The sequence below is a fragment of the Bombina bombina genome, chromosome 2 (assembly GCF_027579735.1).
Source record: "Bombina bombina isolate aBomBom1 chromosome 2, aBomBom1.pri, whole genome shotgun sequence".
Lineage (NCBI taxonomy): Eukaryota > Metazoa > Chordata > Amphibia > Anura > Bombinatoridae > Bombina > Bombina bombina.
Window position 1 is genome coordinate 1,308,832,804 of NC_069500.1, and position 288,358 is coordinate 1,309,121,161.

Here is a 288,358-nt window from a genome sequence, read left to right on the forward strand (position 1 = left end):
AACAAGGAGAACAGCAGAGTCAGGAACAAACCAGGGATCAGGAACCAGGAGGGACATCAGACAGCCAGGTAATACACAGGAACTGGAACTCACAAACAGGTCTGAGACAACGCAAGGGCAAAGCATACTGAACAGAGGCCCTTTAAATACTAAGTGATGACATCACAATTCTGAGACTGCAACCTGTCTCACACGGATGATATACACCAGTCTGGCCATAAAAGGGCGTGCATGAAATGAGCAGCATCACAGACTATGCACCAGAGTCAGCAAGGGAGCATAAACATCAGAGGAGGGAACCCATGAACGCTCCTCCGGAACATAGCCCCTCCAGTGAACCAAATACTGTACGCGGCCCCTGGACATACGAGAGTCAATAATGCTGCTGACCTCATATTCTTCATGGTTGTCAACAAAGATAGGACGGGGATGAGGCAGCACAGTGGTAAACCGATTGCAAACCAATGGTTTCAAGAGGGAGACATGAAAACATTGGAGATGCGCATTGCAGGAGGAAGGTCAAGAGTGTAGGCCACAGGATTGACCCGTCGGAATATTCGAAAAGGACCAACATAACGGGAGCCAGTTTATTGGAAGGCACACAAAGGTTCAAGTTGCGGGAGGACAGCCAAACCCTCTCACCAACCTGGTAGGAAGGCGCGGGCAGATGCCTACGATCAGCCTGGAACTTTTGGCGCTGCATAGAATGATGACGGCAGTCCTGAATCTGCACCCACGTGGAACGGAGTTGCCGGAGATGCTCCTCCAAAGCCGGAATATCCTGAGACATGAATGAATCGGGCAACAAGGATGGTTGAAACCCATAATTCGCCATGAACGGGGATAACTTGGAGGAAGCATTAATAGCATTATTATGAGCAAACTCTGCCCAAGGTAACAGTTCAGACCAATTTTTGTTGTGATCTGAGACATAGCAACGGAGGAACTGTTCCAGAGCTTGATTAGACCATTCCGCAGCCCCATTGGATTGATGGTGATATGCCAAGGAGAAGGAAAGCTGGATCCCCATTTGAGCACAAAAGGAATGCCAAAATCTGGAGACAAACTGGCTACCCCGGTCCGACACTATCTCCTTGGGTAACCCATGTAAACAGAAGACCTCCCGGGCAAAAATTGAAGCAAGCTCCTGAGCGGTAGGCAGCTTCTTCAAGGGAATGCAATGTGACATTTTAGAAAAACGGTCAACCACCATAAGGATAACAGTATTGCCATTGGAAACAGGGAGCTCGACAATGAAGTCCATGGAAAGATGTGTCCAAGGATGCTCACCATTAGCAATAGGTTGAAGAAGACCCACAGGAAGACGTCGAGGAGTCTTATTCTGTGCACAAACTGAGCAGAATGCAACAATATACGCAGCAACATCAGAACGAAAACCTGGCCACCAGAATTGTCGAGTGACAGACCAAATCATTTGGTTCTTGCCTGGGTGACCTGCCGCTTTAGGATAGTGGTAAGTGTGCAAAGTTTAGTTCGAAGATTCTCAGGAACAAAACACTTACCACTAGGTTTGTCAGGAGGTGCATTGGTTTGTGCAGCCAGGATCTCCTCCCGCAAGGGAAAAGTCAAATTACTACGTATGGTAGTCAAAATATGGTCAGGAGGTATAACTGGAGTAGGTACACACTCCTCCTTGGACAGAGGCGAAAATTGTCCAGAGAGGGCATCAGCCCTAACATTCTTACTACCAGGCAGGTAGGAGACCACATAATTAAACCGAGACAAAAATAGCACCCATCTGGCCTCTCGGGGCGACAAACGTATTGCTTCAGATAGATACGTTAAATTCTTGTGGTCAGTAAGAATGAGCACTGGTACGCTAGTAATCTCGAGAAGATGCCTCCATTCCTTGAGTGCCAAAATTATGGCCAGTAATTCCCTGTCGCCAATTTCATAATTGCACTCTGCTGGAGACAATTTCTTAGAGAAAAAAACTACACAGATGCAAGGAACCATCAGGCTTAGGATGTTGAGACAAGAGGGCACCTACTCCAGTCTCAGATGCTGTCAGAACTCACTATACCACCTTATGTTTAGTGTCATACATTTACCAATACCACCTTTACCTTTTAGTTCCTCCTAGCCTATTTAAGCTTTCTCCTGACGTCAGCCAGGTGCTTAGTAATTGAGTTTTATCCCTAGGTAACTCTGCTATAGACTGAGCTCCTGCTTATTCCAAGCTAACTTATTGGAAAATAGTTTAAACTTCATTCAAGGGGAACTGACACCCTGTTACGGTGTTCTGCTTTCACTACTCTGGTAACGGCATACATTTCAGCTACATCTCTACTTCTATTATCAAGCCAGGATTATACTTTAAACCTCTGTGTGCCTTTGCATCCTTACCGGAAGATTTGTGAGTTTAATTCTTCCCCGGACTTCATTCCTGTGACGTCAGACGCCGACCGCAACCTGTTTCAGTAAAGCTGTCACTCACCGCCTAACAGCTGTTGTCTCGAGTGCCGCTCGAGTTCTCCGCTCTCAGCCGACTCAACAGGTAACCTGCGACTCACTCGCTACAGCTAACAGAGTTGTGTAACATCTATTTGTGACTTTAATCCTTTGGCCCTCACCTCATTCATTATTGGGCACAGAGGAACTGCTTCATTGATTGTATTGCGATACATATGAACTGATACTTTGCCACAAATCATCTCAGAAAGAATTACTTTGTAAATATTTGTTTCCTGATGGATACTTAACATATTAAGTTACTCCTTTATTTTTCCTCAAGTCTCCATATAGACTAAACTAACTTAAAGTTTATTAACTCACTCTGAGCCCCATTCTGGTTAACATTGTCATATGTTAATTAAGTGCTGAGTGAAACATTACATCTGATCCGCAGCTGTAGATCCACAGCAATCTTTGAAATATCTTTAGCTTACTGATCCTTGACAGATGCATTGACCTCAAGAATGAAAGGCAGGACAGGGTTAGGATGAGCCAGAACTGGAGAGGCACAAATACAATCTTAAGACTATCAAAGGCCTTAATGGCAGTAGGTGACCAATGGAGTGGATTATTCTCTTTACGGGTCATGTCTGTGATAGGTTTGACCAAGGAAGAAAAGTTTTTAATAAACTTTCTATAGTAATTGGCGAACCTCAAAAAATGTTGAATAGACCAAAGACCAACTGGGCAAGGCCACTGCAGAACTGCAGACAACTTGCCAGGATCCATGGAGAACCCTGCAACGGAGATAACATAACCTAGGAAGGTTACTTGAGTCTAATGGAACTCACATTTCACAAGTTTACAAAACAGGCCATTCTCACGTAGTCTCTGAAGAACCCGTGTAACATCAGAAAGATGAGCCTCAAGTGTGGGTGAGTGTATGAGGATGTCGTCTAAATACACCACAACACACTGTTGCAACATATCTCGTAGGACATCATTAATAAATTCGTGGAAAACAGCAGGAGCATTACATAGTCCCAAAGGGCATTACAATATACTCATAATGCTGTGTTAAATGCTGTTTTCCATTCGTGGCCCTCCTTGATCCTAACGAGATTGTACGCTCCTCTCAAATCAAGTTTAGAAAAGACTGTAGCTCCCTTTAGGTGGTCAAAGAGTTCTGTAATGAGCGGAATAGGGTAAGCATTCTTAACGTTAAGACAAATAAGACCCCTATAATCGATGCATGTTCTTAAATCCCCACCCTTTTTCTTCACAAAGAAGAAGTCAACCCCTGCAGGAGAGCAGGATTTGCGGATGATCCCCCGCGACAGAGCATTGGCAACATACTCCTCCATAGCACAATTCTCCGCAACAGAGAGAGGGTAAACCGGCCCCGAGGAGGAATGGCTCCGGGTTGCAGGTCTATGGCACAATCGTAAGACTGGTGAGGAGGCAACATACCGGCACGCACTTTGTCAAAAACGTCTAGGAACTCTCGGTACTCTTCTGGCAATTGCGATACCGAAGAAGTGCACAAGACTTTAACTGGTTTCCGAAGAAAAGTGGAAATGCATATTGGAGACCACAACAAAATTTCGGACCTGCGCCAGTCGTGACTGGGATTGTACTTTTGGAGCCAGGGATAACCCAGAACAACTGGAAAATGCGGAGAATTTATCATCTGGAACTGGAGGGTTTCAAAATGGAGAGCCCCCCACAGCCATGGATAACGGAGTGGTTTTGTGAGTAACGAGTGCGGGCTGAAGGGGTCTGCCATCAATGGCCTCAATAGCAAGTGGAACGGACCGAGGCAAAACAGGAATGGAGTGCTTTGATACAAAAGCACTGTCAATGAAATAGCCCGCAGCACAGGAGTCAACAAGAGCCTTGATGACTATGGAGGAGTCCACCCAGGAAAGGACAACCGTGACCAAAGGTTTCTCCTTTAGTGGTTCCAGGGACGAGAATAAACCACCCAAGGTCTGCCACCAACAGGACCTTAGGTGTGAGCGTTTCCCGGCCGACAAGACTTCAAAAGGTGACCCTGTAACCCACAATAGAGGCAGAGCCCCTCCCTCCTCCTAAAGGCCCTCTCCGCCGCGGAGAGACGCATGAATCTAAACTGCATCAGCTCAGCAGTACCTGGTGACTCGGGACCAGGAGGCATGGGAGGAGAGGGAGGCATGGGTGGGAACGAACACATAGGAGACAACAGAACAGGAGGCTTCAGCAAACGCTCCTTGAAAGAGGGCCACTCTGATGTCAATTAGGATAAAAAAAGACACCAATACCTCGAGATCTTCTGTTACATCTATGGCAGCAACTGTGTCTTTAATCGCATCAGAGAGCCCATGAAAGAAGGCGGCAACAAGGGCTTCATTGTTCCAACCTACCTCTGTGGCAAGCGTACGGAACTCAATGGCATACTGAGCAACAAATCTTGTACCTTCCTGAATGGATATGAGTTGTTTTGCAGCAGAGGAGGAGCAAGCCGGAACATCAAATACCCTTCGAAAGGAGGCCACAAATTCAGGGTAACAGGTTTATTAGTCTCCCACAAGGGATTAGCCCAGGCAAGAGTTGTGTCAGAGAGTAATGAGATGAGAAATCTCACGTTAGTAAGTAAATGCCCACCTGGTTCAAAAACCCTCTGCACTGAATAGGATCACCTCCATATCGCTGAGGTAGAGGTGCAGAACCGGACATGCTCCTGGTGGGATTAGGTGCAGCAGCAGAAACAGGAGCAGCCATAACTTGCGGGATACTTTGGTCCAAATGTGCAGTGCGAGTCAGCAGGGTTTGCAGGGCTAGTGCAAATTGATCCAAGCGGTGATCCTGTTCATCCATCCTGGAAATGATGGTAGATAAAGGTGGATTATTAGCACCATCAGGATTCATGGCCCTTGCGTAATGTCAGGGTGCCAGGAATTAGACTGAATTGAGAAGTGCAAAAATAATCACACCTTTATTAATAACAAAAAATAATAAAAAGTCCACAAGTCAAATAACAAGCCAGGAGTCAAAACCAGAGCTGGTAGTCAGACGAGCAGAGTCAGGAGCCAAAGTGAATAGTCAGACGAGCCGAGTCAGGAGCCAAAGTGAGTAGTCAGATGAGCCTGAATCAGGAACAAGGAGAACAGCAGAGTCAGAAACAAGCCAGGGATCAGGAACCAGGAGGGACGTCAGACAGCCAGGTAATACACAGGAACTGGAACTCACAATCAGGTTTGAGACAATGCAAGGGCAAAGCATGCTGAACAGAGGCCCTTTAAATAATAAGTGAAGACATCACAATTCTGAGACTGCAACCTGTCTCACACGGATGATGTACACCAGTCTGGCCATAAAAGGGCGTGCAGGAAATGAGCAGCATCACACACTATGCACCAGAGTCAGCAAGAGAGGTGAGTAAAATGGCGGCCAGCAGCACATGGCAAACAAAGCAGGGAAAAAACCCTGACAGACACACTGCAAGCGATGCGGAGCAAAAGTTCAAATATTTAATCTCTGAGCTCTCAGCTACGCGACCTAACACAGCAGAGTGCTCAGAGATGGAAAGGTAGGACTCACTGAGCGAGCACAGCCGCATCTTGACCGTGACATCATTTTCTCATGACGGGGGCCGCATCTAAGGACTGTTTCTTTGGGCACGCACGCCAATATTTAGAATCCTTGGTTCCTTATCCGCTGTATCCGGAGGCATGTGAGTGACTTACAGCTGATTCCTCCACAACGGTTTTCTTTGCCAGTATGTTTTGAGCAGGATTGTTTTTTAAAAAAAATATTCTATGGGACAGTCTTGAGGTTTGTTTCATTTCAAACTCTGCATTCTGAGACTGCCCAGGATTCTGCAGACAATATTACAAGGTATGATGATTATTTTTTAGTATCATGCAGATTACTTTATGTTATGTTTTTGCACATGCACATATTTACTTTTGGTTTGTTGTTTTTAGCCCTGAACCGTTGCCTAAGCCCACCTGTTCTCTCTGTGAAAACCCTCACTGGCAGTATAAGACATTATGTAACACTTGTATTGGGCACATTTATGGTGGAAGCTTTTCTACTTCTTTTGCATCTGATTGTTTCTGATGTTTCTTCACCTACACTTTTTGATTCTTCATCTTCATTTGAATTTATCAAATGCTTAAGAGAAACTTTGGATATTGAGGATGAACAGCCACTAAATTCTAATGACTGGGTTATATCTGCTTCTGAGCCTGCTATGTGTTTTCCTGTATCTGAATCCATCAAGGATATTTATTTGAACATTTTTTTCTAAAATGAAAGACAATTGGCTATTTCTGAGAAGATATTTAAATAATTTCCTCTAGAGAAGAGCTTACATTCCTTGTTTTCATCACCCCAAAAAGTAGATGCTGATATTGCAAGGTTATCTAAAAAGATGATTTTTCCTACAGATGATGCTGGTAATTTTAAAGATGCTATGGATAAAAAGATGGATCAAAATTTAAAGAGACTTTTATGTAACAGGGAGCTGCATTTCTTCCTCTCTTAGACATGTTTTCTGCTCTTAAAACATCTGAGGTTTGGTGTCATAATATGTCTCAATCTATTCCCGAAGATGTAAATATTTTGCCTTTTTTTTAAAATATGAAGATAACTTCATTTTGTCTTTCTGCTGCCTCTGAAATGCTACAGATTAATGCTAAATCTATGGTAACTGCTAATTGCTAATCTGGTGCCTAGAGCTCTATGGTTACATCATTGGGATGCTGCTCCTGGCTCCAAGGTCAACTTATTGGGCTTACCTTTTGAGGGTAACATGCTGTTTGGTAAGCAACTAGAGCTTTTAATTTCTAAAAGATCTGGAGGTAAGAGTCCTTTTCTTCCTTTTGCCCCTAAGTTCAGAATAAATGTTTCCTATGCCCATAGGCGACAAAATTCCTACCAGAATTTTAAATATTCTCCTAAGAAACATTCCTTTCGTTCACAAGAATGGAAACAACAGTTTCAGATCAGAGGTAGAGGTTGCGGAAAATCCATTTCCTACTTACCAGCAAAGAAGTTATGACGGTGTCCATGCAAAAGCTCCTCTGGTTGGAGGAAGACTTTCATGGAGGTTTGGACAACCAATATCTCAGACAGATGGGTCCTCAATCTTCTTGAATAAGGTTATTTCCTATAATTCAGGAAGAAGCCTGTTTTACCTCACTTGGAAAATTCACCACTCCCAAGGGATCCAGTAACGAAATAAATAATTCAACAAAATATATCAACAAATTATTGAAATATCAGGTAGCTCAGAGAGTACCTTTGTACAGCCAGTATCAGGGGTTTTATTACCCTATTTTCCTGATAAGAACAAAACGATAAAAATTGGAGACCAATCCTAAATCTTCGCAATCTAAGGTCCTTTCTGATAAATCAAACTTTGAAGATAGAGTCTGCAATAACAGTTATAAATCTGATGCCTCTAGGGGCATTTCTTCAGTCTGTGGACTAAATGGATGCTTATTTTCACATCCCTATTGCAGTAGGTCACGGAAAATTTCTGAGTTTTGCAATCGACAACCAACACTTTCTGTTTGCAGCCCTTCCTTTTTGCATCTCAACAGCTCCAAGAATCTTCACAAAGGTCCTACTTCCTCTAATAGCAGAGTTACATCTAAGGGGATTGTTTGTTATCCATTACTTGGATGACATTCTCCTCATTGCAGATTCAATGCAATAAGCAGGAATTAACAAGAAAAATTCTAATTCAATTTCTTAAAAGTCACAGATGGATCATCAATTTCTCAACGAGTCAGTTAATTTCATCCCAAAATCTGGTGTTCTTAGGAATTCATTTGTATACCCTCAGAGGAATTGTATATCTACCTCAAACTCACATCCAGATTCTCAGGAAATACTTCCTGCATCTATTTCAGACAAAGTCTCTTTCAGCTCATCAATGGATGTAGATTGTAGGTCACATGGCTTTAGTCATCCATGTTGTCAAATGGGCAAGATGGAAGATGCATCCTTTTCAAGGCCATTTCCTGTGTTTTTACAAGAGGAAAATCAGTCTGTCTCATCAGATTCCATTTCCAGGATCATTAAAGAAACATCTCCATTGGTTGACAAAGCCTCAGAATCTGTCCAGAGGTTTTCCTCTGTCAGAACCAAACTGAATACTAATTCAGACCGATGCAAGCAAGATAGGTTGGGGAGCCATCTGCAACGGAGATTTTGCACAGGATCATTGAGAAAAGAAACTTAAGTCCCTTCCTTCTAATCTTCTGTAGATAAGGGCTGTATATCTTGCTCTACTACATTTTCAAATCTATATGAAGGGGAAACCAGTGAAGGTGTTATCAGACAACAGAACCACAATGTCATTCATTCAGGTCCAGGGAGGAACAAGGATCAAGACAGTTTTGAGGGAAGTAGCTCCAATATTCATTTGGGCTCAATGAAATGTTCAACTGATATCAGCTAAGGACAACAATCAGGTATCCAGGTTTTACAGCCGTGTTCTAAAACCTTATGCCCTGGCGGTAAATGCCTTTCTGCAAAGTTGGCAGATCAATCTGATTTATATCTTTCCTCCTCTTCCTTTCATCCGAGTATTGAGAAGAATTCAAAGGGAAAAAGCAACCTTCATTATGATACTTCCATTTTGGCCTTGCAGTGCTTGGCTCCCTCTGGTTCTGAGAATGGCAATTCTTCCACCTTGGCATCTTCCACTTCATAGGAACATGCTGTGTCGGGGTCCTGTGTCTCATCTGGAACCCCAAGTTTTCAAGCTGATGGCCTGGTTACTGAGGTCTCCAAATTACACTTAAAGAGTACTTCCTCTTCTGTTATCAACACTCTTCTACAAGCTAGAAAATGTTCCACTTCTAGGGTCTATTACAGAGTCTGGTAAACTTTTTTATTATTTATGAATAATCATCAAGCTTCCTCTACATCTATTCAGCTTCTTAACTTTCTAGAATTTTTGCATGATGGATTTCTTCGAGGTCTTAAGGCCCGAACCCAGAAGACCCAAGTCTCGGCCATCTCTGCAATTACTGGAATCAAGTGAGCTCAAGATCATTTAATAATTCTGTTTTTTTCAAGCTCTGGCACATATCTAACCATTTACAAAGTCTGTTATTCCTTCCTGGGATTTACCTTTGGTTTTAGAGTCCCTTATGAGAGAACCTTTTGAACCTCTTCAGGATGTTTCCCTCTGGTTTCTTACTCCGAAGACTATTTTTCTGATTGCCATTACTTCAGCTCGTCATGATTCAGAACTTAAAGCTCTTTCAGTAAGAGAATCCTGCCTTTCCTTTCATCAAGACAAGGTTGTTCTTCGAACTTTACCAGAATTTTTACCTAAATTTGTATCCGACTTTCATAAAAACCAGGAAATAATTTTTCCTTTTTTTTTGTTCAGATGATCAGCAGGTTCAAGATAAGCAATTACATCATTTGGATGTTGTTCCATGTTTAAACATCTATGTTTCTAGAACACAATCTATTTGCAAGACTGATCATCTATTCATCATCCCTAAAGGACCTTGGATGGGCCAAGCTTCTGTGAAGTCTACAATCTTAAATTGGATCATCCAGGCTATTTCTAGAGCTAACAAACAAAAAGGTGAACAGGTTCCAGAAGGGATTAAAGCACACTCAACTAGGGCAGTTGCTACATCCTGGGCTTTTAACACGGATGCTACTCCTGAGGAGATTTGCCAAGCAGCTGTTTTGGAAATCGAATCATACCTTCATCTCTCACTATAAATTGGATGTTCGCCAATGCGCTTCTGCAAATTTTGGTCACAAAATTCCTTCATCTATTATGTCCTGAATAAAGTCTTTATGTTTTTGCAGTTATATTTGTTTTCTGCTTTTCTTTTTTCAATCCCACCCTTTTGTTTCATTACAGCTTTGTGAATAAACTCACTGGTAGGTATTACTACCAGGGAGGGCCAAGAGAACTAGAAATTTAAACCCAAAATATAGTAATTTCTATATCTTGGCCCATTTCCCTGGGTAATACCTATAAGGCTCCCTCCCAATGTTTGCATAACCACTTTTTTGGCTGGACATATCTAGGAGGAGGGTTTTTTACTGCTTTAGAGTTACCTATATTCAGGGGAGTGGGGAGTGGGCAGTTCTATCCACGCTCCCTTCGGGGAGCGGTTCTTACTGGTAGGTATTACCCAGGGAAATGGGCCAAGATATTGAAATTACTATATTTTAAATTGATGTATCTGGAATGTAAAGCTTAGGAGCCGGCCCATATTTGTTTCAGAACCTGGGCAATGCTTGCTTATTGGTGGCTTAAATGTAGCCACCAATAAGAAAGCATTATCCAGGATGCTGAACCTAAAATGGGCCAGCTCTTAAGCTTTACATTCCTGCTTTTTAAATAAAGATAGCAAGAGAACGAAGAAAAATTGATAATAGGAGTAAATTAGAGAGTTGCTTAAAAATTGCATGCTCTATCTGAATCACGAAAGAAAAAAATCTGGGTTTAGTGTCCCTTTAAGGTTACAGAAGCTCAGATAAATATAGCTCCAGATGGTTAAGCAAAGGATTGGTTGAAAATGCAAGAATCAAATCCGTAATGCCCTAACACTGGTTTTCAAACCTGTCCTCAGGAATTCTCTAACAGGCCCTATTCTGATGATATCTGAACTGGAGCACAGATGAAACAATCAGCTGATTAGTAAATATGGTTATTTTACCTGCTATCATCCAAGGTAATCCTGAAAATCTGGCCTGTTAGGGAAGCCCAAGTCTCATAATTGAAAAGAAAAAACTTAAATCAGAAGCAGAAGAATCAAACTGAAACAGCTGCCTGAAGAACTTTTCTACCAAAAACTGCTTCCGAAGAAGCAAATACATCAAAATGATAGAATTTAGTAAATGTATGCAAAGAAGACGAAGTTGCAGCTTTGCAAATCTGATCAACTGAAGCTTCATTCTTAAAAGCCCAGGAAGTGGAGACTGATCTAGTAGAATGAGCTGTAATTCTCTGAGGTGGGGCTTGACTCCAAATAATCTTGATGAATCAAAAGCTTAACCACGAAGCCAAGGAAACGCCAGAAACCTTCTGACCTTTCCTGGAACCAGAAAAGCTAACAAATAAACTGGAAGTCTTCCTGAAAACTTTAGTAGCTTCAACATAATATTTCAGAGCTCTCACCACATCCAAAGAATTCTTAGGATTAGGACACAAAGAAGGGACAACAATTTCTCTATTAATGTTGTTAGAATTCACAACCTTAGGTAAGAATTTAAATGAAGTCCGCAACACTGCCTTATCCTGATGAAAAAAACAGAAAAGGAGATTCACAAGAGAGAGCAGATAATTCAGAAACTCTTCTAGCAGAAGAGATGGCCAAAAGGAACAACACTTTCTGAGAAAGTAGTTTAATGTCCAAAGAATGCATAGGCTCAAACGGAGAAGTCTGTAAAGCCTTCAAAACCAAATTAAGACTCCAAGGAGGAGAGATTGATTTAATGACAGGCTTGATACGAACCAAAGCCTGTACAAAACAATGAATATCAGGAAGCTTAGCAATTTTTCTGTGGAATAAAACAGAAAGAGCCGAGATTTGTCCTTTCAAGGAACTTGCAGACAAACCTTTATCCAAACCATCCTGAAGAAACTGTAAAATTCTAGGAATTCTAAAAGAATGGCAAAAAAATTTATGAGAAGAACACCATGAAATGTAAGTCTTCCAAACTTGATAATAAATCTTTCTAGAAACAGATTTACGAGCTTGTACCTTAGTATTAATCACGCTGTCAGAAAAACCTCTATGACTAAGCACTAAGCATTCAATTTCCATACCTTCAAATTTAATGATTTGAGATCCTGATGGAAAAACGGACCTTGAGATAGAAGGTCTGGCCTTAATGGAAGTGGCCAAGGTTGGCAACTGGACATCCGGACAAAATCCGCATACCAAAACCTGTGAGGCCATGCTGGAGCCACCAGCAGCACAAACAATTGCTCCATGATGATTTTGGAGATCACTCTTGGCAGAAGAACTAGAGGCGGGAAAATATAAGCAGGATGATAACACCAAGGAAGTGTCAACGCATCCACTGCTTCCTCCTGAGGATCCCTGGACTTGGACAGGTACCTGGGAAGTTTCTTGTTTAGATAAGATGCCATCAGATCTATTTCTGGAAGACCCCACATCTGAACAACTTGAGAAAACACCTCTGGGTGGAGAGACCACTCCCCTGGATGTAAAGTCTGACGACTGAAGTAATCCGCTTCCCAATTGTCTATACCTGGGATATGAACCGCAGAAATTAGACAGGAGCTGGATTCCGCCCAAACAATTATCCAAGATACTTCTTTCATAGCTTGAGGACTATGAGTCCCATCCTGATGATTGACATAAGTCACAGTTGTGATATTGTCTGTCTGAAAACAAATGAACTGTTTTCTCTTCAACAGAGGACAAAACTGAAGAGCCCTGAGAATTGCACGGAGTTCCAAAATATTTATTGGTAATCTCGCCTCTTGAGATTTCCAAACCCCTTGTGCTGTCAGAGATCCCCAAACAGCCCCCAACCTGAAAGACTTGCATCTGTTGTGATTACAGTCCAGGTTGGACGAACGAAAGAGGCCCCTAGAATTATACGATGGTGATCTAACCACCAAGTCAGAGAGAGTCGAACATTGGGATTTAAGGATATTTATTGTGATATCCTTGTATAATCCCTGCACCATTGGTTCAGCATACAAAGCTGGAGAGGTCTCATATGAAAACGAGCAAAGGGGATTGCGTCCGATGCTGCAGTCATGAGACCTAAAACTTCCATACACATAGCCACTGAAGGGAATGATTGAGACTGAAGGTTCCGACAAGCTAAAACCAATTTTAATCGTCTCTTGTCTGTTAAGGATAGAGTGATCAACACTAAATCTATCTGGAAACCTAAAAAGGTTACCCTTGTCTGAGGAATCAAAAAACGCTTTGGTAAATTGATCCTCCAACCATGTCTTTGAAGAAACAACACTAGTTGATTTGTGGGAGATTCTGCAGAACGTAAAGACTGAGCAAGTACCAAGATATCGTCCAAATAAGGAAACACCGCAATACCCCGTTCTCTGATTACAGAGAGTAGGGCACCGAGAACCTTTGACAAGATTCTTGGAGCTGTCGCTAGGCCAAAAGGCTGACCAACAAATTGGTAATGCTTGTCTAGAAAAGAGAATCTTTAGGAACTGATAGTGATTTGGATGAATCGGAATATGAAGATATTCATCCTGTAAGTCTATTGTGGACATATAATGCCCTTGCTGAACAAAAGGCAGAATAAACCTTATAGTCACCATTTTGAAAGTTGGTACTCTTACATATCGATTCAAAATCTTTAGATCCAAAACTGGTCTGAATGAATTTTCTTTCTTTGGGTCAATGAATAGATTTGAATAAAACCCCAGACCCTGTTCCTGAAACGGAACTGGCATTATTACCCCTGATAACTCCAGGTCTGAAACACACTTCAGGAAAGCCTGAGTCTTTACTGGGTTTGCTGGAATGTGTGAGAGAAAAAATCTTCTCACAGGCGGTCTTACTCTGAATCCTATTCTGCACCCCTGAGAGACAATACTCTGAATCCATTGATTTTGGACCGAATTGATCCAAACATCTTTGAAAAATCTTAATCTGCCCCCCACCAGCTGAGCTGTAATGAGGGTCGCACCTTCATGCGGACTTGGGGGCTGGCTTTGATCTCTTAAATGGCTTGGACTTATTCCAATTTGAGGAAGGCTTCCAATTGGAAACAGATTCCTTGGGGGAAGGATTAAATTTCTGTTCCCTATTTTGTCAAATGGAACGAAAACGGTTAGAAGCTTTAGATTTACCCTTATGTCTTTTATCCTGAGGCAAAAAACTCCCCACCAGTGACAGTTGAAATTATTGAATCCAACTGAGAACTAAATAACTTATTACCTTGGAAAGAAAGAGATAACAATCTGGATTTAGAAGTCATGTCAGCATTCCAAGATTTAAGCCACAAAGCTCTTCTAGCTAAAATAGCTAAAGACATAGATCTAACATCAATTTTGATGATATCAAAAATAGCATCACAGATAAAATGATTAGCATGATGGAGTAAACAATGCTAGACAAATCAGAATCTAATTCTTGTTGCGCTGAATGTTCCAACCAAAAAGTTGATGCAGCTGCAACATCAGCCAAAGAAATTGCAGGCCTGAGAAGATGGCCAGCATATAAATAGGCTTTCCTTAGATAAGATTCAAGTTTTCTATCTAAAGGGTCTTTAAAAGAAGTACTATCTTCCTTAGTAGTACGTTTAGCAAGAGTAGAGATAGCCCCATCAACTTTAGGGATCTTTTCCCAAAACTCTAAAGAAACTGCTGGCAAAAAGTAAATTTTTTTAAACCTTGAAGAAGGAATAAAAGAAGTACCAGGCCTATTCCATTCCTTAGAAATCATATCAGAAATAGCATCAGGAACTGTAAAAAGCTCTGGAATAACCACAGGAGGTTTATAAACAGAATTTAAAGGTTTACTAGTTTTAATATCAAGAGGACTAGTTTCCTCCATATCCAATGTAATCAACACTTCTTTTAACAAAGAACGAATATACTCCATTTTAAACAAAAAAGATTTGTCAGTGTCAATATCTGAGGCAGGATCTTCTGAACCAGATCGATCCTCATCAGAGAAGGATAATTCAGTATGTTGTCGGTCATTTGAAATTTCATCAATTTTATGAGAAGTTTTAAAAGACCTTTTGCATTTATTAGAAGGCGGAATGGCAGACAAAGCTTTCTGCATAGAATCAGAAATAAATTCTTTTAAATTTACAGGTATATCTTGTGGATTAGATGTTGAGGGAACAGCAACAGGTAATGAACTACTAATGATGGATACATTTTCTGCATGTAAAAGTTTATCATGACAACTATTACAAACCACAGCTGGAGATATAACCTCCATAAGTTTACAACAAATGCACTTAGCTTTGGTAGAACCGTTATCCAGCAGAAGGGTTCCAACAGTGATTTCTGAGACAGGATCAGATTGAGACATCTTGCAAATGTAAGAGAAAAAAACAACAAATAAAACAAAATTATCAATTTCCTTATATGGCAGTTTCAGGAATGGGAAAAAAATACAAACAGCATAGCCCTCTGACATAATGAAAAGGCAAGAGGCATATAGGAATGGGGTCTTAAATAATGAAAATATTTGGCGCCAAGTATGACGCACAGAAAAATATTTTTTGCCGCCAAAAACTTCCGGAAATGACACACTCGTGTCACAGAAGACGCTACCTTGTGAAGGACTCGGCGTCAACTAAGACACCGGAAATGTCAAAATTGCGTCAACGAACCTAACTTTGCACCAAAAAAATCTTGCGCCAAGAATGACGCAGTAAACTTTAGCAATTTGCGCCCTCACGAGCCTAATTCTGCCTGCGAATTTTAAAAGATAGTCAATTGAAAAAAACTACACCCCAGGTAAGAAATAAATTTTTCCTAAAAAAAAACATTTCCCAGATATGAAACTGATAGTCTGCAAAAGGAAATATATTGAAAACCTAAAAACCTGAATCATGGCAAATATAAGTACAATACATATATTTATAAATACATAAAGTGCCAAACCAAAGCTGAGAGTGTCTTAAGTAATGAAAACATACTTACCAAAGACACCCATCCACATATAGCAGATAGCCAAACCAGTACTGGAACGGTTATCAGTAAAGGTAATGGAATATGAGAGTATATCGTCTATCTGAAAAGGGAGGTATGAGATGAATCTCTATGACCGATACCAGAGAACCTAAGAAATAGATCTCCCGTGAGGAAAACCATTGCATTCAATAAGTGATACTCCCTTCACATCCCTCTGACATTCACTGTACTCTGAGAGGAATCAGGCTTCAAAATGCTGAGAAGCATTTGTAGGTGACAGCTAAAAATCAGTGCGCTGGTGGTAGATAAAGCTTCACATAAAAATCAGACACCCTAAGGGGTCTGAGTGATTTGTTTTAGTGGCAGTTGTGATTGTCTTATATGTGTGCGCCTGTGTGCAAGAACACTGGCTGAATATCTACCAAATGACAATGGTCTTAGTGTTTTTTTTTATATATTTCTGTATCTATGTTTATATAAAATGTATAGAGAAAAAGATGTTTTTTAAAGTAGTTTGTTCTAAATCAATTAAACAACTTTACAAAAAATGCTGGTTAAAAATAATATCCCTTTATTGGAGTCATATAAACAATCATTTAAAATTGCTGGCTGATGGTGTGGATGTGTAAGAAAGTTGGTACCAACCGAGTATATTATGGTGTAGCTAAAAAATGTATATGATATATATGTAACTTATAATAAAACACACTGTAAAATAAGCAAATCCAGTGTATACCCTAGTAGGTATTTAAATACTTTCTGTAATGAATTTGGCTTTTTAAGCTCATAAAATGCAACAAAAAGTTGAAAATAAGATACAACTGTTAGAAATCATTCTTGAGGACAGCTCTGACAACCAATTTAACAATAGGTGTCTTTTGTTAGCCTTTTAAAATGTGACCATAGGACTAGGCCAGGTGTTGAGCCGTTTTTTGTATCACGCTATTTATTGAACACTTAGCAGTCTCTTGTAGTATTTGTAAGATAACACACTTTAAACTTGTTTAAACACAGTTTAAAATGTGTTATCTTACAAATACTACAAGAGACTGCTAAGTGTTCAATAAATAGCGTGATACAAAAAAACGGCTCAACACCTGGCCTAGTCCTATGTTGTTTTTTTTTGTAATTTAGCTAATTGTATTTAATTTATTTAATTGTTTTTCATTTATGTAAGTTATTTAATTGTAGTGTAATGTTAGGTGTTAGTGTAACTTAGGTTAGGTTTTATTTTACAGGTCAATTTGTATTTATTTTAGCTAGGTAGTTATTAAATAGTTAATAACTATTTAATAACTATTCTACCTTGTTAAAATAAATACAAACTTGCCTGTAAAATAAAAATAAACCCTAAACTAGATACAATGTAACTATTAGTTATATTGTAGCTAGCTTAGGGTTTATTTTACAGGTAAGTATTTAGTTTTAAATAGGAATAATTTAGTTAATGATAGGAATTTTATTTAGATTTATTTAAATTATATTTAAGTTAGGGGGTGTTAGGGTTAGGGTTAGACTTAGGTTTAGGGGTTAATAAATTTAGAATAGTGGCGGCGATGTTGGGGGTGGCAGATTAGGGGTTAATAAATGTAGGTAGGTTGCGGCGACATTGGGGGAGGGAGATTGGGGGTTAATAAATATAATGTAGGTGTCGGCGATGTTGGGGGCAGCAGATTAGGGGTTAATAAGTATAATGTAGGTGGCGGCGATGTCCGGAGCGGTAGATTAGGGGTTAATAAGTATAATGCAGGTGTCGGCAATGTCGGGGCGGCAGATTAGGGTTAATAAGTGTAAGATTAGGGGTGTTTAGACTCGGGTTCATGTTAGGTGTAAACATAACTTTAGTTTCCACATAGGAATCAATGGGGCTGCGTTACTGAGTTTTACGCTGCTTTTTTGCAGGTGTTAGACTTTTTCTCAGCCGGCTCTTCCCATTGATGTCTATGGGGAAATCGTGCACAAGTACGTACAACCAGCTCACCGCTCACTTAAGCAGCGCTGGTATTGGAGTGCAGTTTGGAGCGTAATTTTGCTCTACGCTCACTTCTTGCCTGTTAATACCGGGTTTGTAAAAACCCGTAATACCAGCGCTGCAGGGAAGTGAGCGGTGAGAATAAACTGCATGTTAGCACTGCACCCCTCATAATGCAAGACTCGTAATCTACTCGAAAGATTGGTTTATGCTGCATAAAATGCATTTATATATTCTTATTCTTGCAAATTTGTTCAGTGCAATATTGTCTTAATGTCATGTTAAATTAAGTTTTACTATTTCTAGAATTAGGAACATTGTAAATATTGGGATAGGATGTTTAGCCTCTAATGTGTGAGCCTAAAAAGGATTAATAGGAGGATCTGTCCGATTCCTGCCTATAAATGGCAGGAAGAAAGTTAGTTTATTCACTCTTGAAAAAGTTCCTAGCTAACAAAACGTACGTCCAGTGAGGCTACAGTTTTTGTGTCAGCATTAACGCTGGTTCACAACGTGAGCCGAGGGAATTTTAGTTTCTTCTTATTTTATATATGGTTTTATAACTTATGTTTGCTGACTCTGGACTGCATATACTGAGCTGGTGAATACACACTCAAGTTTGTTCAGCAATTCTGGATCGGTCAGCTTTATAAGGATACACACCTACCTATTTGACCTATCAGGTGGAGGAGGAGGATCCAGCCCTGCTTACTTCGGAGTTGGTTGGTTGTCTGGACACACACCCACTCTCTGGATCGATCTGAAGTTTGATATGAGGAGGATTTTACAACCCGGTGGATGCTGGACCTGGTTTGCCGATATACCTTTTATGTCATATGCTTGTTTTTACGTTATATCCTGTGAGTGAATTTCTTGGATAGGGATATTGGTCAATAAATGTCAATTTTAATCTGCACTTAGATGCGTTTGTTGTGCGCTTTTCTCGCTTTATCTTTTTCAATATACTCAAGTGCGCTAACCTGACATGAAAATATCAATATTTTACATTTCAATGTACTTCACATAGCAGAATATGTTCTATTTATTCATAAATACATATTTCTACATATATCTGATGGTATTTTGATACAATATATATCTAACATTCTATCAATAGACAATTAAATATAGGTATAGATATATATATATATATATATATGAATATCTATTTAAAAATACAAAGTAAATGTTCCCCTATGTGCAGAGCATTGGAATGTGAAATATTTACAGTAAATAAACACTTTATTAAAGATGAATATTGCATGAATATGATTTAACATGTTTTCATCTACTTGACTGTAAAAGGCTCCAATGCACTTATAAATATGTCTCTCTCTCTCTCTCTCTCTCTCTCTCTCTCTCTCTCTCTCTCTATATATATATATATATATATATATATATATATATACACACAGGCCCGCCCTTTGGGTGGGGTGAGCATGGCACCGTCCTTGGTCTCGCGCACTGGTAGGGTTGCCAGGTGTCCGGTATTTGACCAGACAGTGGGGTATTTCAGTTTACTGCCCAGTAATAACTGTTAAAAAAAACAAACAATAAAAAAACATTTAAATGTCAGTTTTTTTGAGCTCTTAACTTTCAATCAGGTAGATAACGAGTTATGCGCACTATAGGGAATTTAACGAAAGCAACAAAAGTTGCATTATTTCACCCTCTATAGCGCAGCCATTACAAGTTTTGAAACAGCCGGCTTGTGCTTGCGATATGGTTGCGTTGAGCTCCATACAGCACAAAATACAAGCGCTGCTTTAACTTGCTCGTGCACGCTTTCCCCATAGACATCAATGGGGAGAGCGGGTTAGAAAAAAAACCTAACACCTGCGATCACGGAATCAAAAGCTCTGCAACGCAGCCCCATTAATATCTATGGGGGGAAAAAAGTTACGTTTAAACCTAACATCCTAACATAAACCCTAAGTCTAAACACCCTTACTCTGCTGCCCCCGACATTGCCGACACCTACATAATTTTATTAACCCCTAATATGCTGCTCCCGATATCGCGGCCACCTAAATAAATCTATTAAAACCTAATCTGCCGCTCCCGATATCGCCGCCACTGTACTAAAGTTATTAATCCCTATTCCCTCGCACCCCAACATCGCCCACACTATAATAAATCTATTAACCCCTATTCCACCGCTCCCCTACATCGCCGCCACTAAATAAAGCTATTAACCCCTAAACCTCTGGCCTCCCACCTCACTACCACTAAATAAACCTATTAACCCCTAAACCGCCAGCCCCCCACATCGCAACAACTTAAATTAAACTATTAACCCCTAAACCTAACCCTAAACCTAACCGTAACACTAACTCTAAACCTAACCCTAACACCCCCTAACTTTAACATAATTAAAATAGAGCTAACTTAAAGTTACAATTATTAACTAAATAATACCCATTTAAAACTAAATACATACTTACCTGGGAAATAAAACCTAAGCTAGCTACAATATAACTAATAGTTATATTGTAGCTAGCTTAGGTTTTATTATTAATTCACAGGTTTGTATTTATTTTAACTAGGTAGACTAGTTAGTAAATAGTTATTAACTATTTACTAACTACCTAGTTAAAATAAATACAAACTTACCTGTGAAATAAAACCTACGCTGCCTTACACTAAAACCTAACATTAAAAAAAAAAAAAAAACTACCATTGCAAAAAATAAAAAAACACTAAAATTACAAAAATTTAAAAATCTACCATTACAAAAAGTAAAAAACACTCGGCTAGATTACGAGTTTTTCGTTTTGATCTGTGCGGTGCTAACGAGCAGTTTTCCCTCACGCTCACTTCCCTACAGCGCTGGTATTACGGGTTTTTATAAACCCATCATTAAAAGGCAAAAAGTGAGCGTTGAGCAAAATTTTGCTCATTACCGCACTCCAATACTAGCGCTGCTTAAGTCAGCGGTGAGCTGGTCGTACGTGCTCGTGCATGATTTCCCCATAGGAATCAACGGGGAGAGCCGGCTGAGAAAAAGCGTAACACCTGCAAAAAAGCAACATAAAACCCACTAGCGCAGCCCCATTGATTTCTATGGGGAAACAAAAGTTATGTCTACACCTAACACCCTAACATGAACCCGAGTCTAAACACCCCTAATCTTACACTTATTAACCCCTAATCTGCTGCCCCGACATCGCCGACACCTACATTATACTTATTACCCCTAATCTGCTGCCCCTAACATCGCCGACACCTACATTATATTTATTAACCCCTAATCTGCTGCCCCCAATGTCGCAGCCACCTACCTACACTTATTAACCCCTAATCTGCCGCCCCATAATAAACATATTAACCCCTAAACCGCCACACTCCCACCTCACAAACATTAGTTAAATATTATTAACCCCTAATCTGCCGTCTCTAACATCGACGTCACCTACCTACATTTATTAACCCCTAATCTGCCGCCCCAACATCGCACTATATTAAAGTTATTAACCCCTAAATCTAAGTCTAACCCTAACACCCCCTAACTTAAATATAATTTAAATAAGTCTAAATAAAATTCATATCATTAACTAAATTATTCCTATTTAAAACTAAATACCTATAAAATAAACCCTAAGTTAGCTACAATGTAACTAATAGTTACATTGTAGCTAGCTTAGGGTTTATATTTATTTTACAGGAAAGTTTGTATTTATTTTAACTAGGTAGAATAGTTACTAAATAGTTATTAACTATTTACTAACTACCTAGCTAAAATAAATACAAAAGTACTTGTAAAATAAAACCTAACCTACGTTACACTAACGTCTAACACTACACTGTAATTAAATAAATTAACTAAATTAACAACAATTAAATCAATTAAATTAAATTAGCTAAAGTACAAACCCCCCCCCACTAAATTACAGAAAATAATAAACAAATTACAATATATTTAAACTAATTACACCTAATCTAATAGCCCTATCAAAATAAAAAAGCCACCCCCCCCAAAAAAAAAAACCTAGCCTAAACTAAACTACCAATAGCCCTTAAAAGGACCTTTTGAGGGGCATTGCCCCAAAGTAATCAGCTCTTTTACCTGAAAAAAAATACAAACAACCCCCCCCAACAGTAAAACCCACCACCCACACAACCAACCCCCCAAATAAAAAACTAACTAAAAAAACATAAGCTCCCCATTGCCCTTATAAGGGCATTTGGATGGGCATTGCTCTTAAAAGGGCAGTTAGCTCTTATGCAAGCCCAAAGTCCCTAACCTAAAAATAAAACCCACCCAATACACCCTTAAAAAAACCTAACACTAACCCCCTGAAGATCGACCTACCGGGAGAAGTCTTCATCCAAGCTGGGCTGAAGTCCTCAACGAAGCCGGGAGAAGTCTTCATCCAAGCCGGGCCGAAGTCCTCAACGAAGCCGGGAGAAGTCTTCATCCAAGCCGGGCGAAGTAGTCCTCCAGACGGGCAGAAGTCTTCATCCAGACGGCATCTTCTATCTTCATCTATCCGGCGCGGAGCGGGTCCATCTTCAAGACATCCGGCATGGAGCATCCTTTTCCAATGAAGTCTTCTTACTAAATGACGGTTCCTTTAAGTGACGTCATCCAAGATGGCGTCCCTTAGATTCTGATTGGCTGATAGAATTCTATCAGCCAATCGGAATTAAGGTAGAAAAAATCCTATTGGCTGATGTAATCAGCCAATAGGATTCAGCTTGCATTCTATTGGCTGTTCCAATCAGCCAATAGAATTGAGCTTGCATTCTACCGCTCACTTTTTGGCCTCCCAGGACAGACTCGTAATACCGGCGCTAATGGAAGTCCCATAGAAAAAAGACTTTACAAAGTTTACTTAAGTCGTTTTGCGGTAAGTCCAAAAAAGTGTACCAGCGGGCGTAAAAAAGCAGCATTAGGACCTCTGCTTTTTTACCCTAATGCACAACTCGTAATTTAGCCGACTAAAATTACAAAAATTTAAAAATCTACCATTACAAAAAATCACAAATGAAATTATCCAAAATAGAAAAAATTATTCCTATTCTTATACACTTTTAAAAAAATAAAAAACCCACCCCAAAATAAAAAACCCTAATAATATAACTACCAAGGGCCCTTAAATCAGCCAATTAGATTTAAGCAGCTCTCATTCTATTGGCTGATTCGAATCAGCCAATAGAATGAGAGCTGCTTAAATCCTATTAGCTGATTTGAACAGCCAATAGGATTTTAGCAGCCCTAATTCCTATTGGCTGATTCAATTTTTTTAGCCAATAGGAATGCAATGGTACCCCCAGTATAAAAGGGGTACCTTGCATTTCAATCCTCAGTGTGCAGCGGATGATTGCATGAAGAGGACCTCCACGTCGGATAGATGGACCTCCGCCTTGGACCTTCGCCTGGACCTCCGCCTCCGTGCATCGACCGCTCTGCCTCCGCAGGGATAAAAAAGATGCCGGTCCTGCGATGGATGAAGATGGAGCCGTCTGGAGGAAGACCTCTCGCAGCCTGGATGTCCGGACTTCAGGAACTGTAAGTGGATCTTCGGGTGTTAGTGTTTTTTAGTTTAGGGTTTGGGCTTTTCTTAAATGAGCTAAATGCCCTTTTCAGGACAATGCAAAAGAGCTAAATGCCCTTTTAACGGCAATGCCCATACAAATGCCCTTTTCAGGGCAATGGGTAGCTTAGGTTTTTATTAGAGTTAGGTTTTTTTTTTATTTTGGGGGGTTGGTTGGGTGGTGGGTTTTACTGTTGGGGGGTCTTTGTGTTTTTTTTACAGGTAAAAGAGCTGTTTAACTTAGGGCAATCCTCTACAAAAGGCCTTTTTAAGGGCTATTGGTAGTTTATTGTAGGCTATTTTTATTTATTTTTTTCGGTGGGCTTTTTTATTTTTATAAGGCTATTAGATTAGGTGTAATTCTTTTTTTATTTTTATATTATATTATTTTTAATAATTTCGTTTGTTATTTTTCGTAATATAGTGTTTGTTATTTTTTGTAATTTAGTATTTTTTATTTTTTTGTAATTAGATATTTTGTAATTTTTATGGTAGTGTTAGGATTTTTTTATGTGTATTTTAATTTTCTTTTAATTTGTAGGGAAATTTAAATTTTAATATAAAGTTAGGGGTGCGTTAGGTTTAGGGTTCACTAGTTTAAATTAGTTTATTGTGATGTGGGTGCTTTCAGTTTAGGGGTTAATAGTGTAATTTAGTATATTTTGTTGTGGGGGCTTCCAGTTTAGGGGTTAATAGTTTAATTTAGTATATTTAATTGTGGGGGGCTTGTGGTTTCGGGGTTAATAGGCTTATTATAGTGGCGGTGGTGTCGGGGAGCCGCGGAATAGGGGTAAATATCTTTATTATAGTGGGGGTGATGTTGGTGTGCGGGAGAATAGGGGTTAATAACTTTAGTATAGTGGCGGCGATGTCGGGGAGCCGCGGAATAGGGGTAAATATCTTTATTATAGTGGGGGCGATGTTGGTGTGCGGGAGAATAGGGGTTAATAACTTTAGTATAGTGGCGGCGATGTTGGGGAGCTGCGGAATAGGGGTTAATATATTTTATTAGTGGCGGCGATGTCGGGAGCGGCAGATTAGGGGTTAATAACTTTAATATAGTATTTGCGATGCAGGAGGGCCTCGGTTTAGGGGTTAATATGTAGTTTATGGGTGTTTAATAATGTACTTTGTAACAGTTTTGTTGCGTAAAACTCATGACTACTGATCTCAGATGGTGGTACGTATCTTGTCGTTATAGGGTGTAACGTAAGCTTTTTAGCCTCACTGCAAAACTCGTAATGGCTGCGCTATGAACGTGCCACGAAAAAAACGTCATTTTTACAAGTGCAGGACTGACGATGCCTTACAGGCTAAAAGGCTTGCGGTACAGCTATACCGACAAGACTTGTAATGGCTGTGGTGCTGTTTTAACGCTGAAATTACAATTTTTTCAGCGTTAAAACCCGAACGCAAAACTTGTAATCTAGGTGAATGTGTTTGTATTTAATGCAGCCTTTCTCCTGCCTGCTACTCCGAGTTGCGAGTCCACTATTGAGGCTGAACTGGATCCAAAATAGCAGGCACAGCTTGCTCCTGGTCTGTGATTACTGACTGTCCTACTTCACATGATCACGTGTGTGACGTCAGTTAGAGAAGATCTGCACGCATCACACTGCACACACGCTGCTGTGAGTGTGAGTTCACTATTCACTCCGGCAGCAATATTGCACTGAGTCACTGACTAACTGTTGCAAACTTGCAGGCGGCAGGGGTATCTAACTAAGATTAAATTTGCCCCCTGCTGACAGTGTGAGATAAGAGTTTGGGAGCAGAAACAGAATAGATTCAGAGTTCAGACAGTGAGTCAGTGACACTGACACTTGATAGTGTGAAATGTGCTTTTAGATCATCCTGCCATGGACTTCATAGCACTGACAGATCATTGTAGATCCTCTTGTCTGGATGTAGAGCTTTGGTATCATCGGGCCCTTCATTATGGTTTGCTTTTTTTTTTAAAACTTCTCTGCAGTTTTCTTTTTAAAGGACATACAACTTAGTGCACCCAAATTTCACCGCATGCTTTTAATACGAACTATAATGCATATTATTAAAGAAGATTCTTACTTAAATCAGACATCCCAACCTGCAAAAGCTCATTTCAGGGAGGTGGCTTCACCCGCTACTGCGCCGCCACCCTCCCTCCCAGTTATATATTGGACACCTTGAAACCCTAAATAAGATAGGGACTTAACATTACAGTAGCTTCCCACTAAAGTCACATTAAAAAAAGTAGCTTTATTGCACAACCGCATACAACAAACCTATTTCCCAGTGATCCTACACTTGTTGAATGCTCAAATATTTTAGAATACGAAGTTTAATTACGTGCAGTAAATAAGGTAGTATTTGTGTTTTACTTTATTAGAATCAGTGGGGGCTTTTTGGTTACTGATGCATGCTTTGAGGGTTCTTTAACGTCCCAGCAACTAAAGGCATTCCTTAAAGAAACACTTTTCCGGATTTGGGCCACATTGGACCATGGTACTTGGAGTTTCAGGGAGATTGCATTCCATATGCTGGCATCAGGGAGCTGATATTACAATCAGAGAGACTCCCTGAACTTCAGGGAGAGTTGGGATGTCTGCTTAAATGGACAGGATACCCAAATGTTGAAGCACATGAACGTGATACATTGCTGTAAAAATCTGACTAGGAAATATCATCTGAACATCTCTAAGTAAAAAAGTATTCACACCCCACTGTGACTAATGGACTTTAAGCAGCCAGTCAGGATGCTTATCGCAGGACTTGCTAGGGAGTGTAAGTTCTATGAAGTTCTATGAAGTAAGTAAGTTCTATGAAATCTCACGATATCACAGCAAAATCAAAGCATTACTTCAGCACTACTGATGCTGATTGGCTATTGTCTGTTTTTTTTCAACTTTTTGAGGTAAAATATCTTCCTTTTTTACATAGAGATGCTCAGGTGATATTTTTTTTTTACAGTTATACTGCAACACTTTCAAGTGATATAGCATATTAGTATTATGTCCCTTTAATACTTTCAAAACAATTTTTAAAATGCTTATTTTATTAAGCACTAAAATGTAATGCAGGGAACACTCTTTAGTGTGATACACTGCTTTCAAAGCAAATTTGCCTTTCCAGAATCCTGTGAAAACTTTATAATATTAACAAATCTCTTTAGATAATCTCACCTGAGCAAGAATGCTTTAGGGAAGTGGGCTCTGAATTTATCATAAAATGTTTGATTCTCCATAGGTAAAACCTGCAATTTTCAATCTACTTTTATTATTTTCCCCCCCTTTTCTTATAAATTTAACTCTGAAAATCTTAAGAAGCGTAACCTTGCTATATTCTGTTCATGATTATCGCAGAAGCACATTTATATTTTCCTCTAACTGACCACATCAGAAGAAGATCAGAAGAAATTACTTGAGGCTTTTTCAAAGGCTAAGTCCCTGCACTGCAAAACAATGCATATCAAAATTACAGTTCAAATGCTTTCAAAACATGTATTTGTTGCAATATAGTTCTTAATTGGTGTGACACATATCTTATGGCCATGGCTGAAACATATTAAGCAGAAAGACACAGCACAGTACATGGTATTTGCAGGTTTTAAATTGTTGCAACCTTTAAAAGTTTGTTTTAGGCCCAGTCTGAGCATAGGGTATACAGGGCATTTGGTCAGGGGGTTGGGGCCAGTTGCCTACACCTCGCTCAGGTGCCAGGATTATTACTTATACACGATGCAGGGCCATCCCTACCCTGAAACTCACTGCCTTGCTGTGTCTGTGAGCAAGGCCAGGGCAGATTAGGGTTGCCATTTCGGCCATGTTTTCCTGGACACTTATAAGTTACACATGCTGCAGGTTGTGCAGAGGGAAACATGCATTCTGGTACGGGACAGCACAAAAACAGTGACCCTGGACAGCATTATTCATTTTCCTTCCTGCAAACCCTGCAGCATGTGTAACTCATAAGTATCAAGGAAAACATGGCCGAGATGGCAACCCTAGGGTTTATCCTGCACTGTATGTTGAACCAGCTCAAGGCCGGGTTCCATCTCTCCAGAATTACATTAAAATTATGCTCCTCGCAATGGCTGGCTCTGTAGGCTGCTAAATGGCTTGTTGCAATGATGTCTCCTCTGTCATTGCAGGATTGGTCTGTGACTGGCTCAGACAGGCTCACACCTGTGACTGCACAGGCTGATGAGCAACAAGTGATTAAACTTTTTTCTTTCTTTTTTAAATTAAGTTTCATTTTTACTAATTACCAAATAAAGTTTAAGAAATACAGTTAAACATGGGTGTTGAGAAGAATGGTACAAATGTTAAATGTTTTGTAAACCAGACTAGTACATTGTCAGTTTTGGTGTATAGTTAAATAACCAAGGGGGAGTAGTGGCCTGCTTTGGCTTAAAATGCTTGGGCCTATTTTTGGTCCTATTCTGCCCCTGGTTAGCTTTGATGCAATAATAATAAAGGGTCTTCAGGTGAGGGCTGCTAGACCAACCAGGCCTGTTTCTAGGGCTGCAGGATTGATTGGGGCAGCAAATTTTGAGGGTTAGATCCATGATGCCTTCTCACTCCTAGACTCTTCAAATGTTTTATTTATTAATTTTATTACAAATCAATAACCCATGGTTTTCTAGTGAAGTGCACAACTCCTCCATGTGTCCACGGCCTCCTATTGTGAGATGCAGTCTAGTCAAAATTAAACGTCCATGATTCAGATGGGGCATACAATTTAAAAAAAAGAAACGTTCCAATTTACTTTTATCATAAAATTTGCTTTGTACTCTTGGTGTTCTTTGTTGAACACTAAACCTAGGTAGGCTCATATGCTATTTTTAAACCCTTTAAGGCAGCCTCTTATCTCAATGCATTTTCACAGTTTTTACAGCTAGACAGTGCTAGTTCAAGTGTGCCATATAGATAACATTGTGCTTACTCCCGTGAAGTAACTTAGGAATCAGCACTGATTGGCTAAAATGCAAGTTTGTCAAAAGAACTGAAATAAGCGGGCAGCCTGCAGATACAAGGTAATCACAGAGGTTAAAAGTATATTAATATAACCGTGTTGGTTATGCCAAACTGGGGAATGGGTAATAAAGGGATTATCTATCTTTTTAAACAATAACAATTCTGGAGTAGACTGTCCCTTTAAAATTGTTGGGGGCCCCAGTGCTTAGAACTGTACAAAAACACACCACTGGGGGTACTATAACACAAGTAGCACCACCTATGCCAAAATGCCTTCAGCACATATAGATTTCATTAAATTATACCAAAGAATAAAAGACTCACAAAAAAGGTTATGCTTCCATTTCATTTATTTCACAGGCTTTGAATTCAGTAAAAGAATCACATCTAGAACCTCAGACAGAATAGTTAAGTAAAAATGCATGTGATTACAAAGAAAAAACTGTACAAAACTGTAAAAATCAGCTAACTTGACAGTATCAAAATACCAGGCAAACAATAGCACTTTGTTGCATGGTTAAAAAAGAAAGTTGTAAGTGTGCAAAATCTGAATTTTTTTTTTTTAAAGATTAAAATGGTGAAAACAGGTTGTATTGTACAAGGTCTATTTGATAAATTATCCTAGAGTACATGATTTTTTTAAACTGTGGTTTTCCCATAAAAACTAAACAAACAAACTATGGTTACAAATAAATTAAACATGATACATTTAGCATTCTACAATATACATTAAATTGTTCACATTTCTCAGTTACCGGTGGCAAAATTGTTCTTGGCATTGTACCTATATATCGATGGCATCTATGGAAACAGATTCACAGACTACATTTTATAAATAAATAACAGAAAGCCATGCACTGCCTACTCACACACACAGTGTAACGGTGCAAAGAAACTATCAATTAACTACAAGACAAAGCTATGGTTTTATGGACTAAAACTTCGATGGAAGCTACATGCTTTACGGGACACTATTATCACCTAAAAATCTTAAGTCTAACTAAAGATATTATGGGCTAGATTACAAGTGGAGCGGTATTTTGTGCTTCCGTTGAAGCTCTAACTCTGCTAGAATTAAGCTTTTTGCGCTGATCGGGTTGCGCTCGTATTACAAGTTGAAAGTAAACAGTTTTCGCTTTAGCAGTAACCCGACTAGCGCAAAAATCCAAACTTAGAATATTGCGTGCGCATTCACGTATTCCCCCATAATGGAGGAAAAAAGTGTGTGTGTGTGTGTGGGGGGGGAAACACTCTTGCGCAAACATGATCACATATTCTCATTCGCGCTAATCCGATATGAAAATATGAATATTTCATATTCCAATGTTCTTTACATAACTGAATATGTTCTATTTATTCATAAATACATATTTCTGCATATATTTGATGTTTTTTTTCTCACAAATATATATTTATACCTTTATATCTATATGTTATATATAGTTATAGATATATACAAATATATATAGGAATAGCTATTTAAAAATACTTAGAACATATTATGCTATGTGCAGAACCTTGCAATGTGAAATATTTACAGTACAAACATAAGTTAAAAACTTTATTAAATATGAATATTGTTCTCATCTACTTAACGTCAAAAGGCTCTAATGCACATATATATATATGTCTGTATATAAATATATATATATCTATGTGTTAATATGTGAATATTTGTCTGTAAATACATATAAACACATAAATACATATGTATACATATACATGCACATCTTTAGCAATGTTTATGTATGCATCTCTTAGTGTCATAAAACATGTTGAGATCTGTGCATATCCTAAAAGGGCCAATTATGTAAAAAATAGTTTGCATTAAAAAATTGTTTAAAAATTTCTAGCAAGTAATTTAAAGTAATTTTCAAAAATAAGCAAAATTACTTACATAGCCATGCTGTCTGGAGTACTCTGATCCACTCAAGCATTGTGTTTCAACTGAGTTCACAGTAGCTTATTTGCTTCTAGGCCTGCTCCAGCAGATAATGAGTGTTCACTTCTGCATTCTACCTAATCAATGGTAGATATAGATACAGCCATAGAAGGAAATGTGTGGGGAGAGTTAGAGATATACAATTCATAAACTTAGGGTTAATGGTGAGGCACTGCAGTATAAATTTGCAGGTAACAAAGTAAAGTACATATTATTATATTTTGGCCCCAAGTTATCAAGGTCTGTCGGACCTGATCCGACAGTGCGGATCAGGTCCGACAGACCTCGCTGAATACGGCGAGCAGTACGCTCGCCGTATTCAGCATTGCACCAGCAGCTCACAAGAGCTGCTGGTGCAACGCCACCCCCTGCAGACTCACGGCCAATAGGCCGGCAGCAGGGGGGTGTCAATCAACCCGATCGTACTCGATCAGGTTGATTTCCGGCGATGTCTGTCCGCCTGCTCAGAGCAGGCGGATAGGTTATGGAGCAGCGGTCTTTGTGACCGCTGCTTCATAACTGCTGTTTCTGGCGAGTCTGCAGGCTCATCAGAAACACGGGGCATCAAGCTTGATACATATGCCCCTATGTCTCTATCCCAACTTGATTTATGTCCCTTTAATGCCCTATGACGGCTTTTTTTCCCAAACAGTCAAGGTCTCATATCTTTGTGTGCAATATGTTTTATTGAATCATTTTTTTTAGATAGTGTTATTGGGAGTGTAACTGTACTTTGTAATGTATTTTTGATCTATTTTGTGACACTGTTTAGTTTCGCGACACAGTTAACCAGAGCTCTCAAATCACGGTAATGATTCTAGCGTAATTCGTGATTGCCCTTGCACGATCACCCTTACTTTCAACTTGTAATACGAGCTGTAAACCGATGAGCGCAAACCCTCATGATATACCTCTTATCATAAAAGATATAGGATCATAAAAGGAATAATATATATATGGCTTTGTAAAGTGTGTCAAATCTCTCCATATTTTAATCAAAGGGCTTCACTGAACATGGGAGAACACTCACTTAAGGTTTTGAGGTTATGACTGTGTCCCTTTATGGTGATTATGCACAAGTGTGAGGCAAGTATCTCCAAGCATTTTACCACATCATGACCACCTCGTTCTATAAAAAACAGACCATTTTTCATTAGTACCAAAAAAAAATTGTGGGCTCATTAACACTGACACAGAAAGGAACATGGTTCCAGTGATCACATATCCTTCTTCACATTGTTTTATCACCCAAGGCTTGTGATATTAGAGCGGCCACCAGGTGGATTTACAATCCGATGTCCCGTGCGGCGAGGATTACTGTCATCTATCTGGGCACCTGCAATGCATGAGTTCAGTAAAAAAAATAAAAAATTAGGCTGGGATACAAACAAAATGAAAAATAAATACAAAACAATGGTATGTAAACAAAATCTACTCCCTAAATTTAAACTGCAAAAAGCTTCAAATGTTTTAACAAAGTTTAAAATAAAATGGTTAATGATAAATGACCAGAAGAAAAAACTATAATATACATGCACTTGCTAATCATAAATAACATATAATTTGAATTATAATTTTAATAAAAAATAAAATACATAGGTCCTGATTAAGAGAGGCGTGCCATAGTTAGCGCAAGATGCATATACGTGATCGCGAGATTGCGGTGTTTTTTATGCCCAAATCCATATTACAAGTGGCGGGCTGTTTAAATTACTGCAAATCTGTTTATGCGAACTCGCAGTAATTTACGCTCCCCATATTTTTTATGGGCGGTGCTGAGCAGCAATGTTGAAAATTAATGTGATCAGCCGAAGGCAATTGCATTTAATGCTCAAACTTTTTACACAACATGAAAGTTTGCGTAAAGAGTTTGGCCGGAGGCAAAAGTTGCACCCCTAAACCCCCCACTGCAAACTTGAGTAATACACAACATGAATTTTACTGTACACCCCCATAGAAGACAAATTTGTCAGGGATTTAGAGCAATGGCGTTATCTGACATGCATATGTTAGCGTGCACTAGACCAGTGGTTCTCAACCAAAGTGACCTCAAGGCCCGGTAAATTTTAGCTGGACATGTCAAGGGCCCGGTAGTTTGGGGGCCCTTTCTTCGGCCCTTAATGTTGGGGGTCCTGGCTCTGGAGGTTGATGGGCCTGTTGGGATTAGGGCAGGGAGGCTACCATGTTCATTTGCATGAATTTGAATACATTTGGGCCAGTGTGAGACAGTTTTCCTGGGGCCTTGATTGGTCTCAGTCTGCCCTTGGTGTGCAGTGGGGTAAGAGTGTGCAGTGGGGGCATGACAGGTCAGGGCCCACCAGCAGGGCTATCACGGCCCGGTACTGGGCCACGGCCCGGCTGTTGAGAAACCAGGCCCTAGACTATTATTTGAGTGATTAAGAATAACTTTGGTTATATGAGAGCAAAAAATAGAGATGTTAATGAACAATAGAGCTGATATGTTTGCGCTCCACTTGTAATCCTTGCGGTTTGATGTGCAAAATAACTCAAAGGGTTAAAAATGTATTACAGTCTTTTTATTTTATTAGAAAATGTATATTTATGTCTGGAATAACTATTTTGTCTGCAGGCTGGTGGAGATGTGTCGTATGCCTAGCACATACATTGGATGATCGGTGAATATGTCAATGGTTGAAAAAAATCATTAATTTAAGTGGGACGGCAGTGGTGATAGCTAGTGTAATAAACTACCGATTTTTAACACTTTTTGGTACCCTGTTGACATTAAGTTAAGGTATCAGTATAGTTTCAAAAAGGTTTTTCTGTTCTCAATATTCTTTATCATCACTTTAACATGTTAGGTTGCTGCTCTTTCATATGCCAGAGTTTAATGAGTTAAACCCTTGTTGAAATTCTAGTTATTACTGCAGGATATTTTTTTGCAAAAATAACTTCATGCACATTTAAGAGAAGGTAAAAACTATGATTGGATTTCTAAATTTAGCTGAGATAGTTAACATTTGTGTTTATTATTTTAGCTGTGATTTCTGGTGTTTCACTCACTAACAGTCGATATTCAAAAATATTTGGCTGTCCTAGATTCACTTACAACCTCTTATTCTCTCTAGTTTGTGTTCTATGCAGTTTGGCTTTATAGAATAATACAGGCATTGGAAAGGCTGAAAGGCTGTATCCCATGAGAGAAATCTCGCCAATTCATGAATGTTATCCAGCATTGTGAGATTACCAAACATACGCCTAGATTTAGAGTTCTGCGTTAGCCGTCAAAACCAGCGTTAGGGGGTCCTAACGCTAGTTTTGGCCGCCCTCTGGTATTTAGAGTCAGTCAGGAAAGGGTCTAACGCTCACTTTCCAGCCGCGACTTTTCCATACCGCAGATCCCCTTATGCCAATTGTGTATCCTATCTTTTCAATGGGATCTTTCTAACGCCGGTATTTAGAGTCTTGGCTGAAGTGAGCGTTAGAAATCTAACGACAAGACTCCAGCCGCAGAAAAAAGTCAGGAGTTAAGAGCTTTCTGGGCTAACGCCGGTTCATAAAGCTCTTAACTACTGTGCTCTAAAGTACACTAACACCCATAAACTACCTATGTACCCCTAAACCGAGCCCCCCCCCACATCGCTGCCACTCTATTAAAAATGTTTAACCCCTAATCTGCCGACCGCACACCGCCGCCACCTACGTTATCCCTATGTACCCCTAATCTGCTGCCCCTAACACCGCCGACCCCTATATTATATTTATTAACCCCTAATCTGCCGCCCCCAACGTCGCCACCACCTACCTACAATTATTAACCCCTAATCTGCCGACCGGACCTCACCGCTACTCTAATAAATGTATTAACCCCTAAAGCTAAGTCTAACTCTAACCCTAACACCCCCTAAATTGAATATAATTTTATTCTAACTAAATAAAATAATTCTTATTAAATAAATTAATCCTATTTAAAGCTAAATACATACCTGTAAAATAAACCCTAATATAGCTACTATATAAATAATAATTATAGTGTAGCTATTTTAGGATTAATATTTATGTTACAGGCAACTTTGTATTTATTTTAACTAGGTACAATAGCTATTAAATAGTTAAGAACTATTTAATAGCTACCTAGTTAAAATAATCACAAAATTACCTGTAAAATAAATCCTAACCTAAGTTACAATTAAACCTAACACTACACTATCAATAAATGAATTAAATAAACTATCTACAATTATCTACAATTAAATCAACTAAACTAAATTACAAAAAAAACAAAACACTAAATTACAAAAACAAACAAAAAATAAAAAAGTAAAAAAAGATTACAAGAATTTTAAACTAATTACACCTACTCTAAGCCCCCTAAAAAAATAACAAAGCCCCCCAAAATAAAAAAAATGCCCTACCCTATTCTAAAATTAAAATTTAACAGCTCGTTTACCTTACCAGCCCTTAAAAGGGACTTTTGCGGGGCATGCCCCAAAGAAAACAGCTCTTTCGCATTTAAATAAACATACAATACCCCCCCCAACATTACAACCCACCACCCACATACCCCTAATCTAACCCAAACCTCCCTTAAAAAACCTAACACTAAGTCCCTGAAGATCTTCCTACCTTGTCTTCACCACGCCGGGTATCACCGATCCGTCCAGAAGAGGGTCCGAAGTCTTCCTCCTATCCGGCAAGAAGAGGTCCAGAAGAGGCTCCGAAGTCTTCATCCTATCCGGCAAGAAGAGGAGATCCGGACCGGCAAACATCTTTATCCAAGCATCTTCTATCTTCTTCCATCCGGCACAGAGCGGGACCATCTTGAAGCAGCCGACGCGGATCCATCCTCTTCTAACAACGTCTTAAGTCCGAATGAAGGTTCCTTTAAATGATGTCATCCAAGATGGCGTCCCACGAATTCCGATTCGCTGATAGGATTCTATCAGCCAATCAGAATTAAGGTAGGAAAAATCTGATTGGCTGATTGATTCAGCCAATCAGATTCAAGTTCAATCGGATTGGCTGATCCAATCAGCCAATCAGATTGAGCTTGCATTCTATTGGCTGTTCCGATCAGCCAATAGAATGCAAGCTCAATCTGATAAGGCTGATTGGATCAGCCAATCCGATTGAACTTGAATCTAATTGGCTGATTCAATCAGCCAATCAGATTTTTCCTACCTTAATTCCGATTGGCTGATAGAATCCTATCAGCCAATCGGAATTCGAGGGACGCCATCTTGGATGACGTCATTTAAAGGAACCTTCATTCGGACTTAGGACGTCGTTAGAAGAGGATGGATCCGCGTCGGCTGCTTCAAGATGGTCCCGCTCCGCGCCGGATGGAAGAAGATAGAAGATGCCGCTTGGATGAAGATGTTTGCCGGTCCGGATCTCCTCTTCTTGCCGGATAGGATGAAGACTTCGGAGCCTCTTCGTGACCTCTTCTTGCCGGATAGGAGTAAGACTTTGGACCCTCTTCTGGACGGATCGGTGATGACCGGTGTGGTGAAGACAAGGTAGGAAGATCTTCAGGGGCTTAGTGTTAGGTTTTTTAAGGGGGGTTTGAGTTTAGGGGTATGTGGGTGATGGGTTGTAATGTTGGGGGGGTGTATTGTATGTTTATTTAAATGCAAAAGAGCTGTTTTCTTTGGGGCATGCCCCGCAAAAGGCCCTTTTAAGGGCTGGTAAGGTAAAAAAGCTGTTAAATTTTAATTTTAGAATAGGGTAGGGCATTTTTTTATTTTGGGGGGCTTTGTTATTTTTTTAGGGGGCTTAGAGTAGGTGTAATTAGTTTAAAATTCTTGTAAGCTTTTTTTATTTTTTGTAATTTAGTGGGGGTTTTTTTTATAATTTAGTGTTTGTTGATATAATTTAGTTTAGTTGATTTAATTGTAGATAATTGTAGATAGTTTATTTAATTCATTTATTGATAGTGTAGTGTTAGATTTAATTGTAACTTAGGTTAGGATTTATTTTACAGGTAATTTTGTAATTATTTTAACTAGGTAGCTATTAAATAGTTCTTAACTATTTAATAGCTATTGCACCTAGTTAAAATAAATACAAAGTTGCCTGTAAAATAAATATTAATCCTAAAATAGCTACAATATAATTATTATTTATATTGTAGCTATATTAGGGTTTATTTTACAGGTAAGTATTTAGCTTTAAATAGGATTAATTTATTTAATAAGAATTATTTTATTTTGTTAGAATAAAATGATATTTAACTTAGGGGGGTGTTAGGGTTAGAGTTAGTCTTAGCTTTAGGGGTTAATACATTTATTAGAGTAGCGGTGAAGTCCGGTCGGCAGATTAGGGGTTAATAATTGTAGGTAGGTGGCTGCGACGTTGGGGGCGGCAGATTAGGGGTTAATAAATATAATATAGGGGTCGGCGGTGTTAGGGGCAGCAGATTAGGGGTATGTAGGGATAACGTAGATTGCGGCGGTGTACGGAGCTGCAGATTAGGGGTTAAAAATAATATGCAGGGGTCAGCGATAGCGGGGGCGGCAGATTAGGGGTTAATAAGTGTAAGGCTAGGGGTGTTTAGACTCGGGGTACATGTTAGGGTGTTGGGTGCCGACTTAGGAAGTGTTTCCCCATAGGAAACAATGGGGCTGCATTAGGAGCTGAACGCTGCTTTTTTGCAGGTGTTAGGTTTTTTTCCAGCTCAAACTGCCCCATTGTTTTCTATGGGGGAATCGTGCACGAGCACGTTTTTGAAGCTGGCCACGTCCGTAAGCACCGCTGGTATTGAGAGTTGCAGTGGCGGTAAATTATGCTCTACGCTCCCTTTTTGGAGCCTAATGCACCCCTTCTGAGAACTCTAAATACCAGCGTTGTTTAAAAGGTGCGGGGGGGGGAAAAAGCATGCGTAGCTAACGCACCCCTTTGGCCGCAGAACTCTAAATCTAGGCGATAATTTTGCTGTTGGGACATGGCAGGCTGAGATCTACCGAAGATTTTGCTGCCAATAGCATACCCTTGCAAATTTGTCACTGTCAATGATCTAGGGTTATGGTTGTTCTCAGGGTTATGGTTACAGATATGGTTTTGGTTAGGGGTATGGTTAGGTCTAGAGTTAGGTTTAGGGACTGTAGTTATGGTGAGGACTAGAGTTATGGTTAGGGATTGGGGTTAGTGTTTTGGTTATTGTTAAAGATATGAATTAATGCTATGGTTAGGGTTTTGGATTGAGGTTAGAATGAGGTTTAGGGCAAGGTTTATGATTATATTTAGCTTTTGGGTTAGGGTTAAGGTTAGGTATTGGGGTTAGTGTTTTGGTTATTGTTAGAGATATAAGTTAATGCTATAGCTGGGGTTATGGATTGAGTTGTGAATAAGGTTTAGTGCTAGGTTTATGATTATATTTAGCTTTTGGGTTAGGGTTAAGGGTAGGTATTGGGGTTAGTGTTTTGGTTATTGTTAGAGATATGAGTTAATGTTATAGTTAGGGTTATGGGTTGAGGTTAGAATAAGGTTTAGTGCTAGGTTTATGATTATATTTAGCTTTTGGGTTAAGATTAGGTTTTGGGGTTAGTATTTTGGTTATTGTTAGAGATATGAATTAATGCTATGGTTAGGGTTATGGATTGAGGTTAGAATAAGGTTTGGGGTTAAGGTTATGATTATATTTAGCTTTTAGGTTAGGGTTAAGGTTAGTTATTGGGGTTAGTGCTTTGATTAATGTTAGAGATATGAGTTAATGCTATGGTTAGGGTTATGGGTTGAGGTTAGAATGATATTTAGGGCTAGGTTTATGATTAAATTTAGCTTTTGAGTTAGGGTTAAGGTTAGGTATTGGATTTAGTTCTATTGTTAGGGTTAGGAATTTGCGCTAATGCTATGGTTAGGGTTGTGGGATTGAGATTAGAATGATTTTAGGGTTAAGGTTAGGTATTAGGTTTAGTTCTATGGTTAGGAGTTTGAGCTAATGCTATGGTTAGGTTTACAAATTGAGGTTAGGTCTAGGTTAATGATTATGGTTAAGGTTTGTGGTTAGAGTTAAAGTTAGGTATTGGGGTTAGTGCTATGATTAAGGTTAGGGTTTGGATTACATGTTCTGGTAAGTGTTATTGATTAAGGTTAGGACTAGGCTTAGGGCTATGTTAATGATTATGGTTAAGATTTGGGGTTAAATTTATGATTAGAGCTAAAATCATGGATAGGGCTACAGTAATGGTTAGGGAATTAGTTTACTGCAAGGGTTAAGGACTGGCATAAATGCTAAAGTTAGGTTTAGTTATTGGGTTTAGAGCTAAGTTTATAATTATGGTTGTGAATTTGGCTTAAGTTATTGTTAGTGCTAGAGTTATGTTTAGTGGTTGTGGTTAGTTATATGGTTAACGTTAGGGATTATGTTAGGGCTAAGGTCACATTTAGGACTAGGTTTATGGTAATTGAATAAGGGTTATGGTTAGGGTAGGAGACTGAGGTTAGTGATTGGTGTAATGGCTAGCCTTAGGCACTGGGGTCGGTTTAAAGATTAGGAATTAGTTAGGGTTAGGAATTTAAATTTGTACTATGGTTAGAGTTATACCCTTGGATGTCAGATAGGTTTATCTGTAAAATGTTGATATATACAGCACAAATTAGATGAAGAGCTGGAGAGATAGTTCTTGTCATAGTAAATATTGGGCTCCATTCCATTCCTTATCTAATGATTTTCTACAGAAGATCACCATTAAATAATATGGGGATTTTTGTAGATAAATCAACCCCACTGTGTTTAATGTTCTTTTAACACAGTTATGTACACAATTAGTTTTACTGTACAGCTGTAATCGTGCCAGCAGTAGAAAAAGACATCAGAGTAATTACACAACTGATAATTTATGAAAAATCACAAAAAAATATCAAGACAAATACACACAAAACAAAAAGAAAAACGCTGTGCCTTTACCTGATAAGCTGAAATTAGACTGGTGAAGGTTCCTGATAGGAGGGGGCTGGGGCTGGGGCTTGGAGGGAGAGGATTTGGCAGATGGCGCTGGAGTTGCATACTTTGGCATTGCAGGAACTTCATACACTGGCCCATCATACATCCCCCTGGATACAGGCTCCAACCCTGTTACCTAGAAATTATGCATTTTAAAATAAACATTACAGCCAATCATCATGCCGTTTGCATACAGTAGTAGGTCATTATACATGAATACATAATTTTTTTTTTTATATCTGTATAGTATATATCATCAATTAAGAACTGCTTTGCAAACGATCTTCACACAAATTAAATATTATAAAATCATTTCAAATTGTAATTTTATTAGCATTGTTTGGAAGTCCAAGGAAATACACCTTTAAACTAATCATTGTGTACATAGAGTTGTAGGATAAGGGGACTGTATCCTGTAGGAACCATTCCAGCCTGTGAGCAGTGAAAAAACAAATTACAAGCAGTTTTCTCTATAGGGAAATTTGCCAGCTGGGTGCTGTTATGAAGAAGCCAGGTGAGGGCAGTGTAATAATTTGCAATATTATAACACGTCATTTTATTCGCAGCACAAATTATTTGCATCAATTAAAATAAATGTATTTAGTGATAATTAATGCACTAAACTTAAAAAAAAAATGAAATAAGCTAATTTTAGCTTAGTATTGGCTTAAGTATTAGTTGAGTGGTCGGTAAAATTAGCTGGGTGGTGTGCCCATTAAATACATCCTAGGGAAAACATTGACAAGAAAAGCAAGCAAAATAAATTATGTAGTTTTTTGTTTATAAACAATACATAAATTAAAGGAACATGATACCCAAATGTTTTCTAATTTACTTCTATTATCTAATTTGTTTAATTCTCTTGGTATCGTTTGTTGAAGGAGCAGCAATGCACTACTGTTTTCTAACTGAACACATGGGTGAGCCAATGACAATCAGTATATATATATGCAGCCACCAATCAGCAGCTAGAACTTAGGTTCTTTGCTGCTCCTGAGCTTACCTAGATAAACCTTTCAGCAAAGGATAAAAAGAGAAGGAAGCAAATTACATAATAGAAGTAAATTGGAAAGTTAATTAAAATTGTGTTTTCTAAAATATTTTTTTGAGGTTTCATGTCCCATTAAAGGGACAGTCTAGTATAAACTAAACTTTCATTATTCAGATAGGACTTTTAATTTTAATTAACTTTCCAATTTACTTTTATGATCAAATTTGCTTTTTTCTCTTGGTATTCTTAGTTTAAACTAAACATAGGTAGGCTCATATGCTATTTTCTAAGCCTTTGAGGGCTGCCTCTTATCACATGCTTTTTAAATCTCTTTTCAACACAAAGAGACAGAAAGTACACGTGGGCCATATAGATAACACTGTGTTCAGGCACAGGGGGTTATTTAAGATTTAGCACAATACAATGCTAAATTTAAGACAATAGATAATAAACAGTCACAGTCATGTGATCAGGGGGCTGGAAGAAGGTTCCTAGATACAAGGTAATCACAGAGGTAAAAAGTGTATTAATATAACTGTGTTGGTTATGCAGAACTGGGGAATGGGTAATAAAGGGATTATCTATCTTTTTAAACAATAACAATTCTATGGTAGACTGTCCCTTTAATAATTAAACATTTTGCTTTAGTTTGATCCCTTGTACCTATGACCATGACTAATTACACCCTGTACCTTACATTGGTGCATATATCCATATAGAAACCTTGCAATAAGAATATTGTGCAATCTGTTACTACAAGTGAGCGGTAAACTTTTTTTTACCAGAGAATCTTAATGCAACATTCTTTTTGTGAGCCCTATATGTTTAATGGATAGCGCAGGGTGGGCTATTATTCCTCATAGTACAAGCGGTAAGTTATATGCTGTGCTCAAGAGTAACATATAATAACCCTGGAAAATGCAGCACTCTTGGAAACCTGAAGTATATATACATATGTGTGTGTGAATATATATATATATATATATATATATATATATATATATACAGTATATGTGTGTATATATATATATATATATATATATATATATATATACTGTGGATATAAAAAGTCTACACACCCCTGTTAAAATGTCAGGTTTCTGTGATGTAAAAAAATGAGACAAAGATAAATCATTTCAGAACTTTTTCCACCTTTAATGTGACCTATAAATTGTACAACTTAATTGAAAAACAAACTGAAACTACTAGGTGGAGGGAAGTAAAAATAAAAAACTAAGGCCTAGATTTGGAGTTTGGCGGTAGATGGGCTGTTAACGCTACGCGGGCTTTTTTCTGGCCGCACCATAAAATTAACTCTGGTATCGAGAGTCCAAAAAAATGCTGCGTTAGGCTCCAAAAAAGGAGCGTAGAGCATTTTTACCGCAAATGCAACTCTCGATACCAGAGTTGCTTACGGACGCGGCCAGCCTCAAAAACGTGCTCGTGCACGATTCTCCCATAGGAAACAATGGGGCTGTTTGAGCTGAAAAAAAAACTAACACCTGCAAAACAGCAGTGTTCAGCTCCTAACGCAGCCCCATTGTTTCCTATGGGGAAACACTTCCTACGTCTGCACCTAACACTCTAACATGTACCCCGAGTCTAAACACCCCTACCCTTACACTTATTAACCCCTAATCTGCCGCCCCCGCTATCGCTGACCCCTGCATATTATTATTAACCCCTAATCTGCCGCTCCGTACACCGCCGCAACCTACGTTATCCCTATGTACCCCTAATCTGCTGCCCCTAACACCGCCGACCCCTATATTATATTTATTAACCCCTAACCTGCCCCCCACAACGTCGCCGCCAGCTACTTACAATAATTAACCCCTAATCTGCCGACCGCAAAGCGCCGCCACCTACGTTATCCTTATGTACCCCTAATCTGCTGCCCCTAACACCGCCGACCCCTATATTATATTTATTAACCCCTAATCTGCCCCCCTCAACGTCGCCGACACCTGCCTACACTTATTAACCCCTAATCTGCCGAGCGGACCTGAGCGCTACTATAATAAAGTTATTAACCCCTAATCCGCCTCACTAACCCTATCATAAATAGTATTAACCCCTAATCTGCCCTCCCTAACATCGCCGACACCTAACTTCAATTATTAACCCCTAATCTGACGACCGGAGCTCATCGCTACTATAATAAATGGATTAACCCCTAAAGCTAAGTCTAACCCTAACACTAACACCCCCCTAACTTAAATATAATTTACATCTAACGAAATTAATTAACTCTTATTAAATAAATTATTCCTATTTAAAGCTAAATATTTACCTGTAAAATAACCCTAATATAGCTACAATATAAATTATAATTACATTGTAGCTATTTTAGGATTAATATTTATTTTACAGGCAACTTTGTAATTATTTTAACCAGGTACAATAGCTATTAAATAGTTAAGAACTATTTAATAGTTACCTAGTTAAAATAATAACAAAATTACCTGTAAAATAAGTCCTAACCTAAGTTATAATTAAACCTAACACTACCCTATCAATAAATTAATTAAATAAAATACCTACAATTACCTACAATAAAACCTAACACTACACTATCAAAAAATAAATTAAATACAATTTCTACAAATAACTACAATTACATAAACTAACTAAAGTACAAAAAATAAAAAAGAACTAAGTTACAAAAAATAAAAAAATATTTACAAACATAAGAAAAATATTACAACAATTTTAAACTAATTACACCTACTCTAAGCCCCCTAATAAAATAACAAAGACCCCCAAAATAAAAAAAATCCCTACCCTATTCTAAATTAATAAATTTAAAAGCTCTTTTACCTTACCAGCCCTGAACAGGGCCCTTTGCGGGGCATGCCCCAAGAAAATCAGCTCTTTTGCCTGTAAAAAAAACATACAATACCCCCCCCCCAACATTACAACCCACCACCCACATACCCCTAATCTAACCCAAACCCCCCTTAAATAAACCTAACACTAAGCCCCTGAAGATCTTCCTACCTTGTCTTCACCTCAACAGGTATCACCGATCCGTCCTGGCATCCGGTGCTGAAGAGCTCCAAAGTCTTCCTCCTATCCGGCAAGAAGAGGACATCCGGACCGGCAAACATCTTCATCCAAGCGGCATCTTCGATCTTCTTCCATCCGGTGCGGAGCGGGTCCATGTTGAAGCATCCGACGCGGATCCATCCTCTTCTTCCGGCGTCTCCCGACGAATGACGGTTCCTTTAAAGGACGTCATCCAAGATGGCATCCCTCGAATTCCGATTGGCTGATAGGATTCTATCAGCCAATCGGAATTAAGGTAGGAATATTCTGATTGGCTGATGGAATCAGCCAATCAGAATCAAGTTCAATCCGATTGGCTGATCCGATCAGCCAATCAGATTGAGCTCGCATTCTATTGGCTGTTCCGATCAGCCAATAGAATGCAAGCTCAATCTGATTGGCTGATTGGCTCAGCCAATCGGATTGAACTTGATTCTGATTGGCTGATTCCATCAGCCAATCAGAATATTCCTACCTTAATTCCGATTGGCTGATAGAATCCTATCAGCCAATCGGAATTCGAGGGACGCCATCTTGGATGACGTCCCTTAAAGGAACCGTCATTCGTCGGGAGACGCCGGAAGAAGAGGATGGATCCGCGTTGGCTGCTTCAACATGGACCCGCTCCGCACCGGATGGAAGAAGATCGAAGATGCCGCTTGGATGAAGATGTTTGGATGAAGATGTTTCTTGCCGGATAGGAGGAAGACTTTGGAGCCTCTTCTGGACCTCTTCAGCACCGGATGCCAGGACGGATCGGTGATACCTGTTGAGGTGAAGACTAGGTAGGAAGATCTTCAGGGGCTTAGTGTTAGGTTTATTTAAGGGGGGTTTGGGTTAGATTAGGGGTATGTGGGTGGTGGGTTGTAATGTTGGGGGGGGGGTATTGTATGTTTTTTTTTACAGGCAAAAGAGCTGATTTTCTTGGGGCATGCCCCGCAAAGGGCCCTGTTCAGGGCTGGTAAGGTAAAAGAGCTTTTAAATGTATTAATTTAGAATAGGGTAGGGATTTTTTTTTATTTTGGGGGTCTTTGTTATTTTATTAGGGGGCTTAGAGTAGGTGTAATTAGTTTAAAATTGTTGTAATATTTTTCTTATGTTTGTAAATATTTTTTTATTTTTTGTAACTTAGTTCTTTTTTATTTTTTGTACTTTAGTTAGTTTATGTAATTGTAGTTATTTGTAGAAATTATATTTAATTTATTTATTGATAGTGTAGTGTTAGGTTTTATTGTAGGTAATTGTAGGGTTTTATTGTAGGTAATTGTAGGTATTTTATTTAATTAATTTAATGATAGTGTAGTGTTAGGTTTAATTATAACTTAGGTTAGGACTTATTTTACAGGTAATTTTGTTATTATTTTAACTAGGTAACTATTAAATAGTTCTTAACTATTTAATAGCTATTGTACCTGGTTAAAATAATTACAAAGTTGCCTGTAAAATAAATATTAATCCTAAAATAGCTACAATGTAATTATAATTTATATTGTAGCTATATTAGGATTTATTTTACAGGTAAGTATTTAGCTTTAAATAGGAATAATTTATTTAATAAGAGTTAATTAATTTCGTTAGATTTAAATTATATTTAACTTAGGGGGGTGTTAGTATTAGGGTTAGACTTAGCTTTAGGGGTTAATACATTTATTAGAATAGCGGCGAGATTTGGTCGTCAGATTAGGGGTTAATAATTGAAGTTAGGTGTCGGCGATGTTAGGGAGGGCAGATTAGGGGTTAATACTATTTATGATAGGGTTAGTGAGGCGGATTAGGGGTTAATAACTTTATTATAGTAGCGCTCAGGTCCGCTCGGCAGATTAGGGGTTAATAAGTGTAGGCAGGTGTCGGCGACGTTGAGGGGGGCAGATTAGGGGTTAATAAATATAATATAGGGGTCGGCGGTGTTAGGAGCAGCAGATTAGGGGTACATAAGTATAACGTAGGTGGCGGCGCTTTGCGGTCGGCAGATTAGGGGTTAATTATTGTAAGTAGCTGGCGGCGACGTTGTGGGGGGCAGGTTAGGGGTTAATAAATATAATACAGGAGTCGGCGGGGTTAGGGGCAGCAGATTAGGGGTACATAAGTATAACGTAGGTGACGGTCGGCAGATTAGGGGTTAAAAAAATTTAATCGAGTTGCGGCGATGTGGGGGGACCTCAGTTTAGGGGTACATAGGTAGTTTATGGGTGTTAGTGTACTTTAGGGTACAGTAGTTAAGAGCTTTATGAACCGGCGTTAGCCCATAAAGCTCTTAACTCCTGCTTTTTTCCTGCGGCTGGAGTTTTGTCGTTAGAGCTCTAACGCTCACTTCAGAAACGACTCTAAATACCGGAGTTAGGAAGATCCCATTGAAAAGATAGGATACGCAAATGGCGTAGGGGGATCTGCGGTATGGAAAAGTCGCGGCTAAAAAGTGAGCGTTAGACCCTATTTTGAGTGACTCCAAATACCGGCGGTAGCCTAAAACCAGCGTTAGGAGCCTCTAACGCTGGTTTTCACGGCTAACGCCAAACTCTAAATCTAGGCCTAAAATAATATAGTTGCATAAGTGTGCACACTTATAACTGGGGATGTAGCGGTGTTTAGAATTGAGCAATCACATTCAAAATCATGTTAAATAGGAGTCAGTACACACCTGCCATCATTTAAAATGCCTCTGATTAACCCCAAAATAAAGTTCAGCTGTTCTAGTAGGTCTTTCCTGACATTTTGTTAGTCGCAACCTACAGCAAAAGCCATGGTCCGCAGAGAGCTTCTAAAGCATCAGAGGGATCTCATTGTTAAAAGGTATCAGTCAGGAGAAGGGTACAAAAGAATGTCCAAGGCATTAGATATAACATGGAACACAGTGAAGACAGTCATCATCAAGTGAAGAAAATATGGTGCAACAGTGACATTACCAAGAACTGGATGTCCCTCCAAAACTGATGAAAAGACGAGAAGAAAACTGGTCTGGGAGACTGCCAAGAGGCCTACAGCACCATTAAAGGAGCTGCAGGAATAACTGGCAAGTACTGGCTGTGTGGTGCATGTGACAACAATCGCCCGTATTCTTCATATGTCTTGGCTATGGGGTAGAGTGGCAAGACGGAAGCCTTTGCTTATGAAAAAAAACATCCAAGCCCAGCTAAATTTTGCAAAAACACATATGAAGTCTCCCAAAAGCATGTCGCAAAAGGTGTTCTGGTTTGATAAAACCAAGATTAAACTTTTTGGCCATAATTCCAAAAGATATGTTCGGCGCAAAAACAACACTGCATATAACCAAAAGAACACCATACCCACAGTGAAGCATGGTGGTGTCAGCATCATGCTTGGGGGTGGTTTTTCTTCAGCTGGAACTGGGGCCTTAGTCAAGGTAGAGGGAATAATGAACAGTTCCAAATACCATACAATATTGGCACAAAACCTTCAGGCTTCTGCTAGAAAGCTAAACATGAAGAGGAACTTCATCTTTCAGCATGACAACGCCCCAAAGCATACATCCAAATCAACAAAGGAATGGCTTCACCAGAAGAAGATTAAAGTTTTGGAATGGCCCAGTCAGAGCCCAGACCTGAATCCAATCGAAAATCTGTGGGGTGATCTTAAGTCGGCTGTGCACAAGGGATGCCCTCACAATCTGACAGATTTGGAGTGTTTTTGCAAAGAAGAGTGGGCAAATTTTGGCAAGTCAAGATGTGCCATGCTGAAAAACTCATACCCAAAAAGACTGAGTGCTGTAATAAAATCAAAGGGTGCTTCAACAAAGTATTAGTTTACTTATGCAACCATATTATTTTATTTTTTTATGTCTACTTCCCTCCACCTAAAAGATTTTAGCTTGTTTTGCAATTGAGTTGTACTGTTTATAGGTCAAATTAAAGGTGGAAAAAGTTCTGAAATGATTTATCTTTGTCTCATTTTTTTACATCACAGAAACATGACATTTTAACAAGGGTGTGCAGACTTTTTATTTGAACACTACTGAAGCTGTGCTGGGGTTAACTGCCTGTGACTCTGGTGAGAGCACAGCTTCTTGTGAGTGCCACTGAGCACCCAAGGCTGGGCATGTTGCAGGGTCATTGGATGTGTACCCGGTCCAGTCTAGGAGTGCAGTCCCCTTCGTGTTTTGTATATACTGTATATATGTGTGTATATTGAAATTACAAGGTATATATATATATATATATATATATATATATATATATATAAAAGTATATGTGTGTATATATTTATGTATATGTGTATATATATATATATGTATATATGTGTGTGTATATATATATATATATATATGTATATATGTGTGTGTGTATATATATATATATATATATATATGTTTATATATATATATATATATATATATGTAAATGACAAGGTGTATATGTGTGTATGTATATATGTATATGTGTGTATATATATGTATGTTTATATATATATATATATATATAAAGTCCCAAAAATATGAGAAATAACAGCAAACAATGTAATGTCCAGCAACAGCTAACAGAGATGAAAATGAGGTTCCTGCAGAGGGGCTATCAAGAGAAACATATTGATCAACATTTCAAGAGATTTGTCTCAATGGATCAGGAGACAGCCTTGCAGGCTGTGACGTCAGGAGACACGGAAAGAAGAATGATTCTTACTACTACTTACACTTCAGATAAGCAGAATCTACAACGATTGGTAAAAAAGAACTGGAACATAGTTGAGAGCGATAAAAATCTACCGTTCAAGGGTTCTCTACACCCCCAAGTAGGGTATAGAAGATCTCGATCACTACAGGATATTTTGGTGAAGGTAGACCCTACTCAGAGCTATGAAAAATCGAACTGGCTACAAACAACAAAACCTGGATGTTATAAATGTGCAGGTTGCACTACGTGCAATGGTTTGTCTAATGCTAAATTCTTTGTTCATCCAGCTACTAATCGCAGATATGCTATCCGACATAGGGTAACCTGCACGACCACACACATTGTGTATTTACTACATTGTCCGTGTGGGTTATTCTATGTCGGAAAGACCATAGATGACCTACGCACCCGTATGGCCAATCTTCGTGCAGCCATTCGACTAGCCATAAAAAATATGGGGTCTGAACAACCCGTGACACGGCATTTTGCACTGTCTGGCCATACGGTAGCAGATTTGAGATATGTGATTATTGATCACATTCCACCCCTAATCAGGGGTGGGGATAAAAATAGGCTTCTACTACAGTGCGAATCCAGGTGGATTTTTAATTTGGGCACACTTGTGCCAGGTGTAATGAATACCCACTTGGATTGGCACTGTTTTTTATAATAAGTATTTTCATGATAAGAATTTTCTAAGTATGAATTGTTCTGGGGTGAAAGGTTTTTAGCTTATATATGACAATGTTGAGATTTAATAGGTTGACAGCACCAGATTTTGATTATTATTCTGCATTATTGTGCGGGATGAAAATAAGAAACTAACACATTAGATTTATAATCAATTAAGACCAGTATAACTGGGTATACCATAGTGATATGTGTTGCTGTGTCATAAGGGAGAGTGATAAATGGCTCATATATATCTGAAGATATTGCCTCTGAATTACAAATAATTACCCATGATTTCATTATTAATGTATTCAACTGGTACATGATATGGAATAAACGTTTATAGCACGCATTTCTAAGATGTTAAGGGCTAATGACATAAGTGTAAAGATGCACATCCACATTGTAACCGTTTGTATTCACTTTGGTTTGTTTTTAGAGAACGCCGCGGCCGGTTGCCATGCCGACGCTCTGTACATGCGCAGTTGTGCGGAGAGGACGCCGGATGACTTCCGGTATTGTGGCGATAGGTGGAGGGTTTAAAAGGCTTAAGGTATGTACACATTTGTAAAGTCTGAGGACGGGGTTAAAATCCTTGAAACGTTACTTTGTAAAATAAAAGCTTTGGTTGCTTTAAGATATTAAGCCCTGGTGAGTGCTCTTTATTTTTGGGACTTTGAATTAGCACTTTGTGACATTGGATGCACCCCAAGCAGCTGTGGTTAAATGGAGTGAGTGCAGAGTTCATCTGGAATTTTTATATATATATATATATATATATATATATATATATATATATATATATATATATATTGAAATTACAAGGTTTATATGTGTGTATATGTATATATACCTGTATATGTGTATGAGTATATATATATATATATATATATATATATATATATATATATATACTGTATATATGTATGCATACACATATATACAGTTGTGCTCATAAGTTTACATAGCCTGGCAGAATTTATGGTTTCTTGGCCATTTTTTAGAGAATATGAATGATAACACAAAACTTTTCTTTCGCTTATGATTAGTGTTTGGCTGAAGCCATTTATTATTTATCAACTGTGTTTACTCTTTTTAAATCATAATGACAACAGAAACTACCCAAATGACCCTGATCAAAAGTTTACATACCCTGGTGATTTTGGCCTGATAACATGCACACAAGTTGACACAAAGGGGTTTGAATGGCTATTAAAGGTAACCATCCTCACCTGTGATCTGTTTGCTTGTAATTAGTGTGTGTGTATAAAAGGTCAATGAGTTTCTGGACTCCTGACAGACCCTTGCATCTTTCATCCAGTGCTGCACTGACGTTTCTGGATTATGAGTCATGGGGAAAGAAAAAGAATTGTCAAAGGATCTGTGGGAAAAAGGTAGTTGAACTGTATAAAACAGGAAAGGGATATAAAAAGATATCCAAGGAATTGAGAATGCAAATCAGTAGTGTTCAAACTCTAATCAAGAAGTGGAAAATGAGGCATTCTGTTTGATAACATACTGCATTCATCTTGCTATCAATTCTAACCAAATTTCCTGTGCCTTTGTAGCTCACACATCCCCAAAACATCAGTGATCCACCTCCGTGTTTCACAGTAGTAATGGTGTACCTTTCATCATAGGCCTTGTTGACTCCTCTCCAAATGTAGCGTTTATGGTTGTGGCCAAAAAGCTCAATTTTGGTATCATCACTCCAAATGACTTTGTGCCAGAAGGTTTGAGGCTTGTCTCTGTGCTGTTTGGCGTATTGTAAGCGGGATACTTTGTGGCATTTGCGTAGTAATGGCTTACTTCTGGCGACTCGACCATGCAGCACATCTTTATTCAAGTGCCTCCTTATTGTGCATCTTGAAACAGCCACACCACATGTCCTGTATTTCACCTGAAGTTATCTGTGGGTTTGTCTTTGCATCCCGAACAATTTCCCTGGCAGTTGTGGCTGAGATTTTAGTTGGTCTACCTGACCGTGGTTTGGTTTCAACAAAACCCCTCATTTTCCACTTCTTTATTAGAGTTTGAACACTGCTGATTTGCATTCTCAATTCCTTGGATATCTTTTTATATCCATTTCCTGTTTTATACAGTTCAACTACCTTTTCCTGCAGATCCTTTGACAATTCTTTTGCTTTCCCCATGACTCAGAATCCAGAATCATCAGTACAGCACTGGATGAAAGATGAAAAGGTCTGTCAAGAGTCCAGAAACTCATTGACCTTTTATACACACACACTAATTACAAGCAAGCAGATCACAGGTGAGGATGGTTACATTTTTTAGCCATTTAAACCCCTTTGTGTCAACTTCTGTGCATGTTATCAGGCCAAAATCACCAGGGTATGTAAACTTTTGATCAGGGTCATTTGGGTAGTTTCTGTTGTCATTATGATTTAAAAAGAGTAAACACAGTTGATTGATAATAATAAATGGCTTCAGCCAAACATTATCATTCATATTCTCTAAAAAATGGCCAAGAAATCCTAAATTCTGCCAGGGTATGTAAACTTATGAGCAGAACTGTATATATATATATATATATATATATATATATATATATATATATATATATATATATATATATATATATATATATACTGTATATATACATGTATGTGTATATATATATATATATATATATATATATACTGTATATATACTGTATATATGTATGTGTATATATATATATATATATATATATATATATATATATATATATATTGAAATGACAAGGTGTTGGACTGGGAAGGGCTCAAAGGTGTATATGCATGTATGTAGAACCATATGTGTATGTGCTTATCTCTATGTACACATGATTGTGCATGCATGTATGTGTGAAGTGTTTTAAAAAATATATAAAACACAAAATCATTGTTTGGCAATTTGGCAATGTTTGGCATTGTTTTGACTTCTTTGTGAAGTAATTTTAATTTATTTTTTCACATGAGGGAAGAATAAGGTGATTCCCTAATAGTTTTATACAGGCTTGAAATGGATACACTGGGAAGCATATTCCTGTAATTGGCTTGGCATGGAATACAAGATCTTATTAGAGAGCTCTCCTATTTTTGCATGGTATAGTTTACATTGACTGCAGTGACTGATGTTACTGGTTTTAATATATTTTCAACCACTAGGTGGAGCTTGTATGCATTATGAAACAACCAAAATCTTTAAACTCATACGGCTAGATTTAGAGTTTGGCGTTAGCCGTCAAAACCAGCGTTAGAGGCGCCTAACGCTGGTTTTGGGCCACCGCTGGTATTTAGAGTCAGTCAGGAAAGGGTCTAACGCTCACTTTGCAGCCGCGACTTTTTCATACCGCAGATCCCCCTACGCCATTTGCGTATCCTATCTTTTCAATGGGATCTTTCTAACGCTGGTATTTAGAGTCTTGGCTGAAGTGAGCGTTAGAAATCTAACGACAAAACTCCAGCCGCAGAAAAAAGTCAGGAGTTAAGAGCTTTCTGGGCTAACGCCGGTTCATAAAGCTCTTAACTACTGTGCTCTAAAGTACACTAACACCCATAAACTACCTATGTACCCCTAAACCGAGGCCCCCCCACATCGCCGCCACTCTAATAAAAATTTTTAACCCCTAATCTGCCGACCGCACACCGCCGCCACCTATGTTATCCCTATGAACCCCTAATCTGCTGCCCCTAACACCGCCGACACCTACATAATATTTATTAACCCCTAATCTGCCGCCCCCAACGTCGCCTCCACCTACCTACAATTATTAACCCCTAATATGCCGACCGGAGCTCACCGCTACTATAATAAATGTATTAACCCCTAATCCGCCTCACTCCCGCCTCACTAACCCTATAATAAATAGTATTAACCCCTAATCTACCCTCCCTAACATCGCCGACACCTAACTTCAAGTATTAACCCCTAATATGCCGAACGGACCTTTTAAAGGCAACATTGTAATTATTTTAACCAGGTACAATAGCTATTAAATAGTTATTTACTATTTAATAGCTACCTAGTTAAAATAATTACAAAATTACCTGTAAAATAAATCCTAACCTAAGTTACAATTAAACCTAACACTACACTATCAATAAATTAATTAAATAAAATACCTACAATTATCTACAATTAAACCTAACACTACACTATCAATAAATTAATTAAATACAATACCTACAAATAAATACAATTAAATAAACTAACTAAAGTACAAAAAATAAAAAAGAACTAAGTTACAAAAAATAAAATTATTTTACAGACATTAGAAAAATATTATAACAATTTTAAGCTAATTACACCTACTCTAAGCCCCCTAATAAAATAACAAAGACCCCCAAAATAAAAAAAATGCCCTACCCTATTCTAAATTAAAAAAGTTCAAAGCTCTTTTACCTTACCAGCCCTTAAAAGGGCCTTTTGCGGGGCATGCCCCAAAGAAAACTGCTCTTTTGCCTGTAAAAAAAAACATACAATACCCCCCCCCCAACAATACAACCCACCACCCACATACCCAAAATCTAACCCAAACCCCCCTTAAATAAACCTAACACTAAGCCCCTGAAGATCTCCCTACCTTGTCTTCACCACACCGGGTTCACCGATCCGTCCTGGCTCCGACGTCTTCATCCAAGCCCAAGCGGGGGCTGAAGATGTCCATGATCCGGCTGATGTCTTGATCCAAGCGGGAGCTGAAGAGGTCCATGATCTGGCTGAAGTCTTGATCCAAGCGGGAGCTGAAGAGGTCCATGATCTGGCTGAAGTCTTCTATCAAGCGGCATCTTCAATCTTCCTTCTTTCGGATCCATGTTCATCCCGCGGACGCGGAACATCCATCTTCACCGACGACTTCCCGACGAATGACGGTTCCTTTAAGGGACGTCATCCAAGATGGCGTCCCTCGAATTCCGATTGGCTGATAGGATTCTATCAGCCAATAGGAATTAAGGTAGGAAAATTCTGATTGGCTGATGGAATCAGCCAATCAGATTCAAGTTCAATCCGATTGGCTGATCCAATCAGCCAATCAAATTGAGCTCACATTCTATTGGCTGATCGGAACCTTAATTCCGATTGGCTGATAGAATCCTATCAGCCATTCGGAATTCGAGGGACGCCATCTTGGATGACGTCCCTTAAAGGAACCGTCATTCGTCGGGAAGTCGTCAGTGAAGATGGATGTTCCGCGTCGGCGGGATGAACATGGATCCGGAAGAAGGAAGATTGAAGATGCCGCTTGATAGAAGACTTCAGCCGGATCATGGACCTCTTCAGCTCCCGCTTGGATCAAGACTTCAGCCGGATCATGGACATCTTCAGCCCCCGCTTGGGCTTGGATGAAGACGTCGGTGCCAGGACGGATCGGTGAACCCGGTGTGGTGAAGACAAGGTAGGGAGATCTTCAGGGGCTTAGTGTTAGGTTTATTTAAGGGGGGTTTGGGTTAGATTAGGGGTATGTGGGTGGTGGGTTGTAATGTTGGGGGGGTATTGTATGGTTTTTTTTTACAGGCAAAAGAGCAGTTTTCTTTGGGGCATGCCCCGCAAAAGGCCCTTTTAAGGGCTGGTAAGGTAAAAGAGCTTTGAACTTTTTTAATTTAGAATAGGTAGGGCATTTTTTTATTTTGGGGGTCTTTGTTAGGTGTAATTAGCTTAAAATTGTTATAATATTTTTCTAATGTCTGTAAATATTTTTTTAATTTTTTGTAACTTAGTTCTTTTTTATTTTTTGTACTTTAGTTAGTTTATTTAATTGTATTTATTTGTAGGTATTGTATTTAATTAATTTATTGATAGTGTAGTGTTAGGTTTAATTGTAACTTAGGTTAGGATTTATTTTACAGGTAATTTTGTAATTATTTTAACTAGGTAGCTATTAAATAGTAAATAACTATTTAATAGCTATTGTACCTGGTTAAAATAATTACAAAGTTGCCTGTAAAATAAATATTAGTCCTAAAATAGCTACAATATAATTATAATTTATATTGTAGCTATATTAGGGTTTATTTTACAGGTAAGTATTTAGCTTTAAATAGGAATAATTTATTTAATAAGAGTTAATTTATTTCGTTAGATAAAAATTATATTTAACTTAGGGGGTGTTAGTGTTAGGGTTAGACTTAGCTTTAGGGGTTAATAAATTTATTAGAGTAGCGGTGAGGTCCGGTCGGCATATTAGGGGTTAATACTCGAAGTTAGGTGTCGGCGATGTTAGGGAGGGCAGATTAGGGGTTAATACTATTTATTATAGGGTTAGTGAGGCGGGAGTGAGGCGGATTAGGGGTTAATAACTTTATTATAGTAGCGGTGAGGTCCGGTCGGCAGATTAGGGGTTAATAATTGTAAGTAGGTGGAGGCGACGTTGGGGGCGGCAGATTAGGGGTTAATAAATATAATATAGGGGTCGGCAGTGTTAGGGGCAGCAGATTAGGGGTTCATAGGGATAACGTAGGTTGCGGCGGTGTACGGAGCGGCAGATTAGGGGTTAAAAAAAATATGCAGGTGTCAGCGATAGCGGGGGTGGCAGATTAGGGGTTAATAAGTGTAAGGTTAGGGGTGTTTAGACTCGGGGTACATGTTAGGGTGTTAGGTGCAGACTTAGGAAGTGTTTCCCCATAGGAAACAATGGGGCTGCGTTAGGAGCTGAACGCTGCTTTTTTGCAGGTGTTAGGTTTTTTTTCAGCTCAAAATGCCGCATTGTTCTCTATGGGAGAATCGTGCACGAGCACGTTTTTGAAGCTGGCCACGTCCGTAAGCACCGCTGGTATTGAGAGTTGCAGTGGCGGTAAATATGCTCTACGCTCCCTTTTTGGAGCCTAACGCAGCCCTTCTGTGAACTCTAAATACCAGCGGTATTTAAAAGGTGCGGGGGGAAAAAAGCCAGCGTTAGATACGCGGGTCGTTACCGACAAAACACTAAATCTAGCCGATACGGTTTGATAGCTTCACCAATATGGCACTCACTTCCTTTTCCTATGTTAAAATTTGTATCTAGTGGGTTAGAGCCACTATTGTAACTGACCTTAATATCTAGAAAATAAAGTAGTCCCTCATATGAGAGATATGATTCTCTTTCATTAAAGAGGCCTAAAAAGGCTTTTTTTAATATCCACTAGGGATGGGCAATGCTATACTTTTAAAATAGGAATTATAGTAAAAAATTTTCCTTACTCCCTGAACTTTGTATCCAATGATCAAAAAATCCACGGCTGCCAAATCTTTTTTTCCTTCACAGGATCCTTTATAGCGAGATAAAAAGATCTCAAGGTAAAATGTTCCTTTTCTAAATTTCTTGAAGGACCTTACATTACTTACAAGACTTCTTAGATTACCTCTCCACAGTGTAGAGATTTAGATGATTGAGCCCTAAGAGTGCAGTAGGAATACATTTGACACACATTGATTAGGATATTGCCAAACATATTTGGACCATGCTAAATTTTATGTCTCATCAAAATATGATCATCAATATCTAAAATATTTCTTAATATAATGACTAGCAGCATCTAATATATGAGCTATATTACTGTTGAAACTCCATAAAATTATTAGATTCATAATGAGAAACATCTATAAGAATTAAACCATAGGTTTAATGGTTGTTGGGCCGATTGTCTGTCTCTAGCTAACACAGCTGAAATCTTTTTTGGGTTTTTGCAAGAAGTGAATAAATAATTTTGCATGAATACAATTTTAGATAGTAAATACTGATCACTACAACTAACCTTGTTCCTGATCTTTATACGCTGGTAGATGTATTCTGGGAAGGGTTTTCGAGGAATGAATCGCCCCATGCCTTGGTTGACATGTAAGTTTCCGTCCTCAAAAACAATCTTGCCTTGGCTGATGACTATAAGAGGAGCACCATGACATTCCATTCCTTCAAAGATATTATATTCTACAGCCTAAGAGTAAAAAAACAAATACAAAAATCAGCTGTCTTGTGGATTTTGGGGTGAACCTTCCTTTCTTTGTCTGTGACCAGGCTAGCAGCTGATATTTATTATTACAAAACGGAACCTATAAATAATTTCCATAAACCACATATACAACATCATAACTATAAATTATGGTTTCCTCATGAAAACAATAGTCGATTTTAGATAAAATAGGAATCCACAAGAATGCATTTAAGTTTTAAATAGAATCAATTTTGTAATATACATTTATCAAAAAAGGCTTCGAATATAACTATGGCTGTTTAAACAGTGTATTTAAATATACACTATGTACCAGCATTTTCAACTCAGCGCCTGCTCAGAGAGCCTACGAAGCTTGTACCATCTGTTAATGACTCAGTGTGTTGATTGCTGACATAATACAAGCCCCACTGGCACTCTGAGCAGCTGCAGTATTTAAAATACTGGTGCACTGAGAATATCTAGCTGTGCTTCACATGCACTAAAACAGTGATACATTTTACTATAATAATGTTTGCCAATACATGTATATTGTGAATATGTTTCTATTCAAAGATGTAATTCATCTATGTGCATTTAAATTTTGACTGGAACGACCCTTTAAGTGCATATGGGTAATTTAAAGGGACAGTAAATTCAAAATTAAACTTTCATGGTCTAAGTAGAGCATGCAATTTTAAACAGCGTTCCAATTTACTTCTATTATCAAATATTCTTTGTTCTCTTGGTATTATTTATTGAAGAGTAAACCTATGTGGGTTCATAGGACATCAGGAGAGTGTCTTTAGCAGTCTATGGAAGTAGTATTTGCAACATTGTTTTTAAAAATGTTAAAGTTACAAATACTGCTGCCAAAAAGTGCTAAAGACTCGTGCACGCTCCTGAAGTCCTATGAGCCAATCTAGGTTTATTTTTCTGCAAAGTATTCCAAGAAAACAAAACAAATTTGATAATAGGAGTAGATTGGAAAGTTGTTTAAAACTACATGCTCTATCCAAATCATGAAAGTGTAATTTTGACTTTACTGTCCCTTTAAGAGAACGCTTATGAGAAGTGAAATAATAATAATTATTATTATTTATATTATTATTGAAAAAGGTTCAAGTGTTTCCATAAAAAATTATGCTATTCAGAACACTGAGAAACATAAGATCTGGACATCCATATATAAAAAGACAGCAATTGTCTAACACATTTCGTCTCTAAAAAGGCTGTGATTATAAATATATATATATTCTAATCATAATTACTGTTTTTACTATTATCATTACTATAGCATAACAGTCAAAGTAAACAGTTACTACTCTGCTCAATATCAAGAATAGTTAGTACTAATGATCATACATTTCTACAACATTCTGTTCCATAGCAATATATAATTTATAAACATAACAATTAGAGATGAGCCAATACCACAGTTTGCCATCACTCAATACTGATACCGTTGTTTTTACAATCAATAAAGCCTCACATTTCTCATATAGTTAGGATATTGAATGTAACATCTATCTGCTTTTACTTGTTGCATTGCGTCTAAATAACCTACTGTTTCAATAACTTGTCACCTTCAGCTTTAGCATCTAGAAAAGAAGTTAAAGTTCAAATTTGTGAAAACAGTTGCCCAAAACACTTACTGATTTGTGACTTTTTGCAGAAATTGTTTTAATCTTGTCTGGATCCCAAATAACCACATCAGCATCCGAGCCCACTGCAATTCGACCTTTCCTTGGGTACAAGTTGAAGATTTTGGCAGCATTTGTACTGGTGACTGCAACAAATTGATTTTCATCCATTTTACCCATTGCCTAAAATATGCATTTAAAATTAATCATTTTAACATACACGTGAAACAACTCTAGTCAAATAGTGCAATGTTACATGATGAAACTCAGTTAAAAAGATATAAATTATATAGTGGAATACAATAACAATACCCTAAGAGAAATAAATAAATACCTCTCCTACCAGGTGGTACTGGATGCAATGAAAGATTATATAATAGTATAAGGCATTGCTTTCCAAACTGTGTGTCACCACACATTAGTGTGTCGGCGGCAGTGTGTAGGTGTCTCGCGTGAAATGCAGAACATTTTGCAGAAGGGCACCACGGAGCTCCCTTACTCACATCTGCTTCCCTTGGTCCTTCCCCCGGAACTTCCTAAAGCAGCTCTGATAATGTGACTGCCGTTGTCAGAGCGGTAGGGCAAGGTGTGTGGAAGAAGAACGTGGAGCGTAGACTAGAGTGAGAAGAACGGAGCAAGGAGTTACACCACCCCCAACTCTTGGCTGTGCTGAGCAGAGGAGTCCCCCAGAGGCTCTGGACTGGGACTGCACCGAGCGGGCAGCCATCTTGGCAAATCGTGTGGAGGCTCAGTGGAGGCCAGAAGCCTCGAATTTGGGTGCTCCCAATCACCCGGGCGAGCGCTGCTGCAGGCTGTCACCCAGTCAACCCACCTGCTGCTGGCTGAAGGTAGGCCACCCTCCCAAACCCAATGTGGCAAACAGCAAGCCACCCACCATGTAGCACTATTAATTTGATTTCTGCCATTTATTTTTATTTTTTACTTGGCTTGCATCCACACATAGCTAAAAAAGTATTAAAAATTCTTCTGCAGTTTTCGACTACATACATTTGTGAAGTATTCTTTTCAACGATGACCGTCGCACTGCTCTAGCTGTTGCTAGGGACACGGCGCCTGCTGCTTGTTGCCTAGGGGGGAGTCGGCTCCTGTCTGCGTGCGGCAGTGACGTCATCGCCGCACGCTCCCTACATTCAGAAGCCGGTCAGGATCTCCTGTGGCGCGAATCCTGCGCCTATGTAAGTTACTCTATTGCTACCTATCACTGCCCAAGTATAGGTGTTACTTACTGTTTTCCTGGGTGTTATTGTTGCTGTATGCTGGACTGTTAAATTGTTGCTGACCCCTGCTTGTCTGACCACTCTGCCTGTTTACCCCTTAACTGCTGGATTTATATACTACTGCTGAACTCTGCTTGTCTGACCACTCTGCCTGTTTACCCCTTAACTGCTGGATTGATATACTGCTGCTGATCCCTGCCTGCCTCACCATCCTAGTGGTTTACCTCTGGACTGCCTTACTGTTGCCAAACCCTGCCTGCCTGACCATCCTAGTCGTTAACCTCTGGACTGCCTTGCTGTTGCCAAACCCTGCCTGACCTTTCTGGGGGTTTACCCCTGAACTGCCTTTCTCTGATTTCCTGCCACTTTGAGGAGGCATGATGTCACCATTGGTCAATACAGCTGCACTATTTTCAGCCAATATGCAATAGATTCCTCAGTTTCTGTTGTGCACAATCATTATTTGCAAGTTTTAAATCCCCCCCGCATCATATTATGAGTGGATCACTATTTTTGGCTCCCGCTCTCGCATTAACTTCACTAGATGGAGGATTTTGCAAGGGGTTGTGCTTGTATCTTAAGTTGAAAGTTTAAAGTTAGAGCATGAGGGAAAACCCGTTGTGTGCAAAAAGTGGAACTTCGAATATTGTAAAACAGAATATAGAATGGTGTACAAAAGCACACCCAATCCCAAAGGGGGCGCTTCCTACTCACTCTAAACAAAGCTAATGATATAAATCATAAACCATAAACAAGCTAAACATAACGTCCGAATGACCCAAAATGAGGCAGCTCTCTGTCAAAAGACGGTCAAATCCTGGTGTGAAACAATCTGTGAAAAAAGAACAGAGGCACCACAATGGCTTAGTACCACCGAAACAGGTAATAATTGATGCAAGATAACAGGACTAATACTCACAGGCGTGGGTGCTATACATTTGTGAGTATTATTCCTGTTATCTTGCATCAATTATTACCTGTTTCGGTGGTACTAAGCCATTGTGGCGCCTCTGTTCTTTCTTCACAGAACTTCAAATATTGTGAATGCGTTAACGTATTCCCCTCATAGACTTTAATTGAGCGTGCAAACTGGGAAAATAACTGACACCCATACTACGCTAACATGACCGCGTTTATTCAAGTGCGCTAAACCTGACATGAATTATGAATATTTCCCATTCCAATGTTCTTTGTTTTTCACATAGAAGAATATGTTAAATGTATTCTTAAAGGGGCAGTGTACACTAATTTTCATTTTACATTGATGTCTTTATATGTATATGTGTGTGTATATATACTGTATGTATATGTGTATATATATATATATATATATGCACTAACAAGTGTACTTTATTTAAAAAACGTGACGTTTCGGGGGCACACTCCCCTTCCTCAGAGTGTGTCCCCAAAACGTCACGCTTTTGAAATAAAGTACACTTGAAAAGACCAATGAGTGCCTTCTCCTACTTGATATATATATATATATATATATATATATATATATATATATATATATATATATATATATATATATACATACAGGATACAGACCGCACTCCTGACTTCTTTATCAATAGACCCTGGGTGCAGCAGAAGCACTAAATAGCAAGAACAGAGAGCACTCCAAGGGAATTATTTTTCAAATGAATCACTTTACTGTGAACGTTTTCGGACACAAAGTCCGTCCTCAGACATATAAGTGTACACTTATATGTCTGAGGACGGACTTTGTGTCCGAAAACGTTCACAGTAAAGTGATTCTTTTGAAAATTAAGAGGCAAGGTAAATCCTGCTATGAGAGCGGTTAGTGTTCGGAGGACTAATATACTGACAGTCCCAAATTGCGAGCGAGTTCAACTGATCCGGTAAGAGGAGGAGGCCGAATGAAAGTAGCATGACCTTAAGAGCGTTTGTGCACCGCGGTCGGAGGCTACATTTTCAAGCCGGGTAAATTCCATTCTTAAAACAGACAAGTTAAAATGGAATGCTCATATGCTAATATGGCTATGAATGATAATAGAGCATTACAAGGAACGTTGAAAGGGCTCATTGCAACGTTTAATCAAGTATTGTGTTTTCTTTATAACATATGGATGGGCAATCCTTAAAGGGAAATGAAACCCACATTTTTTCTTTCATGATTCAGATAGAGAATACCATTTTAAACAACTTTCTAATTTACTTCTATTATCTAATTTGTTTCATTCTCTTGGTATCATTTGTTGAAGGAGCAGCAGTGAACTAATGGTTTATAACTGAACACATGGGTGAGCCAATGACAATCAGTTTATATATTCAGCCACCAATCAGCAGCTAGAATCTAGGTTATATGCAGCTCCTGAGCTTGCCTAGATAAACCTTTCAGCAAAGGATAACAAGAGAAGGAAGCAAATTAAATAATAGAAGTAAATTGGAAAGTTGTGTAAAATTGAATTCTCTACCTGAATCATGAAAGAAACAAAATTGGGTTTCAAGTCCCTTTAAGTATAATCTTTGGATGATGAACTGTCTATGCCTAAAATAGCAGAAGCTTTAATATAAATATGATACATGGACTGTTTAAAACGTGCCCATTGATTAATATTATAAGGTCTTAAAGGGACATATTATAGGTTGTATTGCTCAGTTTGTTTTTTTTTCAATAGGAATGTTGGGAACTAATTAAGATATTGGTAAAAATTTCATGTTGGAATTAATCTGTGTCTGGGGAATGTATATATATGAATAATAAATATCTAATGGTTTGAAACTAAAAGAGTGCCGATTTCCCTTACTTTTTGGAAAGAGGTTTAACTGTACCCCTTTCAATTGTCTTTTGGTAATAATATATATATTGGTTAATACAAACAGTATATACAAATATAAATACATATGTACACACATATATATGGAATATGTGGGGGCTTCTTAAAGGGACATTAAACACCATGAGATGCTACCTTAATATGTCTAATTATGTGTAGTTAAAAAAAAAAAACAACCCTTTGCAATAAACGTTTTTATTTTGACCTCTGGGCTTTCCAAATCTGGTTAAAAGTGTTGACTCCAGACCTAACTGCTATATTCTACAAAATTAAAATTAAATATTTGGAATAAATAGATGTATATAGTAATAATATATTAGATATATTGAATGTGTGTATGTGTAAATTGTATTAGTTATAATAAAAATAACTTTTTCCTGTATGTGAAGAAAATTGGAAGGTAAAATATTAATGACTCCTGTATAGTGATTTGGGTTTAGCTCACAAGTGATAACTGTTAGTTTTTTTCTTCTGCGCTGCGCTCCATTGAACTCTATGGTGTATATTTATTAATGTACGAGCGGACATCGATAAAAGCCGATAGCATACGCTGTCTGCATTTATCATTGCACCAGCAGTTCTTGCTGGTACAATGCCGCCCCCTGCAGATTCGCGCCAGCAGGGGGTGTCAATCAACCCGATCATATTCGATCGTGTTGATTTCTGTCCACGGCCTCAGAGCAGACGGACAAGTTATCGAGCAGCGGTCTTTGTTTCCGGCTCACCTGAAACAAGATGCATCAAGCTCCATAGGGAGCTTGATAATCGGCCCCCAAGGGTAGAATAAGTTAACACGGTTGCGATATATACAAAGTCCTTTAATTAGCATGTATTGGGTCTTTCTCACGTGCAAAATTTTTACTTTTAACTTGTAATACCAGCTCTAACCCGCATGCAAAAATTTGCTTCTGGTGGTATTAGCGTTCAAGCAAAAGCTCTAATTAGCGCCCCCTTTAATTTTTATATAGATTTGCTTATGTTCTGTCAATTTTATATATTATAGAAAATAATTACTTTTGGTATACTCAAAGCACTTCTTTATAAATACACACCATTGCCTTTTAATTTGGCTTACATAAAAAATTTATATTTTTAAATATTATAAGTGTATGTAGTAATAGTACAATATATATATATATATAAGGCTAAAATGGAAAAGCATTTTCCTTTCTAAGATGTTTTTTAAATACCATGGAGGAATACTAAAGATATTGATTATACATTATGGTCCAGATTACGAGTGGAGCTTTTTGTGCATTTCGGGTAGCATTCATAATACAAGTTAAAAGTAAAAAGTTTTTGCCTGACGGCGCAAAAAGTCAAAGTTAAAAAATTGCGACTGTGTTAACATATTCCCCCATAGACTTAAATGTAGAGCGAAAAGTGAAAAAAACACCCTACTCGCCTGCAAACCCGATCGTATTTTCTCAAGTACGTTAACCCGACATGAAAATATTAATATTTGACATTCCATTGTTCTTCACGTAGCAGAATATGTTCTATTCATATATCTGTTTTTGGTCAAATATATATCTATAAATATATATATATATATACACATAGTATCTCACAAAAGTAAGTACACCCCTCACATTTTTGTAAATATTTTATTATATCTTTTCATGTGACAACACTGAATAAATGACACTTTACTACAATGTAAAGTAGTGAGTGTAGAGCCTGTATAGCAGTGTAAATTTGCTGTCCCCTCAAAATAACTCAAAACACAGCCATTAATGTCTAAACCGTTGGCAACAAAAGTGAGTACACCCTTAAGTGGAAAAGTCCAAATTGGGCCCAAAGTGTCAATATTTTGTGTGGCGACCATTATTTTCCAGCATTGCCTTAACCCTCTTAGGCATGGAGTTCACCAGAACTTCACAGGTTGCCACTGGAGTCCTTGCGCTCCCCTACCTTCCATTTGAGGATGCCCTACAGATGCTCAATAGGGTTTAGGTCTGGAGACATGCTTGGCCAGTTCATCACTTTTACCCTCAGCTTCTTTAGCAAGGCAGTGGCCATCTTGGAGGTGTGTTTGGGGTCGTTATCATGTTGGAATACTGCCCTGCAGCCCAGTCTCCGAAGGGAGGGGATCATGCTCTGCTTCAGTATGTCACAGTACCTGTTGGCATTCATGGTTCCCTCAATGAACTGTAGCCGGCAGCACTCATGCAGGTCCAGACCATGACACTCCACCCGCCATGCTTGACTGTAGGCAAGACACACGTGTCTTTGCACTCCTCACCTGGTTGCCGCCGCACGCTTGACACCATCTGAATCAAATAAGTTTATCTTTGTCTCATCGGACCACAGGACATGGCTCCAGTAATTAATGCCCTTAGTCTGCTTGTCTTCAGCAAACTGTTTGTGGGCTTTCTTGTGCATCATCTTTAGAAGAGGCTTCCTTCTGGGACGACAGCCATGCAGACCAATTTGATGCAGTGTGCAGCGTATGGTCTGAGCACTGACAGGCTGGCCCCCACCCCTTCAACCTCTGCAGCAATGCTGGCAGCACTCATACGTCTATTTTCTAATGACAACCTCTGGATATGATGCTGAGCACGTGCACTCAACTACTTTGGTCGACCATGGCGAGGCCTGTTCTGAGTGAAACCTGTCCTGTGAAACCGCTGTATGGTCTTGCCTACCGTGCTGCAGCTCAGTTTCAGGGTATTGGCAATCTTCTTATAGCCTAGGCCATCTTTATGTAGAGCAACAATTCATTTTTTCAGATCCTCAGAGAGTTCTTTGCCATGAGGTGCCATGTTGAACTTCCAGTGACCAATATGAGAGAGTGTGAGAGCGATGACACCAAATTTAACACACCTGCTCCCCATTCACACCTGAGACCTTGTAACACTAACGAGTCACATGACACCAGGGAGTGAAAATGGCTAATTGGACCCAATTTGGACATTTCCACTTAGGGGTGTACTCACTTTTGTTGCCAACTGTTTAGACATTAATGGCTGTGTTGAGTTATTTTGAGGGGACAGCAAATTTACACTGTTATACAGGCTGTACACTCACTACTTTACATTGTAGCAAAGTGTAATTTCTTCAGTGTTGTCACATGAAAAGATATAATAAAATATTTACAACAATGTGAGGGGTGTACTCACTTTTGTGAGATACTGTATATATATATATATACACAACTTTACCAGGTAAGTCCAGCACCCTTCTTTATGCTATTATTTCAGCATTTTTCAGCATATTTTTCCAAGTTTAGAATAGTGCACGTACGCTGAGTGGGATCTGCCAACCCACATATATGGATATAGTAAAGCAAATAGCGTCAGCACTTGTAGATAAAAAAATTCCACTTTATTGAGGTAACAAACAAAGTTAAAAACAGGAGCGACGTTTCGAGTCAACACAGACCCTTATTCATGCATGAATAAGGGTCTGTGTTGACTCGAAACGTTGCTGCTGTTTTAACTTTGTTTGTTACCTCAATAAAGTGGAATTTTTTATCTACAAGTGCTGACGCTATTTGCTTTACTATATATATATATATATATATACATACAGGGAGTGCAGAATTATTAGGCAAGTTGTATTTTTGAGGATTCATTTTATTCTTGAACAACAACCATGTTCTCAATGAACCCAAAAAACTCATTAATATCAAAGCTGAATAGTTTTGGAAGTAGTTTTTAGTTTGTTTTTAGTTATAGCTATTTTAGGGGGATATCTGTGTGTGCAGGTGACTATTACTGTGCATAATTATTAGGCAACTTAACAAAAAACAAATATATACCCATTTCAATTATTTATTTTTACCAGTGAAACCAATACAACATCTCAACATTCACAAATATACATTTCTGACATTCAAAAACAAAAAAAAAAAAAAAATCAGTGACCAATATAGCCACCTTTCTTTGCAAGGACACTCAAAAGCCTGCCATCCATGGATTCTGTCAGTGTTTTGATCTGTTCACCATCAACATTGCGTGCAGCAGCAACCACAGCCTCCCAGACACTGTTCAGAGAGGTGTACTGTTTTCCCTCCTTGTAAATCTCACATTTGATGATGGACCACAGGTTCTCAATGGGGTTCAGATCAGGTGAACAAGGAGGCCATGTCATTAGATTCTCTTCTTTTATACCCTTTCTTGCCAGCCACGCTGTGGAGTACTTGGACGCGTGTGATGGAGCATTGTCCTGCATGAAAATCATGTTTTTCTTGAAGGATGCAGACTTCTTCCTGTACCACTGCTTGAAGAAGGTGTCTTCCAGAAACTGGCAGTAGGACTGGGAGTTGAGCTTGACTCCATCCTCAACCCGAAAAGGCCCCACAAGCTCATCTTTGATGATACCAGCCCAAACCAGTACTCCACCTCCACCTTGCTGGCGTCTGAGTCGGACTGGAGCTCTCTGCCCTTTACCAATCCAGCCACGGGCCCATCCATCTGGCCCATCAAGACTCACTCTCATTTCATCAGTCCATAAAACCTTAGAAAAATCAGTCTTGAGATATTTCTTGGCCCAGTCTTGACGTTTCAGCTTGTGTGTCTTGTTCAGTGGTGGTCGTCTTTCAGCCTTTCTTACCTTGGCCATGTCTCTGAGTATTGCACACCTTGTGCTTTTGGGCACTCCAGTGATGTTGCAGCTCTGAAATATGGCCAAACTGGTGGCAAGTGGCATCTTGGCAGCTGCACGCTTGACTTTTCTCAGTTCATGGGAAGTTATTTTGCGCCTTGGTTTTTCCACACGCTTCTTGCGACCCTGTTGACTATTTTGAATGAAACGCTTGATTGTTCGATGATCACGCTTCAGAAGCTTTGCAATTTTAAGAGTGCTGCATCCCTCTGCAAGATATCTCACTATTTTTTACTTTTCTGAGCCTGTCAAGTCCTTCTTTTGACCCATTTTGCCAAAGGAAAGGAAGTTGCCTAATAATTATGCACACCTGATATAGGGTGTTGATGTCATTAGACCACACCCCTTCTCATTACAGAGATGCACATCACCTAATATGCTTAATTGGTAGTAGGCTTTCGAGCCTATACAGCTTGGAGTAAGACAACATGCATAAAGAGGATGATGTGGTCAAAATACTAATTTGCCTAATAATTCTGCACTCCCTGTATATATATATATATACACACACACATAAGTATAGATATATACAGATATGTGTATATATATATATATATATATATATATATATATATATATATATATATATATATATATATATATATATATATACAGAATATCTATTTAAAAATGCATAAAACATATTCCCCTATGTGAAGAACATTGGAATGTCAAATATTTACAGTAAATACACAGTATAACACTTTATTAAATATGAATATTTTATAAATATGACAAATTTAGGGTTTCATGTCATTTAAAGGTCTGTTAACAAGGTTTTGAAACGAAAACCTGGTAGACCTGCTAGATTTATTTTAGTATCCATATTTTAACACTTTAAAAAAATAAAATAAAAAAATATATATATATATATAGTACAATGTATAAGGGCCTGCACTCCAATCCTCAAACAATGAGAAACATCCACCAGGGTGCTATGTCAGATAAAAACACAGTCTTGTATATAAGACAGCATTCACTGGATATACAATTAAAACGTAGCTTTTATTGAAGCAGATCAAATAGTAAAAAGTCCCATGACGTTTCGGTGCCTGACTGGCACCTTTTTCAAATGGAATCTAATTCAATCTGATTGGCCGTATGTGATTAAAGCCCCTCCTCGTTTTGCATTTTTTATATACATAACATTACCCCCCCTTTGGCCTGTATGATACAAGACATCCTTCTTGACATGCACTGCATAATGAAATATATGCATTTTGGATCATGTCCATAGCGTACAGTGTTTTTAACATCACTTTTTTAATTGACGCTGTAATTTCTAAACAAAGTTATACCCGGATTCTTAATACGTCACATGCAGCATCACATATGCTAATTAGCCATGTGCTTGTTCCGAATGCCGAAGAAGATGTTTACACTGATGACGGTGCTGGTTGCACCAATAGAAGCTCACCACACGAAATGGAATTGGCGTGTCCTATGGGACACGTGTTCGTGTTTTCTGAAAGGCACTTTTACAATCAGGCACATTATGGACATAGAGGGTATATAAGACTACAGCGGTCTGAAGTTTTTTAACTAGTCTTCCGGATATCAGGTTATTCCATCTGCCTGATGTACCACTAATCCATTTGAAAAAGCTGCCAGTCAGGCACCGAAACGTCATGGGACTTTTTACTATTTGATCTGCTTCAATAAAAGCTAAGTTTTAATCGTATATACAGTGAGTGCCGTCTTATATACAAGAATATATATATATTACTTTTAATTCTTGATGATCACTATTATTTATTTCTAATTAACTAAACTATTTTTAATTGTCATAATGAGTGTGACCTAAACAGCTGATGAATATAAAATGTGTCTGGAAAAAAAAAAACTTACCACAGCTCTGTCCCAGACAATAGACATCCTCTCTTCAATACCATTAACACCTTCTGGAATTAAAGTAAAATTATCCTTTCCTATAGCTTTTTGAGCTGTGCTGTAAGAGCAATGTCCGCTTCCTGTAACCTGCAGATCTCCACTGAAAAAAAAAATAAAATAGAAAATATTCTGGTTAAAATGTTTATTTGTTCTCACCTAAATAATTATTACATCTTTTGGTTAATCTTGATGATCTTCATAACTTACATAACAGAGAAAATGGTTTGCACATGGTGCATACAAACTGGTGCCCATCACAATGAAAGTTCCATGAGATGTAATCTGTGCTCTATTTAGGTGTAAAGAATGATAGGATTTATTGACACTATTTACAATGAGATGATTTTTCATGCAATAAAAAGTTAAAAGAAACAGCACACAACCCAGTGGGAAACAGCTTTAAAACGCAATAAAATAGTAGGAAAGATTTTATTCGCTGACTTGAAAGTAAACAATTTGTTGTCTAAAAAAACATATGTTAAAGGGACATTAAAGGACCAGTAAATACAGTAGATTTGCATAATCAACAAGCACATGATAACAAGCCAAATAGATTTTTTTCTGACAAATTTCTCCTCCGGTATCATGTGACAGCCACCGGCCAATCACAAATGCATATATTATATTCTGTGAATTCTTGCACATGCTCAGTAGGAGCTGGTGACTCAAAAAGTGTAAATATAAAAAGACTGCACATTTTGTTAATGGAAGTAAATTGGTAAGTTGTTTAAAATTGCATGTTCTATCTGAATCCTGAAAGTTTAATTTTGATTTAAGTGTCCATTTAAGCTGAAAGCAAATATTGCTTACGCAATCAATTGCTAATAAAGATTTAAAAAAAAATAATAATCAGATTTTGCAAATCAGAAGCAGGGTTACTGGTGGAATCCAAGTTACTGGTCTCCTGGAATGTGGCCACTTAGGATAAAAAAAAATATTTGTAGTTGTTTTCTGATAAAGTCAATTAGGGAAAGACATATAGCACAATTGTCCTTGAGAAGGTAGTAGAGTGCAGTTTAAGTTCTTTGTATTGGAAATTGTTGAATTGTTAGAGCTAAATTACATGGAAAGGGGGCAAAATAAATAATGAAAGTGTATGGCAAAGTTGTTTCATTATGCATAACTAAACATTTTATAAACAAATCTCAATGTGTTTACTGTCCTATCTAGCATACATGTGGTTAATATGTTGTTCTTGTAGAACCCACTACATATGGTGATGCATCTATCGATATATTTATCAGTATCTGAATTCACCACTGCTGCTGGAGGAACTTTGAAAGGGGGCAAATTTAAACCACTCACACAACATGACGACAATGAAAGAAAATGAATGGATTCATGATAAACTAGCAAGCAGTAAAAGACATACAATGCAGCATGCTTTTTCATGAAAATGGACCCTTTGACAAATTCAAGTATGTTTTGTACTATTGCAGTGAGAAAATGACTGCAAAACCATAAACCCAAATAATATAACTTGAGAAATCAGCACCAGATAAAAGGAGGAAGCGAGCATTCAAAAAGGCGGAACATTTGTGGTCTGTGCTGTACAAGAGATGGGACTCCTCCGTATTGTGGTGTTAAGTGAAGAGACTTGGGTAGACTGTGGTGTTAAAGGGATACAAAACCCACATTTTTTCTTTCATGATTCATATAGAGCATGCAATTTTAAGCAACTTTCTAATATTCTCCTAATTAGCCAGCCCATTTTTGGGTCAGCACCTGGGTTGCGCTTGCTGATTGGTGGCTAAATGTAGCCACCAATCAGCAAGCGCTATCCAGGTTGCTGAACCAAAAATGGGCTGGCTCCTTAGCTTAGATTCCTGCTTTTTCAAATAAAGATTGCAAGAGAACGAAGAAAAATTGATAATAGGAGTCAATTAGAAAGTTGCTTTAAATGGCATGCTCTATCTGAATCATTAAATTAAAAAAAAAAAAAAAAGTTTAGTATCCCTTTAAACAGATTTAGCTTGAACAGTAGAATTTGAAGTGGGTGGGACAGTCATCTATAAGTAAGTTGGAACATGAAGACAAAGAGTATGTGTAGCCAGAACACTGTCCATAATTATTGGACCCATTTATTTTAAAAGGTCATTAAATTTAGTGATAGCCGCTGTTTATATTAAATTTAGCTTAACTTTTTGGTTGACTTGACATCTTCTAATTCAGAGCCTGATATTCAAAACCTCACCAGCATAAAGAGAAATCACAAAAAAGCTTTGGGATTTTTTTTAGACCTTGTATTGTAGGAATCTTTGTTTCCCATAAGGAACACTACATAGCAACATAAACATTTCTCAAGATAACATTTGTGCTTCTAAATTTTTTTAAGAGCCCTGCCGTACCGTCGAGACTTAGAATATCTCGCCTGAGCAGTGATGTTTTGAATATTAGGACCCCAGAGTGCACCATACTTTTATAGTGAATGCTGCTCATATATATACAACCTCAATTCCGAAAAAGTTGGGACGATATGGAAAATGCAAAAAACAAACAAATAAAAAGTCATTTGAAAATTCAGTTCACCCTGTACTATATTGAAAACACATTATTTAATGTTTTACTTTGTGAAACTTTTGAAAATATACACTCATTTCAAATCTGATGACTACAGCACGTTCCAAAAAAGATATAGGACAGGGGCAATTTAGGACTAATAGTGATGTGACAAGTTGAAATAAAAGGTGATGTAATCGTGTAATCATAGTATATAAGGAACCTCCAAAAAAAGGCCTAGTCCTTCAAGAGCCAGGATGGGTTTTCCAACAGATGTGTCAGTGAATAATCCAGCACTGAGAACATCATTCCCCAAAGACAAATCGGTAGGATTTTGGGCATTTCACCTTCTACAGTGAACAATATAATTAAAAAACTCAAGGAATCTGTTCAAATCTTGGTGCGCAAAGGGCAAGGCCGAAAACTTTCTTCTGAATGCGCGTGATCTCCAATCCCTCAGATGTCACTGTCTCAAAAACCATCATGAGTCTGTAGCGGATATCCTGACATGGGCCCGGGAATACTTTGGTAAAGCTTTGTCAGTCAACACCATTCGCCGCTGCATCCACAGATGCAAGTTAAGGTTTTACTATGCAAAGTAGAAGCCATACATCAACACTGTCCAGAAGCACCGCTGACTTCTCTGGGATTGGTCTTATCTGAGATGGACAGTAGCACAGTGGAATTGTGTTTTATGGTCCGAAGAGTCAACATTTCAAATAGTTTTTGGAAAAAACAGCAGTTGTGTGTTCGCCGGGCCAAAGAGGTAAAGGACCATCCACGCTGTTATCATCGCCAGGTCCAAAAGCCAGCGTCTGTCATGGTATGGGGGGGGGGGTGTCAGTGCCCATGGGATGGGTACCTTGCACATCTGTGAGGGCACGATTAATGCAGAAAGAGATGTATACATTTTGAAGCAACATATGCTGTCATCCAGACGCCGTCGTTTCCAGGGCGTCCCTGCATTTTCCAGCAGGACAACGCCAAACCACATTCTGCCCAGATTATAAGCACATGGTTACATAACCAGAGAGTGCAGGTGCTAGCATAACCTGTCTGCAGTCCTGACCTGTCTCCAATTGAGAATGTGTGGTGCATTACGAAGTGCAATATAAGGCAATGAAAAGCCCCGTGCAGTTGCGCAGCTGAAGACATGCATAATGGATGAATAGGGGTAAATTCTGCTTGCTAAACTTAACCAACTGGTGTCTCCAGTGCCCAAACGCTTAATAAGTGTTATTAAAAGGAAAGGTGATGTTACACAGTGGTAAACAGTCAACTGTACCAACTTTTTTGGAGTGTGTTGCTGGCATCAGATTTTAAATGAGTGTATATTTTCAAAAATATAATAAATTCACAAAGTTAAACATCAAATAATGTGTTAATAATGTGTTTTCAATATAGTACCTAGTGAATTGAATTTTCAAATTACTTTTTGTTTGTTTTTTTGCATTTTCCATACTGTCCCAACTTTTTCAGAATTGGGGTTGTATTTGTACATAAAGGAATGTAGGTCAGACTACTAAGGTTCCATCCCCAATCTAAAGACATGTGCGTTACTGTGAGTTGTGTACAAATCTCAAACTTACTAAATATTGGTAACTATTAGCACTAAAATCCATGCTCCTGTGATTTTAATATTTTATAAAGTGATCTTAATGTAGCTGTTTATTAAAATATTAATCTTAATGTAAGAACTTCCAAATTCAAAGCTAATGCTTAATGACCAGCTGTCTCAAGCAACATAAACCTCCATTCTATAATTTTGGCATAGGCATTACTAAAATATTTGTGTGCAAAGACAAATTGTAATTATTATTTATCCTGGGCCAATCAAGGAAGAATCCATGAGGTTTAAAAACTGGTATTTCACAATTACAGTGCAACTGACAGCTTTAAATAAAACCATAAACTGCAGAAACCACCAAGATTATCTTTTAAAAAGTCACCTAATTATAATGTCAATAAGAGCCATCAAACTGGGGAACACTGACTGAGGAGGCAGTGACTGACAATATAGTAGATAGCTTTATAAGTATTACTTCAGATTCAACTGCCCTTAATCATGCACAATAAAGTATGAGAATTATTTTTATGAAGATGCTGTGGACACATCTGATGTTGAGAGGAAGCAGAGACTCCAGTCTGCATAGGCACCTATTATCTCCTTTCTGTTGCTTTGTCTATTAATCTCTATGGGCATGTTGTCTCCTTTCAATCTTATGTACAGTGCTATCATCTTACTTATGCTTTACAACAGATTACTTTTTGTATAAGATCATATGTCTTTAATTAGAATGTGAGGCTGGGAGCACCTCATACGGAGGTTTAAATAATAATGTTTGTATTAATACATTTGTCCATGAAGCTAAATATCTGAGGTGAATAGTAATACTGATAATAGACATCAACATCTATTACTTTTATTTTGTCTTACTTGCTTTAAAACAAGTCTTTCAACCTTACCTAAACCCTTGTCTTGGAAAACAATTGCGCAAACAAAGAGAGGTGCCGTATGTGCGTATCAATCAGGCACAGTCTTTGGTATTATAGCCAAACACAGGGTACTCACATTTAGTGTTAGCACCCTATAGTGCTAAATGACGCATGCTGGATCTTAACAGCACACCAGCTGGCTGAACTCCGGTAGTAAGGTACTCAGGAACTCCGGTCTCCACCTCTGTGTCACTCGGCTTGGATAGGTAGCTAAAGCTCATATATACTCCAAAGGTCAGTTTTTATTAAATAGATTTATTGATTAAAATGTAGATCACACACATATATTAAAAACAGGTGACCCATTTAAGAGCTTGCAAATAAAATAGCTTGTTTGCAATGCGTTTCTCAGTGTATCAGAACGCTGTTTCATCAGCTCTTTTATTCGCAAGCTCTTATATGAGTCTTCTGTTATTAATATATATATACCTGAGCTACATTTTAATCAATAAATCTATTTAATAAAAACTGACCTTTGGAGTATATATGAGCTTTAGCTACCTATCCAAGCCGAGTGACACTGAGGTGGAGACCAGAGATCCTGAGTACCTGACTACCGGAGTTCAGCCAGCTGGTGTGCGGTTAAGATCCAGCATGTGTCATTTAGCACTATAGGGTTCTAACACTAAATGTGAGTACCCTGTGTTTGGCTATAATACCAAAGACTGTGCCTGATTGATACGCACATATGGCACCTCTCTTGTTTGCTCAATTGTTTTCCATAAAATTCACACTGCAAGTGGGAGAGGAGAGAACAGCCTCTTAACAGTTGGGAGCAGGAGAAGAAAAATTCAAGCGCTTCTAATCGTTCCCAGTTCTGGACAGTACATATAACTGGATTTTGTCCTGTATGGACTAGAGTTGGTAACAAAGAAACCAACTATATATATATATATATATATATATATATATATTTAGACTTCAGAATTGCACTTATTTCAACAGTTTATATATATATATATATATATATATATATATATATATATATATATATAGATATATATATATAGATATATATATATATAGGTATACAGGAGGGCACTCACGGGTCTTTCCAATGATAAAAGTTTTCTTTATTTGTATAAATCAAATCATTTACAAGTGGAGATTTCGGGTGATAAAGGCAGCCTTTTTCAAGACAATCTTAGCGTTTAGCCAATATGGCTTCTCATGCGCCATTCAGGAAGGAGTCCTTAATGAATGGCGCATGAGAAGCCATATCGGCTAAACGCTAAGATTGTCTTGAAAAAGGCTGTCTTTATCACCCGAAACGTCCACTTGTAAATGATTTGATTTATACAAATAAAGAAAACTTTTATCATTGGAAAGACCCGTGAGTGCCCTCCTTTATACCTTTTGTCTATGTGAAATAATTGAGGAGCCACCTGGGCAATTTAACCAAAAGAGAGGAGTGAGTGCATGTTTTACATATAAATATTTGAGTTTGTATATGTCATAGTGTACTGGGCAAGCAACTAAGGGACAGTCTGGAAAATTCAGGGCAGTTGGCATCAGGTGAAGTATGGGGTGAATACAATCATGAATGCGGTGCTTACCATCCCATTAGAGCTGACATTATGTACAAAAAAACAAAGAAACAAACAGAAAACAGCCTCGGCATGAACAATAATAATGAAGCCGTTCAGGTCTCACCACTGTAGAGCTTACCATGCTAATAGGGAGTTGAGATAATCTGGTGTGGTAGGGTCTGGACTGAGTGGAGGTGATGTAACAAACGCTGCAGCCTTCGCCCAGTTTTTGCTCCAGTAGTGAGTACCGTCTGTCCCTAAACTTGCAGTAATAGGCTCCCCAAAAACTAAAGCACCTAAAAAAAACCACAAAGGTAAAACTGAATTCTATAAACTTGTTAAACAGGAATTATAAGGAATAGGACAATTTTTGTAAATTTTGAATCTTTGGCCCTTTGCTATTTCAGTTGACCTTTCCTAATTCATATACAACATGCAACAAATTTACTTCTATCAAACTTACTTAATTCTCTTGGTATCCTTTGTTGATAAGCATATCTTGGTAGGCTCAGGAGGAGCAATACACTACCAAGAGTTAGCTGGTGATTGGTAGCTGCACAAAATATGCCTCTTCTCATTGGCTCGCTCAATGTGTTCAACTACCTCCTAGTAGTGCATTGCTGCTCCTGAGCATACATAGGTTTACTCTTTAACAAAAGAACATTAAAGGGCTATGAAACCCATTTTTTTTCTTTCATGATTCAGATAGAGCATACAATTTTAAGCAACTTTTTAATTTACTCCTATTATCAATTTTTCTTTGTTCTCTTGGTATCTTTAATTGAAAAGCAGGAATGTAAGCTTAGGAGCTATCTGACTCCTCACAAAAGTTTAATTTTGATTTTACGTCCCTGTTTAAATTTAAAGTGAAAATATCAGGAAGTGGCAACTGCCTCATAGGGACAATTAGCACAGAAAATACAATAATACATTTTATAATATTCTCTTACATATGGAACAGATAAATTGTTTGTGTCATGTCCCTTTAAATTACAGAAATAAATCCCAACGGAACATTCACTCTACTATTCAAATGTAATTAATCAGACATTCATTGGGGCCTATCTATCAAACTGCGTATGGAGCTTGAGGGCCCGTGTTTCTGGCGAGCTTTAAGATACGCCAGAAACACCAGATATGAAGCAACAGTCTAAAGACCGCTGCTCCATAACCTGTCCGCCTGCTCTGAGGAGGCGGACAGACATCGCCGCAATTCAACCCGATCGAATACGATCGGGTTGATTGACACCCTTCTGCTAGCGGCTGATTGGCCGCGAATCTGCAGAGAGCGGCGTTGCACCAGCAGTTCACAAGAGCTGCTGGTGCAATGCTGAATGCGGAGAGAGTATTCCTCTCCGCATTCAGCGAGGTCTGTCGGACCTGATCCGCAATGTCGGATCATGTCCGACAGGCCTTTCATAAATAGGCCCCATAATCTCTAATACTTATTTCTAATTAAAATAAAATAACTTTGTGCTTTCTAGAAGTCTGAATACTTCACAGATGTAAACTTTAAACTCAACAGATTGCTATCATCCATATATAGTCTAAACTATTTTTGCATTAAAGATATTTACTTTGATTTTGAAGCTTTCAGAAAGTGCACAGCTGGTCTGTGGGATAGAAGCTCATGTGCTGATTCCCACAGCTCTATTGGTGGACATATATTAACAGGCTGACGCGTTAAAAAGTCCCTAGGTCGACGGAAACAGTCCCTAAGTTGGAGGAAACAGGAGTTAAGAATCAGAGGTCTTAAGACCGCTGCTTTTTAACTCGTCCGCCACCTTTTTGGCCGCGAATGTGCAGGGGGCGGCATTGCACAAGCATTTCACAAGAAATGCCTGTGTAATGTTAAATGCCAACAGCGTATGCTGTCGGAATTTAGCGATGCAGGGCGGACACGATTCGCTATAGCGAATCATTTACGCCTGGGGTTTGATAAATCTACTCCTAGGAATCCTATGGAGACAACCTCCACATGCTGTTTCTGTGCTGCTCCCTGTTGTATTTGTTACAGCAGACCTGCTAGCATGGACCTGCCATCATTATCTGCAGATAATGTGTTATAAAACATGAGGGGAGTTAAAGGGACATGAATTCCAACATTTTTCTTTCTAATGACACGGTGAGTCCACGGATCATCATAATTACTATTGGGAATCTCACTCCTGACCAGCAGGAGGAGGCAAAGAGCACCACAGCAAAGCTGTTAAATACCACTCCCCTTACCCACAACCCCCAGTCATTCTCTTTGCTTGTATCAGTTACAAGGAAGGGGTAAAGTTAGGTGTCTGATTCTTCAATCAAGAGTTTGTTATTTTTAAGCAGGACAATTTGTTCTGTTTTTTTTTTTTCTGGGGTTTAGCTGTAATCCACTTCAGTCTCTTCAGTAGAGCAGTGGTGGCTTTTAAGCTTTGGGGAACTGGGGGGGGGGGGTATAATCCCTTCTGTGCCTCCCAGGTTGTGAGCTGCCCTTTTGGTAAAAAGACTATGTAGCTTTACTTGGTCTTTTTTTTATCCACAGGTCCATGTTAGGAATGGAGCCTTTCAAACCTAGTGAGCTGCCCTGCTGCCGGGCAGATTATTATGGAGGTAAGTGCTGTTTTTTATTTTTCTGATATAGTGGTCAGAAAAGGTTGGCACTTATGGGGTTAACTTTGGGATAGTGAACCTGCTTGTATAGGTTTATTTTATTGTGGAAGCTTTTGTGGGGCACTGCTGTAGTAGGATGTTTGGCTCTGTTTTAGGAGTTCTACTTTTTATTCACCTTGTATGGCTCTTTTTTATTTTCTGTGCTATTACCACGGTTCTGTAAGAGAGCTCTCCTCTTCAAAGGAGGGATCTCTCATTATAGCCAGTTTTACATGCCTTTAAGGGGTAGACTATGTTTGGTTGCGGACTGCTTGGGAGTTTAGTATCGCATTTTGTCGGCCGGGAGGTGTTTGCATACGCCCACGATGGGCGGGGCTTTGGCGGCGTGAGTTTTGCACGCTCTTTTATGAGGCAGGGGAAGGAAGTTTGTGTCTGTCCTGTTAAATCCTGTGCTGGTGTATGTGTGGTCGGTCTGAGAGCGGGTAGTAGCAGTGAGAGAGTCTGGATCGTTTCTGCTAAGTTGGTTATTATTTCAGTCCGTGGGAGGTCAGGTAAGCACCTCAGCAAGTCTTGTTGAGGTGCATAGGTGCTGCAGGGGTTTATGTTTATAGTGTATTGTGTATTTTCTGTGTGTATTGTAAAACATTTTGTTTCTTAAAGGGACAGTAACGTTTTAAAAAAATTTTTTGCTGCTGCAGTTTTTTAATTTCTTGATTTATTTTTTCTTGCTGGTGTTAAGATGGAGCAAGAGGACTTGCAGGATATTACTTGCACTTTATGCCTTGATGCTAATGTGGAGCCGCCTATCCCTTTCTCTTTCTCATGTATAGAGAGAACATTACAGTATAGGGATAGGCTTTTTGATTCAGAGCCTTCATTTTCTAAGGAGAATGTTGTTCAGGAGTCTCCTGTTCAAGCTATTCCGCAGCTTTCTCCCCAATCATCCCAATCTCAATCCTCTTCTCAAGCAGTGCCTAGCTTTTCGTCTCAGATTGGTTTTTCATTGCAGGATATGGCTACTCACATATCCACTGCTGTATCTGATGCTTTGTCTACTTTTTCTGCTTTGCAGGGGAAGCGCAAAAGGAAGTTTAAGGGTTCTGACTCTGTTGGAGTTATGTCTAATGTTTCTTCCCATAAGTCTGAGGAAGAAGATACTTCAGTAGCGTCTGAAGGTGAAATTTCGGACTCTAATAGTGTAATTCCTTCTGCTGATTCTGAGGTGGTTTCCTTCAGATTTAAGTTGGAGCATCTCCGTTTGTTACTTAGGGAGGTTTTAACTACCTTGGATAATTCAGATTCAACGGTCATAGTTACTCTCAAGAAGGCTAGTAAGCTTAATAAGTTTTTTGATGTTCCCTCCGTGGCGGAAGTTTTTCCTGTTCCGGATCGGGTTTCAGAGATTATTTCTCGGGAATGGGAAAAGCCTGGAATTCCTTTTTCCCCTTCTCCTATTTTTAGGAAGATGTTTCCTATTGTGGATTCTATTAAGGAATCTTGGCAGACAGTTCCTAAGGTAGAGGTAACTATTTCCACTTTGGCTAAGAGGACCACTATTCCTGAGGATAGCTGTTCTTTTAAGGATCCTATGGATAAGAAGTTGGAGGCTTTGCTTAAGAGGATTTATGTTCACCAGGGCCTCCAATGGCAGCATGTATTGCTATGCTTACCAGTGCGACTGCATATTGGTTTGATACATTGTCTGATTCTATTCATCAGGAGACTTCTCTGGAGGAGATTCAGGATAGAATTAAGGCTTTAAAATTGGCCAATTCTTTTATTGTGGACGCTTCTTGGCAGGTCATCAAGTTGGGAGCAAAGATTTCTGGCTTTGCTGTTTTGGCTAGCAGGGCTTTATGGTTAAATTTCTGGTCTGCGGATGTATCATCCAAATCTAAGCTTTTATCGATTCCTTACAAAGGAAAGTCTTTGTTTGGGCCTGGTTTGACTGAAATTATTTTTGATATTACTGGAGGGAAGGGGCATTCTCTTCCTCAGGATAAGAGAAATCAGAAAGGTCATCAGAGTAATTTTCGTTCCTTTCATAACTTCTCTGGTAAGTCTTCCTCTTCCTCCTCCAAGCAGGATCAATCCAAGCCTTCTTGGAGACATAATCAGTCATGGAGCAAGGGGAAGCAATCTAAGAAGCCTGCCGCTGATTCAAAGTCAGCATGAAGGCTCTGCCCCCGATCCGGGAATGGATTGTGTGGGGGGCAGGCTGTCTTTTTTCGCTCAAGCCTGGGTTCGGGATGTTCCAGATCCCTGGGTGATAGATATTGTGTCCCAGGGATACAGGCTGGAGTTCAAAAATTTTCCTCCCAGGGGCAGGTTTCATCTATCAAGGTTATCTGTAGACCAGATAAAAAGAAAGGCATTCTTAAGTTGTGTTCAGGATCTTTCCGACATGGGAGTGATCGTTCCTGTTCCAGTTCAGGAGCAGGGAATAGGTTTTTATTCCAATTCTTGGGAACCATTTTTAGATTCTCTGGAAATGAAGATCTTTTTGACAGAAGCAAGGAAGTCAAAAATGTTCAATTCATGTCTGGCTCTTCAATCATCCTCTCAGCCGTCAGTGGCCCAGTGTATGGAGGTTATTGGTCTGATGGTCTCAGTCATGGACATCATTCCGTTTGCTCGGTTCCATCTCAGACCTCTGCAGTTATGCATGCTGAGACAGTGGAACGGAGATTATACGGATCTGTCTCCAAAGATTGTTCTAGATCAGGCTGCAAGAGATTCTCTTCCATGGTGGTTGTCTCAGGATCTTCTCTCCCAGAGAACCTGTTTTCGCAGGCCTTCCTGGGTGATTGTGACCAAGGATGCCAGTCTGCTGGGTTGGGGAGCTGTCTAGAGTTCGTTGAAGGCTCAGGGTCTGTGGACTCAGGAGGAATCGGTTCTTCCTATAAATGTCTTAGAGCTGAGGGAAATTTTCAGTGCTCTTCTGGCCTGGCCTCAGTTGGCCTCAACCCAGTTTATCAGATTTCAGTCAGACAATATAACGTCCGTGGCTTACATCAATCATCAGGGAGGAACTTGGAGTTCCTTGGCAATGAAGGAAGTAGCCAGGATTATTCAGTGGGTGGAGGCTCACAATTGTTGTCTGTCTGCAATCCATATTCCAGGGGTGGACAATTGGGAAGCGGATTTTCTGAGCAGACAGTCTTTTCATCCGGGGGAGTGGGAACTTCCATCCGGAGGTGTTTTCAAGTATGATTCTCAAGTGGGGTCAACCGGAATTGGATCTTATGGCATCTCGTCACAATGCCAAGCTTTCGAAGTACGGTTCGAGGTTAAAGGATCCTCAAGCGGTTCTAATAGATGCTCTGGCAGTTCCTTGGAAGTTCAGTCTGGCATACGTGTTTCCTCCATTTGCCCTTCTTCCTCGAGTTATTGCTCGGATTCGACAGGAGAGGGCGTCAGTAATTCTCATTGCTCTGGCGTGGCCTTGCAGGATCTGGTATGCAGATCTGGTGGAGATGTCATCTTTTCCACCTTGGAGTCTTCCATTGAGGAAGGACCTTCTACTTCAGGGTCCCTTCCTTCATCCAAATCTTGTTTCTATGAAGCTGACTGCTTGGAGATTGAACGCTTGATTCTATCTAAGCGTGGTTTTTGTGAGTCTGTTATTGAAACTATGATTCAGGCGCGTAAGCCTGTGACTAGAAACATTTATTACAAGAGATATGGCGTAAATATCTGTATTAGTGTGAATCTAAGGGCTACTCTTGGAGTAGAGTCAGGATTCCTAGGATTTTGTCTTTTCTCCAGGAGGGTCTACTTCGCTTTCTTGTTGGTTAAGAAATATTATTCGCTTGGCATATGAGACTGCTGGTCAGCACCCTCCTGAGAAAATCACGAGGGCTGTTTCTTCTACCTGGGCTTTCAAAAATGGTGCTTCTGTAGATCAGATTTGCAAGGATGCCACTTGGTCATCTTTACACACTTTTTCTAAATTTTACAAATGTGATACTTTTGCTTCAGCTGAGGCTGTTTTTGGGAGAAAGGTTCTTCAAGCAGTGGTGCTTTCTGCTTAGGTTAACTGTCTTGTCCCTCCCTTATCATTCGTGTCCTCTAGCTTGGGTATTGACTCCCAATAGTAATTATGATGATCCGTGTCATTAGAAAGAAAATGAAATTTATGCTTACCTGATAAATTTGTTTCTTTCTTGACACTGTGAGTCCACGGCCCGCCCTGTATTTTCAGGCAGTTTATTTTTTCATAACCTCAGGCACCTCTGCACCTTATATTACTTCCTTTCTCCTTTCCCTTTGGTCGAATGACTGGGGGTTGTGGGTAAGGGGAGTTGTATTTAACAGCTTTGCTGTGGTGCTCTCCGTGTCAAGAAAGAAACAAATTTATCAGGTAAGCATACATTTCATTTTCTTTCATGACTCAGATAGAGCATATAGTTTTAAACAATTTTCCAATTTACTCTTATTATCTAATGTCCTTCTTTCTCTTGGTATCCGATGTTAAAAAGAATACCTAGGTAGGCTCAGGATCTGGGAGCTAGCTGCTGATTTGTGACTGCACATATATACCTTTTGTCATTAGCTTACAGATCTGTTAAGTTAGCTCCCAGTAGTGCATTGCTGCTCCTTCAATACCAAGAAAATGAATCAATGAATCAAGAAAGAAACATGTTTGGTTTCATGATCTGCCATCAAAATCTACTTCTGTTTCATTATTCACACATATTTACCATAAACTATAGAAAGCAACAGAATGTCAGTGGACAAAAATTTATATCTCCATAATATATAAGAACATTAGTGAATCTGCTACATAGAACAACACAGGAACTGGTACCTATGATGTTAAAGTGGTTGGAGGGACATTAAACACTTTGAGATGCTAATACAAAATGATAAATTATATATATATATGCAATCTCCATGGTCTAGTCCGACCGAGGAGATTGACAGCTCCTGCCCGCGCATGATTGGCTGTGCGCGGGCAGGGGGCGGGATTGCAAGCGAGTGCAAAATAGCGCTTGTGTGCAATGGTAATTTCCTCCGGGGAAATTCGCCCTGCCAGAGACAAGCCGAGGCGGACAGGGGCGCGTATATGTGCCCCTTTCTGCCTCAGCTTTGATAAATCGACCCCTAAAACTTTACAATTATTTTGTCACTATTTAAACAGCTAATTAATTTTTTAAAAATACATCAACATGCTATTCTCAGACTAATCTTTTCTTTGAATGCATCATCATTCTATCTAACATTTATCTAGTGTTTAATGTCCCTTTAATGATGTCAGCAGAATGTATATTATTAACGACTCTAGTTTTAATTAAACTGACTCGGACGCTTGGAGGGCCATTTATCAAGCTCCGTATGAAGCTTGTGGGCCTGTGTTTCTGGCGAGTCTTCAGACTCGCCAGGAACAGCAGTTATGAAGCAGCTGTCTAAAGACCGCGGCTCCATAACCCATTGGCCGCGAGTCTGCAGGGGGCGGCGTTGCACCATCAGCTCTTGTGAGCTGCTGGTGCAATGCTGAATATGGAGAGCTTATTGCTCTCCACATTCAGCGAGGTCTTGCGTATCTGATCCGCACTGTCAGATCGGGTCCGCAAGACCTTTGTTAAATAGGCCTCATTGTGTTTTCTTTCCAATCTAAATTACAACATGTGAGTACATGGTTATTTCAGAATAAAAGCTGACATACCTCTCTTTCTTGCTAGTGCAATAACATCGGAAGCACTCTTACTCATGACTTTGGTTATGTAAACAGGACAGTTAATTCTACTTGCTATAGTAATTGCCCGGAATACAGCTTCAGCTTCAAGCTGTAGAAAGAGAAAACATTCATTACAACCAAGTGGTAAAAGCAAAACTGTATTTTATTCAGACACATCTGGTAACAGTAAAGAGTTATAGTAGAAAAAACAGCTTAAACATTAAAAAAGTGTCCTTAAAGGAATAGTATAGTCAAAATTATACTTTAATGATTCAGACAGAGCATGCAACTTTCTAATTTACTCCAATTATCAGATTTTCTACGTTCTCTTGGTATCTTTATTTGAAAAGGCAAGAATGTAAGCTTAGGAGTCAGCCCATTTTTGGTTCTACATCTGGGTAGTGTTTGCTGATTGGTGGCTACATTTAGACACAATTTAGCAAGCGCTACCTAGGTGCTGAACCAAAAATTGTTCGACCCCTAAGCTTACATTCCTGCTTTTCAAATAAAGATACCAAGAGAACAAAGAAAAATTGATAATAGGAGTACATTAGAAAGTTGCTTAAAATTGCATGCCCTATCTGAATCATTAAAGTTTAATTTTGACTAGACTATCCCTTTAAGAGACTGAAATACAGAAAGATGGAGAATAAATGCACATAATTGTACCTCTTCAGGTCTGCTGAGAGGATGTCCTTCTGGTCCAGTTATTCCCATATCTAATATCCGTTTCTGTTCCTATTTAGATAAAACACTGTCATTACTGCAGTGCTTGTAACTGTCACACAATTTAGTGAAACAAAAGGAAATGAGAATTTCTCAGCAGTAATGCTGTGAGGGATTTTTCTAGTAACTGCAATCTATTATGTAGCCTTTTATAGGTTTTATAGTACCAGCAAGCACAAAGTGCTATTGCAGCAAAACCTTCACATCTCTGGTAATCGCTTTTAATTAATAATAACTTTTTGGTCTCATAAATCAATAAAATAATAATAACAAAATTGTTATCTCACCCCCAACATGAAAGAGGTGTAGTTAAAGGGACAATATACTGTAAAATTGTTTTTCCCTTAATGTATTTCCAATGACTTGTTATACCAGCTGCTGAGTATAAAATGTATGAGAAATTGCATTTTCAGGTTTGTGTAAATGAAATTGTTGGTTTTGTGATTTGAAACCACAGCCTATTGAAATGGGTTGAGCTTGCAGGTAAAATGACATCTCATTATGTTATCACTTTATGTACACACACTTGCTTGCTTATCTTATATCTGTTTGTAAACCAAAGACCAATACTTAGAGAGAACAATGGAAAATTATCATTTTATTAGTTAAAGGGACAGTGAACACCAAAATGGTTATTGTTGAAAAAGATAGATAATGCCTTTACTAACCATTCCTCAGCTCTGCACAACCAACATTGTTATATTAATATACTTTATAAAATTTAAACCTCTACATTCTGCCTGTTTTTAACCCACTACAGACAGCCTCTTATCACATGCATTTTTTATTAGCTTTTCACAACAAGATACTGCTAGTTCTTGTGTGTGATAACATTGTGCTCACGCCCGCGGAGTTGTGCACAACACAACACTAATTGGCTAAAATGCAAGTCACTAGATAATAAGTTAAAATTCATGTGATCAGGGGGCTGTCAGAAGAGGCTTAGGGGTATATTTAGCAAAGCGTCACTAGAAATACGCTTGAATCCCACATCGTATTTGTAACGAGATTGATCCACTGTAGTTATCAAAGCGTCAAGATCGGCAAATATTGAAATATACGATCCCGCAATCTCAATGTGACGCAGATCGATGCTTGCGTCATTACAGATGTTTCAAATTCAACTCTATTTGACCCTTTTCCCAATTTATCAAATATTTAACAGGTACCGCTCATGTGAATTCCCACACAGCGTACCTAGTTTTCAATCCGGCACCCTTGAGGTTGCGGATGCCATAGAACTCAATGGGAGTTTGAAGACACAGAAAGCTTATGTTCGATGCTGCAAGAGAATTAAATATATTACATAATAAAAGTAAATTAGAAACTCTATTAAAATTGTATACCCTTTCTAAATCAAACAATATTATTGCTCCATATTTGGTACACTAGTAGATATAGGGATAAAAATTAAAAATACATTACTACTTATGGATTATGCTACAAATTTGTCTCTCATTACAAAGCAAGGGGACAATATTATTTCTACAAATTTGTTGAAAAGTTTTGCCCCAAACTTGTCACACTAATAGATATAGAGATAAAAATGAAATAAATACACAACATAATATAGCTAAATTCCTTTTTATTTTTTGTGAAAAATCTATGTGCACCATGTTTAAGCCATGTAATACAAGTCACACTCTCCACTTTGCACCAATTATGATGCAAACTCCAAAACAAGCCACACACTAGTGAATTTTTCAACCACTTTTGATGGGAATATGCATAATCACATGATTTATGACATCAGCCAATTTGATTCAAATATACATTTTAAACTATCACTAACAAATCAAATTGCTCGATACTTGTGTCATTAATCATTCATCAGAACTTCTAAGTGCCAGTTGTTACATTGTGTATTATACTTTGAAATTATGTATATGTGAAATTAGTATTAAAGATAAACATTGATGCTGACATTAGGACACACAGTCTAATATTTTAGACAATGATTTTAAAATTTGAATTCATGTTTTATTCAATATAATCTTAAACTGATAGCTCAAAGGGATAGCCCACCTAACTAAACTGTCATGATTCAGATACAGCAGAAATTAAAATCACCTCTTTACTGTCATGCTATTTTCAGTGTATTTCTTCCTTCTCTTGAATTTCTTTTTCAGTAAGAAATGTCACCTTATATGCCAGCCCATTTTATAACACCTGTGAAGGGGTGGTTTTTAAAACTAGATTGCAATCAGGAGGGGTTACACAGGTACAGGGAGAAAACTGGCCCAGCTCTTAAAATATCCAATGATTGCAAATAAATTCATATGATACTCTGATTACATGTTATATTCACAATTATTCCTGCTCAGAATAATAATAAATTTACACTACATACATATAGTGGTATAAATAAACACAGAGATATGAAAGACAACATTGTTTCAAACACAAAAATGAATTTAGGGACATGTAAATAAGTTTAGAAAATATTTCTGACATAACACACACACACATACAGTGTATATATATATATATATATATATATATATATATATATATATATATACAATTATGTGCAAAAATATATGTACAAATTCTAGCATTAATAATCATTTATAAAAAAAAAACATGAGATAAACTCATATCATGACTTCAAGAAATACAAATACACATTAATTTATGTGAAAGTATTATATAACAGATTTTTCGGTATAACAAATAAATATAAAAATAACTCTCTATGAGATATTGTTTGCTGAGGTATAAATGCAGCAAGTACGGGGTGATGAGCAGCGGACTGTGATAGTTATCACTCATCCGATCTCGCTGCTCTTCGGCTTTTTACAGCTTTATTGATAAGCTGTCACTAAGCACCCACACTATACTATACTGTTCTACCCCCTATACTGCCGCCCCCGGAGCCCCCCGCAACTAAATAAAGTTATTAACCCCTAAACCGCCGCTCCTTGACCCTGCCGCAACTATAATAAATATATTAACCCCTAAACCGCCGATCCCGGACCCCGCCGCCACCTACATAATACCTATTAACCCCTATCCTGCCCCCCCCCTACTTTTGCCGGTGTGTAGGGCTTGATAACTTAGGCGAATCAGCCTCGCCACAAATATGCTGCGGAATTCCAGCGTATTTGAGGTTGACGGCTTGATAACTAGAGGCCTTAGAGTTGACTGTCCCTTTGTTGGCTGTGTTTACATTGCCTGTCATAGAAACTTTTAGTATATGTGGGGTTACCACAGGCTAAAGCAGCTATTTCAAATGCTGAAATAAGGGTAAATGATCTACTTGTAAACAATTTAATACACTCCAGCAGGAAAAATAGATCACTGGGAACAAATTAAAGTGAAAACATTTTGGGTAAACTGCCCCTTTAACTATTTGGAATGTTTTTTTTAATGTGAAGTACAAAGCTAATACATTTTCATCTTAAATAAATAAATAGAGCAGTATGGTCTGTGCACTACTAATGTAGGGAGTACACAGATGTCTGTTCCTATCGGCCAATGAGAATTTGATACTATCATAATATCATACTGACATTGCTGAATTATTTTCAAATTAAATGTAAACTATTTTTATTTAAAATTTCTTGGACAAAAAGAAAATATTTTTGACATGTTTAAATGTTCCTGTTTCATAATCACGATAGCATTTTGTACAATGTCCTTCTAATAAAAAATAGTTGTAGTCTATGGAAACAGAACTCAATAACTAATATTTAAATGGATTTAACACTTTGATCTTAACAACATACTATATTTTATAACACAAAACCTATTGTTACCATTACATTTATTGAAAATATATTATTTTTATTTTTTTTAAATTTAGAGCAAACATGAGCATCTGATTTTTCCCATAGTATCTGCATTTGGATGCTTCTACAATATAACTAATGTATGATTCATTCTTATTACTTTCCAACCCTTAGTAAACCTAATATAAAATAGCAATAATTAATAATGCAGAATATTAAAATCATATTTTCTAGTTTACATTAAAAACACACATTTATTTTAATTATTTACAATTACTTTACTAGCCCACACAATTATTTATTAAAATTTTTTTTTTCTTTCTAAATTATATTTTTTAATACATTTGGCTAGATTACGAGTTTTGCGTTATGAGTAAAAAAGCAGCGTTAAGGCTCATAACGCTGCTTTTTTACTACCGCTGCTATTACGAGTCTTATAGGTACAGCTGTCCCGCACACTTTTTTGGCCGTACCGCAAATTAATTTACGCAATTTGCGTAAAGTCTTTTTTCAATGGGACTTCCATTGCGCCGGTATTACAAGCTTTTTTTTTTAGGTCAAAAAGTGAGTGGTACAGCCTATCCCGCAAGATTCGTAATGCATTCTAAAGTTAGTAGATATGAGTTTTACACTACAAAGCTGTAGCATAAAACTCATAACTATAATGCTAAAAAGTACACTAACGCCCATAAACTACCTATTAACCCCTAAACCGAGGCCCTCCCGCATCGCAAGCACTAAAATAAAATTATTAACCCCTAATCTGCCTCTCCGGTCATCGCCGCCACTAGAATAAACATATTAACCCCTAAACCGCCGCACTCCCGCATTGCAAACACTAGTTACATATTATTAACCACTAATCTGCCGCCCCTAACATCGCCGCCACCTACCTACATTTATTAACCCCTAATCTGCCGCCCCCAACGTCTCCGCCACTATATCAAATTTATTAACCCCTAAACTTAAGTCTAACCCTAACCCTAACACCCCCTAACTTAAATATAATTAAAATAAATCTAAATAAAAATTCCTATCATTAACTAAATACTTACCTATAAAATAAACCCTAAGCTAGCGACAATATACATTGTATCTAGCTTAGGGTTTATTTTTATTTTACAGGCAAGTTTGTATTTATTTTAACTAGGTAGAATAGTTACTAAATAGTTATTAACTATTTACTAACTACCTAGCTAAATAAATACAAATGTACCTGTAAAATAAAACCTAACCTGAGTTACACTAACACCTAACCTTACACTACAATTAAATAAATTACCTAAATTAAATACAATTAACAAAATTAAATACAAATACCTAAATTACAAAAAACAAACACTAAATTACAAAAAATAAAAAGCAAATTACAAGATATTTAAACTAATTACACCTAATCTAATAGCCCTATCAAAATAAAAAAAAAATATTTTATAGGTAAGTATTTAGTTTTAAATAGGAATTATTTAGTTATTAATAGTAGGTTTTATTTAGATTTATTTTAATTATATTTAAGTTAGTGGGTGTTAGGGTTAGTGTTAGACTTAGGTTTAGGGGTTAATAACTTTAGTATAGTGGCGGCGACGTTGGGGGCGGCAGATTATGGGTTAATAAATATAATGTAGGTGTCGGCGATGTTGGGGGCAGCAGATTAGGGGTTAATAAATACAATGTAGGTGTCGGCGATGTCCGGAGCAGCAGATTAGGGGTTAATAAGTGTAAGATTAGGGGTGTTTAGACTCGGGGTTCATGTTAGGGTTCTAGGTGTAGACATAAATGTTGTTTCCCCATAGGAATCAATGGGGCTGCGTTACGGATCTTTACGCTGCTTTATTGCAGGTGTTAGACTTTTTCTCAGCCGGCTCTCCCCATTGATGTCTATGGGGAAATCATGCACAAGCACGTACAACCAGCTCACCACTGACTTAAGCAGCACTGGTATTGGAGTGCGGTATGGAGCACAATTTTGCTCTACGCTCACTTCTTGCCTTTTAATGCCGGGTTTAGGAAAACCTGTAATACCAGCGCTGTAGGTAAGTGAGCGGTGACAATAACGTGCAAGTTGGCACCGCACCCCTCTTACTGCAAAACTCGTAATCTAGCTGATTGTTAATAATTGTTAATAAAACCAAGTTAAAATCTCACCTGAGCTATTAAATCTCCATTTTCAGCATGGACCAAGATAACAGCACCAAGTTCCTTAAGGAATGTAAAGATTTCATACAGCTAAAGAGGAGAGAAACGGTTAAAAATAATAAATACAAAATTTATAAATAAAATGAACATATCAGTATTTTTTTTAAATACAAATAAAGTAAGAAGAGTATTAAACCTATGTAAAATAACAAAGCCATATAAATAAAATGTATTTTTTAAAATTAGACACTTTTATAACCTCTTCTTTATCTTTGTACATTACAAATTTGAACCTTGAAGACACATGAAACCCAAAATATTTATTTTGTGATTCAGACCGAGCATACTATTTTTAAAAAGTTTCCAATTAACTTATATTATCAAATTTGCTAAGTTCTAATGGTATTCTTTGTTGAAGCGCATACATAGTGTAATACAGTACCTAGTTAGTGTAATGTACATTTACCTGAAGCACTACGTGGTAGGAAACACTACCGCCACCTAGTGCTCTTGCAACTGTTTAGCATTCCTGCAAAACTGCTGTCATACAGCGGTGCAGCAGCCTAAATATACTAACTCTCCTAAGACTCTCCTTAGTTAGCCAAACTCCTCTCACCTCTTTTTTAATTTTTAGAGATAGGATGCTGCTGAATGAGAAACTATTACACATCAATAATTGCAGTGATTTCACTCACTATAGACTGAATAACAAGAAAAGTAGGGGAACTGTGTGCTAATATTGTTTTTTTCCCCAGTGATATATTTAGTTTTTGTGCTGCCTTAAGCTCATGGAAATCTGCACTTCCGAACCCCACTCCCCCGAACCCCCAAAAATATTAACTCATATTTGCCTCATATGGTTTTCACATCTGAGGGTCAAGGATGCATGGGGGGGGGGGGTCATTCACTGCCACTGGAAAAGCAGGGACAACTGATTTGTAATACAACTAATAAATAAAACATTTTCCACAAATACGTGAGGAAAGGCAATAAAACTACCCCAGGAAATGTACTGCCCTATGCAGAGGCCTAGTTGATCTATGTCAAAATGCACTCCTGGAGTCCTTAGATATTAAGGTTTGGTTGTATGGGGGCTGTGTAGAAGTGGTCCCTTGAGTGTGAAATGGTATTAGTAGAGTTAGATTTATGTAGGGAGACTTTAGATGTTAGGGGTGGGTGCTCAGGGGTGGTGGTTAGGGATCTGGGGTTGCTAGTGTAGCCAGGGATGCTACTAAAGAAGTGGCAAATAGGGTTGACTCTGGGGTCATGGTTAAAGTTAATTGCAATAGGAGAGGTCATGTTAGGTGTATTGCTAAGCTATATATTATATTATAGGCACCACTGCTTACTGAGACTGGGGTCTGATAGTACATGCTTATTGAGACTGGGGTCTGATGCTACATCCTTACTGAGACTGGGGTCTGATGGTAAGAGTTTATTGAGGCTGGGCTCTGATGGTACATGCTTACTGAGACTGGGGTCTGATGCTTATTTAGACTGGAGTCTGATGGTACGTGCTTATTGAAACTGGGGTCTGATAGTACATGCTTACTAAGACTGAGGTCTGATGCTTATTGAGACTGGGGTCTGATGGTAAGTGCTTATTGAGACTGTGGTCTGATGGTACATGCTTATTGAGGCTGGGGTCTGATGGTAAGTGCTTATTGAGGCAGGGGTCTGATGGTACGTGCTTACTGAGACTGGGGCCTGATGGTACGTGCTTATTGAGGCTGGGGTCTGATGGTAAGTGCTTATTGAGGCAGGGTTCTGATGGTACATGCTTATTGAGACTGGGGTCTGATGGTATGTGCTTATTGAGACTGGGGTCTGATGGTATGTGCTTATTGAGGCTGGGGTCTAATGGTAAGTGCTTATTGAGACTGGGGTCTGATGGTACATGCTTATTAAGGCTGGGGTCTGATGGTACATGCTTATTGAGACTGGGGTCTGATGGTACGTGCTTATTGAGGCTGGGGTCTGATGCTTATTGAGACTGGCGTCTGATGGTAAGTGCTTATTGAGGCTGGGGTCTGATGGTACATGCTTATTTAAACTGGGGTCTGATGGTACGTGCTTACTGAGACTGGGGCCTGATGGTACGTGCTTATTGAGGCAGGGTTCTGATGGTACATGCTTATTGAGACTGGGGTCTGATGGTATGTGCTTATTGAGACTGGGGTCTGATGGTATGTGCTTATTGAGGCTGGGGTCTAATGGTAAGTGCTTATTGAGACTGGGGTCTGATGGTACATGCTTATTAAGGCTGGGGTCTGATGGTACATGCTTATTGAGACTGGGGTCTGATGGTACGTGCTTATTGAGGCTGGGGTCTGATGCTTATTGAGACTGGCGTCTGATGGTAAGTGCTTATTGAGGCTGGGGTCTGATGGTACATGCTTATTTAAACTGGGGTCTGATGGTACGTGCTTATTGAAACTGGGGTCTGATGGTACGTGCTTATTGAAACTGGGGTCTGATGGTACATGCTTACTGAGACTGGGATCTGATGGTATGTGCTTACTGAGACTGTGGTCTGATGGTACATGCTTATTGAGGCTGGAGTCTGATGGTAAGTGCTTATTGTGGCAGGGGTCTGATGGTACATGCTTATTGAGACTGGGGTCTGATGGTACATGCTTATTGAGACTGGGGTCTGATGGTATATGCTTACTGAGACTGGGGTCTGATGGTATGTGCTTATTGAGACTGGGGTCTGATGGTACGTGCTTATTGAGGCTGGGGTCTGATGGTACGTACTTATTGAGGCTGGGGTCTGATGGTAAGTGCTTATTGAGGCTGGGGTCTGATGGTACGTACTTATTGAGGCTGGGGTCTGATGGTACGTGCTTATTGAGGCTGGGGTCTGATGGTACGTACTTATTGAGGCTGGGGTCTGATGGTACGTGCTTATTGTGGCAGGGGTCTGATGGTACATGCTTATTGAGACTGGGGTCTGATGGTACATGCTTATTGAGACTGGGGTCTGATGGTACGTGCTTATTGAGGCTGGGGTCTGATGGTACGTACTTATTGAGGCTGGGGTCTGATGGTACGTACTTATTGAGGCTGGGGTCTGATAGTAAGTGCTTATTGAGGCTGGGGTCTATATATATATATTATATTTGAGGTAAGACAAACAAACATTACCTGGCTATCTGACATTTGGTATAGATCTTTGTAAGCCATGTACACCTGAAATGAATTAACACCTGTTCCAAATGACAGAAGAGTTTTGTTAATAGGCAAGAAGGAAATGTTAACTACAATAACAAACAGAATGTTACAGTCTGGTTAATTTTGTTATTAAATCTAATTTTTTTTTTAAATAAAATGTATTAGCATATAATACTCACAAGGCCCCATTAAAGATATATTAAGGTTATTTATACACACAGTACATCAGTAATTTAGCACAACACGACAAAAAATCTGCATATAAAATTACATAATTAATTTTGTTATCAATATTTGCATTTTTTTACAGTCCTTGAAAATAACTGAGTATGTTTATCATATCTCCTTTACTGTGGCCAATATTTATTTAACAGTTATAAATGAGCTACTACACCCAATTGCTGTATAGATTATTTCAGGGTCACAGTTCAATAATGAGAGAACCACTGCAAAGTTTTTTTGCAGCAAGAGAGAGCAAGTGAGAGAGTGAGCGAGAGAGAGCTGAAGAAAATACAAAGCACAAAGTGTAAATGTAAACTTATTTTCTTACTGAATTTCTTAGCTAATAATAATCTGATGGGACTGCTATGTACATTTCAAGAGGCACCAAACATTTTGTCTAATTAATATTACTAATTTGCACATACTTATTAGCAAAGCATAACCTTCTAGGGCAAATGAGAACATTTTACCAACCTTTGTCTTGGACTAAAATATCCAGTTCTTCTCTGATTCCATCATACCAGTTAGTGATGTCCACATGAAGAGAATAATCACAGCAGGATTTGGTGTCAGCTATCTCGTGCCACTTCTCAAAAGAGGTCAAGAGAGTTGATCCAGTACCAGGAACAACATGATCAACTGCAAAAACGTACATCCTCATAAGTTTGTAGATTTTTAAAGAGACAGTCTACTTGAATTTTTTTTATTTAAAAAGATAGATGATCCTTTTATTACCCATTCCCCAGTTTGCATAACCAACACTATTATATTAATACACGTTTTACCTCTCTTATTACCCTGTGTCTAAGCCTCTGCAGACTGCCCCCTTATTTCAGTTCTTTTGACAGAGATGCATTTTAGCTATTCAGTGTTGACTCCTGCATAACTCCACGATAGTGAGCACAATGTTATTTATATGGCACACATGAACTAGCACTTTCTTTATGATAAAAGTAAATTGGAAGGTTGTTTAAAATTGCTTGCCCTATCTGAATCATGAAAGTTTAATTTGGACTTTCTGTCTAAGTGCTAGTTTTGCTGTACATCAGTTAATTAATGATGTTTTGTATTTGTGTATGTAATTTTTCTACTTCAGATTGTTATAATCTAAACAAAAGCACTAAAGAGGTTAATCTGTCAGATGCAGATGTTGTATAAAACAATGTTTTTTCCATAAACTCTATAGACCCAACATGATGAGGTATTTATGTTAATTAAAATGTAATGTAGGAGTTACATCATGAGCCTTAGGCTCATATATAATATCAGAAGCTATCAGATTGTTGCAGCATTGGGTTGATACTCAGTCAATATCATCAGAATTTTTAAGGTTTAGGTAAAAGTAAACAATAAAGAAAGATATAAAAGCCCTGTTATAATGAAAGTCTTATAAGTGTGATGGAACCTAATTTTAAGAAAATTATCATTTAAATCAGTCTCCTAAGATCTTTAGTTTCTGAGTTATGCTGCAAAATTATTTATGCAAATGTATACTAATTACCCTGGCCAAAATTTCAAGAAAAATGGTAACACCAATGGCTTGATGATTTAATAATAAAAAAAATAAAAATAAAAGGTAAAAGCTAATCTGTTATGGAACTGGGTCCTACACTAATTACCAGGGCTAGAAATCCCCCACACTTTACTCAAAAAAATGATACACACACATATACACACATATATATATATATAATAATCCACAAAGGTAGGCACTCACTGGTGTTTTAACAAAAAGGTTTTTTACTGAATATAAAGCATACAGTTACGGCTAGATTTAGAGTTTGGCGGCCAAAGGAGTGCGTTAGCTACGCGTGCTTTTTTTCTCCCGCACCTTTTAAATACCGCTGGTATTTAGAGTTCTTTGAAGGGCTGCGTTAGGCTCCAAAAATGGAGCGTAGACCATATTTACCGCCACTGCAACTCTAAATACCAGCGGTGCTTACGGACGCGGCCAGCTTCAAAAACGTGCTTGTGCACGATTCCCCCATAGAAAACAATGGGGCTGTTTGAGCTGAAAAAAAAACCTAACACCTGCAAAAAAGCAGCGTTCAGCTCCTAACGCAGCCCCATTGTTTTCTATGGGAAAACACTTCCTATGTCTGCACCTAACACTCTAACATGTACCCCGAGTCTAAACACCCCTAACCTTACACTTATTAACCCCTAATCTGCTGCCCCCGCTATCGCTGACCCCTGCATATTATTATTAACCCCTAATCTGCCGCTCCGTACACCGCCGCCAGCTACGTTATCCCTATGTACCCCTAATCTGCTGCCCCTAACATCGCCGACCACTATGTTATATTTATTAACCCCTAATCTGCCGCCCCCGCTATAGCTGACACCTGCATATTATTATTAACCCCTAATCTGCCGCTCCGTACACCGCCGCAACATACATTATAGTTATGTACCTCTAATCTGCTGCCCCTAACACCGCCGACCCCTATATTATATTTATTAACCCCTAATCTGCCCCCCACAACGTCGCCGCCAGCTACCTACAATAATTAACCCCTAATCTGCCGACCGGATCTCGCCGCTACTCTAATAAATGGATTAACCCCTAAAGCTAAGTCTAACCCTAACACTAACACCCCCCCTAAATTAAATATAATTTAAATCTAACGAAATAAATTAACTCTTATTAAATAAATTATTCCTATTTAAAGCTAAATACTTACCTGTAAAATAAATCCTAATATAGCTACAATATAAATTATAATTATATTGTAGCTATTTTAGGATTAATATTTATTTTACAGGCAACTTTGTATTTATTTTAACCAGGTACAATAGCTATTAAATAGTTAAGAACTATTTAATAGCTAAAATAGTTAAAATAATTACAAAATTACCTGTAAAATAAATCCTAACCTAAGTTACAATTAAACCTAACGCTACACTATAAATAAATTAATTAAATAAAATACCTACAATTATCTACAATTAAACCTAACACTACCCTATCAATAAATTAATTAAATACAATACCTACAAATAACTACAATTAAATAAACTAACTAAAGTACAAAAAATAAAAAAGAACTAAGTTACAAAAAATAAAAAAATAAAATAAAAATAAAATAAAAAACAAACATTAGAAAAAGATTACAACAATTTTAAACTAATTACACCTACTCTAAGCCCCCTAATAAAATAACAAAGACCCCCAAAATTAAAAAAAATGCCCTACCCTATTCTAAATTAAAAAAGTTCAAAGCTCTTTTACCTTACCAGCCCTGAAAAGGGCCATTTGCGGGGCATGCCCCAAATAATTTTGCCTGTAAAAAAAACATACAATACCCCCCCCCCCAACATTACAACCCACCACCCACATACCCCTAATCTAACCCAAACCCCCCTTAAATAAACCTAACACTAAGCCCCTGAAGATCTCCCTACCTTGTCTTCACCTCACCGGGTTCAGTGATCGGTCCAGAAGAGGGTCCGAAGTCTTGATCCAAGCGGCGGCTGAAGAACTCCATCATCGGGCTGAAGTCTTGATCCAAGCGGGCGCTGAAGAAGTCCATCATCGGGATGAAGTCTTGATCCAAGCGGCATCTTCAATCTTCTTTCTTCCGGAGCGGAGCCATCTTCTTCCCAACCGACGCGGATCCATCCTCTTCAACCGACGCCTACTCGCCGAATGACGGTTCCTTTAAATGACGTCATCCAAGATGGCGTCCCTCGAATTCCGATTGGCTGATAGGATTCTATCAGCCAATCGGAATTAAGGTAGGAATATTCTGATTGGCTGATGGAATCAGCCAATCAGATTCAAGTTCAATCCGATTGGCTGATCCGATCAGCCAATCAGATTGAGCTCGCATTCTATTGGCTGATCGGAACAGCCAATAGGCCGCGGTGTACGGAGCGGCAGATTAGGGGTTAAAAAATTTTAATAGAGTGGCGGCGATGTGGGGGGGCCTCGGTTTAGGGGTACATAGGTAGTTTATGGGTGTTAGTGTACTTTAGAGCACAGTAGTTAAGAGCTCTATAAACCGGCCCATAAAGCTCTTATCTCCTGACTTTTTTCTGCATCTGGAGTTTTGTCGTTAGATTTCTAACGCTCACTTCAGCCACGACTCTAAATACCGGCGTTAGAAAGATCCCATTGAAAAGATAGGATACGCAAATGGCGTAGGGGGATCTGCGGTATGGAAAAGTTGCGGCTGCAAAGTGAGCGTTAGACCCTTTCCTGACTGACTCCAAATACCAGCGGGCGGTAAAAACCAGCGTTAGGAGCCTCTAACGCTGGTTTTGACGGCTACCGCCCAACTCTAAATCTAGGCCTGTATGTTTTCGGGCCTAAGCCCATGCTCAGACATACAGAATACAAACACTTACCACCTTATCGGCTAGATTTAGAGTTCTGCGGCCAAAGGGGTGCGTTAGCTATGCATGCTTTTTTTCCCCCGCACCTTTTAAATACCGCTGGTATTTAGAGTTCACAGAATGGCTGCGTTAGGCTCCAAAAAAGGGAGCGTAGAGCATATTTACCGCCACTGCAACTCTAAATACCAGCGTTGCTTACGGATGCGGCCAGCTTCAAAAACGTGCTCGTGCACGATTCCCCCATAGAGAACAATGGGGCTGTTTGAGCTGAAAAAAAACCTAACACCTGCAAAAAAGCAGCGTTCAGCTCCTAACGCAGCCCCATTGTTTTCTATGGGGAAACACTTCCTACGTCTGCACCTAACACTCTAACATGTACCCCGAGTCTAAACACCCCTAACCTTACACTTATTAACCCCTATTCTGCCGCCTCCGCTATCGCTGACACATGCATATTTTTTTTAAACCCCTAATCTGCCGCTCCGTACACCGCCGCTACCTACATTATACCTATGTACCCCTAATCTGCTGCCCCTAACACCGCCGACCCCTATATTATATGTATTAACCCCTAATCTGCCACCCCTGCTATCGCTGACCCCTGCATATTATTATTAACCCCTAATCTGCCGCTCCGTACACCGCCGCTACCTACATTATACCTATGTACCCCTAATCTGCAGCCCCTAACACCGCCGACCCCTATATTATATTTATTAACCCCTAATCTGCCCCCCACAACGTCGCCTCCACCTACCTACAATAATTAACCCCTAATCTGCCGACCGGATCTCGCCGCTACTCTAATAAATGGATTAACCCCTAAAGCTAAGTCTAACCCTAACACTAACACCCCCCTAAGTTAAATATAATTTAAATCTAACGAAATAAATTAACTCTTATTATATAAATTAATCCTATTTAAAGCTAAATACTTACCTGTAAAATAAATCCTAATATAGCTACAATATAAATTATAATTATATTGTAGCTAATTTAGGATTAATATTTATTTTACAGGCAACTTTGTAATTATTTTAACCAGGTACAATAGCTAAAATAGTTAAAATAATTACAAAATTACCTGTAAAATAAATCCTAACCTAAGTTACAATTAAACCTAACACTACACTATCAATAAATTAATTAAATAAAATACCTACAATTATCTACAATTAAACCTAACACTACACTATCAATAAATTAATTAAATACAATACCTACAAATAACTACAATTAAATAAACTAACTAAAGTACAAAAAATAAAAAAGAACTAAGTTACAACAAAAAAAAAAAATATTTACAAACATTAGAAAAATATTACAACAATTTTAAACTAATTACACCTACTCTAAGCCCCCTAATAAAATAACAAAGACCCCCAAAATAAAAAAATGCCCTACCCTATTCTAAATTAAAAAAGTTCAAAGCTCTTTTACCTTACCAGCCCTGAAAAGGGCCATTTGCGGGGCATGCCCCAAATAATTCAGCTCTTTTGCCTGTAAAAAAAACCCATACAATACCCCCCCCAACATTACAACGCACCACCCACATACCCCTAATCTAACCCAAACCCCCCTTAAATAAACCTAACACTAAGCCCATGAAGATCTTCCTACCTTATCTTCACCATGCCAGTTTCACCGATCGCTCCAGGCTCCGAAATCTTCAACCAAGCCCAAGCGGGGGCTGGCGATCCATAATCCGGCTGAAATCTTCTATCAAGCGGCGGCTGAAGAGGTCCAGAAGAGGCTCCAAAGTCTTCATCCTATCCGGGAAGAAGAGGAGATCCGGACCGGCAACCATCTTGATCCAAGCGGCATCTTCTATCTTCATCCGATGAGGAACGGCTCCATCTTGAAGACCTCCAGCGCAGATCAATCTTCTTCTTCCGACGTCCAACTGAAGAATGAAGGTTCCTTTAAGGGACGTCATCCAAGATGGCGTCCCTCGAATTCCTATTGGCTGATTGGAATCAGCCAATCAGAATCAAGTTCAATCCGATTGGCTGATCCAATCCGATCAGCCAATAGAATGCAAGCTCAATCTGATTGGCTGATTGGATCAGCCAATCGGATTGAACTTGATTCTGATTGGCTGATTCTATCTAGGGGTTAAAATTGTTGTAATATTTTTCTAATGTTTGTAAATATTTTTTTTTTTTGTAACAGTTCTTTTTTATTTTTTGTACTTTAGTTAGTTTATTTAATTGCAGTTATTTGTAGGTATTGTATTTAATTAATTTATTGATAGTGTAGTGTTAGGTTTAATTGTAGATAATTGTAGGTATTTTATTTAATTAATTTATTGCTAGTGTAGTGTTAGGTTTAATTGTAATTTAGGTTAGGATTTAATTTACAGGTAATTTTGTAATTATTTTAACTAGGTAACTATTAAATAGTTATTAACTATTTAATAGCTATTGTACCTGGTTAAAATAATTACAAAGTTGCCTGTAAAATAAATATTAATCCTAAAATAGCTACAATATGATTATAATTTATATTGTAGCTATATTAGGGTTTATTTTACAGGTAAGTATTTAGTTTTAAATAGGATTAATTTATTTAATAAGAGTTAATTTATTTCATTAGATAAAAATTATATTTAACTTAGGGGGGTGTTAGTGTTAGGGTTAGACTTAGCTTTAGGGGTTAAAAAATTTATTAGAATAGTGGTCGGCAGATTAGGGGTTAATGTTTGAAGTTAGGTGTTGGCGATGTTAGGGAGGGCAGATTAGGGGTTAATACTATTTATTATAGGGTTATTGAGGCGGGAGTGAGGCGGATTAGGGGTTAATACATTTATTATAGTAGCGGTGCGGTTCGGTCGGCAGATTAGGGGTTAATTATTGTAGGTAGGTGGAGGCGACGTTGGGGGCGGTATATTAGGGGTTAATAATTATAATATAGGGGTCGGCGGTGTTAGGGGCAGCAGATTAGGGGTACATAGGGATAACGTAGGTGGCCGCGGTGTACGGAGCGGCAGATTAGGGGTTAAAAAATTTTAATAGAGTGGCGGCGATGTGGGGGGGCCTCGGTTTAGGGGTACATAGGTAGTTTATGGGTGTCAGTGTACTTTAGAGCACAGTAGTTAAGAGATTTATAAACCGGCGTTAGCCCATAAAGCTCTTAACTCCTGACTTTTTTCTGTGGCTGGAGTTTTGTCGTTAGATTTCTAATGCTCACTTCAGCCACGACTCTAAATACCGTCGTTAGAAAGATCCCATTGAAAATATAGGATACGCAAATGGCGTAGGGGGATCTGCGGTATGGAAAAGTCACGGCTACAAAAGTGAGCGTTAGACCCTTTCCTGACTGACTCCAAATACCAGCGGGCGGTAAAAACCAGCGTTAGGAGCCTCTAACGCTGGTTTTGATGGCTACCGCCCAACTCTAAATCTAGGCCTGTATGTTTTCGGGCCTAAGCCCGTGCTCAGACATACAGAATACAAACACTTACCACCTTATATGTGCTACCGTTCTACTCCCCAAGTGCAAATGCTCTGCCGCATCCGGGTCCCCTCAGAAAACACACGGCGCTACTGCGCATGCGCCGATCGTACTACGGTCGCCATCTGGGTCAACATATCAAACCTAAAATCTAATTCAAAACAAATTGCAAGATGCGGTTACTGCACATACTATATAAACGAAATGTTACACAGCATATACCGTTTGAAGCCATAACTTACAAAACAAGTTAAGTTCTAGAATAAATACAATGGACAATCAAACATACACTATGGAATGCACAGAGGTTGGATTTACACCCTTAAGTACAGTGGCATACTGTGTAAACGGTATAAGGACCGGGGCCAAATGTCCAAAACATGATGTACTCATATACATGCAGCTGGAAAACTGTGTGGATTTTCATTTTGGAGACATTGGTACCTAGGGGTTTAAATACCAATTTTGACCTGCATTGTTTTTTGTAATATCCTCTTGATATGGGGTTCAATGATTTTTGAGAAATGTATCTATTTACCCTTTGTTTAAATGGTCCTGTGGGATTAGTGGTTTTGTTTTCTGGGAAGTTAGTGTGCCCATATGTTTGGGGTATAATACGGGATGCTGCAAGAAACATGTCAATGCATTATTCACTAATTGACTGTATGTCTGTATTTAACACAGTTTTTCCAGCTGCATGTATATGAGTACAGTACATCACGTTTTGGACATTTGGCCCCGGTCCTTATACCATTTACACAGTATGCCACTGTACTTAAGGGTGTAAATCTAACCTCTGTGCATTCCATAGTGTATGTTTGATGGTCCATTGTATGCATTCTAGAACTTAAGTTGTTTTGTAAGTTATGGCTTCAAACGGTATATGCTGTGTAACATTTTTTTTATATAGTATGTGCAGTAACCGCATCTTGCAATTTGTTTTGAATTTGATTTTAGGTTTGATATGTTGGCCCAAATGGTGACCCGTAGTCCGATCGGCGCATGCACAGTAGCACCGTGTGTGTTCTGCGGGGACCCGGATGCGGCAGAGCATTTGCACTTGGGGAGTAGAAAGGTAGCACATATAAGGTGGTAAGTGTATTGTATTCTGTATGTCTGAGGATGGGTCTAGGCCCGAAAAAGTTAACTGTATGCTTTATATTCAGTAAAAAACTGTTTTGTTAAAATGCCAGTGAGTGCCTACCTTTGTGGATTATTGTGTACTGAAATTTGGTTGGCACCCTGGGGGTTGGATCAGTAAGTGAGTGCTGGGTACCTTTGAAGATTTATATATAGATTTTTCGAATTTCACTTCTGATCGATTAGAATTCGGATATATTCGAATGTATTTGTTTCAGATTCATTGAGATTCGAATAAATTCGGATGTATTCGTTTCGGATTCGATTCATAAATTCAGAGGTTTGGTATGTGTTATGTTGATTCAGATGGTTCCAAGTTACACAAACAAAATAATTTCACTGTTCTATCTTACTAAATCTCACTAAATTTTATTTTTATACTGAATTGTGATTAGTCCATGGCCATTCGAATGTAAAAAATAAATCTGAACTAATTAAGATTTATTAGTTATAAATGCATTCGGTTTAGTTTAGTTTCGTTGCTAAGGTAATTTGGAAATTTGAATCGATTCGAATCTCAGATTTTGGCGAATTCGTCCGAATTTTGATTTGGAATGAAATGAAACGCACCTGTCTAATACACACATATATATATATATCATGGTTAAGAAAGAGGAGAGAGAAATCTAGGAGTGTAGTCCTAGTTAAGAAAAGACAGGGATTTCAGCACTCTTTTTAGAAAATAAAGCTCTTAAGACCAAAATATGTTTTTAAACAGTGAATTCTTTAATCCAATTGTGAACAGAGAAATCTTCCAGCTATATGTACACCACTCCCCCGGTGGAAAGGACTCAACACTTATAGTATTCGTTAAAGGGAGTTTGAAAAGAAAACAAAATTTACTTCTAAATATACTAGAGTTAGTAATATAATATAATGATACCGCCCTGACGAAGCCCGGTGTGTTTAACAGCCCTGCGGGTGAAACGCGCGTCGGCATTGGCTAAGCCGACCGGCCTACGTGGTGCACGCCACAAACACAGCCTCCTAACCGCATGGTTGATGGTACCTGCGGTACAATATACAGAAGTGTAACAACGGCATTCTGAGGATCGGAGATACGACTAGGACACACTATGCCACAGTGATACGTCTGAATGAATAAAGCAAGGTCGTATGTGTCACAGTAAGGTTCACTAATATGAACTGTACTACGGTCGAATAAAAATATGGTTACCTGTGAAAACTGCATTGTCTGATTGCTGTGTGAGGAATACATTTACAAAAGAAATCCACGGGTACTGTTACAATAGCTGCCAAGAATAGCAACATTGTTTTACATACGCTAAGCTGAACTTCTAACAAACAGCATTTGAATTGCTTTCTCTTTTGCTTGCTACAATGTTTCCTTGCATGCAGCTTTATATGTCAGCATTTCCACGATCACAGCACTATTAAGAAGATATCATGCATTGTGCTTTATGCTACAACTCTACACTTCTGCTTATTCCTTTCTACAGCAAAGCTTTGCATGACGAACTAACAAAATACCAAAAAGCATAATAAGGGCACATACTGTCTGTATTTTTTGCAAAAAGTCGCTTATATGTGTTTTGTTGAGTGTAAATAAAGCCTAACTTAGAGATCACTTAGATCCTGGTAGATATTACCACTTTTTGTACTGCCCGGTATTATACTCTCCTTAATTGGAGTACTGTGAGCAGCTGGGTGTAGTGAGTCTCGAATTTAAGGCTTTACATTTCATGTCTGTATACCACTATACGCTATTCATTGCATACCATATTGTAATTGCGATAATAAGCTGTGACCTGCTTCTGTTCCTGATACCCTTAGTTAACCTCTTAGATCCCATTCTTTCATACCTGCCCAGGTTATACCTCTTTAAAAGGGGTTCTGTGAGCAGCAGGGTGTAGAGGTTATATATAGGTGTCAATCTACAAATTTATGTAGTGTTTGGCTGTTTATCCATGTACTAAATGTGCACCCCTGACCGGTCAGGTTTATATTACTAACTCTAGTATATTTAGAAGTAAATTTTGTTTTCTTTTCAAACTCCCTTTAACGAATACTATAAGTGTTGAGTCCTTTCCACCGGGGGAGTGGTGTACATATAGCTGGAAGATTTCTCTGTTCACAATTGGATTAAAGAATTCACTGTTTAAAAACATATTTTGGTCTTAAGAGCTTTATTTTCTAAAAAGAGTGCTGAAATCCCTGTCTTTTCTTAACTAGGACTACACTCCTAGATTTCTCTCTCCTCTTTCTTAACCATGATAAATAATTTGTAAGGGTCTGCACCATTACAATTAAAATACTGACAGAACTAGAAGTTTTACTGTCGGTTTTTCATATAAAAGCTCTTTTACAGCAATTGCGTTCCCTCTGATATTTGTTATATATATATATATATATATATATATATGAAAACAATAAAGGATAGAGAAGCGCACAAGAAAGGCACCCCTAGTGAAGCCTGTTTGTACTGATGTATTAAATAGAACAAGGTAAATAGAACCACTCACGTGATTTGACCTCAATCAATATGAGGTATAGATAAGACACAGGTTATAGTTGGTACAATCGATATCTCCTTCTGCTTTCCCTTGTTCCCAGCTGTCCACTGTAATCCTTCAGGTCCTGTATTATCACAGTTTAGTCTCTGTGGAAGTGAAAACTAAGTCCACTGTCAAAATGAGGATGTGTGTGGGTTATATAGGGACAAGCATAAACCGTAATCCTTGCGGTGATTATAGAAGATAACGAGTTTATTTGTACATACACATTAACATATTAACATACATATAATTGATAAAAAGCCAATAAAATGGCTGTGAAAAAAATGCAGCACGAACGGAGGTCCTCTGACAAAGCAACCAATTGAGTTGCGAAACGCGTAAGGCTCCGCCCCACCACACGTACGGCCCGATACTCGCTTGACACAGGAACAAACGGTATACTGTATCACACGGAACTGTGTGATCGTTACCAAGGGTTACCTAGTGTAGAGTGGGCCTAGAATTATATTATATACAAGCAGCTCAATAACGGAGGGAGTATAAAGTATACATGCATTGATACTGATCCTATCCGTTCGTGCTGCATTTTTTTCACAGCCATTTTATTGGCTTTTTATCAATTATATGTATGTTAATATGTTAATGTGTATGTACAAATAAACTCGTTATCTTCTATAATCACCGCAAGGATTACGGTTTATGCTTGTCCCTATATAACCCACACACATCCTCATTTTGACAGTGGACTTAGTTTTCACTTCCACAGAGACTAAACTGTGATAATACAGGACCTGAAGGATTACAGTGGACAGCTGGGAACAAGGGAAAGCAGAAGGAGATATCGATTGTACCAACTATAGCCTGTGTCTTATCTATACCTCATATTGATTGAGGTCAAATCACGTGAGTGGTTCTATTTACCTTGTTCTGTTTAATACATCAGTACAAACAGGCTTCACTAGGGGTGCCTTTCTTGTGCGCTTCTCTATCCTTTATTGTTTCAGACACTCACTGGGAGGATCCACTTGTTCAAGAGGACTCTCTCTTTATCAGAAGAAGCAGCAGAGATCACGCAGGCACTTGGGAACCGATACAAGAGTGGTCATAAATTGACTTTATTGTATGCAACCCACTGACTTATAACACTCATTGTGCTGGATCAAGTTTGTATCTTAGTGAGACTTTGATTTGGCTTGAACCTATCATAAAACATCCAAATTGTATCACTACAGATATATTGTAACACTGTATAATACGCTGTACATATATAAGACTAATACAATTGGTGTACATTTGTGTCTAGATACAACTTCTATCTTCCAGCATACACCCCTGAGCGCAGATATTCCCCTCTTTTATATATATATATATATATATATATATATATATATATACACTGCTCCAAAAAATAAAGGGAACACTAAAATAACACATCCTAGATCTGAATGAATTAAATATTCTAATGAAATACTTTGTTCTTTACATAGTTGAATGTGCTGACAACAAAATCACACAAAAATTAAAAAATGGAGATCAAATGTTTCAACCCATGGAGTTCTGGATTTGAAGTCACAGTCAAAATTAAAGTGGAAAAACACACTACAGGCTGATCCAACTTTGATGTAATGTCCTTAAAACAAGTCAAAATGAGGTTCAGTAGTGTGTGTGGCCTCCACGTGCCTTTAGAGACCTCCCTACAACGCCTGTGCATGCTCCTGATGAGGTGGTGGATGGTCTCCTGAGGGATCTCCTCCCAGACCTGGACTAAAGCATCTGCCAACTCCTGGACAGTCTGTGGTGCAATGTGACGTTGGTGGATGGAGTGAGACATGATGTCCCAGATGTGCTCAATTGGATTCAGGTCTGGGGAACGGGCAGGCCAGTCCATAGCATCAATGCCTTCGTCTTGCAGGAACTGCTGACACACTCCAGCCACATGAAGTCTAGAATTGTCTTGCATTAGGAGGAACCCAGGGCCAACCGCACCAGCATATGGTCTCACAAGGGGTCTGAGGATCTCATCTTGGTACATAATTGCAGTCAGGCTACCTCTGGTGAGCACATGGAGGGCTGTGCGGCCCCCCAAAGAAATGCCACCCCACACCATTACTGACCCACTGCCAAACCGGTCATGCTGAAGGATGTTGCAGGCAGCAGAACGTTCTCCACGGCATCTCTAGACTCTGTCACGTCTGTCACATGTGCTCAGTGTGAACCTGATCGGAACAGCCAATAGAATGCGAGCTCAATCTGATTGGCTGATTGGATCAGCCAATCGGATTGAACTTGAATCCGATTGGCCAATCAGATTTTTCCTACCTTAATTCTGATTGGCTGATAGAATCCTATCAGCCAATCGGAATTCGAGGGACGCCATCTTGGATGACGTCACTTAAAGGAACCTTCATTCATCGGGAGTCGCCGGAAGAAGAGGATGGATCCGCGTCGGCTGCTTCAAGTTGGTCCCGCTCCGCGCCGGATGGATGAAGATAGAAGACGCCGCCTGGATGAAGATGTCTACCGGTCCGGATGTCCTCTTCTTGCCGGATAGGATGAAGACTTCGGAGCCTCTTCTGGACCTCTTCTTGCCGGATAGGATGAAGACTTTGGACCCTCTTCTGGACGGATTGGTGATACCCGGCGTGGTGAAGATAAGGTAGGGAGATCTTCAGGGGCTTAGTGTTAGGTTTTTTAAGGGGGGTTTGGGTTAGATTAGGGGTATGTGGGTGGTGGGTTGTAATGTTGGGGGGGGTATTGTATGTTTTTTTTAAATGCAAAAGAGCTGATGACTTTGGGGCATGCCCCGCAAAAGGCCCTTTTAAGGGCTGGTAAGATAAAAGAGCTGTTAACTTTTTATTTTAGAATAGGGTAGGGCATTTTTTTATTTTGGGGGGCTTTGTTATTTTTTTAGGGCACTTAGAGTAGGTGTAATTAGTTTAAAATTCTTGTAATCTTTTTTTATTTTTTGTAATTTAGTTTAGTTGATTTAATTGTAGATAATTGTAGGTAGTTTAGTTAATTAATTTATTGATAGTGTAGTGTTAGGTTTAATTGTAACTTAGGTTAGGATTTATTTTACAGGTAATTTTGTAATTATTTTATCTAGGTAGCTATTAAATAGTAAATAACTATTTAATAGCTATTGTACCTAGTTAAAATAAATACAAAGTTGCCTGTAAAATAAATATAAATCCTAAAATAGCTACAATGTAATTATTATTTATATTGTAGCTATATTAGGGTTTATTTTACGGGTAAGTATTTAGCTTTAAATAGGAATAATTTATTTAATAAGGTTTATTTTATTTCGTTAGATTTAAATTATATTTAACTTAGGGGGGTGTTAGGGTTAGACTTAGCTTTAGGGGTTAATACATTTATTAGAGTAGCGGCGAGGTCCGGTCAGCAGATTAGGGGTTAATAAGTGTAGGTAGGTAGCGGCGACGTTGGGGGGGCAGATTAGGGGTTAATAAATATTATGTAGGTGTCGGCGATGTTAGGGGCAGCAGATTAGAGGTACATAGGGATAATGTAGGTTGCGGCGGTGTGCGGTCGGCAGATTAGGGGTTAAAAATTTATTAGAGTGGCAGCGATGTGGGGGGACCTCAGTTTAGGGGTGTATAGGTAGTTTATGGGTGTTAGTGTACTTTAGAGCACAGTAGTTAAGAGCTTTATGGACCGGCGTTAGCCCATAAAGCTCTTAACTCCTGACTTTTTTCTGCGGCCGGAGTCTTGTCGTTAGAGTTCTAACGCTCACTTCAGCCAAGACTCTAAATACCAGCGTTAGAAAGATCCCATTGAAAAGATAGGATACGCAATTGGCGTAAGGGGATCTGCGGTATGGAAAAGTCGCGGCTGGAAAGTGAGCATTAGACCCTTTCCTGACTGACTCTAAATACCAGTGGGCGGTAAAAACCAGCGTTAGGACCCCTTAACGCTGGTTTGGACGGCTAACGCATAACTCTAAATCTAGGCGTAAGTGTTGTTTAAGTGTTCCCTTTATTTTTTTGAGCAGTGTATATAAATATATATACTAGGTATGAGAGTGTGTGTGGTGTTTGTGTTATATGAGGGTGTGTATGTGTTATATGGGAGGTGTGTGTGTTTTATGAGAGTGTGTGTGGTGTTTGTGTTATTTGAGGGTGTGTATATGTTATATGGGAGGTGTGTGTGTGTTTGTGTGTGTGTGTGTGTTGTATGAGAGTGTGTGTGGTGTTTGTGTTATTTGAGGGTGTGTATATGTTATATGGGAGGTGTGTGTGTGTGTTGTATGAGAGTGGGTGGTGTGTGTGTGTGTTATATGGGAGGTGTGTGTATTGCATGAGAGTGAGTGGTGTGTGTGTGTTATATAGGAGGTGTGTGTTTTTTTGTGTGTGTTGTATGAGAGTGAGTGGTGTGTGTGTGTTATATTTAGCACTCTATGGCAGCAGTGTTTGCAAGGATTTTTGTAGAAATGTTATACATTCTGGGCTAGATTACAAGTGGTGCGCTAACAGTTACATACGAGCGAAAAGGGGTTTATCGCATCTGTTTGGGCACGTCGGGAGTCGTGCTCGTATTTCAAGTTGAAAGTAAACACAATCGCTTGAGCGCAATTTAAATTAATGCTTGTCCTCTGGTTAAAGGGACATGAAACCCAAAATTTTCCTTTATGATTCAGATAGAAAATACATTTTTTTTTAACGTTGCCAATTTACTTCTATCTTCAAATTTGCTTTGTTTTCATGCTATTCTTTGTTGAAGAGATATCAACAAAGATATGTATAAAGTGTCACAACCACATGAAAAAAATGCACAAAAAAAGTTATAAGGGCTCAAAGAAATGAGGTCTCAGGTGCTCAGGTGTTAGAAAAAAAAGGCAGGCAAAGGGCTTTAACATAGAAATACATACATATACATATCTAAGTATTTCTATGTACAGTATGTGTGTGTGTGTATATATATATATATATATATATATATATATATGTGTGTGTGTGTGTACATATGTATTTTTGTATTATAATAATAATATTGTGTGTACATATGTATTTATATATTTATATGTGTATTTATGTATTTACATACACCTATAAACACATAAATACATATATAGACATATATATTGGTGAAAACATGTAAAAGCATATTTATGCAATATTCATATTTAATAAAGTGTCATACTGTGTATTTACTGTAAATATTTCACATTCCAATGTTCTGCACACAGCAGAATATGTTCTAGGTATTTCTAAATAGATATTCCTATATATATACACAGTATATATATATATATATATATATATATATATATATCTGTCTATATCTATACCTATATATAATATATACACACATATATATATATATATATATATATATATATATATATATATATATATATAGAGAGAGAGAGAGAGAGATAGATATAGATTGTACCAAAAAAACATCAGATATATGTAGAAATGTGTATTTATGAAGAAATAGAACATATTCTTCTATATGAATAACATTGGAATGTGAAATATTTATTTTTTTTCATGTCGGGTTAGCGCACTTGAGAATATGCAATCAGGTTTACACGTGAGTAGGGTTGGTTTTTCCATTTTTTTTCCTCCATTCACTTCTATGGGAGAATACGTTAACGTGATCATGATACTCAAAGTTTGGCTTTTTGAACGCACCGAGTTAGCGTGCAAGAGAAAACTCTTAACTTTCAACTTGGAATTCAAGCACTACCCAACACACGTAAAAACCTTACTTCTAGAGGAGTTAGAGTGGGAGCCTTAAATACCGCTCCACTTGTAATCTGGCCCTCTATTGTTGAAGAGTTAACTGAGGTAGGCACTTTAGCTAATGCAAGCCTAACTAGGTTTACTCTTCAACAATGAATACCAAGAGAATTAAGCAAATCTGATAATAGAAGCAAATTGGAATTTATGTTAAAACTGTGTGCTCTTCCTAAACCATGAAAACTTAATTTAGAATTTACTGTCCCTATTATTCGTTATGAAAAGCGTGGCCAGCCCTCTGGAATAAGCTATAAATGTGCTTACTGATCATGGTGGTCCCTCCAGCAACAGCAGCTTTTGTTCCTTGATAGAAGTCATCGAGTGTTGTCATACCCAAGTATGGCTTCTGAAGATACGTGTTTACATCAATACCACCAGGAATGACCATGCGACCATTGGCTTCAATAGTCTTCACTCCGCCAGGTACAATCAAATTCTCTCCTATTTGTCTGAAAGAATTTTACCAGATATGTGATTATTATTTGTTATAGGTATCTCTAAAGCATGCCAATGCAACCGGTGGCTATAATAATGACAGTTTAATGTGTTTGCCCATCAGTTTTGTTTTGTTATATAGATAAAGAAAGGAAGCACTTAAAGGGATATTAAACTCTAAATAAATAAATGCTAGATAGAATGATGCATTCAAAGAAAAGATTAGTCTGTGAATAACATGTAGATGTATTTTTTATTAGCTGTTTAAACATTGACAAAATAAGTGCAAAGTTTTAGTGTCTATAAAACAATGGGAGCTGCCATGTTGTATCTTAGGTTACCTTCTCTGATGTGGCCAATTAGGGACAGTTAGAAATAGGTCACTAGAGGGTGCAGCCAATGGCTGTGTGGAATATAACAGTGTTCTGCACTTCCATTTATAACCAGAACTGAAAAGCTCATAATTGCAGTTCTGGTTACAGGTAAGGGGGACAAAATAAATAATGAAAGTATATTGCAGACTTTTTTTATATCTACAACTTATTATTTTATATTACCATCTCAAAGTGTTTAACGTCCCTTTAAACCAGGAACAATGGTTTAGTAGCTTGTTTTATTAAAGTCACCACCTGAGAGCAGCCTCTTTTAGCCTAAATGTGTTTTTATATATTTACTTTTTTGTGGTACAAAGGAAAAGAGGGGGTAGAAAAAAGGGAGATAAGTGAATAGAACATAGGGAAGGAGTGGGAGGGGGAAGAAGAAAGGGAAAGAGGGAGAAGAATAAATGGAGAGAGAGGGAAAGTACAAGAAGGGAGAGAGGGAGGAGAGGGAATGTACAAGAAGGGAGAGAGGGAGGAGAAGAAATAGAGAGAGAGGGAATGTACAAGGGAGAGAGAGAGGGGGAGTACAAAAGGGAGAGAGAGGGGGAGTACAAACGGGAGAGAGAGAGGGGAAGTACAAACGGGAGAGAGAGAGGGGAAGTACAAACGGGAGAGAGAGAGGGGGTACAAAAGGGAGAGAGAGAGGGAAAGTACAAGGGGAGAGAGAGAGGGGGAGTACAAGGGGGAGAGAGAGAGAGAGAGAGAGAGAGAGAGGGGGAGGGATTACAAAAAAGGAGAGAGAGAGGGGGAGTACAAAAGGGAGAGATAGAGGGGGAGTACAAAAAGGGAGAGAGAGGGGGGGGAGTACAAAAGGGAGAGAGAGGGGGAGAGTACAAAAGGGAGAGAGAGAAGGAGAGTACAAGGGGAGAGAGAAAGGGGGAGTACAAAAGGGAGAGAGAGAGAGAGAGGGGGGGGAGTACAAAAGGGAGAGAGAGAAGGAGAGTACAAGGGGAGAGAGAAAGGGGGAGTACAAAAGGGAGAGAGAGAGAGAGAGAGAGAGAGAGAGGGGGAGTACAAAAGGGAGAGAGAGGGAGAGTACAAGGGGAGAGAGAGAGGGGGAGTACAAGGTGAGAGAGAGAGAGAGAGAGAGAGAGAGGGGGAGTACAAAAGGGAGAGATAGAGGGGGAGTACAAAAAGGGAGAGAGAGGGGGAGTACAAAAGGGAGAGAGAGAAGGAGAGTACAAGGGGAGAGAGAGGGGGGTACAAGGGGAGAGAGAAAGGGGGAGTACAAAAGGGAGGGAGAGAGAGAGAGGGGGGATTACAAAAGGGAGAGAGAGGGGGAGTACAAGGGGGGAGTACAAAAGGGAGAGAGAGGGGAAATACAAGGGGAGAGAGAAAGGGGGAGTACAAGGGGGGAGTACAAAAGGGAGAGAGAGGGGGAATACAATGGGAGAGAGAAAGGGGGAGTACAGAAGGGGAGAGAGAGGGGGGGGAGTACAAAAGGGAGAGAGAGAGGGGGAGTACAAGGGGAGAGAGAGAGGGGGGAGTACAAAAGGGAGAGAGAGAAGGGGAGTACACAAGGGAGAGAGGGGGGGAGTACAAAAGGGAGCGACAGAGGAGGAGTACAAAATGGAGAGAGAGGGGGAGTACAAGGGGAGAGAGACAGGGCTACAAAAGAGAGACAGTTGTTAAATTCAACTTCTTATGGATAGGAAGATGTTTTAAAAGTTAGTTCCATCCAACTAAGAATGTACTGATTTTTTTTTAATAGTATAAAGTCAGGTTCAAGCCTGTTGAAAATGAATAACATACTATACAGTCAAAAAGATTAACCCAATCCAGAAGACAGATTGTTTGAAGTATAGTTTGTTAGTTAGTGGATATTATGGGACATATTCTGATTGTGCGAGCGGACATGATCCGATATAGCAGATCATGTCCGCTGCACATCGATAAATGCCGACAGCATACGCTCTCTGCATTTATCATTGCACCAGCAGTTCTTGTGAACTGCTGGTGCAATACTGCCCCCTGCAGATTCGGGTGTCAATCAACACGATCACATTCGATCGGGTTGATTTCTGCCGATTTCTGTCCGCCGCCTCAGAGCAGACAGACAGGTTATGGAGCAGCGTTCTTTAGATATGGAGCATCAAGTTCCATACGGAGCTTGATAAATATGCCCCCATGAATTTTGAATCAACCTCATTTCACTTTTTTAATTCAACTTTTTTTTATTTTGTAAATAGTCTAAGTTATTAATCTGTAAAATTACAGTAAATGTGAATATACTGTACATATTCTACAAAATGATTTTGTTCTAACAAGAAAAAAGTTGAGTTCATCTCAGTCTCCAGCAGTAGCAATGCATCACTGCAAAGACAAATATTTAAATTTATTATAAACATTTCTGACAAACTACTAGAAAATGCACTGCTAAATTGATAGTCCATTATACTTCTTTTGAAAGTTCATAATTAAAACAAATAATTTAAGACTGCAATATAATATAAGATGCTGTTTATCATCCCTGGAGTAAAGCAGCATGTATATTTTAGTTGATGATATAACAATAGATATTCATAACTGATTGCAAAAATTACCTCATTGTTATTATATGATGGGGGGGAGTGAGGGTTAAATAAGCTGCTTCTAATGAAACACCGTGGCATGACTTGCTTCTGGCCTCCAGTCCTAGGATAGATCTTAATGGACAAAACAGGCATCTACTGCCTAATGCCACCACCGCGCCACGCAACAGTTGGTCCTGTCTGCAGTTTTAAAAAACATGTGTTCCGCACGCTTCCCCTATCAAAGGCGCATACGCACACACAATTTTAGAGGTCAGGACAAAGTCACACCTGCTGGGCCCCCCAGCGTGGCCGATATAGAAGGCCCGGTTTGATGTTGCGACTGTTGCAACCACCGTAGTTCCGCCCCTGGGAGCAACTTCTTTTGGTTTTCTGATATGACAGACTTGTTTTATTTAACTCAAGTGGCAAAATAAATACTGTATAACTAAAGGAAAAAATATTGAAAAAACGTAAGGATAGATTTGCAAATAACTTTAACTCCAACTACTGCTTATATTGGGCCAGATTACGCGAGCAATATTTGCGTTCCACTCAGTAATACTAGCGCACACAAATGTGTGATGGTATTACAAGTTAGGCGCAATGCGAACGTGACATCGCATTTGCATTGCAGGGCAGCTTTGCGCTCCAATGGAAGCCTCATTCTCATGCCGTCAGACATGGCTTAGAACCTAGCGCAGCGATGGGCAGCAAAGTGTAGACATATATGTATATGAATATATACATATATATTGATATGTTTATATGTGTATATACACATATTAACACATAAATATATATGGAGTTGAGTTTCAGAGTTCAGCGCACATAGAATGGAGAAAAACAAAAACAAATTATGGTGCAGTATGTCAGTACTAGGCAATCAAAAACTAAACATGAGATTTAAATGTGCTCACCTTGTTTAACCTCAAACATGTGAGCTATGTTGGAAGCATGGAGGGGATGTAATCCCTATCTGTGGTAAAGATGTTTCCAGCTGGTATGCAGAAACTTTTAGCAGGTGGAAATCTTGATATCCCTGGAGTAGAAATATGTTGGTATTTCAGACAAACTTCTCCTCTCTGGAGTTAGGTAGAGACACTTTAATTCTTTTTGCTGGATTTCTTTCCTTGTTGCTGTTTATTTCTTTTCCCCTTCTTTATACTTGAAAGGCTTCTCCTCTCTGGAGTATGGTATAAACTTTATGTATGCAAACCAATTAGTGCTCAGTTTACATACTATGAGATCAATTGTGGATATTAATTGCAGCACTCATGAGATGTGTATAAATGATGCTTGCAAGGACACAAAGTGAAATTTAAAATAAAAACACTTTTATTTTCCAATGTCCAATAAAAAATGATAAACAGAAATCCTCTTTAATAATAGTCCAGATCAGGCACAGAAATAGGTGAGCAGATGAAATATAGTATATTTCTTTAAATCCGGTAGTGAGTTTTTTTTTATCAGGGCTGGTGCAAAAACAGCTTGCTGATAAAAATTAGTGATATTGTGGTATAGGATGCTGTAAGTACAGCTGGAGGTAAATTCCTTGTGGTGGTTTTGAGCTCTGAAAAGCTCCCAGAGTTCAGGTGGATAAGTTGGTGTTTATGATGGAAAACCGTAATAAATAGTTACATGAACTGCTGTAAATACAGCTAGATGATGATTCATTGTGGTTTTTTGAGCTCTAGATAGCTCACAATATCCGGATGGATGTGGATTCTTAAGCCTGTCAGTGACAGGGTCCATTGCTGAAGTGTTTGAAGTGCTGAAGTGTTTGAAGCTTGGTCTCCCTGGACAGAAAGTGACGTCAGAAGTGGGCGTGCCCTTACGCGTTTCGTGAATTACATTCACTTCATCAGAGGGTATGACGCGTAAGGGCACGCCCACTTCTGACGTCACTTCCTGTCCAGGGAGACCAAGCTTCAAATACATCCCCTTCATGCTTCCAACATACCTCACATGTTTGAGGTTAAACAAGGTGAGCACATTTAAATCTCATGTTTAGTTTTTGATTGCCTAGTACTGACATACTGCACCATAATTTGGTTTTGTTTTTGTTTTTCTCCATTCTATGTGCGCTGAACTCTGAAACTCAACTCCATACCTTTTTCCTTCACATTCCATTTGATGATAGTGGAATATTCAGAAACTAGCTGCCATTGAAATATATCAGGAGGAACTAATTAGAGCAAAATAACCATTTGCAACATACACAGCGCAGATCAAGAAACACCCAAGCAAAACATAAATATATATGTATATATTCATATACATATATATTTTACAGTGATAACAGTCACAATAGACCGCAATGTAAAGGCACTTTTCAGTGCTGTTTTTTTTTCTAACACCCACACACCTTAACCCCTGGCAGCTTAATGTAAGGTGAGAGTGCTCTCTTCTGGACTATATATATATATATATATATATATATATATATATACACAGTATCTCACAAAAATGAGTACACCCCTCACATTTTTGTTAGTGTGTGACAACACTGAAGAAAAGACACTTTGCTACAATGTAAAGTAATGAGTGTACAGCCTGGATAACAGTGTAAATTTGCTGTCCCCTCAAAATATCTCAACACACAGCCATTAATGTCTAAACCGTTGGCAACAAAAGTGAGTACACCCCTAAGTGGAAATGTCCAAATTAGGCCCAATTAACCATTTCCCCCACCCCCGGTGTCATGTGACTCGTTAGTGTTACAATGTCTCAGGTGTGAATGGGGAGCAGGTTTGTTAAATTTCTCACGCTCTCTCATACTGGTCACTGGAAGTTCAACATGGCACCTCATGACAAATAATTCTCTGAGGATCTGGAAAAAAAATTGTTGCTCTACATAAAGATGGCCTAGGCTATAAAAAGATTGCCAAGACCCTGAAACTGAGCTGCAGCACGGTGGGCAAGACCATACAGCAGTTTCACAGGACAGGTTCCACTCAGAACAGGTCTCGCCATGGTCGACCAAAGAAGTTGAGTGCACATGCTCAGCGTCATATCCAGAAGTTTTCTTTGGGAAATGGACCTATGAGTGCTGCCAGCATTGCTGCAGAGGTTGAAGGGGTGGGGGGGGTAAGCCTGTCAGTGCTCAGACCATATGCCGCACACTGCATCAAATTGGTCTGCATGGCTGTCGTCCAAGAAGGAAGCCTCTTCTAAAGATGATGCACAAGAAAGCCAGCAAACAGTTTGCTGAAGACAAGAAGACTAAGGACATGGATTACTAAAACCATATCCTGTGGTCCAATGAGACCAAGATAAACGCATTTGGTTCAGATTGTGTCAAGTGTGTGTGGCGTCAACCAGGTGAGGAGTACAAAGACAATTGTGTCTTGACTACAATCAAGTATGGTGGTGGGAGTGTCATGGTCTGGGCCTGCATGAGTGCTGCCGGCACTGGGAAGCTACAGTTCACTGAGGGAAACATGAATGCCAGCATGTACTGTGACATACTGAAGCAGAGCATGATCCCCTCCCTTCAGAGACTGGGTCACAGGGCAGTATTCCAACATGATAACGACCCCAAACACACCTCCAAGATGACCACTGCCTTGCTAAACCCTATTGAGCATCTGTGGGGCATCCTCAAACAGAAGGTGGGGAAGCGCAAGGTCTCTAACATCCACCAGCTCTGTGATGTCATCATGGAGGAGTGGAGGAGGACTCCAGTGGCAACCTGTGAAGCTCTGGTCAACTCCATGCCAAAGAGGGTTAAGGCAGTGCTGGAAAATAAAGGTGGTCACACAAAATATTGACACTTTGGGCTCAATTTGGAGATTTCCACTTAGGGGTGTACTCACTTTTGTTGCCAACAGATTTAACATTAATGGCTGTGTGTTGAGTTATTTTGAGGGGACAGCAAATTTACACTGTTATACAGGCTGTACATTCACTACTTTACATTGTAGCAAAGTGTAATTTCTTCAGTGTTGTCACATGAAAAGATATATTAAAATATTTACAAAAATGTGAGGGGTATACTTTTGTGAGATACTATAACTATATATATATATATATATATATATATATATATATATATATATATATATATATATACACACACATACACGCGCACACTATACTATTCAAGAATCCGCCCAATATCTGCAATAACCTGGATGTTTAGCTCGACATAGTATATCCTGTGTTTATATATATATATATATATATATATAATATATAATATACATACATATATATATATATATATATATATATATATATATATATATATATATATATATACACATGTATTTGTATTTATGGTTATAACTAGCCCTTATGCGCTTCCTCCTTTTTTTTTATTTTTTTCATATGTTAAATATATATATATACACAGTCGTATGCAAAAGTTTAGGCACCCCTGGCAATTTTCATGATTTTCATTTATAAATAATTGGGTGTTTGGATAAGCAATTTCCTTTTGATCTATCAAATAACTGAAGGACACAGTAATATTTCAGTAGTGAAATGAGGTTTAAAGGATTAACAGAAAATATTCAATATGCATCAAAACAAAATTAGACAGGTGCATAAATTTGGGCACCCATGCCATTTTGTTGATTTGAATACCTGTAACTACCTAGCACTGATTAATTGGAACACACAATTGGTTTGGTGAGCCCATAAAGCTTTGAACTTCATAGACAGGTGCATCCAATCATGAGAAATGGTATTTAAGGTGGCCAATTGCAAGTTGTTGTTCTCTTTGACTCTCCTCTGAAGAGTGGCAACATGGGGGCCTCAAAACAACTCTCAAATGACCTGAAAACAAAGATTGTTCAACATTATGGTTTAGGGGAAGGCTACAAAAAGCTATTGCAGAGATTTAAGCTGTCAGTGTCCACTGCGAGGAACATAGTGAGGAAATAGAAGGCCACAGGCACAGCTCTTGTTAAGGCCAGAAGTAAAATATCGGATAAGTAAAGGCAAAGGATGGTGAGAACGGTCAAAAACAGCCCACAGACCACCTCCAAAGACCTACAACATCATCTTGCTGCAGATGGTGTCACTGTGCATCATTCAACAAATAAGTGCATGGGAGAGTGATGCGGAAGAAGCCTTTTCTGCACACACGCCACAAACAGAGTCGCTTGAGGTATGCAAACGTACATTTGGACAAGCCAGCTTCATTTTGCAAGAATGTGCTGTGGACTGATGAAACAAAGATTGAGTTATTTGGTCATAACAAGGGGCGTTATGCATGGCAACAAAAGAACACAGCGTTCCAAGACAAACACTTGCTAGCCACAGTAAAATTTGGTGGATGTTCCATCATTCTGTGGGGCTGTGGGGCCAGTGCCGGTACTGGGAATCTTGTTAAAGTTGAGGGTTGCATGGATTCCACTCAATATCAGCAGATACTTGCGAATAATTTTGAGGGATCAGTTACGCCGGAGCTGGATATTTCAACAAGACAACGACCCAAAACACTGCTCAAAATCTACTCTGGCATTTATGCAGCGGAACAAGTACAATGTTCTGGAATGGCAGGCAATCCCAGTCCCCAGACCTGAATATCATTGAAAATCTGTGGGGTGATTTGAAGCGGGCTGTCCATGCTCGGCAACCATCAAACCTAACTGAACTGGAGATGTTTTGCAAGGAGGAATGGTCCAAAATAACTTCATCCAGAATCCAGAAACTCATTACAGGCTATAGGAAGCATCTAGAGGCTGTTATTTCTGCTAAAGGAGGCTCTACTAAATATTATTACGATATTTCTGTTGGGGTGCCCAAATTTATGCACCTGTCTAATTTAGTTTGGATGCATATTGCACATTTTCTGTTAATCCAATAAACCTAATTTCACTACTAAAATGTTACTGTGTCCTTAAGTTATTTGATAGATCAAAATGAAATTGCTGATCCAAACACCCAATTATTTATAAATGAAAATCATGGAAATTGTCAGGGCTGCCTAAACTTTTGCATACAACTATATATATATATGTCTATGTATGTGTGTGTGTGTATCCATAAAGCATTTCCCTATCATCTTTTCTAGCGGTATTGTCTAATAACTCAGATGTTACTATGTGACTCCATTCCTATATTTTAGTGGAGTCATATCTATATCTTATATAAATCAGTCTGAAAGTGGTCTTTTTGGATATATAGTTGTATAATAGTTAGTTGGGCCATACCTGTTTTTTTAAATGACAGTTGTGGTTGTTATGCACATGTAGTAGCTGGATGCATCCCAAAGATCTGATTTGGTTTTATACTTGGACTGAGTTATTGACACCTTTTGGCAATGAGGATGGCTCTTCTGCTTGTGAAACCAGAGTGGCAACAGATGTTCCACACTTTTCCCCTTTCAGATAATAAATAGGTGACTGCACTTTCTGATACATCTGGGAATTTGCAGGATTGTCACTGGCTAGGAGCTCTGATCGCTGTCCTGTCAGGGAAAACTGAACATGATGCTCCCTGACTCTGCACAACTACCAATGACACATCTACAGCCCTATCCCTCCTGCCATGGTTCTGATCACGAAACAGTAGGTCAATTCCCCCAAGTACTCCTCCCCTCCCTGTCCCAGAAACCCTCTGGGAGATGTTGGGAGGTTATAGTCAAGCAATGCATCAGAGTATTTTCTTATTGCAGCTATGTGTCCTTTTCATAGTTTTTTATTGAGATAAATTTACAAAATTAACCCATAGTACATTCTTAAGAAAAATGTATGTAAGGCAAACTGAAATCATTGTACCTTTGTATATGTCAGTATTATACATTTCATGGTGGCTTTTCAGGATACCAGAGGTTAAACTGCAGTGGCCCAACATAATTTTGTTTACAGGGCCATGTTAGGAGGGGCAGGGTCACAAGTAGGAAGCGGGTAGGTGCAGGAGGGAAGGATTGTGGGTGAATCTTGGGGCATGTATGTACAGGCTGTGGGCTGGCCTGGGAACTGGGTGTGGCTCTACAGTCCCTTAAAACCTACACACAAAGGTTGCGGGTGGCCACACCTTTTAATCCGTGGCAAACCCACAGTATGTGGGGCGGCTAGGAGATGTATATTTATGTAACTGTAAAATATCTCTGCACATCTGTAAAAAATGTTGTGTTCCACAAAAGGGAATTGTAAGCACAAGACATCACTGCTGATATCACCCCCCCCCCCCCCAAGACAACGGATATATTATACTAGACAACACTTACTTTATAATGCCATCTTCGAGGTAAACATCTGCATAGAAAGACTGATCATCATTAATGACTCTCCCTCCTTTTATGAGAAGTCGATCACTCTAGAAACAAAAAGATCACATATTAAACACAGGTTGTCACCAGCAGACTGGATATTAGCAGTATAAGTCAGTGATGGGATTGATCCTCTGTAAGAAAAATAAATACTTTATATGCATGAACTAACATGCTAGATATAATTGTTTGCATAGGAGTAGCTGTTGCTGACAGATGAATGGGCAGTGCTCTTTCCACTTCTGGTTGCGACCCTGCTTAGGACAAGGTTAGGAGAACAATTACACAGTGCAACCAGACACATCTACTAAACTCTACAAGAGTCTGACAAAGATTCACCAACAGTCTCTCCAGTCTCTGAAGCCTCTGATGCTGTGCAATGCAGCTAAAGCTTCCTATTCTCTCTCCACCACTGTTAGCAGTTTGGCCCCATAAAATAACATTGTACATAGATAGGCTGTGAGTTAGTCCTCTATAGCTAGGCTACCCATATTTTAATAAGACAGTGTCTACCTTTTCTGAAGTCTGTCAACATGATCTACTTAGGAAACAGAAAATCTGAGCATGTAGGTAAAATTAATCTCAGATCAATATTCTTCAAAAAAACTATTGCTATTGTAAATCTTTATATGTTGTATGTATATATTTACAAAATAACTAAATATATTATTTAAAAAATGTTTTGAATAATTTATTTTTTGTTACGTTTATTCTAACTGGTATATCTTACCTATGTAAACTCATTTAAAAATGTTGAATAGTATTACACACACACATATACACACACACACGTACACATACATACACACACACACACACAGGCACACACACGTACACACAAACATACATACACATCACAGACATATACACACACATACATACACAAATATACATACACACATCACACACACTAACACATACATGCACATGCACAAACACACAAACGCAAACATATATACTCACACGTACACATACACACACTAACACATACATATACACACACATACACAAACATACATACACACACACTAACACATACATATACACACAAACATACACACACTAACATACATATACACACACACATACACAAGCATACATACACACACACACACACACTCTAACACATACACACACACACACACACAAAGATACATACACACACATACACACATACACACAAACATACATACACATATACATCACACACATCCACACACACAAACATACACATACAAACATTACACACCCAAATACACAAATACATTGTTTCCCATCTAGAGCATGGATTGATTTATTATTTTATAATACATAGTATAAATATTTTTCCATACATTCATTGATATGCCAGTCACAGTAGCACTTGCTTACTTTAATTTGTTTTCCTCAAGTATAATTTTAAAGCCAATCTTCTAGGTATTTATGCCAAACTGGAGAACTAAAGATCTGGTCTAATAGTTTCCTTATCGGTCCTTTTTGTTTTTAAATTCTCTTCAAAAGTGTCCAAAGCCTATTTGGAAAATTAAGTATGATTCGCTCAATTATAGTTTTGCTTTTATGGTCAGGAAATCTTCTACATTTAAACTCATTTTTAGACATAACAGTAGTTGACATAGAGTAATCTGCCAAATAGCTACTATACACAGCATAATGAATAAATACATAGTAAACAGACAATGCAAAAGCACTTAGTTTGAATTTCACATTAGTAGAATTGTTTCCTTACAAATTTCAAAGTTAGTTTTATTTCCCTTCCACTGCATCATGTCACAACATCAGCCAATAATAAAAATGCATATACGTATATTCTGTGAATCTTGCACATGCTCAGTAGGAGCTGGTGGCCTCAGAAAGTATGCATACAAAAAGATTGTGCATATTTAGATAATTGAAGTAAATTGAAAAGTTGTTTAAAATGGTGTGCTCTATCTGAATCATGACAGTTTAATTCTGACTTTAGTATTTATGTATTTTCCCTATAGTTCTGAGTTCATTCCTTTCAGAGTAATGTAGATAAGAAGGTATTTCCCATAGCTTGTCAGTATACTCTATTGTTTTCAGGTGCAATATTTTGGATGACAATGTGACTGCACAGGTTTTGTGTAATTCCTTAATCCATATTGATTCTCCAGCCTTACTGATCCGTATCTGTCACTGCACTCTGCCACTGAGATTTAGCTAAGGAATAACTTCATCTGAGGATATTGGTTTATCTATATAAGAGCAGATATTTATTGTTCAAAATGAAATCTGCTATCTTCTAAATCAGTAATTCTATGGATTGCCAGAAGTTTCAACTGGGATTGTCTGACAGAATTAGGACCAAGAGAAAAAATACCAAATTGGTATATTTCTTTGAGTATAAACAAGGGTTCTCAGTATTAGTCCTTGAGGTTTTGAGACTATTGCTCCTGCTCCTGAGCCTAGCTAGATATGATTTTCAATAAAGGATGCTAAGAGAAGGATAAAAGAAGTAAATTAAAAAAATCTGTTAAAATGGCATCCTCTAGTTTTTAATTTGATATCACTTTAAATTCTAATCTTCCCTCTGCCGAACACTAGGAGGCCTATTTATGCAATACGCCACCCCCTGCAGACTCACGGCCAATCGTCCGCCAGGGTTATGGAGCAGCGGTCTTTAGACCGCTGCTTCATAACTGCTGTTTCTGGGGAGTCTGAAGACTCGCCAGAGACACGGCCCTTCAAACTCCATACGGAGCTTGATAAATGGGCCTCTAGTTGTCAACATTAGAAGAGGACACTAGCAGAGCAATCAAGAAAGCAGGTTATGGAATATTAATCACCCACCAAAACCTAGCCCCCAAACATCCAAATATATACAAAATAATACATATTTGTTTTATTTGATTTAATCTGTAAACAAGAGATTCACAGATTCCAGCTCACCAAAGCAGATATATTATTTCATTAGTCTACTGTTCTTGTGTAAAGATTAAAAGACAAACAAATATACACACAAGACCAAACAGCTCTCACCTCAGGGCAGATTTTTATAATATGGGATAGACTCACAAACAATTGAAACCAAAAAACATGACTGATTGGTTGAATGAGCGTGTTCCGACTAATTTCTATCCACCAACTCAGAGGTAGCGGACATGGTAAGAAGCTGTAGACACTTAAGTGAGCCTGTTCCATAAGGGCTCCATGGCAGCATTTGCAGCTTAATACAAAGGCCCATAGTCTGTAGAGACCCTCCTAGACTGGCATCACCCTCACTGTGCACACGTGCAGTTGTGTATGTCCTACAAACCTCCACAAGAAGTAACATTTCCACTAAACAAGAAACTATTATATTCCAAAAAGATAGTAATAAAAATAAAAACAACTTCAGGCTGCCCAAAAGCAAGCAAATGATATGGAATCTGCCCAACTCCAAGTTGAACACAAAATGGCTTTAGGCCACCAAAACTAAGATGGAGACCGAAAATTACATCAACCATTTTGGCTTCTGACAGATGAAACCCTACTAATAAAACAGGCACTTACTAGGAGAGAGTTGTGTACAACATGCTGCTATATAACAAGTTAAATTTAATGCAAAACATGTTTGGGCTGTTTTTATGTTTTTTAAAGGACAGTAAAGTCAAAATTAAACTTTCATGATTCAGATAGTGCATGTCATTTTAAATAACTTTTCAATGTACTTCCGTTATCTAATTTATTTAGTTCTTCTGGTATCCTTTGTTCAAAAGCATACCTAGGTAGGCTCAGGTCAACAACCCACTACAAGGGTTGTTGATGGTGTCTGCACATATATGCCTCTTGTAATGTGGACAGCTAGGTCCTATTAGTGTATAACTAATCTTTCAACAAAGGATACAAAGTGAATAGAGCAAACTGTATAATAAAAGATAACAGAACAGTTATTTAAAATTGCATGTTCTATCTAAAACATGGAGAGAAAAAAATTGAGTTTCATATTCATTTAAGTACCTACTGAAAATATGACATTTTGCATGGGGTTTATAATTATTTTGGGAACAGAAGCCAGCCTGAATATTGAGGACAAAGGCACATCTTTTTGTATAAGCCATGGAAGGAATTTATATAAGTATTATATAGATATTGGCTAAATAAAGGGATAGTAAACCCCTTAAGATTTTAAGATAAAATATATAGTTATGCACAGTAAAAAAAACTTTTCCATATACTTTTAATATTTATTTTGCCCATTTTTTTTTAAATTCAGCTCTGAAAATTGTGGGTTTTCCAATTCTCAGAAGTGATAGAGCCCCTTGCAGAATTATGAAAGCTAACTCTGCTAGATATCTGTTCCTAATTTGCTTTAACTAAAAGCTGCAAAACAATGTACTCTATTTAAAAATATGACAGTTGCTAGCCTTGTCACCCCTCCAAATAAGGCAAGTGATGTTAGTTTGTTTAAAAAAAAATGGTTAGACTTAGCTGATATGTTATTCTATAGCAAGGCAACAAATGGAAATTATTAATTGCTGTGGTCTCTCATAATTTATCAAGTCCTTGTCTACTGTATAAATATCCCAAGCTGGAACATATAATTTAGAGAAGTAAATCTGAACTGAATAAACTTTGCAAAGGCAAATTCAGATTTGATGTAGAGACCCATTCGGCTAGATTACGAGATGCGCATTAGGCTTAAAAAGCAGCGTTGGCCAGTCCAAAAGCTGCTTTTTAATGCCCGCTGGTATTACGAGTCTTGCAGGTACAGGTGTACCGCTCACTTTTTTGTCCAGACTTGGAAATACCGCAAATCCACTTACGTAAATTGCGTATCCTCTTTCAATGGGACTTGCATAGCGCCGGTATTACGAGCCTGACAAAAAGTGAGCGGTAGACCCTCTTCTGTCAAGACTGGTACCGCATTTTAAAGTCAGTAGTTAAGAGTTTTACACTACAATGCCGTAGCATAAAACTCTTAACTAAAGTGCCAAAAAGTACACTAACACCCATAAACTACCTATTAACCCTCCCACATCGCAAACACTAAAATAAAAAATGTTTAACCCCTAATCTGCCGAACCGGACATTGCCGCCACTATAATAAATATATTAACCCCTAAACCGCCGCACTCCCGCCTCGCAAACATTAGTTAAATATTATTAACCTCTAATCTGCCGTCCCTAACATCGCCGACACCTACCTACATTTATTAACCCCTAATCTGCCGCCCCCAATGTCGCCGCCACTATACTAAAGTTATTAACCCCTAAATCTAAGTCTAACCCTAACCCCCCTAACTTAAATATAATTTAAATAAATCTAAATAAAATTACTATAATTAACTAAATTATTCCTATTTAAAACTAAATACTTACCTGTAAAATAAACCCTAAGCTAGCTACAATATAACTAATAGTTACATTGTAGCTAGCTTAGGGTTTATTTTTATTTTACAGGCAAGTTTGTATTTATTTTAACTAGGTAGAATAGTTATTAAATAGTTATTAACTATTTAATAAACTACCTAGCTAAAATAAAGACAAATGTACCTGTAAAATAAAACCTAACCTAAGTTACAATAAAACCTAACACTACAATATAATTAAATGAATTCCCTAAATTATATACAATTAAATACAATTAAATAAAATTAGCTAAAGTACATAAAAAACAAACACTAAATTACAGAAAATAATAAACAAATTACAAGATTTTTAAACTAATTACACCTTATCTAATCCCCCTAACAAAATAAAAAAGCCCCCCCAAATAAAAAGCCCTACCCTACACTAAATTACAAATAGCCCTTAAAAGGGCCTTTTGCTGGGCATTGCCCCAAAGTAATCAGCTCTTTTACCTGTAAAAAAAATTACAAATCCCCCCAACATTAAAACCCACCACCCACACAACCAACCCTACTCTAAAACCCACCCAATACCCCCTTAAAAAAACCTAACACTAACCCCTTGAAGATCACCTTACCGGGAGAAGTCTTCATCCAACCGGGCTGAAGTCCTCAACGAATCCGGCAGAAGTGGTCCTCCAGATGGGCAGAAGTGGTCCTCCAGATGGGCAGAAGTCTTCATCCAGACGGCATCTTCTATCTTCATCCATCTTGCGCGGAGCGGGTCCATCTTCAAGACATCCGACACGGAGCATCCTCTTCTTTCCACGGCGACTGAAGAATGAAGCTACCTTTAAGTGACGTCATCCAAGATGGCGTCCCTTCAATTCCGATTGGCTGATAGGATTCTATCAGCCAATCAGAATTAAGGTAGAAAAAATCCTATTGGCTGATGCAATCAGCCAATAGGATTGAGCTGGCATTCTATTGGCTGATTGGAACAGCCAATAGAATGCCAGCTCAATCCTATTGGCTGATTGGATCAGCCAATAGGATTGAAGTTCAATCCTATTGGCTGATTGCATCAGCCAATAGGATTTTTCCTACCTTAATTCCGATTGGCTGATAGAATTCTATCAGCCAATCGGAATCTAAGGGACGGCATCGTGGAAAGAAGAGGATTCTCCGCGTCGGATGTCTTGAAGATGGAGCCGCTCCGCACCGGATGAATGAAGATAGAAGATGCCGTCTGGATGAAGACTTCTGCACGTCTGGAGGACCACTTCTGCCGGAGTCGTTGAGGACTTCGGCCCAGTTGGATGAAGACTTCTCCCGGTAAGGTGATCTTCAAGGGGTTAGTGTTAGGTTTTTTTAAGGGGGTATTGGTTGGGTTTTAGAGTAGGGTTAGTTGTGTGGGTGGTGGGTTTTAATGTTGGGGGGGATTTGTAATTTTTTTTACAGGTAAAAGAGCTGATTACTTTGGGGCAATGCCCCGCAAAAGGCCCTTTTAAGGGCTATTTGTAATTTAGTGTAAGGTAGGGCTTTTTTATTTTGGGGGGGCTTTTTTATTTTGTTAGGGGGATTAGATTAGGTGTAATTAGTTTAAAAATCTTGTATTTTGTTTATTATTTTCTGTAATTTTTGTACTTTAGTTAATTTTATTTAATTGTATTTAATTGTATTTAATATAGGGAATTAATTTAATTATAGTGTAGTGTTAGGTGTTATTGTAACTTAGGTTAGGTTTTATTTTACAGGTACTTTAGTATTTATTTTAGCTAGGTAGTTTATTAAATAGTTAACTATTTAGTAACTATTCTACCTAGTTAAAATAAATACAAACTTGCCTGTAAAATAAAAATAAACCCTAAGCTAGCTACAATGTAACTATTAGTTATATATGTAGCTAGCTTAGGGTTTATTTTATAGGTAAGAATTTAGTTTTATATAGGAGTAATTTAGTTAATGATAGTAATTTTATTTAGATTTATTTAAATTATATTTAAGTTAGGGGGGGTTAGGGTTAGACTTAGGTTTAGGGGTTAATATGTTTATTATAGTGGCGACGATGTTTGGCGGCAGATTAGGGGTTAATAATATTTAACTAATGTTTGGGAGGCGGGAGTGCGGCGGTTTAGGTGTTAATATGTTTATTATAGTGGCGGCGACATTGGGGGTGGCAGATTAAGGGTTAATAAATATAATGTTGGTGTCGGCAATGTTGGGGCAGCATATTAGGGGTTAATAAGTGTAAGATTAGGGGTGTTTAGACTCGGGGTTCATGTTAGGGTGTTAGGTGTAGACATGAAGCTACCTTTAAGTGACGTCATCCAAGATGGCGTCCCTTCAATTCCGATTGGCTGATAGGATTCTATCAGCCAATCAGAATTAAGGTAGAAAAAATCCTATTGGCTGATGCAATCAGCCAATAGGATTGAGCTGGCATTCTATTGGCTGATTGGAACAGCCAATAGAATGCCAGCTCAATCCTATTGGCTGATTGGATCAGCCAATAGGATTGAAGTTCAATCCTATTGGCTGATTGCATCAGCCAATAGGATTTTTCCTACCTTAATTCCGATTGGCTGATAGAATTCTATCAGCCAATCGGAATCTAAGGGACGGCATCGTGGAAAGAAGAGGATGCTCCGCGTCGGATGTCTTGAAGATGGAGCCGCTCCGCACCGGATGAATGAAGATAGAAGATGCCGTCTGGATGAAGACTTCTGCACGTCTGGAGGACCACTTCTGCCGGAGTCGTTGAGGACTTCGGCCCAGTTGGATGAAGACTTCTCCCGGTAAGGTGATCTTCAAGGGGTTAGTGTTAGGTTTTTTTAAGGGGGTATTGGTTGGGTTTTAGAGTAGGGTTAGTTGTGTGGGTGGTGGGTTTTAATGTTGGGGGGGATTTGTAATTTTTTTTACAGGTAAAAGAGCTGATTACTTTGGGGCAATGCCCCGCAAAAGGCCCTTTTAAGGGCTATTTGTAATTTAGTGTAAGGTAGGGCTTTTTTATTTTGGGGGGCTTTTTTATTTTGTTAGGGGGATTAGATTAGGTGTAATTAGTTTAAAAATCTTGTATTTTGTTTATTATTTTCTGTAATTTTTGTACTTTAGTTAATTTTATTTAATTGTATTTAATTGTATTTAATATAGGGAATTAATTTAATTATAGTGTAGTGTTAGGTGTTATTGTAACTTAGGTTAGGTTTTATTTTACAGGTACTTTAGTATTTATTTTAGCTAGGTAGTTTATTAAATAGTTAACTATTTAGTAACTATTCTACCTAGTTAAAATAAATACAAACTTGCCTGTAAAATAAAAATAAACCCTAAGCTAGCTACAATGTAACTATTAGTTATATATGTAGCTAGCTTAGGGTTTATTTTATAGGTAAGAATTTAGTTTTATATAGGAGTAATTTAGTTAATGATAGTAATTTTATTTAGATTTATTTAAATTATATTTAAGTTAGGGGGGGTTAGGGTTAGACTTAGGTTTAGGGGTTAATATGTTTATTATAGTGGCGACGATGTTTGGCGGCAGATTAGGGGTTAATAATATTTAACTAATGTTTGGGAGGCGGGAGTGCGGCGGTTTAGGTGTTAATATGTTTATTATAGTGGCGGCGACATTGGGGGTGGCAGATTAAGGGTTAATAAATATAATGTTGGTGTCGGCAATGTTGGGGCAGCATATTAGGGGTTAATAAGTGTAAGATTAGGGGTGTTTAGACTCGGGGTTCATGTTAGGGTGTTAGGTGTAGACATAAAATGTATTTCCCCATAGGAATCAAAGGGGCTGCGTTAAGGAGCTTTACGCTGCTTTTTGGCAGGTGTTAGACTTTTTTTTCAGCCGGCTCTCCCCGTTGATTCCTATGGGGAAATTGTGCACGAGCATGTTACACCAGCTCACCGCTAACATAAGCAGCGCTGGTATTGGAGTGCGGTAATGAGCAAAATTTCGCTCAACGCTCACTTCTTGTCTGATTTGTCAAAACCCGTAATACCAGCGCTGTCTGTAAGTGAGTGGTGAGCATAAACTGCTCGTTAGCACCGCAAAACTCGTAATCTAGCCGATTATAATTAGACACTCCAGTGCATATAATTAATTTGGTTTGGGTTTCAATTACTTGGATTAAAGTAATTGGATGGTTAAAAAATACCATACCCACAAAACAATTCCTCAAACATAATTTTATGCCATGTTTGTGCTTTTGATATTTTTTGGCACACGACATGTGCTTTGTATGATTTATGGAGGCTGGATGTGGTTAAAGAGATAACCACAGAAAGGAGTACACTTGTAGCACTCTAGAGCTTGTGACTTTATGCTTTTTTATTCATAAGGGTCAAAGTGGTGAATAAAGTGGTAGAATGTTAGTAAAGACAACACTAGTTCCCTATTATACTAAATCTAACTAATTAAAACTTAACGTTTATTAATTCACAGTGCTAAAATTTGCGGTAAACAAAAAATCAATTAAAAACACTTAACCAAAGTGTGCTAAATAAGATTATGTAAAGTAATAGAGTGGGCTAATAATACCAGGGTGAGAGTCTCTATTTGGATTATTCTCTGTAGGGAGGTTGTATAATGTGGGTACAATCGACAGGGGGTTAAATATACTTATTAAATGAAGTCCGGATCAGTACTTAGTATATAGTACCTATGTGACCCCTATCTTATGTGTCAGTACTGACAGCAGCTGACTGGAGATATTTTGGATGTGAGCTCTCTAAGGATTTAATATCCTTACTTTATAATTAGAACCGTTTGGAGTAGTATTGTAACTATAAAGTGGTTAGGCAATATTGACTCCTTAGGGTTGGGGTTGACACTTAAGTTTGTTCCCTCAGAGCTTGTCTGATAGATACCATGTATGGTGGGATTGGGTTGAATGAAATAGGTTATAAATCCTATATTGTGGGTCTACTCGTGTATTATGCCACCTGAAAGTATAGTTTATCATTCAACGTAGATATCAGAGTTCAGGTGTGTATTGTGATACTGACCTGCTTATTCAAACAGGACTAGCAGGATAACACGTAATTGATTTCATAGGCTAGATAATAGTATGTGTTATCAGAATCTCTCAAACTGCGATTCTGAATTAATATTAGCCAGTGGAGGTAGTTTAATACGTGTGGTTGGTTGTGACTAGATTGACTCTATATCAATATTGGTTGTCAGGATCTCCCAAATTGAGATTCTAAATCTATGTCACTAAATATAATAGTTTCAAACATATAATTATTTGTGACTAGGATTTACTTGTGTCCTGTGGTTCTAAAAGTTATTTCGATAGAGTTCAATAGATATTTGGTTCATAGCTCAATTGATGCAGCAATATGTGTTACAAATTTTGTTACATTTTATCATTTCTGAATGTGCTCGTGTAAGTACAATTTAATTGCTGAAAAAACTACCTGCAACTTTTCAATTAGAGTTGTGTAGTTTTGTTAACATGTAGTAAACCGCTTCTAATGTCCTCTATTTTTCTGATAATATGTTAGCTATCTCTTAGCTTTTAGGAGAAATATCTTAGGCTTGATTTTTTATACGTTTGTTAAAGTCACAGTATTTATATTCTTGGAAAACAACACCCACTTGTACTCTGTTAGTGTCTAGTATTTGGGTTTTGAATGATTGAGATTTAATAGTGTTTGTACATTTTCATGTTATAGTGTTGCTCTCTTATGGAGTGACTACCCCCGCTATTTTGTTAGTAAGCGTTATTGTTATAGCGGTATAGAGTCCGTTTTGTTATTTTCAAATATCACCCATCACCATTCTGTTAGTAAGCATAGTTCTTATCACGGTGTAGAATCAGATTTTTATTATACAATATCTCCCACCAGTACGAGGATAGAAAGCATTATTGTAGTAACGGTATACAGCCTGTTTTGTTGCTGGTTGTGTGCTTACTGGTAAAGCCCAGTGTTACTCTTGTTTTCTTTTGGCGCTTTTTTTAAATTTAAAAAGTTTAGCCGTTAATGCTATCTTACACACAAGCAATAGCTGTAATTTAAAAAGTAGCCATTTCTATCTTGTAGCCAATACTATATTGATCCCATGTCAGTCTTGAAAACAACTGACCTCCCTGGTTTTCGTTTTAAGTTAAATAGAGACTCGAGTATATTGCCTCAATTAAATAACAAATTTACATTTAGCATTACTAATGGTTAGCATCTAAAAATACAGGAGTTCGCAATGACTCCTCACCATTTCCCTAAATCCCTAACATGTTTCGCCGTCTAACACGGCTTTTTCAAAGGGTTATCGCGATTGCACTGTTTGCATACGCCTTTTAAACCCGATTGGTAGTTAGCTTCATCCAATGGGGAGTAGCTGTGCAGGTGGGATGATCATCATTCAGTCGCAAGCCTTCTGGGTAATGTAGTTTTATGCGAGGCTTGATTGTGTCACTGAGTTTTACTGGTGCCAGAAATTATTTACGTCTATAATTGACGTTTAAACGTTATCTTTAGCCTTGATTTAGACCGGATTAATATGTTGGATATATTGCTCAATTAATTTACCACACTATTGTTATATGTTTTATTCGAAGGGACTCAATGTATTCACTTCATGATTACTTTTATAAACAGAAAAGTCTTATTATTTGTTACATAAAGAAGAAGTCAATAGCAGAATACAAATTTTATTGTGGTAATCTTTACTTTAAATAAAGAAGTAAAAAGAGGTGAAACAGTGATAGTTTGACACTGTATACCATGTGTTTCTTATTTGTTATACTATTGATGGATCCTAAAGGTGCTATTATTATACTTAGATGGGACCTAAAGAAATAGTCATAATAAATAACTAGACCTAATATACATAAGTAAAAGATAGTGCATAGAATATGCTCTAATGTGCACTAAATTGTGAGTGAAAGGAATTATAATATTTCACAAAATTGTGTCTTATAATAGGCTTTGTATGATTCAGTGATTTAAACATATTTTTAAGGGGAAATTGTGACGTGATTATGGGTGAGTGTCCCTGTGGGTAATATTGGTATTAGTCTTTGGTGTTGACGTCCTAAAATTTTTATTTATAAAATTAAATATTTAAATGGGTGGTTAAATCGGCAGGAGTGGGAGAGGGAAAAAGTGAAAGTTAATAAACAAAGAGGAAAAAGAAAAAACGTGTCATAGTGTAAGAAAAGGTGCTAAGATGTATTGGGATTGCTGTGTCTCCAGATATTGATCCCATTTTCGTTATTATATTTGATGATATTTACCACTATGTCATAAGATAATGTCAATTCTCACATTTCCTGATTATGATGATTTTATTATCTTTAATTTTATGTCTTTTAGGGAGATATATCAATTGAATTCTCACTTGGCCATAATGGTCAGATGTTTAGTGGTTATAGTTTCGTAGAGTCGTTTGTATTCTCATTGATTTTTGTGCCCTATCCACTTGTATCACTGGCTACAGTAATCTGAAATATGATGATTGTAATTCAGTTAGGGTCATATTTGTTCTACCTTTGAATCTCAAGTATATATAATCATCTATTATTTACATAGTGGATTCTTCTACATTATATCCTAGCTATTGGCCCCTTTGATTTATTAGTCTTCTTCTATTTGATTCATTATTGAAGCTTTTGAGCTTGATAGAATCTATTGTTATGCGTTCCTGTTTTCTTTCATATCTACTTAACAATATACTGTTTGTTATAGAATAGTATAGTATGTGTCATGTTTTCTATTCTTGATGTTTTACGTATTCTTTTAGTTTTTTCCTTTATATTGTTGGTTGTCTTCTGCATATTTTTCTTATTGTCATTATAATTTCAAGAGTAAATATAATTCTTGTATTTTGGAAATATTTTATATTGATTTATTGCTCTTTAAGGAAAAGAGCTAAAATTATTTTATTTATTATTGGAGTTAAAGTTTAAAGAGTATATCTAACTCTTGTATTTTGAAGATATTTTATGTGGAGTAGTTACACTTTAAAGGAAAGGGCTGAAATTATTTTGTTCGTTGAGTCCATGTGGTTGGACACTGTTGAGCAAAAATATCCATTTTGTCTCACAGACAGATTTGATAAAAAACACAAAATCAATAAATATATAAATTGTCATACAGAAGGGGTTATTTACGCCCTCCAATGTAAATGTAAGAAATATTACGTTGGAATGACAACAAGAAAAATAAGAACCAGACTTCAGGAGCACCTGAGGAATATTAAAAATGCCGACAAGGACCTCAAAGATGGCAAAAAAATTACTTCTGTGGCCAGACACTTCCTCAATCATCATCAATCAAGACAAAATGAAGTAAAATGCTTTGGCCTACAAAAAATCTCCCTAGGCATTCGAGGAGGTGACCTGGAAACAAGATTATTACAAGCAGAGACAAAATGGATATTTTTGCTCAACAGTGTCCAACCACATGGACTCAACAAACAAAATAATTTCAGCCCTTTCCTTTAAAGTGTAACTACTCCACATAAAATATCTTCAAAATACAAGAGTTAGATATACTCTTTAAACTTTAACTCCAATAATAAATAAAATAATTTTAGCTCTTTTCCTTAAAGAGCAATAAATCAATATAAAATATTTCCAAAATACAAGAATTATATTTACTCTTGAAATTATAATGACAATAAGAAAAATATGCAGAAGACAACCAACAATATAAAGGAAAAAACTAAAAGAATACGTAAAACATCAAGAATAGAAAACATGACACATACTATACTATTCTATAACAAACAGTATATTGTTAAGTAGATATGAAAGAAAACAGGAACGCATAACAATAGATTCTATCAAGCTCAAAAGCTTCAATAATGAATCAAATAGAAGAAGACTAATAAATCAAAGGGGCCAATAGCTAGGATATAATGTAGAAGAATCCACTATGTCAATAATAGATGATTATATATACTTGAGATTCAAAGGTAGAACAAATATGACCCTAACTGAATTACATTCATCATATTTCAGATTACTGTAGCCAGTGATACAAGTGGATAGGGCACAAAAATCAATGAGAATACAAACGACTCTACGAAACTATAACCACTAAACATCTGACCATTATGGCCAAGTGAGAATTCAATTGATATATCTCCCTAAAAGACATAAAATTAAAGATAATAAAATCATCATAATCAGGAAATGTGAGAATTGACATTATCTTATGACATAGTGGTAAATATCATCAAATATAATAACGAAAATGGGATCAATATCTGGAGACACAGCAATCCCAATACATCTTAGCACCTTTTCTTACACTATGACACGTTTTTTCTTTTTCCTCTTTGTTTATTAACTTTCACTTTTTCCCTCTCCCACTCCTGCCGATTTAACCACCCATTTAAATATTTAATTTTATAAATAAAAATTTTAGGACGTCAACACCAAAGACTAATACCAATATTACCCACAGGGACACTCACCCATAATCACGTCACAATTTCCCCTTAAAAATATGTTTAAATCACTGAATCATACAAAGCCTATTATAAGACACAATTTTGTGAAATATTATAATTCCTTTCACTCACAATTTAGTGCACATTAGAGCATATTCTATGCACTATCTTTTACTTATGTATATTAGGTCTAGTTATTTATTATGACTATTTCTTTAGGTCCCATCTAAGTATAATAATAGCACCTTTAGGATCCATCAATAGTATAACAAATAAGAAACACATGGTATACAGTGTCAAACTATCACTGTTTCACCTCTTTTTACTTCTTTATTTAAAGTAAAGATTACCACAATAAAATTTGTATTCTGCTATTGACTTCTTCTTTATGTAACAAATAATAAGACTTTTCTGTTTATAAAAGTAATCATGAAGTGAATACATTGAGTCCCTTCGAATAAAACATATAACAATAGTGTGGTAAATTAATTGAGCAATATATCCAACATATTAATCCGGTCTAAATCAAGGCTAAAGATAACGTTTAAACGTCAATTATAGACGTAAATAATTTCTGGCACCAGTAAAACTCAGTGACACAATCAAGCCTCGCATAAAACTACATTACCCAGAAGGCTTGCGACTGAATGATGATCATCCCACCTGCACAGCTACTCCCCATTGGATGAAGCTAACTACCAATCGGGTTTAAAAGGCGTATGCAAACAGTGCAATCGCGATAACCCTTTGAAAAAGCCGTGTTAGACGGCGAAACATGTTAGGGATTTAGGGAAATGGTGAGGAGTCATTGCGAACTCCTGTATTTTTAGATGCTAACCATTAGTAATGCTAAATGTAAATTTGTTATTTAATTGAGGCAATATACTCGAGTCTCTATTTAACTTAAAACGAAAACCAGGGAGGTCAGTTGTATTCAAGACTGACATGGGATCAATATAGTATTGGCTACAAGATAGAAATGGCTACTTTTTAAATTACAGCTATTGCTTGTGTGTAAGATAGCATTAACGGATAAACTTTTTAAATTTAAAAAAAGCGCCAAAAGAAAACAAGAGTAACACTGGGCTTTACCAGTAAGCACACAACCAGCAACAAAACAGGCTGTATACCGTTACTACAATAATGCTTTCTATCCTCGTACTGGTGGGAGATATTGTATAATAAAAATCTGATTCTACACCGTGATAAGAACTATGCTTACTAACAGAATGGTGATGGGTGATATTTGAAAATAACAAAACGGACTCTATACCGCTATAACAATAACGCTTACTAACAAAATAGCGGGGGTAGTCACTCCATAAGAGAGCAACACTATAACATGAAAATGTACAAACACTATTAAATCTCAATCATTCAAAACCCAAATACTAGACACTAACAGAGTACAAGTGGGTGTTGTTTTCCAAGAATATAAATACTGTGACTTTAACAAACGTATAAAAAATCAAGCCTAAGATATTTCTCCTAAAAGCTAAGAGATAGCTAACATATTATCAGAAAAATAGAGGACATTAGAAGCGGTTTACTACATGTTAACAAAACTACACAACTCTAATTGAAAAGTTGCAGGTAGTTTTTTCAGCAATTAAATTGTACTTACACGAGCACATTCAGAAATGATAAAATGTAACAAAATTTGTAACACATATTGCTGCATCAATTGAGCTATGAACCAAATATCTATTGAACTCTATCGAAATAACTTTTAGAACCACAGGACACAAGTAAATCCTAGTCACAAATAATTATATGTTTGAAACTATTATATTTAGTGACATAGATTTAGAATCTCAATTTGGGAGATCCTGACAACCAATATTGATATAGAGTCAATCTAGTCACAACCAACCACACGTATTAAACTACCTCCACTGGCTAATATTAATTCAGAATCGCAGTTTGAGAGATTCTGATAACACATACTATTATCTAGCCTATGAAATCAATTACGTGTTATCCTGCTAGTCCTGTTTGAATAAGCAGGTCAGTATCACAATACACACCCGAACTCTGATATCTACGTTGAATGATAAACTATACTTTCAGGTGGCATAATACACTAGTAGACCCACAATATAGGATTTATAACCTATTTCATTCAACCCAATCCCACCATACATGGTATCTATCAGACAAGCTCTGAGGGAACAAACTTAAGTGTCAACCCCAACCCTAAGGAGTCAATATTGCCTAACCACTTTATAGTTACAATACTACTCCAAACGGTTCTAATTATAAAGTAAGGATATTAAATCCTTAGAGAGCTCACATCCAAAATATCTCCAGTCAGCTGCTGTCAGTACTGACACATAAGATAGGGGTCACATAGGTACTATATACTAAGTACTGATCCGGACTTCATTTAATAAGTATATTTAACCCCCTGTCGATTGTACCCACATTATACAACCTCCCTACAGAGAATAATCCAAATAGAGACTCTCACCCTGGTATTATTAGCCCACTCTATTACTTTACATAATCTTATTTAGCACACTTTGGTTAAGTGTTTTTAATTGATTTTTTGTTTTCCGCAAATTTTAGCACTGTGAATTAATAAACGTTAAGTTTTAATTAGTTAGATTTAGTATAATAGGGAACTAGTGTTGTCTTTACTAACATTCTACCACTTTATTCACCACTTTGACCCTTATGAATAAAAAAGCATAAAGTCACAAGCTCTAGAGTGCTACAAGTGTACTCCTTTCTGTGGTTATCTCTTTAACCACATCCAGCCTCCATAATTTATATACAGTACACAGCACCACAGACTCATATACCACAGCATTGATCGGGGATATACTCTCCAGCCTGCCATATATAGAGATCTAGAGCTTCTAATAATTCTTTCAATAATAAAAAAGTAGTGCCATTGGTTTTCTCTTTCTGCTTTGTATGATTTGTCAGTGTTTCTCAGTCATGTCCTTACCATTACACTTCTGTGCTTTCAGGCAATAAAAACAATTTGCAGAGTTTGCATAATACCCAAGGAAATGTGACCTTCGCTTAAGTGATTTAACATTGCTCCTTCATAACACAGCAATGTCTCTAATTTTTAAGGGATGTAAATTAGTCTGCTTCATCGTTACAAATCAGAAATCAGTGCAATATGTATCACTCATCATTTTTTTAAAATAACGTACCTTTATTTTTTTTTTAGCTTCATTTGTGCTGCTTCATATCATAACTCTTCTAGAGTAATATGAGCTTGTTTACTTTTCAGGGAATGCTAGAGAAACAGGAAGTCAGATTCTTGCCAATGCTCAGAAGAGGTAGAGTGAAACGTAAGTTCTCAGCATGTTTGCTCCCTTATCAAGCTGCAAGATGTGGTTGCACTGATAAAATCTAAGTGCTCATTTAGTAAGAAAACAAGCAAATTGTATGCTGCTTTCTGACACAAACAGTTTCTTTTTATGTTTGCTTTAAATTAACGGGAAAGTCAAGTCCAAAAAAAACTTTCATGATTCAGATAGGGAATGTCATTTTAAACAACTTTCCAATTTACTTTTATCCCCAATTTTGCTTTGTTCTCTTGGTATTGTTAGTTAAAAGCTAAACCTAGGAGGTTCATATGCTAATTTCTTAGACCTTGAAGTCCGCCTCAAATCTAAATGCATCTTGACAGTTTTTCACCACTAGAGGGTGTTAGTTCATGTGTTTCATATAGATAACATTGAGCTCATTCACATGAATTTACCGAGAAGTGGGTACTGATTGGGTAAAATGCAAGTCTTTCAAAATAACTGAAATAAGGGGGCAGTCTGCAGAGGCTTAGATACAAGGTACTTACAGAGCTAAAACGTGCATAATTATAACTGTGTTGGTTATGCAAAACGGGGGAATTGGTAATTAAGGGATGATCTATCTTTTAAAACAACAACAATTCTGGTGTTGACTGTACCTTTAATATATATATATATAAAAGAAGGAATGTTGTGGCTCCAGTGTATCCATAAAACGTAACTTTATTGAAGCAATCCACAATAAAAACAAATATGCACTTGTCAGTACATCAGTAGCAGCTCCTTTAGCAGACAGGCAATGGAGATAGCTGGGTCAGCTTGCAGCAGACATGTTTCGTGCCGTCCGGCACTTGTTCACTGCTCACAGGTGACCCAGACATCTCACCTTAAATAGGCATTTCAATTAAAGGTGTATACACTTGTAATTACAATCTCCATATAAGCCAATACAGAAAAGCTAAATCCTCAAAGGACATAAAAATATAAAAATATATTAAGCAAATGTTTAGGTGGTGGAAGGGATATTATTCAATAAAACTGTTGCTTTAAATATCAACAACAATGCTTTATTGCAGAAGCCAAATGGCATAAGTACACAATTGTATAAAACAAGCTACTTGCATAAAAACATATAATATCCCATAAAACATGCAAAGCTAGAATGTATTTAGTGTAGATGTTGGTATATTGCAGATTAAAAAATTATTAGTACAGATTAACCTGTGTTTGTATAGAATATATATATGAGTTGCACATAAAATTAAAACAGCCTATACAGGAAGTGCAGAATTATTAGGCAAATGAGTATTTTGACCACATCATCCTCTTTATGCATGTTGTCTTACTCCAAGCTGTATAGGCTCGAAAGCCTACTACCAATTAAGCATATTAGGTGATGTGCATCTCTGTAATGAGAAGGGGTGTGGTCTAATGACATCAACACCCTATATCAGGTGTGCATAATTATTAGGCAACTTCCTTTCCTTTGGCAAAATGGGTCAAAAGAAGTACTTGTCAGGCTCAGAAAAGTCAAAAATAGTGAGATATCTTGCAGAGAGATGCAGCACTCTTAAAATTGCAAAGCTTCTGAAGCGTGATCATCGAACAATCAAGCGTTTCATTCAAAATAGTCAACAGGGTCGCAAGAAGCGTGTGGAAAAACCAAGGCGCAAAATAACTGCCCATGAACTGAGAAAAGTCAAGCGTGCAGCTGCCAATATGCCACTTGCCACCAGTTTGGCCATATTTCAGAGCTGCAACATCACTGGAGTGCCCAAAAGCACAAGGTGTGCAATACTCAGAGACATGGCCAAGGTAAGAAAGGCTGAAAGACGACCACCACTGAACAAGACACACAAGCTGAAACGTCAAGACTGGGCCAAGAAATATCTCAAGACTGATTTTTCTAAGGTTTTATGGACTGATGAAATGAGAGTGACTCTTGATGGGCCAGATGGATGGGCCCGTGGCTGGATTGGTAAAGGGCAGAGAGCTCCAGTCGGACTCAGACGCCAGCAAGGTGGAGGTGGAGTACTGGTTTGGGCTGGTATCATCAAAGATGAGCTTGTGGGGCCTTTTAGGGTTGAGGATGGAGTCAAGCTCAACTCCCAGTCCTACTGCCAGTTTCTGGAAGACACCTTCTTCAAGCAGTGGTACAGGAAGAAGTCTGCATCCTTCAAGAAAAACATGATTTTCATGCAGGACAATGCTCCATCACACGCGTCCAAGTACTCCACAGCGTGGCTGGCAAGAAAGGGTATAAAAGAAGAAATCTAATGACATGGCCTCCTTGTTCACCTGATCTGAACCCCATTGAAAACCTGTGGTCCATCATCAAATGTGAGATTTACAAGGAGGGAAAACAGTACACCTCTCTGAACAGTGTCTGGGAGGCTGTGGTTGCTGCTGCACGCAATGTTGATGGTGAACAGATCAAAACACTGACAGAATCCATGGATGGCAGGCTTTTGAGTGTCCTTGCAAAGAAAGGTGGCTATATTGGTCGCTGATTTGTTTTTGTTTTGTTTTTGAATGTCAGAAATGTATATTTGTGAATGTTGAGATGTTATATTGGTTTCACTGGTAAAAATAAATAATTGAAATGGGTATATATTTGTTTTTTGTTAAGTTGCCTAATAATTATGCACAGTAATAGTCACCTGCACACACAGATATCCCCCTAAAATAGCTATAACTAAAAACAAACTAAAAACTACTTCCAAAACTATTCAGCTTTGATATTAATGAGTTTTTTGGGTTAATTGAGAACATGGTTGTTGTTCAATAATAAAATTAATCCTCAAAAATACAACTTGCCTAATAATTCTGCACTCCCTGTATGAACTAATATTAGCGTGCACGCTCTATATAAAAGTCATAGCAATGTTCTGTATATGCCTCCAAAGAAAATGGGGTATAGAATAGTATGCTCAAAAAGGCTATGTATTCACAGTTCCTTTTTAGCGGTTTTCTTGTGGTGACTTTTGCAGACAAAATCGAAGTGTGTAAACAGAACAGCTTTCGTGATCGTCTCAAGTACTCTTGACCAGCAGTGGTCACGTGGTAGCGCGTTTTGGCCCTCCAATTGGCCTTTGTCAAACCTTTATTTTGTCTGCAAAAAGTCGCCACACAGCAAGTTCTTACTTCACAAAGCTAAAGTCTGCAACCACACATAGATAAGATCAGTTTACGTATTGAATTACAAATCGTGCCTCTGGATGGGCAAGCAGCCTGTGGAGGATAGCTAGAAGAAAACCGCTATAAAGGAACTGTGAGTACGTAGCCGTTTTGAGTTACGGTGGGGAAGCAACCCCAGCATACTACTCTATACCCTATTTTATATAGAGCATGCACGCTACTATTAGTTCATATATGCTGTTTCAATTGTATGCTCAATATATATATATATATATATATACAGTATATATATATATATATATATGTATATATATATATATATATATATATATATATATACACACACACACAGTATATATATATGTTAATCTGTACTACTCGTTTTTTAATCTGCAATATAACAACACCTACACTAAATACATTCTAGCTTTGCATGTTTTTATGTGATTTTATATGTTTTTATGCAAGTAGCTTGTTTTTTTTTTTTTTTGAAACATAATTTTTATTGGTTTTCACACATTAATGACATTACAACATTTGACAGATTCTATTGGTGTTACACATCTGAGCTTATACAATGATGTACTTCAGTAAGCATCTCCCATCAGAGACTGCTAGAATCTTATAAATCCTTGGATATTAGGGTCCCACTTGGGTGACTCGGTATAGCATGGGTGAAAAGCTCTGAGTCCATCAGTCCCGTAGAACTTTGCATCTTGACAGGTCTGTCTAGCACATTTAATTAACTTCACGAGTCCAAGACTTAAGTGTTGATGCGGATAACCAATTAAAACAAAAATTTAAATAACTATACAAATATTTTAACAAAACAAATAAACAACTGTGACCTTAGTCACTAGAGGGCGCTGAAACTATTAGTAAATATGAAGGGAATAGACAACCTCCCAATGAGGGAGACAAGCTGCACCTCTTAATACCAAAAATTGGAATAAAAACTAAAATATAAGTATGATAAACACACAAGAGGGCGCTATAACAACTGAGTGGTACAAAAGATTATCAGTGATAAAAACAATAACAAACAATGTATATGAGAAACTGTGAATAGATCATGGACTCTCACCATAAAGACGATATAACTATTGATATTCAGTCCCAAACATGTGTACAATGTTCATATGTCCAATGTCCCAATGATGTGAGCAGAACCAGTTGCTGCCGATAATCCTGCACTCTCCTCCTGTAAATGCCCTCTTCTCTCCTAAATGACCGGAGGCAGATCTATAGGGGTGGCGGGGAAACAAAGGCGACAAATGTGTGTATCCAGTGTGATAATGGACCCCCCTGCACAAGTATGCTATACCCAGGGTACTCACACTTTGACTTAGCACACCAATGTGCTGGTAGGCGCAGACTGGCTATCAGAGCAAGCCAGCTAGCTCTCTCCGGTGCACTCTCTCGCTGTGATAATCGTCAAAGTCTGATCCGCTGTGTCTCCTTAGTGCTGGTCTCCAACGCCAACAGGAACTGGTAACGGACTAACTCCCAAGGATTGGTAATGAGGATATACTTGTCATAGAATCACATGCGATGGTATAAATTAGACTTTAATCAATATTAAAAACAACCATACAGATTCCACAAGTGAATATCAGGTATGTATTCTTTGCTACGCGTTTCTCGGCTACTTATGGGCCGTTTCTTCAGGCATCTGAAGTAGCCGAGAAACGCGTAGCAAAGAATACATACCTGATATTCACTTGTGGAATCTGTATGGTTGTTTTTAATATTGATTAAAGTCTAATTTATACCATCGCATGTGATTCTATGACAAGTATATCCTCATTACCAATCCTTGGGAGTTAGTCCGTTACCAGTTCCTGTTGGCGTTGGAGACCAGCACTAAGGAGACACAGCGGATCAGACTTTGACGATTATCACAGCGAGAGAGTGCACCGGAGAGAGCTAGCTGGCTTGCTCTGATAGCCAGTCTGCGCCTACCAGCACATTGGTGTGCTAAGTCAAAGTGTGAGTACCCTGGGTATAGCATACTTGTGCAGGGGGGTCCATTATCACACTGGATACACACATTTGTCGCCTTTGTTTCCCCGCCACCCCTATAGATCTGCCTCCGGTCATTTAGGAGAGAAGAGGGCATTTACAGGAGGAGAGTGCAGGATTATCGGCAGCAACTGGTTCTGCTCACATCATTGGGACATTGGACATATGAACATTGTACACATGTTTGGGACTGAATATCAATAGTTATATCGTCTTTATGGTGAGAGTCCATGATCTATTCACAGTTTCTCATATACATTGTTTGTTATTGTTTTTATCACTGATAATCTTTTGTACCACTCAGTTGTTATAGCGCCCTCTTGTGTGTTTATCATACTTATATTTTAACAAAACAACAGTTCTACAAGTTCTATCTGTGATAGGATGGTCCAGGTATCTTATCTTATGTGTATGCAAAAGGGTGAGGTTTAGCTAATGTCGTTTCTGGGACCCCAGTTAAGTATGTTTGGTATAGTATGGCCTCGTAGCTGTTTCTATATTTTAATGTTTATATCTGTTTAAGCGTGTTTACATTTGTATTGAGGACATTAAATTTTCAAATCAGCCGAGTTGACTAGATCTTCCCAGTAAAGTTTCATATCTAGGAATATGCCTAGTTGGTTTCTTCTATAGTAGCCATATTGCTCTAGTGGGAGTATATCATTCATTTTCGAGATCCATTGCTGGATTGTGGGGATCAGTGGGGATTTCCAATTAAGGGATATTAGGGATTTTGCACTATTCAAGCTTATCTGCATTAAGCCCTGACGGATTCTGCACCTGCAACTAGGTGTATGATTTAATAATGCTATTAATGGTGTTAATGTGAAGTCTGTGCCTCCTAATTTCTGTAGTATCTGTTCGATCTTACTCCAGAAGGGTTTAATCTTAGGACAGAGCCACCAAACATGAGCCATGGTCCCTGTGGCTCCATAGCTCCTCCAGCACAAGGCCGAGGACGCGGGGTAAATTCTGTGCAGCCTATGTGGTGTGAGATACCACCGCATCAGTATTTTAAAATTCATTTCAACTATTTTAGTGGAAGTAGATGATCTTCGGGTGTTATTGAAGATTTTTCTCCAAGTTTCCTCGTCTATCACTACGCCTAAGTCTTGTTGCCAGTGTTCAGTGTATGTTGGGAGGTGCATTTGCGTAGCTGTATCTAGTGTTCTTTTCGCCATAGAAAGGGTACCTCTAGCGGGGATGGCCAACAGGCACAAGTTTTCAAAAGCAGTCGGGGGTCTAGTTAGATCCTGCTTGTTTTGGTTACTATTTATGTAATGTGAGAGTTGTGTGTATTTGAGCCATGATGTGAAGGCCCCCCGTAGTATTTGTGTCATTTCCTGTCTAGATTTCAGTGTTCTCTTGTTTAAGAAGTTAATTATTGGTAAGGAATCAGGTATTTCCCATGTGACTCGAACTCCCTGTATGGGTTCATATCCTCCTGTTAATTCCATATTTGCCGATATTGGTGTAAGGGGGGATTGGGGTGATGATAGATTTGGGAACTTTTGGATTAGGTAGTCCCATACCTCCAGTATATGTTTATAAAGCAATGATGTATGGCAAACCGAAGGTCTGAGGCGTTTGTCCATCCAGCAGATGGCACCAGGCTTTGGGGCTCTAAGAATCTGGGAATCTAAGGACACCCAGGCTTTTTCATCTTTCTTTATGTGCCAATCTAGAATGTGCTGGAGGACTATTGAGTGGTAGTACGTTTCTAGTTTTGGTACTCCCAGGCCGCCCTCCCTCACTGCTCTGTGCATAGTGGCCGCGTTAACGCATGGTTTTATCTTGCCCCAAATAAATGAGTGTATGAGTTTTTGTAGATGTGTGAGGTATAGTCTAGGTAAGGTGACTGGGATGGCCTGCAAGGTGTATAGAATCTTCGGTAGGATTGACATTTTTATCGCCTGAACTCTACCCCACCACGATATGGGTTTGTCTCTCCAATTCTGGAGAGTATGTGTTATTGTATTTTGTAATGGTTTGTAATTTGCTTCAAATAAGTGTGCAATCTTAGGGGTTAGGAATACCCCCAGATACTTTAGTTGTGAGGGTTGTATCTTATATGGGCAGAGATCTTTAAGTGCCAATCCTTCCTTCCGGGTCATAGCTACGCATAGAATCTCTGATTTTTGTTGGTTTATGAGGAAGTTGGACATCTTACTAAATTCATCAAATTCCTCAATTAGCGCAGGAATAGATCTATCTGGGGAGGACAATGTCAACAAGACATCATCTGCGAACATCGAAAGTTTATAATGATTTGGGCCTATGTTTATACCCATGATCTCCGTGTTAGAGCGTATTTTGGATGCCAGAACCTCCATGACTAGTACAAACAAGACCGGCGAGAGTGGGCACCCCTGTCTCGTTCCATTATTTATTGGGAATCCCTGGGACAAAACCCCATTAACTTTCACTTTGGCAGAGGGAGAGTCATAGAGTTGGAAGATTCTCTTAATCATGATCTCCCCAAATCCAAACCTCTGTAGAGAAGCTCTAAGGAAGGGCCATGCCACCCTATCAAAAGCTTTCTCCGCATCAGTGGAGACCAGGGCCATTGGGATCTTGTGGGTTGTTACATACTCTATTATACGGGCAGTTCTGATTGTGTTGTCCCTGGCCTCCCTGTGCGGAACAAAGCCCGCCTGGTCCAGTTGGATGATAGACGGTAAAATAGCACTAATTCTTTTCGCTAATATTTTGGCGTAAATCTTTATGTCCCCATTAAGCAATGAAATTGGCCTATAGCTCTCGGGTTGTGTTGTGGGTTTCCCTTCCTTATGTAATACGGTGATGTGCGCTTCTAGTAGCAGTGGGGATAAATGTCCCTCCTTATCTAGGGAGTTAAACATACTTGTTAAGTGTGGGATTAGTGTTGATTGAAACCTCTTATAGTACATATTTGTGAGTCCATCTGGGCCTGGGCTCTTTTGCGTGGGTAAGCTCGCTATTGCTGCGGTTATCTCTCGTTCTGTAATCGGGGCTTCCATAGTTTTAGCTATGTCCTGTGGGATGACTGGGAGGTCCGCCTTATCTATATATTCCTTTATCTGGCCTGTCAGGAGAGGGTCTACATTTGGTGTTAAGTTATAAAGAGATCTATAATAGCTACTAAATATATTTGCTATTTCTTTACAATCAAAGGTTTCCTGTTTTGTTTTGTCCTGCATTTTATGGATATAATTCCCAAGTGATTTTTTCTTTAGAGCTCTGGCTAGCAGTGGCCCTGCTCTATTCCCTTCAGTGAAGTAAAGTTTCTTTAAATAGTATGCCTGTCTATGCACTTCTCTGTTTAGTAAATTGTTCAGGGCCCTTCTTGCTGCTGTGAGACCATCGAGGCTAGTCTGGGAATCGGGGTTATCTAGGTGTAGTTTCTCAGCTTCCCTCAGGTTTTTAAATAATTGTGTGTATTCCTGGTAAAATGTTTTGTTGAGGATCAATTTTTGTTTAATGAATTCCCCTCTAATAACGGCTTTATGGGCTTCCCATACCGTGGTAGGGGCAGTATCTGCGTTTTGATTGTATCTGAAGTATTCAGTTAGAGTTTTGGTTATTTTAACAGGGATATGCTCCTGTAAAAGTAAAGTGTTATCCAATCTCCAGCAGAAGTCCCTTATTGGGCGGTCTGGCCAATCCAGAGTTAAAGTGGTCGCTGAGTGGTCTGACCAAGGAGTTGGTATAATATCTGAGCTTTTTGCCAGGGACAGGCTTAACTGATCTACACATACATAGTCTATCCTTGAGTGTGACCTATTTGGAGTAGAGAAGAAGGTGAATGTCTTTTGCGTTGGGTGTTGGGTTCTCCATACATCTATTAATGAAGAGGTCCTCAAACTACTAGCTATGTTTCTGATCGTGCTATCCGACAAATAGCTTTTTGCTTGTGAGCTATCTAGCTTGGGGTTTAAAACTACATTGAAATCTCCTGCTAGTACTGTGGATCCCCTTGACACTTCTAGAAGTTTGTTCGTGAGTTTTTTAAAAAATTTAGCTTGCCCTCTGTTAGGTGCATATACATTAGCTAATGTTATCGGCTTATTATATAGTTCACCTACTAGTATTAGGTATCTGCCTTCTGTGTCTTTATGTGTAGTGATGTTCTGTAGTGGGATGTTTTTGTGTAGCAGTATGCCTACTCCGTTTTTCTTTTTATGGGGGTGGGAGCTGTAGTGGCCTATTGGGAAGTGCTTTGAGGAAAATTTCGGCGTGCTACCGTCTTTAAAGTGTGTTTCCTGGACAAATATTATTTCGCTTTTCTGTTTAGTAAACCAATTAAGGGCTATCGATCTTTTTACTGGAGAATTCAGGCCTTTGGTATTTTGTGTAAGGATATTAATGTGTCTAGTTCCTATCAATGTAGTCATCAGTGGGGTTGAGTTTGTTTTCTATGTTTACCCTTAAGACTAGAGAGCTTGTAATGGGACCCAATCATTTGAACCTGTAAAATCACATGTAGAACCAGAAAGACATGAACTTTTTCAGTGATTCTAACAATTAACCAACTATTCAACATAACTAACTTAACATTTAACCAATAAACAACAATTAAAGCATAAGGATTGCATAAATACATATACAATTCATATGATGAAAGGGGATACTGCCCAGTTCGCATAAAATTACGGACATGGGAGTATCAGTACTTCCTATGGCGTTATTTAGACTAGGTGCAATTTTTACTTTTGGTTGTTCCATACTGTAAGAGAAACACAAGAGAATACAAATATAAACAGTATAAAACTAGTCATTAAGGAGAAGCACAAAGGAATCTAACAGTATGCATGCCTGTCTTTCAGATTATCATAAGGCAGTTACTAAGAAAAGTTCATACTCACACTACCGTTATACCAAGGGGTAGAGAAGGAATATGGGTTATATTCCCTTTGTAGGTAGGAAGAGCAGATGTGACATTGCTTCTATAAGCAATGACTACTGACATTTTCAAATAACAAATCTTTCAAGTCCTCTATTATCATGTCGAGTGTGACCCTTCATCTACAGATCTGGAGGCTGATTGATGTCTTTTCCTACTAATTCTGGTCCATGAACTCCCCCGAGGCTTTGGGTCTTTAGTGAGCTTGGGGTTGTCTTTTGGTGTTTGGTTATCTAACCTGGGCAGTGCGGGTTCCGGGATGTTCAGGTGTTTGCAAAAGTCTCTCAGATCTTCTGGGGATCTGTAGCTAGCAACAGTTGATCCTTGTATCACTTTTATACAAAACGGGAATCCCCATCTATACGGTATTTTTAGCTCCTGTAAATGTAGAGTTAGAAATTTGGCCTCTCTTTGTTTGTTTAATGTAATGATGCTTAGGTCAGCGTAGATTTGGATGTTATCTCCATTGTGGGAGATTTGTCTCATTTTCCTTGAGGCTTCCATTATCTTTTCTCTGTCATTGAAAGATTGGAATTTGAGGATAATGTCTCTTGGAGGCTTTCCTTCAGGTGGTTTAGGCCTGAGGGCACGATGCGCTCTCTCTACGGGCAGGTTGGGAGTCTCCGGGGTCTGTAAGATAGTTTGAAACAGAGCCTGCAGGTATAGTGGTATCTGTTGTGGAGTGATTTTTTTCACTGACCCCTCGTATTCTAATGTTACTGCGGCGACCCCTATTGTCTAGGTCTTCCAGTTGCATTTGCATCTGTTGGATTGTTGAATCTTGTGTATCTAAAATTCTGTTTTGCAGATCAGCATCTTTTTGTACCGATTCCAGATCATCTTCAAGGTGCAGTACTCTCTCTCCTAATTCAGAGATATCCTTCCTGACCTCTTTGAGGCCATCTTTGATCATTTTCCCCACTTGTGCTATGAGGGATTCAAAATCAGCTTTTGTCGGTAGGTTTTCTAGATCGGCCTTCGTGAGCTGTTCTTTTGAGCATAGTCCTGTTTCTGATGATTCTGTGTCAGACTGGTTGCTATCTAGATCTTGTGTGCCAGTGGTGGCAGGTTCTGTCGTATCAAGCACTTTAAAGAAGTTTTTCATCTTGCCTGCAGGAGTTGTTTGGGATTTGCCTGCTTTATCAGATTTAGGGGGTCTCCTGGACGCCATCTTGTGGAATATACGTAGTGTATTTAACTGTCGCAACACAGCAGATGATCAGAAGTATAGTTTTTATGTCCAACAGATCTATTCGTGTTGTGCAGATTAAGGGGGTTACAGTATGTCGCTCACAACTGCTGTTTTAGCGTAGTGATGTTGCTTGATGCATTATATTGCAGGTTGCATGCGGGGATCTAACTGACACTCTGCTTAGCGGTCTTTTAATTCTCCATATATAGCGGATGTTAGCGTAGTTGCTCTCTGCTGAGTACTTTTTGTTTATGGATATTTGTGGTTTGTCATTTATGATCTCAGCCTAGAGCTAACCAATTGCCATCAAGCCCTTATCGGTATTATGTCTCATGGTACGTGCATGACAGGCCCTGTTAGTGTATACCAATCAGCCTAGGGGGCACCTCTTATATGGCGGAACCTGCTGCACCCTTATATCTCCTCTGAGCCTGGTGTGTGCTGACAAAGCTGCTCAGTGTGTTCCGTATCTGGCTGAAAAGGAGTCGCTAACCGTGAGGGTGTAGGTGTTTTACTTATAACTTGCCTCCGGTGCCGCTCTATAGTGCTCCGTCTCTCCACTCCTGAATGTGCGTCACGGTTTGAGGCCTAGTGGTCTCTGCTTACATGGCGCTTCCGCTCACATATCTCCTAAGTCTCGATGTTTAGGCTCTGACTTTTCATGCACCGTAGTGCACGGCTTTAGAAGAGGTCTTGGGATATGCTGTTAGTTAGCACCTAGGGCTTATAATATGGTTAGGAAGTACCTGGTAGCCCGGAGCTTCCTTACTATGCAGCCATATCTGGCGGTGGCTAGCTCCGCCCCCCGCAAGTAGCTTGTTTTATACAATTGTGTACTTATGCCATTTGGCTTCTGCAATAAAGCATTGCTTTTGATATTTAAAGCAACAGTTTTATTGAATAATATCCCTTCCACCACCCAAACATTTGGTCAATATATTTATATATTTTTATGCCCTTTGAGGATGTAGCTTTTAGCGCTTCCTTTTCCACCTTTAAAACTAGCGGAACTTAGGTTACAACATGGTGGCGCCAATTATTCTTCCAAATTTAAACTAATATAATTTAGACAATACATCTACATATTATTCTCAAGCTAATTTTTCCTTTGAGCACCTTATTTTTAGCATTATTTGTTATTTAGTGTCTCTTTACATAAAGCCGGTCCATTTTAAGTTCAGCACCCTGGATAGTGCTTGCTTATTGATGGCTACTATTGGCCATCAATAAACAAGCGTAACTCAGGTTCTGAATAAAAAATGAGCCGGCTCCTAAGCTTTACATTCCTGTTTTTAAAATAAAGATACCAAGAGAACAAAGAAAAATTGATAATAGGAGTAAATTAGAGAGTTAATTAAAATTGCATGCTCTCTCTGAATAATTAAAGAATATTTTTTGGTTTAGTATCCCTTTAACTGTTTATTTGCTGTAAACATTTTTTACATTCCAATGTTCTGCACATAACAGAATATGTTCTAAGTACTTTTTCACCTCTTAGCCAATAGCCGTGAAGGAAATCCGGCTTGGCGTTTTGTGGAGCCGGCTTGGCATCCTGCACGCAAAGAAAAATTGATAATAGGAGTAAATTAGAAAGTTGCTTAAAATTCCATGCTCTATCTGTATCATGAAAGAAAAAAAATTGGGTTCAGTGTCCCTTTAATACGCTTGCGGTTCATCCCATTATTGCCCTGCCCACAAAATACTGGCCAGCCACCACCCACAAAACCCCTCTATCCCTGTCCCAAAGAGCCGCCTGGAACATGTTGGGAGCTTTGCACACATGCACCCTCTGATTAGCCCAGAGGTCATGTTCAGCTGATTTTAAGTATGTGTTTAACCACTTTCTGGAAGTTAAAGGGACACTGTACCCAAAAAATTTATTTCGTGATTCAGATTGAGCATGAAATTTTAAGCAACTTTCTAATTTACTCCTATTAACAAATTTTCTTCATTCTCTTGGTATCTTTATTTGAAATGCAAGAATGTAAGTTTAGATGCCGGCCCATTTTTGGTGAACAACCTGGGTTGTCCTTGCTGATTGGTGGATAAATTCATCCACCAATAAAAAAGTGCTGTCCAGAGTACTGAAACCAAAAAAAAGCTTAGATGCCTTCTTTTTCAAATAATGATAGCAAGAGAACGAAGAAAAATCGATAATAGGAGTAAATTCGAAAGTTGCTTAAAATTGCACGCTCTTTCTGAATTACAAAAGAAAAATTTGGGTTCAGTGTCCCTTTAAACAGAGATATGCAAGCAGCAGTGCAATAGAGCATTTTTCTAAATGCAGATCTATGTCCCTTTAATGCAATGTTGTATGTGAAAGATACCAGTACCTTTATAAAACATAACCTTCATGAAACAGTTAAAACTGGACAAGTAAATTTTAAAAAATAAAATGCAAAACAAAAATAAAAAATCTAAACATTAAAACAGTCAGAGTAAAGTAAACTAGAAGAGAACTACTTGTAAATCGTTCACTACCCTCTTGACCAATGTTTAATGAGCACTTAGAAGACTCTCAGTTTGAGGTTATTGATAAAGAAATTGAAGCTCATGGGAGAATCTAACAAGTTGTAATCAAATGAAGCAACTGAATAACAGAAACAAAAGCATCGTCCAAAATAAAGATTAGACCGTAGCAAGGAAGAGATTTACGTTTAAAGGTGCATGTGTATTTTGTGGTGTTCATAATATACAGTGATGAATGAAGGGTATATACATAGTATGTACATTGTATCTACATCTTGGGTCTTATACTTGCATCCAATAACACATAAGTTAATTAACCCCTTGACTGATAGTAGCATACTTATATAACCTCTTGGTTGCAGTACCAGTGCAAGGATTTTTGGAGCCCCAATCAAAGACACATTTCATTGCCATTTCACAAAAAGCACCACTTAATCCTAGATATACAGTAGATTTAGATATAATAATTTTATATGACATTGTTGGATACATTTTTTAACCTTGTCCAGGTTTTGGGATGGTTAAATATTTATCAGTATGATATAAGATCTTCATTTTTGAATTAGACATTAAATTTGTTTTCTTACTATTCAGCAGAACATCACTTAGGTGGTAGTATACACAACAAAACACCACGGGCGCGATCCGATATAGATCGCAGTTTGCGGCGCAAGCGAGGGAACCGGCGTCGCCCGCAGTTTCAGCTCGCAACTCGAGCTATCCCATATAGGTCGCCGTCAGATGCTAACGTGCCGTAAGTCTGACAAACCAGCGATGTCCAGAAATCTGCGTAAGTACAAATTTCTGGCGTCGCCAGTGACTTGCGCCACGTTAGAAACTGCCGGCGCCTATAAAACCTGACTAAAGTCTAAAACACCCGCACTGTCTAACACGCCTCCCTAACATAGCCCGCACTGTCTAACACGCCTCCCTAACATAGCCCGCACTGTCTAACCCTCTATCCGCTATCCCCCCTCACTAGCCTAACAATAAAAAAAGCTATTAACCCCTAAACCGCCGCTCCCGTACCCCGCCGCAACCTAATAAAGTTATTAACCCCTAAACCGCCGCTCCCGTACCCCGCCGCCAGCTATATTATATCTATAACCCCCTAAAGTGAGCCCCTAACACCGCCGCCATCTATATTAAAATTATTAACCCCTAATGTAAGCCCCTTACACCGCCGCCATCTCTATTAAAATGATTAACCCCTAATTTAATCTACCTACCCCGCCGCCAGCTATATTATCTATATTAACCCTAAGTATATTATAGTTAATATAGGTATTACATTATATATATTAACTATATTAACCCTAATTATATTAGGGTTAATATAGTTAATATAGTATTTATATTAACTATATTAACTCTATCTAACCCTAACACCCCTAACTAAATTTATATTAAATTAATCTAATTCATTTATAAACTAATATATTCCTATTTAAATCTAAATACTTACCTATAAAACAAACCCTAAGATAGCTACAATATAATTAATAATTACATTGTAGCTATGTTAGGGTTAATATTTATTTTACAGGTAAATTGTTAATTATTTTAACTAGGTATAATAGATATTAAATAGTTATTAACTATTTAATATCTACCTAGTTAAAATAATTACCCAATTACCTGTAAAATAAATCCTAACCTAAGTTACAAATACACCTACACTATCAATAAATTTAATAAACTACAAACATCTATCTAAAAATACAATTAAATTAACTAAACTAAATTACAAAAACAAACAAACACTAAATTACAAAAAATAAAAAAAAGATTACAAGATATTTAAGCTAATTACACCTATTCTAAGCCCCCTAATAAAATAATAAACCCCCAAAATAAAAAAAATTCCCTGCCCTATTCTAAATTAAACAAATTTCAAAGCTCTTTACCTTACCAGCCCTTAAAAGGGCCTTTTGTGGGGCATGCCCCAAAGAATTCAGCTCTTTTGCATACAACAAATACAACCCCCCCCCATTACAACCCACCACCCACATACCCCTATTCTAAAACCACCCAAACCCCCCTTAAAAAAGCCTAACACTACCCCCCTGAAGATCTCCCTACCTTGTCTTCACCACACCGGGCCGAACTCCTGATCCGATCCGGGCGATGTCTTGCTCCAAGCGGCAAAGAAGAATTCTTCCTCCGGCGATGTCTTCCTCCAAGCGGCAAAGAAGAATTCTTCCTCCGGCGACGTCTTCCTCCAAGCGGCAGCAAAGTCTTCATTCTTCCGGCGGCATCTTCAATCTTCTTTCTTCGCTCCGCCGCCGCGGAGCATCCATCCTGGCCGACTGCTGTACTTGGAATGAGGTACCTTTAAATGACGTCATCCAAGATGGCGTCCGCCGAATTCCGATTGGCTGATAGGATTCTATCAGCCAATCGGAATTAAGTTAGAAAAATCTGATTGGCTGATTGAATCAGCCAATCAGATTCAAATTCAATCCGATTGGCTGATCCAATCAGCCAATCAGATTGAGCTCGCATTCTATTGGCTGTTCCGATCAGCCAATAGAATGCGAGCTCAATCTGATTGGCTGTTCGGATCAGCCAATCGGATTGAACTTGAATCTGATTGGCTGATTCAATCAGCCAATCAGATTTTTCTAACTTAATTCCGATTGGCTGATAGAATCCTATCAGCCAATCGGAATTCGGCGGACGCCATCTTGGATGACGTCATTTAAAGGTACCTCATTCCAAGTACAGCAGTCGGCCAGGATGGATGCTCCGCGGCGGCGGAGCGAAGAAAGAAGATTGAAGATGCCGCCGGAAGAATGAAGACTTTGCTGCCGCTTGGAGGAAGACGTCGCCGGAGGAAGAATTCTTCTTTGCCGCTTGGAGGAAGACATCGCCGGAGGAAGAATTCTTCTTTGCCGCTTGGAGGAAGACATCGCCCGGATCGGATCAGGAGTTCGGCCCGGTGTGGTGAAGACAAGGTAGGGAGATCTTCAGGGGGGTAGTGTTAGGCTTTTTTAAGGGGGGTTTGGGTGGTTTTAGAATAGGGGTATGTGGGTGGTGGGTTGTAATGGGGGGAGGGGTTGTATTTGTTGTATGCAAAAGAGCTGAATTCTTTGGGGCATGCCCCACAAAAGGCCCTTTTAAGGGCTGGTAAGGTAAAGAGCTTTGAAATTTGTTTAATTTAGAATAGGGCAGGGAATTTTTTTTATTTTGGGGGTTTATTATTTTATTAGGGGGCTTAGAATAGGTGTAATTAGCTTAAATATCTTGTAATCTTTTTTTATTTTTTGTAATTTAGTGTTTGTTTTTTTTTTGTAATTTAGTTTAGTTAATTTAATTGTATTTTTAGATAGATGTTTGTAGTTTATTAAATTTATTGATAGTGTAGGTGTATTTGTAACTTAGGTTAGGATTTATTTTACAGGTAATTGGGTAATTATTTTAACTAGGTAGATATTAAATAGTTAATAACTATTTAATATCTATTATACCTAGTTAAAATAATTAACAATTTACCTGTAAAATAAATATTAACCCTAACATAGCTACAATGTAATTATTAATTATATTGTAGCTATCTTAGGGTTTGTTTTATAGGTAAGTATTTAGATTTAAATAGGAATATATTAGTTTATAAATGAATTAGATTAATTTAATATAAATTTAGTTAGGGGTGTTAGGGTTAGATAGAGTTAATATAGTTAATATAAATACTATAGTAACTATATTAACTATATTAACCCTAATATAATTAGGGTTAATATAGTTAATATATATAATGTAATACCTATATTAACTATAATATACTTAGGGTTAATATAGATAATATAGCTGGCGGCGGGGTAGGTAGATTAAATTAGGGGTTAATCATTTTAATAGAGATGGCGGCGGTGTAAGGGGCTTACATTAGGGGTTAATAATATTAATATAGCTGGCGGCGGTATAGGGGGATTAGATTAGGGGTTAATAATTTTTATATAGGTGGCGGCGGTGTAAGGGGTCAGATTAGGGGATAGATAAGGTAGATGGCGGCGGTTTTAGGGGCTCACAGTAGGGGGTTAGTTTATGTAGATGGCGGGGGGGTCCGGGAGCGGCGGTTTAGGGGTTAATAACTTTATTAGGGATTTCGGGGGGGGGGGGGATCGCGGTTGACAGGTAGATAGACATTGCGCATGCGTTAGGTGTTAGGTTTATTTTAGAAGATCGCGGTTGACAGGGAGATAGACATTGCGCATGCGTTAGGTGTTAGGTTTATTTTCTAGTTAGTTTAGGGAGTTACGGGGCTCCAATAGTCAGCGTAAGGCTTCTTACGGCTGCTTTTTGTGGCGAGGTGAAAATGGAGTAAGTTTTCTCCATTTTCGCCACGTAAGTCCTTACGCTGCATATTGGATACCAAACTGCGCTGGTTTGGTATACCTGCCTATGGCCCAAAAAACTACGGGCGACGGCAGAAATATACGCGCGTAACTTCTAGGTTACGCCGTATATAGGATACCAAATCAGCGTAAATATTGGCGTCGCCGGCTTTTGCGGGCGACGCTTTATATCGGATCGACCCCCACATATGGCTGGGCTTGTGGTTTGTGTACCAACCAGAAGTGCATCTAGAGTTTGGTAAATCCTATCCCAGTGATGATCAACCAGTCAAGGAGCCACACAGGAAACCCCCTTTGTCCTTAAAACAAACACAAACTATTTTTCACCTTTAAATTAAAAATATAGGAAAAGTGTGAGACAGAATTAATTATTGTAGGAGTGGAAGTTTATAATGAACATTTGTGTTTTGTGGGGTTACACACTTTGTTTAAATTTTCTAAGTGAGAAAACGGTATTATTATTAATATTATGGGCTCCATTACATATGCAGCGTTGCCCGCAAAAGCCGGCGACGCCAGATTTTTTCGCGATTTTAGTATTACATATACGGCGTAGCATACAAGTTACGTGCGTATATTTCACCCGTCGCTCGCAATTTTTACTCCCATAGGCTAACATGGGAATGCGTCGTATAATTTACCTGTAAAATTTACCTGTAAAATAAATCCTAACCTAAGTTACAATTACACCTAACACTACACTATCATTAAATAAATTAAATTAATTAACTACAATTACCTAAAAATAAATACAATTAAATAAAATAAACTAAAGTACAAAAACAAACAAACATTAAATTACAGAAAATAAAAAAATTACAAGAAGTTTAAACTAATTACACCTAATCTAAGCCCCCTAATAAAATAAAAAAGCCCCCCAAAATAATAAAATTATTATCTTAGGGTTTATTTTATAGGTAAGTATTTAATTTTAAATAGGAATAATTGAGTTAATAATAGTAAATTTATTTAGATTTATTGAAATAATATTTAAGATAGGGGGGTGTTAGGGTTAGACTTAGGTTTAGGGGTTAATAACTCTATTATAGTGGTGGCGACGTTGGCGGCGGCAGATTAGGGGTTAATACATTTAATAGGCTATGTGGGCTATGGCAGTTTAGGGGTTAATACTTGAATAGGTTAATTGCGTAGTGGGGGTTGTCGGTCTAGGGGTTAATAGATAATATTAGTAATGAGAGGGGGGATTGCGGATATAGGGGTTTTACGTGTAGGGCTTATTTTTTATGAGGCGTGTTAGACTTTTACAGGAGATTTGTTATTTTCTTTACTTTCCTTAGGCGCCGGCAGTTTCTAAAGTGCCGTAAGTCACTAGCGACTCCAGAAATTTGTAGTTACGCTCATTTCTGGACATCGCTAGTTTATCCGACTTACGGCACTTTATGAACTGCCGGCGGGGTTTATGTAATACCCCGATGTGCAAGGTGAAATTACGGGTGAAGCGTGTTCCCACGCTTGCGCCGAAACCTGTGCCGTATATGTGATCGTGCCCCAAATTCTTTGCTATTCCAGGGAAGAGAAATGAAAGCACAAGGGAAGCCACTAAATGTTAAAATGTAAACTACATACCAAATGTTAACCCCCCCCCCCCCATGTAAATGGAAAACTTGTAGGCATCTTGATTTATTATGCATAGATGCCGCTGCCTATATGTGACACAGAGAGGAAGCACATGCACACAGCTTAAACCAATATCTGTAGTATGTTTTATGTTTAATACCATCTCAAAATAACAGTTGCAAACACAAATATTTAATGGTATTTGAAAAGCACTGCAGGACATTTCAAATACCTCTAAAATATCAGTAACACAACAATGGCTTAGAATTGAATTAAATTGCCAAACATCATCAGACCACAGTCCAACCAATCAGAACCCAGACCAGACATATGCCCCTTATTTGTCATTGCTATCCCCAGTGCAACTGATCACACTCCAGAGCTGACAGTTATAATTTGTCAATATTTTATATGTAATAAATACATAACGCACCTTAATATACTTCATGTCAGGTTAGCGCACACGAAGAATTGGTGTATTGCTGTCGTGTTTTTGTAAATAATCATTATAGATGTTCTTAAAAATTCTAAAAAATCATTAGATTTAACTATAATAATTATTATTAATATTTTTTCAATATTTTAAAATTTACATAATATTTCATGTGCGCTATCCCAACACAGCGTTAGATCTACAGTATGAAACCTGAAGTGCGTTACACATTTTACATTCCAATGTTCTTCACATAGAAGAAAATGTTCTTTTTATCTTTAAATATATATATTTTTTGTAAAATATATATATTTCTATACCTATATATCTATATGAATCTATATAAAGGTATGGGTATATATAAATATATATATATAGGAATATCTATTTAAAATAAAAAATAAAAAATTCTGTATGTTGGGATATATATATATATGTTTTATAAAAGGGGGCGGATGGAAAATTTGCTAATTTTATTAAGTGTGTTGAAGAAGTGGTTCTATAATAGATTAATTGAATACCAACTTCTTAACAATATGTATGGTGCAGACCCATAAAATAATTATAAAATACTTAATAAGGAAGATTAAGGTGCTTTAAAATAGAAGTCACCTCAAAAGACTGGGATTTCAGCACTCTTTTATATTAAATATAAATTAATTTAAAAGAGTGCTGCAGTCTTTTTAGGTGACTTCTATTTTAAAGCACCTTAATCTTCCTTACTAAGTATTTATATATATATATATATATATATATATATATATATATATATATATATATATACACACACATTATAGTCCTTTCCATTCAAATACCTTGTGATATTCCATATACCTTTTAACCCTTATAATATTTTTTATTAATATATTTATATTACTATTTTTGATCAGATAGTGTATATATGAGGGTAACAGTTTATTTTAATGAATTTATGTTCTGTTTGGTGCACATTTTTTTTTAACTCTTAGTCTTTACGCTAGGTTTTCACTAATGCAAACCTGACGCACGCTAATTTAGTTTGCACTTGAGAGAACACATTTTATATCAATTTGTAATATGTGCGCAAGTTAACGCGGGTGCAAATTTCAATGCGCCCCTTGTAATCTAGCCCACAATATTTTGTAATATGTCACTTATTCAAATTTGTTAGGAACTAGAATATTTGTTGTATGCAAAAATAAATAAATGAAATAGCTTCTTTGTATGCTATAGATAAATACATTTTCTAATGTTTTTAAAATTATTCAAAACCACAAAAGCTGCAGGTGGAACAGATCTGAAATCTGCTAATAATTTTGATAGTTCTCAAGTGCGTTCCACCTGCATATTGTATTTGGATATATCTGAAAACATCACTTGTTTTATGGGAGTGCTGCAGCATTTTCTTGTCAACATTTGTACTTTAAATTTGTAATAGCAAAGAAGTTACTGTTGCACTATCCCCATCTGTATGGACAATCATTGTGGATACACCCATATTAACCATAGAGAGCGTCTCAGATAATATTATCAGAATATTTAGCCTCCGCTCCTCATGATAAATCTACAAACTCTAATATTGTTAATCAGACTATATTACAATCTGTATATAATGCTGTCTATGACACACATATACTTGTAACAGATTGTCTCCTATCAGATGAAAGCACTTACATATAAATCAATTGTCTGAATTCCTGGGCCTTTTAAGGAAGAGATGAGATGTATAAAACAAAACTGCACAGCTCACATCCAGGGCTGTTCTATATGCTACAAAGGAATCTCTTCTTGCTCCTGGAATTAAATCTAGTAAAACAAACCCTCATCTGACAACCGCATCTCCCTTTATCTGAGTGATGAAGTTGTCCCTTAATAGGACAAGGGGGTAGAGGTGACACTATTTAAATGGATATTCTTATGTGTTTACTGGGTCAGTTTCCAGGAGGTTGTGATGTTTCTCTGTGTTAAATGCCTGATCCTGGGCTGTGCTAATAATAGATCTGGGGGTGTTGTCTCTGTCATGGCGCTCACTGCTTTGCTAGGATGAATGACCCACTATTTTACTATTAAGCACAGAGACCATTTGATTAACACATTGACTGCCAGAAAGATCTGCAGCATATTGCACAGCAATACCTTTGTAGCTCTCTGGTTACCACAAAAAGTTAAACCTTTATTATAGTATTTAGCAACACACAAAACCTTTATTATATTATTTAGCAACACATCTGCCTTTAAGTCAGTTAAATCATAGAACAGATAAAAGTAAAACAGTAATGATTTATTCCTCAGATATTTGCTATATAAATAACAGTAATAATAGTTAATTATATATTGGTAACCAATCCTTGCATCTCTTAATAATGATTTCACCAGCAGTGATTGATAATGTGTATAGTATATTGTACATGCAAGACAAAAGAAGCCCTACATATAAACCATTTACAGGAGAACTCTGCAGGAATAGAATGTATTTGAAACAATCTATATAAAAATGTCACCCTCCAGGATCCATTAGCAGATCTGGTCACTAGTGAAGGGTTCACTATTGTCCCCTTTGTATCATCCAGGGATTGCAGCACCAAAGCTAGTTAACCTTTTGTTGTCCTGCCATCCATCTGCTAGCTGTTCAACAGTGCATGAAGCCTGCAACAAAGGACCCAGGATTCTGCTGAAATGAGTGGAATCCTATAACTAGCCCATCTACCTCTTACCGTGATGTGGGGGATGCTCTTCTTCCCTTGGTACGACATGATTTCTTTTGTAGCGTTATAGGAGTTAAAAAGATGGAAGTTCGATTCTCTGAGAAATTGGTAATTTGTATTAAAAAAAACACCTATTCGGCAACAGCGAAGCAGGGAAGACTCCCATGGAGGGTGCGCAGAGCTCCTCCTAGAGGTAACAAATAGTATTGAAATGCCAGGCTGCTCTCATGGTCCCATCTGCAGCATCATCACTGAAGCCTCCAATGAGAGACCGGCGCATAATCTGGGCTCACTAATGGCTCATAGACTACAAAGGGCTGGCAATCTCTGCTTTATTGTGCTTAAGGCAAGAGCACAGCTTCTAATAGGCACAGAATTAAAGTGAAATAATGTGATGTGTATAGATAGTAACAAGGACTAAGTGCCATCCAGTTTACAATATTTATTCTTATGCATTTAGCACTTTTAAACCTCCTAACAACAATATAATATCATTATAAGAATGAAATTATAGTACTTATTCCCATCATTATCATGGCATATTTAATTGGACATTCTAGTTTAATAAGATGTTTTGTAGTTAGAGTATTTTAATATTAAACAAATGCTTGCTCCAAAATATGAGTTTAACTCCTACAAAAGTAATGCTTAGGACTTAAAATATATTTCTGCTCATTAGCAGGGTACTGTCAGTGAACCAATCAGGAGCTGCATAATCATTTGTCAATCACTGGCCATGGTCCTGCTCCAGAACTACACAGGAGCACACTTGATTTGCAGGTTTTAACTGTGTATTTTCTATTAACAAACCATCCTTTAGAGAAGCAAAAGATAAATGGCTACAGCAAGAGTAAAACATGGCAGATGTCAATTACTTTTTCTAGCTCAATTAATCTAATTTGCTTTGTTCTCTTGGTATTTTTGTTGAAAAGCATATGTAGGCAGGCTCAGGGGCTGGAAGCTAGCTGCTGATTCATGGCTGTACATAAATGCCTCTTGTCAGTGGCTTACTGATGAGTTAGCTCCCAGTAGTACATTTCTGCTCCTTCAATAAATAATAGAGAATTAAGAAAAATTTAAAATAAATGTAAATTGGAAAGTTGTTTAAAAATGTATGCTCTGTCTGAATCATGAAATAAATAATTTGTGTTTCATGCCCCTTTCAATTTACTTCCATTATCTAATTTGCTTCATTATTTAGGTGTCCTTTGCTGAAAAGCATATCTAGGTAGGCTCAGCACCTGGGTGATTTTTTGCTGATCGGTGGCTGCGCATTTTTTATATATTTATCAGCAAATAGTACCCAGGTGCTGAACCTACCTAGCTATGCTTTTCAACAAAGCATACCTAAATAATAAAGCAAAATAGATAATAGAAGTAAATTGGAAAGTTGTTTAAAATGGAATTTTCTATCTGAATCATGAAACAAATATGGGGTTTCCTGTCCCTTTAAACAGAATGTTGTTTATAAACATGTCAACTGAGCACGAGCAACATGTCCTAGGCTTATCATTTGAAAAGTCTAAAAATTCTGCAAAAATATAATATTCCATTTTGAATAGAACACTTTTTGAATATATATTTGTATTGGCAAAATCACTGCTTAAACACCCCAATACAAAGAGCTGAAGGTGGTTTGTATGATACACAGTACTGCGCCACAGCAACTTTTCCTATAAGCATTTTTGCTAATCTAATTTAAAGGGATACTAAGACCAATTTTTTTTCATGATTCAGAGAGAACATGCAATTTTAAGCAACTTTCTAATTTATTCCAATTATCAATTTTTCTTTGTTCTCTTGCTATCTTTATTTTTAAAGCAGGAATGTAAAGTTTAGGAGTCAGCCCATTTTTAGTTCAGAATCTGGGTTACGCTTGCTTATTGATGGCTAAATGTAGCCACCAATAAGCAAGCACTATCATGGGTGCTTAACCTAAAATGGGCCGGCTCCTAAACTTTTACATTCCTGCTTTTTTTTAAATAAAGATAGCAAGAGAACAAAGAAAATTTGATAATAGGAATAAATTAGAAAGTTGTTTAAAATCGCATGCTCTATCTGAATCATGATAGAAAAAAAAAATGTGGGTTTAATATCCCTTTAATATGTTTGAGTTTGCACTATTATGTCTCTAAATTGAAAACCCTGCCAAACGCATTGCAATGCATTTTACACACAAATTGAATGGCCCCATAATTTATAATGAGCATTCATTTAATGATTAAACTCACTATCAAAATATAGTATTTTTTAAAACCAAACAAGAATATCCCTTTAGCTCTCCATAACCTTTGTGACAGCAGGGTAATTATTTTCTATTTAGCTTGTTACTGTTTTGTACTTTTCAGTTTGCTACTTAACGTAAATTGCATTGGAATGTGGTATAAATTCCCTGTGAGGTATGTAAGTGCTTAAAGGGACAGTCTACACCAGAATGTTTATTGTTTTAAAAGATAGTTAATCCCTTTATTACCCATTCCCCAGTTTTGCATAACCAACACAGTTATAATAATATAATTTTAACCTCTGTGATTATCTTGTATCTAAGCCTCTGCAAACTGCCCCTTTATTTCAGTTCTTTTGACAGACTTGCAGTTTAGTCAATCAGTGCCTGCTCCCAGATAACTTCACGTGCACAAGCACAGTGTTATCTATATGAAATATGTGAACTAACACCCTCTAGTGGTGAAAAACTGTTAAAATGCATTCTAAAAAGGGGTGGCCTTCAAGGTCTAAGAAATTAGCATATGAACCTCCTAGGTTTAGCTTTCAACTAAGAATACCAAGAGAACAAAGCAAAATTGGTGATGAAAGTAAATTTGAAAATTGTTTAAAATTACATGCTCTATCTGAATCATGAAAGTTTATTTTGGCCTAGACTGTCCCTTTAACACATGAGATTGGGAAGTTGAAATTACTTGCCAGTGAGAAATCTGTTCTGCAAAATCATGCACTTATTGTTTGTAGACCAATATAATTAGCTTTCATATAACCATAGTCTACAATAGATGCTTGTGACTCAATACTATGGCTAAAATCTGCAGTTTTATATCTTAGTCCCAACATACATTCATTACTAGATTTGTTTTTTTATTTTTCTCTATATAAATCAGAATTGATTTATGAATTTCACTAACAGTGGATATTCTCTTTAAATTTAAACTGAAAGTTGTTTCATTTATATTGAATGATTGCAGATAGCTTTAAAGGGTTAAAATGAAACTTTAATGATTTAGATAGTCCGAAATGTTTGGGAAACAGCCAAATCAGTATTCAGAGGGGAAATCAAAGCTTTCCTATGCAAAGGGAAAAAAAAAAGAATATACTAGGAAGTACAACTTTCCAATTGGGTCAAAAATACTTTCAGAGCCTATATTAATAATTCAACACAACAACTTTTGGAGACATATTCAGAAGCTAGAAAAGTACGGAATATATTTTTAAAACAAAACATGGCAAGAGAGGAGATGAGATTGAAAGCATATTTTGCCGGGCAATATGGAAACTCAGCAAAATATCTGTCTAGATTAACAAAAAATAGAAGTAAAAAAAAATATGATTGTAGCTATTAGAGGTGACAAGGGAAGAGTTCTTAATAATAATCAGATCAGACAAGCTTTCTTTGAATTATATAAAAAAGTATATGCTATGGGACAGAGTTTTGGCAGAAATTAAAGCTCCTGAAGGTAACTAAAAGGAATTTGGAAGCTTTAAATAAATCAATAACAGAAGAATTAGCAGCGATTAAGAAGGCAAAATTAAATAAAGCCCCCGGACCGGATCATCTTCCGGTGGAATTTTATAAATTATAACAAGATCAGATATCTCCAACACTGCTCAAATTATTATTATTTTTTATTTTTTTTTCACTGGTAGATTTAATATTACACAGAGCCAATAAAAGGTTTCTTACCAATTATATGCAGTGACAAATGCTACCTGGTTTCTGTCTGGTCAAAATATATCTTTTTGCTTTGTTCAGCAATAACAATATCTAAAGACATTAAAGTGATAGAAAAGTAACAATGAGACTTTAATGATTCAGATAGAGCATGAAATGTCAAGAGACTATTCAATTTGCTAATATTATCAAATACCTAGGTAGGCCTAGTAGCAGCAATGCACTAGCTAGATTGGTGGCCACACATACAAATGCCTCTTGTCATTTGCTCACCAGATGTGTTCAGCTAGCTCCCAGTAGTGTGTTGCTTCTCTAGAGCAGTCCTTCACTAAGTGTTTGAGCCTTTTGCAGGGTTAAGCACATAATTATATGGAGGCAATAGTGCAATTAATAAAATACTCATAACACATTAGATCATTTGGTTTTATTTTACATGCAGGGGCCTTGGGCACTAACAATGTATTTTATCTAGTGGGCTTATTTTCTTTTTTTTAATTGTTGTGCTGTTTGTAAATCGATACATAGCTGTCTGGTCAGTCGCATGATGCATCTTTGCAATCCACTTCCTTTTGTCTCACTTATATTGTACGTCAGCCTCTTGTCATGCAGAGTTACAGAGGGGACTGGCGTTAGGTATGCGCATGTGACAACTAAAACAAAAAGTATGTGTGTGCAGGCAAATTAGGGACCAAGCTTACGGTGTAAAAACCAGCCCTGGAGGCAAACAGCCCGTGTGTGTTACTTAAAGGGGCAGTAAAGGCAAAACTAAACTTTATTATTCAGATAGAACACACAGCTTTAAATAACTTTCCAATCTACTTCCACTATCTAGTTTGCTCCATTCTCTTGGAATCCCTTGCTCAAAATCAAACCCAGGTAGGCTCAGGAGCAGCAAAGTGCACCACTGAGAGGTAGCTGCGTATTGTTTGCTGCACATATATATGCCTTATGTCATTAGCTCCCAGCAGTGCACTGCTGCTCAAATTATTTAATGAATATTATGTAGCTAATAAATTGAACTCCCCTTAATTCTCAGCAGTGAATATTACTCTAATACATAAAGCAGGTAAAGATCCAGAAAGTTGTTCCTCATACAGACCAATCTCATTATTAAACAAAGATTACAACATTTTAGCCTCCATTATTGTTGATACATTAAAAAAATGTTTAGAGTCAATCATACGCCAAGATCAGGTGGGATTTATGTCAGGGAGGAGCCCGATTAAAAATGTGCTTAAAGCAATGTTAGTATTAGATTATTACACTAATAAATTTGAAAATAAAAAACATTGCCAAAGAGATCTTGCTTTATTGACTATTGATGCTGAGAAGGCTTTTGACTATGTCTCATGGGATCATATGCTTGCTGCACTGGAAGGCACTGGAGGGGAAGAGAGAGCGCATAAGAGAGGGGGAGAGAGAGAAAGCAAGGGGTGGGACCGCTGTGCTACAAAAAAATGGCCCGTGTACACAGTCTTTAGGACTAGTCCTATTTTATTTGAGTAATACAAGTCAGAGTATCCCACAATTGTTACATCTTATAGAATTTTATAGTTCCTTTTCCGGATATAAAATTAATATTGGAAAATTCGAATTATTATCGATTTTTAAATCGTCTGCCGTATTAAAGGGTCATAATACCCAAATGTTTAAACACTTGAAAGTGATGCAGTATAGCTGTAAAAAGCTGACTAGAAAATATCACCTGAGCATCTATGTAAAAAGAAAGATATTTTACCTCAAAAGTTTTTCAGTAGCCACATCCTATTGTAAAGGACTTCTAATCAACAAATCAGTATGTCTGTCCCGGGACAGCGGAAGGAGCGAGCTTACGTGCACTCTCATCTTATTTCCCTATTCAGCTTAAGGAAGTTTACAATGAAATCTTATGAGCGTTAAGTCAAATCTCATGAGATCACAGTAAAAGAGTTCATGACCTCAGCACTGTTGATGCTGATTGGCTGCTGTTCATTTCTTCATATATTTTTTTTTTTACCTGCAGCTGAGCAGCAGCTGAGTATAACTTTTTACACAGAACTTACTCTGCTGAGCTGAGGAAATTGTGAGGTAAAATATCTTCCTTTTTTTACATAGAGATGCTCAGGTGATATTTTCCTGTCAGCTTTTTACAGTTATACTGCATCAGTTTCAAGTGATTTAGCATATGAGTATTATGTCCCTTTAAGTACACATCATTTTTTTAGGGAAGTACCGCATATAAACTATCTTGGAATCAAATTAAGTAAAAATCCTAAACTATGGTATGAACTAAATTTTCCTAACTTTCTCGAAGAATGTAAGAATAAACTAGATAGGTGGATGTTTTTACCAATATCTCTCACAGCACAAGTAATGTTAGTTAAAACTATACAGTTTCCTTAACTTCTCTACCTATTACAGAACTTACCTATTATGCTGACTAATAAGGATATTGCTTCTTTTTATAAAGTATGCTCCAACTTTTTATGGCACAAGAAAAACTGAGGCTAGCAAGTAAGAAATTAACACTTTCTAAAATAAAATGGGGTCTAGCTTTCCCAAATGTAAAATTTTACAATCTGTCTACATTATCTAAATTTGCTTTGGACTGGCTAACAGAAAAAGACTAGGTTACCTTTATTGATATAGAATCAAACGGCCAGATTGCGAGTTTTGCGTTAAGGCTCATAATGCTGCTTTTTCACTACCGCTGCTATTACGAGTCTTGTAGGTATAGCTGCACCGCACACCTTTTTGGCCGCAACACAACGTAACTACCGCATCTTTCAAAAAGTCCTTTTTCAATGGGACTTCCATAGCGCCGTTATTACGGGTTTTGCCTGGGATGCCAAAAATTGAGCGGTACAGCCTATACCGACAAGATTTGTTCCCCCATCTAAAGCTGTAGCATAAAACTCATAACTAAAGTGTTACAAAGCACACTAACACCCATAAACTATCTATTAACCCCTAAACCGAGGCCCTCCCGCATCGCAAACACTATAATAAAAATATTAACCCCTAATCTGCCGCTCCGGACATTGCCGCCACGATAATAAACATATTAACCCCTAAACCGCTGCCCTCCCACATCACAAACACTAGTTAAATATTATTAACCCCTAATCTGCCACCCCCAACGTCACTGCCGCCACTATACTAAAGTTATTAACCCCTAAACCTAACCCTAAGTCTAACCCAAACCCTAACTCTAACACCCCTAACTTTAATATAATTAAAATAAATAAAAATAAAAATTACTATCATTAACTAAATAATTCCTATTTAAAACTAAATACTTACCTATAAAATAAACCCTAAGCTAGCTACAATATAATTAATAGTTACATTGTAGCTATCTTAGGTTTCATTTTTATTTCACAGCTAAGTTTGTATTTTTTTAACTAGGTAGATTAGTTAGTAAATAGTTATTAACTATTTACTAACTACCTAGTTAAAAAAAAATACCTGTAAAATAAAACCTAACCTGTCTTACACTAACACCTAACATTACACTAAAATTAAATAAATTACATTAATTAAATACAATTAACTAAATTACAAAAAATAAAAAAGAAATGATCAAATATTTAAACTAATTACAACTAATCTAATAGCCCTATCAAAATAAAAAAGCCCCCCCCAAAATAAAAAAAAACAAGCCTAAACTAAACTGCCAATAGCCCTTAAAAGGGCCTTTTGCGGGACATTGCCCCAAAGAAATCAGCTCTTTTACCTGTAAAAAAAAAAAATACAAACAACCCCCCAACAGTAAAACCCACCACCCACACAACCAACCCCCCAAAAAAACTACCTAAAAAGCCTAAGCTCCCCATTGCCCTGAAAAGGGCATTTGGATGGGCATTGCCCTTAAAAGGGCATTTAGCTCTTTTTCTTGGCCCAACGTCCCTAAGCTAAAAATAAAACCCTAACCCCCGAAGATCCACTTACAGTTTTTGAAGACCAGACATCCATCCTCATCCGAAGAAGTCCTCATCGAAGCGGCAAGAAGTCCTCAACGAAGCTGGTAGAAGTCTTCATCCAAGTGGCAAGAAGTCGTGCCTCAAGGCGGGCAGAAGTCTTCATCCAGACAGCATCTTCTATCTTCATCCTTCCGACGCGGAGCGGCTCCATCTTCAAGACATCCGGCGCAGAGCATCCTCTTATTAGTTATATTGTAGCTAGCTTAGGGTTAATTTTATAGGTATTTTGTTTTAAATAGGAATTTTTTAGTTAATAATAGTAATTTTTATTTTGATTTATTTTAATTATATTTAAGTTAGGGGGGTTAGGGTTAGACTTGGGGTTAGGTTTAGGGGTTAATATATTTATTTAGTGTTAGTAATGTGGTTGGCCAGAGGTTTAGGGGTTAATAACTTTAGTATAGTGGCAGTGGCGACGTTGGGAGCGGCAGATTAGGGGTTAATACATTTATGTAGGTGGCAGCAACATTGGGGGCGGCAGATTAGGGTTTAATAAGTGTAATGTAGTTGAACAACTGGAATCCTCGCACTCAAAGGGGTAGGTAGAAAAGGGTGAATATAAATAAAGTACCGTTAGTCCAAAGGCTTAAAAGTAGAAAGCTCCTTTATTTAGAAATACACTAAAAAGGCATACACGCCAGCAAGGTAACAAGGTCAAACGCGTTTCATAGTTCTAACTTCTTCAGTGTAATGTAGGTAGTGACGATATTGGGGGCAGCAGATTAGAACATACTTTAATCAACAAGCTACTGAGCTGTTGTTCGTTGCTAGCACAGCGCTTCTCTTCTGTATGCACTGACCATTTGGAGTCAAGCAGTAGTTGACTCCACAGAAATGCAAAACCTCTTTCTGATTAGTGTACAGTCTCAAGAACATATTTGAAAAAAACAAATATCAAGGGCTGTTTCTGATATGTGACAGACAACTGTATTATTACTGTGGTATATTTTATTGGTTTTTTTTTCACTCCAGTGCTTGAAAATTTAATAGCAGCAAAAACCTTTCTAGTCACTAGTTGGGTCATTGAAACGGTTTGTTGAATCTCTTCAATTAAGAGCCATTTTCTTTTCTCTGCAGCCTTCAGATAAAATCAGTTTAGCTTTGTCATTTTGTAAATTAGAACTAAATAATCTGACCTTTTTTATTGTAAAAAAAAATAAAATAAATTATAATAACTCCAAAACACCCCACAAAAATACTCATCACAGGAAACATGTCCATACTTAAAGTGACATGAAGGCCCAAATGTTCCTTTCATGACTCAGATAGCACATACATTTTTAAGCAACTTCCCAATTTATTTCTATAATCATATTTGCTTTATTCACTTGGTATCCTTGGTTAAAGGAACACATGCACTACTGGAAACTAGCTTAACACATCTGGTGAGCCAATGACAAGAGGCATATATGTGCTTCCACCAATCAGCAGCTAGCTCCCAGCAACTGAGCCTACCTAGGTATGCTTTTCAAGAAAGGATACCTAGAGTACTAAATAAATAACATAATAGACACAAATTGGAATGTTGATTAAAGTATGTTCTATCTGAATCATAAAAGAATAATGTTAGGTTTTATTTAAGCTTTTGCAAAACTTTATCACCAATTCAATAGCCATTGTTTAGAAAGAATTAATATTGTAGTCTAGTACCCTAAACATGGATGTTGATCTACATTATTAGTGACCTTTTCCATCACTTAGTGCCAGTGAAATTGTCCTAATTAATTAATTAATTAATTAAACAATTAATCATTATTTATATCATTCTGTTTATTAATACAACAAAGGTGAAAGGCAAAAGTCAAACGGCGCAAGACCCTCACCATGCAGCATACTTTTGTACAATTCTGTAGTTTAATTTAATGCTCATCGCTCACATGCCCCAAATGTTTAATTACAGACATACATGAAATATATTGTTGAAGGGACATGAAACACAAATGATTTCTTTCATGATTCATGCACTTTAAAAAAACAAAACATTCCAATGTACTTTTATTATCAATTGTTTTGTTCTTTTGGTATCCTTTGTTGAAAAGCATACACAGGTAGGCCTTTTGTCATTTGCTCACCCAGTGTGTTCAGCTAGCTCCCAGCAGTGCATTGATGCTAGGTGGCCGCTTTTTTGTATGAAATAAGGGAGACTTATTAATTGATTCATTTCACATAAGAAATCAACAAATGATACAGTAGTTACTAAATAAAAAAGGATACAGTTTGGTACAACATAATTCTTCATACAAAGCATCTTTATTCACAAAGTTTAGCCTAATACATTCAACAACTTTCAAATGTAAATACATCAAAATACCAGTGTACCATATTAAATGTTTGAAATTAAAGGAACAGTCTACATGAAATTTTTTATTGTTTAAAAGGATAGATAATTCCTTTATTACCCACTAGTCCAAAAGCCCGTTCACACGGGCAATTTTTTGCAGAACAGCGGTCCCACCCCTTGCGCTCTCTCCCTCCCCCTCTCTTTTGCTCTCTCTCCCCCTCTCTTTTGCTCTTTCTCTCCCCCCTCTCTTTTGCTCTCTCTCTACCACTCTCTTTTGCGCTCTCTCTCTCCCCCCTCACTTTTGCGCTCTCTCCCCTCTCTTTTGCACTCTCTCTCCCCCCTCTCTTTTGCACTCTCTCTCCCTCCTCTCTTTTGTGCTCTCTCTCTCCCCCTCTCTTTTGTGCTCTCTCTCTCCCCCTCTCTTTTGTGCTCTCTCCCCCCCTCTCTTTTGCACTCTCCCCCCTCTCTTTTGCGCTCTCTTCCCCTCTCTTTTGCGCTCTCTTCCCCTCTCTTTTGCGCTCTCTCCCCCTCTCTTTTGTGCTCTCTCTACCCCTCTCTTTTGCGCTCTCTCTCTCCCCCTCACTTTTGCGCTCTCTCCCCCCTCTCTCTCTCCCCTCTCTTTTGCACTCTCTCCCCCCTCTCTTTTGCGCTCTCTCTCTCCCCTCTCTTTTGCGCTCTCCCCCTCTCTTTTGTGCACTCTCCCCCCTCTCTTTTGCTGTATATCTCCCTCTCTTTATCCCCCCTCTTCTGCTCTCTTTCTCCCCCTCTCTTTTGTGCTCTCTCCCCCTCTCTTTTGCGCTCTCTCTCTCCCCCTCTCTTTCGCACTCTCTCTCTCTCTCCCTCTCTTTTGCGCTCTCTCTCTCCCCCTTTCTTTTGTGCTCTCTCTTCCCCCTCTCTTTTGCGCTCTCTCCCCCCTCTCTTTTGCGCTCTCCCCCCTCTCTTTTGCGCTCTCTCCCCCCCCTCTCTTTTGCGCTCTCTCTCCCCCCTCTCTTTTGCGCGCTCTCTCCTCCCTCTCTTTTGTGCTCTCTCCCCCTCTCTTTTGTGCTCTCTCCCCCTCTATTTTGTGCTCTCTCCCCCCTCTCTTTTGTGCTCTCTCCCCCCCTCTCTTTGTGCTCTCTCCCCCACTCTCTTTTGTGCTCTCTCCCCCCTCTCTTTTGTGCTCTCTCCCCCCCTCTCTTTTGTGCTCTCTCCCCCCCTCTTTTGTGCTCTCTCCCCCCTCTCTTTTGTGCTCTCTCTCTCCCCCCTCTATTTTGTGCTCTCTCTCCCCTCCTCTCTTTTGTGCTCTCTCCCCTCCCCTCTCTTTTGTGCTCTCCCTCCCTCTCTTTTGTGCTCTCCCCTCCTCTCTTTTGTGCTCTCTCCCCCCTCTCTTTTGTGCTCTCTCCCCCCCTCTCTTTTGTGCTCTCCCCCCCCCCTCTATTTTGCGCTCTCTCTCCCCCCTCTCTTTTGTGCTCTCTCCCCCCCCTCTCTTTTGTGCTCTCTCTCCCCCCTCTCTTTTGTGCACTCTCTCCCCCCCCTCTATTTTGTGCTCTCTCCCCCCCTCTCTTTTGTGCTCTCTCCCCCCCCTCTCTTTTGTGCTCTCCCCCCCTCTCTTTTGTGCTCTTCCCCTCTCTTTTGCGCTCTCTCCCCCTCTCTTTTGTGCTCTCTCTACCCCTCTCTTTTGCGCTCTCTCTCTCCCCCTCACTTTTGCGCTCTCTCCCCCCTCTCTCTCTCCCTCTCTTTTGCACTCTCTCCCCCCTCTCTTTTGCGCTCTCTCTCCCCCCTCTCTTTTGCGCTCTCCCCCTCTCTTTTGTGCACTCTCCCCCCTCTCTTTTGCGGTATATCTCCCTCTCTTTATCCCCCCTCTTCTGCTCTCTTTCTCCCCCTCTCTTTTGCGCTCTCTCCCCCTCTCTTTTGCGCTCTCTCTCTCCCCCTCTCTTTCGCACTCTCTCTCTCTCTCCCTCTCTTTTGCGCGCTCTCTCCTCCCTCTCTTTTGTGCTCTCTCCCCCTCTCTTTTGTGCTCTCCCCCCCCCTCTCTTTTGCGCTCTCTCTCCCCCCTCTCTTTTGTGCTCTCTCCCCCCCCTCTCTTTTGTGCTCTCTCTCCCCCCTCTCTTTTGTGCTCTCTCCCCCCCCTCTCTTTTGTGCTCTCTCCCCCCCCTCTCTTTTGTGCTCTCCCCCCCTCTCTTTTGTGCTCTTCCCCTCTCTTTTGCGCTCTCTCCCCCTCTCTTTTGTGCTCTCTCTACCCCTCTCTTTTGCGCTCTCTCTCTCCCCCTCACTTTTGCGCTCTCTCCCCCCTCTCTCTCTCCCCTCTCTTTTGCACTCTCTCCCCCCTCTCTTTTGCGCTCTCTCTCCCCCCTCTCTTTTGCGCTCTCCCCCTCTCTTTTGTGCACTCTCCCCCCTCTCTTTTGCGGTATATCTCCCTCTCTTTATCCCCCCTCTTCTGCTCTCTTTCTCCCCCTCTCTTTTGCGCTCTCTCCCCCTCTCTTTTGCGCTCTCTCTCCCCCCCTCTCTTTTGCGCTCTCTCTCCCCCCTCTCTTTTGCGCGCTCTCTCCTCCCTCTCTTTTGTGCTCTCTCCCCCTCTCTTTGTGCTCTCTCCCCCTCTATTTTGTGCTCTCTCCCCCCTCTCTTTTGTGCTCTCTCCCCCCCTCTCTTTTGTGCTCTCTCCCCCACTCTCTTTTGTGCTCTCTCCCCCCTCTCTTTTGTGCTCTCTCCCCCCTCTCTTTTGTGCTCTCTCCCCCCCTCTTTTGTGCTCTCTCCCCCCTCTCTTTTGTGCTCTCTCTCTCCCCCCTCTATTTTGTGCTCTCTCTCCCCTCCTCTCTTTTGTGCTCTCTCCCCTCCCCTCTCTTTTGTGCTCTCCCTCCCTCTCTTTTGTGCTCTCCCCTCCTCTCTTTTGTGCTCTCTCCCCCCTCTCTTTTGTGCTCTTTCCCCCCTTCTCTTTTGTGCTCTCCCCCCCCCTCTATTTTGCGCTCTCTCTCCCCCCTCTCTTTTGTGCTCTCTCCCCCCCTCTCTTTTGTGCTCTCTCTCCCCCCTCTCTTTTGTGCACTCTCTCCCCCCCCTCTATTTTGTGCTCTCTCCCCCCCTCTCTTTTGTGCTCTCTCCCCCCCCTCTCTTTTGTGCTCTCCCCCCCCTCTCTTTTGTGCTCTTCCCCTCTCTTTTGCGCTCTCTCCCCCTCTCTTTTGTGCTCTCTCTACCCCTCTCTTTTGCGCTCTCTCTCTCCCCCTCACTTTTGCGCTCTCTCCCCCCTCTCTCTCTCCCCTCTCTTTTGCACTCTCTCCCCCCTCTCTTTTGCGCTCTCTCTCCCCCCTCTCTTTTGCGCTCTCCCCCTCTCTTTTGTGCACTCTCCCCCCTCTCTTTTGCGGTATATCTCCCTCTCTTTATCCCCCCTCTTCTGCTCTCTTTCTCCCCCTCTCTTTTGCGCTCTCTCCCCCTCTCTTTTGCGCTCTCTCTCTCCCCCTCTCTTTCGCACTCTCTCTCTCTCTCCCTCTCTTTTGCGCTCTCTCTCCCCCCCCTTTCTTTTGTGCTCTCTCTCCCCCCTCTCTTTTGCGCTCTCTCCCCCCTCTCTTTTGCGCTCTCCCCCCCTGTCTTTTGCGCTCTCTCCCCCCCCTCTCTTTTGCGCTCTCTCTCCCCCCTCTCTTTTGCGCGCTCTCTCCTCCCTCTCTTTTGTGCTCTCTCCCCCTCTCTTTTGTGCTCTCTCCCCCTCTATTTTGTGCTCTCTCCCCCCTCTCTTTTGTGCTCTCTCCCCCCTCACTTTTGTGCTCTCTCCCCCACTCTCTTTTGTGCTCTCTCCCCCCTCTCTTTTGTGCTCTCTCCCCCCTCTCTTTTGTGCTCTCTCCCCCCCTCTTTTGTGCTCTCTCCCCCCCTCTCTTTTGTGCTCTCTCTCTCCCCCCTCTATTTTGTGCTCTCTCTCCCCTCCTCTCTTTTGTGCTCTCTCCCCTCCCCTCTCTTTTGTGCTCTCCCTCCCTCTCTTTTGTGCTCTCCCCTCCTCTCTTTTGTGCTCTCTCCCCCCTCACTTTTGTGCTCTCTCCCCCACTCTCTTTTGTGCTCTCTCCCCCCTCTCTTTTGTGCTCTCTCCCCCCTCTCTTTTGTGCTCTCTCCCCCCCTCTTTTGTGCTCTCTCCCCCCTCTCTTTTGTGCTCTCTCTCTTCCCCCTCTATTTTGTGCTCTCTCTCCCCTCCTCTCTTTTGTGCTCTCTCCCCTCCCCTCTCTTTTGTGCTCTCCCTTCCTCTCTTTTGTGCTCTCCCCTCCTCTCTTTTGTGCTCTCTCCCCCCTCTCTTTTGTGCTCTCTCCCCCCCTCTCTTTTGTGCTCTCCCCCCCCTCTCTTTTGCGCTCTCTCTCCCCCCTCTCTTTTGTGCTCTCTCCCCCCCCTCTCTTTTGTGCTCTCTCTCCCCCCTCTCTTTTGTGCACTCTCTCCCCCCCCTCTATTTTGTGCTCTCTCCCCCCCTCTCTTTTGTGCTCTCTCCCCCCCTCTCTTTTGTGCTCTCCCCCCTCTCTTTTGTGCTCTCTCCCCCTCTCTTTTGTGCTCTCTCCCCCCCCTCTCTTTTGTGCTCTCTCTCCCCCTCTCTTTTGTGCTCTCTCTCCCCCCTCTCTTTTGTGCTCTCTCTCTCCCCCCCTCTCTTTTGTGCTCTCTCTCTCCCCCCTCTCTTTTGTGCTCTCTATCTCTCCCTCCTCTCTTTTGTGCTCTCTCTCTCCCTCCTCTCTTTTGTGCTCTCTCTCTCCCCCCTCTCTTTTGTGCTCTCTCTCTCCCCCCTCTCTTTTGTGCTTTCTCTCCCTCCTCTCTTTTGTGCTCTCTCTCTCCCCCTCTCTTTTGTGCTCTCTCTCTCTCCCTCCTCTCTTTTGTGCTCTCTCTCTCCCCCTTCTCTCCTTTGTGCTCTGTCTCTCCCTCCTCTCTTTTGTGTTCTCTCTCTCTCCCTCTCTCTCTCTCCCTCTCTCTCTCTATCTTGCATGAGCGTCCGTGCCCGGCCACGCCCCCTTTTTGCCCGGCCATGCCCCTTTCAGGCCCTTCTCGTCTGGCCATGCCCCCTTCTGACGCAGATCAGGTAGGAACTCAAAGGCCAGGTGTGTTTGTCCTTGTGCTGACCTCGTGCCTTGTGTGACAGCTTCGGACAAACACACTTGGCCTTTTATATAATAGGATTCCCCAGTTTTGCATAACCAACACTGTGATATTAATATATTTATTACCATGATTACCTTGTATTTAAGCCTCTGCAGACTGCCCCCATATCTCAGTGTTTTTGACAGGCATGCATTTTAGCCAATCAGTGCTAACTCCAAAATAACTCCACTGGAGTGAGCACAATGGTATCTATATGACACACATGAACTAGCACTGTCTAACTGTGAAAAACTGTCAAAATGCACTGAGATAAGAGGTGTTTTTCAACAGTTTAGAAATCAGTTTAAGCCTACTTAGCTTTCATCAAAGAATACCAAGAGAACACAGCAAATTTGATGATAAAAGTAAATTGGAAAGTTGTTTAAAATTGCATACACTATATGAGTCATGAAAGGTTAATTTTGACTTTACTGTCCCTTAAAGATTTTACATGTAAAAAATAAGGCAGCAAAAATGTTCTAAGAGCAGATAAAAAAGGAAGCATGGGAGACAAAAGTTTGGGCAAATAAGGGAAATTTGGAAATCAGGAAGAGTTGGTAACTCTAATCGTTGTTTCTTCAACAAAGAATACCAATAGAATGAAGCTAATTAGATAATAGAAGTAAACTAGAAAGTTGTTAAAACATTTATGTTCTATCAGTCATGGAAAATGTTTTCTGTGAAGAGTATTTTAGAGGTTTTTTGTTCTTTTTTTACTATAAAAAGGTCAGATTATTTACTTATAATTTGCAATATAATAAAGATAAACAGATTTTTCCCTGGAAATAAGGAAGGGTTGGAAACTATTATTCATTTTTCTTCAACAAAGAATACCAAAAGAATGAAGCAAATTAGATAATAGAAGTAAACTGGAGAGTTGTTTAAAAATGTATGTTCTATCTAAATCACAAAAGAAACATTCTGTGTTTTATGTCTCTTTAATTAAAGGAACAGTCTATTTGAATATCTTTGTTGAAAGTTAAATTCCTGTCACTATACAGGCCCGATTGCTGGGGTAGGAGTGATTGGGAGCCCCAAGATCTCCCTCAAGGTGGGTGGGTGCTAGCGACGGCTCCGAGCCATCGTTAGCACCTGAGTGGGAAACTCTGCGACGGCTCAGAGCCGTCGTTAGCACTCAAGGGGTTAATTCCTTATATAACACAATTGTATACATCATGGATCTGTGAAGAAGCGCACGTGAGAATGTGTGAAACACGTTAGATCATTTGAGTGTTACCATTGACACTGTTTTTTTTTAATACTTTTAGAAACCAAAATAAATCTCTAATTTTAAATGTTTGGGAGAAGAATTTATTTTTTATTCTTTATTTCTTACTCTACTTATACCCAGGGATTGCTATCTAATTATATATTCATTTTAGTTTACTTTACACCTATAGGGATTTCTATCAGAACTTGCAAGACTTACTGCGAATTAAAGACATCATGAAGCATTAAAAAAAAGTCTCACATAAACAGCATAAGAAACTGAAAATTAAAACAAGTCTAAAACAAGTCCACCAAAATATAAGGTTACATTTCTAACGTCCTCTCATAGAAAGAATATAAGATTAATAGGCTCAGTCCACCTGGATTATGCAGCAAGACAAGTATGAGCTTCTGGTCAAAACGTTATGGGATCTATTCATGAAGGGCAAACTGAAAACTTTTTGTCTTGGTTAAAGTGATATAAAATATTCACCTTGGAAAACAAATTATCTTATTAATGGGACATTCTTAAAGGGATAAACTAAACCCAATTTTTTTCTTTTATCCACAAATCAGCAATGCTACCCAATGAACCAGAAATGGGCTGTCTCCTAAGCTTTGCATTCCTGCTTTTCAAATAAAGATAGCAAGAGAACAAAGAAAATTTGATAAAAGTAGTAAATTGGAAAGCTGCTTAAAATTGCATACTCTGAAACATTAAAGAAAAAAAATGAGTTTAGTATCCCTTTAAGTGCATATAATTTTATCACAATCATCCATGCCAAAGTATGTGTTTAGCCCTTTCAAATGGGTTAATCACAGAGTTAAAATACTGCTAAGAAGCCACAGAGAACTGCTGGTGCCAAACGAGAAACTGCCCCTGAGCCCTTTGCGGAGGTTAAACACATAGAGTTGCAGAGTCAATAGTGATTACATGCTTTCATTCATTGCAGCATCTCATTTTGCACTATAAAAATCCTTTAATAATTCACTAAAGTCAAGCTGAATTCAAAAGTCTACTAACAACTGACTCTGCCCAAGTACAGGTATGTTAATGACTATGCACATTTTATTTCTGTTAACAGAGAACAATTGTTATTAAACATCTGTTGGCTGTGTGACTTTTAACTTAAAGGGATAGTAAACACCAAAAATTGTATTGTTTAAAAAGATAGATAATCCTTTTATTTACCATGCCACAGTTTTGCATCACTAACACTGTTATAGAAATATACTTTTTACCTCTGTAATTACATTGTATATAAGCTTCTGCAGACTGCCTCCTTATCTCAGATCTTTTGACAGACTTGCATTTAAGGCAATTAGTTCTGACTCTTAAATAACTTCACCTGCGTGAGCACAATGTTATTTTTTATGAAACACATGAAATATGCCCTCTAGCTGTGAAAAACTGTCAGATGCATTCAGATAAGAGTCAGCCTTCAAGGGCTTAGAAATTAGTATATGAGCCTACCTAGCTTTAGCTTTCAACTAATAATAACAAGAGAACAAAGCCAATTTAATGATAAAAGTAAATTAGAAAGTTGTTTAAAATGACATGCCCTATCTGAATCATGAAAGTGCCCATCTTTAATCAATCTCATACTATTTTTATAAACCAGTGTTTCCTTCTTAATTTGCTGGATAGATAGCTCAGCGTGCTAAGTGCACTGTGGCTGAGCTCTGTAGCAACCCAAGGGTTGCAGGTTTGATCCCCGGCGAGCTCCACTCAGCCTTTCATCCTTCTGAGGTTGATAAAATGAGCAGCGCCTTGAGACCCTTACAGGTGATTAACCGCGCTTTACAAGTACCCAATACATACATACAGTATAAGGAGAGCCCATGGCATCATTCCTTACTGTCCGGAAATACTTAACCTGGCCACCAGGAGAAGGCAAAGACACCCCAGCCAAAGGCTTAAATACTTCCCCCATCCCCTAGTCATTATTTGCCTTTCGTCACAGGAGGATGGCAGAGAAGTGTCAGAGATTTCAGAGTAGTTCCTTAGGAAGGGTATCTGCCCTTCGATATGGGACTGGAGTTTTAAGTAGTCTTGTCAGCCTCTCAGTGAGAGTATTGACGAAAGTTAGAGTCTGGAGATGCAGGGAGAGTCTTTCTGCAAACCCATCCAGACTGCCTGCTAACAGCTCCTAAGCAATCAGTTTTGACGAGTTTCACTGCCTGCTTGTTTTCTCACTCAAGTCCATGTCAGGAGCGATGCTACAAGACTGCCACACTTGAGAGGCTGTGTTTCTGTTCCACAGCATGGATTCTGGTAAGATCGTTTAAATGTATTACATATGTTGAAAACGCTAGAAGACAGGGTCACAGTGTGGCTCCTTTCATCTTAATAGAATCATGGGTTAATATCTCCTAAGGGGGATTATTGAACAGTGGGGATTAATCAAATATGATGCTTTGATTTTTATGCTGCTTTATGTGTGAGATTTTATTGGGCTCATAGGCTGTTTTTTATGTGGCTGGAACACACAGGTTTTTACTTTCACTTTGAGTGCTGCGCAGCTTGTAGAATAAATCCAAGCAGAGCAAGAAGCCCGCCGAGACTAAATTGACATGAAGGGGTGGCCCCCGATCCAGCACTGGATCATGTAGGGGGCAGACTGTTGCTCTTTTCAGATACTTGGTTCATGGATGAGCAGGATCCATGAGTCCTGGAGGTCATAACTCAAAGATACAAGATAGGTTTCAAGTCTCATCCACCCAAGTGCAGATTTCTCTTCTCAAGCCTGTCTTCCAGGCCAGAAAAGAGGGAAGCCTTTCTGGGGTGTGTGCGGGATCTGTCCTCCTTAGGGGTCATTGTCCCGGTACCTATCACAGAAAGAGGTTTGGGATACTATTCAAACCTTTTTGTGGTCCAAATGAAGGAGGGGACTTTACGCCCGATTCTGGACCTAAAGTGCTTAAACAAATTTCTAAATGTCCGCTCGTTCAAGATGGAGACGATAAGGTCCATCCTTCCCTTAGTTCAGGAAGGGCAGTTCATGACCACTATAGATCTGAAGGATGCTTACCTTTACGTTCCAATCCACAAGGATCACTTCCAGTTCCTAAGGTTTGCGTTCCTGGACCAGCACTTCCAGTTTATTGCACTTTGGTCTAGCTACTGCTCCAAGGATTTTTATGAAGGTTCTAGGGGCTCTTCTAGCCATTGCCAGAACACGGGGTATAGCAGTAGATCCCTACTTGAACGATATTCTGGTACAAGCACCATCTTTTCGTCTGGTGGAGGGCCATTTGGAATCTCTTCTCTTTCTTCTTCAATCTCATGGATAGAAGATAAAACCTAGAAAAGAGTTCTCTTATCCAAGCACCAGGGTTGAATTCCTGGGTACTATAATAGACTCCATATCCATGAGGATATTTCTAACAGACCAAAGATATTGCAAGCTAGCTTCAGCATGTCTTGCCCTCCGGCCTCCTTAAGGCCCTCTGTGGCTCAGTGTATGGAGGTGATTTGTCTCATGGTGTCCAGCATGGACATCATTCCCTTTTCCAGGTTCCGTCTCAGACAGTTGCAACTGTGCATGCTGAGGCAGTGGAACAGCGATCATTCAGATCTGTCTCAACCGATTTCTCTGGACAACTGGTCAAGAGAATCGCTCAATTGGTGGCTCTGTCCAGATAATCTGTCCCGAGGAACATCCTTCTTAAGACCATCCTGGGAGACTGTGACTACAGACGCAAGTCTATCAGGATGGGGAGCTTCGGGCAATCTTCAATGCTCTGAAGGCTTGGCACCTTCTGGGTTCGTCCCAGTTTATCAGATTCCAATCAGACAATATAACCTTGGTGGCATACATCAACCACCAGGGGGGAACGAGAAGCTCCCTGGCAATGAGGGAAGTATCTCGGATTCTGAAGAGGACGGAGGCCCACAGCTGTTCGCTGTCAGCGATCCACATTCCGGGTGCGGACAATTGGGAAGTGGATTTTCTCAGCAGACAATCCTAGTTTCTCCATCCCAAAGTGTTTGCGGAGATATGCAACAGATGGGGGATGCCGGAGATAGATCTCATGGTGTCCTGTCTCAATACCAAGCTACTCAGATATGAGTCGAGGTCTAGGGATCCTCAGGCGGAGCTAATAGATGCATTAGCAGTGCCTTGGAGGTTCAGTCTAATTTACCTTTTCCCGCCGTTACCACTCCTTCCTCCTGTAGTGTCTCGCATCAAGCAGGAACGGGCAACAGTGATACTGATTGCTCCATCATGGCCGCAAAGGATGTGGTTTGCGGACCTGGTGGCGATGTCATCATCTCCTCCGTGGAAGTTACCTTGTCGCAGGGATCTGCTGGAACAAGGTCTTTTTGTTCATCAAAATCTAGATTCTCTGAGGCTGACTGCATGGAGATTGAACGCTTAGTTCTAGCCAAGAGAGGTTTTTCTGAGAGAGTTATTGATACTCTCATTCAAGCTCATAAGCCAGTTTCTCGTCGCACCTATCATAAGGTGTGGAGAACCTACTTAGTCTGGTGTGAAGAGCGTGGATTTTCCTGGCATAAAGGTAAGTTTGCCAGGATCCTGTCGTTTCTCCAGGATGGACTGGAGAAGGGCCTTTCTGCCAGTTCCCTGAGGGGACAGATTTTGGCCCTCTCTGTTTTACTGCATAAGACGCTCTCAGAGCTTCCAGATGTACAGTCCTTTGTTAAGGCTCTGACTAGTATCAGACCTGTGTTAAGATATAAGGCTCCTCCTTGGAGTCTTAATCTTGTTCTTAAGGTGTTGCAATGGGCTCTGTTTGAGCCTATGCATGAAATTGCCATTAAATTGTTGTCGTGGAAGGTTCTTTTTCTACTGGCTATTGCTTCTGCGCGCAGTGTATCTGAAATTGCTGACTTACAATGTAAGCCTCCTTATCTGGTGTTCCATTCTGATAAGGCTGTCCTACGTACTAAGTTAGGTTTTCTTCCTAAGGTCGTGTCAGACCGCAACATCAATCAAGAGATTGTGGTTCCTTCCTTGTGTCCCAATCCTTCTTCTTCAAAGGAATGTTTGCTTCATAATTTGGACGTAGTTCGCGTCTTTAAGTTCTATCTTCAGTCTACTTAGGAATTCAGACAATCTTCCTTTTTGTTTGTCATCTATATGGGGAAGTGTAAGGGGCAGAAGGCTACTACGACTTCTCTATCTTTTTGGTTAAGGAGTGTTATCCATTTTGCTTATGAGACAGCAGGACATAAACCTCCTCAGAGGATTACGGCTCATTTTACTAGACCAGTGGCTTCCTCTTGGGCCTTTAAGAATGAGGCCTCTATGGATCAGATTTGTAAGCCAGCTACCTGGTCCTCCTTACATACTTTTTCTAAATTTTATAAGTTTGATGTTTTTGCTTTGGCTGAAGCAACTTTCTGGAGAAAGGTTTTGCAGGCTGTGGTGCCCTCAGGTTAGAGTCCACCTCTCTTTTTGTCCCTCCCATTATCATTCAGTGTCCTCTAGAGCTTGGGTATAAGTTTTCCAACAGTAAGGAATGATGCAGTGGACTCTCCTTATATTAAGAAGGAAAATATAAATAATGCTTACCAGATAATTTAGTTTACTTCTGTATAAGGAGAGTCCACGGCCCCCGCCCGTGTTCTCCGATGGGCGGCCCTCTAAATTATATTTTTCTTCTGGCACCATTTATACCCTGATATTTCTCCTACTGTTCCTTGTTCCCTCAGCAGAATGACTGGGGGATGGGGGAAGTGGGAGAGGTATTTAAGCCTTTGGCTGGGGTGTCTTTGTCTCCTCCTGGTGGCCAGGTTCAGTATTTCCCAACAGTAAGGAATGATGCCATGGACTCTCCTTATACAGAAGGAAATTAAATTATCTGGTGAGCATAATTTATGTTTTTTTGTGAATAGATCTTTAAAATGAAAAATATAGCATTACATTATTTTTCATAAGTTTAATAAGTTTTCTTTGTGAATTTTAGCTATGGCTGTACATTTTGGAGTTTGTATTTTAGCATTTGTAGAAATTATTTTTCCCAGCTAATAAATTTAGATTAGTACATTTAGGGCTAGATTACGAGTGCAGCGCTAACAGTTACGCGCAAGTGATAAGGGGTTTATCGCGGATGTTTGCGTGCTTCGGGTTTTCCGCTTGTATTAAAACTGTAAAGTAAACGTGATCACTTGAGCGCAATTGCAGTTAACGCTTGGCGGGTTAGCGCATCCTTAGAGCTCTGTTTAACTGTTTCACGAAATAAAAAAAATGTCACAAAATGCAACAAAAATACATTACAACGTACAGTTACACTCATAATAACACCATCTAACACCATCTAATAATAACATAGACATACATACAAATACATGTCTAAAGATGTATATGTGTGTGTATATATATATATATATATATATATATGTCTATTTATGTGAACATATGTATTTATGTATTTATATGTGTACATATGTATTTACAGACATATATACACATATAAACACATTGGAGCCTTTTGCAGTTAAGTAGATGAATACATAAAAAAATCATTTTTAATAGAGTGTTACAGTGAGTATTTACAGTAAATATTTCACATTCCAATGTTCTGCACGTAATATAATATGTTCTATGTATTTATAAATAGATAGTCCTATATATACCTATATATATATATATATATATATATATATATATATATATATATATATATATATATATATATATAGTTATAAATATATATTTGTGCAAAAAAACATCATATATATATATATATATATATATATATTCATAGAAATATGTATGCATTAATAAATAGAAAATAGTCTATGTGAAGAACACTGGAATGAGAAATATTATTATTTTCATGTTGGGTTAGCACACTGGAGAATATGCGATTGGTCTGCGTGCGAATAGGGTGTATTTTCTTCACTCTTTTTGCTCCATTGATAAGGGAATAGGTTATCACGTGAAAACAGTTTACTTTCAACTCATAATACGAGCGCAACCTAACACACGCAAAAAGCTTACTTCAAGCGCAGATAATGCTCGAGGGGGAGAGTTAAATAGTGCTCCACTTGTAATCTGGCCCTTTATTGTGCATAGTGAAACAACTTGCAGATCTACTTTGTTATATTTTTCTGTACTTTTCTTGTAATTTAAATCTGAATATTGCATTTTTTGCAGGTTGGAAGGCATTGTGTAGAATCCCCTGCTACATGCATCCACAGTGATTGTTTGATATGTGCCACAGGGAGGAAGATAAGATAAACATCACCCAAAAGGCTTTTCAAGGGTATATATTCCTGGACAAAACAAATGGGCAAAACACTGCATATGCTGCTAACAAAATTACAATACAAATGATATAAAAATAAATCATTTTGTGTGTAGATTTTATGCAGTGCAATGATAAATGGCTGATGCATAAATAAAAATGACTTTAAAAGAACATACAACTCCCAATGTTCTTTCAAGCTTCAGATAGAGCAGATAGTATTAAACAACTTTCCAATTTACTTCTTTTATCAAATGTTCTTTGTTTTCTTTTTATCCTTTGTTGAAAAGCAGGGCTGTAAGCTCAAGAGTGTGCACGTGTTTTCAGTACTAAATGGCAACAGTTTTGCAGCAATTGATACATTAGCAAGAGCACTAGATGTCAGCGCTCTTTCCTGTCATGTGGTGCTTTAGGCATGTGCACGCTACCTACCTAGGTATCTTGATCTCTTCAACAAAGAACAACAAGAGAATAAAGCAAATTTGATAATAGTAAACTGGAAACTTTAAAAAAAGTTATTCTCTATCTGAATAATGAAAGAAACTATTTGGGTTTCATTTTCCTTTATCCACAACAAAGCAATATCCCTTTAAAAAGCGCACTGACACTCCATATATCTAATCCTTAGCTGCCACAAAGTTAGCTCACAACTATTCATAGACCTGCCGGTATAAATTTTTTTGTAGTCTTGTCATTTCAGAATAGGGATTATGAAAAGATGATATTATATTTTGGTATAGAATAATAGTGTGCTCTTATATTTATATTCATATAAGATTATAATTTCTGAATAATATATGCACAGCTGCTAGTAAGATATATATTCTTTTCAGAGCAATGTTCCTAATATGACCTAGACTGTTAATATTGGTATAGCAATAATTGCCTTATATAGGTAGAAAGCTAAATATAACTTAATTAGGAATATATATGAGTTTCCTATGTTTTTCTCTCTTGTTTTTACTCTGATATATGTTTTGAGCCCTTAGATATATAGGTAAACTGCTTCTGTTATAAATATAACATCATTTTTTGTGTCTATGTTCTCTTTTATCGTTTGTTAAACAGCGATTTCAACTCTGTGATACTATAACATTGCCTAAGGGAAGTGAATCTTCAATTGTTAAAGGGTTAATTATGTATATATATATATGACATCAGTGTTCCTCGTGTATTTAATTAGGCTGTTAAGGTTAGTGCAGCACAGTCTATGAGGAAGGCGTAATGCTGAAACATGTAAGACTGGTGTTGCACTAGCCTCAGGACACTTTGTTGTTTATTTTTATTATTTTCTAATAAAAGTTATATTTTAACTTTTACACTGGCTGACTCGCTTACAAGTTTTTTCTTCATTTTCCTTTAATGTCCTTTTTGCGGTGATTGAAACGCTCATTTTTATTTTCTTTTTAATGAAAATACATTCTGTGGAGTTTAGATATAAATTATAGATTTATTTTGCAACCCCAGCAGTTACTTAAACCTATAGCTGATTGTCTGTCCAACCGGATAGCATGACAGCTGTACAGAATCTGTTGGCACTCTAACAATAACTGATAATAATAATAATAATAATAATAATAATAATAATAATAATAATAATAATATAGTAGGTCTTTCTTTCAACAGATATAGTAGGTCTTTCTTTCAACAGAGTGAAAGAAAGACCTACTATATACACTATATATACTATATAAAGTTTTTCCACCCAGGAGATGTATGGAGCAGTGTTTGCAAAGCTATGCTATAGCTGCATCTTAATAATTATGATTTGTAGCATTATTATTACTTTGTTTTCATTGAAATATAAACATGTGAACATTTTTAAATATAATAGATAACATTTGATACTTACAGTACACTTAAGAAAAGAGCAAATTGAGTTTTGCTCATTCATTAATCCCTAATAAAGAATAATCTAGTTTATATTATTTTACAGAAGTATTTGGATTTACAGTTGAATTAGTGGTACAGTGAGAATGTAAATCACAGTTCTGAGACATAGAAATATTTTGTTAGTGGATCAATGGGATGGAGATTAATGTATTTTATCAGTTTTAGTAGCATATTTTCTAAAGATTAGGGTGTAAAGGTGTGGTGCAATACTGGAGATAGTATAAGAGAGTATATACAGGCAAGGGCGAGATATAGGAGGGTCTAATGCTATTGAGGGCTCTGTATATTTGGGGCAAGAGTTTTAATTGTATTCTTGAAGCTCAAAGGGGTAGGAAACTCAAAAATGATTTAAACCTCTTTTCAAACATTGTAAAAAATAAAACAAATTTGTCATTAGTACCTATTAAAGCATTTCTTTTGTTTGCTTGTAATTTTCTTCAAATATTTTAATTCTGCCAAACCCACCATTTAGCTCATTATGCAGGCCCTATAATGATGTTCTACCTAGGTAGAAACATCATGACGGCACGCATGAGCAGTTGAAGTCCTTCTTGCGTAACGCATGTGCATATTATTTGTTATCTAAGCGCTGATTATAAACATTTGTAAATTATAAACTTTTGTCACATCCTATTTATTATTGGTTATAATACCACTAGCAGAGAAATGCATTACCCCAATACTAGCAGTACTCGCAGGTCGCAAGAAGTGGGTGCAGCTACATAGAGATTGAATGGTGCACGGTCATTCATTTTAATAATGTTCCGCCTACTTTTATGGGCGGTCAATGACGCTTATTTTATGAAAAATATGAACACATTTTTTTAATATGTAGAAGCTTTGTTTCCTGGGCAAAGTAGGTATATTTTATTACATTTATATTTCTTCTTATTAAAATGTATTTTTGTGAAGTATTTTTAGACAAAGATTTCTAACGCTTTAAGGAAGCCAATGGAGGGAACAGGGGTGCAACAGATGGGCTGAAATGCTTTAGCAAGAAATCTGACAAGACAATCATGATGGATCACAAGGGGACAGATGGCAGCTTCAGAGACCAGAAAGTATGGAGTTGGAGTAGTCAATGAGAAAAATAATTAGTGATTGGATTAGAATCAACAGTTAGTTGTGTCTTGTGTGAGCAAATGTTTTGTTGTTTTTTATAGGTGGCCACAAGACGGCAGTGACATAAAAAGGAGGGGGCGATAAACATTATTAAAAGCTACAAAGAGTTCAAGAAGGGTATCAGTGAGATATTGTCTTTAGATTTGGCTACCAGCACAGCATTTGTCAACATAATGATTTTAGTCTCATTGGTGTGTTGAAGACACAAACAAGGTTGCATAGGGTCAAACAGGGAATCTGATGTAAAGAGGCATTAAAGGGACACTCAATCAAAATTAAACTTTCATGATTCAGATAGAGCATGCCATTTTAAACAACTTTCCAATTTACTTCCATTAACAAAATGTGCACAGTCTTTTTATATATAAACTTTTTGGGTCACCAGCTACTACTGAGCATGTGCAAGAATAAGTGTGTATGCATTTGTGAATGGCTGATGGCTGTCACATGGTACGTGTATGCATTTGTAATTGGCTGATGGCTGTCACATGGTACAGGGGGAGTGAAAAAAGACATAACTTTTAAAATTGTCAGAAAAAAAATCTACTACTCATTTGAAGTTCAGACTAAGTGCTTTTGCATTGTCTTGTTATCTTGCATTTGTTGATTATGCAAATCTACTGTGTTGACTGGTCCTTTAAAAGTGTCTCAATGAAATAAGTCTTTCAAGGAGCTATGAGGTAAAGAAGAAAGATTGGACCGTAGCTGGAGGCTTGATCAAGTGAAGGTTTCTTAAGAGTAGACGCAACTAGTCTGTTTAAGGCATGATGGGAATGTAACAATGTTAAGGAAGACATTAAATGTGTGTGAGGGTTACTATAAGAATAGGTGACAGGGAGGTGAGCAGTTATGAAGGAATAAGATCTAGCAACAGGAAGTGAGACAGATAAAAGGCCAAATACTTCATAGTCAGTAACAGATTAAAAGGGGTTGAGTTTGTGGGAAGGCAAATCTCTGTTGTTTGTGGTCATTGAGTAGAGGATATGGTTGATGAGATGTAATTTCTACTGTAGGCCACATATACTAACAACTATATGGACAAAGTTTTCAACTTAAGAACCTGTCTGCATGGCTCTGAGTATAATCCCGCCTGCACGACCAATCACATTTGAGAAGGGCCTGTCAATTACCTGAGCGAGTGCGTTCAGGGTGATTTCTATCTGCCACCTCAGAGGTGATGGAGAGTGTAAAAATGCAACTGTCTGATGGTTGCTGCTTGTTACATTGTGGGAAACAGGCTTGCAGAAGCTTACACTGCTTAGTACATTGAGCCCTATGTGCTTAACGTGTTTAACAAATTACTGTACTGAAAGGGCTGTGGTAATTGAAGGTAGAGAGGGGCAGATAAGGGAATTTAACCCCTTAAGGACCAAGGACGTACGCCACACGTCCTCAAAAAAAATACACTTAATGACCGAGGACGTGTGGCGTACGTCCTTGGTCTGGAAAGCAGCTGGAAGCGATCCTGCTCGCTTCCAGCTGCTTTCCGGTTATTGCAGTGATGCCTCGATATGGAGGCATCCTGCAATAACCCCCCTTGGCCATCCGATGCAGAGAGAGCCACTCTGTGGCCCTCTCTGCACCGGACATCGGTGGCCGGTATCGTTGGTGGGTGGGAGCAAGGCTGGGAGGCGGGTGGGCGGCCATCGATGTGCCCAGTGGAGTGGAGGGGGGCGGGATCGGGGGCGGGAGGGGCGGGAGCGCGCACGTGCACGGGGGGCGGAGGGTGGGCGCGTGCACGGGGCGGGAGCGGGAGGGAACCGCTACACTACAGAAAATTAAAGTTTAAAAAGTGCAAACAAATTACTTTTTGAAAGCTGTAAATAAACAGCTAAGCGATGTGGAAGGGGTGGGGGGTTGATCTTGGGGGGGGGGGGAAGCTACACTGCAGAAAAGGGGTTTTTTTTTAAAAAAAGGCAAATTTTTTCACTAAACTGGGTACTGGCAGACAGCTGCCAGTACCCAAGATGGCGCCCATTAAGGCAGAGGGGGAGGGTTAGAGAGCTCTTTGGTGGGGGATCAGTAAGGCTGGGGGCTAAGGGGGGATCCTACACAGCAGCATATGTAAATATGCTAAAAAAACACAAAAAAAGCACAAATATAGCTTTTATTTTAGTACTGGCAGAGTTTCTGCCAGTACTTAAGATGGCGGGGACAATTGGGGGGTGGGGGAGGGAAGAGAGCTGTTTGGGAGGGATCAGGGGGGTCTCATGTTTCAGGTGGGAGGCTGAGCTCTACACTAAAGCTAAAATTAACCCTGCAAGCTCCCTACAAGCTACATAATTAACCCCTTCACTGCTAGCCATAATACACGTGTGAAATGCAGCGGCATTTGGCGGCCTTCTAATTACCAAAAAGCAACGCCAAAGCCATATATGTCTGCTATTTCTGAACAAAGGGGATCCCAGAGAAGCATTTACAACCATTTGTGCCATAATTGCACAAGCTGTTTGTAAATGATTTCAGTGAGAAACCTAAAATTGTGAAAAATTTAACGTTTTTTTTTAATTTGATCGCATTTGGCGGTGAAATGGTGGCATGAAATATACCAAAATGGGCCTAGATCAATACTTGGGGTTGTCTACTACACTACACTAAAGCTAAAATTAACCCTAGAAGCTCCCTACATGCTCCATAATTAACCCCTTCACTGCTGGGCATAATACACGTGTAGTGCGCAGTGTCATTCAGCAGCCTTCTAATTACTAAAAAGCAACGCCAAAGCCATATATGTCTGCTATTTATGAACAAAGGGGATCCCAGAGAAGAATTTACAACCATTTAAGCCATAATTGCACAAGCTGTTTGTAAATAATTTCAGTGAGAAACCAAAAGTTTGTGAAAAAATTTGTAAAAAAGTGAACGATTTTTTGTATTTAATCGCATTTGGCGGTGAAATGGTGGCATGAAATATACCAAAATGGGCCTAGATCAATACTTTGGGATGTCTACTAAAAAAAAATATATACATGTCAATGGATATTCAGAGATTCCTGAAAGATATTAGTGTTCTAATGTAACTAGCGCTAATTTTGAAAAATAATGGTTTGGAAATAGCAAAGTGCTACTTGTATTTATGGCCCTATAACTTACAAAAAAAGCAAAGAAGATGTAAACATTGGGTATTTCTAAACTCAGGACAAAATTTAGAAACTATTTAGCACGGGTGTTTTTTGGTGGTTGTAGATGTGTAACAGATTTTGGGGGTCAAAGTTAGAAAAAGTGTGTTTTTTTCAATTTTTTCCTCATATTTTATAATTTATTTTATAGTAAATTATAAGATATGATGAAAATAATGGTATCTTTAGAAAGTCCATTTAATGGCGAGAAAAACGGTATATAATATGTGTGGGTACAGTAAATGTGTAAGAGGAAAATTACAGCTAAACACAAACACCGCAAAAATGTAAAAATAGCCTTGGTCCCAAACGGACAGAAAATGGAAAAGTGCTGCGGTCATTAAGGGGTTAAGGATAGACATCTAATGTTAATTAACAGAGTTGAGGCTATAATGAGCAGCAGACTGCTCTGGCTAGGATAGAGAAGAGGTGAGAGTTGTGACCAAAGGATAAAATATGCCAGAGGAGCCTTGGTATTTCAGGGGCAGTCAAAAAGGAATGTTGAAGTTGCCAAGAATAAGAGAAGGGATGTTAGAAAAGAGAGAAAAAGCAGCCAGGCAGCAAAGTGACCAATAAATGTTATGGGTGTGTTTTTGTGCCATGCTTGCAGCAAGGGATTCATTGGAGTTGTGTTTTACTGGCAACCAGTTGGTAAATTACTATTTGTTACTAGCAGTCAGATCATTGCATTCAGTGATAAGAGCAATCCGTGGGTTAATCATTGAGTTTTGATTGTTACTGGCAGTTAGAGGTTTATTCTCTGTGTGCATTATATATACATTTATTTTGCTTATAAATATTTTAAATTATTTACTGAGCCCCCTGCAGAGTTGCCAATTTTTTTTGAAGAATTTAAAGGAGACTAAAGAACTGTCAAATTGTATGTAGGAAATTGACAAATTCTACAGTAGTTACTTAAAAAAAACAATTTATTTTACAATTTGATACAGTTTGGTACAACACAAATCTTCATACAAATGATCTTTATTCACACAATCTAGCTTAAAGGGACAGTCTAGTCAAAAATAAACGTTCATGATTTAGATAGGGCATGTAATTTTAAATAACTTTCCAATTTACTTGTATAATCAAATGTGCTTTGTTCTCTTGGTATTCTTAGTTGAAAGCTAAACCTAGGTAGGCCCATATGATAATTTCTAAGTCCTTGAAGGCCACCTTTTATCACATGCTTTTTATTAGCTTTTCACAACAGTGGAGTGCTAGTTCATGTGAGCCATATAGATAGCATTGTGATCACGCCCGTGGCTTGTGGCAGACACTGCACTAATTGGCTAAAATGCAAGTCAATAGATAGTAAATAAAATGTCATGTGATCAGGGGGCTGTCAGAAGATGCTTAGATACAAGTTAATCACAGAGGTAAAAAGTATATTAATATAACTGTGGCATTATCTTTTTAAACAATAACAATTCTGGTGTAGACTGTCCCTTTAATGCATTCAACATCAGTCGAATTCAGGCACAGAGGGAATAAAGAGATTAAGCTAATAATTAAAATAAGAGTAAAATGATAACATATTAAATGTTTGAAAAGAAGATTTTAAATGTTGTATAAAATAAGGGAGAAAAAAAAATGTTCTAAGATCAAATAAATGAGAGAACCTGGGTGACTGTTAAAACATTTGGGCAAATAAGGGATATCCCTGAGATTAAGGGAGGTTGGCAATGCTAGCCCATGTAAACATAGCCTTGCAAACAAATTCAGCCTTCCGACCAATACTCTTGTAATAATGATTTACAATTAATTGTAAATTAATATAACATTATGCTTGATTTTATTTTAAAAAGGTTCTCCCATCTCCTGCCTTTGCACTATAGTATAGTGCAGACTTCACAGTGGATAAACTCACTGGATGCTAAAAGAAAAAAGGGCGGAACCTGGAAGTCTCAGAGGGATGACAGATGTCTCCCATAAAGCTCTCAGCTCAGATGAGATGCTCTAAAATGATCCTCCAGCACTGTGAGATCTCTCACAAGATTCTAGACAGGTACATTTTACTATAGCTCTCTAAGAGGTGTTCTCTGCATTTGTGTATGTGAAGGAGAGACAAGCCCAGGACAATATAGCGCTGCATGATATGACAGTTTGTTTCACTTATATTTAATGTAACTTTACACTTCAGATGGGGTCCTTTCAATATTATTACATTTAAGTGTTGCACTTTCTCTTTTGTTTTTTAATGCATTTAGATTTAGATCCAACAGCAATTGTACAAATTCTAATTATGTTTTGCAAGTTTCTGTGTTACTTTAGCAATACTTTGTACTGCACTGTGAGATTCCTTACGAGATTCCAAAAGCAGATTTTGCTATACTTCTCCATGGGGAATTGCCTGCATTTCTGTATTTGAAGGAGAGACAAGCTCAGTACAATATAGCACTGCATGACATGAGAGTTCTGCTGTTACACAGAAACTGTCAAACCATAATCAGAATTTTTAAATTCACAATCCTAAATACACTGCTGTATACAGAATCTATATACGTTAAAATATAAACTAGAAAGTGCAAAGTTTAAATGTAATAAAACTTAATCTGAAGTGTAAAGTAATATAAATGCAGCAGAACTCTCATGTCATGCAGTGCTATACTGAACTGGGTTTGTCTCTTCTTCATATCCAGAAATGCCTTGGAAAAGTGTAGCAAAATCTGCATTTTTAGAATCTCGTGAGGGATCTTGCAGCACTTAGAGGATCATTTTATATCATCTTGTCTAAGAGTAGAGCTTTATATCATCAGACCCTCAGAATGTAATCTATTTTATTCGGTTTATGTAAAGAAATATTTTAACAAAAGATAAAAATGTTAAATAAATTGCTTGTATAGGTGCTCATTTCAATCACATCTGGTAAAGCGACTATTGGCTGCAAAACAGTTTATATCTTCTTGGGTAAGTAGACAGTTTAGATACCAGCTTTTTATTAAGTCTCTCAGTGATTTTAGCCCATTGTTGCCAGATTTGATACAAGTTGTTTGTTGGTTTCACTTTTGAGCGAATGTTTTAAACTACTGCTACAGATGTTCAGTGAGATTAAACAGATATTAATCTGCTGGGCACAACATAATCATGTATACTATTTATCATACTGCTGTTATCCTTATTGTGCCTGCAGCTCACTTTAAAGACATTCTCTTATCTGACCCCCTAACAGAGGTCAATTGATGACCTTCAAACTCTTTTTACTGGACATCGCCATCTTGGAGCACAGTTAGAGTGCACAATACAGTGCCAAAGCTTAAAATTTTTGCATTCTTTTTACACACTTTACAGAATAAAGTATACACAAATCTTCAGGAATATATATAAAATCCTCAGGAATATTATAAAGCAACTCAGACAATGTAAAAATGTACGGCTCCCAGTGTACGTATGTGTTGTGGCTAGGAGAACTTAGGGAAAATACTTATAAATAGTTGAAAGTGCTTTTCAACTGAGGGTTAAGAAACACATCTCTAAGGTAACTATGTATTCAAGTATTTTACTCCAAGGGGCCAAATTATCATTGTGCGAGCGGACATGATCCGATATTGCGGATCATGTCCGCTGCACATCGATAAATGCTGACAGCATACGCTCTCTGCATTTATCATTGTGCCAGAAGTTCTTGTGAACTGCTGGTGCAATGCCGCCCCCTGCAGATTTGGCCACTAGCAGGAGGTCTCAATCAACGCTTCAGAGCAGGCGGACAGGTTATGGAGCATCAAGCTCCATACAGAGCTTGATAAATATGCCCCCAAGTCTCAAGTCAAGTCTCAAGTCTCTACCTTCAAGTCTCAAGTTGGGTCTCAAGTCATTGCAAGATACTTTCAAGTCTCAAGTCGACTCTCAAGTCTGGGAGCCAACTTTAAATAAAAAAAATGGAGTTGGAGGTGGTGGGGGTGTGTGTGTGCGGGGGAGGCAGTTTCAATAACTTAAAAATCAAGACGTGCACAAAGTTAGGTATTATATATATATATATATTTATATATATATATATATCTTAGGCAGGTTCAACAAAACTTTATTCAAACAAAGCTGTGCAGTTAATCAAATTTATCAAGACTGCATTTTAGAAAAACTATTTTTTTCCACAAGAAGTGGAAGTCGGTCGCTACAAATATACAATTCCGGGTTGAGTCAGTGCGTTATTTATTGTGGGTCAAGTCCAAGTTGAGTCATTGAAGCGGCTTAAGTCCAGGTCAATCAACTCGAGTCTACATCACTGATAACCACATTTTCATGAATTGAGGGTAATTTCAATAGAATACTTGGGATCTTTTAAAAGAAACAAATTTGCTTTGGTTAGCAATAATTTAATACTTATGTATGTTATATGGGTGTTATCTGTAAATGTAATACATACAGTCCATTTTGAATGCATTTTCTCCAGTTACCATGGTAATCCTATTGTGATTTGGTAACCATGGCAATGTGGTCAGATATGATTGTCATACCTGTTGTGCTTATTATTATTCTACAAATGAAGTGGAAATGATGAGAATTATTTGTTTGGTAACATATTCCATATCTTTTTCAACAAATCATCTACTGTTTCATCAGACAGCCAGCCTATAAATGTCCAGCATGAAGGCGGGCGCCCCACCTTTGACAAATTCGAAAGGCGAAACATGTCAGGGCTAATGGGGACTTTCTGTCTCTTTTTTTAACTTTAAACAGTATTGTAAAATGAGTGAGATCCGTTATTAATTTGGTGATTTCATCCAGGACCTAATCGTTTACACAATTGATTCAAAACACTTATGTGTAACAATAGTTATGCTCTACAATTAGTTAATAATATTTATGCTCGTAAATCTTTAAACGTAGTCACTATCATTGATTTACCATATTTTAGTGAATAATTTGAGCTATTTAGTTACCAGTATTCTAGCTGGAGCATGATTGTAACAATTGTAGCGACTGTATAATATACTTATATAATATTTAACTCCATTCGGAGGAACAAATCAGTTTAACAAATAGCTACAACTTATATTATAGTACCATTGCATCTTACTGGCGTGCATTAATTCATTAATTCAACTATTTTCACCTAGGCTCTAACTGCCCACAGAACCAGTTGATAAATTTACGCTAAAAATCTACAATTCACCTTAAGCAACCTTATTAGGTTACAACACTTTGAGTAAATCTATTACTAGCACTTATGTTGGGGCGTGTTTGTTATAATTGCAGTCACTGTTAAACATTTGTATAAGGCCTAAATCCAATTGGAGATACATACCTGTCTAGCTAATGGCTTTAACCCCTTAATGACCACAATGTACCCTGTATGTCACTGGTCATTAAGGGTTTTTTCAGGACATAATAGCACAAGTCTAGCAAGAACACGCTATTAATGCACTCCCTCCAGCAGGCTTTGTGGAATAGAGCAGTCTCAACGCTGGTGGCAAGACCGCGCTATAAAACAATCAAGTCCCAAAAAAAGGCCAGTGACATACAGGGTACGTCGCTGGTCCTTAAGGGGTTAAACTTACATTACAGCAGCATCTGCAGTTTAACCTGATCGAACTATTAGTCATATCTGGGATTTTATCTTAACAGTGGGGAGGTTTCATAGAGTGGCTCGTATTGGTATATATCCTCCCAATACGAAGTATATTTATAAACTTTACTTTGCTCTAACACATTGGAAGATACGTACTCCGTGACTGCCCATACTGTCTGAAGCTACTAATTGATACCACAGCAACATTGTACTTTCATGAGAAACTTCCTAATAGTGATGCATATTAGTATTAGTATCACACCAAGTATACTTATATTTATCATTCTACTCCTACCCTGTCTACATACATTGTATCATGCATAATAACACCCTATTCAATGACATTTATTAATATTTGACAATTGATAGGAATCCAGTCCAACTGTCTGAGACTGGGGTTATTCAGCCGCATAAACTGTAAGTATGAGCCTTGGGGTTTCCCTTGGACATTCTAAGTATTATGTATAATAAGAGGACGTTGTTCACGCATACTGACTGAATTATTAGCCTGAATAAACCTGGGCACAGGGTTAGACTTGACTGTGGATGCTCATTACTTAAGTATGCACTATATCATTATCGTATCCATTTAAACATACCTACATGCCATTTTATGGTATTAGATCTTTGTATTTACCAGGTACACACTATTAGGATTTCATTTCCTACACCGCTAGTCACAGCCCAATCACTGATGGGATCAATGTTATTAGATAGGCTTGATGCCTAAATCCATGCATCAACAGTGGCCCACTTCGATTTCACCACTTACCTTTGGTGAGTTTATTTACTTACCCATCTCTGATAATTGCCCCTGGCATTTGGCCACTCTCCGGCCATTTTTGTGCCCCAGCTCATGTTTTGAATCCACACAATATATAGTTTAGGTTCCTGCTGGATTCCCATCTTTGGGCATCCCTTATTATAACCTACTTCGGTATTTCTTGCTGTTCTACACACTGTGGTTTTTAATATTTATGTGTTTTTATTATTATTTTTATTAAAAGTTAAGTTTTATTATCGCATTCTTCTGTTGGATAGTCTCCTATTGCAGTATCTCATAGCTTCCATTCCGTGGCGATGTTGAGTGCTGTTTATGTACATACTTTGCAATTGGTCAGCAGTTGCATTCTTTCTTTAAATCATCTACTTTGTCTAACTTGTTTCCTTACAAGCTTCAGGTTTTATGTCCTGTTTGGCTCATATATCTGCAAATAAATTAGCACAAAGTCTAATTTAGTTCTTGCTGGGGGTTTTTTTTAGACTCTTATGTCTATTCTGTTTCATTTGATAAGTTATCAATAAAAAAAATGTAAAATGTAACAACAGTATTGGTGAATTTTTATAGAGAAGTAATTTGATAAACAAGAATAGAAAAAAGCACTTGATGAATCTATTTATAAATACTATCCTATGGTGCAGTGCTTGACAAATATGTTTAAAAATTAGTAGCCAGTAAGGATATTTGGGAGCCAGGCATATTTTTAGGAGCCAGACAGTTGGATTTGTATATAGATATATGGAGAATAACCCCAAAAGTTAGGAGCCAGGGGTAAAATGATAGGAGCCTGTGGCTCCCAGGCTCCTGGGTTTGTCGAGCCCTGCTATGGTGAACAATTTCTCATTAGAAATAACAGGCATAAACCACCTAATCCATCACAGTTTAAATGCAAACTGAGCCTAAAACATGTGCTTTGATATAAGCTTGTGTAATTTCATAAATTAATTTACCAACATTTTAAAGTTTGACAATATCTGAGAAAGCTTATGCTCAGGACGTATTTTAGCTGATGAATGAACAGTCATGATTTATTGACTGTGCAACTAATTTGCATACACCAACACAACACATTTAGAAACACTCTATGGCACCATGTATTAAAGGAAACGTATACACCAATTTTCATATAACTGAATGTAATAGACACTACTATAAAGAAGAATATGCACAGTTACTGATATAAAAATCCAGTATAAAACCTTTTAAAAACTTACTTAGAAGCTCCAAATTTAACACTGTTGATGAGGTTAGGCTGGGACACCCACTGAATGGGGCTGGGAAAGGAAGAAGAGCAGACAATCCTTCCCTCCCCTGCATATGAAAAGACCCATTAAACAACCAGGAGTCTTTAGACATCAGTATACTTTTGGGTTTGGTTAGGAGTCTGAAAATCAACACAATGTTATTTAAAAATAAGCAAAACTATATATTTTTACAAAAACACTCCCAGATGAGCTATATAAATGGATCATCTACAAAAAAGTTATGCAAAGAAAAATATAGTGTACAATGTCCCTTTAAGCTGGAGTCACTGTGGTGCAGGCTTGCTCATGTGAGACACTACTCCAAAGGGAAGAGGCAGCAGTTCAGTTTGCTTCTTTCGCCTCAGAGGTGGCTGATTTAAATCATCCAGGACAAGAAATAATTTCCAATGGTGCAAGAACAGTAGAATGGGTGGTACAAGTTTTTACTTGTGCAATAGCAAATGTAGGAGGCGGATGCCACCTCAATGCCCCTAAAAGCAACTGGACAGGTTATCTGGTTGGGAGTATTCTCCACTTGCAGTTTAATATAAATAGGCCAAAGTCTAAAAAGTTAATTAATAATGTATTCAATATATCAATTATATTTGTGACAATGTTATAAATTGTTGCAAACAGTGTTAACCTACAGTGCTCAGGGACACGTGCATGCTCCTTGAGCCTACCTAGGTATGCTCTTCAATAAAGGATACCAAGATGTTTAATTTAAAAAAAGTAAAATCGAAAGTGGCCTAATGTTCTATCTGAATCGTGGATGTTTCATTTTGGCATTCATAAGTACATGGTATGAAATGCATCATTTAATCACAATTAAACAAAAATATTGCAGGTGGAACCTCTCTTCCTCTATAGATAATGTAATGGAACAGTTGTCTATGGGTAAGCTGTATAGCTTATATATCTCTGCCTTGCGATGGCAAAACAATGTATTATTTTCATGCTGTTAGCTTTTTCTTGGAATCGTGTATTTGTTACTAATTTACTAACTTGTTTTATTATAAAAGCTTGTAAGAGTCCTTAGGCCAGATTGTGATACTGGTCTACTGGTCTGGTGTCTAAACTGCTGATTGATCACCTAAGCTAAATATTTCTAAAGGGACACAGGTGTTAATAGCATGCTTGGGCTATGCAAACACAGCAAGCAATTACAATACACTATGCAACGCCAAGTGTATTTAAAAAGTGCACCCTCCACAGCTGATGCATGAGTAAGGGCGCTGATTGGTAGGTATGTTATATGCAGACTGTGCAAAGCACATTATTATTATCACTTATTTGTATAGTTCTGCAAAATTCAGTACCGCTGCATACTTACTAATCAATCCCTGTGTTACTGCTGAGATTGGCACAATTAATGTGAATATCATGCCAGTTTCTGCATAAAAAAATTCTAAAGCAGCCACTTCATTAATGCTGCATTACAGAACCTACTGCTGGGTACAGCGCCACCATACTACCAGCCTTCTATGTTCCATTAACTATGTATTAAACTGACATAAAAGTGAAAACCGAGATGTACGCGAGTTCATTTTAATTTTGGATCAAAGCATTTTTTCAATATACTTGTATAAGCTGTGTGTGCCCAATGCAACTGCATTCAAACATTGTGTCTGCTCAGAGAGTTTGTATGATGCAAACAGAGTAAATTGCTGACACTATACACGACACATGCCACCAATGGCTCTCTAAGCAATCACAGGTGCAGGTGTATTTTGCATGCATAACATATATACATATGCTCATGAAACAGTAATCTTATTTACTAAAAGCATTTTTAGTCCTTTTAAAGGGACACTGAACCCAATTTTTTTCTTTCAGGATTCAGATAGAGCATGCAATTTTAAGCAACTTTCTAATTTACTAGTATTATCAATTTTTCTTTGTTCTCTTGGTATTTTTATTTGAAAAAGAAGGCATCTAAACTATTTTTTTGGTTCAGTACCATGGAAAGCACTTGTTTATTGGTGGGTGAATTTATCCACCAATCAGCAAGAACAACCCAGGTTGTTCACCAAAAATGGGCCGGCATCTAAACTTACATTCTTGCATTTCAAATAAAGATACCAAGAGAATGAAGAAAATTTGATAATAGGAATAAATTAGAAAGTTGCTTAAAATTGCATGCTCTAGCTGAATCATGAAAGAAAAAAATTGGGTTCAGTGTCCCTTCAATTCGGTAAGAAAATCTTTATAGTACCAGAAAGAGTAATTCTGGCTATATACCCAACAACTCTCTAAACCAAAAAGAACAGAATTATTTTTCTGATCCTGACATATTTATTTAGTATCCCCTCATACTGAGAGAAATCAAATTGCCAGTAAAACCACATGCAGAGAAAGAAATATAACTGAGCATATAGTGTTCCACAACCAGTAATAAGCACATGCAAATCTGAGGCTTTTAAAGCTATATGGCTTGAAAAACTGTCAAAATGCAGTGTGATATAAAGAGGCCTTCAACGGCTTAGAAATTAGCATATGAGTCTACCTAGGTTTAGCTTTCAACAAAGAATACAAAGAGAACAAAGCACATTTGATGATAAAAGTAAATTGGAAAGTTGTTTAAAATAACATTACCTATCTGAATCATGCAAGTTTAATTTTGACTTGATTGTCCCTCTATAATATGTATATACCAGGCTACACCTATAAAAACAGTGTACAAATAAATATTAGAACCACACTAGTGAGTTAATCTAATCAAAACAAATCAGTTTGTTAACTAACTCTAAAGTATCAATCAACAAACATAGTAATCAAACCAATATAAAGCTCACAGCGTATTTCAGTAAACCATAATAATGATACATTACAATGATGTATCTCTATTGGATTTGTAACATAACTCAGTTGGGTTTATATTACATTGTATTGTTCAAAGAAAATTCCAATATCTTAAAACTTGAAAATAACTTAATTGGATTTATAAGATATTATTCAAGAAAAATACCAATATATTAAAACCTGAGAATCCAGTGTTTTCAAGAAAATCAGAGATACCAAAAGCAACTGTGAAATGCAACCAGCTAGAACGTTCAGCATCTGCCCTTACAGGGACAGTCTACTCCAGAAGTTTTATTGTTTAAAAAGATAGAAAGTCCCTATATTACCCATTCCCCTGTTTTGCATGAATATACTTTTTACCACTGTGATTGCCTTGTATTTAAGACTCAACAGGCTGCCCCCTTATTTCTGTTCTTTTGCCAGACTTGCATTTTAGCCAATCAGTGCTAACTCAGATTGAGCACTATGTTATCTTTATGGCACACATGAACTAGTCCTTTCTAGCTGTGAAAAACTGTCAAAATGCACTGAGATAAGAGGCGGTCTTTAAAGGGACAGTCTAGACAAAAATAAACTTTCATGATTCAGATAGGGCATGTAATTTTAAACAACTTTCCAATGTACTTTTATCATCAACTTTTCTTTGTTCCCTTGGTGGTATTTCTGAAAAGCTAAACCTAGCTAGGCTCAAACTGATTTCTTAAACTGTTGAAAACCGCCTCTTAGCTCAGAGCATTGTGAAAGTTTTTCACAGTTAGACAGTGTTAGTTCATGTGTGTCATATAGATAACATTGTGCTCACTCCTGTGGAGTTATTTAGGAGTCTGCACTGATTGGCTAAACTGCATGTCTGTCAAAAACACTGAGGTAAGGGGGCAGTCTGCAGAGGCTTAGATACAAGGTAATCACAGAGGTAATATGTGTATAAATAGAACAGTGTTGGTTATGCTAAACTGGGGAATGGGTGATAAAGGGATTATCTATCTTTTTAAACAATAACAATTCTGGAGTAGACTGTCCCTTTAAGTGTTTATAAAATAGCACATGAGCCTACCTAGGTTTAGCTTTCAACAAATAATTAACAAGAAAAAAGTAAAGTTGATGATAAAAGTACATTGTAAAGTTTATTTAAAATGACATATCCTATCTGAGTGATGAAAGTTTAATTTTGACTAGACTGTTCCTTTAATTTGCAAGGTATTTTCTTGTGCCAACCAAAGACACAGGAGGGAGAATGGAATTTGTAAAAGGACATGAACATCAAATTTTTTGTGGGTCAGACAGAGAGAAATTTTAAAAGACTTTTCAATTAACTTTTGTTATCCAATTTACTTCTTTCTTCTGGTTTCCTATGTCAAAGAGTATACCTAGGTAGGCTCAGGCACAGCAATGCACTACTGGGATTAGCTGGTGATTGGTGGTTACACATATGCCTCTTGTCATGGGCTTACCAGGTGTGTTTAGCTAGTTCCCAGAAGAGCACTACTGCATTGGGGCTGACTTTAACTATGTGTTTAACCGCTAGAGCAATTTCTGTTTGCACTTGTATGTCCTATTAAATACCAAATAAATAAAGGAAGGAATGTAAAGAAGAAGATAACATGGCTACTGTGACGGATTTCCTTCTACCCCGACTGAGTAGCTCCGACAAAGGATCCTTCCAACTCCTGGGACCAGCCACTATGTAGCGGAAAAAGTGATTTTAGCAACCACCCAAATAACTAGACAGACTAACATTTAGGTGAAAACAAGAAGTGACTATTTAAATTGGAATGTGAAATATTTACAGTAAATACATAGTTAAACACTAATATGAATATTGCATAAATATGCTTTTACGTGTTTTCATCTACTTGACTGAAAATATAGTAACATAGTAGATGAGGCTGAAAAAAAGACTGAAGTCCATCGAGTTCAAGCTATACAAATCTAAAATACTTACAAAAAGATCCAGTTAAACTTAAATAATCCCACTAAAAGGTGACCCATTTAATACTAGCAATCATATCCATGAATTTTGTTTCTAGACAGAAAGGCATCCAAACAATTTTTAAATGTATCTAGGGTATTGGCATTCACTACCTCCTTTGGTAATGTGTTCCACAATTTTATTGCTCTTACAGTGAAAATCCATTGCAGGAGATTAAATCTCCTTTCCTCCAACCTTAAATTGTGACCTCTTGTCACAAACATTTTTTTTTTTAATAAACAGAGCTTCTGCCATCACTGTATATGGGCCTTGCATATAGTTATATAAAGTAATCATGTCACCTCTCAAGCGCCTTTTTTCTAAAGAAAACAGACCCAGTTTGGCTAGCCTCTCCTCATAGCTTAAATTCTCCATTCCCTGTATTAGCTTTGTGGCCCTTCTCTGAACTTTTTCTAGTTCTGCAATATCTTTTTTTGCGATCGGTCCCCAGAACTGCACTTCATACTCAAGATGAGGTCTTACCAGGGATTTATATAGTGACAGCCCTCCAAAGCACACAGACATATATATATATATATATAATCAAAATACTTCCACACAGGTGAAAAGGTTCCAGCAGTAAATGGATCGAGAAAAAGAGGTTTAAAAGTATATCCTTTATTAGTATCCGTAAAAAGTATACTGTGTAAGTATCACAGAAACAAACTTTGCAGTGTCACAGCCAGTAAGCTAGTCAGCCCAAAAGCTCTATATCTAACAGACCAACATGTTTCGTGCTGGTACAGCACTTCGTCAGGGATAGTGAAGGGTTAACTGTTCACCTGTTAAATGCATATTGGGTCCAATCGAAACTCAGCAACTTTACTCTGTCCAATAAGGAACAGGACTTGAAATTCAAATTGTGTGTCATACAATGCTTCATTTGTGTGTTTAGCTTGGACCAAAGCTGCAGCAACAGGTGTTCAATATAAGACTAATCATTAGTTGTACATACATAAAAAATAACAGAAGATATAGAGCTCAATAATGTGAATGAATTCATAATGTGGATAAGATCAAAAACAGCACAATTAAATATCCTCATATAGTTAAAAGCACCTCACCCCAGTCGCCATATGCTGCACCAAGGCAGCAAACAAGTACAGTCGAACAGTTGTATACAAAATATGAATGCCAAACTTCATACCACATTATGTTGAACATCAGCTAAGTAGCTGAAAAATATATAATATATAATAGTGACGTAATAATGGGTACATAACCATCCTTACATAAGTGTACAGAGTATGCTATGAGACATACACTATAAACTGTAAACTGCAAGGTTAAGTTTTTTTAAAAGGAAATGTGCTGAATATTTTGTTGTGTTTTTTTGGCTTTTGGTTATCCTTATTAGTCTGACCTGTAGAGGGACTAGTCCGTTGTGCATTAAGCGACCTAGGTGCATATATATGCATATATCTTTTAAAGGGGTATTCTCTATATTATTCCGCTTTTTGCATTCCTGTTGTTCTGACCTGTAAAGGAGTCTGGTTCCCTATGGACAGAAAAACCAAGTGCTGCTAAGTTATTAGGGTAGAATCCCTAACACATGAATAGGTTTAACCATGATTTGTTCCTGCATTGAATTCCCTATTGGCAGTGCAGATAATCGTTAACCTCATATCTGCTTAAAGGGACCTGAGACATGTCATGTTGTATTCTCATTATAAAACAGCTATGTAGTCCAGTGGAAAAGTGTATTCTAGTTATGTGTATTCAAACTTATATTTTTCCGTGATAAAGATAAAAGACAAGAGAACAAAAATGAAAAAAGAACAAGTGAATTTGAAATCTTATAATAAAAAAAGTGAAAATATAATTCCAAATAAGATGGAAGTTTAGTGATAAAATTAATAATAATAATGACACCTTTATGTGTCAATACCAGATCTTAACTATGTAGATCCTTAGTGTGTGTGCTACGATTTGAACCCACTGAACTTATAGTTGTTTATCCTATGAATAGTTTTAAGTCTGATTTTTCATTAATACCTATTGGAGCTCCTGTTTGTAACCTGAATATCCAATAGGTTTCACTTTTATTTAGTTTTTCATGTCTGTTTCCTCCAGTGTTTAGTTTGGGAACATAGTCAATGGCTTTGAATGAAAAATATTTATGTGGTTTTTCGCAATGTGACCTGAAATGCTTAGCCACCGGAGTCTTAGGCTCCTTATCTGATAGAGATAAGAGATGCTCCCTTATTCGATCTTTGAGCATTCGAGAGGTACGACCTGTGTATTGTTTCTTACATAATTTACAGGTAATTAAATATACCACAAAGATCGAATTGCATATCAAATTATGTTTTAATTTAAATGTTTCACCAGTGTGATAAGATACAAACGAAGAATCAACTTCAGCGTATTCACATGATTTACATGGAATGGTGCCACATTTAAAAAAACCTAATTTTGGTTCTAGCCAGGTTCTCTGAACATTGTTAATTTTTTTTGTCAAAGTGCCTTTTTAGATTATTACCAATATTCCTTGCCTTCCTAGATACAAATTTTATGTTGTTTAAAATGTTACTATCAAGAAGTTTGTCTTTTTCTAATATGGCTAAATTTTTCTTTATTACTGCACAAATTTGTTGGTATTGACTACTATATTTAGTTGAAAAGACTACACTTGAACCTGAGTAATCATTTTTTTGTGGTATCTTATCTGTTAGTAATTCATGTCTGTCCATGGATAGGACTTCATTTGATATGTTCACCAATATATTCTTTTTATAACCTCTGGCTGATAATCTTTGCGTGAGGTCTTCAGCCTGTTGTTTGTACTGTGTTATATTGGTACAATTCCTACGAAGGCGCATATATTGTCCCTTAGGGATTCCTCTTTTTAGATGTTCAGGGTGATGTGAATTCGCCCTAAGAATTGTGTTCCCTGCTATGGGCTTTCGATAAGTTTCGGTCTCTATTTTATTATCGTGGATTTTCAACAGAACATCCAGAAAAGCTAGTTGAGTCTTAGAACTACTATGTGTGAATTTTAAATTCATGTTGTTGTCATTTATGTATTTCAGAAAGTTTTGTAACTGTATGTCTGTACCTCTCCAGATGACCAACAGGTCATCTATATACCTAAAATATGCTTTTATACAAGATTTAAAGGGGTTTGTGTCAGTATAAATTTTAATTATTTCAAAAAAGCTTAAGTATAAGTTTGCATACGAGGGGGCAAATTTGGCCCCCATCGCAGTGCCACATTTTTGCAAGTAATATTGTCCCAAAAACAAAAAATAATTATGGGTTAAAAGAAAACCCACTGTATCTATGAGAAATTCAATATAATCCAGATCATAGTTGGTGTGTCTTCTCAGCATGTGGTGAAGTGCATAACACCCTTGGTTGTGGGGGATGCAAGAATACAGAGAAGAGACATCAATAGAGACAAGAATGCAATTGTCATCCAGTACAATCTGGTCAAGCATGTTCAGGAGATGTTTGGTGTCCCTTACGTGACCTGGTGTGGAGCTAACAATAGGCTGTAAATGTTCATCTATAAAGGCACCCAACTTCTCCCCTAGTGTGCCAATACCAGAAATGATAGGCCGACCAGGGGGAAAGTTGGGATCCTTGTGAATTTTAGGTATGTGTTTGAAAACTGAAACCTGTGGATATGTTACTTTAAGTTTGTCTGCTGTCATTTTCGTTATAAAGCCTCTATATACAGATTGGTTCAGAAATGTGTCAAGATCTTGTTGAAACTTTATAGTGGGGTTAAAACTAAGCCTAATATAAGTATCCACATCATCAAGTTGTCTTATGGCTTCCTTGATGTAGCAATCTCTGTTTTGAACTACAACTGAGCCTCCTTTGTCTGAGCTGGTGATCACTAGATTATCATTATTTCTTAGTTTATTCAAAGCCATTCTTTCTAGTTTACTTAAATTGTCACCCTTGATTTTCTTTCTTTGCTTGTTCTTATGTGTATTTTGATGTAGCTCAATTAGTTCTGTTTCTACTATAGTGTGAAATGCTTCTATTAGGTCACCTCTCATTTGAATAGGATAAAACTTTTCATTTTTTGTTTTAACTTTAACAGATGGTATGATGTGTGCACTAGTGTCATATCTAGAGCTTTCGCTGTTAAGGCTCAATAGATCAATAAGACTACACTGTTCTTCAAAATTAGAAATACTATTTAGATTAGTCAAATGTATTTCAGGATCTATGGTGTCATTAGTGTCACATTCTGGCTCATTTTGTGTGCCTGTATTGAAATACCTCTTTAAAGTAAGATTTCGTATAAATTTGTTTACATCTATTAGAGTTTCAAATAATGAAAAATCAGTAGTTGGTGCAAATGATAAACCCTTTGATAGAACTTTTGTTTCTACATTTGACAAATTGACATCTGAAAGGTTAATCACATTAATTTCCTTATTTCTATTAGGACCACATTGTGATTTCTCATCTGTGATAAAGTCCTTATTTGTGTTCATTAGTTTTTTCGTGTTGTGCCTCCTCTTCTTCTGCTGGGGTACCTCACTGGCAGTCCTCTTTCTTCTTCCTCGTTTTTTGACTGCCTTTTCTGGCTTACTTCTTTCATTTTGTTTGATGTATTAGTAGCCGTTATCTCAGGAACTGCAATGGGACTGCTACCATCTTTTGGGCGAACACTGTTATCAGATGAAGTTTCTGCCCTGGGTGTTGATGCTCTTGGACTTTCCACAGATGAGGTTTCAAAGCTGGAAAAAGTGACTTTTTTATTTGTTTGCCCTCTGTTGTTACTGGTGTTATGACCTCTCCTGTTTTTAGATCTGTTAGAGTTCTTCTGTATGGTAGTCCAATTGTAGACCACATCAAGGTCATAATCTTTGCAGTCACAATGGTATTTTTTAGCTTTGCGGTCTGATAGTTCCTCATTAAGTTTCCTCAAGGTCTCAGTTAGTTGATTATTGTAGCTTTCATATTTTGGATCAGAGACAAAGGCTGAGATGCTGTTTTTGACTGTTTTTAACTCTTCCAGGACCTCGCCATGATCTTCTTTTTTGCTGTTAAGCAGTTGTTTCATCAGAATTAGGGAGCATTGGGTTAAGGTATTATTCCATTCCGTCATGAAGCCTTTTTTCTGTGTTGCATAGGCTGGATATTTTTTCATCCTTAGCCCTCTTGGGATTTTGTTCTCCTCAATATAGATTTGTAGAAATTCAATCTCCCACCACAGTTTTAATTCTTTTATTTCCAATTGCTCCCTCTTTGAAAACAGACTTGCCAGGTCCAATTCATTAAGATCAGTAATGGGCTGACTCCTGATTAGAGATTGTAGTTTTGCTTTTCTGGCTGTGACATTCTCGATATCCATTATTATAGTTCAAACAGGCAGACAGTAAAAATATAAAAGAGAAAACACTGAACTATTTCCCAAAATGAATACACTGTATCTGTGTCAGACACAGGCTTAAGGGAATAAGTGATGTGTTTGAATTTGCTGAACCAGGGGAACTGTATTCATTCAGAGGTAAGTCAGGTGTAGTGATTGTGTATACAAATATATGCAAAGTTCCAATAGATCCTGTAACCCCTATTTTTTCACAGCCCCTTTATTTGTCAGTCAGTAAAGTAAAATCCCACTGTATCGATATATAGTGGTAATTTTAGTAATGGAAGTCCAATCAAACACATCAAATTACAAGAAACTCACTCACCCTCCTTCTTTCTATACGAAAGAAGGAGGGTGAGTGAGTTTCTTGTAATTTGATGTGTTTGATTGGACTTCCATTACTAAAATTACCACTATATATCGATACAGTGGGATTTTACTTTACTGACTGACAAATAAAGGGGCTGTGAAAAAATAGGGGTTACAGGATCTATTGGAACTTTGCATATATTTGTATACACAATCACTACACCTGACTTACCTCTGAATGAATACAGCTCCCCTGGTTCAGCAAATTCAAACACATCACTTATTCCCTTAAGCCTGTGTCTGACACAGATACAGTGTATTCATTTTGGGAAATAGTTCAGTGTTTTCTCTTATATATATATATATATATATATATATATATATATATATATATATATATATATATATATATATATATATATATATATATATATATATATATATATATATATATATATATATATATATATATATATATATATATATATACTGTATGTCTATATATGTACACATGTGTATTTATGTGTTTAGATGTGTATATGTGTCTGTAATTACATATATACACATATAACCACATATGTACACAAATATAGACATATATATATATATATATATATATATATATATATATATATATATATATATATATATATATATATACACACACACACACACATACATATACATCTCTAGACATATATGTGTATACGTATGCTGGACCCCACATGTGCCCCTCAACTGTGATTGGCCGTTATTTTCCCACCCACACTGCTGCAGCTCTGTGTCGGCACCACCCATGACACGCCCCTATTCCTCCCATTGACCACCCCATTCTGCACCCCAGTCACGGACACACCCACAAAAATGGTGGGCTTGTGGCAAGTGACCTCTTATAATTATTTTCTAGAGATGCCACTGTTTAGACTTGGATGATATGTTATTCTATAGCAAGACAACAGAAATATCTTGTAAGGTGTTTGCTGTCCCTTTAAGAGAGGTAAGATAAACATATTCAATAGGGCTTTCAAGTATCTTGTTAGCACAATGTGCTGAGTTTTGCAAATCATAACTAAAATGACAGTGTCAAATGTTTTAAAACGTTTGTTTTGCATGCAGATTTATTGCAGTTAAGCATTTCACTGCTGACTGATGTATACTGTGTATATATATATATATATATATATATATATATATATATATATATATATATATATATATATATATATATAAAATACATAATGTCCCTTTAATACAGTGGTCATCCATACACTGACATTTCCTGCTACTTTCAGTTTAAATTTAAACAGCTTTTTCCTTTTTTCCATGTGAAAATATTTAAATATGTTTCATTACTGGCCTTTCATATGCATATGCTCCTAAGCAGACACCCTATTGTTACACTATAAGACCTGGTTCTCTTGCAGCTATCTGCACTTGTATTGACATATCACTTCTTACAGCCTGTTGTGATTTAATATGTGTCAGGTCATCATCTGCAACATATGTACCACATAAATAAGCAAGAACAGCAATCTATAAGCCACAGCTTTATTATGATGAGTCATATTATTCCTCCAGTACAGATGTACAACATTACAGATCACAAGTATTTAAATTAAAGATCCATGGACTCTAATGGCTGCATAATCACTGAAATTCACAAATATAACATTTATATTTGTTTGGCCACATTTATTATTAAATACAATTGCACCTTAACTGCAATATGGATACAAGAAAGCAATAAATCCTTTTATATTTTCATGTAAACCCTGTTTTATATATTTTATCATTTTCTGCAACAATGTTTCCAAAATAGGCTTTTGTTTCTGTAAAAAAAAAAATAGTCTTTTCAACAAGATATAGCAAAGAAAAACAATTAAAGGGACACTGTACCCAAAAATTTTCTTTTGTGATTCAGATAGAGCATGCAATTTTAAGCAACTTTCTAATTTACTCATATAAGCAAATGTTCTTCATTCTCTTGGTATCTTTATTTGAAAATCAAGAATGTAAGTTTCAATTTCGGCCCATTTTGGTGAACAACCTGGGTTGTTCTTGCTGATTGGTGGATAAATTCATCCACCAATAAACAAGTGCTGTCCAAGGTTCTGGACTTTCTTTTTCAAATAAAGATAGCAAGAGAACGAAGAAAAATTGATAATAGGAGTAAATTAGAAAGTTGCTTAAAATTGCATGCGCTATCTGAATCACAAAAGAAAATAATTGGGTTCAGTGTCCCTTTAAATACATTGCAGAGTAATTAATTATTATGAAAACATTTACAATTAAAAGTCAAATTCTTATGGGTTTATTGCAAAATATAAGAAATATCTCGGACATCTATATTAAATATGTTTAAAGAGATAGGAAAGTCAAAACTAAACTTGGATCAGAAAGAGCATGTCATTTTAAGTCACTTTTAAATTCACTTCTATTTTCAAATGCACTTTGTTCTCTTGGTATCCATTGTTAAAAAAACATATCCTATACTAATGGGAGCTAGCTGGTGAATTTGCACAGATTTGTCTTTTGTGATTGGCTGATTAAATGTGTTCAGCTAGCTCTCAATAGTACATTGCTTCTCCTTCAGCAAAGGATATGAAGCAAAGGCAATGAAGAAAATTTGATAATAAAATTAATTAGAAAGTTGAATAGAATTGTATGTTCGATCTGAATCCTGAAAGAAAAAAAATGAGTTTCATGTCCCTTTAAATTCTATAAACAGGACTGAATGGAAATGCTAAGCACGTTATGAGCAGGAGTGCACTTGTGTCTTAAACCATAGGCTTAATGTGTCAGTGAGAATGTGACAAGTGGGAGAAAAACTGATTCATGAGACATTGCTGTATTGTTCATGTCACTTGCAAGTTTATACACTGGTCTTAAACTGTGTTCAGTGAATTATATTGCACCAGGCTGGATTTTATATTAAACTTCAAATGTAATCATAAAATAAAACAAATTGTAATATAGATGTATTATTTATTATGGCTTTGCAAACGCTTCTAAAAAATATACTGCATCATACCTAAGTACATTGAAAATTAAATGACCCTGCAACATTACAAATAATGACTGGTTAAATCAGAGCACAAGCTCATTCACATATGTGTTTAAAGGGACATTCCAGCCAACATTATAAATCACATTGATGCATTTCAGTTTTGATTAGAAGCATTTTTATAATATACATGTATTAGCAAAAATGCTTCTAATAAAAGCTACAGCTGTTTCAAATGTGTATTTAAGTATGCACCGTGCACCAGCATTTTATACACAGAACTTGCTCAGAGAGTCTAAGGTGCTTGTACCATCTGGTAATAACTCAATTTGTTAATTGCTGATATGATACAAGTCCCACTGGCACTCTGAGCAACTGCAGTGTTTAAAATGCTGGTGCACTGAGAATATGGAACTATGCTTCACATGCACGTGCAGAGACAAATGTTTACACTAAAACAGTGATAGCTTTTACTAGAAGCATTTTTGCCAATACATGTATGTTACAGATATGTTTTTATTCAAATATGCTATTCATCTATGTGCATTAAATTTTGACTGGAATGTCCCTTTACTGAATGTTTCCTGAGCTACTTTTGTTTTGCAAAAGGACAGTGGTAAAATATTTTGAAATATTTATTTTGTATACAGATATTTCCCAATGCAATCATTTCACTTCTGCCTGTATAAACAATAACTTGAATGTCCTTTAAGCCATTGAACATACAGTTTATGAACATTGTTAGATCATTAATAAATAAATTAACTGAATCAGTAATATTATGAGCTAGTTTTGTTGTTTTCAACTTTAACCCATTTTCAAAGGCACATAAAATAAAAAAAATATCAAACACAAGAACGAGAATCAAATAAGCAAGTAGAATTTATATTGAAGTTAGTGGGAAATATAGGTTTGTGCACAAATGATACTGTGGTTTCTTTGCCATAGACTTCCTCAATAAGTACAATTGTATGTTTGTGCAGCACATGCATATAAAACAATCAGAATGAGCACACAAAAAACTATGTTCTACAAGACAAATAAGAACTTAGTATAGGGCTCTGCACAAATACAAGATATGTGATTGGATAAAAGCACAGTTTCCTGGTCTCACAATCTGGTCTGGGTTCTGAATGTGAACAATCAAAATGCCATGCAAATCATCCTCTTCATTCAGTCCTGAATTGGCAAATTCATCCACATTAAAATGCAAAATGATTCTGATGGGACAGAAGGGAAACACAAGGCTAAAAGTCCTGGAAGAATCCCAGATATACAGCACTGCTCTTTGTTACAGTTACAAATTCCGCAATGTTTGCTGCTCAATGTCACTGTTCATGCATTAAATTAATGTATTAGTAAATAAACTAACAAACATACATAACTGCATGCTAGGCACATCTTGCACATAGAAGGAAGCCAGGAAATATATAAATCTAATTGGATATAAGATTCCATTTTTATTAAAGTCTATAGTCCTTGAATATTTCAATGACTTCCCTCTTTCCTGACTTAAATATGTTGGAAAAAGCATTGCTTCAGTTTTACTTTTCCCAATCCCACCCGTTTTTTATATCATATTTATTGTTAGATGTACTTCCCACTGAATATAATATAATGTGCTTTGTTTATTTAAAACCAGCATAAAATAATCACTATCAATGTAACCTTGCACTACATCACATGGCCTCTTGTAAAGAAATTAGATTGTCTGCTCTTGAGCTTAGCAATTCATTTCATCAGCAGACATGAAATCATAGAAGCACAAATATCCCAGGAAATGTAATACATAACCACTGTGTGTAACTAACACAGACAAATTAAATACAAATTCAGCTCCTGTTGTATAATATCACACATAGTGTACAGAGCATCCAGCACAAACACAATATAATAAATCAACACCTCTGTTACTAAGGAAAAAATAACACAGCTCTTATATGCAGTTACTTGTGTAGTCTACACATAATATCAGTAGCGATTATTAAATAACATTTGGCAGCACAGAGTGTCATCAATTAACCTCTGTATCATACAATTAGATAATCAGCCTTTGGGCATAACAAGTTACTTTATTTACGCACCACTATGTGAAGAATAGACCTCAGAAATACAATTAAACACCAAATGTGACCATTTAAACTCTTGCTATGCCATGATCACCCTCTATTGTCTGTGTATTGTGTGTAGTGGGATAAAGTGACATATAGTGTTATATGAAGCTGCCAGTGACCCTCCCCACCCCCTGATGGTGCAGCATCTTCCCTCTCCCTCCTACATCAGCCGGTACCTTGCCATTGTCCTGACCCTGCAGCAGCTCCTTGCCTGTGGAGTACTTGATCTCGATGCCTGGGGTCCTATCCTCCCGGTCCCCGGGGGAGCTCAAGACAGATCCAGAGATCTCACTCACATCACTGGCTGTCTCACTAAAATTATCCCCATCCATGTCCGGCCTGCTGCCACTCCTAGGGGTGCGGGATCCTTTCTTACCCACGCTATATGCATCGAAATCTATAGTCTTGTTCTCATAAGCCCCCTCTACATTAGCAAACATCCCCCCATACTTCACCCTGGGGGTCTGAGCTGTGGTGCCAGGCCTGGCAAGGTACACGGGGAGATCATCCTCCTTATTCCAGTTCCTTTTTCTCTCTGCTGCCATATTCTGCACCCCTGAACCCTCTTACTGGATGCAGCAGATCATATAAAATACAGCAGTGCAGTGTCTGTCTGTGAAGCCAATGAGATACAATCCTATTGTTTCAATCAGGTGAAAAAAATATGTCCACGAATAAAAGTCTAAGACAATAGAGGAGGTAGATGGGATTTATCCAGAAGACATAGAAATGCTGCTGAGCTGTAATCCAGGAGCTGGTGCTTAGCACAGGAGCAGCACTCACACAAGGCACTCTGCTTGCTCTAGGGGGACACCTCCAGGACAAAACCTCTTCCTGGCTGCTTTTCACCTCCCACAAAAGGGAACCTGCTGTCCCTCCTCTTGCTAAAGGATGGCTGCTGCATGGTGACTGAGTGTGCTGGGGCCTGGGAGGCAATGTGATGGATGGTGCTAGCAAGATCACATTAAAAAAGGGCTTGATTACTGCTAAACCTGCAATGCGGTGTTATAGTTTGCATGATATAGAGGTTTGTTGTAAGAGAAGTATTCAGTTTGTCAGTAATGTTATTGTTGCTGTGCATTAGATATGTATTTACTTAGCATTATATATTGAGTTGGAACAGGGGCTCTCAGTGAGGGTCACAAGATATTTTGGGGTGTTATAACACTCAGTAAAGGGTGTCACTGAAAATTAGGGTAGTGCATATCTTGATGTTTAAATGGGCTTAAAAACCTCACTTTAATGTTCATGATTCAGACAGAGCATGTGACTTTAAAGGGTATAGTTTTAATTTATTTTTTATTGTTTAAAAGATAGATAACACCTTTACTACCAATTCCCCAGCATTGGATAACCATCATTTTAATATTAATATACATTATAACTGCTAAGTTTGCCTGTTTCTAAGCCCCTGCAGGCTGCCCCTTATCTCAGTGCTTTTTATTAGCTTTTTAAATCTTGCACAACAGTCAGACAGTTCTAATTCATGTGTGCCATATAGATAACGTTATGATCAATGATAATAGTTATACAAGAACCAGCATTGATTAGCTAAAATGCAAAATTGTAAAATGCACTGAGATAAGGACAGCCTGCATTGGCTCAGATAAATGGTAATCATAGAGGAAAAAATTATATTAAAGGCACAGTAAAGTCAAAATGAAACTTTCATGATTTAGATAGAGCATGCAATTTTAAACAACTTTCCAACTTACTTCCATTATCAAATTGGATTTGTTCTCTAGATATCTTTTATTGAAGATTAAAACTAGGTAGGCTCGTAAGAACTCAATAGTGTGCACGTGTCTTTAGTACCCTATTGCAGCAGTGTTTTACAACATTGTTTAACAAAGCTACAAATAATGTTACAAAACACTGCTGCCATAGAGGACTAAAGACACGCACACACTCCTGAGCTCTTATGACCTAACCTAGTTTTACTCTTCAATAAATGATACCAAGAGAACAAAACAAATTTGATAACAGAAGTAAATTGGAAAGTTGTTTAAAATTCATGCTCTATCTGAACCATGAAAGTTTAATTTTAAACTGTCCCTTTAATATAGAAGTGTTGGTTATGCAGGACTGGGAAAAGGTAATAAAGGGATTATCAATCTTTTCAAACAATAATGATTTTCAAGTAGACAGTAACTTTGATACTTTTCAGCTAACTTCTATTATCAAATTTTACTGTATTCTCTAGAGATCCTTTGTTGAAAAACATACTCAAGAGCAGAAATGCACTAGTGGGAGCTAGCTGATGATTGATGACTACACACATGCCTCTTTTTATTGGCTCACCAGATGTGGTCAGCTAGCTCACAGTCATGATACCCTGGAGCAGAATTAAGTTTGTGTCAAATACACAGTTCTATGCAAACAAAAGTGCAATAATAAAATGCACATTAATGCACTATTATTATTTTCTCTTTGTTTTCTTGGTATCTTTTGTTGAAAAGCAGGGGCGTATGCTTAGAAGCCGGCTCATTTCTGGAGCACTATATGGCAGCACTAATGCAAGAAAATGAACCATTTGCAAGAGCACTAGATAGCAGCACTATTTTCTGCCATGTAGTGTGCCAGATGCCTACCTAAGTATCTCTTCAACACGGAATATCATGGGAACGGAACAAATTTGATAATAGCAGTAAATTGGAAACTTTTTGAAAATTGTATACTCTGTCTGAATCACAAAATATTTTTTGGGGGGTTTCATATCCCTTGAAATAATTTTCTTTTTGCACTTTTATGGCCCTTTAATATCATTAGAGTTGATTATATGACTCATTAAAAACAAATAGTGAGTGGGACATTATGTAATATTAAGCGAGGAGCACTTATTTATGTAATAGTGAGACAGCACAATTATAAAATGACGTCATACAGAATTAGAACATCAGTCCTTGCTGCTATCCAATGGATTAAAAGGGATTTGCCCTCCTCCCAAGATGAGGTTAATTACAGCATTAATGCGCACGTAAGTGTGATGCTGCTATGGTAACCTGTGGCCATGGCTGCATCTTGTATACAATATTACAGCAGCCGTATTATTTCTATTGGGGCAAATGCCAAATGACAACCCCGGTATAGTACCTCTATCCTTTCTTTAATAACAGGTTTCTCTCCCAGTAAACAGAAACCATTTTATATTCACTATGAATATTTTACTTTATCATATATAAAGTAAAACAAAACTATGATAGTAATAATACATTTATTGATGCAAACACGTTTTTTCTTTCCAGGCATATTGTGGCTTTTAGATCTATTCTAATGTTGCATCTGCTGTGATGAAGAAGAGGGCTATGAGAGAATATATGTAACACAGATAATGGTAACCTTATAATTATACAGAATTAGATAAAGTGAAATTTTTATTAGAAAAATACTCAGCGGTTGTGAAATGTTAGAGTAAAATATGAATGACCATTTTAACTCAGTTCTTATTTATATTCATAACACAATATCTAAATATGTGCGCACATTATCAGTCTGAGAATCACTGTGAATCCATTTCTAATTTTATACATAACTTTAGGGAATAATTGTATTTTTAAGGTTGATGTACTTCTGCTATTAATTTGATTGATTGCACTGATTTTGCAGCTCTCTCCCGTTATCCCTCCTGCCCTTAATCATGTCCCGGTTTCTATCAATGACCATAAAAACACCCAAACCCTGTAGATTACTACATCTGGAATTGACTGGCTACAGCAAAAGAAACAGGATAAATACATTGAAGAAAGTTTGCATATTGGACTTTATGGCATACAAGGGGTTATAGCTGACCCTATCCATAACCCTTTGCATTAGTGCTAACACCTTAACCCTAACAGCCAAATGAAGAATCAAAAAAGATATATTTCTTCTTTACATATAAATTAGAGTATTTTTTAAATTTATCTATGTTTGTAAATACAGCTTATGGAACATCAACCAATGAGGATATTTGTTTCTGTCCCTTAGCTATGAAGAGAAGGTAAACTTAAGCCTACTGCCTCACAGCATTGGATAGACTTTTAAAAATGAGCCAGAGTTTAATTCATCAAATTTTTTATATTTATTTATTTTCTCAAATTTTCACCTTTTTACCGATCCGACGATAAGAGCAGCTCTCCCGCCCGCCATAGTGTCTAATTGATTGACAGATGACGATTCTTAAAAGAACTAATCCTTGACTCCCCCCGGGGCGTTCAGTCCCTTTGCAAAACCGTCACGGCCTGGGGGGAAACAAGGATTAGTTGTTTTAAGAATCATCATCTGTCAATCACCTAGACAATATGGCGGGCGGGAGAGCTGCGCTTATTGTCGGAGCGGTAAAAAGGTAAAAATTTGTGAAAATAAATAAATATAACAGTTTGATTAATTAAACTCTGGCTCATTTTTAAAAGTCTATCCAATGCCGTGAGGCTGTAGGGTTAAGTTTAGCTTCTCAATAATAAAGTGGAAGCTGAAAGCATTTTCCCCAAAAATCACATCATGCCAAAACAATCACAATCTTAGAGAGTAGCAGATTCAGGAGAAATGTGGGGAAGCAGTTTTTTTTTACAGAAAGGGTGGTGGATTCACAGAACAAACTTAGAGGTGGTAAACACAAAGACTGTAATCGAATTCAGAACATGCATAAGGCTATCCTAAGAAAACAGTTACATGTAATATGGGTAGACTTGATGGGCCTTTTTGGTTCTTATCTACTGTCAAATTCTATGTTTCTATGATTTATTCTGAAATACTTTAGTGCTACTTTAAACATTCATTTAAATAGTTTCTGCTTAAAGAATTTGTTCATGTAAAACTATTTTTAACACACGGATCTGCTGTCCTTTCATTTGCATGAAAGAAAACGTGTAATCCACTATCCCATATACGTTTTCTAGCATTTTCAGAATAAAAATAATGTATAACAATGCATTGCAGCCCTGTTTGGCAGCAAAAGAGTTAATTTCTTTATTGCAGTCACGGCAAAACTATTCTGTAATGATGAAAACCATAAACTAATATTGCATATGCCCCAAATATCTTGGTGCGACTCTGCAGTATTTATTGTCAGAACTTAAATGTAACTTTCTTTTATAAAATATGCTGTAAAGTTGTTCTAGCTGCTAGACCTGTAACCAAACTTAACATAAACAAATTCATGGAGCGTAGGAAAGCCCAGCTGTTTACTCTAGGAAAATAAATCAAAAATGACAAATGACAAAGAGACGGCATGGGCCTACAAGCTGGTGTCAGAAATCTTCCAGTGAAGCATCATCTCCTCTCTGGTGTATATCAATAAACATTATGGTGTAAAGAGAACCAAGAAAATTTGATAATAGGAGTAATTAGAAACTTGCTTAAAATTGCATGCTCTATCTGAATCATGAAAGTTTAATTTTGACTAAACTATCCCTTTAAACAATGAATTTAATAAAGGACATCCTCTTCAAAAATATATGTACCATGTATATTTATAAACATCAATTATAAGACTTGTGCAGCGCCCACAAATTCGGTTTGTCTGAATCTTTCGAGACGAATATTGTTGGAAATTCTCCCCCCCACCACCGAATATTCATCTGCTGCGCTATTTGAAATATTCGTTGTCGTTAAACAAATGTAAATGTTCCTTTGCTACAGGTGAAAAAGTTCACATATAGCGTTATACTTATCTCTAGCGGGATGGAGAGCCGAGCTAACCCAATTCTTTTTAGAGCACCGGGCCACACTAATAGGAAGATTAGCGTAGCCTTTTCCTTTAACACAGGATCTGGGATCCTATTACCACTGCCAAGGGCTCTGAAAATAAGGATCAGGGTTAGAACGGCTCTTCAGCGCCCTAGAGGTTCTTAAAAGGATATGAAACCCAAATTTAGCCACCAATCAGTAAGCGCTACCCAGGTGCTGAACCAAAAATGGGCCGGCTCCTAAGCTTACATTCCTGCATTTCAAATAAAGATACTAAGAGAATGAAGAAAAATTTAATTAGAAAATTGCTTAAAGGGATACTGAACCCAATTTTATTTTTTCATGATTCAGATAGAGCATGTAATTTTAAGCAACTTTCCAATTTACTCCTATTATCAATTTTTCTTCGTTCTCTTGGTATCTTTATTTGAAAAAGCAGCTAAATGTATCCACCAATCAGCAAGCGTTATCTAGGGTGCTGAATGGACTGGCTCGTAAGCTTAAATTCCTGCTTTTTCAGATAAAGATACCAAGAGAAAGAAGAAAAATTGATAATAGGAGTAAATTAGAAGGTTGCTTAAAATTGCATGCTCTATCTTAATCATAATAAAAAAATGGGTTTCATATCCCTTTAACCCCCTAATGGTAATTTTCAGAAAAAAAATGAATACTGACACATTGCTTTAAATTTGTTGGTGCATTCATTTGGATATTCATTTTGTGAAAAGAAAACAAATATCCGTTATTTTCTTTTGAGTTTGCATTTGTAGCAAAACAAATGCACATCTCTATCAATGATATATGTTTAAATATATTTCAGTGTGATAAAATGCTAAACAAAAACAGTTTCATTTTAAGTTGAAAGTAGTGTTATATGTTGTCTTGTGCTAAGCTTCTAATGACACATCTGTTGTTCATTGGCTGATGACAGCTGCACTGGCTGACACAGTTACCAAAGAAGAAAATTAGGTTTATTCAGCACATCAATTGTTGATTAAAACTATAATGTATTTTAAAGTACCCTCTTTTAGATGGAAGATAGAAACTGATTTGATTTTAATGTCAAGTGTGATTTTTATATAAAAATAACGTTCCATGACCTTTTATGAATCAATTGCAAAAATGACTCCCCTATGAACTTTATTTTTTACAATTTACTCTACAAAACATTTGTGATATATTTGAAAAAGAATTCTGATCTTTTAAAATGCATTGAATGTTAAAGAGACATGAAACCGAAAAATGTTCTTTCATGATTCAGAAAGAGAATTTTTACAACTTTTCAGCTTACTTCTATAATCTATTTGCTGGGTTCTCCTGGAATACATTGTTGAAAAGCATACCTAGGTAGCTGCTGATTGGTGGCTGCACATATATGTCTATCATTGGTTTACTGATGTGTTCAGCTACCTCACAGTAGTGTATTGCTGCACATTTAATAATGGATACCAAGAGAATGAAGCAAAATTTATAATAAAAGTAAACTGGAAATTTGTTTAAAATTGTATCCTCTATCTGAATCATGAAAGAAAAAAACAAAACATAATTTATGTAAGAACTTACCTGATAAATTCATTTCTTTCATATTGGCAAGAGTCCATGAGCTAGTGACGTATGGGATATACAATTCTACCAGGAGGGGCAAAGTTTCCCAAACCTCAAAATGCCTATAAATACAACCCTTACCACACCCACAATTCAGTTTAATGAATAGCCAAGTAGTGGGGTGATAAAGAAAGGAGTAAAAAGCATTAAAAAAAAGGAACTAGAAATATAATTGTGCTTTATACAAAAAATCATAACCACCATAAAAAGGGTGGGTCTCATGGACTCTTGCCAATGTGAAAGAAATTAATTTATCAGGTAAGTTCTTACATAAATTATATTTTCTTTCATGTAATTGGCAAGAGTCCATGAGCTAGTGACGTATGGGAAAGTAATACCCAAGATGTGGAACTCCACAGAAGAGTCACTAGAGAGGGAGGGATAAAAAAAATAACAGCCATTTTCCGCTAAAAAAATTAATCCACAACCCAAAAAAATAGGTGAAAAGAAAAAAAAACCTTAAACATAAGCAGAGGAATCAAACTGAAACAGCTGCCTGAAGAACTTTTCTACCAAAAACTGCTTCCGAAGAAGCAAATACATCAAAACGGTAGAATTTAGTAAATGTATGCAAAGAAGACCTAGTTGCTGCTTTGCAAATCTGATCAACTGAAGCTTCATTCTTAAAAGCCCACGAAGTGGAGACTGATCTAGTAGAATGAACTGTAATTCTCTGAGGCGGAGCCTGGCCCGACTCCAAATAAGCCTGATGAATCAGCAGCTTTAACCAAGATGCCAAGGAAATGGCAGAAGCTTTCTGACCTTTCCTAGAACCAGAAAAGACAACAAATAGACTGGAAGTCTTCCTGAAATCTTTAGTAGCTTCAATATAATATTTCAAAGCTCTTACAACATCCAAAGAATGTAAGGATCTCTCCAAAGAATTCTTAGGATTAGGACACAAAGAGGGAACAAAAAATTCTCTATTAATGTTGTTAGAATTCACAACCTTAGGTAGAAATTTAAATGAAGTCCGCAAAACTGCCTTATCCTGATGGAAAATCAGAAAACGAGATTCACAAGAAAGAGCAGATGATTCAGAAACTCTTCTAGCAGAAGAGATGGCCAAAAGGAACAATACTTTCCAAGAAAGTAGTTTAAAGGGACACTAAACCCAAAAGTTTTCTTTCATGATTCAGATAGAGAATACATTTTTAAACAGCATTCCAATTTACTTCTATTATCTAATTTGCTTTATTCTTTAGGTATCCTTTTTTGAAGAAATAGCAATGCATATGGGGGAGCCAATCATACAAGACATCTATGTGCAGCCACCAATCAGCAGCTACTGAGCCTATCTAGATATGCTTTTCAACAAAGGATATAAAGCGAATGAAGCAAATTAGATAAAAGAAGTAAATTAGAAAGTTGTTTAAAATTGCATGTTCTTTCTAAATCATGAAAGAAAAAATTTGGGTTTCATGTCTCTTTAATGTCCAAAGAATGCATAGGCTCAAAAGGAGGAGCCTGTAAAACCTTCAAAACCAAATTAAGACTCAAAGGAGGAGAGATTGATTTAATGACAGGCTTGATACGGACCAAAGCCTGTACAAAACAGTGAATATCAGGAAGCTTAGCAATCTTTCTGTGAAATAAAACAGAAAGAGCAGATATTTGTCCCTTCAAGGAACTTGCAGACAAACCTTTATCCAAACCATCCTGAAGAAACTGTAAAATTCTAGGAATTCTAAAAGAATGCCAGGAGAATTTATGAGAAGAACACCATGAAATATAAGTCTTCCAAACTTGATAATAACTCTTCCTAGAAACAGATTTACGAGCCTGTAACATAGTATTAATCACTGAGTCAGAGAAACCTCTATGACTAAGCACTAGGCGTTCAATTTCCATACCTTCAAATTTAATGATTTGAGATCCTGATGGAAAAACGGAGCTTGAGACAGAAGGTCTGGTCTTAAAGGAAGTGGCCAAGGTTGGCAACTGGACATCTGGACAAGATACACATATCAAAACATGTGAGGCCATGCTGGAGCTACCAGAAACACAAACGATTGTTCCATGATGATCTTGGAAGAAGAACAAGAGGCAGGAAAATATAAGCAAGTTGGCAACACCAAGGAACTGCTAACGCATCCACTGCCTCTGCCTGAGGATCCCTGGACCTGGACAGGTACCTGGGAAGTTTCTTGTTTAGATGGGAAGCCATCATATTTATTTCCTGAAAACTCTACATCTGAACAATCTTAGAAAACACATCTGGATGGAGCGACCACTCCCCCGGATGTAAAGTCTGACGGCTGAGATAGTCCGCTTCCCAATTGTCTACACCTGGGATATGTACCACAGAAATTAGACAGGAGCTGGATTCCACCCAAGAAAGTATCTGAGATACTTCTTTCATAGCTAGGGAACTCTGAGTCCCACCCTGATGATTGACATGAGCCAAAGTTGTGATATTGTCTGTCTGAAAACAAATGAATGGCTCTCTCTTCAACAGAGGCCAAACCTGAAGAGCCCTGAAAATAGCACAGAGTTCTAAAATATTGATTGGTAACCTCGCCTATTGAGATTTCTAAACCCCTTGTGCTGTCAGAGATCCCCAGACAGCTCCCCAACCTGAAAGACTTGCATCTGTTGTGATCACAGTCCAGGTTGGACAAACAAAAGAAGCCCCTTGAATTATACGATGGTGATCTAACCACCAAGTCAGAGAGAGTCGAACATTGGGATTTAAGGATATTAATTGTCATATCTTTGTATAAACCCTGCACCATTGATTCAGCATACAAAGCTGGAGAGGTCTCATATGAAAATGAGCAAAGGAGGATCGCGTCCGATGCTGCAGTCATCACACCTAAAACTTCCATGCACATAGCTACTGAAGGGAATAATTGAGACTGAAGGTTCCGACAAGCTGAAACCAATTTTAATCGTCTCTTGTCTGTTAGAGACAGAGTCATGGACACTGAATCTATCTGGAAACCTAAAAAGGTGACTCTTGTCTGAGGAATCAAGGAACTTTTTGGTAAATTGCTCCTCCAACCATGTCTTTGAAGAACCAACACTTGTTGATTCATGTGAGATTCTGCAGAATGTAAAGACTGAGCTAATACCAAGATATCGTCCTAATAAGGAAACACTGCAATACCCCGTTCTCTGATTACAGAAAGTAGGGCACCGAGAACCTTTGAAAAGATTATTCAAGCTGTCGCTAGACCAAATGGAAGAGTGACAAATTGGTAATGCTTGTCTAGAAAAGAGAATCTCAGAAACTGATAGTGGTCTGGATGAACCGGAATATGAATATATGCATCCTGTAAGTCTATCGTGGACATATAAAGCCCTTGCTGAACAAAAGGCAGAATAGTCCTTATAGTCACCATTTTGAAAGTTGGCACTCTTACAAAATGATTCAAAATTTTCAGATCCAGAACTGGCCTGAATGAATTTTCTTTCTTTGGGACAATGAATAGATTTGAATAAAATCCCAGACCTTGTTTCTGAAACGGAACTGGTATGATTACCCCTGAAAGCTCCAGGTCTGAAACACATTTCAGAAAAGCATAAGCCTTTACTGGATTTGATGGAATGAGTGATGGATAAATATCTTCTCACAGGAGGTCTTACTCTGAATCCTATTCGGTACCCTTGAGAGACAATACTCTGAATCCATTGATTTTGGACAGAATCTGCCAAAATGCTTTGGAAGAATCTTAATCTGCCCCCTACCAGCTGAGCTGGAATGAGGGCCACACCTTCATGCAGACTTGGGGGCTGGCTTTGGTTTCTTAAATGGTTTGGATTTACTCCATCTTGAAGAAGGTTTCCAATTGGAACCAGATTCTTTGAGGGAAGGATTGGGTTTCTGTTCCTTATTTTTCGAAAGGAACAAAAATGGTTAGAAGCTTTATATTTACCCTTAGGTCTTTTATCAAACTCCCTTCCCCCAGTGACAGTTGAAATAATCGAATCCAACTAAGAAACAAATAAATTATTACCTTGGAAATAAAGAGATAGTAATCTAGACTTAGATACCATGTCAGCATTCCAATATTTGAGCCACAAAGCTCTTCTAGCTAAAATAGCTAAAAACATAGATTTAACATCAATTTTGATTATATCAAAAATGGCATCACAGAAAAAATGATTAGCATGTTGAAGCAAGCAAACAATGCTAGACAAATCAGGATCCATTTCCTGTTGCGCTAAATTTTCCAACCAAAAAGTTGATGCAGCTGCAACATCAGCCATAGAAATGGTAGGCCTGAGAAGATAGCCAGAATATAAATAAGCTTTCTTTAGATAAGATTCAAGTTTCCTAATTAAGGGGTCCTTAGAGGAAGTACTATCTTCCATAAGAGTAGTAGTACGTTTGGCAAGAGTAGAAATAGCCCCATCAACTTTGAGGATCTTATCCCAAAACTCCAATCTAACTGCTGGCAAAGGATACAATTTTGTAAACCTTGAAGAAGGGATAAAAGAATTACCAGGCCTATTCCATTCCTTAGAAATCATATCAGAAATAGCATCAGGAACTGGAAAAACCGCTGGAGTAACTAGAGGAGGTTTATAAACAGAATTTTCCAACATAATCAACACCTCTTTTAACAAGGAACAAATATACTCCATTTTAAATAAATAAGTAGATTTGTCAGTGTCAATATCTGAGGTAGGATCTTCTGAATCAGATAGATCCTCATCAGAGGAGGATAATTCAGTATGTTGTCGGTCATTTGAAATTTCATCAACTTTATGAGAAGTTTTAAAAGACCTTTTACATTTGTTAGAAGGCGGGATAGCAGACAAAGCCTTCTGAATCGCATCAGCAATAAAATCTTTTATATTCACAGGGATATCATGTACATTAGATGTTGAAGGAACAACAGGCATTGTACTATTACTGATTGATACATTCTCTGCATGTAAAAGCTTATCATGACAAATATTACATACCACAGCTGGAGATATAATCTCCACAAATTTACAACAGATACACTTAGCTTTGGTAGAACAGTTATCAGGCAGCAGGGTTCCAACAGTGGTTTCTGAGACAGGATCAGATTCTTCCTCAATTACAAGGGAAAATGATCAATAAGGGGTGGAGCTTCTGTCTAGTTCCCCCAGTTGTTAGCGTAACTGCAGATGATAAAACTTTCACTGAAATATGTTATATACAACAGTGTAAATAATGTGCAGTATACTCACTCTGAGATACTCGGGATCCAGCTCTTCGCACAATGACTGTAGTAATATTGTTACAATTCCAACAGGCAGCAAACAAATATTTGTTACAAAACAAACATTTATTAAAACATATGAAATAGCTCTATAAAGTGGCTCTACATGTTTCAACAATGAACTTGTCTTTCTCAAGAGCAATTTAAAATTGAAAGGTGCTGCCCTTGGAATATACAGGTGCTTTCTATACAGAATAATTAGGGTTCCTCTTCCGGTATTACTGAAATTGGACTCACGGACCTGATTTGGAACTATATCTCCATTAGACTCGAAAGGGAACTTCCCCACTACTTATCACTGGTTGAGATGATGAAAATGTTAAAAGGTTTATACTTATCCGATTACACATATAAATTTTGAAAGAAACGCAATTGCGATTTTAATTTTGAATCTGAAATATTTGAAATCGGATAAAGATAAATTCTGGATGTTATACTTTGTTAACTATGTGAGTCCAATTTCTGTAATAAAAGGTGGCAGAGAAAATAAGGAGCAGCGGTCTTATGACTGCTGCTTCATATCTTACGTTTCAGGCAAGCCTGAAATGATGAGCGTAGAAAGTAGCATCTGCCGCTTAATAAATCTACCCCCTAGAATCAACTTTTATCAGGCTATTTGATAGCTGGCACTGAGACTTTCACCGACTTTGTAATATTGTTTTTCAGAACATTTGTTTATACCAATATTAATAGTGGAGCATCACTAAGCTTATAATTGTTAGCATTACACTAAAATGGTGCATTATACCATTGTTTCTCAACCACAGTCCTCAACAATGTTCCCTCTAAGGCCAGTTTTGTGAGCGGCTCAGCATTGAAACAGTTAATTAGAGCAATGAGCAAACACTACACAATGCAGACTGCAAGTTGTGGTGCCCTTATTAACTGTTGGGCAACACACAAAACTGGTCTTAGAGGGAATGCTGGTCCTCAAGTACCCTCAAAGGCCAGGTTTTCATTATAGCTAAACCAGTGCACAGGTGACATGATTAGCTGATGGGTGAGAGCAGGTTAGTAACCATGGTTACTGATCAGCTGATTACTTAAAGGGACAGTCTACACCAGAATTGTTATTGTTTTAAAAAAAAGACAATACCTTTATTATCCATTCCCCAGTTTTGCATAACCAACGCTGTTATATTATTATACTTTTTACCTCTGTGATTACCTTGTTTTGATTGCTTTGGACAGACTTGCATTTTAGCCAATCAGTGCTGACTCCTAGATAACTCCACGGGCATGAGCACAATGTTATCTATATGGCACACATGAACTAACGACCTCTAGTTGTAAAAAACTGTCAAAATGCATTCAGATAAAAGGTGGCCTTCAAGGGCTAAGAAATTAGCATATGAGTCTACCTACGTTTAGTCAGCAAATAATAATACCAAGAGAACAAAGCAAAATTGATGAAAAAAGTAAATTGGAAAGTTATTTAAAATGACATACCCTGTCAGAATAATGAAAGTTTATTTTTTACTAGACTGTCCCTTTAACCTGTGCACTAGTTAAGCTATAATGAAAACCTGGCCTGTTGGGGGTACTTGAGGGCTGCGGTTGAGAAACACTGCATATACCACAGTAAAATTTACAAAAATTCAACTACAAAAGTTATGAAAAAGTTGAAGGCCCTGCCCCGAGTTGCCTGTAAAAGAAATGGTATACAGACAAGAGCGTAACTAAAACCTCCCTGGGCACCAGGGCAAATGCTGCAATTGAATCCTCCATTTCAACAGTGCCCTTTCTGGCTGTTTGACATAAGAGTCAGCAGCAACATAGGAGCTGCTTTTCTGTGATTGTAAGTCATCCTTCTCCCTTTGTTACTCCACAGCCAAAGATATAGACATGCGCATCATCCTGCCTGTACAAATATGGGGACATCCATTTTGAAAACCTAGCCACGATGGGTCAAGTCAAGCACAATCCATTAGAAAAACTTATCAAATGATTTATCTACAAAAAATATCCTTAGACTTTAATAGTGTTTTTGTGTATAATCATTAGATACGTTTTTCTTAAAGATTGTAATTAAATATGTATGTATTTCTAAAGGCAAATCAAAAACTGTTTTTACACTGTTAAGACAAGATGCAAATGGAGCCTTAGCCTTAACAGGCCCCTGTAATAAAACCAATTCTGATTGTACTGTTAGGGCTAGATTACGAGTGGAGCGTTAGTTTGCGCTCGCGTTCGAGCGTTAAAACCACTAGAAGTATTTTTTTTTGGAGCTCGGAGATTTGTGCTCCTATTACGAGTTAAAAGTGAAAAGTTTGTGCTCTAGCGTTTGCAAAATCACGGTAACAAACAGACTTTAAGAAGTTGTGAACATAAAATTGCATTCCCAGTAGGTTTCAATGGAGCAGATAAAGTTGAAAAAAAGCTCAACACCCACAAGTTGCGTAAACACAATTGCAGTTATTTAAGAGCACAACATAAGAAGATAATATTGCATATTACATAATCAAATATTCTGCACATAGCATACAATCTTCTATTTATTCTTAAAGATATATTAAAATATGTATGTGATGGATTTGTGCACAAATATATATTTATACCTATATAAATACATGATTAAATATGTATGTATCTATATGTAATATAATATATATAATATAATAGCCCTTTGCAATCCTTTTTTTTTTACTTGAGACCTCAAATCTTTGATCCCTTATAACTTTTTAATGCAATTTGTTTATAATAATTTTTTATCAGACAGTGTTATTATGAGTGTAACTGTACCAATAAATGCATTTGTGATGTGTTTAGTTCAACTTCTTATTCGTGCATAACAGTTAACCAGAGCTCTAAGGTTGCGGTATCCAGTCTAGCATAAATTGCAATTGTGCTCATGCGTTCACATTTACTTTCAACTTGCGTTGCAATTGGCCTTGCAAAACCCAATATCACTTGCGCGCAAGCAACACGGCTCCACTCGTAATCTAGCCCTTAGATTGGCCTCCTAGGAGTGTGGGCCCAATCTTAACTAAGACCTCTAAGACCTCTATAGATAAACTTTGTTTAAGAAAGTCAAATTATTTAGCAGATTTTAATATACTGAATTATAAACAAATTATATCAATGCATTTCTGAGCATTTTTTAAAACATCTGATTTCAATAATGTTCATGCTAAACAGCCTAAGACAATATTTTAAATTAAAATATAAATGCATTATAAATAACGTTAAACTATAGCGGTTGGTTGTTTGCACTGCATCCATCTTGACCAGAGTGAGTAAAGGGAATTTGTGGCATGTTTTAGGGTTTAGGGGAGAGTACATTCAGCCTGTGGTAAAGGTTTGCATTAGAAATCTCTGACATGGAAATAATATGACTCATAGCTTCCAGCTCTTTGAATCATTTTCAAGATCCATAGAATGACTTGGAAAGTCTTTCAGAAAACATCATTTATAAAAGCTGTCCTGGAGAGTGGAGGTGGAGTTACATGAATAACAGATGATGTGTTCAGTACAAACTGAATTAAAGGGATTATGCATAGCATACAGCCTTGAATTTCCTGTGGCCTGCCAACTCTAACAATCACCACAGACATAGTGTTCCAAGGAGCTGTCCTTTCAGCACCAAGGAAACCAGCTGAGATATTTGGTAATCCGCTAGACTTCTGTGTAGCTCTGTATTCATAATGTACACTTTACTCCATAAAGATGCTGACTGGCTACACATCATTTAGGTATAGAGAGTGAGAGTCAAAACATTTTTGTATACAACATTTACTGATTGCTCAATAATATACACATATTTATTTTATTTTATTTAGTAACAATAATTATGCACAGATATTTTCCAAATCTGCAGTTTTAAACAAACCAGGAACATTAACTCACATCACCAAATTGGCACAAAATCTGAAATCATTAATATGATGCACTGCATGTAAGCTGTTGTCTAATTTTCATTCAACATGTTTAATAAGGTGTTAAGCTACGTCTTAAATGACTATTAATTAGTTTCTCCTACTGAACCTTGGCATATATCTTTAAATCAAAAAGACTAACCACTTTGAATTGAGTGTTATAAAAGTTATAAAGCAAATATATTCACATCAGGGGGTAGATTTATCATAGTGCGAGCGGACATGATACTATGTAGCGTATCATGTCCGCTGCATATCGATAAATGCCGACAGCATACCCTGCCGGCATTTATCATTGCACCAGCAGTTCTTGTGAACTGCTTGTGCAATGCTGCCCCCTGCAGATTAGTGGCAGGGGGTGTCAATCAACCTGATCGTATTCGATCTGGTTGATTTCTGTCTGCGGCTTCAGAGTAGACGGACAAGTTATGGAGCGGTGGTCTTTAGATCGCTGCTTCATAACTGCTGTTTCCGGAGAGCCTGAAGGCTCGCGCGGAAACAGGGGCATCAAGCTCCATATGTAGCTTGATAAATCGACCCCCAAATGTAAATTTATTTAGGGTATGATAAATCCACCATCACTTTCAGTTTCTAAAAATACAGTAAACTTTAGGAATTAAACCTTAAGGTAATATATACGCGTTTCGTGTACTTCTTTTAAATAAACATCATCCATTGTATTATGTTAAACTGTTCTACCTCCTTCAATTTGTTTAGTTGGCCAGACACTAATATTTCTATGATTCAGTAACAGGAAGAGAAAACTGATGATGGTAAATACTTATTGTCTCGCTGCAGTTGTTGAGTCGTTTTCTGTCTCTAAGGAAGAGGTGCCTGGAGCACAGAATGAATGTAATGTTAAGCTTCCCAGCAAAGTGAAATCAATGAGCAGTCTAGAAAAAAACACATTTTTCTTAGTTGAAATCCATCCTCTCCTATCCTGCAAATAATTATCAACATAAACTATCTGACTTGCAAACAGTTTAATACGTCATACTGTATTCATTTATCAGTGATGGCCAATTTCCTAACACATGAGGGCCACAGTTTAATATTTCAGGTGCCTTAATGGCTGCATATAAATTTATGGCTATGAAAAACACAAATAATAATGGGCCAGATTACAAGTGGAGCGCAAAATATTGCTTTTGCTAAAGCAATATTTGTGATCCACTAAGTAATACCAACTCTTGCAAATGTGCGCTGGTATTACAAGTTAGGTGCAATGCGAACGCAACCTCACGATCACTGTGCACGGAAGCATTTTTCTTAGGAGAGCGCACTTCCATGGGCTCCAATGGGAGCCCCGTTCTCATGCCGTCAGATAGTGAAGGGGGTAAATCACTCAGCGATGGGCAGCAATTTTAAATATATATGAATATATACATATATATTTATGTGTTAATATGTGTATATTCACATATTAACACATAAATATATATGTATATAAGCATATACATATATATTTACAGAAAAAACACAGTCCCCATAGACCACTATGTAAAGGCCCTTTCAGTTCCGTTTTTTTTCTAACACCCCACACCCGCCACTTTTAAGCCCTTGCTTTTAGCAATTATTTATTAAACAAACAAAAAAAGATGCTTATTTGTTATTTTTTTTAGTTAACCAAAACACACTACTTTAATTTGGGGACAGTTGGGGGACATTTAGAAAATTAACCAGAGACATTTAGAGAAATTAACCAAACGGGAGGGCGGGAGATGGTGGGACCGCTGCACTACAGAAAAAAAAGTTGAGGGCGTCAAGGAAGGGGAAGGAGGGAGGGAGCGGGGATCCAAGTGGATGGGGATTTTGGCCCCTTAGGACTAATTATATATAAATAGATAGGAAAACGAGGGGTAAATGTTGCACTACAACAAAAATAATATTATAAACTATTAAAATACAAATGGAGGTACACTAATAAGTGTTATATATCGTCTTGAAATTAGCTATTAAATCATGTGTAAAATACACTTTATACAAATCTGGTTAAAAGGAAACACATCAACAATGGCAAACTTCAGTATTCCTGGCTGGTAACCAGATAACTTAGCATCAATCAAGGGTGCTGCTAGTGTATATCAATGAAGTCAGCAAACAAAAATGGAAAAAAATGAAAAGAAAAATATTAAAATTCAATGTGTTTTGGCATGAAAATTAGCCTTTTTCAATCTAATATACAAAAAGAAGATAAGTACTTTCTAGGACAATAAAAAGTGGAAGGTTATAGAGATGAGACGTGGACAAACCGTGGCTACTATACCCTACTATGCTCTTGATTCTTGTTTTATCATTTAAGCCTTTTATTTTCCCTGACTACCAGTTGTCTTGTAAAGGTACTATGTGTATATTGTTCTCCTGATTGTCCTGTTATTGTCTCAGGAGCCAAAGGCCTTACATTAGTGATGGGTGACAAAAATCATTGCCACTGGGTCTTGAAAAAGGCAACAGTTGTGGTCCATAAGACTTTGAAGGGCCACACTGTACATTTAACTCATACTGGAATCAAAGCACTTTTTTTAAATTTGTGTGTGGTAGTTAGTGCATTATTCAACAAAAGGTGAACATAGAGGAAATGTGCAGTAATATAGGCAATAAAAGGTAATGGTAAAAATGGGACATTATTTTCTGTTTTAAACTAAATTATAGGGTTCCATGGGCCATAGCAGAATCTTGCCCAACACTACCTTATAAATGTCATTATGTGTCACATATAGGTGCGTGCATCTTAACAATAAAGTATTTAAACCTTCTATCAACAAGCAAGGTTGGATAATTTACTTTTAAACATGCATTCTAAATAATGAAAATCTCCAAAACAAATGAGTATCTGTACAAACCTAAAAATATAAGAATGAATATATCACCACAAATGGAAAACAAAATCAGTGCTCCTATGTAATAGACCTATGCAGTTTGAGGTTAATGAAAAATGTTCAGAGCGGCATTACTTGAAGGCAAGTTAAACTCTACCAGTATTGCTGCAAAAACTTAAAGTGATAGTAAACCCCAACATTTTCTTTTATGATTCCGATAGAACATACAATTTTATTTTAAACAACTTTCCAATTTAATTCTATTATCAAATTTCCTTCATTCTCTTGTGACCCATTGCTGAAGGGACAGCATTGCACTACTGACAGGAAGCTGAAAATATCTATTTAGCCAATCACAAGAGACAAATGTGTGCAGGCACCAATTAGCAGCAGCTCCCACTAGTATATGATATGTGCATATTCATTTTTTAACAAGGGATACTAAGAGAACAAAGCACATTTGAAAATTGAAGTGAATTTAAAAGTGTCTTAAAATGACCTGCTCTATCTGAATCATGCAAGTTTAATTTTGACTTTCCTATCCCTTTAATTCTACAGTATTTATGTACTTTGGTTTAAATTCCCTTTAAATTTAAAATTAATGTCATCAGCAAAAAATATTAAAAAGATCAAAATTACATACAATTAAAAGCCCAGCTCCTTTAACATTTTTGTTATATTTATAGATAGTTTTCAGACTGCTCAGCCTACAATATAACAACTAGATTTGTATGGTGTATTCTGTAGGTTTATCACTTGACCCTGGGAAATAAATTCACTTTTGCAGCTGCTCCTCTTTAAAGGGACAGTCAAGTCCCAAGAAAACTTTCATGATTTAAATAGGGTATGTAATTTTAAACAACTTCCCAATTTACTTGTATCACCAATTTTGCTTTGTTCTATTGGTATTCTTAGTTTAAAGCTAAAACTAAGAGGTTCATATGCTAATTTCTTAGACCTTGAAGACTGCCTCTAATCTGAATTCATTTGTACCCATAAAGGGCATTAGTTCATGTGTTTCATATAGATAACATTGAGCTCATGCATGTGAAGTGACCTCGGAGTCAGCACGGATTGGCTAAAATGCAAGTCTGTCAAAAGAACTGAAATAAGGGGGCAGTCAGCAGAAGCTTAGATACAAGATAATCACAGAGGTAAAACGTGTATTATTATAACTGTGTTGGTTATGCAGAACAGGGGAATGGGTAATAAAGGGATTATCTTTCTTTTTAAACAACAAAAATTCTGGTGTTGACTGTCCCTTTAACTGTTTTAATTGCAGGAATGAATGTAGATAGGTTCTATTATGAAAACTCTTTGTTAATTCAAGCTTATTATTGCCTGTTATAACTGCAAGAATTGCCACTATACTTCTTAACGTACTTGAAAAGACATTTATTATAACTGAATGTACTACTAAACTTAAACTGTCAGCGGGAAAAGAATAATAGGCTATTTATATATCACCTTATGTGACAGAGATGAATGATAATAGACTGAGTCAATAACATCTGCAAGATCATTACAATGACCAGATGAGAACAGCTACTCAACTAATGGAGGCTGTGTCTCAAATTAAGAAATATCACAGATATTACAATGGAATGTCAAGTAAATAACATTTTCAATAATGCAAAGGAGCTTAGACATTTCCAATTATTTGTAAGTCAAGGACATATTGAGGACTTTATAAAAAAAAAGGGTTTTGGTCAGTAAAATAAATCAATGGACTAGATTTATAGCATGAGGTTTATTGGCTCTATTTAAGAAGGGCTGGACAGACAGGAGTGAACATATATCTGCCCACATTTATCATTGCACAGTTTGCTGCGTGTGCAACACCGCCCATTGCTTGCATGCAGGCAGGCGTTGTCAATTACCACGGTTGGAGAAGTCTGGGGGATTGAGAAATGTCCCTTTACATGTGGCGTAGCAGGTAAAAAAGCCATAGCCATCTCTCAGCTGTAGGCTCGCTTGTGTGAGCCTGCAGCAGAAAGCGCTCCAAAGCTAAATTTGCAGCTTTTTAAATGGATCCCTATGAGAGGCCCCTGCTAAGTCGAGTTCATGTTCAAAATGAATCCCCACGGATTTGTTAGTTGGTGTTCCTGCCATTAAATCCATAGTCACGTGAGGTGCCCCATACGTGAAATCTCCCAATAAAATAAGAAAGCAGGAAAATAAGAATAGCAGCAGTAATTCTGCAAACACGCTTGAAACATGATTAATATAAATTTTTGTAACTATTAAATATTTGGGTGTCTGTTTTGTTATGGAAAAATATTATCTCTGGATAAAACAGAAGGAAAACCTCAGAGACAGGAATAAGGGACTATCCATGGGTGACCTAGGGGCGTGGTTGGGATTTTCTAGCTACACCAACAGCAACCGTGCAGAATTCATAAGGGCTCTATTGCCTCTATGAAGCATAATACTGCTATTTAGCAAAAAGGACATTTTTCCTAAGACTTGAATGATTGTTCTTTAGATTTAGATTATCTTTTACTTTTTATTCTATATATTTACACTTCTGCTTATTATGTATGTCACATGTAGAGACTAGATATATATCTATATCCATATTTGTCATACTCCTTAGCTTTAATTAGCGCCACTCTTTCAGTGTTTTCACTGTCGTTTCCCAATCATTTTGTTACATTGTGTCAGAGAGATCACGGTCTTCTGAGTAGGCTAGGAGTTCAGAACTGGGTCCGGATGTTTTTCGATTAATCTTGTTTTATGAAGCATCTTGTCTCACTGTCATGTCTCACAATTACAAAGCTGCTTCATCGGAGTATAGTTATTAAGCTCCATATGGAAGTCTAAAGACCGCTGCTCCATAACCTGTCCACCTGCTCTGAGGCGGTGGACAGAAATCAACCCGATCGAATATGATCGGGTTGATTGACACCCCCTGCTAGCGGCCGATTGGCCTCAAATCTGCAAGGGGCGGAATTGCACCAGCAGTTTACAAGAACTGCTGGTGCAATGATAAATGCCAATAGACAAGTGTCCCGCACTAAGGGAAATAAATGCAAACCACAGGAGCTCCACAATACTCCCAATATAACATAAAAAGTCCAAGAGTGGTTGCAAAATACAGAAGTTTATTCAAAAACACACAAGGGGTAACAGAGCTTGATAAAGGGATTACTCCCGAAATGTCACTCTGTTACCCCTTGTGTGTTTTTGAATAAACTTCCGCATTTCACAATGATAAATGCCGACAGCATATGCAGCGGATATGATTCGCAATATCGGATCATGTCCGCTCGCAAATTAATAACTCCAAAGTAGAAACACCCGCTCCTCCTAGATATGTCCAGCCAAAAGGTGGTTATACAAACATTGGGAGGGAGTCTGATAGGTTTTACCCAGGGTTATCTTTGACAAAGCCGGTTACGGCGAAACGTGTTAAGGAACGTTAGGGTATTGGTGAGAAGTCCTAGGAGCTCCTTTGTTTTAGATTGCCTTAGGCTACCTCAATGCAGTTTACTTACTTAATGTAGGAATACTTTGCCTTAAAGGGACATGAAAGCCAATTTTTTTCTTTCGTGATTTAGAAATAGCATGTCATTTTAAACAACTTTCTAATTTACTTCTATTATCTAATTTGCTTCATTCTCTTGATATCACTTGCTAAAAGCATATCTAGATATGCTCAGTAGCTGCTGATTGGTTGCTGCACCTAGAGGCCTTGTGTGATTGGCTCACACATGTGCATTGCTATTTCTTCAACAAAGGATATCTAAAGAATTGAGCAAATTAGATAATAGAAGTAAATTGGAAAATTGTTTAAAATTGCATACCCTATCTGAATCATGAAAGTTTAATTTAGACTAGACTGTCCCTTTAATAGCTATCATGATACAGCTGCTCAGAGCAACTAACGAATAAGATTCCGCCACTCTAATTTACACTTTCCACTCCAATATTTTTGGCTAACTAAGGATTCGGTTACCTGTATGTCGTACCTTTTACATTTGGGTTACACTTGTGAGACGTCTAAAAAACGCTTAATTTGAGCTCATATATTGATACTTATTGCGTACCTTGCAATACTTGTAAGACGCTCATGACAGGTTCTATTTGAGCTCATTCGTTGATACCTACTTATTAAATACTTGGTAAACGTATTAATTCTAATGATGCCATTAATTAGCGGCACTTTTAAAGGTAATCAATCCGAATCTTTTGTTCATTAACCACAATTCCTTTTATTTCCCCACCTAAAGTAAAACCTGAGCTTTTCAATATACACATGGTCAAGCTATAATACATTAGCTGGTATTACGGATATATGTGTGTGTGAAATAACAGAGGTACAGGGCTATTACAAGTGCAATTCAAGTTATTGGAATCTCTAGTAACCATAAACATACGTGGTGTGTTGGGAACCACTGAGTCAGCTTAAAGTGCATTTTGCAAATTACGATTGGCAATTTATTCCTTTCGTCACAATACATTCCCCTGCCTTAGGTACCTAAGTGTGTTTTTAATGTATACCATCCTGTTTTATGTGACTTAATAAAAGTTAAGTTTTAATTTTATTTTGATCCCACATTTTCAATACTTGATGTAAGTTATTTACTCTTACCAGCTTTTCAAGCTGTATGTTTGTTTCCAAACCTTTGAGTGCTATTACTGTATTCTTTATAAGAGTTGGTCCCTCCACCTCTCTTTAAATTAGTTTGCTAAGCTTTGGAAATAGCCTGTATGATCCAACTTGAAATTGTAGACTTCAGAGGAGCTTGGTCCATCCGGGCTCCCTTAGGAATGAAGAATAGACAATCAGTCTTGCGAATAGGTTGAGTTCTAGAGATATAGATGTTTAAACATCAAACAACATCTAAATAATGTAATGACTTTTCTTGAACCTGTTGGTCATCTGAACAAAAGGAAGGCAAAATTATATCCTGATTTTTATGAAAGTCAGATACCAACTTAGGTAGAAATTCTGGTACAGTTCGGAGATCAACTTTGTCTTGATGGAAGGAAAGGCAGGATTCTCTTACTGAAAGAGCTTGAAGTTCTAAAACACGGCGAGCTGAAGAAATGGCAATCAGAAAAATAGTTTTCAGAGTAAGAAACCAGTGGGAAATATCCTGAAGAGATTCAAAAGGTTCTCCCATAAGAGACTCCAAAATCAAAGGTAAATCCCAAGAAGGAATAACAGCTTTAGTGAATGGCTGGATATGTGCCAAAGCTTGAAAAAACTTAATAATAATAGGATATTGAGCCCACTTGATTCCAGTAATAGCAGAGATGGCTGAAACTTGAACCTTCAGGGTTTGGGCCTTAAGACCTCGAAGAAAACCTTTATGCAAGAATTCAAGCAAATTATGAAGCTGGATAGATGAAGATGTTGATGTAAAGGAAGCTTGATGATTGACATCCATGATGAAAAAGTTTCCCAGACTGTAGAAGTGGAGACTTTTCTTGCTTGTAGAAGAGTGTTTATAACAGAAGAGGAAATATTCCTTAAAGGGACACTATACCCAAACATTTTCTTTCATGGTTAAGGTGAAGAATACAATTTTAAACAACATTCCAATTTACTTCTATTACCTAATTTGCTTCATTCTTTAGATATACTTTAATGAAGAAATAGCAATGTGCACGGTGAACCAATCACAGGAGGCATCTATGTGCAGCTACCAATCAGCAGCTACTAAGCATATCTAGATATGCTTTTCAGCAAAGAATATCAAGAGAATGAAGGAAAATAGATAAAAGAAGTAAATTAGAAAGTTGTTTATAATTGTATGCTCTTTCTAAATCATGAAAGAATAAATTTGGGTTTCATGTCCCTTTAAGCGTAATCTGGATACCTCAGTAACCAGTAACCAGGCCGTCAGATTGAAAACTTGGGGTTCCGGATGATACAAAATCATCTTTTTAGATTACCTTGCAATGGCAACATCTAACTTAGGTGGTGATGAAAACAAATAATGTAAGCTCTTTTCTAAAGGAAATGTTTTAAATATCTTCTTAGAAATAGCCAATTGCCTTTCATTTTTAGAAAAAAATATTGAAATATATATCATTGATGGAATCAGAGACAGGAAAACACATAGCAGGTTCAGAAGCAGATTTAAACCAGTCATTTGAATCATGTGGCTGTTCATCCTCAATATCCAAAGTTTCTCTTAAGCATTTAATAAATTCAACCAAAGATGAAGAATCAAAATGTGAGGGTGAAGAAACATCAGAAACAATTTACCCATCAGAAACATGTTCAGGTTCAGGAGCATAAGAACAGCTAGATGTTTGCTCAGATGCTAAAGGGGTAGAGAAACTATTAGTTAATGTTCCTATTTAGTCGGATATATGTATACACTGCAGTCTTGTTTACAGTACCACTATAAATAACACTCATAACACTGCCAGAGCTCCAACCTTTATGGCATAACTATGCTTATACTATGCTGTTTGGTTATATTAAGGTTTTACATAGGGGGGAGTGTGTTATCTATGGCCAGGGCAGCATATTCTAGCTCATATATTGAATAAAACCAATATCATTGTTAGTATGCTTCTTTTCCAATACTATATATAAAAGCACATTTCTTTTTAAGATGCATGCTCTTTTACCTATACTAGCTTGGCATACCTTTATTGACCCAGATGATAGTATACTGATTTTATTTATGCAGTGGTAATCATTGAGTAATACAGGGGTTGCTTCTACTAAAATAGGGCTCCCTGATAGAGGGCTTTACTATATTGTCTAATATGGCTTTATCATATATAAGGTTTTCATGTATAAATCTGGCCATACCTCAATGGGCTACAGTTTCCCTCCTTTAGATGTGTATAATATGTCAGCACACTGACATGGTCACGTAACATAGTTTCTTACTGAGAATATAATTTGTTCTAAGATCAAAACGAGCAAAGTTGCATAGAGACACCGGACAAACATACAGACAGACGGAATATTGTGAATAATAATACCAATCTATGTATCTATCTGCAGGAAGATATAACACACACATCAGTTTGTTTTAACTTCAAAACTTATTCGGTCTGTTCGGTAGTATGTCATATTCCTTCCCCTATATACCAGTTTATGTAACATGATTTAAGGTGGTTGAGTACTTTTTATATATAAAAAAAAAAGGTTCGGGGGCGTGTCCAAGCAGTGTTCTGAACAGGACGCATATTCTGAGAGCTCCTAGCAGAGGCCTTAGTAATCCGCCGATTATTAAACTATAGCAGCAAGAGTGAACATAAATTGATAGAAGACATCACAATCTTGTTAATTGTGACTCCATATTTATTTTCTTTGCTGTTTGAATGATGCTGGAGACCCAGATTGGAACATAAAGGCCTATGGCGGCGGCCTACTACTAGGCATCCACCTCCCCCCCCCGGGAAGAGCCGGGTCATCAGTGCTGTCAGGTACACTGGCTTACTGAACCTCTTCACATTCTATCACTCATCAGTCATCAAGCTCAAATATTTCTGCCTCATATTACTTTCTCTTCACATCAAAACAATCCTTTATCACAAACATACTGTACACACGACCATTCCGTTATGATGACTACGTGGGAAATAGATCTTGCACGAGACCTGGACCAGCGTTTCTCTAGACTAGAGAATTTACTTCTCAAAATCTACAAAAGGTCGCTACCTCTAGACCATGTGGAGAACACTTCAATATTGCTGAAACATACCAGTACTGAGGACTCATTGCAAAGAATAGCAAAACATGCTGCCAAAGATGGAGACTGGAGAGAAACAAGGAAGGAGGACAAGCTTTTACATGAAACATACCCTCCGACGCAGCCGGAGGAGCGAGACTCTGCTAAAATGCCACCAAACAACCCACATAGCAGAAAAACTGCCCCATCTGACTTTAACTCACAGGATGTGCCGTTTCGGTCGAAGAACCCCGGCATGGCTGACAAATCACCACACACCACCAGGCAGTCGGATGAGAAAGTTCTTGATCACTTGGACTCCATATCGCAGTCGGATACAGGGGGAAATCTTTCTAAATACATATCACAGTGCCTGCAAAGCTCAGAGCGACCTAAACTACTGAGAACCTGCCATGTGAAAATTTATGGTGACAAACCCTCTTGCGGCAGTACCTGGCTTGATAAGCTGGATAGTTACATAGCCACATACTGCAATGCCATGCAGGAGTCTCGGCCACTCGATCCCAACACCGCAGTGCCTACTACACGACCTGCAAACAACTCACAACCTCTGTCTATAAATGAAGCCGATGGAGCCAATTTTTTCCTACTTAAGACTCCCGGTACACCACAGGCTCATCAAGAACTCCGTAGCATCAATAAGGGGCACAAAAGACATTCTCCGATTAAGGATTCCTATTGCTCCCACAGTAATGGGCGCTTTCCAGCCACAGGAGAGGGGTAGTCGGCAGATATACCTCCCAAGCAGATTACACCTGACTGAGCTCACTGGGGTAAACCGCTAACAATCTGCTAGTTTAGTTTTTACTTTCTCCATGGGCTCTCTGGAGGAACGTTACTTGCCTTGCCAATATATGTGGTTAAGCCTCCCTTTTTATTTTATTTTTTTATTTTAGGTTTTATTATATATTTAAAAGTTGACTGGTTATTACATATATTGATGCAATGGCAAAAAATGTGCATAACAATACTAAATATCGGCGGGTGTTTTGTGGAAGACAGTAACTGGCGACAGATAAATGTACTGATTGCTTTTGATTGCTGCCGAATTTCTCATCTCCTCAGTTTCCAATATTAGGCTTAGTTGAATAGCATAGTAGCACCTTGTCCTCTTACACAACACTGACTTATATTATTCTTATTATTACTTTTTATTTTCTTTACGTTCCCCAGCTGGGTTTCTGTGTCACTAACTGTAGTTGCATATAGATTTTAAAGGCATGGAACGGTCTATCTCTCACTGAGGGGCGAACATAGCAATGAAGTAATTTCCCTTAAACACAACTGCGCATACCAAATATCTCTTAAATATAGATTGGTCCTATAAATCTTAGTTATCCCCAATTATGGCCAATACAGCTGTTTCTTATATCTGATCAATTTTAATACAATTTTCCTCAGGGATGCATATGCCAGTGTATGTACATCCTGCCATGAATCCTGACTAACATGACTTATCAATATAAGAGTACATGAGTGACTTGATTGCAGCCAGGGGGGGAGAATAATAGGGAAAGAGCATTTTCAGGCACATTAATGTTTTGTCAATTATTTTATGATACTGTACAACCCTGTATATCAAATATGACGTGAATATTTGAGCTCTAACCTGTACCTTACATTTTGTTATCCAGTTTTGTGTATGTTTTGTTTATGCTTATTTATCCTTACATGTTTCCTATATATTGTAAATAAGGATCCAATAGTGGTCCATAATATGTCTTAAAGGGACTAAAATGAGGAAAATCAACCAAGAACCACCTGAATGTTTCCCATACCGCTGAATGCATAATTTTTGTTTTTATTTACTCATTTTCTTATATATGTATTTTCTCCCTATTTTGGTGTCTCAAACCACTGTAATATGCAACTCCTCAATAAAAATGTTTTAAAAAAAAAAAAAAAAAAAAGAAAAAAAAAAAAAAGGTTCATTATTTGAGACCCAAGAGTGGTCTCTTTCTTTCTCTGATTACTTATTTGGCCTCATGAATCATTCAGTGGGTACATAGTTTGTCGGGCAATCACTGTATATACTAAATGTGTAAACTGTCACGTAAACATGCAATGTATATTTACCCTGACTTGTATTGGTCATATGCTGTGAAACTAGTTTTCTTTGTACTATCTATTGTGAATTGACAACTACTGTTTGCATGCCTTGAATTGAACCTTAATAAAAATAAAATAAAAAAAGGGTTTATCCCCAAATAAAAAAAGACCTTTGGGTATACTAATATAACGTTATAATGCCAAAAGGGGCTACTATATTTACAATAGGTAATAACTACTATAATAAGGATCACCTGGCTATTAAAACCAGAGTTTTTGCCCAATGCCCATGTGTGGGGACATCACAGCTAAATATATGACCAGCACTATACAATTAAATATGCATGCATTAAAGAGTACTCAAACTAAGAACCTTCTCTATATAAGCCACACAACAAACTACAATGAGCTGTAAAAATCTCTGCAGGTTTAGAGCATTGTATTATATTTATATAGTATATAGCATATATTATATTTATATATGATAATACAAAAAGGAAGCCATTAACTGCATCTGCATTGAGTCGGACTTGACCAGCAGCACTCAGCATGGAGTTAGTAGCCGTATATCCTGAAGTACCTCGCCCCTTGATCATTTTTTTTTTTGTGGATGTTTCTTTTTTTATCAATTACATCTTAATATGATGTAATATTTGTGATACTTAGTTCATGTATGATGACATAATAACAAATGGTGATAATTGCAACCACGACAAGCATTGTTAATATATGTAACAACATTATGTTTGCAACATGCTTTAAAATCACACATTTATCATTTAATTCATGAAATATGACGTTTTTTTCTCTAGAAACAAAATAACTTAAATAAGTAAAACATATATTACTTGCAAGTACAGAACATAATGACATTATAACATGCCTTTTGTTAAATGAAGAAACAGAAAAAGAAAACACCAGATATTTTCTGCATTACTAATAAAAAAAAAAACAATAATAATTTTGCTTTTGAGAAATTAAAAAAACATTATGAAGAGATAAACAGGTTTTTTCTTTCTATTTAAAAAAACAAATACCTAGAACATATTTATCTTGAAAATGGTTATTAACCTGGGTAACCTCTATTCAGGCCCAAATTGGCCATAGGGCACACAGGGCAGATGCCTGGTGGGCCGGGGCCAGATGTGGTCTGGGTCTGGTTGCCTTAGCCCCATCCAGTCACCAGCATTATTATTTGTGCATGTTGCAGGGGACACTATGTAAGTGATGTAGCCAGTACCACCAGACAAAGCTCTCTGGTGTGTGATGTTGGCATCAGATGATGGTCTAGAGACGGGCACTGTGTATGTGATGTAGGAGCCACACAATGTTTTGTGTATGTGATGTAGATACTCTGTGACACACTAGAGAGAGCATAAGGGTGTAAGGGTTTCCTTAGCCCACCCAGTTACCAGCACTGTCGCATAATCTCACTGTCTCATGATGCATATGGTATAGTGAAACATACACATGTTCTCTATATGTTATAAAGATTATCTAGTAATTGACATTTCATAAACAGTATAATTGGCTCTTGTATGTGTTTGATTTACCCCTGCAACACAATGGAAAAATGATCTATCCCTCTGTCTCTATCTTCTGTGACTGTTTATCTTTCTGCATCATTATCGTTATCATTTCCAAGCAGAATATATAAATACTAGAATTTGGAGTTCTAGGTAATTAATAGTCTTATTACACAAGCATTATTAGAAATTACTCTTAATCTCTTCTTGGATCACTGATTATGTATAGTGTATAAGATATGTGTCTATCTAGTGGTAACAGTGATTGCCTCTGTATGCAGTTGTCTAGCTGAATTATACATAGAATGACTGCTTTAAGTCCTGGATATCACAGTTATGTAGAGTGCCGGTCTGTTAAATTGCTGGAAGCTTAGCAAATGCAGCATTTGGCTAAACTGAAATATCTGTTTATCCCTGAACTGGACTGTCGCTGGAAGATAAATGTAGCTGCATTATTAATATTTAGCTCCTGCTGCAGATGATAAATTGGTACACATGATAAATGTTTTAAGCTTCTTGAAGGTGAGAAGAATATAAACATGAGTCTGATAGTGCAGGCACTGTAAGTGGGGTATTAGTATATGGCAGGGAGGTGCAGGACTACAGGAGAATTATTGGCATTGCTTAACACTTGGCTTCAGTAATAAGACAAAATAACACCTTGAATTAGCCTTTAAGATGCAAGATTAGAGTTATCTCATTGTAATTAATTGTGATTTTCTACATTACTTCTTAAAGTGACAGTGTAATGTTAATTGTTTCTATAGAAAAAAAAAGACATCATAAGAACAAATATTCAACCACCCAGTGGAAAATGAAAAATGGAGAGAGCCAAGCAATTTTTAAAGGATGTTCAAGAATCAGCTAAAAATACAATTAACTCTTATCTGATGGTTCCTGAGTACAATGTACCTCTAACATTAGTGTAAAAGGGTTAGAAGATCTGACAAAGCTAAGACACACTCAGAGATTTTGTGGACCTTGGAGACTTATTGTAAGATAACAAAGTCTGTTTACGCACATGACATGGTATAGCCCACTTAAACCTTTTTACTAAGAGGTCACTCTGACCCTCAACACAGTACAATATTAGCCTACATTCAATAAATCCGACATATGAAACTAATATCTTGCAGAATAAAATGGAACAACATAACAATTAGAAAATTGGAGAGTTCAAAAAGATACCCATCTCTCATCCCATCTGTCACATGGAAAAGGATCTATATCTTAACAGTTCTCCTCTTGGCACATAGAATGAGTTCAACTGTGAAGGATACTGGTATCATAAAAATACCTTCAAAACCATACAGAACCAATAAATTAAAATAAACCTCAAAATAGTCCACATTAACTTGCAAAATATAAAACTTGAAAACAGTTAAAGAGAAATAAAACAAAAATATAAACAAGACAACCTTGTCAGCTTTAAAGGGACATGAAACCCACATTTTTTCTTTAGTGATTTAGAAAGAGCATGTCATTTTAAGCCACTTTCTAATTTACTTCTATTATCTCATTTGCTTCATTCTCTTGATATCACTTGCTGAAAAGCATATCTAGATATGCTCAGTAGCTGCTGATTGGTTGCTGCACATAGAGGCCTTGTGTGATTGGCTCACACATGTGCATTGCTATTTCTTCAACAAAGGATATCTAAAGAATTGAGCAAATTAGATAATAGAAGTAAATTGGAAAGTTGTTTAAAATGACATGCCTTATCTGAATCATGAAAGTTTAATTTTGACTAGACTGTCCCTTTAATATAGCAAGATACGATCGCAAAGTACTTCACTAGAGCAATATAGTCTTTATGATTTCTACATGCTGTGCCAAAGTGTAGTATCCCCACAGCCAGCCCCTCATTCCTGTATGCAAGATACCCAAGACATCTTTATTTGCAATTCACCAAGACTACTGTATAATACTAGATTGGCCCATCAGGATACTGGGACTTTTCCCGGCAGGCTGGTGATCTGCTTTCATCGTAGGGCCCCATTCTTCATCAGGTAACTCCTTGCCATAATCATTTTAGCCACATCTTGTGCCTATCCAGAAATCTTTCTTTTTCAAACATTATTCATCTAGCCCTTACAAACTGTTGAGAGCTATTGTAGTGTAGTATACTGTTCCAATCTTAAAGGGACATAAAACTACAACATTTTCTTTCATGATTTAGATAGAACATAAAGTTTTAAACAACTTTCCAATTTATTTATATTATCACATTTTCTTAATTTTCTTGTTATCCTTTTTTGTAAATCTAGAAGGTAAGCTTAGGAGGGTGCACGTGTCTGCAGCACTATATGGCAGCAGTTTTGCAACAATGTTATACATTAGTGAGAGCACGAGACGGCAGCAATATTTCCTGTCATGTACAGCTCCAGACATGTGCACACTACCTATCTACATATCTCTTTAACAAAGAATAGCATGAGAAGCAAGCAAGTTTGATAATAAGTCATCTGGAAACTTTAAAAAAAATTATCTATCTGAATCATGAAAGAAAATTTTAGGTTTCATGTCTCTATCATTCACTTCCTCTAAAATAAAACATGGTGTCTAAAACATTCACTACAGGTAAAACATTCACTACAGGTAAAAACATTCACTACAGGTAAAACATTCACTACAGGTAAAAACATTCACTACAGGTAAAACATTCACTACAGGTAAAACATTCACTACAGGTAAAAACATTCACTACAGGTAAAACATTCACTACAGGTAAAAACATTCACTACAGGTAAAACATTCACTACAGGTAAAACATTCACTACAGGTAAAAACAAGTCACTACAGGTAAAAACAAGTCACTACAGGTAAAACATTCACTACAGGTAAAACATTAACTACAGGTAAAAACAAGTCACTACAGGTAAAACATTCACTACAGGTAAAACATTCACTACAGGTAAAACATTCACTACAGGTAAAAACAAGTCACTACAGGTAAAAACAAGTCACTACAGGTAAAACATTCACTACAGGTAAAAACATTCACTACAGGTAAAACATTCACTACAGGTAAAAACAAGTCACTACAGGTAAAAACAAGTCACTACAGGTAAAAACATTCACTACAGGTAAAACATTCACTACAGGTAAAACATTCACTACAGGTAAAAACAAGTCACTACAGGTAAAAACATTCACTACAGGTAAAAATATTCACTACAGGTAAAAACAAGTCACTACAGGTAAAAACATTCACTACAGGTAAAAACATTCACTACAGGTAAAAGCAAGTCACTACAGGTAAAAACATTCACTACAGGTAAAAACATTCACTACAGGTAAAACATTCACTACAGGTAAAAACATTCACTACAGGTAAAACATTCACTACAGGTAAAAACATTCACTACAGGTAAAACATTCACTACAGGTAAAAACATTCACTACAGGTAAAACATTCACTACAGGTAAAAACAAGTCACTACAGGTACATTTTATTGAATTGGTGCTGCAGTTTAGCTCATGTGCAAAAGCTTCTATCTTCACCATACTACACCCTGAACACATCAGGTGGTGATATGAACACATATTGCCACCTGCAGTGAAGAACAAGTACATTTTCTTTCTGATGTTGGAGTTGTTGAGCTATACAAGCCGAGAGAGAGCTATCTGAGGGTGGATGGCGGTGGTTAGATCCCTGTGCAGACAGACCAGTAGATTGGAGGTTCTGGGACGTGAAGATCTGGAAAAAAAGCTGAAATAAGAGCCGAAATGCGTAAATGTGTTATTGTAAAGAGATTGGGAAAATTGTTCCTTTACTGAGAGCACTTTCTGGATCGATTAATCTTTACAGAGAACTTTTCAACAGGTGATCCCTAGCCAGAAGAATTACATCATACCCACAGGACGGCAGACTTTCGGAACACGTGACTCACATAGAGGAGCAGTCCACGCTAACAGCACACAGAATGCCGAAGGAGGTCAAAGATTACAGAACAAACATACCAAAAGAGGTTGGTGAACACGACTCGTCAATGACAGTTTTTACAAGGTGGGGTAATACTTGAACTGTAAGAGGCAACCACAAAAGTGTGTGAGTGGGTTAAGTGACAAAACGCATAGTGGCTATTGGGAAACTGTACATGAGAAACTGCCCATGTATATGCTTAACTAAGTGAATACCACAACGGCATGTGAGTGGACTCTGCTAAAACAATGTCAAGTGTCTATTGGGATTTTTTTAAAATACAATACTGTTCCTTTTTACCAGCTAATCAAAGTGGAAATAACCCTCCAGGTCAATTATATAAAAATTCCCATTTGGGATTGAGTCTTTTAGAAGGAGTACCATATTTTAAGAAATTGTTGATTGTATACAAATTTTTATCTGTTTTTTTATATGGTATATGTAATATTGCATGTGTTTTAATAAATTGCAGTATATTAAAAGATCAGTGTTTTACTGAATTTTACTGATTTGTATTTTTTCCCCAAACTCTCTTTGTTTTATATATTGTTTTAGCATAGAGGATTCCAAAGTAGTAAATCCTCTAAAGAGAGCATAAGGGATTGATACACTAACTGGTATATCAGAAGATTGGGAAGTGAGGCTATAGTTCCTCCCCCATATACTTTTCTGATACACCTTTCATATCTTTTGTTTTAGTGATATTTCTGACTGTAAAAAGGTTACCATGGCCCTGGCATGTAGTCTTTATGAAATACTCACTGTGCTGTAATTCACACAAGAGATTCAAAATATTATTTTCAGTGTCAGCTGAATACAAGTAAGCATGGGGTGAAGGAGACGACTGCCCACCCCTGCAGAAGTGCAGTATGCAATATGAAGCCTTGTGATTAGCTAACCTTGAAAAACAGACTATTGTCTGAGATGTGTAGGAATAGCGTAAACTGCAAAAAATGTTTTATGAGAAACTTGTACAAGCCTGAGTTGAAATGTCTTTATATATATATATATATATATATATATATATATATATATATATATATATATATTTCTGTTAGCGAAATTATAGTATTGTACTATTTTTTAATCTAATTCCTGGAAATTATTGTATTTAATAAATGCAAAGAAAAACATTCCTGTTTGTTTGCTTTTTATTGTTGTTGGGTCTAAAGAAAAAGGAGAAACCACATTGCATATGACCCATTTTTTTATATAATAAAGTTCTCTTTTAATTGTTCGGTGCTACTGATTCTGCTGCATTTTAAACATTTTCATTAACCATTTGCAAGCAGGTTTCAGAAGTGTTGGATTTGTAATTAATGTTCAATGTTTCATGTGCAAAATATCACGCATTGGGCACTCATTCAACTAAAGATGTTAACAACAAAATAGACACTAATGAAACTATGGAAAACATAGGTGAAGCAATACTCAATCTGCTAGATTACGAGTCTTGCGTTGGGTTTAGGATCTTATTTATGGCATATTTTATACCACATTCCCTTCATAACATTATTATTATTTATACTTTTGCATCCACAGCAGATTCAAAACATACACTGAGCCAGCAAGCTCAAAATGATTTGTCATTAGTACATTATTATTAAGGCTGATTATGTTTGTTGTTTAGTGTTTCAGAATTATAGGTTTTCCAAGCTTCGTTCAATAGCTGACAAAAGTAAAAGATTTGGTCATGTATATAGGAGTCAAAATGTTTTGCATTTTAATTTTTGTGTCATTTTTTTACTCTATTGTCACAAACTGTGTTTGTTCACAGAGAGCTCCGGGAAATTCAATATAGTCAATAAAATATTCCTGCTGTACAACACTGGCTTATTTTCTCATATATGTTTTGCTTCAATAAACACAAACAGAGCAGTGGTTTTCTTCTATTATTGCTGGTTTATGTTCTCCTAATTTATTTGGTATATGTCAGCTTTTATTTTACTCATCTGCTTCTGCAGTGCTGGTAATGATTTATATGGAATACAACAGAATTCAAAGGTGAGTTGACCATTACATTGAAGAGACATGCAAATGCTAAAAATGAGGCACTAACAAATTTGAAATGTCTATTGTGTATTGGTATTTAAATGTGTTATTTGGTTGAACTTTGGGGTGTCTGCCTTGATATGCTGCTGATATTGGTGGCTTGCAACTAGCAGATTATAGTCCAACAAACATCCTTTAAGGGACATGAAACCCAAAAAAGTCTTGATTGAATGAAGAGTAAAAGTCAATGTAAAATCTATAGATAAAGATGGATGTCTTCTGCATTAAAAGGGACATGAAATCCCAAATTTTTCATTCATGATTCAGATAAAGAATACAATTTCAAACAACTTTCTAATTTACTTCTATTATCTAATCTGTTTCTTTCTCTTGGAATCATTTGTTGAAGGAGCAGCAATGCACTACTGGTTTCTAACTGAACACATGGGTGAGCCAATCAAAATCAATATATATATATGAAGCCTGATGAAACAGACAGCAGTCTGAGAAACGCGTTGCTTGTTCTTTTAATATCTAGTGTCATGAGACACTGAGATTTTTATTTTATTAATAAAATTTGGTTTTATGTAAACCTCTTTGTGAGAGTCTGAGCTCTGTCAGTCCGGCAAGACATTGGAGAAACCAGTTTCCTTGCAGTGTCAGTGAGCTGGGACACTGTGAGATCCCAGTCTGTTTGATTTAGCACAATTGGGTGCTGCTCCACTTGTGAGTACCTTTTTGATTACCTAACAAATCTCTTTCACCAACTGTATTACACTAGGAGGCGCCTTTGTCTTTTTGTGATTTTTTTCACAGAGAAAACTTGCTCTTAGATCCTGATTTCCCTGACAAAGCAGCTGACTCCAGTCATCATCTGTGTTCCTGATCATTGATCATCCTGGTATTTGATCACATTCATCATTTGGGACTATACCCACCCCAATTGGGACATTTACCATCTATATAACATTGCAGAAGAAGACAGCATTTCCAGATAAGAACCTTTCAGGAATTTCTTATTGCTGTATTTGTTATTATTTGTGTTGTATCCTATGTTTCTCATAGTCCCATATTTATAACAATTGTTTCTTTTTTGTTTACATTATTCCGTATAGTATATTTTATTATAGTTATTATATGTAATATCTTGTTCTCTTCTCTCTTAGCCTATTTACATAATAATCATATAAGGTCCTGTGCGCCCCCTAGTAGTAACACACCCTTAGTGTTACTGATTGTTTCTTTTGACAATATATATATATGCAGACACCAATCAACAGCTAGAACCTAGATTATCTGCTGCACCTGAGCTTGCCTAGAAAACCCTTTCAGCAAAGGATAACAAGAGAAGGAAGCAAATTAAATAATAGAAGTAAATTGGAAAGTTGTTTAAAATTGTATTCTCTATCTGAATCATGAAAGAAAAATTTGGGGTTTCATGTCCCTTTTAATGCAGAAGACATCCATCTTCATTATCTATAGATTTTACATTGACTTTTACTCTTCATTCAATCAAGACTTGTTTTGTGAAGATTTGTGGCCCTGATATTCTGAAATAGTTAGAGCCTTGGGGAACTTGATACTGGAAAGGTCACCCTGCTCCGTGATTCCGATAGTAGTGACAAAATACTGCCAGAAGTTTATTATTAGTATTTGAGTCTGAAGAGCATCCTGAGTAGAAGAATTGAAGAGCTTAAGATACAGTTTTGTAAGTTGCTGACAGACGAGTTACTTACATCTATGGAGGAAATGCCTGATGGACCTGGTCACCAGAAAGCATAATGATGGAGGCCGCGGATGAGGATCTGTTTGTGCCCTTAGTTTCTTTTGAGTCAAGGGAAACAAAGTTCTGCTCTGGGGTATTTTAAATCATGCATTTAGTTAATACGGAATTTGCATAACTATATTCCATTAATGTACAGATACAGCTCACTACAGGCTCTTTATAAAGCATATTTCAGTTAAACTGCTGAGGAGATCATTGTATATGATGATTTTGTCTGATATTTCTGGATGTTTTGATATTTAATTTTAAGTTAAGTTGTACTGACTTAGCATGTAAACATCATCTGTTAGCTATAGAAGTGATGCAGGGGTATTTTTCTTGATAAATTGTGTATTCCCCTACTGCTTTCATAAAAGAAAAACACTGTCAGTTGTTACAAATGTGTGGTATTGTTTGAAGATTGCAGGTCCTTTAACCCACAATCTTTTTAGTTCCTCAGCCTAAAGTCTATGTGTGACGAGACCAATCTCGCCACTGTGCATTGGAGGAGCCTGGTTGCCCGCCTGCTGCCTTTAGACTATGGCCCCATGTTGAAAAACGTACTTTTCCCCTGCAAAGACACGAAAGCCGGGTCATTCAGTACTTGCCCTATTTGAACAGTGATACCCCAGATAGCTATGCCATGTAGCCCATTTGTATAACGAAAGACTATGTGAAAGACTTTGGCCCCATGGCAATTGAAACTGTATTTCTCTGTCTGTGATAATTACATCAATCATTGTGTAAGGTAATTGTATCAACTATTGTGTAAGATAACTGCATCAACCATTGTGTAAGGTAATTGCATCACCCATTGTGTAAGGTAATTATATCACAGACAGAGGGGAGGATTTTGTGTGGGAGTGTCTGAGAGTATTGTATGTGTTTATTGGTTGCTTTACAAAACCCTGTGGGTGGTACTAATGTGTAAGAATGTGTATATAAAAACAATAAACCCACAGCTCTTGCTGATTCCTGTTTTACCCTCAAGATGGAGCTTGGTCTCATGTTTGGGGGGAATTGCTGCTTTGAATTGTTCTTTTGCCTGTTCCAGGAGAGAAGGATTTAGTGTATTTTCCCCATTCGGTGCATTAACTGGGTTCGTGTGTTGCTATTCCCTTATTAAGGGCATCTTTCATCTGGTATTAACCCTTGATATCAGGGTTACACCGTAACAATTGGTGGCAAGCGGCGGGATCGTTCCCACAGCCAGAAGGACAGCTACAGGAGACACCATTCCGTGGATTTACAAGTTGGGGGCAACGCATGTCCCAGTACAGTGACCTTAAAAGCAACAGAATGGAACAAGCAGTGTTATATGTGAAGGAAGACCTGGATAGCCGGGATGCATTAAGGAAAGGCATCTGGTAACAGGCCCTGGATAATGTACAAAACCAGCAGGGTAAGAGTCTCCCCAGTGAAGAGCAGCGGTTGCAGAAGCAAGTGGCCCTGCGGATGCCCTTCCTGGGAGAGCAGCCCCTGGAGGAATTGGTGAAGGAACTAGAGCACCGGGTATGGCAGGAGCTATGGCTGGAGGATGCCTATCAGGCGCTCTGGTGGTATATGGCACAGTATATACCCTGGACAGCTGAGCATGACAAGCCAGAGGGAGAGGAGTTTGATGGTCCTGGCTTGTTATGGGAGTCCTTTGCAGAGCCTGACTTCGGGAGCCCTGCGCAGACCAGACTTCAGGACATTTTCTATAAGAGGGAGGCTAGGCATGACTGGGCTGACCCCCATGAGGTAGACCCAGACCTGGCTCACTTAGCAGCCCTGGAGTGGGAACTGGAGCAGGGCTACCGAGATCTCTTCCACTCCATTGGGAAGGCTCAGCAGGATAGCAAGATGACAGACCCAAATCCAGACCCGTTCAGCTGGGAAGATATTGTGGAAATTTACTGGGAAGGACCCCAGGTGGCCGGTGGAGATGGGACCGAGGTCTCTCCACCGGTCCTGCAGGGAATTGGGAGCCCAGACTCCATTCCCCAGCGGCAGGCTGAGTTACAGGGGGCAGAGACAGTTTGTCCTGTCCCCCAGCAGCAGAGTGATATGCAGGGAATTGGGAGCCCAGACTCCATTCCCCAGCAGCAGGCTGAGTTACAGGGGGCAGAGACAGTTGGTTCTGCCCCCCATCAGCAGAGTGAGATGCAGGGGATTGGGAGCCCAGTCTCCATTCCCCAGTGGCTGGAAGTACGTATGGGAGAGGAGCTTGTTACCCCCTCTCCCCAGCGGCAGCTTAACACACCAGGGGGAGACAGTATGCCCCACAACCCTGCAGATGGGACCGTGGTCTCTGCACTTACAGCACAGTGGGTAGGGACAGTCGGTCCTGTCCCCCAGCAACAGAGCTGTTTAGCCAAAGGGGAGACAGTCAGTCTCCCCCCACAGCAGCATGGTGCTTGGTCTATAGGGGAGATGATTGGTCTCTCCCTCCAGCGGCACAGCTATGTATCCAAAGGGGAGACAGTCGGTCTCCCCCTCCAGCAACCAGGCTCCCACCAGGCTACTTCCGTGGTAGTGCTGGCACCAGGGCAGAGTATAGCTGGTCTCTGCCCACCTCGCAACCCACCAATTCAGCGTACCAGTCCCCTACACAGCCGTAGTGAGGCACTTGGACATGGACAAGTTTCTCCTCTACCCAGGTGTAGTGACCATTTATTGTGGGTGGACTGTACTGCTGATTGTGTTTTGTGGGTGGGTTGCTGGACTAACCAGGGCACTGACCGGCAGGAGGTCAGATACCCTGTTAGTCTGTTTGGAAAAGGGGAGAGATGTGACAAGACCAATCTCGCCACTGTGCATTGGAGGAGCCTGGTTGTCCACCTGCTGCCTTTAGACAATGGCCCCATGTTGAAACGCTTACTTTTCCCCTGCAAAGACATGAAAGCCGGGTCATTCAGTACTTGCCCTATTTGAACAGTGATACCCCAGATAGCTATGCCATGTAGCCCATTTGTACAACGAAAGACTATGTGAAAGACTTTGGCTCCATGGCAATTGAACTGTATTTCTCTGTCTGTGATAATTGCATCACCCATTGTGTAAGGTAATTGTATCACAGACAGAGGGGAGGATTTTGTGTGGGAGTGTCTGAGAGTATTGTATGTGTTTATTGGTTGTTTTACAAAACCCTGTGGGTGGTACTAATGTGTAGAATGTGTGCAGGGAGTGCAGAATTATTAGGCTAGTTGTATTTTTGAGGATTAATTTTATTATTGAACAACAACCATGTTCTCAATGAACGCAAAAAACTCATTACTATCAAAGCTGAATAGTTTTGGAAGTAGTTTTTAGTTTGTTTTTAGTTTGAGCTATTTTAGGGGGATATCTGTGTGTGCAGGTTACTATTACTGTGCATAATTATTAGGCAACTTAACAAAAAACAAATATATACCCATTTCAATTATTTATTTTTACCAGTGAAACCAATATAACATCTCAACATTCACAAATATACATTTCTGACATTCAAAAACAAAACAAAAACAAATCAGTGACCAATATAGCCACCTTTCTTTGCAAGGACACTCAAAAGCCTGCCATCCATGGATTCTGTCAGTGTTTTGATCTGTTCACCATCAACATTGCGTGCAGCAGCAACCACAGCCTCCCAGACACTGTTCAGAGAGGTGTACTGTTTTCCCTCCATGTAAATCTCACATTTGATGATGGACCACAGGTTCTCAATGGGGTTCAGATCAGGTGAACAAGGAGGCCATGTCATTAGATTTTCTTCTTTTATACCCTTTCTTGCCAGCCACGCTGTGGAGTACTTGGACGCGTGTGATGGAGCATTGTCCTTGGAGTAAGACAACATGCATAAAGAGGATGATGTGGTCAAAATACTCATTTGCCTAATAATTCTGCACTCCCTGTATATAATAAACCCACAGCTCTTGCTGATTCCTGTTTTACCCTCAAGATGGAGCTTGGTCTCATGTTTGGGGGGAATTGCTGCTTTGAATTGTTCTTTTGCCTGTTCCAGGAAAGAAGGATTTAGTGTATTTTCCCCATTCGGTGTATTAACTGGGTTCGTGTATTGTTATTCCCGTATTAAGGGCATCTTTCATTTCACGGGTTATACCGTAACACTATGGCCTAGATTTAGAGTTCTGCGTTAACCGTCAAAAGCAGCGTTAAGGAGTCCTAACGCTGCTTTTTACCGCCCGCTGGTATTTAGAGTCAGCCAGGAAAGGGTCTACCGCTCACCTCCTTACCACGACTCCAGGCTACCGCAGATCCCCTTACATCAATTGCATATCCTATCTTTTCTATGGGATTTGCCTAACGCTGGTATTTGGAGTCTTGGAAGAAGTGAGCGGTAGACCCTCTACCGACAAGACTCCTACCATCAAAAAAAGTCAGTAGTTAAGAGTTTTATGGGCTAACGCCAGAATATAAACCTCCTAACTACTGTGCTATAAAGTACACTAACACCCATAAACTACCTATGTACCCCTAAACTGAGCCCCCCCCCCACATCGCCAACCCTCTAATAAAATTTTTTTCACTCCTAATCTGCCGACCGGACACCGCCGCCACCTACATTATCCCTATGAACCCCTAATCTGCTGCCCCTAACATCGCCGACACCTATATTATATTTATTACCCCCTAATCTGCCCCCCCCAACGTCGCTGCCACCTACCTACACTTATTAATCCCTAATCTGCCGACGGACATCGCCGCCACTATAATAAATGTATTAACCCCTAAACCGCCATACTTCCGCCTCGCAAACACTATAATACATTTTATTAACCCCTAATCTGCCCTCCCTAACATCGCCGCCACCTACCTACAATTATTAACCCCTAATCTGCCGCCCCCAATGTCGCCGCTACTATAATAAAGTTATTAACCCCTAAACCTAAGTCTAACCTTAACACCCCCCTAACATAAATAGAATTTAAATTAAACGAAATAATATTAATATAATTAAATAAATTATTCATATTTAAAACTAAATACTTACCTAGAAAATAAACCCTAATATAGCTACAATATAACTAATAGTTAGATTGTAGCTATTTTAGGATATATTTATTTTAGGATTTATATTTATTTTACAGGCAACTTTGTATTTATTTTAACTAGGTACAATAGCTATTAAATAGTTAATAACTATTTAATAGCTACCTAGTTCAAATAAAGACGAAATTACCTGTAAAATAAATCCTAACCTAAGTTACAAATACACCTAACACTACACTATCATTAAATTAATTAAATAAATTAACTACAATTAGCTAAACTAAAATACAATTAAATAAACTATTCTATTATACAAAAAAAAACACTAAATAAAAAAAAATAAAAAAAAATTACAAGAAGTTTAAACTAATTACACCTAATCTAAGCCCCCTAATAAAATAAAAAATCCCTCCAAAATAAAAAAATGCCCTACACTATTCTAAATTACAAAACTAATCAGCTCTTTTACCAGCCCTTAAAAGGGCTTTTTGCGTGGCATTGCCCCAAAGTAATCAGCTCTTTTACCTGTAAAAAAAATACAACCCCCCCAACATTAAAACCCACCACCCACATACCCCTACTCTAACCCAAACCCCCTTAAAAAAACCTATCGCTACCCCCCTGAAGATCATCCTACCTTGAGTCGTCTTCACCCAGCCGAATTCTTCATCCACGGTGCGCAGAGGAGGTCCTTCATCCGGTAGAAGTCTTCATCCAGGCGGCGGCTTCAATCTTCATCCATCTGGAGCGGAGCGGAGCCATCTTCAAAGGAGTCGACACGGAGCCATCCTCTTCAACCGACGACTTCCCAATGAATGAAGGTTCCTTTAAGGGATGTCATCCAAGATGGCGTCCCTTCAATTCCGATTGGCTGATAGGATTCTATCAGCCAATCGGAATTAAGGTAGGAAAAATCTGATTGGCTGATCCAATCAGCCAATCAGATTGAAGTTCAATCCGATTGGCTGATGCAATCAGCCAATCGTATTGAGCTCGCATTCTATTGGCTGATTGGAACAGCCAATAGAATGCAAGCTCAATACGATTGGCTGATTGGATCAGCCAATCGGATTGAACTTCAATCTGATTGGCTGATTGAATCAGCCAATCAGATTTTTCCTACCTTAATTCCTATTGGCTGATAGAATCCTATCAGCCAATCAGAATTGAAGGGACGACATCTTGGAAGACGTCCCTTAAAGGAACCTTCATTCGTCGGGAAGTCGTCGGTTGAAGAGGATGGCTCCACGTCGGCTCCTTTGAAGATGGCTCCGCTCCACTCCGGATGGATAAAGATTGAAGACGCCGCCTGGATGAAGACTTTTACCGGATGAACTGGGTTTGTGTGTTGCTATTCCCGTATTAAGGGCATCTTTCATCTGGTATTAACCCTCGATATCCGGGTTATACCGTAACACTATGGCCTAGATTTAGAGTTCTGCGTTAGCCATCAAAAGCAGCGTTAAGGGGTCCTAACGCTGCTTTTACCGCCCGCTGGTAATTAGATTCAGCCAGGAAAGGGTCTATCGCTCACCTCCTTACCACGACTCCAGGCTACTGCAGATCCCCTTATGTCAATTGCGTATCCTATCTTTTCTATGGAATTTGCCTAACGCTGGTATTTGTAGTCTTGGAAGAAGTGAGCGGTAGACCCTCTACCGACAAGACTCCTACCATCAAAAAAAGTCAGTAGTTAAGAGTTTTATGGGCTAACGCCGGAATATAAGCCTCCTAACTACTATGCTATAAAGTACACTAACACCCATAAACTACCTATGTACCCCTAAACTGAGCCCCCCCCCCCACATCGCCAACCCTCTAATAAAATTTTTTAACCCCTAATCTGCCGACCGGACACCGCCGCCAATTACATTATCCCTATGAACCCCTAATCTGCTGCCCCTAACATCGCTGACACCTATATTATATTTATTACCCCCTAATCTGCCCCCCCCCCCAAAGTCGCCACCACCTACCTACACTTATTAACCCCTAATCTGCCGACGGACATCGCCGCCACTATAATAAATGTATTAACCCCTAAACCGCTGTACTTCCGCCTCGCAAACACTATAATAAATTTTATTAACCCCTAATCTGCCCTCCCTAACATCGCCGCCACCTACCTACAATTATTAACCCCTAATCTGCCGCCCCCAACGTCACCGCTACTATAATAAAGTTATTAACCCCTAAACCTAAGTCTAACCCTAACACCCCCCTAACGTAAATAGAATTTAAATTAAACTAAATAATATTCCTATAATTAAATAAATTATTCCTATTTAAAACTAAATAGTTACCTAGAAAATAAACCCTTATATAGCTACAATATAACTAATAGTTACATTGTAGCTATTTTAGGATTTATATTTATTTTACAGGCAACTTTGTATTTATTTTAACTAGGTACAATAGCTATTAAATAGTTAATAACTATTTAACAGCTACCTAGTTAAAATAAAGACAAAATTACCTGTAAAATAAATCCTAACCTAAGTTACAAATATACCTAACACTACATTATCATTAAATTAATTAAATAAATTAACTACAATTAGCTAAACTAAAATACAATTAAATAAACTATTCTATAATACAAAAAAAAAACACTAAATAAAAAAAAAAAAAAAAAAATTACAAGAAGTTTAAACTAATTACACCTAATCTAAGCCCCCTAATAAAATAAAAAATCCCTCCAAAATAAAAAAATGCCCTACCCTATTCTAAATTACAAAAGTAATCAGCTCTTTTACCAGCCCTTAAAAGGGCTTTTTGCGGGGCATTGCCCCAAAGTAATCAGCTCTTTTACCTGTAAAAAAAATACAACCCCCCCAACATTAAAACCCACCACCCACATTAATACATTTATTATAGTGGCGGCAATGTCCGTTGATTGGAACAGCCAATAGAATGCAAGCTCAATACGATTGGCAGATTTTTCCTACCTTAATTCCGATTGGCTAATAGAATCCTATCTGCCAATCGGAATTGAAGGAACGCCATCTTGGATGACGTCCCTTAAAGGAACCTTCATTTGTCGGGAAGTCATCGGTTGAAGAGGATGGCTCCACGTCGGCTCCTTTGAAGATGCCTCCACCCCACTCTGGATGGATGAAGATTGAAGACGCTGCCTGGATGAAGACTTCTACCAGATGAAGGACCTCCTCTGCGCACCTTGGATGAAGAATTCGGCTCGGCTGGGTGAAGACGACTCAAGGTAGGATGATCTTCAGGGGGTTAGCGATAAGTTTTTTTAAGGGGGGTTTGGGTGGGTTAGAGTAGGGGTATGTGGGTGGTGGGTTTTAATGTTGGGGGGGTTGTATTTTTTTTTACAGGTAAAAGAGCTGATTACTTTGGGGCAATGACCCGCAAAACGCCCTTTTAAGGGCTTGTAAAAGAGCTGATTACTTTTGTAATTTGGAATAGGGTAGGGCATTTTTTTATTTTGGGGGGATTTTTTTATTTTATTAGGGGGCTAAGATTAGGTGTAATTAGTTTAAACTTCTTGTAATTTTTTTAAATTTTTTTAATTTAGTGTTTGTTTTTGTATTATAGAATAGTTTATTTAATTGTATTTTAGTTTAGCTAATTGTAGTTAATTTATTTAATTAATTTAATGATAGTGTAGTGTTAGGTGTATTTGTAACTTAGGTTAGGATTTATTTTACAGGTAATTTTGTCTTTATTTTAACTAGGTAGCTATTAAATAGTTATTAACTATTTAATAGCTATTGTACCTAGTTAAAATAAATACAAAGTTGCCTGTAAAATAAATATAAATCCTAAAATAGCTACAATGTAACTATTAGTTATATTGTAGCTATATTAGGGTTTATTTTCTAGGTAAGTATTTAGTTTTAAATAGGAATAATTTATTTAATTATAGGAATATTATTTCGTTCAATTTAAATTATATTTAAGTTAGGGGGTGTTAGGGTTAGACTTAGGTTTAGGGGTTAATAACTTTATTATAGTAGCGGCGACATTGGAGTCAGGAGATTAGGGGTTAATAATTGAAGGTAGGTGGCGGCGATGTTAGGGAGGGCAGATAAAGGATTTATACAATTTATTATAGTGTTTGCGAGGCGGGAGTGCGGTGGTTTAGGGGTTAATACATTTATTATAGTGGCGGCGAGGTCCGGTCGGCAGATTAGGGGTTAATAAGTGTAGGTAGGTGGCGGTGACATTGGGGGGGACAGATTAGGGGGTAATAAATATAATATAGGTGTCGGCGATGTTAGGGGCAGCAGATTAGGGGTTCATAGCTATAATGTAGGTTGCGGCGGTGTCCGGAGCGGCAGATTAGGGGTTAATAGTATAATGTAGGTGTCAGCGATAGCGGGGGCGGCAGATTAGGGGTTAATAAGTGTAATGTTAGGGGTGTTTAGACTTGGGGTTCATGTTAGGGTGTTAGGTGTAGACTTAGTGAGTGTTTCCCCATAGGAAACAATGGGGCTGCGTTAGGAGCTGAACGCTGCTTTTTTGCAGGTGTTAGGTTTTTTTTCAGCCAGCTCAGCCCCATTGTTTCCTATGGGGATATCGTGCACGAGCATGTTTTTCCATCTTACCGCTACTGTAAGCAACGCTGGTATTGAGGGTTGAAGTGGAGATAAATTATGCTCAATGCTCCCTTTTCTGAGCCTAACGCAGCCACTCAGACAACTCTAAATACCAGCGTTGTCTTAAGGGTGCGCTGGAAAAAAAAGCAGCGTTAGCTACGCGGGTCTTTAACAACAAAACTCTAAATCTAGGCGTAAGTTTGCAGAACTAATACTCTAAGGGAGCAAAATTGATTAGGTTAATAACTTATATTACTACTAGTGTGAAAGCCTGTGTGCACGTGCCAAAATGTCCCCCTCCAAGATCCTTCCCTAGACTTTATTCCCCCCCCCATCCACTCTAGGATCCCCCTGTACCTCCTTCTCCCTCCCCCCTCCCTCCTTCCACATCCCTGCCACTCTTAGCATACATTTTTCTGTAGTGTAGCGCCCCCCCCTCTCGCAATGGGCCGCTTACCCGCCTCCCTTCTAACTCTCCCACACCACCAACAATCGGTCAGCACCATTGCTGCCTGATGCACGGGGCATGCAGAAATAGCATGATCTCACTACTTTTAGCGAGATCGCGGCAGAGGTCCTTAAGGGCTTAACTACCAGTGCCGTTCTCACACAGTCTCTACTATACATTGGTGCTGGTCGTTAAGGGGTTAAGGCCAGTTATGTTTGTCTTGTGCAGTCTCTACTGCACATGAATGCGTTGGACAAACATACTTGGCCTTTTATTATATAGGATTTGCTATTTGTACTTTGTACTGAGACTTGTTCTGACTTATTTCCTGATCCTGGAGTTAGAACTCATATGTATAGATACAAGAGTGTAATTTTCATTTCCTACCTTTAAAGTAAAGGTAACGTTTTGTGCCTATAAAAAGCCCTATTGATTGTTCAATATAATTACAATGCAATCGCTAGCTTTTTTTCCATGTTCAAAGTATACTTTTGAAGATATATAACTTTTATTTTCTCTACCGTTTCTTTGGAGACTCCTCCCAGCTGCCACTTCCACGTTTGTGTGTTTCATCGTAGAGAGCTGTCCCACCCGCTCTCAACGTCGGCTGATTGTGCGTGCACAGTAAAATTTTCATCTGCGCATGCACAACTTTCTAAGATTTCGTTTAACAATATACTGTTTAAACAAAATATTGCCAATTTTAATCCTGAAAATGAAAGATACAAACAGTATTGAAGTGCTTCTACTCACTTGGACCGCGATCGATCTGTAAGCTGCTGTTTCCTGCAGAATTAGAGGATAAGTTGCACGGAGCATGCACGTCTCACGAACGAGCACGGTGAGTAGGAGAAATTATAGTCGGACGCATGCGCTCAGTGCTCGTGTGACGTAGTAGTGGATGGGCTGACCACCCCAGGGGGAAAACGATGATTGGAGGACACTGTATTAGTCGAGTGTCAATCAATTATTGCAAAATGTCAGGCAAAGGAGAAATTGTTGTCGACTGCTACTTATAAGGTAGTAATATCAGTTATATAAAAAGATATATGAAAAACGATGAATGAAACTTGGGCTAATTTTAGATATACTTTAAGAGGTAGTTAACGAGTATGGTTAACTTTACCTTGCCTTTAATCTCGCCTGCTTGTAAGGTTTGCTTTTCATTTCTTACAAATTATAACTTTAGGTCTAATATGTTAGAAGCAGTAAAATGACAATACTTTTGTTTCTTATTATTATTATAGTCACACATTATTGACCCTGATTAGGCAGCTCCAGTTTTGAATACCACTTTTTTTTCTGTATGTTGATAATTTAATATGAAGTTGAGATATTACCATTTCAATACAATGCATAATTATTTTTCATAGTAACTCTTTTTATGCTATTTTGTTATGGAAAAAAAAAAGAATTTTGACACAATTTTCTTGCCTAGGTGAGACAGGCTTAGCTGTTTAGCCAGTGACCATATGTTAATATGTCTGTCTTTAGTTCTATTTGAAGTTGAGTGTTTGTTGGCCTAGTCATTGTCAGCCTGTGTTGCTGTGCTATAATGTTTTGTGATACCATTAATATATTTTTAAATTTGTTTTAAATGTCCTTTTCTTTGTGTATTTTAATATCTTGTTGTTTTTATTCTTCTTAGTGATGATGGTGAAAGTGATTTGCCTATATTGTGTTTTTTTTAAATAAAAGAATAAAGGGGGGGGCATCTTACATGACAATTTTATCGAAGACCAACACCTTCTCCACACCCTCAGACCTGATTTTGGAACCAGAAGCTGATTGAGTATACAAGAAGCAGCAAGATTTCATTATTGGGAGCAGTAAAGCAGGAGGCTCCTGAACGGGCCTTTGCAGGTGTTGCAGACCCTGTCCGAATGATGGCCAAAAATGTACTGATGATTTTTTATGAAGTTTTATTATCCAACACACATAGATGAAAGTATCCTTTTCAACTCCAGAGAATCACTGTAAGAGCGGAATAAAGCAAAGTACAAAAAATGTGCATTAAAATCTTATCCATAAACACACAGTGAATTTCACAAAATACTAATTACAACTAACATTAAACAAATATATACAGACCTTATGCCTTTTTGTAGGGTGATTAACAGACTAGCAAACCTTTTAAAATAACTGATGAACAGTAATAATGTGCTGGCTCTCCTGTTATTGCTACTGTGGTCAATATAGCTCCTCAGACTGTGAGACACTTCCTGAAACCAGTCCCACACCAAACTTCTTTCCCTCTGCAACAGAGAGAGTGCAAACCTTGTCCATCTTTAAACTTACAAAAATAATAAAATGTGCACAAAGACAAAGTATAAAATGAATTACAATTAAGTCTGTTACACTCCCACCAAAATTATAATTGGTTTTTAAACATAAGTAATTTTCACTTATAATAACACTTATGTATATATGTAAAGCATAGCAAAGTCCTTTTGAACATTTGTTCACTCAGCTTTCAATAAGACTAGCTTCTGAGCTGGTCTCTCTACTACTGAGATTTTATTTATCCGTTCTTCTTTCTTGTTTAGTTTTTGTCCCCAAGTGCTATTGTGATTGTCCACACTAGTCCATTTGGGCTAATTGCAATGTCTATAATTCTTCCAAATCTCCATTCATTTCTTGGCAGAGTTTCATCTTCATCCATGACCACGTCACCAATTTGAAAATTCCTTTTGGTAGCATGCCAGCATTGCCTAGTATCAATGTTGTGAAGATACTCTTTATTCCATCTACTCCAAAACTGTTCAGTAAGGTACTGCACCCGTCTCCATCTCCTTTTCCCATACAAATATTCTCTTATGAACTTTCCTGGTGGTGGCAGAGCTGTAGTGGTTTTCGTTTTAATCAGATGGTTAGGAGTGAAATGTTCTAAGCTCTTGGGGTTATTCAGGTTGTCCACTGTAAGGGGATGACTATTGACTATTGCCATGGCTTCATAAAACAAAGTGCGTAGCGAAGCATCATTAAGCCTGTCTGATGAGAGGGAGACCGTAACATTAAGAACACTTCATACAGTTTTGATTTAACGCTCCCATACACCACCTGTATGACTTGAATGATGGACATTCATAACAAAATCACACTGTTTACCTGCAAGAAAAGCAGTGAGCCTTTCTGAGTCAAGCTGCTTTAATGCTGAGTTCAGTTTGTTCTTTGCGCCTACAAAATTGGTACCTTGGTCACATCTGATTTGTCGTACTGTGCTTCTAATTGCAATAAGGCACCGTAAACTATTGATAAAACATAATTTATGCTTACCTGATAAATTTATTTCTCTTGTAGTGTAGTCAGTCCACGGGTCATCCATTACTTATGGAATATATCTCTTCCTAACAGGAAGCTGCAAGAGGATCACCCAAGCAGAGCTGCTATATAGCTCCTCCCCTCACATGTCATATTCAGTCATTCGACCAAAGCAGACGAGAAAGGAGAAACCATAGGGTGCAGTGGTGACTGGAGTTTAATTAAAATTTAGATCTGCCTTAAAGACAGGGCGGGCCGTGGACTGACTACACTACAAGAGAAATAAATTTATCAGGTAAGCATAAATTATGTTTTCTCTTGTTAAGTGTACTCAGTCCACGGGTCATCCATTACTTATGGAATACCAATACCAAAGCTAAAGTACACGTATGAAGGGAGGGACAAGGCAGGAACATTAAACAGAAGGAACCACTGCCTGAAGTACCTTTCTCCTAAAAATAGCCTCCGAAGAAGCAAAAGTGTCAAATTTGTAAAATTTTGAAAAGGTGTGAAGCGAAGACCAAGTCGCAGCCTTGCAAATCTGTTCAACAGAGGCCTCATTTTTAAAGGCCCAGGTGGAAGCCACAGCTCTAGTAGAATGAGCTGTAATCCTTTCAGGAGGCTGCTGTCCAGCAGTCTCATAGGCTAAACGTATTATGCTACGAAGCCAAAAAGAGAGAGAGGTAGCCGAAGCCTTTTGACCTCTTCTCTGTTCAGAGTAAACGACAAACAGGGAAGAAGTTTGACGAAAATCTTTAGTTGCCTGCAAATAGAACTTCAGGGCACGGACTACGTCCAGATTATGCAAAAGTCGTTCCTTCTTTGAAGAAGGGTTAGGACACAGTGATGGAACAACAATCTCTTTATTGATATTCCTGTTAGTAACTACCTTAGGTAAGAACCCAGGTTTAGTATGCAGAACTACCTTGTCTGAATGAAAAATCAGATAAGGAGAATCACAATGTAAGGCAGATAACTCAGAGACTCTTCGAGCCGAGGAAATAGCCATCAAAAACAAAACCTTCCAGGATAACAGCTTGATATCAATGGAATGAAGGGGTTCAAATGGAACGCCTTGAAGAACATTAAGAACTAAGTTTAAGCTCCACGGCGGAGCAACAGTCTTAAACACAGGCTTAATCCTAGTTAAAGCCTGACAAAAAGCCTGAACTTCTGGAACTTCAGCCAGACGTTTGTGTAGAAGAATAGACAGAGCAGAAATCTGTCCCTTTAACGAACTAGCAGATAAGCCCTTTTCTAAACCCTCTTGTAGAAAGGACAATATCCTAGGAATCCTAACCTTACTCCATGAGTAACTCTTGGATTCGCACCAATATAAATATTTACGCCATATCTTATGGTAAATTTAAATTAACAGGCTTCCTAGCCTGTATTAAGGTATCAATAACCGACTCCGAGAAGCCATGCTTTGATAGAATCAAGCGTTCAATCTCCATGCAGTCAGCCTCAGAGAAATTAGATTTGGATGGTTGAAAGGACTCTGAATTAGAAGGTCCTGTCTCAGAGGCAGAGACCACGGTGGACAGGACGACATGTCCACTAGGTCTGCATACCAGGTCCTGCGTGGCCACGCAGGCGCTATCAGAATCACCGAAGCTCTCTCCTGTTTGATCTTGGCAATCAAACGAGGAAGCATCGGGAATGGTGGAAACACATAAGCCATGTTGAAGACCCAAGGGGCTGTCAGAGCATCTATCAGCACCGCTCCCGGGTCCCTGGACCTGGATCCGTAACAAGGAAGCTTGGCGTTCTGACGAGACGCCATGAGATCCAGATCTGGTTTGCCCCAACGATGAATCAGTTGAGCAAAGACCTCCGGATGAAGTTCCCACTCCCCCGGATGAAAAGTCTGGCGACTTAGAAAATCCGCCTCCCAGTTCTCCACGCCTGGGATGTAAATCGCTGACAGGTGGCAAGAGTGAGACTCTGCCCAGCGAATTATCTTTGAGACTTCCAACATCGCTAGGGAACTTCTGGTTCCCCCTTGATGGTTGATGTAAGCCACAGTCGTGATGTTGTCCGACTGAAATCTGATGAACCTCAGAGTTGCTAACTGAGGCCAAGCTAGGAGAGCATTGAATATTGCTCTTAATTCCAGAATATTTATTGGGAGGAGTTTCTCCTCCTGAGTCCATAATCCCTGAGCTTTCAGGGAGTTCCAGACTGCGCCCCAGCCTAGAAGGCTGGCGTCTGTTGTTACAATCGTCCAATCTGGCCTGCGAAAGGTCATCCCCTTGGACAGATGTGGCCGAGAAAGCCACCATAGAAGAGAATCTATGGTCTCTTGATCCAGATTTAGTAGGGGGGACAAATCTGAGTAATCCCCATTCCACTGACTTAGCATGCACAATTGCAGCGGTCTGAGATGCAGGCGCGCAAATGGTACTATGTCCATTGCCGCTACCATTAAGCCGATTACTTCCATGCACTGAGCTACTGACGGGTGTGGAATGGAATGAAGGACACGGCAAGCATTTAGAAGTTTTAATAACCTGGCCTCTGTCAGGTAAATTTTCATCTCTACAGAATCTATAAGAGTCCCTAGAAAGGGAACTCTTGTAAGTGGTAATAGAGAACTCTTTTCCACGTTCACCTTCCACCCATGCGACCTCAGAAATGCCAGAACTATCTCTGTATGAGACTTGGCAGTTTGAAAACTTGACGCTTGTATCAGAATGTCGTCTAGGTACGGAGTCACTGCTATGCCTCGCGGTCTTAGTACCGCCAGAAGTGAGCCCAGAACTTTTGTAAAGATTCTTGGAGCCGTAGCTAATCCGAAGGGAAGAGCTACAAACTGGTAATGCCTGTCTAGGAAAGCAAATCTTAGGTACCGATAATGATCCTTGTGAATCGGTATGTGAAGGTAGGCATCCTTTAAGTCCACTGTGGTCATGTACTGACCCTCTTGGATCATGGGAAGGATGGTTCGAATAGTTTCCATTTTGAATGATGGAACTCTTAGAAATTTGTTTAGGATTTTTAAGTCCAAGATTGGTCTGAAGGTTCCCTCTTTCTTGGGAACCACAAATAGATTTGAATAGAATCCCTGCCCGTGTTCCGTCCGCGGAACTGGGTGGATCACCCCCATTAGTAAGAGGTCTTGTACACAGCGTAGAAACGCCTCTTTCTTTATTTGGTTTGCTGATAACCTTGAAAGATGAAATCTCCCTCGTGGAGGAGAAGTTTTGAAGTCCAGGAGATATCCCTGAGATATGATCTCCAACGCCCAGGGATCCTGGACATCTCTTGCCCAAGCCTGGGCGAAGAGAGAAAGTCTGCCCCCCACTAGATCCGTTTCCGGATAGGGGGCCCTCTCTTCATGCTGTCTTGGGGGCAGCAGCAGGTTTCTTGGCCTGCTTGCCCTTGTTCCAGGACTGGTTAACTTTCCAGCCCTGCCTGTAACGAGCAACAGCTCCTTCCTGTTTTGGAGTGGAGGAAGTTGATGCTGCTCCTGCCTTGAAGTTACGAAAGGCACGAAAATTAGACTGTTTGGCCTTTGATTTGGCCCTGTCCTGAGGTAGAGCATGGCCCTTATCTCCCGTAATGTCAGCTATAATTTCTTTCAAGCCGGGCCCGAATAAGGTCTGCCCTTTGAAAGGAATATTAAGCAATTTAGATTTAGAAGTCACGTCAGCTGACCAGGATTTAAGCCATAGCGCTCTGCGCGCTTGGATGGCGAATCCGGAGTTCTTAGTCGTAAGTTTGGTTAAATGTACGACGGCATCAGAAACAAATGCGTTAGCTAGCTTAAGTGCTTTAAGCTTGTTCATAATTTCATCCAATGGAGCTGTGCGAATGGCCTCTTCCAGAGACTCAAACCAGAATGCCGCCGCAGCAGTGACAGGCGCAATGCATGCAAGGGGCTGTAAGATAAAACCTTGTTGAACAAACATTTTCTTAAGGTAACCCTCTAATTTCTTATCCATTGGATCTGAAAAGGCACAACTATCCTCCACCGGGATAGTGGTACGCTTAGCTAAAGTAGAAACTGCTCCCTCCACCTTAGGGACCATCTGCCATAAGTCTCGTGTGGTGGCGTCTATAGGAAACATTTTCCTAAATATGGGAGGAGGGGAAAAAGGCACACCAGGTCTATCCCACTCCTTGCTAATAATCTCTGTAAGACTTTTAGGTATAGGAAACACGTCAGTACACACCGGTACCGCATAGTATCTATCCAACCTACATAATTTTTCTGGAATTGCAACCGTGTTACAATCATTCAGAGCCGCTAATACCTCCCCTAGCAATATGCGGAGGTTCTCAAGCTTAAATTTAAAATTAGAAATCTCTGAATCCAGTCTCCCTGGATCAGATCCATCACCCACAGAATGAAGCTCTCCGTCTTCACGTTCGGCAAACTGTGACGCAGTATCTGACATGGCTCTCACCTCATCCGCGCGCTCTGTCCTTAACCCAGAGCTATCGCGCTTGCCTCTTAATTCTGGCAATTTAGATAATGCTTCTGTCATAACAGTAGCCATGTCTTGCAAAGTGATTTGTAAGGGCCTCCCTGATGTACTTGGCGCCACAAAATCACACACCTCCTGAGCGGGAGGCGAAGGTACTGACACGTGAGGAGAGTTAGTCGGCATAACTTCCCCCTCGTTGTCTGGTGATAATTTCTTTACATGTAAAGATTGACTTTTATTTAAAGTAGCATCAATGCAATTAGTACACAAATTTCTATTGGGCTCCACATTGGCCTTTAAACATAGTGAACAAAGAGATTCATCTGTGTCAGACATGTTTAAACAGACTAGCAATGAGACTAGCAAGCTTGGAAATACTTTTCTAAATAAATTTACAAGCAATATAAAAAACGCTACTGTGCCTTTAAGAAGCATAAAAAACTGTCACAGTTGAAATAACAATGAACCAAAATAGATATAGCAACCAATTTTTCACAGTAAATGTATTAAGTTAGCAAAGGATTGCACCCACCAGCAAATGGATGATTAACCCCTTAATACCCAAAAACGGATAACAATTTAATAATTAACGTTTTTCTCACAGTCAAAACACACTGTCACAGGTCTGCTGTGACTGATTACCTCCCTCAAAATGAATTTTGAAGACCCCTGAGCTCTCTAGAGACGATCTGGATCATGGAGGATGAAGTAGACAGATTGTGACTGAATTTTTACTGCGCAAAAAAGCGCTAAAATAGGCCCCTCCCACTCATATTACAACAGTGGAAAAACTGTTTCTATGCAGAAAACAAAGATGGCCATGTGGTAAAAATCATGCCCCAATACGTTTTATCACCAAGTACCTCACAAAAAACGATTAACATGCCAGTAAACGTTTTAAACATACATTTGAAAAGTTATGAATTGTTATTAATAAGCCTGCTACCAGTCGCTTTTACTGCAGTTAAGGCTCATACATTATTTCAGTATTAACAGTATTTTCAGAGTCAATTCCATTCCTTAGAAAAATACATTCAGTGTACACACACTCATCAGCCTAATACCAGTCGCTATCACTGCATTTAAGGCTGAACTTACTTTACATTGGTATCAGCAGTATTTTCTCAGTCAATTCCATTCCTCAGAAAAATAATTACTGCACATACCTCATTTGCAGGGGGGCCCTGCATGCTATTCCCCTTCTCTGAAGTTACCTCACTCCTCAGATGAGAACAGCCAGTGGATCTTAGTTACGTCTGCTAAGATCATAGAAAACGCAGGCAGATTCTTCTTCTAATGCTGCCTGAGAATAAACAGCACACTCCGGTGCCATTTAAAATAACAAACTTTTGATTGTAGAAATAAACTAAGTTAAAAAACACCACAGACCTCTCACAGCGACCTATCTTTAGTTAGGCTGCAAGAGAATGACTGAATATGACATGTGAGGGGAGGAGCTATATAGCAGCTCTGCTTGGGTGATCCTCTTGCAGCTTCCTGTTAGGAAGAGATATATTCCATAAGTAATGGATGACCCGTGGACTGACTACACTTAACAAGAGAAAAGCATCTGTGGACATATCTTCTAACATTTCTAAATGAATGGCTCTTGAACAAAAGCAAGTTAGAAGCAGATCATACCTTTTGTACTGTTTTCTTCCTTCTTTAGTCATGAAAGGACAAAAGCAATCCATACCGCAATACACAAATATTGGGGAAGGCTCTACACGTTCTGTGGGGAGATCGCTCATCCTCTGTCCTTGAACAGATTTTCTATTCTACAAGTTACACAGTTGCGAATGTAAGTTGTGACAGCTCTCTTTTTTTCCAGGTATCCAATAGCCGCAAGATCTGATTTAATTAATTGTGAAACCTTTTCCTTGATGCTTTACACTTTGTGATAGTGTGCAATTATCAACTTTGTTACATGATGATTTTTAGGCAGGATCAGTGGATGTTTGAATGAGTGAGTGCATGATGAGTGGCTTAATCTCCCTCCCACCTTGATCGATGAAGGCGTCCAGGTAAAGAAGTTTATTATAACTTGTAAGTTGTTTTCCTTGACTCAGAACATCTATTTCTTGCTGATATATTTGATTTTGCACTCCCTTTAAAATCAAGTGTTTTGCTTCCTCTTGTTTGATGTACAGATGTAGGTAAATTAGTTTTATCTTTCTTTATCCATCTCAGAAGGCGTGCAATAGCTTTGACAGCCTTAGACCAAGATGAGAACTTGGACAAATGGTCTACAAGATCTTTACTTTCTGTTGTCTTTGTTTGTAACGTCTGAATTTTTTTAACTTCTGGATCTCCTACTGAGAGTTCCAATACAACATTGGAGGTCGCTATATCTTTTTTCCACAAGAAGGGACCAGAGAACAAGTTAAATGAGAGCAACTCATTCATTGCTCTTCCTCTGGAAGCATTGTCTGACTTTTTTTAGGTGGTAGATGCTATGATGAGGTATGTACCACTTTTCACCATCAGGACCATCCTTGTTCATGGTTTCTACATCACCTCTCTCAATTATGTCATTCATGTAATTAATGTAGTCCGTCTTGTATTTTTCGCTTTTACAGAACTTCTTGTGCAAATGATTAAGTCTGACTTTAGCAAGCTCTTTGTTGTCAGTTAAGTATGGATGTTGTTTAAATGGAAGGGGCATTTCATAATGTCCTTGATAATTTTTAGGATTTCTGAACTTAAGCCATTATTGTCATTGTGTGTTTGTAGTGATCCCAATCCTAAAATGTGTCTGCAGTTAATACCCTCAAATTGTTACCTCACAAAACACACTAAATTGTTATCTGCAATATTAATTATGATTTAGTAATACAAAAGCCAAATGCGCACAAATGTCCAAAATGGGCCAAGATCAATACCTTAGGTTGTCTACTTAAAAAAATTATACTCATTTTTATATAAAAAAAACAAAGATCTGTTTCTGTTTAAATGGAGTGATAGCAAAAATGCTAAAAGTTCTCCAATATTTTGGGCAATTTTCCTCTGAAATTCCCCATAACGAAGGGGTTAAAGAATTTAAACAGGGGCCTTATCGATATAGTGGGATGTCAGTGATTCACACAACTGAGGTATGTCTGTGATAACACATTAACGAATGGATACAACAATAATAACTGTTAAATTTTGTGTATCTGGGAGGTATAGGAGATAATGCCAACTGAATACTACAGTATCTTGGGAAAAAATGCTTCAGTATACAGGGAGTGCAGAATTATTAGGCAAATGAGTATTTTGACCACATCATCCTCTTTATGCATGTTGTCTTACTCCAAGCTGTATAGGCTCGAAAGCCTACTACCAATTAAGCATATTAGGTGATGTGCATCTCTGTAATGAGAAGGGGTGTGGTCTAATGACATCAACACCCTATATCAGGTGTGCATAATTAATAGGCAACTTCCTTTCCTTTGGCAAAATGGGTCAAAAGAAGGACTTGACAGGCTCAGAAAAGTCAAAAATAGTGAGATATCTTGCAGAGGGATGCAGCACTCTTAAAATTGCAAAGCTTCTGAAGCGTGATCATCGAACAATCAAGCGTTTCATTCAAAATAGTCAACAGGGTCGCAAGAAGCGTGTGGAAAAACCAAGGCGCAAAATAACTGCCCATGAACTGAGAAAAGTCAAGCGTGCAGCTGCCAAGATGCCACTTGCCACCAGTTTGGCCATATTTCAGAGCTGCAACATCACTGGAGTGACCAAAAGCACAAGGTGTGCAATACTCAGAGACATGGCCAAGGTAAGAAAGGCTGAAAGACGACCACCACTGAACAAGACACACAAGCTGAAACGTCAAGACTGGGCCAAGAAATATCTCAAGACTGATTTTTCTAAGGTTTTATGGACTGATGAAATGAGAGTGAGTCTTGATGGGCCAGATGGATGGGCCCGTGGCTGGATTGGTAAAGGGCAGAGAGCTCCAGTCCGACTCAGACGCCAGCAAGGTGGAGGTGGAGTACTGGTTTGGGCTGGTATCATCAAAGATGAGCTTGTGGGGCCTTTTCGGGTTGAGGATGGAGTCAAGCTCAACTCCCAGTCCTACTGCCAGTTTCTGGAAGACACCTTCTTCAAGCAGTGGTTCAGGAAGAAGTCTGCATCCTTCAAGAAAAACATGATTTTCATGCAGGACAATGCTCCATCACACGCGTCCAAGTACTCCACAGCGTGGCTGGCAAGAAAGGGTATAAAAGAAGAAAATATAATGACATGGCCTCCTTGCTCACCTGATCTGAACCCCATTGAGAACCTGTGGTCCATCATCAAATGTGAGATTTACAAGGAGGGAAAACAGTACACCTCTCTGAACAGTGTCTGGGAGGCTGTGGTTGCTGCTGCACGCAATGTTGATGGTGAACAGATCAAAACACTGACAGAATCCATGGATGGCAGGCTTTTGAGTGTCCTTGCAAAGAAAGGTGGCTATATTGGTCACTGATTTGTTTTTGTTTTGTTTTTGAATGTCAGAAATGTATATTTGTGAATGTTGAGATGTTATATTGGTTTCACTGGTAAAAATAAATAATTGAAATGGGTATATATTTGTTTTTTGTTAAGTTGCCTAATAATTATGCACAGTAATAGTCACCTGCACACACAGATATCCCCCTAAAATAGCTATAACTAAAAACAAACTAAAAACTACTTCCAAAACTATTCAGCTTTGATATTAATGAGTTTTTTGGGTTCATTGAGAACATGGTTGTTGTTCAATAATAAAATTAATCCTCAAAAATACAACTTGCCTAATAATTCTGCACTCCCTGTATAAAGAATAGGAAACTGGTAAAATGTGTAAAATACACTGCATGGGAAAACTGAGGGCAATTCTGTAATGTTTACTGATTGTAAATAATGAAAAGAAAAAAAAATGACAAATTGTTGACGAATTTAAAGGGAAACATAAACTTAAAAGAAAAGCTCACACGTTATTTTTCCCCAGTACATAAACACAATGCACTGTAATACATTTGAAACACTATATTGTGGATGGAACATAATTGTTTTGAATATTAATTTACTTTAAATCAAACACTGGAAGCAGCATGCTGAGAGGATGAGACAGTATGGGGTACAAAGTGGGGCAGCAAGCTGAGAGGTTGGGTCACTACTGGGTACACCTGTGGGCAGAGAAAAGGAAATTATAGGCGCTAAAAGACTGTACCCAGCTTAACTTAGTGAATTCCCCTCCAAGAATACAATGTGGCAAAAGCAATGTGAAAAATAAAGTTAAGCGCTCGAAGCACGGGTGTGTCTAAGTGATGTGTAGTTAAACGTAAAATAAAGTGTCCAGTCTGCAATCAATAAAATGATGTTATATAGGTTTATATATATATATATATATATATATATATATCAGAACAGAGACAGAGGCATAGGTTTGGTATCAAAAGGAAAATTCCAAGTGGCAATTTATTATACTAGTAAAATCAGAGATGTCTAGATTTTTAAAACGATACAATGTAAAATAAAGGCACGTCTCCCTTAAATAATGTATAGGTACATATAAACTAAGCATAAAAAACGATATGAAAAGTACTTGCGCTTTATCGAAAAGAGTAACGATGTCCCAAGATATTAGCTTGCCAACTGGCAAGAAAGTAACGGTTCAGTTGCAGGCCTTAATTGCCTGGTTTGTGTGGTTGGCGTTACTGGTGGAAAGAAAAGAGCGCCTTTTTATGTAGAGATGATGTGACGTCACGTTACCGTGGCAACCCCTATTCCTAAATCTGTAAGGAAGTCCTGGGGGATTAGAAGATAGTCTTTGCGCTCACAAAAATTGATAGCTTGGTTGTCGTTAGGAACGACTAGCAGGATCTTGAAATGTAGAAGTTGGTCTTTGCGGTCGCTAGTGGCGACTGGGTTATCCTTTGTTGAAGGACTTGGCGGTCGCAAATAGCGACTAAAACAAACATATGGATCCTTCCAGTTGAATATTAAGTGGTCGTTAGTAACGACTAGAGGATAATTGGATGTGTGAGAAGATCTTTGCGGTCGCTGGTAGCGACTGGGTTATCCTTTGTTGAAGGACTTGGCGGTCGCAAGTAGCGACTGAGAAATTCTTTAGTTGAAGGTCAGGTGGTCGTTAGGAACGACTAGCAGGATCTTGAAATGTAGAAGTTGGTCTTTGCGGTCGCTAGTTGCGACTGGGTTATCCTTTGTTGAAGGACTTGGCGGTCGCAAATAGCGACTAGAACAAACTTAAGGATCCTTCCAGTTGAAGGTTAGGTGGTCGTTAGTAACGACTAGAGGATCTTAGGATGTGAAAGACGGTCTTTTCGGTCGCTAGTAGCGACTGGGTTATCCTTTGTTGAAGAACTTGGCGGTCGCAAGTAGCGACTAAGAAATTCTTTGGAGACGGTGAGTTGTGTGGGTGCAAATCTTGTACATATTACAGCACAAACTCAATCCTCTGTCAAGCAGTCTTTCCTGGTGATCTCATGCTTAGAGGATTCGACAGTATGGGGTACACAGGGGGCAGCAGACCAAGCAGTTGGGGCATTAAGATAAGAGGATCAATAGGGGCAGCAGGCTAAGAGGTTGTGGGAGTACTGAGTACACTAGGGCCACTATACTTAGGGGATGAGGCAGCATTGATGGTGTCCACAAGGGGCAGCAGGCTGAGATGTTGGAGCAGCAAGGAGATCACGGGGCAGAGAGAGAGTAGATGTGAAAGGCAGAAGGTACTTGACATGGATACCAGACCACCAAGACTAACCCCCACCCCCCTACTACAGGGCTCACTCCTTTCTACATCGGATTTGGCCTTTTCATGGCTTATGCAATCTCCCAAATTCATGCTCTGTACTCTGTCAGAGGAGAGCTGATCTTTGACCGGGAAAACCCTTCTAGACTGGCCAGGCTCCTGGAACTGCCAACCGCCCGCATCGCAACGGATACCCGCCTAACCCCTCTCAGGCTAGCCAGACTCCTGGAACTCCTGGTCGGCTGCTTCACTCTGGACACCTGCTAACTTTACCCCTGGTCGCTCCAGTGGCCCTTTGCTTCAGAGCTCCACTCTTTTGAGGATTGGTAGCCCCTAGGGAGGACAAGAGGTGAGGTGATTGCCGGAGGGGAGCTCCTTTGGGAACTGGTGTTTTGGACACCCCTACCCCCCTATCTTTACGGGCCTGTCACTCCGGTCCCCAGTAACGAATCAAGCCGCTTTTTGGACTGTGGCATCTAGGGATCAAGAGCTTTCAAATTACACCATGGAAGTGCCACTGCTCACCCAGGATTACCCTGAAACTGCCACCTCTGTGTCCTAGGACTGAGGTTGCTATGGCAGGCGCCAGCCTGTCTGGAGGGGCGGGAATGGTGGAAGATTTGGGAGGGAGGTAAGACCTTTTGTTTGTGTATAAAAGGAGTGTGTGTTTCCCAATAAAATCAGTTCTTGTTTCACCTGAATGCTAGTCTGTCTAGTTATTTTGGTGGGCTCCTGCTATAATCACTTTCTCTGCTACATAGCGACCTGTTGTCAGGGATAGGAAGGACCCTCTGGCAGAGCTACCCAGTCGGGGTAGCCGGAGTCTGTCACAGGGCTGGATCCTGAATACTGGTGCTGTCTGATATCAGGGTGGGCTACTGGCTGTAGTCACTTGGCGGCTACACAGCTGCAGTTGGCAGGACCCTTTTTGGCTGAGCTACCCAGTCGGGGTAGCCGGGGTATCCATTACAGTACTGGGGAGCTAGAGTAGAAAGAAAAAGGATCAAGTGGAATTGGTAAGGAGGGAAGATATTTTAAAGGGATATGAAACAAACTTTTTTTTTCTTTTTTTTTCTGACTCAGGGAAGACACTTCAACCTGATTCTGATATGTCTACATTTAAATTTAAGCTTGAACACCTCCGCGTGTTGCTCAGGGAGGTTTTAGCAACTCTGGATGACTGTGACGCCATTGTAGTCCCAGAGAAATTGTGTAAATTGGATAAATACTATGCAGTGCCTGTTTACGCAGATGTTTTTCCAATACAGGATCCTGTGTTTCTGTATATGTTCAAGACTGAGCGATGAACACTGAGCTGGGTCCCTGCTAAACATCCAGTCTGCCTCCCATAGCACTGTATGAGTGCTCCTCACAAATGTGAGTACCCTGATTAGGGCATATATTGGTCTATTTCCGTTTTTTTATTGGTACACACATGCGCCTCTCTTGTTCTTTAATATTTCTCCGTATTCTAGAGTGAATGGAAAGCCAGTGTAGAGACTGGCAGAGTGGAGCAGCTGATGTAGATCGGTGACTTAGGTGGATGAGTCAGGCTGAAGCATTCATGATAAATTGCAGGGGCAGCAGGCTAAGAGGTTGTGGGAGTACTGAGTACACTAGGGCCACTATACTTAGGGGATGAGGCAGCATTGATGGTGTCCACAAGGGGCAGCAGGCTGAGATGTTGGAGCAGCAAGGAGATCACGGGGCAGAGAGAGAGTAGATGTGAAAGGCAGAAGGTACTTGACATGGATACCAGACCACCAAGACTAACCCCCACCCCCCTACTACAGGGCTCACTCCTTTCTACATCGGATTTGGCCTTTTCATGGCTTATGCAATCTCCCAAATTCATGCTCTGTACTCTGTCAGAGGAGAGCTGATCTTTGACCGGGAAAACCCTTCTAGACTGGCCAGGCTCCTGGAACTGCCAACCGCCCGCATCGCGACGGATACCCGCCTAACCCCTCTCAGGCTAGCCAGACTCCTGGAACTCCTGGTCGGCTGCTTCACTCTGGACACCTGCTAACTTTACCCCTGGTCGCTCCAGTGGCCCTTTGCTTCAGAGCTCCACTCTTTTGAGGATTGGTAGCCCCTAGGGAGGACAAGAGGTGAGGTGATTGCCGGAGGGGAGCTCCTTTGGGAACTGGTGTTTTGGACACCCCTACCCCCCTATCTTTACGGGCCTGTCACTCCGGTCCCCAGTAACGAATCAAGCCGCTTTTTGGACTGTGGCATCTAGGGATCAAGAGCTTTCAAATTACACCATGGAAGTGCCACTGCTCACCCAGGATTACCCTGAAACTGCCACCTCTGTGTCCTAGGACTGAGGTTGCTATGGCAGGCGCCAGCCTGTCTGGAGGGGCGGGAATGGTGGAAGATTTGGGAGGGAGGTAAGACCTTTTGTTTGTGTATAAAAGGAGTGTGTGTTTCCCAATAAAATCAGTTCTTGTTTCACCTGAATGCTAGTCTGTCTAGTTATTTTGGTGGGCTCCTGCTATAATCACTTTCTCTGCTACATAGCGACCTGTTGTCAGGGATAGGAAGGACCCTCTGGCAGAGCTACCCAGTCGGGGTAGCCGGAGTCTGTCACAGGGCTGGATCCTGAATACTGGTGCTGTCTGATATCAGGGTGGGCTACTGGCTGTAGTCACTTGGCGGCTACACAGCTGCAGTTGGCAGGACCCTTTTTGGCTGAGCTACCCAGTCGGGGTAGCCGGGGTATCCATTACAGTACTGGGGAGCTAGAGTAGAAAGAAAAAGGATCAAGTGGAATTGGTAAGGAGGGAAGATATTTTAAAGGGATATGAAACAAACTTTTTTTTTCTTTTTTTTTCTGACTCAGGGAAGACACTTCAACCTGATTCTGATATGTCTACATTTAAATTTAAGCTTGAACACCTCCGCGTGTTGCTCAGGGAGGTTTTAGCAACTCTGGATGACTGTGACGCCATTGTAGTCCCAGAGAAATTGTGTAAATTGGATAAATACTATGCAGTGCCTGTTTACGCAGATGTTTTTCCAATACAGGATCCTGTGTTTCTGTATATGTTCAAGACTGAGCGATGAACACTGAGCTGGGTCCCTGCTAAACATCCAGTCTGCCTCCCATAGCACTGTATGAGTGCTCCTCACAAATGTGAGTACCCTGATTAGGGCATATATTGGTCTATTTCCGTTTTTTTATTGGTACACACATGCGCCTCTCTTGTTCTTTAATATTTCTCCGTATTCTAGAGTGAATGGAAAGCCAGTGTAGAGACTGGCAGAGTGGAGCAGCTGATGTAGATCGGTGACTTAGGTGGATGAGTCAGGCTGAAGCATTCATGATAAATTGCAGAAGTCAATGTATGACAAAATGAGGGAATTAATTAGTTTTTTGTGGTTTCTTAAGTAAGGATTGGTCGAATTCCAGAAATGTTGCATAGGTGTGCATGGCAGGATTTGGTGAGAGCTTGAAAATGTGGAGTGAATGTGAGTCCAGAGTCAAGTGTGTCCCCAGGACACCGGACCTGGGGTCAGGTGCTGAGAATAGAGTCTTCAACTGTAAGAGAAATGTCAGGTGTAAGATGTCTCGGAGAGGGAGAAAGAAGAAGCTGCTCAGTTTTACATAGATTGAGTTGGAGGTAGTGAAAAGACATTCAAGAGGAAATTGCATAGAGACAGTTGGCAATTTGTTTAAGTAAGGAGGGAGAGATATCAGGAAAGGAAAGATATATTTAGGTATCATCAGCATATATGAAAAATATTTTTGTATAAATGCAAACGTGAAACGACAAAATCAACTCTAGTACAGGGATGTAAAATGGTTCAGCACTGAAGGGTTTAAATCCATCTTTGTGCAAACAAGTCTCACCTATGTGGGAGGAATGGATAAAGGCTGCAAGGCATGGCAATACTTTCAACCTTGTCTATGGGCAAATGCAAGTTCACCCCTTTTTATTTGACATCTTCAGAGCAGAGCGTGATAACTGAGTAAATTAACTATTAGTGTCAGCATCATATGAGGCACCGAAGACAGGCAAAAAACTGAAAGCAGCAGAAAGTATTTGCATTAGAAAGTCCCTTTATTTTCTCAATTGAAAACAAAGTACATAAATTGTTATTTTTCTGTGAGGTACCCACATGAAGAACACTTCACCTTTTTGAGCAGACCAAGTAATTTAGGAAAATTACGTTCACGTATTCCTTCAAAGGAGTCAATGGATAAAAAAAAGTGAAAAAAACACCCCACTCTCGTGTAAACCCGATAGCATATTCTCATTTGCGCTAACCCAACATGAAAATATGAATATTTCACATTCCAATGTGCTACACATAGCAGAATATGTTTTATTTATTCAGAAATACGTATTTCTACATATATCTGATGGTATTTTAGTACAATATATATCTATATATATAGATGATTTTATAAAGGTATATATATATATCTATTTATAAATACATAGAACATATTCCGCTATGTGCAGAACATTGAATTGTGAAATATTTACAGTAAATACATAGTTAAAGCATTTATTAAATATGAATATTGCATAAATATGCGTTTACATGTTTTCATCTAGTTAATGGCAAAGGGCTCCAATGCACTTATATATATGTTTATTTATGTGTACATATGTATTTATATGTTTATATCTATGTATGTGTATATATATATCTCAAAGCTTCAACTGTGAATACGCTGTAATTCCACATCAAATTAGACGCTAAATTGATATGCCATAGTTAACACGGCGTCAACATTGTAAAATGTAAGAGAAAATAAATGCCCAAAGTGTGGACTAGTAGATGCAGACATTAGGCACATGTTGTGGGGATGTCCTAAGCTGGTTAAGTTCTGGAGGATGACAACATACTGGGCAATTATAGGAGTACGAACCCACATTAGCGACTTGACGTTTCGAAATGTCATACTGCTAGATTTCAGAGGAACACTGGGAAATACTAAATCACTCATGCACAAGATAGTTTTATTGGCTAGACGCTTGATATTTCAAAACTGGCTCAAACGCAATCCACCTACTGTAACACAGTTAAAGCAGACATTGCTAAACCAGATGTTTATTGAACAATCAGATGGACTAAGGGACATGGCTAAGAGAGTAAAGTCTTTTATGACAAAATGGGAGCCACTTATTCGTATATTACCAGACAGCACACGTAGGCTGGTCATAGCACCATTCAGAAACACAGAATACATGCTTGAGGCAAATCTAAGAGGGGAATGGGAGTTGGACTTACTAGAGAAAGCTGAAAGGGAAGGGAGAGGAGGAGAGAGCAATCCGCGTTGGCTAAGGTTAGATTTAGGTTAATAGGACTTGCATCTGTTATAAGTAAAAAATGTGCACTACAGGGAGATTAACCCATTGTTTCCCAGGTCAGGTTTACATTCTTTTGTAGATTTGAAGTCATCTTGGACTGCAATTGGCCCTCCTATCGCAGAAGGGCGAAGATAGATGTGATCATTCGCATAAGACACAATTTTTGTTGTAACTATATCATATCTTGATTATGTCAAATGTAAGGTGATTTTTCTTTTCCTTTTGCACACAAAAATAAAGATATTTAAAAAAAACATTGTAAAATGTAGAACAGTCCTATGAAACATTCGCTCTGCGAGATCACTTTGATGCAACCAAATTAGAAATTTATCAACCATTCAACGCGTACGCTCGCGTCTATTCCGATGCATAGTACTTAACTTTAGATCTGCCACCTTTCAGCACACGAATGCTATAGGAATCAAAGAGATGTTAGGATATTATAAAAGGGGGTGGGTAATAACAGAAAGGTTGAGTTCTATGCCGTTTCTAGTCGCAAGCAGTCATTAACAATGAACATGCTGAATATGTTTGCAAAAGATTTCTGACATTACACATATATGTATATACAAGTATGTGCAAAGATATATGTACAAATTCTAGCATTAATAATCCTTTAAAAAAAAAAGAACATTAGATAAGCATATCATGATTTTTAGAAATACAAATACACATTAATCTATGTGAAAATATCATATATCAGATTTTTCGTCTAAAAAAAAGGAAAAGTACATTTCTATGATATTTATTGTTTGCTTAGGGATAAATCTAGCTATTTCAAGGACATTAACAGATGAAAAATAAAAGATTAGCTTTGAAATAATGTGCTTGTTCATGGACAGGAATGAAATGGTATAAATAAAGTTGCAAAGGGGCGGAGCTTGGTCATGCAGGAACATGGCTGCTTGGTAGGTTAGCTCCGTAGCTGTTATTCCATATCGCATATAGAAAGGTGCTCCCATCATAATCTATTCCACACAAAAGAGATGATGAGAGCGTTAGTTAGATAAATAAAACTTAACCTTTATTGGTCAGTGTAAAAGATAGGACATACAGTTAGTCAGTACAGACTAGAGATAGGGTACCTCTGACTGGCAAAGATTACGCGTTTTGGCAAAGCCGCAATCATAGCATACTAGAGCCAGCCACAGGTGTACAATATATACATAATTGCAGCAACCTCATTGGATAAAAAGCACATTGTTAAAAACAACAACACGCCCAGAGTTCAATTTAACCCTATACATACAGGAGACAAACCAAATTTACACGGAGCAATGGATTATGTAAACAAACAGATGATTAGAGTGAGATACTATTAACATCATATAACAGATCTTAGATACGAGCTAAGTAAGCATTTCCATATTCCAAATATATGTAAGGCATATAGGTGATCAAACATGCATATTTTGCCTTGAAATATCACAATGAAAAGTGGGAAGGAAAACGGATTGGGATTTATGGGAGGTTTTCTGCAGATAATATATATATATATATATATATATATATATATATATATATATATATATATATATATATATATATATATATATATATATATATATATAATCATGGATATACCATCTAATCCACTCTATTATTATAAGCAAAAAAGTATATGCACAAACCATATCCCAATAAACATATATTCTTTATTTTTTATATATATGTATATAAATCTTCTATCCTCATACATGTACTCATATCATCATGATAACCAAATTAAATATAGGGAGATGTATATACATATCCACTCTGGTATGACTGGCAAGGATAAAATATCTTGATGTAATATTCAGAAGAGACTACTTAATGAGCCAATTAAATTACTAAGTAGAGAAATATAGAAGTATAGAGAAAATAGGATTAAGAGATAGATGTATGGATTATTCCCAATAATTAAATAATCTAAACACTCAGGAGGACAGGGGAGTGCACCCACACCATAATGAGCTGATCACTTGGATTTGTAGGCAACGGAGAAACATATATCAGACCTCTGAAAAACTGGGGCCTACCTGACAAGACGAGAGATCTCTAACTGCGCAGTAAGAGGAGAACAGCATAGCGGCAGATGCTTTGAACATACGTGAAACAGAACTCAGTCACAAGCACGCAACCCCATTAAACTGGCTAAAAGAAGTTATAAGCCAGCAGGATTCTAACGTTCAAAAGCCACAGTTCTAAGCCAGCAGGATTTTAACATTTAAAAACGCTAGGTATGTTTGAGAAGCGCTTTCTTTACAAGTAAGCACACAAAGATATGGGCTAATCTGGAGTGTAATATAAGGGTGAAATATACAGATCTCTAATGCAAAACAGATATATACCTAATTATCAGCGCAGATTCTCCTTCAATCACTAACTTTTTAAGATAATAGGAAGACAGAAAGCCTCACTGTCACAGAACGAATATTTTAACTACTGAAGCAGCGAGACAGGACATATAACCGAGGCAAAGATTTAAATCTGTAGCAAAATAATAAAAGGGCCTGTATACCTCAGGTTTACATAGTGAATTTGACAGAGCGTACACATGGCTGCTAGGAAGCTCAACAAACCTGACAAAGGAAGTAAACAACCCACACAAACCTCTAATCTAACAACGTTTTTCACTCCTCAAGAACAGAGAGACATAGGGAGAACACAAATGTCGAAAGAGGATAATACAGACCAGCCACAGTCTTCTCAGGGTGCACCTGCCTCCCAAGAGCAACTGTCACATATTCAATCTATTATTGAAAAGCTCTCCTCAAAATCAGATATAGCAGATCTCAAAACGTTCATAAAATCAGAACTATCTGCAGTGAGAAAAGATATAAACAAAATAGGCTCAAGAAATTAAGCAGGACAAGAAACATTAAATATGATTGTCTCTACAGCAGAGTCAGGACTAGCGCAACATGCCTCTGCTATTCAGTCATTACAGGAGAAGGTGGAAGACCTCGAAAACAGAGGCTGAAGAAATAATTTGAGAATTAGGGGAATACCCGAAGATATAACCCCAGATAAGATCCTGTCATACCTAATTGAGATGTTTAATTGTATAACACAATCTACTCAGATCACAGAAATGTCTATTGAAAGGGCACATAGAGCCCTGCGGCCTAAACCTCTACCAACAGCTCCACCGAGAGATGTGATAATAAGACTGTTGCATTACATAGACAAAGAACACATATGGACAGCTGCAAGATCATCTCAATCTCTTAAATTCAAAGATCATGACCTACAAATTTATTAGGACCTCTGCCCAGTAACAATAGAAAAGAGGAAGGTGATCAAGTTTATCACAACCATTGTTCAGGAAAATAAAATAAAATATAGATGGGGCTTCCCCTTCAGTATCATTGTATCCCACACCGGACAGCAATTTGTGTATAAAGACGCATCAGACTTAGAGGCATTATCTAAAGGCCTAAACATCAATATTACTCCAACTCAGAATTACACGGATAACGGATCTATCACCTCTCTAAATATTCCATCACATCACCCGAAAAACCAAAGATTAAGATGGGCTACAGTACAGAAAAAAAGAAAACAGAGGTCTTCTACCAGACAGGAGATGACCTGAATCAACTTGCCAGCATGATCAGCTAGACCAGATAAGTATCAGAGACATGTTGTAAACACATTTGATCTCTTTCACTACACACATTGTTAAATCGTGTAGCTCTGATCAAGATGTAAAAGACAGAAATTCCTCTATAACATCAGCTTTAATAAAGGACACTTTTGGAGGGAGGACCACTCCAGGCTCATATTTACATGTTTAGACTCACGGAGACAGACCCAGAAATGTTGAGGACTGACTTTTTTCCTAGCACTTACATACTAGGAAGAAATATACTTAAAGGAAACACCCTTAAAAGTTTCTCAAGTGCAGTGTAAACCCGTATGGGGAACTATTTATACAGGAGTAATTTCCTTGCTGCAATATTGCCATTCCACTAACATAACAAATTTCTCAAGGAACAGCAACGTGTTTATGCATGTTATTGTTTTTTGTTATGTATATTGACTGGATTGTACTACTGTTTCAAAATTCCCACAACCTCACATATAGCATTTATATAAAATGTCTCACCTCAGGCGTCTATCAATATTTTATGGCCATAATGAACACTAATGCCATTAAACACAATTACTCCTGCAAGTGATCAATCCTTAAGAATCTTAACAATTAACTCCAAAGGCCTTAATTCCCCAAGAAAATGCACCATTGCACTATCTGATGTCAAAAGACATAAAGGGTATATCATATTCCTACAAGAAACTCACTTATTAAAAGGTAAGGAGCCGAAGACTTTTAGATTTAAATATGGAGCACATCCCAAATGTAAAATTCAAGGTGTAGGGATATTAATTAAAAAAGGAAAACCCTTCCAGGAATGTAAAATTATAAGAGATGGAGAAGGAAGATACATAGTAGTCACAGGCTTATTATATGGCCGACCAATCACCATCATATCCTTATACGCCACACAATCGAAACAACACATATTTATGAAAGAAATATCTAATATTATACTAGAACACCAAAAAGGCATACTTATTATGGGGGGTGATTTAAATATACCACTACATCCCAATTTAGATTGCTCATCAAGACATTCCTCCACACCAACGTCAGTGATAACTAAAACCAACTCCCTGCTGAAACACATAGCCGTCAAAGACATATGGAGAACTCTGCATCCAACACACAGAGACTATACCTTCTACTCATATCCACATAAGCTATACACAAGAATAGATTACATTTTTACAGATATTACGGGGATGTGTATGTTTGAGCCAGCGGGTATATCCCTGGTTTAATGGTCTGACCATGCACTTGTTCACACCACTCTTAGGTGGCCTAATGAACCCATTACAAATTATATATGGAGACTTGATGACAGATTGCTTGCTGATCCGGACATATAACATAAACTGTCAGAACGCATTACAGAATATTATCATATTAATAATGAAACTGAAACATCGCCACAGAATAACTGGGAAGCACATAAATGTGTTATGAGGGGAGATTTAATAGAACATAAAGCAAGACTTAAAGTGACACTAAACCCAATTTTTTCTTTTGTGATTTAGATAGAGCATGCAATTTTAAGCAACTTTCTAATTTACTCATATTAGCAAATGTTCTTTATTCTCTTGGTATCTTTATTTGAAAATAAAAAATCTAAGTTTAAATGCCGGCCCATTTTGGTGAACAACCTGGGCTGTTCTTGCTGATTGGTGGATAAATTCATCCACCAATGAACAAGTGCTGTCCAAGGTTCTGCACTTTCTTTTCAAATAAAGATAGCAAGAGAATGAAGAAAATTGATAATAGGAGTAAATTAGAAAGTTGCTTAAAATTGCACGCTCTATCTAAATCACAAAAGAAAAAATTTGGGTTCAGAGCCCCTTTAACAAACTTAAAAGAAAAAAAACAACAGAACTTATTAAGGCCATAGATAAGTTCGATCAACAACACAAATCTAATCCTTCTGACACCATTCTTCTGGATTTACTATCCAAAAAACGTCTTGAACTAGCATCCATACTAAATAGGGAAGTCAGACGTCAAAACATTTTCCTTAAAAAACACAAAATTATGACACTCATAACAAACCAAGTCGCTCCCTAGCTAGATACCTTAAGAAAAAAACAAAATCAACTTACATTCTCCAAATTAAAGA

General features: G+C 38.2%; 1 protein-coding gene across 2 annotated transcripts; it reads right to left on the reverse strand.

Moving 5' to 3' along the window:
* Positions 1–31,457: 31,457 nt before the first annotated feature.
* On the reverse strand, positions 31,458–215,300 carry CRMP1 (collapsin response mediator protein 1). Of its 2 annotated transcripts, XM_053700903.1 has the most exons (14): positions 215,022–215,300; positions 121,246–121,334; positions 111,002–111,186; positions 94,036–94,200; positions 93,313–93,374; positions 90,175–90,255; positions 84,242–84,310; positions 83,561–83,681; positions 75,440–75,596; positions 68,735–68,876; positions 58,249–58,419; positions 56,420–56,599; positions 39,333–39,504; positions 31,458–31,799 (listed from the first exon to the last, which is right to left on the reverse strand). In XM_053700903.1, exons 1-14 carry the CDS (start codon positions 215,283–215,285, stop codon positions 31,708–31,710), a joined length of 1,950 nt encoding a protein of 649 aa, XP_053556878.1. In that variant the 5' UTR covers positions 215,286–215,300; the 3' UTR covers positions 31,458–31,707. The 2 variants fall into 2 exon arrangements, with proteins under 2 accessions (XP_053556878.1, XP_053556877.1); XM_053700902.1 differs by lacking the exons at positions 121,246–121,334; positions 215,022–215,300 and adding an exon at positions 117,189–117,208.
* Positions 215,301–288,358: the final 73,058 nt, after the last annotated feature.

Bases quoted from the DNA above. Each gene is read 5' to 3' on its own strand.
- CRMP1 (XM_053700903.1), bottom strand. From the start codon at position 215,285: ATGTTTGCTAATGTAGAGGGGGCTTATGAGAACAAGACTATAGATTTC. The intron at 93,375-94,035 runs GTTGGTAAAATG...CATTTGGAACAG, and splicing joins TATTTTAGTCCAAGACAAAG to GTGTTAATTCATTTCAGGTG. The intron at 75,597-83,560 runs GTATGTCAGCTT...GGTTTTTTTTAG, and splicing joins TGCACTAGCAAGAAAGAGAG to GTGCTTTAGTTTTTGGGGAG.